The 267,885-nt window shown below is 41.9% G+C and overlaps 2 protein-coding genes across 2 annotated transcripts; one reads left to right on the forward strand and one right to left on the reverse strand.

Moving 5' to 3' along the window:
• The first annotated feature begins 6,791 nt into the window (after positions 1-6,791).
• Positions 6,792-43,767, forward strand: LOC106635766 (uncharacterized). Its single transcript, XM_089592519.1, has 13 exons — positions 6,792-6,891; positions 35,425-35,685; positions 37,140-37,325; positions 37,920-37,964; positions 38,919-39,110; positions 39,210-39,304; positions 39,907-40,173; positions 40,382-40,806; positions 41,080-41,598; positions 42,106-42,293; positions 42,552-42,686; positions 42,799-42,993; positions 43,070-43,767. The coding sequence occupies exons 1-13, from the start codon at positions 6,792-6,794 to the stop codon at positions 43,765-43,767; spliced, it is 3,306 nt and encodes a 1,101-aa protein (XP_089448645.1).
• A 6,126-nt stretch (positions 43,768-49,893) lies between these two features.
• Positions 49,894-151,799, reverse strand: rho-6 (serine protease rhomboid 6). The gene is made up of 6 exons (XM_014347988.2): positions 151,504-151,799; positions 97,436-97,499; positions 59,035-59,300; positions 52,370-52,540; positions 51,101-51,256; positions 49,894-50,560 (listed from the first exon to the last, which is right to left on the reverse strand). Exons 3-6 carry the CDS (start codon positions 59,293-59,295, stop codon positions 50,240-50,242), a joined length of 909 nt encoding a protein of 302 aa, XP_014203474.1. The 5' UTR covers positions 59,296-59,300; positions 97,436-97,499; positions 151,504-151,799; the 3' UTR covers positions 49,894-50,239.
• Positions 151,800-267,885: the final 116,086 nt, after the last annotated feature.

Raw genomic sequence — 267,885 nt, forward strand, 5'->3', positions numbered from 1 at the left:
AACGAATCAGAGGTTTGTTCTTTTTTTGTTTGCAGTAAAGATAATATTGACGAAATCGATGAATTTTTTCATGATTCGGTACAAGAGAGTAAACGTGTCCAGAGTAAAAAGTCCCTCGGATGATGAAATGTCACCCGCTCATATAGTGCCAGAGCATTATATTTCAACCAAGATTGATGTGGTATACCCAAATCATCCGAACTCCAGCATCGAAACACGGAGATAAGTAAAATCGAAGAAGTAAGTAAGCAAGTACACGTACAGCACGGACATGTAGGCGGTATGCATATCCACATAGGTATACACACCAATAGCTGTGGGTAAAAGCTTGAGCGTAAAGTTACGCGCAACCACAGCGTACAGCGAGATAAGGGAGAGGAGACGACGACGACGACGACGGGCCGTTGTTACGTCGGATATTGAAAAAGTTGTAGCGTCGCGCGCTGATGGCAAAAGGAGATGCCCCTGTCACGGGCGCGCCCAGCGAAACCAGTGGGCGATCGATGATAATGCGCTCCTCTGCCCCGCTCGCGCGAAAACCATAAAGCCCCGCTGAAAGTTTTTTAAAGGTTCAGCCGCTTCAGCGGGAAGAGAGAGAGAGGTGACGCTGACTTGGATCTTGTACACTTGCATATGTATATACCAGGACTTTTTCGGGCAAGAACCTCTGTGATTTCTCACATGTGCTTTTTCACCACGCAATGCTCCTCGAGGAGGGTTTAGGCGACCTCCTCGCAGCAAAAATTGCCTAATTTCCCCCTACCCCCCTCCCATCCCTCTTCCCTTCCTTCTCCCAAGTGCTAAGTGCCCATAGTAGTGCCCTTATTAAAGGAGCCGGACGTAGAGCACTATCACATAAAAAAAAAAAAATATGTATATACCCTTCGTGTCTCTTCATCTCTCATCAGCGAGCATGCGGCTATTGCTTCATTTGTGTACACCTAAGTACACGTTTGTTTATCGTTGGGCTATACTGGCTTTGTTGCATAATTGTTTGCTAATGTCACATTTGGAGGCAAAGTTTGAATAGTACATGGGTGACAATTGTCTGGATAGTCTACGATAGCAATAACTTTTTCATCAAGATGTAAAATAGTCTACCTACCTATTGGAGTATGAAATATTTGTGAACACAAAATAACTAGCCATAAGTGGTGTATCACTAAATAATGTTGTACAATTGACGTTCGACTGAGTTTTAATAATGTATAGGTATAGCTTTTTCAATACTATAATTCTATAGTTAACGTTTGGAACTGTTTTACTTGTCCGAGGGATGAAATTTTCAAATCCCTTCGCCATTGAACTATACAACTAAAATAATGAATTTTGTTATATTCCTAATGTTTGACGCAAGTTATTAAAAGTTTCAGATCATCTCATTAATATATAATTTTCTTGTCGTTTGACACTTTTCCTTAAGAAGTTAAGTAAATGACAGCAGATAGTAAAAAGATTAATTTCTTATAACAAGTAGTGTACAATTTTCAATGGTGCAATTTTTTTGTGGAATTTCTCGTGTCTATAAAAAACTTGCATCGTTACTCGGCGATAAAGTTTCGTCTCGGGATTATTTACATTTGATCCCCTGTTACCGTTGCCGCACGCATTTGTGCAACAAAACTTCCCCCTCCCCCCAATATTAATATGCTAACTGGCAACGGGGCGCGTTCAATCAACTGCGCACAATTGGCGAATAGTAGTCGGCTTGTTAGCGAAAGCAAATATAACCACGGGGGGGGGAAAAAAAAATTCAGCACTACATAGCATGCACGTGCGAATCCGGAACTGTTTTAACAACTGCAACTTGTTTCCCCGGCCAATAAAAACAAAACGGACCGAGCAAAGAGAAAAAAAAGCGAAACGGGAAAAAGAAAAAGAAGCCAGAGCATGAATTTTCATGGTTCTGCGATACCAGGTATATGTATAAGGTAACTATGTACTTTGCGCGCTCGCTACGTCTTTGTCCGTGGGGCAAAGAAATTTTTTTTTTTTTTTTCCTTCTCTATCCTCCTGTGCCTCTTTTTCTTCGTTTTCGGCTCCTCTTTTTCTCACTCGCTCGCTCGCTCTCTGTGTGTGCCGTACAATTTTCTTTCGATAAATCGAGTCTCTTCTCAATCTACTGTGGCTCCCCTTACTTTTTGCGGGATATTTGTTCGTCGGGAGGTAAAGGGGGCACGGCCTCTCGAGCCGAAAATTGATCCGCTTAACCAAACAAAACTGGCACATCAAAGAGCAAAAGCTCTGCAACCTCGCCTTCTCCCGATGCCCAGGAAACCGAAAAATACTTGGCAAATATGCTCGTATACCTACACCCACCTGCATATCAATACCCATGGTAATTACGCATACAGGGTGCTTTTGCTTCTTTGATGTTTTATTTTTAACCTAAAATGTGCGCGCTAGTAGAAAAATACATAGTTATTATTATTATTATTATTATTATTATTATTATTATTTGACAGCATAAGCACGTGGTGCGGGTTATAACGAACATAGCGTACACGTAAATAGGTATCCATTATTGCACACCGTCTCTAACCACCCACCATCCGATGAGCCACAATATTACCTCGACAGCGACGTCATAATAACGTAGCGTGTGCATGGGCTACACGCACCAGCTGAACATTATAGGATATGCCAGTAATGTAAGTTTATACACCGGCGTGTACATCTACACCGCGTGCGCGCCTAATGAAGCAAAGAGATCGGTTAAATCGCGAAGTTGGTACATAGCTGAGATAAGCGCTTCGCATGTCGTACATAAAGAAACGTGCTTTGCACTGTGAGTAGTATCCCTTACCACATTTACGGACGCGCGCGCGTGTGTGTGTGTGTGTGTGTGAATAAACATCCTTTTTACTCTTGCGCTTGTTCCGCTTCACTGCATCATCGTCGATCGGTGTTTTTTCTATGGACCGGCAGCAGGTCTAATTTCAACCGCAAATACTCGTTTCGCTGCTCAATCGACCGATCGATCGATTTAGCGATTTCGTTTCGCGTACTTATGTGTATGCTCTATCTGTATCTAGAGATGTTGGCGCAAAAAAATGCCCATCGGAGCCCGATTAAAAATGCCAAGTTCTTCTTCGAACAATGTGAAAAAGACTTCCTGATCTGCTTATAGTTGGCGCGAAACTTCGTTGCTTCGTGGACATGTATCCATGTGACCGTGTGCACGCGTTATTCACGCGAAGTTGAAAAAGCAAGAGACGAGAAAGAGAAAAAAAAAGCGTAATTAGACAGCTCGGCGCTAGGTACCTAGAATTACATATTATACTCTTTCTATCTAGTTTCCCCTTGCCCTTTCTTTCCTTTTTTTTTTTTTTTTTTTTTTTTTTTTTTTTTTTTTTTTACAGAGTTATAATACACACACGAGCTGGATAACGTGTTTGCACGCGCGAGCGAGAGAGATTTTCTCGGATCATGTGTGCGGCAGCGACGACGGCGATTAGACGAGTTTGAGCTTTACTCTGTCGATCCTTTTTATTTTTTTTTTTAAGTGCACCGGTCCCGCGTATACGCGTATAGCCATTATACGTTCGCGTCGCGCTTGAGTAAGTCATTCTTGTTAGGGGATATACCTCCAACAGACTGTGAGTACAGTTCTCGCATACTACGACGTTTTGACGCGTGTGCAGTTGACTCTCTGCAAATGTGTGCGAATACGACACGTTAAATGTCTCTCGTGTTTGATCGTTTGCGCGGTTTAAGGCGAGTCAACGCAAAATTTTTTCAATTCTACCTCGAAATTACGTAGAAATACAATGTTTATCGAGTGTACTTTACATCGATAACCATTCGATCCACCCGATTATCTAATCAATCGAAAACTAAAATCAAAACTCATTTCTCCATTGTTGACGAATCGGAGAGTGCCGATTTTCTGCAAAGTTGACGTTGATCTGAAAACTTTGTTTCGTTAAATTGATAAAAAATTGAAAATCTTCGTTCTTTCTTTTCTTCACATGCCAAAATCATGTGTAGGACTTTTTGCGAGAATCGTCACGAGAACCATCAGAAAAAAAATTATCGATTTTCGATTACTCAAGGGTACCTTACAGCTTCATAACTTACGATGCCTAAAGTTTATACGTTCACATTATCTGACGAATTTCTCCATATAACTGTAATATAATGTACAATTCCCAGCAAGAGGTATAACATAAGTATCAGCCATCGGGTGATTATTTGATTGTTTAAATGCAGTAAAAATACCCACTCGTTCTTGATGGCAACAGCGCAACTTCACGAGCCTGTAATTGTTCACCCTTATTTTCTTAATGGAAGCAGCCGTCTCGGGAAGCAAAATCGTCAGTCCGGGACAACGAGGTGAGGGGCTGGTGTATTAGTCATGGCATCGTGGACCATCCCCTGTTGCCATAGAGCAGCGGCAGAAGTAGTAGGTATAGTTAAGTGCAGGGATAAGGAGAGTAGGTGTAGAAAAAAACAATCGTACTTCCCGAGATTTGTCATCCGGTGAGAGACAGATACAGACTTCCTCGTTGCACGCGCTTTTACCACCTGGTGTATACCGTAGATATACATTATCGCAAGTGAGCGAGCTGGGACGCTACAAAGCGGTTAATGTCCCTTGAGAGAACTCTTCTGGTTGTCCTTTCTTTTTTTTTCTTCTTCTTCCGCACTCTGTCTCTCTCTGTATTTCTCTTGTGATCGATGAGAGTAAAGGACCTTGAAACGTTTCGTCGAGAAAGGTGACGTTTTCACCACTCGAAGTGATAACGGCAATAGCGATTTCACGCTTCGTTCGTTGGATTTTTCTTTCTCTCGCGCGCCACGGAGCGCTTGCGCTTTATTAAATTGATATTGGTGGCGGTGGATGATGGTGTGTAGGTGTATATCAACCGAAGAAGGAGCAAATACATGTACATTAGGTGGTACACCTCGATGAATTGTAAATATAGGTGCCCAAACAATGCACGTACTCCTTCGCTCCGAGCTATTGTACGCCTGCTCGTTTGTAAGAAATTGCTGTACAATTTATTCGACAAAACTTGTATGTACGTGTTGCAGGCGGGGTTGCCTTCGTTTATGATGTTCCGCGCAAAAAACGGGGGGGGGGGGGGGGGTGGATGCGTTTGCACAAGTGCCGATTTTCAAAGTACAACGTGGTGATTGAAGACGGGATGTGGATGGAAATGGGATTATATGGACATTTTGGGAGAACGTTTATTAAGAAACGTTTTATTGAAAAGAACAATTTTTAAGTGCGTGTATGGATAAGAAGGCGTGGTGCGATATGTTCGAAAAAATAAATAAATTAATCGAATTCAAAGTTAGTAGGTGTGATGAATGTTTATACAACATTGGTTATTTATTTGCCAATGAAAATTATACATCAAAAATGGAATTACAGTCAATTTGGTAACTTCCGAGCAACGAAGTAACACAAAATTGTCGACTGCCAGATTAACCGAAATAATTTGTTTAAATGAAATCGGAGTAATGTAAAAACCCGATGAAAAGTTAAAATGCATTAAAAGAAACAAAAAAAGATCCACGTAACAGCTCAATTTCGATGTAATATTGTTCAAACAAAATTATTTAATTTTATAACCAGGCATTATACATTTTTCGATAGAATCGTTGCCGTTTCTTTTACCAATTAAGCTGTTGCATATTTAAAATCTTCTGATTGAACTGTTACCTTTCGAATTTACGGTATATATTGTTATATAGATTTCAGCATGACTACACGTTTTTTTTTTTCAAAAAATGTTTAGTGACCGAGACACAGAGATTGAAAGGCAGACATGCATGCTACGAAGCGAAGATGGACACGACCACCTCTTGGTACTTGACCCGGTGGAAGAAACAAACAAAGAAACAAAATTAAAAGTGTTCCGATGGTAAATGAAACACTTGGCTCCTCGAACAGTGTTATTTTAATAGATACTTGATGTAAAAATAGAAAATGCAGTAACGTGAGCACACAGAAGGTCCTGTATGCGATGAAAAAAAAAAAAAAAAAAAAAAAATGGACATATGCAACGACGGCAAATAATAATGGGGCTCGCATCTGTACGCCGAGAAAGACACAGCGGCAGTGGTAGTAAAAGGCCCCCGACGACGCCGTCACCACAGATAGATATACAACATATAAAATGGAAGGAAGGAGGAAGGCGACCAGTCGGCTGGTCAGATGGTGGCAGACAGATAGGCAGCAAAAGCATCAGGCCGGCTGGAGGATGCGGGAGTAGGGAAGTGATCGTTTGGGCCCCGCATGTGTACCTGAACATTACATATATACACAGCAGCGCTCGCATGCCCATTCACGCGAGTATACCCTATACCTACCCATACAATATAATATACACAAGGCAGATTTTCCGCCTCCCACTCCCTCCTTCCCCCCACACAACCCCCTTGACCACTCGTGTATCTCCTTTTCTCTTTATCCGCTCTTCCTTCCTCGTTGTGTCACCTGTGCGCGTACAGCTTGTATAGGGCCCCTTGTTTCTCTATTTGCGGCACATACAGTCAGTCAGGTGAGTCTCTCTCTCTCTCTTTCCCTTGGTTTCTTCGCTAACGGATGTGGCCGTTAAGCGCACGCGTGCGTCCAACCGAGCGCACTCGCGATTTTTCGCTCCAAGCGCAGGGGCCCTCCTGCTGCGCTCTGTGCTTTGGTTACTCGTATGTAAGTGCAATTCGTACCAAGTGCGGGTGCAGTTTATCGGTTTTTCCACCTCACGGTTTATGGTTGATAATCATCGGAGGGAAAAAAGAATAAGCGGCAAAAGAGAGGGTTGGGCCCGGGGTGGGTGACGATGATACTGCCACCGGGAGTTGGCGCCAAGTTACAACTGCTGGTGCTGCTGCTGTTCGTATCCTCGAGCGTCCGGGGGAAACCTCAACAGACCAAGCCAGGCAAGTGTCTTTTTCATTTTGTGAAAAATTCGTATCCTTTTTTGGGTGAATTTTTTCATTTACGTGATACCGATCGCGGGGATGAAAACCGCGATCGGTACGAAAACAACAGAACGGATGCACAATCGTGATTAGTTTTATTGCATGACAAATTTATCTAATGAAGTGAAGATTGTAATAGGATGCCGTAAGTATTTTTCAATACGTGTTTTCATCATCACGTGCGATAAAATGGTCATTTACTTTTCACACGGCAACCGCTTGATTAATGTCGATAACATCAATGAATTTTGATAATCTGCTTGCTTTTATTACATGGAATATATTCCAAATAAAAGGAAATTTATACTGTTGTATACGCGATTTATTTAGTTCTTTAACCTCCTATATGGACTTGTGGCCCAAGCATTTTTAGCTGTTACCCTGCTGGCTCAGTTTCTCGATATCAGAGCCAAAATTTCATTGCTCGTAGTAAAATTAAAATAAGCGAAAAAGAAAATTATCACGGTTATATGAAAATTTAACATTTTTAGCTTACTAGTGTTTAAAATTTTTTTTTCACTCAGAGTCTTGGTTAAATCCCCAATATGAGAACCCAAATGTAGTAATGAATTTTAAGGCAAGGCTGATGGTGTCTCATTAAGCATTCAACCGCGTATTTACTCGTACATTTTGGAAATCACTAGAAATACTGTCAAGTGCTGGGATGCAAGGTTTTGTTGGTAAAAATGTGTAAAAGAAACAAATTTTCATAAAATGATTTTGTTATAAACCTAAAAGTTAACCAATTAATAAACAAAAGACTGTAGTCCAGTCGTAGCTAATTACTCTTCCTTTCGGATTCAGTATACGAATATGTTCAGATTACGAAACAAAAAATCTCACAAACTTGATGGACGCAAAGGTCAAGCGAAATTGGTGAAAACGTTAATCGTGCGAGTCAATTGAAAGTAAAACCAAAGGGGGGAACGAAAAAAAAAAAAAAAAAAAAAAAAACCAACTTAATTGACACGTATACGCGGACGAGCGCCCGGTAGCGCTTAATTGCGTGCGAAGCAAGTGGCTGCAGTATACGTATACATACATGTATAGGAGCGATTCTCCGCACGGACGGGAGAAAATTGGCAGCCTACTGTATACTTATACTAAACGCGCGCACATTACCGCAGTCATTAAGGCTGCACGCATTGATACACGTATTTATTGTAAATGTATCAAAAATCGGTTGCGGCTGTGTATCGGTCGATCGAAGGCCGCGTCGCGGCAAAATAACCTGGCCAGAGAAGGTATACACACCACAAGGGCTACCTCGCTATACGAGTATGTAGTATTGTACGTAAACATGTACGCCAGCAGCTTGTCAATTATACGGCAAGACAATCCACTTGACGTCGACCGCGATCCATCAGTGTAGCCCTGCATGCTATTACACTCGATACAAACGTATGCTTGCCATTGTCGCTGATGTATATCCTCACCTTTGCTCGCTCGCAGACTATTATTTTTCCTCGCAGACTATTATTTTCGTAAACTTGTCTTACTGTTACCTGTTGTCGCTTTTCTACAAATGTACAAATACCATAATAAAACAAATTAAGGAGGCTCGATCGGTTACGGAAAATCCATCGATGGGCCTTGAACAAATTCAAGGAGATTCCTTAAATTATGATCAGCATCTTGTGTATTCAACAGAATTGAGGCCACCAGGCTCATTGTCGAGAAACTAATTATCTTCGAAAATTGCGCTGTGAGGAAAAAATAAACTCTTCATTTTTCAAAATCCATTGACGGAGGTTAAAAAAAGGGCAATCACACGTACAATTTTACGAGGATTCTTTTGTGATTATAAAAATATGGAGTAACTCAAATTTAATCAAGATTTCCCCGAAAAATCTACAATTGGTGTGGGGTCCTTCATTATGTAAGCCCTTGGACTGAAATTGCCGTCAGTCGAATTCCCGATCCAACCAAATATTTCAAGAAACAATGGTAGGTAATATCAAAGGAGAGAAAAAAGAGAGACGTAGGGGATACAAGTTGTGGAAAAGTCACCAATAGCACATACCTAGCGGTCAAAATAAATTTTTCCCAATCAAATTCCTCGCAGCGGGGGGAGGGGGGGCATCCGCGACGACCCGTACGTAATGTATATTACTCGTCTCTCTCTCTTTCCATTATATACCATACTGCACGCATGCATGCATATACTTCTCCGCAGCAACGACCGCATACTCTCCCGCAGCACCTTTATTTCCCGCATTTCACCTTCCCGCGCCATAATACGCGCGTCGCGTGAGAGATAAAGAAATGCGCCGATGGAATATTTCGACGAGAGCCAGGCATATCATATACACGGACAGCAGCTGCAGCGTATACGCGATACGAGCACGCGAGCAAAAGAGAGCTCGGAAAAGTAAGGAAGCCCGTAAAACGTGCTTATACATATATAATATGCGCTCAGGGAAAAATCTTACCTCTCCCACCCCCCCCAACGTTTCCTTGCTGCTAATATATATATATATATATGCTATAACGTAATGAAAAAAAGTGTCCATGCACGTACACGCGAGTAGGTATGAGGGGGCAAAACTCGCGTCCTCTAGTGCTTTTAGTGGAGATTGATGACGATGTACACCCCCTTCCTTTTCAATTTCGACCTCACCTCACGAATACATTATACATTCGTTTGTCCAGCTAGCCCGTCGATGCGAAATAAGTATATAAGAATATCCTACGGTGCGCTACTCGCTTCATTTCCGACAAAAGCGAGTCTTTCCCTCCTCCTCTCGCTTTCAGATGCATATACATATACATCTCCCCCCCGCCCTCCTTATTTCGCGTTCTGTCTCTCGTGAGCGTCACGTGATTTACGACACAGCGCCAAAGTCTCTCTCTCTTTCCTCGCGAGTATATATACATATATGTAAGGCTATATGCACATCCACACATTATATACATGTACACAGGCAGCGCGCGGCGGGTTGTCGCAAAGGAAAACTGGAATTTCTGATATGCTGTTTGAACTGTTTTTTGTATATAGGTTTGCTTTTATCAAGGTAAACTAGATGTGCTTCCACCCCACTCCAACTCCGATACTCCGATCGACTCCTTTTGTGTCGCGCAGCAGTGCATTGTTTTTTGCGCTCTTTGAACCCGAAGGAAAAAAAAGCTCGATTAAGCCTTCGATCTCCCTTAGACGGAGTCGTCCATCTTTTGTGTGTTTTCCCAGCCTATGATTTATTTTGAATAACGGGACAAAACAGGTATTTGATTGTCAATTGACAAGCGGGGGGCGTGTAAAAATGACACGCCTAGATCGAGCCGTCCAACTTTCAACGGTTTAAATGTTTGTCAGAGATGTATTATTGCCCCCTATACACTCGATTTCGACTGCACGTTTGATATCCACAGCGCGATTGGTTATAGATCGGTAAAAAATATTTCACCCGACCCGTCATCATCGGGCATACTTTATCAAATAATATCGGACGAGTGCTTAATCTTTGTTCAACAATATAAATATAGAGCAAGTTAGAGTGCAGGAGTGTCCCGCCATTGAACTCTAACTAATGAAAAATGAATCAACGTATGTATTAATTCGGATGGGAACTCGTAGGTACAGTCAGATACACCGTATCGTTGTGAATATGGTTATGCAGGAGTGGACTCTTCCACCCCTGTCTGTCTGTGTACGTCTAACGAAAAAAAGCGTAATACGTGTGTTTGGAAGTTTGAAGAAAATATACGAGCGAGAAGAAAGTTTTTTTTTCGGACGAAAACTGCAAGGATGATCTTATTATGTAGAGAGGGGGGTGGGGGCGATGGGCGCAGGGGGTAGTTTCGACGTTAATTAACGCTCGGAATGAGCCCCCGTTAACGCTGCGTTGTACCGCGAGCTGCTGATGGCGGCTGAGTCCAAAGGGAATTTCCGCCCACCTGCGGCGTTTATACGAGCCTGCGAAGCCTTTTACGACCCGGGCGGGGAGTCTCCGAGCGGGGGCCGCCCCGACGAGATTCGTGGCTCACTTTTCGCTCGTGATGAGCGGCATTAGCTTGATTTTAATTATGCGAGCGCGGCTGCAGTGTTGTTGTTCGGCTGGGATCGTTTTGGGTGTTTTTACGATCGGCGCGTGTATCATTCGTATAGACGCGGAGATTTTAGTTTCAAAAACCTTGTCTGTCCGGGGAATATGAGAATTTGGTTGTGGTCAGAGCTTGGGTTTTTAGATTTTATCGGCTAAGGATGTATATCGGTATCATAACTTGAGATGGGAGTGTCCGATCCTTAAAATGCCTCATTTGATATGATTTAAAACGATTTCTAGAATAATATGTCTCCCAGTGAAAGTTCAGGGTCTGTCGTAGTCTCCTCGATTTACTCACTTGAGTAAAAAAATACAGACGCTTAGGAGCACACATCACGAAAATACGAGTACTTATTCTGTGAGAGACAAGCCCATCAGGGACCTGATTCTCTAAGCTTATCGTTAAAGGCTGAGTTAGCGTCGACGTAGAACTGACGGGGCCTTCTGGTTGGTTGAAAAGGTTCTGTGTTTGCTATATCACAGGTTAATGAAACGTCTCGAGTGATTCAATCCTACGTGAACAACTAGACCAATTCAGTGATTTATCTATGAAGAAACACTATACATGCACGTAGATATAAGAGACAAAAAAACGACGTTTAAAAATAAAAATACAGAGTCAGAAAAATAACGACACAGAAGCGTAGATCGCAATTGACTTTGAAAATATATGCTTTACAATACTTCAAATAGAGATCCAGAAAATGTATGTATAAAGAAATTAAAAAAAAAAACTACACGTTTTTGTTGCAGAGACACTCGTAGATTTCGAAAAAATAGGATCAGGTGTATAAAGAGAAACCAAGACAGAAACGCAAAATAAAATATCTAGAAAAAGAAATGCATGCACAAAATCACAAAGACTTAAATACAAAGACGTACAGGTAGAAGACAGGCAGACAAGTCAAACTAATGTAGTCATTGAGTTCGAGAGACTAAAATTCAGAGACACATCAGAAGCTTGGAAACGGAGACAAATGACAGCTAAGGTTTATTGAAATTCCGTAAAACGAATTACTTACATCCAGTTGAGCTGCTTCTACAGTCATAGATCCACAATTGTTTTTGACAATTTAATAGTGCAGAAAACAAACGAAATTTCAATAATCGTTCGACGAAGACGTAAATTCTGTTAAGTAAATGACAAGTATTCACACATATAAATATGTCAAAAAGGGAATGTAGAAAGATAACAAGGTGTAATCGAGTAATTCATTCTTTGGTAAGAATATGTTGTATAAACTATTACCTTGTCATGGAAGGTTCGGTGCGTGTAGCGCGTAATGGCCTATTACTGCGTGTACATTTTTCCACAAGCAATTGCACCCATTTCATGAATGGATGATTAAATAAAAAGAAAATGATCTCAAAGTTATAATTTTTTACTTCGTAATACTGCACACCATCGACGCCGCACTTCAAATTTCCGATAACCCTTTCCATTGCTATCTTTCTCTACCTCATGTATCCTTCCACCCCTTCTCCGCCAGCCAACCCGTTTCTCGAATGTAAGTACTTACTTTTTTTTACACACCGGCGAATTTTCCACGTCGTCTACCGAAACGATGTTGGCACTGCACGCGATACGTGCACGTGGCGCGCGAAAAAATTCGTCAAAGTATGTTTATACTTTTTTGCGAAAGCTGGTAGGTACGTAAATCCGAACGTGCATATATTATATGCATACCTGTATACACCAGTACTGCCAATTGCACTCTATCATCGTGGATTTTTTGCGCAAAAACATCGTCACGCGAGTACTTAACAGCAAATAATTATTCGTTTGTTGTCGAGGTAAACGATTAACGGACGTTTCTGTGGGCTAACGGCAGGAAAAACAAATTTTTGCTGTACAAAAAATACCGAGCCATTCCACAGGTTATTGGCAAAAATCTCGTTTGCGAGTTCGAAAGATACATTAAAAGGTGGCACGTGAAGAAAATTTCGAAGCAAGATTTTTGAAGTTTAGAGTATCCCAAGCTCCATGCATTGTAAAATCCAAGCGTTTTTATAAAATGCCTTATAGTAATCTTGACAAACATTTGAAGAACAACCAAATTGGTGCTTCGTAAACTATTTCACCTATTCCATTAAACTAAACTATTTTTTTTTTTTTTTCATCAACGATTGATTTAAGAAGGTTGTAGAGAGTGAAACATTTCTGTCATAGATTTTATACACTTTTATACATGTTAAAAGTGTAAAATTTAGTGAACCACTATTGGTGCACTACAGCTTTGGTTGTCCTTAAAATTATCATACACGTCACCACGATGTGCTTTTATATAAAACAAAAATGTCAACTACCCACTTTAAACGTGTACTTAAACACGGATGGGTTTACCGTGTACGTATCCCATAAGTTATAACGCGTACTTCTTGATTGTTGTTGCAATCACGCGTACATCCATTAGTGAAAGTTACATTTTCCAGCCCTGCAAAGACAGAGAGATGGAGGGAAACGAAGGAAAAGAAGGGGAGCTGAGCAGTGGGGTTTAAGAACGAGGCACCGGTACAAATTATCCACGATTAAATCGTCAGCCTCTATCTCGTACTCTCCCTTCCGAGATGAGTTTCTTGCGACCTTCTCCCGGTGGCACTGCGTACAAGTAACTCGAATGACGCGCGACCGCAACGAGACTAATGCCGGCGTTTTTCTCCACTCGGCGCGCGCGAGCTCGCCGCGGTAGGTCCGTTTTCTCTCTCGATTCCTCCGCGTTTTACACTCGATCCCTCGGCTTTTTGTCCGCTTTGAGCATCCGAGCCTCCCTTTCGCGTACACCTGGTGCAAGAAACCCGGAAAACCATAATTGCCCCAATGAGAAACCGCAACAATGGGCTCTGGGACCATTTTTTAGATTAATTGCCCTGACAATGAAACAGTTGCCTCCTTCGTTCGATACGTTAAATCGACCAAACCATGCCAGCTCGTAAAAAATACATACATCTCGAAGGAGTGAAATTTTCAAAAATGAAGCAAAGTACCAAGTGTACAACGCGATATAATATACGGACATGTCCCGGGGTGTGCATACAAATGACGGCGGTGGCATTGAACGATCACCCTACTCCTATACCGATGCCACACACCTAATCCAATCAAGCCATCTGCGACTCGCTTCTCGCCTCGATGGTCATACGTCTTGTCTCCCCCCCCCCTTTGCGCGTACGTCGCGCCGCGACAACTTTTCCATCCAATCGGCCCCCCGGAATTTCCCGTAATTGCAATCATTAGCCACAGCCGCGGCAACGTCTCAATTCGCCGATCTCTGCCGCGCGGGGCCATCCATCCGCGTCGATGGACTCGCGCATCCGCGTCCTTTCGCGCATACCCGACAAACCAGAGGAAAACAAGTATAGGTGTACGAGCAAGGCCACGCGCTAAAGCAACCATGTACACTTATGCATCACGGGGGAGGGGGGCCCAAACCAGTTGTTGGCGCTTCGTGTATACCTATCCTCCGGCTGGTCTCTCATTAGTAGGCAGCTGGCATATTAGCGCGTCGCTTGGCTTTTTTTTTTCACGACACATCCCTCGTGTGTAATTACATACATGTAAACGACCTCGTATACGTACAGTCGACGACGTGTAGTCCAAGGGGGAAGGATTTTTTATGAGTTTTTTTACGTAGTATGTATACACCCGCGTGGGCGGAAATGGGACTTTTCTTTTTTACTCCGATGATCGAAGCCTCGGTGTATTTTTCCATGTTTTTGGCTTTGATTTGTTGCATTATTTGCCACGCAGAGTCTTACAATTTTTCTTTTTATCGACTCATCATTTTGGTATTAACATTGAGTGATGTCGTCACAATAACACATTTACTTTATAATTTTAATAAATGTTACGTTAGAAACTTTAATTGCTGTAATTTCGTCTCCAACTTTCAAACTCAAAATTAACATCAGTCTCGCTCAAATTGCGTTATATATAATGTGCTTGCACGCCACTGAATTCTAATTTGACGTAACTATTTAATTCTCAGACTAGAAAACAAAATTATATGGAAATATCGGGAGATCAAAATATTTATTACCATGTCCTAGGAAAAAAAAAAGAGTTTTCTATTCGAAAATATCAAAGTTACGCTGCTTTTTTATCATTAGTTCTTTTTTTTCATGCTAGGCATAATTTAGCTAGAAAAAAAACTTCGAAGTAAATAACGTATGAATTTCAAGAATAACCATAATTATGGAATATAATCGTCACAGTATACGCGGATCTATAGTATAGGTAATCCTTGCTCTTGTCAGGTGTTGGGTTATTTTTGTCGCATACTCACCTCTTGGATGGCAGTACAAGTATCATAGTGGAGTTACGTGCCAACGACTGATGTGCCACAACCTCGAGGGACAAAAATGTAAATTTTTGGAGGAAGCCGCAATACAGCAGTGAGTTATGAATATTGTCCCCTTGCACCATAACAGACTTCCTCTCTCTTTCTCCCTCATTTTGTTACCTCCTCTTCTCTTGTTTATGGTATATAGGTACACGTCGTAATGTATACGCGTGAAGACGTGTTTCGTATTATTTTGGAATATAGAACGGTGTGCAGCAGCTCTTTTAATTAAAAAAAAAAAGGCTTCAACAACCTATTTTCACGAACGTTATTTGCAATTTACGGATAATGTGAAATTAGATTTTTTTTTTTTTTTTTTTTTTTTTTTCTTAGCAAAATTAACGAGAGTCGATTTTATTTCGTGCAGCTGAGCCAAAAAAAAAAAGAAAAAGAAAAATTTCATCTCAGCGCAATTTTTCAGCACTCGTATTAACATTTCACTTCCGTTCATTCACTTCAGTAGCTATACATTGAAACCTTATAAAAAAAGGTACGCCAAAAACCGAAGAACTCATCCGCCTACTTATATTATACCCTTGGATTACAACCATAGCAAATGCGACCGTCAGCCGACTCGCGTACGCGCAAGCACAAACAAAGACAACGCGCGACGGCTGCGCGCTCGGATGCATATGTACAAGCGAAGGTAACGTCGCCGAGAGAAGATAGCTGAGTACATTCGGTATTCACTGTACGTCTTGCTGAATGTGTATATATACACACACGAGACAGAGAGACGCGCAAACGAGCTACACATACGTCTCGGTGAATCACTCCTCGGTCAATATTACTACTTCAACCCCTGCTCCGTCTCTTCCTTCCTTCCTCCCTTTGACATTGTGCTCTCACATGATGCGCCACCCGAAGAATTTTTTCTTTTTTTTTTTTCCTCAAGATGGAGCTTTTTTTTTAAGCGCAAGCTCGCAACGTCGATGCCGGAGACCGAAAGCGAGCAGTAAGCCGTGCGCCGTGCGGTTGCATTTTCCCGGGAACTCGTTTTACACGACACAATTCGTTTGTTTGCAGAGAGAAAGGAGCCTCGCGATGCCACGTCTTTTGAAAATCGCGCGAGAAATTATACTTATTTCCATCAACTTTTCAAAAAAGCTCCCACCGTTGCTATACATAATATAACGAAAGCTCGCGAATTGCAGCTTTTTCCGAGTGGCTCGCGTTTCGTTGTACCAGAGCATTAATTTTAGAAGATGCTCTAATTCCTCGCGCTCTCCACGGAAAACTCGTCGGGTATTAAATATTTCTCGGCAACGTGGTGTGTATATATATATATATATATATTTATATATAAGATGGGGGATGAAAAGTTGAAGGTGTACACCAGCCCCTGCAGCGCGCGGTATACGCGTTTGGGAAATTCGAGTTCTCGTTATCAGGAGCTTTTCGCGAGAGTCTCCGGGAAAAGCTGGGGCTCGGGGCGGTTGTAACGCGAAAGGTTCTTTGAAAAAAAAGCTACGCAACGATATATATAATTAACTTCGCACAATGAGGTAACATCTCTCGGAAGAAGCCACCCCACGAGTACACTCACGCGAACGCGTATGAACATATAGAGCACAAGCTTCCCGCGTAACTTTAGTCGGTATACGTGTATATGTATAAGAGCACACTCGGGGGCGTCGAAAGTGAAGAGAGAAGCTAGTGCATCATTAACAAAGTTGAATGCCAAATTAATCCCTGAAATTAGTAGGATAGCAAGAGAGACGCGCCGCCCCGCGATAAAGACTTTGCCCACCGGAACTTGGCTCGCTGCACTGCCGAATCCATGGCGTATATACTATGCGCCGTCCCCCGAAACAAACTCTGCAACGACCAGGTAGGTAGGTAGGGGTAGCTTTGCGCGTAACTTCGCCAGTGCCGTCGACCACAAATTATGCTCGCCGATCCGCTGATTCCGCGACACCGGCTATACATTATATACCTGTATGGCTCGGGAAGTTGTTCAAGGGGCTGCTCTTGTTTCTCTCTTTTCGAGGGAATCGCGTTACTTGCCGCGGCTGCGGGGCTAATGACGCGTGTACACTGGTTTTTCTCCCCCCCCCCTCCCACTGCAGCGCAATTGGACTTTGGTGTACGTGTAGGAAGGAATATGAGTTGACAAAAATGAAACGCAGCAACAGTGCAAACAATGGGACTTTAATGAAGGCCGTTTGTACGTGGACCGCGCGCGAGTGTGTTGGGGTTGAGGGGGGATTTTAGCGATCGCCCGTTGACCCGAAACAATCGTCAATCATTTCGCGTTGTATAACAAGCAGCGCCCGGGCTCGCTACGTCCGTTTGGATATTTAGCTCACGCAAAATGTACCCGACTAGCCCGAGTTATATGGTCATGGGTTGTTATTGTTTTTTTTTTCTATTTTTTCGCCCCGACTGCCAGGAGATATTCAAATTGGGGGGATGAAGCGTGCACGCTTTGGGTTTTGATTTCGGCTCACGGGTCGCGTTTCATCGTACTGTATATATATTTCCTTGTCATGCTTATTATAATGTTGCATTCCCTGTTTACATATTCCGTCCCGGGGAGTGATTGCCGGTGCTTTTGTTCGATTTAATATTTTCCGGTGAATTTCATCCCCTCCGGGCGAACGCTGTAGCGCGTAATTATGTCGTTTTGTGCGAAATAAGGGAGAACGAATGGAGCTCTGAACGCTGGGTTTAAAATGGCATTCATCTCTCAATTGCTGTTCAATTTTTTTTTTCCCTTCCCCGACGAAAAGATCTTGTTCAATGAAACAATTTTATCTCTCGTTTTTCTTCAATTTTTAGTTTTTGTGCTCGCCGGGTGAAAAGCGAAACTGGAGCGAGCGCGCAATCTTTCGAAAATTCGTTTTAAAAAGATGAATCGAAAAAAAAAAAAAAAAAAAAGAATTAGAAGGTAACAGAGATTAAAAAAGTAATTTTCCCAAACAGTTAATTTATCCTTTAAAACGCCGTCTTATTAATATCCCCTGAAATATCCAAATTACTATAGTTTCAATAAAAATTTTAGTCCGTCTCGAGTTCGCCTAATGGAAAAATAATTTTAAAAAATTACTATTCACCAATACAAACAGTGGACAACAACGTTCACTTTATCTTATTATCGTTTGCACACGGTAATAAGACTCTGTGCAACCCTGAGAAGTTGAACTTTGTACTGTAAAAAAATTGTTCTTCTTTTTATTTTATTTGTAAAACGTCAAGTACTTTTTCGCGTGACCCTTGGGGAAAGTAAATATTGCGAACACTATAAATATATAGAGCACAAAGTGACCATACTTCGCACACACGCAATGTACAGGTAACTAGAAGTTGAACTTCATAAACGAAGGGGAAAAAAAATGTTTTTACAACCGTGTTCTCGTTAGTCAAGCTTGAGCCAGACTTTAGCCATCAGCTGAAGCGTGCCCAGTTAAATTTCCCGTTCAGCAAGACACAGCGCATAAATAATGCCATCCCCCATTTCCAACCTAATACACGGCCAAAGTGAGTGTGCATAATAAATGAGCACACACCCACACGCGTATATGTATACACGTATAGGGATACAGTCGCGCATTAAAAACTTCGCACTCTGGCTACGGGGTGGGGGGTAAGAAAGCACCGGGCTTTCTCAGCCAGCCGTCCTCCTCGTCGCCGTTTGATTAATTATTTATCGAACTCTTGCCTCATTAACTCGAGAGCGGACAATCCGAGCGGAAGGAATAAAACGACGGAGATGCACGGCGCACGTATATATACATACACGGTACACACTGCACCGGGGGCGTTCTTCTCCAGCATTTGCCGGCCCATTAAAAAGGTGCGCTACGTAAATTAACACTCGAGCGACTAACTGCTTCCTCACTCCTCTCTATCCACCCAGTAGGCATATACACGTCTGTTTCCCAATTCACCCGAGTGGGTGTTTTTTTTGTTTGGCCCTGCCTCGGCTGCTTCCTTAATTTTTGTACCCCCCCCCCCAATGTACGCAGTGCTGCCGATGCTCTTACAATTTTCCTCCGTTTGGCAATTTCCACGCCCCTTCTCCAACGAGACTCGCGCGAAAGTGCTTTCCCCCCTCCCCCACCTCTTCCTCTACACATAATCACACCCCCTCCGACCGAGCAGCTAACCACGATTGCGTTTTTCGCTGTCGTATCTTTCTTTCCTCTTACCTCCTCGGCCGCTCTTTTCGTCCTATTGTTGCGTGCTCCCGATTAATTCGCCCGCGGGCCCGTGAGCGGATTATTTTTAATAAACACTCCTTGGCGTCCTTCTCGGGGAATTTTCGAGCGGATGCTGAACAATAACAACTTGCCGCCCCGTCCCTCCCCCTCCACGGTATAGCAGTGCCACAAGGAAGATTAAAAAATTCCGTGGTCCGAGAATTCACTCCGAGCTAAGGGAGCTTGGGAGGAAAATTTAATTAACTCTCTGCCGACGTGTTGCACACTCGGGCCGGTAATGTGTACACGTTTTGGGGGGAAAAAAAAAAAACGAGAGAAACATACCCCCTTCCATGTACTTACGTGACGTTTCTTTCTTTGTTATATAAGGTGAAACCAGAAATAGTTGACCTCGGTGTTCACGAGATGTGCGTACTTTTTTTTTCTCTTCCAATCGCGCGTTTCTAATCCACAGTTATACCCACGAAATTTCGAATATCGTGTCAGTAGAGTCGCTTCGATCCCACGAAACCGATACATCCCATCTCTCGAAATATTTGAAATAGTGAAAATGAGGGTTGTTTTTATCTCTTAATATTGATCAGTAATCCAATAAACTATCTTGATCCAAGATTATTGTACAACTCGTACTCCATTTGGTACTCCCTAAATTTCAAAATTAGAGAGTACGATTTCGCACCGGTGGCCATTATTCGCTCGTATATATAGGTACACGTGTACGCATCAAGAAAGAGAAAACTCAGCATAAGGAACGGGCGATTCATCGGCCCTCGGCGTTGATCAACTTCCCGAACTCTGCCTTTTCACTTTTGCGCTCGGGTAACCCATACGTATATATATATACACCCACCCTGGGCCATCCATCCTCCGGGTGTCTTTTCACGATCATAAAACGTCTAATTCGACACCATGAATAATTCAGAGGCGGTGCCGGTGTCGGCGGTCGCTGTAGGGGAAATGAGGGGGAGGGGGGAGGTCCTCGCTCTCGAAGGTCGCAGGATTTTGTAGGTGGAGTGCAGGGGAAGCGCGGGAAGGGGCTCGAAAGTCTCTCCTCGCCGACGTCTTGAAAATTCATGATCAGCGATAACGCGAATCGACGTGTCGCTATTAAGCGCTGGCCGCCCGGCGATCCGTTGCGGGAGTTTCCTTCGCCGCTTCCCGGGCTCGGCTAGACCTCCTTCGTTTCGGAAGTTTGCTCGGGTAGGGAGGGAGGAAGCGGCGCGCGCGACTTGCATATTATACACGAGGACCCCTGGTATACCCACGCAAGAGCAAATCCACGAAAAATAGTCCCTCGTTTTTTGTAATAATGGTATAGTTTTCTTCACAAAAGTACTATCGTCTCCGGGGATATTTTTTGCGACCATAACGTAGCCCCGCATGGATGGCACTACCTTGAACGTTTTTGGGGGTCAGGTAGGAAAAGATTTTTTTTTTTTTTTTTTTTTTGGAGGTACACCCTCGAGATTGGGCTCATTTTGCACGCAATGTCATGTACTACGAGGGAAATATCATTAACACGAGTTTCAGTGGAGCTGACACACCGTTTTTCTATAATTTGTATGCATTAAATTCGTTGCATTGAAAGTCGAAAAAAAGGTGTCACGTCTTTTTCCCTCACAGTACACGACATTGCATGACATTAAAAGAAATTGATTTTTTTTTTTTTTTTTTTCAATGGGGGCCAAACCTGGAATGTTATTTGTGGATTTTCTCATGTATAATTTACGTGTCAATCTGGTTTCCCGTGTGTTGCCCGGGGATCGATTTAAGTGTATAATGTTACTGCTGGTATACTTGGCCGAGTCTTTCAGTGAGTTTTTCGGGAAGAAAACAAAGTTTTTCTGGATTTAGAAAACCTTGTTTTTTTTACATACAACTTCGATGGGGTGTTGTTTGGACTCTTGTCAAATTTTGCATCCAGTGCGTACCAACCTCAGGAGTGTTTGAGGTGCTAAATTCCTTCATCGCGCGGTAACCACCACACTCGTATCAAAACCACCTGCTTTGCTATTATTTTCACCAGTACGAAACTCTCTCATCTACACTTTGCCAACCAACTCATCGGAAGTAAAAAAAAAAAAAAAAAAGTGCTCAACTGTACAGTGAGTACACCGAGGAAGGAATGCCTCTTAACGACGTCCACGCACGCGATAATCGTCCATCTCTCGACCGCCACTTATTACTATTAATTACATCCACTGGCAACGATCTACGGCCCTGCGCATTAAAGCCGATCGATCAATCGTCGCTGATTAGTTGCAAGCGTATATCTCATCTCAACTGTGTATACATGTTGTACGTACACTGGGCACTGATCAGTACACTCCGAGAGAAGCTTATGATGGATTTTCAAGATCGCAGAGTCAGCAAAGGCACTTTACGGTGGAGAGGAGCAACTTTGAAAATCGAGAGCTAAAAAATCAGCAAAGAGAGGAAAAAAAAACAAAAAAAAACACTGGCTCTTGAGATTCACGAAAAGAAACGACAGTGGAATCTCCAGTACGATAGACACTTCCCACACCCATACCTTCGGTATAACGCAGTTTCGACGAACTTTTCTTCATTAACAAAAGCTATCCCCCTCCCTGGGGGGAGGTCGGCCCAATTCTCGCCAACGGCACAAACAATAATCCCCCGCTGTTGTTTCTTTTCCTCTCTCTCCCTCTTCCGGTATAGATATACATACATGGGTATACAGGCAACGAGAGAGAGAGAGAGAGAAAAAAAAAAGACTCCAACTATCGATTGCCTCAACTCTCGTCGGCGATGCGAAATCCTTTTAAGTTTTCGCGACTCGGCGACGCCAATCACTTCTCTCTCTGATGCTTTATTCAACGAGAGAGTGTTCTCGAGAGCAAACGCCGCTGTTGCGCGGAAGGGAGAGGAGAGGCATCGCGGAGTACAGGCAAGGGAGGACGAGCGAAAGAGGAAAGAAAATACTCGGGGAGAAAGTCAAAGTGCCGCGGAAGTTGTTGTTCGGTCCGCGGAAAGCTGCACCGATGAATAAAAGGTTCTAGTCGCGATACACGTGCGTGTACACATACATGCCCCTCTCCTCCTCTACCGTGTCTACGTTCGGAAGGGAACAGCATTTTCTTCCGCCGATCCTTTTTTTCTATGTACGCAAAGTTACGCGGAAGGATGGACATGTACACGCAATCGTCGTCGGCAGAGTCAAGTGTTCCCTGCGGGTGATGCGTCGCGGTTCGGTTGGGCATTACTGTATGCGTTGTCCAATGGAATTGCGTTTTTGTGGTGGGAAAGTCCATTAGTCGGCTTTGGTGTTCCGCCTATCTGCTGCTTTTTCTTCCGTGTCATTCGTGATATTGGCATGCGGCAGAAGAGGTGAGGAGTAAATACAGCTGTAGAGCGAGGAGCTGTGAAATAGGGGGTTGGGGGGTTGTGCAGTGGGCCGGGGCTGATGGAGGGTAATGGAGGAAATAGGGACTCGGGGGGTGGATAATTTATTATTATTTCTCGGCTCTCCGGGTAAAAGTGTTCGTAAGGGGCACACCTCGCCCGGGAATTGAATTTAGTAAGATTTGAGGGGTAATGGGGGGGGGGATCGTGTAGCGGGAGGATGGGATTCTGGGGGATTTTTTTTTTTTTTTTTTCGTTTCACCTCGCCTACGAGATTGTTAATGATCGTGTTCTGATGCGTTAATTAATGAACTTCGGGGTCTTAAATGGATGTTACAGAATGAGACAAATGAAACATCGAAATCAGCTAGAAGTGTGGTGTAAAAAATTACCATTCCGGGAACAATGTGATGTAAGATATGTCGTCCAGGGGGAGTTGTCGGTGATTCTTACCGTCCGTGACAATGAAAGAAAATGTATACTAAAATTTGTACTTATAGTCAACGGAATAACAACAAGAGATGCAGATATTGACTATTAATTTGCCATACTACACGATGATTTAATATTTTAATTTCTAGTTATCACAAAAACAAAAATGAGTCTTAAAACCGTTCTTAGCTGTAAACATTTCGTCGACAATGTCATATGTTCAGTTTATCATGCAGAACGGTAATTTTTATGAAGAGCTTTGATGAATTCTCGTTTATTGTCTCAAAAAAAAAAAAAAAAAAAAAAAACTGCTGTTTATTTTAATGATAATTCGTGGATATTTCATACGGTGATATCTGAATTACCAGGGGATAGTTAATACTTGGCCACTACAGTAGAACCCATGATAGAGAGTAATGCTTGGGACCATTGATGAGCGTTTAATTATCTCCAAACACCCACACTTAAAAAGGGCGATGCACTCACTAGGAAGGATATGACTATGGAGGCTTTTTCACACAAAACTTGCATTACACGTAAGGAAGGAGAGCAAAAATGGAAATTGGCTTGATGCACACAGGATTAACATACCTACTCCTGCACGAAGCCGAACTGTGGAAATCTTAACTTGATATGTAATCCCAAACCTCCCCTTATGGCCTACATTTCCCTCAAAATACACGATCACAGAAATAATTGATGGTTTCCAGCTGATAGATAAACAAAAAGACGTTTCAACGTTTTCCACGCGTACGGTAAAGTGCAAACGAAGAAACTGAAAGAGATAACAAAAATAAAGTGACGCGTAAAGCATGTAAGGCAAAACAATAACAAAACTAAAGGGGGGGGGGAGGGGGGAGAGAAAAACAATCACGCGATGGGAAGAGACCCTATACAGTTGCGTACATCAATTAGTCGCCCATTGTGATTTTTACCATCTCACAGACGCACGAATATATTTATACCGATTTTAAATACAATTAACGAGTTTGAAGATTTTCAAAGTGCGCGAGATTGCTTTGGCTGATTTTTTAATCATATCAATGCACTTTTTTAGATCGAACATATACGTCTAGGTGATTCTGGAAATGTTCACGAGTGTCGCAGCGCTAACAAAAAAAGTTTAGGGCTTACGTTACGTGATGTGTATAGTCCCACACTATTGCAATACACGTGCCAGTCTATACACTCCCGGTTAAAGTGAAATCCATCCCCGAAGTAATTATACCTATTGTCGCTCTTCGGAACAGGCTCAGTTCGTTTTTCACGGCGGAGGTGATTTCTCACAATCAAACGGCAATCAAGCCGATTCTCCCTCCCTCTTTTTTTTGTGTCCCGATCCCTCTCTCTTTTTTTTCTCACTCTCCCCCAAAGGAGCTTGATGTACATTGATAATCCGACAAACGAAGATTTTTCCCTTGGACGCTAACTCGAGATGATAATGGATATCGGACGCTATCGCGTATCAAAGTGATTGCACCGCTGGGTATGCATGTACAGTGCTACGCGCGGTATTCCAATATCCTGCGTGTAATCAACATCGGGGGAGGGGGAGGGAGTATATATACACACACCATCCCTTTGGGCGCATAAAGAACGGAATCCAGTAGCGGCCGAAAACAATATCAGCTACCAAACTCTGGAATTATCGGGTTGCGAAAAGTATCGATCTACGTATACATACCCAAGGGGGGTCACCGACAAAGGGGGGGGGGAGATAATCAAACAATAATCTCTTTGGTTTGGTTCGCTTAAGCTGCCGGGGATTATCTGGACGAGCCATCATCGTTCCGTTAGTTGGTGCCAACAAGCAACGTATATAGGGCTGGTGCTGTTGTAAGGTTTATCCGGGGACCATGTATATATGAGATCGGGGGGAAGAGCCGATGCCTCGTAATTCGCGGAATTTGGTATTAATATAACAATGAACGAGCACTAGGATTCTTTCGACTGAAATTTCCTTTTTCTTTTGATCGCCATGTATATATGGTGATTTCGATGGTGTAGGTTTTTCTTTTTTTCATCATCTTCCTCATCATCATGATTCACCGAATAAAACCGTTGCAGTGAAAAAGTATAATATACACGCCGGTTCGTGGTAGGAAGAAGCGTAATATACACGGAGGAGAAAAAAAAGGCGGTGGTAATCGACTATCATCCTCTCAGTAGATTAACGGAGAAAATAAAATTCTTCTCGTACCTCGTTTTTTTTTCCCCCCTTTTTTAGCTACACCGCCGGTTCTTAACGTTTCCTCGGAACTAATGGGCAGAAAACCAAAGACAGAGATTGATCCTTATTACCCTCACGCCGTAATCTCTCGGGCGAAAACACACTTTTTTGCCCCTTGGTGACAAAAAATGTATTGATTAATCTCTCATGCGTATCAATTACCCGTACGAACTTGGTTGGCTTGAAAGAAAAGTGGAAAAAACACTTGTACCCCCCAAAATAATCAACGACCACAATGTGTGTGTCATCTGCAAAACAATCGGCCCATTGTGCAGTTGCAGCCTTCACCCCAAGCTCGTCCGTACAGAGACGGATTAATGGACCAACGAAGCGAGCAACACCACGTGCCCGACGCGTCTCCCCAAAGTTCCAACGCAAGCACAGGTCACTCGAATCGTCGAGCAAGCGAGCGAGGCGCAGGTGTCCGCTCGTACCGGGACTTAATGGGGGGTTTACCGGCTACGAGATCTCTGCCGCTCGGAGCTCCTCCTCGTGTAACCCCGTAGCTCTCTCCATTGCAGTGTACAGCTTCTGCTGCGTCCAACGTACGGTCCGTTGCACCGGCTGCTACTGTGCCGCGTGAGACTCAATTTCGAGGTCTTCCCGTATCGCACAACCCTTATATTCGTCCTCCCCCGAGGTGTTTGCTCGTGGGCTGGACACTCATTGCGCCTCGTTATGTCACTGCCAAGGCATATACAAACGTACCATCCCCCATCGAGTCTGTCGATTAAAGGTGTCGCGCTGTCCACCAGCGAAACGCTTGTTATTTATCCTCGTGTTGGTTGGTTAACTGGGTCATTTCCCTTTATACATCGCCACGCATGTTAATTCCGTAGAAATTTTGATTCCTCTCAAGGTATGGCTTCTTCTTGCGGTTAAACATGTCGTGAAAAACAATTCACCTTGCCGCAATCGACAGGTGTGGCTCAAAGAGAAGTACGGAAAAAAACCACCACCCCCCCCACACAGATACCCGAAAAAAAGTGTGGACGATGTTGAAAGCTTTCATCTCATTTTTTGTTTATCCATCAACCGAGCATTTGCTGTACTGTCCAATGTGTAATTGTATGAAAATATGCACATAATCCATCCCGAAGAAATAAAAATAGAGTCGTCGCCTCGCAACTCGTTTTTATTTATCCGTGTCTCTCTTTGAAGGAAGGGAGGGGGGGGGGCAAAGGTTTAAGTTTAGCATCGGGTAAGGTGTGCCGCAAAAAAGGATGCGCCGACGGATGCTTGCACGCCGTGGAGTCATGCACGTCCGAGCTCGGGCTATCGAGTTTCACGCTTGCCTTTCTGCCCTCGGGGCTCGAGCACACGACACACACGTGTGCATCGCTTCAGTTCACCAGCTTCCCTTTCTATATATATATATATATGTATATACATGGTATGTCATACACATAGACTCGGGAGGTTTTTCTCGGGGTGGTATAAGAGGGCACATGTGTCACGCGGGTTTTTGCGACGAAGGGGAGGAGCTTTAGCAAAGTCGTCGGCTGCAAGCATATGAGATTTCACGTGTTGCGTCGTTAAGTCATGAGCTTTTATTGCTTTTCGTTTATCGTTTCCCTGTTTTGCAAACACATCGTACACGGACAATTGCATCCAATATTGCAAAATGGCTAACCAAGCTCGTTGATAAATGAAAAAAAAAAAAAAAAAAAAAAGGATTAGATTCACCATAAAAATCTACGAGCTTTCATATATACACGTGGGTATACAAACAAGAGCGTCGTAATAAAGACAAGCAAGAGACAAACAAAATCCCTTTAGACGTAATTGCTTTTAAGCCGAGGGTCGTATATTCATCGGGCCAAATTTAATAAAAGCCACTTGTACGCTTGATGCCACTTGCGCACATATCATGTGTCTATATGACGTACAAACTCGCATCTCGCCGACGACTCGGGCAAAAGTTTGCACGGGTCGGTGTACGGTATGTATATGTATACGAGTCCCGAAAATTTCCTCAAAATCTTTCCTCTCTTTTTTCCCCCGACTCCCCGCGGGGAATCATTTTCGGTGTACACACAAAGGGAGCGAGCGATCCGCGACGCGAAAGACAAAGAGGAGGGGCCTCTCTGCCGCAAAAGTACACAGTGCATATTTTATCGGAGGCCAGCCGCGAGCGTTGCCGCGCACATCAATCCGCAGGGAGCTTTGGGGCAAACACCACTCGCTCCTCCACTCGCCTTTCCGATACCCCCCCCCCCCTATCTCCCTTTCAACTCTTCCGCGCATATTACACGTATATCCGTTATAAACCCACTCGGCTGTTGCACCCACGTAGATGGACATACGTTTTAGTGCGCGATCGGTCCGCAACGCGCACACGATTACGCTCGTGTTTCTCCTCGCAACGGCCGTACACAGGTAAAGGGTACTCGTATACCTTGTGTGCGTGTCTTTCCCGAGGCAAAGAGGATTATTATATGCGCAAGGGAAACTGCATATACTTAACTGCGTGTGTACAGCGGCTATAGCGGATCTGTGACCGGCCTTTGAGGAATCAGATACCTTTGAGAGCTGCAGCGTGTGTAGCTGATGTACGTGCACCGACGCGAGTGCGCGTAGAATTGAGGCTCCTTATACGCAAAGGAATTCTGGGACTGTATAGTCACTCTTGTACTAAGTCGATGGACTTGTGTATTTGTTTTCCAAAAAAAAAATTATGCAAAAAGCTTGTCCCAGTTATTAAAATCGTGGAGGAAAAACAAGACAAGGCAACAAATTAACATTTAATCTTTGACGCGCTTCGAGCGCTTGGGTACAACATTAGTGCCGCAACAATGGTCCCTCGGGCGGCTTATCCGAGGATTTCATAATTCCTTGCAGTACTTCAGATTAGCCGCTCGAGCTGTACTGTATACCGAATAAAAAAAAAAAAAGAAAAAAAAAAATAGCCGCGCTGGTTTAATATACATTTTCTTCCGTCTCGTCGTACCGTGTAACAAGGAGGATAAGAAAGATACGGATAGCTAAAGGGAGCAAAAGCACACGTACACACCAAAAAGAGAAAAAAAAAAAAAAAATGAACGAGTTGGCTGTGGAGAAAAAAAAAAAAAAATTGCGAGCAAGAGCGCAAGAGTGTATATTTATATGGGTGCAAGGGAGAAAGGACGAAAAGATAGCGCGGGAAGCCAAGCAAGTTGCCGCCACCGAGCGACGAGTCTGGCGACACGAGCGCAGCTAGTCTCAGGACTTTTATCCCTCCCCCCCCCCTCGGCTGCGTATGTGCACGTATACACCTATACTCCTTAAACTCGCGTCGAAACACATAGTCCAGCTAGATATGTACATACATACACGCGCAAGGGCGCAAAAGAAGAGAAGGTACAACTTTACGATCGACCCACACATAGACATCACAGCTACGCGTTTTCTGTTTTCCTCTCCCGGTCTCTCATAGTTTTCGCGGCAGCGACTCACTCGCTAGTATAGTTTTTTCGGTATAATTTACGAGGCGGTGCCTCGACTCTCACCAAAAATATGCATCCCTCATTAAAATTTAAAATTGAGTTTCGGGAGTACTTCTTCGCCCCCCACGCCCCTCCATCCTTCTTGTCCGGGCAACCGAGACGTCGCAATTAATGCTCTTTTTTTCTTCTTCGACTGGTCGCGACTCCCACGCTATTATTTCATCTTGATGGACGACGGGGCGCTTTGTCACATTTATACCGTGGGCTATTCGCTAACTTTTCGGACCTTTTCTCATTATCATTGGGGGCGATTAGGCAGTAGCCAGGAATTATCGCGCAATCGTGACCTTAATTCGTTTTGGGGGCGAATATGCACGTTTGACGACTACGAGAAATCTCGGCCAAGATGAGATTATTGCCGAAGGAGGAAGTGGGTAAGTTTTTCTTATTACGCGAGATTTTTCGTTAGTCATTTATATTAGGATTTTCGTAAGTTTCGTCTTTCCCTCGTTCTTTCCCCGGCTATGAATTTTTAATGAGAATCCGTGAATTTTTTATTGCATATTTCGAAAAGTTTGTAATTGAGTTTTATCAAAGTTGGACGATAGAGGGGGGCGGGCGAGGAGTTAGAAAGACTAACCGCGAACACGTGCAAGTTTTCTCCTATTCCTTCCTACTCTTTCGTCCGACCTTCCGGACTTTTTGATTCTTAACTCTCAAGTTACATAAAATTTTCCCTAGGAATTGTACGGCTCGATAAAAATGAGACAAATTTCGTCCAACTGGTGCATATTGGACCCTCGTCTAATTCAACGATGAATTTTCTTCGCTAAATTGCATAATTGCGCGTTTAACGACAGAAACGACAATAACTCAAAACGAAATTTCACACTTGCTTGAAAGAATTGCCAATTTCCATCGCCAGTTTAATTGCCATCAGGTTTTGCTTCGACATTTGTACAATGAATATATCCTTGTAAATATATTCGGTGCGTAGCAAACGAAAAATCCCCGTCGAGTCTAAAAAAACTTGAGATTAATATTGATCAAGAAATGGCCCCTACATTACATCCAGAACAATAGTGCCAAGGCAGCGATTACCGGTCACATCCGATCCCTTTACCAGTACAGCGCATTCAGCTTCGTTAACCCGTCCTCTTCTTCTCTTCCTCGTTTCTTTTCATCCAACGCGTCCACACCCTCGCAATCCTCCATCCCTTCATCCTCAAAATCAATCCTCCGCTGCTCAGACCTTCCCTCTGTATGCTATAGCTTCGCCACTCCCTGATTATCGATAGCCGATTCGTTGATTACAGGCGCGAACACACACATGCCCTATTATTTGCTGCGTGCAGGCTGGTGGACGCTTTTTCTGCGAGCCGGCGTATCCGATTGCCAGCGAGCAAAAGTCGACCACCCTCGTGTTATCGTACACGTATACTCTTCACTTTCTGCGTCACCCTAAAAAAAAAAAAAAAAAAAAAATAAAGGGTAAAGAAGAACAGAGAGGAGCGAATTTTCTCTGGGATGGAGTTTCTCCTTACGGAAAGTCACGTCGTTACGCAAGGCGAGGGGGGTGGGGGGTTGGTAGCTCCTCTTTGTAGCGAAGCTGGAAAATTACGGTCGTCGGGGTTGGATGTTGCTCGGAGGTCAGCTACACTCGGAGCTTTTGCGAAAAAGGAGCCCCCGTGTCGCACGCCTGTTACCTACCACTGCCCCCCGAGATTTTCTTCCCCGTCCTTGCTCGGACCCTCCTTTATCTCTAATTATCAAAAGAGCGCCCGGGCTTTCTTCAACAAACCTTCGTCACGGTTCCCGCAGCCATACCAGCGACTATACATACATATATACGTACAATTTCGTTTGAAAAAGTTTTCCTCCTCCCTCCCTCGCAGCGTATCACGCTGGCTCTTGATTTGTAATTTTACATCCAAGATTAACACGCCACCGCTCCGGTATATATTACGCACATTACGCACGAATAATACACACCCTGGTCTCACTGGCCGCGATGCGGGTTGCAAAAATCAATAGGAATTTTCATGGGCCTCCCTCGCGATGAGCTCACTGTGTGCGCGCATATGGGTTTGAAATAGGAGAGATAGCGAGGCCGAGATTACGCGGGTGCCGGAGAGGAGACGTCAAACACCCCGAGGTTGTACACAGCCCCATACCTGCGTATACCCACTCGCTCAGCTGATGCTTGTTATAATTAAAACGCGGCACAGCTCGTCTGTGGGATGTGTATCATGTATATATATATAATATATACACCCACACACGTGATGTACATTCAGTAGAATGGAAGACGCGCGAGGAGTAGGTAAAGGTGGAGATGAAAGAGACACACGGCCGAGAGGGGGGTTGAGTCAACTGTATAATATACCGCGCGGGTGGATTTACCGATCTCCTTTCTCGCTCTACGTATACACACACGTTTATCAAGCCACGAGAGAGTGCACATGCATGGGAAAGCTGGCGCGCGGAGAGGGAGAGTGATATAGGCTGTCGGGGTTGTTTCGTTCCCTTTTAAATGTTCTCTGTATCACATCACACGTACATATGTACATTGTCCAGGTAATGTTTACGATTCGATGTTCATCTTTGGCCACTCGCAAATCGACATTATTCCGCGAATTGTTTACTTTTCAAATCGCTCAACTGTATTTAGTTTGCAAGAATCCTCCGATCAACGCTCAATTGAAAAAGCCAATGAAACGAAGAAAAACCATGGAAAACCCACGCAGACGCAAGAGAATAACTTTTTCCATATACGCGCACTTTGCTGAGAGAGAGCACATACTAAATAAATATAATGTGCACGTACGATATGTGCGTACACACATTAGGTTCGTGAGGTATATTAGTTGTAAACTCACCCACGCTCGCGTGCTAGGTTACTTATTGCGATGCGCGGTCTCTCACGCGGGATTACATTACGGCCCGTGGTAATCTTACGCGTTATACCGGGATATACTTGTTTGTACGAACGTGAAAAAAAAAAAAAAAAAAAAAAAAAAAAATAGAGAGGACCATTACAGGGCCTCGAGGTTGACGGCAAATAGGGGGGTAAAAGGGGCCCGCTCGTACATACATAACACCGGATAAACCGCGTCTCAATCCAATGGTAAATAAACGTCCGAGTTGAAATAACGATGGGATTTAAAAACCATCTTTATTACCACGGGAGTGGTTTCTCATTAAGTTATCAATCATCCCCCTCCCCCACTGGTTGCAGCTATACATACCTATAGTGTTAGCAATGTTTTGCGTAATAACTGCAATGGTACAATGGAAGATCGTTGACGTCGTTAACGCTCGGAGGAAAAGAAAATTTGCTTGCGCGAATCGTTCACTCGACCCCCATATCTCCATGTAACCAAGTGCCTAACATTACGGACCGGAGTATATTATAATCTCGAACCTTTTGGGAGAGCACGGAGCGCAGTCGTATACTGCCTTCCATCATAATGTATATACATGTACCCGTATAGGTTTTACGGTATAAGCGTTATCTCGCATGTATATATATATATCATATGCGCGTCGGTATAACGGGGACGATCCATGCGACAAGCGCGTGTAGGTCTTTTATCGGGTCGTACGAATATTTGCAAACTTACGGTACGGTGATGCTCGCTCGGGGGACACAATGTAAGTATATATATACGTAAGACGAGTTATACAACCGTTAGAGAAGCATACGTGCAGAGACGTAACGTTGGGGGAGACAAAAAAACATATCGGCATCTCGATAATGGCACAAAGTTTTTTCCGATCTCGAGTCTTTGAGCGCTATATTTTTAATTCCTTGCTGAAAACGAAAAAATGCCACACGTGCAGCCGTACTTATAAAGAGTACATGATCCCTAAACACAAAAGAATCGTAAAACCATTTGGAAACGCGTAATATCCGAGCGCACCGGTGGGCCGCCCGATTCAATAACGTCCGGCCGATTCTTTGGATCTCAAAACCCGTGGAAAAATCGCTGCCGGCAAAGCTCGGAATCCCAAAGAATCACGTACAGGTGGTAAGTATAGAAGTAAAGCAGATCGAAGGCTCCGATCTCCATACGCGTATGTAATATCGGGAATTCCCGGGCTCATCGTGGGCCGCGTTTAATTCAATTACGCCTCGGTACGGCCTGTGCTATCCTTTGAAAAAGGGGCGCGTTGGGAAACAAGCGCACCGGCAGTTTATGCGCTTTACGCAGCCGGCATGTGCACGCTTTCATCGGCTCCCTTCTGTTACCCGAGGCGTTTTCAGCGTATACGTGACTGTAGGTACCCACGTGTATGTATTATATCTTTGCACGATTTGTACCTATATACGTGCAAAAGGAGAAAAGGCGGCGAGGGAGAAACCAGTTGTGGAGAAAGAGCATTTGTTGAGATGATGCGCGTGCATGTATATATACGTGGACCGATCGAATGCGTTGGCTCTCGGGAGGAGGGAAGGTCAGGAGAGCACGCGAGGCCTTACTTCGTTCCATTCATGTCTGGCCGACACAAGTATAGGTACATTAGGTACGTGTAAGTACACAAGCATGACCTGCAGGGTACGGTCACACACGATGCAAAAATGACATTGCGATGTACTTTGGTTACACGATGCTTGCTGTTGCGTGGATATGCCTGAACTCGAGGGTAGTATTGGTTATATACCTTTGCTGAAAATGTATCGGCAGAGAAGCTCTGCACTCATTTTTTGTGGTATAATAAAGTTTTATTTCGTCATACAAGGTTTTTACGTCATAGTTTCAAACTGACCAATAAACAATGTTGAACAGTTATTCATCGTATTGACAAATGCACGTAAAGTGAAGACTTGTAATTTTGAAGCTTCACTTTTGTTACATTTATGGAAAATGTTAAATTTTTCGTCAAAAGAATGATCTAACTTCCACGTACACGCAGGTGTAAAATGTCCCTTTTAAAAATGCCCCTTTTTTTCACTAAAAACTCGACTCTTCTGCTCTATATACCCCGGGACGAACTTCATTTCAACAGCTACCATATGAATTTACGAATTACACCAACATCAGCTCAGCAATATGAAAATTGTTTTGAAAATTAATCTTCATGCCCCAGCAGTGACACTTAATAACTAGCGCTCCTCTCAAAGCTCGAACTCGCAATTTCGTCGTCATCAGCCTCGCATTACTTGTCCGGGGACTTTATGACCTACACTGTCGTCAATTGATAACTCGCTCAACTTCTAAATGCCAGTGGCATCGTGACTCAAAGACACGCGACTGGTTATGTGTATATATATACATATATATATGTAATAAATTCACATAGGGCACCACGCGGTAACTTTGACAGTTTGAGTATACATTTCATTAACTAACAGTCATGCAAGTTCGATAGGACCAATGTAAATATATTTGCCTGTCGAGGTGTCCACGTATACAATACGAGATTACGTTGCACCTATATGCAAGTCAAACTCATTGTTGTAGTGGACAATAAGAGCCAGCTCAAAACTTCCCTGCTGCACAATGGTACTTACAGATAGGGGCGATCGGCTGAGAGGAAGATGCGGTGCATACAATGTACTTTTGAATATATGGAATCTATTGTGATACAACAAGCTGCTTTTCATTATTCGAAAATTTGCCTGCTACGCGGATGAAAGCTCGTATGCGCTTCGTTAACGCTTTTGACTCTCTATATTTATATCAATGGTAAATTTACCGCTATTTACGAGTATATCGCCTAAGGAAAGCAAACTCATTTGCTCAATTCTTTCATGCAGGGGTGTAGTTTTTCCGTGGCGATGAATATTTAAGCGTTATAAAAAAAAAAGTGCGCCAGTTTCGCGGGATTTAATATTTACACTTTGAAGGATACATTAGCCGAACGAGGTGCAGCTCGTTTATTTTTTTATGCATTGAGTGTATTAAAAAAAAAAAAAAAAAAAGTTATTGCTGGTCTAATCATAAATTTACGAAAAGTGAATGCAGTTGGGGAGCGAATATTAAAACGTCTACCAGAGTACTATAATTAGTAGATGTACTATAATTAAAAATGCAAAAACATAAATGTAGGCTAGTGCTTAAAAATCAAAATGTTTTTTTTTTTGTAAATCAAGAGGGAAGAGGAAAGTTTATTTTTAGTATGACTTTTTTTCTCCCCGTACAGTTTTTTTTTACTTTAGTTACTGTTTTTACTCGTTGGTAATAAATAATTGATTGAGTATTATTTTACTTCACTTTAATACATATTTTACATTAAATAACGTTAAAACCGAAATCCATGATCCACGTATAATCCATAAACATGACTTAAATTTTCCGTCAAGTATAAAAAAACCTTACCTACATTGTTTTTTTTTTTACATTAAAGTGAACTGGCCTCAGAGAGACATGCTCACTATTCTTACCTACATATATTGTAATGACATTTTAATTTTTTACTTCTTATTTATTTATTTAAAAAATGTAAAAGATGTTGAATTTTGTACAAAGAACAACTATAATGAAATTCCAGGGTGCCGGTACGAGGGCAAGCGCTACCAGGAGGGCGACCCAGTGAGCACCGCGGAGCCGTGCCTGCAGTGCCGCTGCCTCGAGGGTTCGCTGCGCTGTCGATTGCGAGTCTGTCCGCGACTGCCGCAGCCCGAGCCCGTGGGCTGCCGGCTCAGGCCGCCCAGTGACAACGCCTGCTGTCCCGAGCTCATCTGCGGCCCCGAGGAGGGTGAGTACCGACCGCGGGCGCCCGATGGAGGGACAAATCGATACGGGCCAACCGGTAACTTTGCCCGCAACTCTTTGCAAATCGATCACGCCGATTACCCATTTCAACTGACAAACGCACCCTTGGCCATCCCCCTCGGTTTTATTGGAGTGCGGTGCAGCCCACCCCGTCCGACGGCAGATGAGGCTGACGCGCCTCAATTGGCGGAAAATCCATTTTTCACACTTATTCGCTTCGAAGTGAAGTTTTCTCTCTTGTCCACCTTTGGGTTAAAGTTAATTGAATTAAAGATAATTAATCCTCACGACGCGTACATGAGGACACGGTCTTGCAGCGCGTGGGGTATGACAGTTTTGAATGAGCGTGAGCCGAGCGCAAGCCAGCGTTTGCGAGTCATCGGGGCGAAAAAACGATAAGGGCACGGCAAAACATTCAAAGGATCCGCAGAAAATTAAAACGGAGTTGGAGGAGAGAGAGAGAGAGAGAGAGAGAGAGAGAGGGAAGGAGGGTAAAATTTTAATTAAAAGAAAAACGCGCGCTCCGCGTGATGATATCCCGTTTCACAAAGCGCCACTCTTACGTTTGTTTTTCCCCGTCCAGCCTCTCTCTCTACTCCCGATTCCGCAGTGGCAGTGCTCGTTTACTCCACCCCTACTACGGATCCACTCTTTGGCTTTGACATCGTCGCAGCGCACTTTTCTTTAATTATTTGTGCCCTTGGGTACACGGCGAACGGTGGAAATTCATTATCGGGGATCTCATTGAGCTACCCCCGCGTAAAACAACAATAAGGGGCAACAGTCGCAATGACAGGCAAAATACAATAATTTACAAACGATTGCGAATTGACTGCTAAATTTATGCCCCCCCCCCCCGCCGGGGAGGATACGCGTGGATAAGAGAGAATTTTAATCGGATGGTAATTGCTTTTTCGTGCCCAGCTTTCGTTGTTCGATCCACGATCGCTAACACGAATTGGTTCAGGCATTGATATGCCGCGTTGCTCTGGTTTTCCATAAACTGACTTTATTTCGTACAAATGTATATGGATTTTACAAGTAAAAAATTCATACGATTTTTTATTTTCATGTAAAATCGTCAAATGGGTGTAGAAGTGAACGAGAACATCCTTCATCGATCGAAGACGGCCCTGGTTCAGCACCGCAAGACGGAAGAAGGTAATTTTCATTCGATACGATTTTTACAGCGATTTACGGTGAAAAAGCCCACAAGCCCGTAAATACCGCAAAATGAAAAATTGCATCTTCCAGCCGTAAAAATAATCCCCCCCCCTAACGATCTACCTGGTCATTCATTTTATTACCACAAAAACTCCCCGTAAAAGAAAGGGCCATCAAAGGGCCATGCTCCCTCGCGATATAGTCCTCTTTGCACTCGCGTGCCTATACGCGCACACGGATGTAAAACACGAGCCATTAACATTGGCGCGGGTCAACTTGTCTCGTTAATGCACTTGTGTCGTTGCTGCCGATGTCGGGTGGACACAGGATGCCTGCACGAGGGCGTCCGGTACGGGCCGGGCTCGGCCATGATGGGCTCGCAGCGCTGCGAGTACTGCTACTGCATTTCCGGCGCCCGAAGATGCATCCGGCCCAAGTGCCTCCTCCCCCTGCCCGGATGCGCCCCCCTGTACGCGCCCCACTCCTGCTGTCCCGTGGCTTACAACTGCACTCGTGAGTATACACCCCCATGCATATACATATATATATACACGTGTGTGTTGCTATTGTGTGTACTAGATGGTTGCTCCGTTGCTCGTACATTAAAATGATTTTTTTGTGCCATATTGTGTCTTTGTTGAAAAAACGTACATGTGCGAGTGAGTCCGCGTGAAGCACTCACTTTCCGAGTATATCATAGAATAGATGTTGGCTGGCTCTATCGGGTTTAAAGAAGAAACAACAAAAGTTGACGCAAGAAATGTTTGAAAATATTTCGCGTTTCCGAATGATCCTCGTGATGAATTTGGTTTTAACGACTTGCAATTTATAAAAGCCGTAACTCAAGAGGATAACTGATGTTTGCCTTAATCTCGACGGCAAAATCCTCCCTCGTCCAAACACAGATCCACACGCAAATATATACACAGCGGGTGGTAAGGAGGGGGTGGAAGAGAGCGAGCCAACCAAACGCGGCGAGAGACGAGGGATGATTAATTATGCAACGTTATATTGTAGCGATAAATATTTACATTAACATTCACTGCATTATGATTGTTTGTCACTCGGTGCGCCGGGGACTGGTCTTCCTATCTGTTGTTTCGCCAGGCCAGGTCGACTTCTCGACTACCCTGGCGGCCATCTCGGGAAACGGTAAGTGCTGCTACGTTCTTTCCATACCTTTACGTATAGTATGTGCACGCGCGTCCCTCTTGACAGCCAAGTGGGAAAACCTCGCCCGCGTGTCTGTCTGTCTTTACTCTTCGGCTTAAAGGGGCTCCCTGCACTCGATGCTATACCCCTTCTTAGAGAATCGCATCGCGTTGACCTCACGAGACGTTTGCACTCGCTACTTTTTCATTGGATGATTTTTTAATCCTCACACGTGGTAGTGATTGACAATATAATGTACCTATGATTTAATACTCGTTTCACCATGAAATTACAATTATTTTTATTCTTACTCGAATATACATTTTTTTTTGTTTCCCCGCTCTGAACGAACCAACCCGCGAATCTTGAATAAACGGATTTTATCGCGTGAGTCATGCATCTTTTGAGGTGGGGAAACGTCACCCGAATTATTCGACGAGACGTAAATATAAAAATCCCATAGATTTAGCACCTAATTTGGTTTTGATAAATACTTCAGTAGTGGCCTTAAAAATGTATTGGTCTTTTTCAAGTTGCCGTTAATGTATGAATTTGTGGGATGGCAGACATAGTGCCATTTTTATTACGTTTTGCATAGAGTGGAATTGAATAACAGTAATGTGATTGAAAAGGAGCAAAATGAATTCCTGTTCAAATGATCGATTGATCAAAATACCTTTGTTTCCAAATCCTTATTCAAATTTCATACTCTACATTAACCGTTGATCTTTCCGTTGATTACGAGACAACATCAAACAAAACAATTTTACGGTAACAACTTCAAACAAATAACAATTAACAAAGAACGAATGTTGTCGCACAATCAGCCCCCCCCCCCCCCCGAGTAAAGCCAGACAGACACACGTGTACTATTTTATAACTTACAACATGATGTGCACCAAACACACAAATGTATAACTGTAAATTGTCGGGCTTGACTTACACCGACAACAGGCTGCCGTACGAGTCATCGGACTTACCAGGAGGGCGAGATGGTGCGCGACATAGCGCGAAAGGCCACCTGTGACAATTGTTTCTGTGCCATGGGGGCCATACGCTGCGTACCACTGTCGTGCGCTCCACCCCTGCAGGGATGCAAGCCGATCGTGCGAGAAAGCCAGTGCTGCCCGTCCACCTACAACTGCAGTGAGAGTCACGTGTTGCTATATACTTTGATCAACGTATTGATTTTCCTTTGTTTTTTTCAACTACCCTCGTTTTACCTTGAAACGTATTTATTTTTAGGTGGCACCATTGAAGTGAAGGCGACGCAGAATTACGCCTCGTACGCGTTCATAAGCAAGGATTACGCCAAGTTTCGCAAGGAAACGAAATTTTACGTAAGCCCCGGCCTTTGTTTCAATTAAAAATTTTTAAATTGATTATTCGTTCAATTAAAAAAAGTTCGTTCAAAAAAAAGAAATACCTCAAAAGCAGGCCCAATCTCCGCAGTAAATTTTTAGTTTCTTTCTTCACATTCGCGTTCTCGCGATTTCTCGTATACATTTTATATCATTGCCATTTGGCCCCGTCACACTTTGCTCGTGCTCTCTCGCACAAATTACACACAATCAACCATCGAACGAAACTCCAACTGTATATATTAGCCATTGAAAAATCCATCCAAGTGGCACCTTCAATTGGCTCATTATTTTAAATGATAAACCTTTGAGCCTCCGCCCGGATGCTGGAGCGCCTTTGTAATTAAGACACGCCCGAGCAAGCACCAAGTATCTCCCAACGGAATAAATTGTACGCACTCTTAAGAAAAAAACTAGCTAAAATCACGGTGGAGCGAAATAACCGTATACACTTACACAAGAGAGCAGAGAAAAAGTAAAAAAAATGTAGGGGCATAAAAGAAGAGAGGAAGAGGGGGCGAAAATAGTTGGAGCTCGTTATCCCAAACAACTTAGCAAATGCTGTATATGTATATGTATAGCCTGCGATTCACGACTCGGCGCTACTCGTGCAGACGAGCGTCGAGGGCCGGGGTCACCGGGTCGTAAACGAGGTCCTCGAGTCCAGTGGAGTCACGGCGCCGGAAACCATCACGGACAACCTCGCCGTGGCAACCAAATCGACGCAACCGGTAGCTTCGCCAACTCCGGGACAGCTCGCGGAAACGGAAACTATGGACAACGAAATACCCACCGAAACCGCCGCTCCCGATTACCCAGCCAGGCAGCCCACTGCCGTCACCTCCGAGGTACGTACATTTAATATACTCTAGCCCGCCTACCCTTTTTTCCCTTCCACCGTCCATTTACCAGTATTGTATACGTCCGAAAGTTTGACGCAATTGGCCGTTAATAAATCGGTTGGCTCATGAATATACCGTGGCGTGTACCCCCAACGCCTAGACAGTGTCTATCCGTGAAATAGAAAAGCTTCGCTCAATTAAGACTGATCCGTAGTACTCGACGATGGCAGCGGACACGCCGAGCTACGATCAATCAGCGGTAACGACGCGCGACCCGATAGCCGCAACCAACCAAGCCGGTGACGAGGAAGATGATAACGGTGGGGCGTCGACTACGTACTCGGATGTCGAGGATATTTGGCCGACGAGCACTGCGTCGGAGTGGACGACCACGACGACGATAAGCGAGGCTCCTGCCACCAGCGCCGCTGATGAGACGTCATCGGTGACGGTGGATGAAGGCGCGACCGCAACCACTACTGGAAGCCTCCTCGTCGTCAGCGGCAGCGCCCCGATAACGGAAGTGCCGCCCTCCGACTCTACCCCCGTTATCGCTGAATCGAGCGATGACACCGTTGATACCAATACTACTACTACTACTACTACTACTACTACTACTACCACTGTTACTAGTCACAAGTAAGTGCCATCGTCTCTACTTGTAATTTTACAAAGTGTATTAAGGTACGAGTTTTTATTTTTTTATTTTTTTTTTTTTTTTTAAATTGCAATTTGAGCTCTTCACCAGGGCTCGAGTGACTCCTTGGATTTTTAACGAGCGATCGGGCACAATTTTCGCGATTACCTTGCATATATATACTCGCGATATTGAATTTCCACGCTGTAATTTGATAAAAGGAAAATGAGAAGAATTTGGTGTGATGGGCCTTTGATCGACAAATTGACTTTCAGCGACAGAGTTCGTCTCGAGAGCCCGATAAAGTCAACGACTATCACGGATCTCGAGGCAAGAACGACGACAACGACGAGGAGCACTAGCTCGTCATCACCCACATCATCATCGAAGTCGAGTGCATCAAGCAAGCCGGCGTTGATGACAAACACTCCCCCGACGACGACGGCCTCCACAGGCGTAACCCCAACAGCAACGAGCGGACAAGCAGGAAAAGAAGTAGAAGAACCCGCGAGGAATCAGACGGGAGGTAGCGCCGACTCGTCGCCCGGGAAGGAAAAAGGGGAGACGGGTCCGTCGACCTCGGTGCTCGTGCCCAACGACATGCTCGTGATGAACGTCACCGTCAGGACTAACGTGGCCGTGGGACACCTGCACGGCGTCGACATCCATCCCATGGGCAAGCCCGTCGCCCCCGACATCGCTGCCATACTCAACATCACGAACCGGGCCAAGGGCGAGGACTACGACTACGACTACGGCAGTCCCACGCTGCCGCCCTCTTTGCCCAACGTCAGGTGAGTACTTTTTTTTTCTTCTTCTATTGTTTGTCGATTATTTCATCCAATTGGTCTAACGAGCCAACTTGTATTTACTTCTTAAAATTACTTATTTTCCATCATCGAAATTGTTCTAACCATACGATGAACAGACTCTTTTGATGATTATCTGTGTGGTGTGCCGTTGTCTGTTTTATTCGTCCGTAAGACCTGGGATGCGAGAAAAAGCCCAGATTAATGTTGGAGAGTAACAAATAGCCGGCACATTATAATCTCACTTGGAGGGGTGGGCGCGCGTAAAAACAACCGTCCGAGAATATTCATGCAACGTAATAAAAAGCAAACGGAGGCAAATCTCGTTTGCATCAGTAAAAAGGTTTAAGGAGCCGCGCACTTTCGAGATAATGTCAATAATTAGCTGCTGATAAATGGCAGGGATGGGGTGGACAAGTTAAGAAAAAAAAAAAAAAAAAAAAAAAACGCAAGTCATTTACCAAGGGCTTTCGCGCGCGTTTCGTTCCGCAGGATAATCCCTTTCGTAGCCGCGGATGCCCTGGTTAAGGACAAGAGCGACGACGAGGTACCAGCTGCCGTGACCGGGTATCCGGCGAGCGCGGCTGCGGTCCCACCACCGGACTTGGGCCCAAAGGACGCGAATTTTTACGACATTGTCACCCAAGAGAACCGATTCAGCCCGCCCGAGAAAACGGAAGGTTGGTGCTTTTACAACGTTATTCAATTACTGCGTGTTTCAAAAATTAATGTCTTTAATCACAAATTTCACCCTTGACCGATCTCATGCGGTGATACTTTCTTTCTTATTGTTCAGTTAGAGTTTCCTTCTAACCTTGACAGAGTACATTTTTACAAAGTATCATGATTCCTCAGTTTGGAAGCATTAATCTCGAGAAGCAAAATATCTCAAGTGAAATAAGTGATCAAGATACGTTGTTCCACGTCTGCCCCAACAGGTGGTTTCGTGCCCCGGGAGCCACCGTACTTTGACCCACTTTTCCACGCTTCGAGTCTAAATTTGGAGATCGGCACCGGCGTCACCGTCGCCCCGGAAACCCACGCGGCTCCAAACTCGCACAGGAAAAATGACGGTAAATCCTCGTTCATCGATAACCAATGATTGTGCTCGATAGTTCGTATCGTTAATTTGTCCTCTGTCGTTTGTAAAAACAAAAAAAAAAAAAAAAAAAAAAAAACCACCAGTCGTGCCCAGCCACTGTCTTTACGAAGAGCACGAGTACGGCCACGGCCAAATCCTGCCGAGCAGAGCCGTTTGCGCGACCTGCATCTGCTACTACGGGGAAATCGTGTGCTCGAACCAAAAGTGCCCCCAATTGAAGATCGGCTGTCGGCTGGTCAACAACCCGAACGACGACTGTTGCAGCAAAATCATCTGTGGTAAGGCTTATCGTTATCTCCCTTCAATTTCCTCACCATATATCATCCCCCTTGTTTTTGTTTGTTTCCTCTTTAGCCGACGACGACGTGGAGTCGCCCACAGTCGTGCTGGACCGCGTGGACGCGACGGCCGCGCACAGGCACGAGCCGACCGTCTCGGCTGACCCCTTCCGGGACGTGATAAAGACGGAGCCGGCGCCCGACCTGCCCTCCCTCATCGGCGACATGATGATGCCCTACCTCGCGGACCACACCAGCCCGACCAGCTACGCCGTAGCTCCCCCATCGGTCGGCGACAACGACACTCCCGCCATCATCACGGCAACTTCCGCAGCTGATCGGAACCTCATCAGCCCGTACGAGCAGCCCAGCGGGGGTGAAAGTACGGGTGGATGGGGGGAGAAGGTCGGTGAAAGCGACTCGTCGTTGTTCTCGCTGGACGGCGTCTTGGATCTGTTTTTCGGCGAGCCGGTAATCAACGAGACGACTACGAAAAGTTCGACGACTGCAAAGACGAGGACGAGGAGCACGGCGCCGAAAACGACGATTGTACCCTCGTCGTCCTTCGCAACGGCGCTCGAACCGACCACGACGACGGAGGCGAGGGTCGAGGACGACAGAGACCCCGGAGGGGGTTTGCTGAAAGTGTCGGGCTGCAACATATACGGGCGTATGTACGGCCTCGGGCAGGTCATCACGGAACTGTCGGCTCCGTGCCTCGAGTGCAGATGCACCGACCTCGGGGTGCAGTGCAAAAGCCCGACCGACTGCTGAGCTCGTGTGCACCTTTTGCATGGATGTACAGAGTCTCCCCCCCCCTTTACCGAGGTGTCGTCGCCTTCACACAAGTTTACGGGTGTGCTCTCTCTTATTTTTCTCTTTTGGCCCGCGTGTACGTACGTGAGCTGGCGGATTGATTTGCGGGAGGGAAGCTCCGAGGTCGAGATTTTTCGCTGGGTGTTTTTACGGGGGGAAAAAAAAAAATAGAGATAGTCGACTCGATTGAACGCTCGAATTTCGATTTGGTGGAGGGACAGCCGTAGAATCGATGTAATAATTTATCCGAGTTGACACGGGGTAATTTGATTTTGAATGCCGTATAGGTGCACTTGGGTCAATCGGGGGGTGCTTTCTTTCTCTCCGATTCGAGGCGTTAAACGGGAACGTCGAGGTAAAACGAAAGAGCGGGCGGAAAATTTGCTAAGTCGATAAGCAGGACAAAATTAATTAGTGCCGGGCTGCGAGTGACAACGCGCCGTTTTCCCCAAAGAGCCCGTGTTTGGGGATGACGTTAACAAGCCTTTCGGTAGTTCGAGTCGGCGAACGATCGGGCGACAAGTGGGGGGGGGGTGTAGGGGGGACAGGAGAAAAAGAGAGAGGGCGGGACGGAGGCGGATCAACGCGGAACTTTGGAAACATGACAATGGGGGACGTGCCTTATTAAGAGGGATTTATACTCGTTTTGAGACTGATGAACTTCTGGCTGATGCGATTCTCGAGGAATTTCCTTGAGCGCTTAATTCTCTCCGGTGGAGCGAGGGAGGGAAGAAATCGAGTTTCGCCGCTCGACGATGTTGCGCGCAAACTCGTTGATTGTTGCGAAAATTCTTTCGGGCCGGTACGCAACTGTACACGCACGTGTCGCTTTTTCACTCGAATTCATACACGTATATATGTATATGTAGTTTCAAATCGGCTCTTTTGCTATGTCGATTTAACTTGTAACGTGCGAATTTGTTGCTGGATTCCTGTTTCTCGTTTAATTTTTAAGCATAGTTGGACAAGTTATATAATATATATTTCTTGCAATCTCAGACGTCAGCGTAGATAATAAGTGTGTAGGAAGAATACGTGTAATCGAAAATCGAAGAGACGATCTCAACATTATACTTGTGTATCAGAGTATATAGTAAATTGATGCATTCAGAGTACATGTCACAAAAGAGTCAAGTTCCATTGAAACAGAATCAGCTGGCAGATCTTCACGAGTGACAATCATATGTAAAATGTATGAATGGTAATATCATATTAATATCATAGTTTTTTTTTTACGGCAGGCAATTACTCGAATGAATTAAATTACGGAAGTTAATACCACCGTCAAATAAAACAATGAACAAAACGTACTGTCACATTAAAAATAATTTGTGTGGTAAATGTATATTAACTTTCATCCTTATAGTTGTTTATGATTCATCGTCTGTCGAAATTGTCACGATTAAACTGAAAGTCGTAGCTGAGAATGTCACTTGAATGAAAAATGTATTTATTAAACTTTTATCGTTAACCATTTAAACTAGATTAAAAAAGTATAAAGTATTCGATCAACGAGGGGCTGTGCACTCTCGAAGTCATTAAAAAAGACTTGAAAAATCTCAAAAAGACTCCAGAGTGCCCCTCGTCGATCAATCAAAGAAAAAAAAGAAAAAATCACAATGTTTGCAATGAGAAAATAAAATGTGTATCCCATGATGTTTCCCCACTTGACGCATAAGCTGCAATTGTGAAATACAAAACTTACTGCATTAAAAATAAATCGTACCCTCATTCGAAACATCAAAACTGTATACAGCATATCCTTTCCGCCAAAAGTCTCGTGACGGGGTGCCAAAGATAATCATTTGAGCTGCGAATAAAGACACTGGATTCATCCCAAGACTCGTTTACGTACACCCATAAACAGCGAGGCTGGTAAAGGCTTGTGTACAATTCCCTACCAACCAACATGGCACGTTTAATAAAGGCCCTCGATGTTTCCTTCTCCCGGTGGAGGCACGAAAGCAACTCCAGCCGCCGTAGGTACGGTACTCGTGTGGGTATATACGTGCACTGTATACACCCACACCTTCTCTTCCTGCTCTTGAGCGCTGCTCGGCTACCGCCTTGTACTCTATCTCCGCTTTCCTGCAACAGACGTATACACAGGACACAAAAGCCCGTGGACAGGAAGAAGGAAGTCACTATATGGTCCGGAGGAGAAACACTGGGTGTACATATAGTAAACATAGGTGCAGAGAAGCAGCGGCCAAGGAGGAGGGAAGGAGGCGAGGAAAAGACCCTTTTGTCGGCTGGTGCTTCTGCTGTACTGCTCCTTTTGTCCCTCGTTATCGGCGACGGCCGCGCGGCCGAGGCTCTCCTGTCTTCCCCTGCTGCGTCTGTCGCCGCTGCCTTCTGTCCTTTATCTTTCGTTAATTCATTATTCCCAGGGACAATGGACAGCTGGAAACATGGGCCCTGTGGAAGCCGCGGAAACTCTTGCTGTGGGATTAGCGATTAACCCACGTGGCACGTTATGGACTCGCGACCGAATCCCACCCCCTCCCTCTTTTCTTCTCCTACGAGAAGGTGTCAGGTATGTGTGTCTCCGCAGGGAGGCTCCGGCCTTCTAACGATAATATATCTCTAATTGTTTTTAACTTTTTATTTCTTTTTTTTTTTTTTTAATTTTGCATAACGAAGAGTCTATTCTTTATACATTATTTCATACATGGTTCTTACTTCAAGCTTTCTTGAGGTTTTTGCGTTGTGTCTTTGCTTTCGAATTTCTTCTCAAATATCTGTCACATCGTATACTTATACTTGTTACATGTGATTATCTCTTTTATCCAATTCTCCGCAACCAAACAAGTATTGTCTTTGAGGGTTAATATTTTGTCTCATCTACATGTCTATATTTCAGTTTTCTACCCATTTCACATCTGTCTCTGAGTGTCTCTGTGTATTGTACATACAACTTTCATTACATATATGTATTTCCGAGTCTTTAAAAAGTATACATAAGCCTATTGAAACCAAGCAAAACTAAAAATAGTGGTGAACAAATCTATTTGCTGTCTAAATTGTATTATTTGTGTCTCTTGTCTTTGTAACATTCTAAAAGTCTTTTTTTTTTTTTTCCCATTTGTATCCATGGCAAAGAATCAAGGTGATTGTATGTCAATAATCTGTGTATTCCAGTGTATACCTAGCAAAGTCCTCTTTCTATTACTACGAAACCTTGTTTTGTGCCATGGTTCTTTCATTTTGGAAATAATGTCGTGCATAAGCAAAACCATACGGTTTAAAATTAAACAATATTCCGAGAAATTGGTGTGTTTGATTACAATGGAATCTGCGTTCCATTCGGGCGCACATTCCGGAGTTAACGAGGCTTCTACTGTTGCAACGCGATGACCACGCAGCCACGGAACTGTACACGTGTACGGACAGCGAAATTTATAATTGAGAGGGACCCCGTCGCAAAGGCTCTTTCTCTCTTTGCTACCTGCACGCAGTGAGTTTCTCTAACTTTGTTTCAACCCCACGCTCGTTGAGCTAAAGCTAAGGGGGGGAAAAAGGGTTTTTCGTCTAACGAGATTGCTTGTGGCTTATGGAACTTGAATGGATTTCATTTTATTAGGAAATTCTCGCTTTGACAATGTGTGGCTACGTTATTAGTTCAAAATTCTTGACTTTGACGGCTATGATGGTGGCGGTAATGACAACGAAACGAGCAGAGTTTAATTATAGCTGCTTCAGCGCTATTGCTTTCTCAAAAATGTCATCTCTGAAGATTGTACATCGACTGAAGAAATTGTGTAATATGTATTTTTTTTTTTTTTTTTTAATTGTCAAGGAAACTAATTTGTTGCATATCCACCACCTAAAATCGTTGTGTCAATTATTTAGATTTATAAATAAACAGTTTAATCCCTACGAAGGTAAAATAAATGTTGAAGTAAACGCATTATAGTGTAAGCGTATTATGCAACCTCGATAAATCCTACCGTAATTAGGCGAGCTAAACTTAAAATTTTCCACTTATCACGCGCTTCCATTTGGCTATAAACCATCGCTTAGCCCTTAATCTTCGTATTACGAGTCTCAGCATTTGCGTTTATTGGCCCACGGGTTTATGCCTGCATCTATGTATATGTATGTATATATATGTACACCATTGTCGGTAAATTCGCTTTGTAATCCCACGTTCGGTCCTTTATTATCGAGGGAAGAGGGAGGAGAATTGGTTTTGTGTGCGTTGAATGTATAATGGATTCATGATGACCCACGGAAAAGGTACTTTAATGGACATTGTGTTACGAAATTTGTTTATTCGTTTATAAATGTACTATAGAAATTCAATTTATATGTTTTTCGATGTCCTTACCTTTCATTGATGCTGAATAAAACATGAGCTTCTTTTTGGTTTTTGGAATTCATGAGTTTTCGATCTAACAAAATAGAAAAACAAAACAAAATTTAATGTTTATTTGTAACTATCGATCGGAATGAGTTCAAAGAAAAAGATGAACGATGATTGGAGGTCATAAATAAATTTCAATTTTGTTATTCGTAAAAAACTTTTTCGTGAAAACATTTATTTTATACTCGAACACAAATAAAAAATATCAGTAGGTATTGTTCAAATGAATCGTACGTAAGAGTAAATTGTTTTACAACAACATTGTTTTTTTCATTTTCAGACTCACGTGTACGCATGCATTCGTTAAGTGCTTTTTTCACTTTTTTGGCAGTACAGTATTATACGACGAAGGGCACGAAAAGTTTATTTTTATTATACACATTTTTTTCAATACCTCACAACTGTGTTTGAAAAGAGCTTGATTTTTGTTTTCCCTAAAAAAGTGTTCACGTGAAATAAATTTTTCCTCGTGCGAGAAAAAATATTTCCATCCGTTGCATATACATCTATCCCTAAAAAGGTACTTATCGTAATACATTAAAGGATTTTTGTTTAAACATTTTTTTTATTCGTCTTTAACGATATCGTAATTAATTTTTTTTTTCACATCTTGTACATCGCGAAACACTTGCATTTTCATATGTCAATATATTTATAATTTCTAAAAATTTTCTTACAAATGACTGCATCGTAACTTGAAATATAAAATTTTTTAACCCATCAATTTTGGTATACAAAGATTTCGCATGTTTTATTTTTTGTTCACTCTCACCGGCACTTCGCACATCGATCGGTATACATTTTTCAGCGCACACACGTATAGCTTCGTTACGACGTTAAAATCGATAATTTTTACAACTAACGCAAAAAGCTTCATCCCCCGGTAACTTTTTACAAATAATGTTAGCACTAATCTGTTTATTCTTTTCTATATTACACTATAATAAATGACTTTGGTTTGTTCGTACGATCAATTTTTATATATTGTTTCCAGCGCGAATAACGTTTCTTTTCCCCGGAAAAAAACCTCAAACGTGCGGTCTTTCCAATACTAACTATACATATTTAATGAACGAGAAACATTTTCTTTATTACACATTCTTAAACACCCTCTAAACTAATGAGTATGTACGTATGCGTGTGTGTGTGTGTGTGTGTGTTTTCTACATATTGTTTTTTTGTATATTAGTTTATCTGCTTTTCAACTCAACGTGACATTACATAAGAGTTCAGTGTACCTATTTCCAAAATCTTCGTAAAAATAATTTATTGTTAAGTCGACCGACGAAATTTCACCCGAGCTTACTTCTCACCGTTTTATTAAAGACGTCAAAAGTCTGCCGCAGCTTAAGCAGATATCCAAGCACGTTTGCGTCCACGTATCTAATTATACAGTATCAGCTTTGTTAAAAATCACGCGGGGTAGACGAACGCAGATTACCCTCTTAATTGCAGCTCAATTTAATGAAAAATCCTAAGATTGTAAATGGTTATCGTCAAGTATTGAGTTGTTAATTTTTATTTTTGTTTTTTCTAATAATTCGAGACAAATCGCATTAACAATGAGTCACACGAGTCTTATCTTACATCCTTCCCGTTCAATATTACAGATCGAGTAATCGTCGTATTTTTATCATACATATAATATTTGTGTATATATATATATATATATATTTTTTTTTTTTTTTTCAAAATGCATCAATCCATTGCTGTGCCATTATTCGTCATTATTTACATACAGAGCTCTCACCTACTCTTCACCATGCGCCTTTCCATCCAAGGAAGGGAGGGGGTTTACAACAAATTCAACGGACCTTCTTCAGCCGGACCGGTCGTAAAAATATCAAGTTACGTCACTTGTCCATTGAACGAGACGGCAAACGCACACCTCACGCGCTTCCCGGCCAACAACAACCACAACAACAACAACAACAACAACAACCACATCGACCAACAAGGGAACTCCAATGTTACGGCTCACTCGAAGACAGCGTCCACGGCCTCGCGTATCTTGACGATGAGGAAGGACCGCTTGCAGAACTGGACGAAGATCTCGATCCTTTGTCAGGAGGGCCTGCTCATCTGGGGGAGGGCGATGAGGTAGACGTTGCCCAGAATGGCCCCCACGACGAGTAGGAGCAGACTCACGGCCGAGACGAGCCTGACGAAGCGGACGAAGCTGCGGCCGCGAGCGTCCTTTTTGCTGTGCCGGGGAAACACGGCGAGGCCCAGGAGGGGCCCGGCTAGGGCCCCGGCGCCGTGCGCTGCCCAGCCCACGAGCCCGTAGCCCAGAAGCGCCGGCACCGGCATCGACGCCACGTCCGCCCCGGCCAACAGGAGCACCGCCACCAGCCGCCAGCCCGCGTAGCGCAGCTCACCGTGGCACTGCAATGCAACCCTTTTGCGTGAGTATTTACGCGCCACGACTTGGAAATCAACACGTGTGTGTACAACGAAATACACTGCACTCGAGTGGGCCGAGTTATCGCGTGCTCTACGGAGCGCTATTAGGGTTGACGATAAATTATAGAATCAAGAAAACGAAATGGGGGAATATGAAAAAAAAAAAAAAAGAAAAAAAAAAGGCTTTAAACGAGCTCTGATGCTGTGACTCTTTGGGCACATTACTTTTGATATCTCTCTCTCTCTCTCTTTGGTAGAGTTAGGATGGGTAAAATGGAAAAACGGAGCGAGGCAGGGAGCTTGAGCAGCCCCAAGGGAGTGAAGCTGTCTAGGGGTCGTTGAATAAAATTTAACGAGAGAACGAGCGAAATAAAAAAAAAAAAAAAAAAAAAAAAAAAATCAACCGTGCACGCTGCCATGAACAGATAGGGAGAGAGAGTGAGAGCTTCGTAGGCGAATGTAAAATATAACGGTGCAGAGATACGAGGGGGGGAAAAAAAAGAGCAAGCAGGTTGGACTTACCAGATAGAGATGAGCGAGGTGGCTGGTGAGCAGAGCGTACACCCCGGCGGAAGCGCCGACGAGATAGCGGTTCGGCTGTAGTAGGGAGGCACCAAGGGCACCACAGACACCGCCACCGAGGTAAATCGTGCCGACCGCGAGCCGGCCCTGCTCCACCTGTGAATTTGCGTCAAATGTGTCTCTGTGTATGTCTGTGTGTGTATGTGTACGGTATGCCAGGGGGTGAGTTTGCGTGCTCTATTGAAATGCGCGCCGTCCGAGCGACCCTCTCCTTCGCTATATGGGTACGGGGCTAATGGCGCGCTTTTCCGTAGCTCGCGCTCTAGACCGCGAATGTCATTATCAAGGCCCCCTTAACGAGCTATGCGCATTCATCGAATTACTCAAAGACGGTGACGGTACTTTTTTTCTTCCCCCTCCCACCTTTTTTTTTTTTTTTTTTTTTTCGTTTCACCAACCGGGTCTTGTGTTTGGTTTTTTCTCAAGTGATACATTTGCATATACTTACGACTGGTATAGTGTTGCTACTTTGCTATAATGCAAATGTAAATTTTTTCTTTAACTTGCACCCTATTGTCAAACGATTTCAGAATGTATGGGAATATATTACAGTGTTTGCAATCTTTTTTTCTTTTTTACACCTCTAGAGTATCTATTATTGAATATTGAATATATGTGAATATTGAAAAACAAAACACGTAAACCAATACTCGTACGAAAAAAAAAAGGAATTACACGTTGAAACTTTATGTATGTTCACTCGAGAAAAGTTTCAAAGCCGATAATATAATTTAAATGAGCCGCTCCCACGTGTACGTAAAAGATTACCGCACGAGAATGGAAAACAAAAAAATGTCCACTTTAATTAGTCGGATTACGTAATTACGGTGCGCTCAAATATAGGGCAAAACAACAGAGCCGTACGTACAGCGGTGAAACTTGGTTAGCAAGGTTATTTTTTTTTTTCATCCGATCACCTACACGTGACTTTTCCCACACGCACACACACTCAGCTATGGAATTTTCTTAGCCTTGCCGCGCGCACTTTGCGATCCCTTTCGTTGTTTTCTTTTCCCTTGACTTTCAACCTATGGCCCTCGAAACAGTAGGTGCGAAGGAGTAAGAGGGAAAAGAGAAACGGCCCGAAGGGGGGACACAAAGGATCCGAGTGGAAAAGTGCAGCCGGAGAACAGAGCAAAGACCGCATTGTCGGCCTTATTGAATTGGCCTAATTGGAGGGGGTGGTGGTGGTGGATGAGGCCGGCTTACCTCAAGTGGAGTGGCCAGTAGTAGCTGAATGAGCACGTTCGTCGCGAGGTGAAGGGCGTTTGAGTGCAAAAGCATGTAGGAAATAAACCTCCAGCCCTGGATACGCTGCTGGGTGTCGTAGATCAGCCAGTCGCGTAGCGTCGCGTCGTCGCCCAGGAAGTGAACTGTTATCTGAAAGCACGACAGAGAGTATATATATATATGTACGCTCGTTCTTTTCCCCCCGTTTTTTTTTTTTTTTTTTTTTTTACTCCATCTCCATCATTTGTTTTTTTTTCTTCTTCTCCTTTTCCCCCCTTTCCTTTTTTGGTAGCTCTACTTTCGCGGCCCTGCCGGTGCTTCTTGACTGTGGTTTTTACTCATAGGCTACGTACAAAAGGACTGCTGCCCTGTATACTGTACCACTCCGTTAGGAGTGACCAACTTTTACTACTACCTTTTTCTTAAAGCTGAAGCTTAACTTTGGACACGCACTCAAGCTTAAAGAGAAGTTGAATCGGAGCAGCGTAACATTGCACAGGTTATTGTTTTTATATTAGTAAAGGTCGCGTGATCATTTGGTTTAAAAAAAATCTTTTCATAAAAAAACAATTTCATTAAAGACACATTTATGGCCCATTTGATAACATCCGTATTTTATTTAACTTGCAGTCGGATGAAATGGAAAAAAAAACAGACCAACGAGCTTAATCAAATAAATGAACAACTCTTATTAATTAAACCTTTTTTTCAATCGGTAAATCGTATGCAATTTAATTTACAAGTCAACCGAAGTTGGCGAATGAAGCAAAATAGTAGTTTTCCAACGAGTTTGAAAAATTTCTGTTTGCGAACCGAGCCGAAGGCGAGGGACGTAACGAGGTTCGTAAAGGAGACTTTTCGAACGAGTTCCGGAAAACTGCTTTTTCGCGCGAGGAAGTACCAGCCTCCCAAAACCACCCGAGGGCGGAAAAGCTCTTTTTCGATTTTCGAATCAAATTGAACCCAACTCATAAGCTGCTTTTTTTTCGACATTTTTGAATAAAATTCATCCACGCGAGCTCTTTTTGAACTTGTGAATAAACAAAAATTGAATTCGTCAACCCTCAAAGAGCTTCAAATAAATGCATGAAACAAATCCAAAAAGGAGTCCGTCAACTCGATTTCATTTGGTTCAAAAGTCTGGGCAAACCTTCCGACTTGGGGGGGGCTTTTTAATCCTGAAATTTTTAATCCCACTTTCGACGGACGGAAAAAATGCAGCAACATTCCCTTTGGGAAAAAAAGCACACAAAAATTGTTGAAACCCGAGTCCGACGTGCAAGCACATATAAGAGCGTAACAAAGGGGAGACGCTCAATCATGTCGAAAGAATCCGCGCAGCGAGTGACTAAACTCATCTCGCGAGACCGAAAGCTCGGGCGGTATAATTCCGGCCACCCCCTGGTTTTCAGCGAGCGCCTGCTCCCTTTGTCCCATACAACATGCACGCCAGGCTAAATTGCACTTTGTATCTCATTCACCTGTCGGGGAAAGCTCGCCTCCCTGATTACAACAAATTTCGACATTACACATCCAACCGAAGTAGCACCAACAACACCCAGCAGCTCCCTCGCATTAAATATACGCGTACAATTGCACACTCGCACGTGCATTAGAGCTTTCTCCTCGGCAACAATGCCAATTTGTGGGGCCAGCTCTAATTTGTCGAGTGTGATAACGCGAGGACACGCAGTCGGGCGGAAGCACGATCCTTCAAGGACCGCATAACAGCGCGCGACGCAGTGGACGTGGCAGTCCCCGGCTTTCACGGTTCAAACTTGGGATAGTGGGCGTACGCGCTGCTGCGGTTTTAAAAACTTTGTCGTTATTGCGACAATTTTGAACTCGTTATATATTGACGTTTCAGCGCGCAGATGTGCTCATTCGCGTGTTTTGCGATATTAATTTTTTTTTTTCATCCTTCCCCCCACCAAAAGCTTTATATCATCGGAACACGAGAGCATTGTTATCCACATTTTTGTATCGTGTATAAGTAATGAGTCGCAAAGGGTGTCAGTATATTGTCACCGCAGCACTTTTGTTTCAAGCAGGAATTTAAAAAAAAAAAAGAAAAAAAAATTATCGATCAACCATATACTGTGGAGACAAAAACAATCGAGTACGTATTTACGGAGAACAAACTGTTTCCTCTCTCTTTTTCATTATGATTCGACCACAATCAGTCCAAGCCTATCTCACACAGCATCCCCAAAATACATCAGCTCCGTGGGACAAAATATAGGCACTTGGGAGAAAAAGAAAAGCCACACAATGCATCCTGCGGTGCGTTATTGGATGACACCTGCTCGCAGGGTCTGTATATTCTGTCCAACCGGACCGGCGTGGATATTCGTCAAAGCGGAGCTTGCAAAGCCGACACCCTGGACGCGCGCACGTACACGCTCGCATATACCCGCCGCGTGTTACCTCTCTGCTTTAATGAAGATTGAAGAGTGCAGGCGAGAGAGGGAGAGAACAACGGCTGTAAATAATTATTACGCTGTGAGAATATGAGCTGGCGCTTGCCGTGCACCTGTCGTCTATACCGTGCGCGCGCTATATTTTCCGCTCTCACTGCCGGGGTATTAATTTATTAACGCCTTCGTCACTCGCGGGCCTCGATATTTCATTTTCCCAGCCATGGTATATACACACGCAGTGCGCGCGTATGTATATATATATAATGCGTTTACGCGCGTCAACGAGGCGAAGGATCGATGCGCGATGAATTTTATTTTCCTCCTCGCTATGCGGCCCGGCTACCATACCATGAGTGTACCTGCCCCCACGCGAGTGCAGCTGTCCTTTTTAATTTTACCGGAAAAGTCTAATGCGTACACACGCGGGTTCATCTTTAATGCGAAAGAATGGCTCTCTGCAGCGGCAAAAGTATACGAGCTTTTTCGTGATTCCGGACACGCGACCTGCGTAGACCTGGTGGCATGGGACATGATTCGTTTTCTTTTTTCCTGCTTGATTATTTACCCAGGTGTGGAGACAAAACGAAAAAAAATCTTAATTTTAAAAATAATTGATGCCAAGCTTTTCGGCTTACAAAATATCAGCATGACTAAAGTAACCTTCGTATTTACAGATTTTGGAACCCTCTGAGTCAGATTTGAGTCAATTCTCGACAAACTCGTGAATAATGAATTATTTTCAGTTCGCTAATTAAACGACTGGGTAGCAATACGTTGCTATAATACCGTACTTTAAACGTAAGAAATTCAATTACACTCGTCTATTTTATTCCTTAACAAACAGCTCTCGAAAGCGACGTAGAATAGCTTCGAGCCGAAAATCAGCTTTGCTAATTATGCCCTGGAGTACAGGCAAGAATCAAAACGAAAAAAGAAAATCTTCAAATAAGAAAGACCCTCTCCCGTTTCTCTCGTTTTACCACGAAAATCTGCCTATTCTTCCTCCCGTTTAGCAGAGTAACGACTGCATAAATGGCCCTCTAAAACATAAAAACGAAAAAAAAGGAAAGCGAAGCTGAAGAGAGAGGGGGCGGGGGGTAATATAACACAAGAGGGCACTCACGAGGTCGCCGCTTTGGCAGTATGCGGCGCTTATTACGTTACGAGCCCAAACCTTTTCTCCCGTGGCATACATAACATTTACTTCCGGTACTCGGAAGAGGAGGGAAGAAAAGGTTGGGGCAGCGTTTTACCCCTTGATGCACCTGCACCATTCGAGCCTTTGAGTCTCGCGAGGAGCATCTTTTCTTTTATCCCCGAGCGCTCCCTTACGCGCTCATTAAACGCTAAATTCCTTGCACTCGGCTCTTTTACCCAATCTTTTTTTCACCGCCCACGCGACTTTTTTTTCTCGTTTTGGTATAAATCCTTGATTATCATCCTTCGTCTTTCGGCTTAAAAGCTTCGAGCGAATTCGAGAGGAATGAAGAATTCGATTTCAAGTCAGTGTTTTGATTAAGCGTCCTCGAATTGCCGGACCGATGGAACAAAAACATTTCATCGCGTTAGAGAATTTTGAGTCGTTTTCAAGGAAATAAAATATTTACGAGCCTCCGAGAATTTGATCCAAGGGGAAGAAGGAGGCCGCCTTGTCTTGAAACATGATGTGTCGTTATTGTTATTAATAACGAGTTACTCTCAATTATTTTTTTAACTTTAGTCACAGCCTGACAGCAAAAAAACCCTTACAGCTCATCGTTGATGGTATATTCTATTGCATTATCGATGACTTTTCATTTTTAGCAACCTCAGAAATAGACATGGACAAATAGGTAATTATCAAAACATCGGCAATTTAAAACAATGATTTTGTTAACTACTCGGCAGGTTGGAAGAATATTTGAAACAAAAGTCCTAATTGACACTTGGCGTGTTCAAGAAATAAAAAACAATTTATCGATGTGCGATATGGTTGGCAGGGGAAGAAGCTATAGAGATCGAGAAATTTGATCTGGAAAAATAATAGAGGCTCACTTTTTATTGTATCTACCATATAAAAACAAAATCAAATTATATTTGCTGTAGTAGATATGATTAAAAAGTATTTCAACAAATTGTCCTCCGTAAGCAAGGGATAAGTGACAACCCATCGATATGCACGAACGCCCTTCTTCATTTCCATTTTTAATGAGTATTTTTCCTGTTGATTGATCGGCGCGTTCTTTCATTTTCTAAAATACAGAGGTAGTTTTTCATGTAAACTGTAATTAAACCGCAATTACATCCAATTATTACTTGTTGACTTTGAAGTAGATCGCGAGACTGTAATGTTCATTCAAACAACAACTTTCGGTTGAGATGGACGTGCTACTGAATTTTTCTGTCTTACGTCTTTGTGGTCTCTGGTATGAGGAAAACAAAAAGTTTGGATTCTGTAGAAAAGTGTACCGGTTCTTTGTGGTAGCGATTATTTTTTACTTTACGCTTATACTAGATGTTAATCTTATTATAAATAACTACTTCATTGAAGATCTAAACGAGTCTCTGTTTTTGGCTTTGGCATTCTTGAACAACTACGTGAAGATCATTCATATCGTACGTCGTCAAAACATCGTGATAGAAATAGTGCAAGATTTAAAAAGTAATATGAGTTATCATTTTCAGCAAATTAGAGGGTAGCAAGGTTCATTATTGATTTTGCTTGGACTGTATCTTTGGTACGGTAACCATTTATAAAGCATAATCAATATGCTGCACTCTAGTTTGTATAAAATTATAGTATTAGCTTATGTGTGTTTTATTAACCTTCTAATTATTCATAAATTTACTTTACAGATGATAAAAATGTCGTATTCTGTAGTGAATTTATTACGACAAGTTCATTCAAGAGCTTAAACCATGTAATACATTTCAACTAAGTTCCAAAAGCTTCTGGCTAATAACAATATAGTTGTTTCAGAGTGAAAATATTATACTTTGTAGTTCAGTAAATAAAAGTATGTTTTAAAAAGATTTTTTCAAGTCTGGATGATGTGTCACAAAAAAATCCTTTTGTAGTAACCAATAAAATATTTCTAAATAAATCGCTCCTAAAATGAAAGTGTTGACAAAAATCTCTTGCAGTGCAATTTAAATGAAAATACAGTTTGAGAACTTTTCATGAAAATTAACCAACGATCAGCTCGTCTTTACTATATTTTTCAACATTGTACTCAACAGCAGAGCACACACTAATATTTAATGTCATTGTAAGTAGAACAAATCGAGTTTGGTCAGACATACGAAAAGGCGCTGTCAAAGGTGTGTTGGAAAAAAATTCTCTCCAGCTCATCCTGTTCACCGCAATTAAATATTAAATGGTAAACACGAGTGAGAAGAAGGTACAGAAGAGAACAGGTGAAAGCCATTATAGATCCGCGCGTCCGATTTTCCGCGCCAATCGGTTTCTCGTTTCCCGGGGGCGCGTACATCGGTGGATCCCAAATCCATCCCCGAGCACTGCAGCTTCGGCAAAACTCCCTCGTTCCGCCCGCACGTGTTGCCTCGTACGAAAATTTCACAGGCGCGTAGCTCTCTTTCACGCTCCATCTAGCGCGACACGCCAGCTGGCTTCCTCCCTTGCCCCGCCACACCCCGGGATTTCGACAGAGCTGCGGTTCGGTTCGCTCAAGTTTATGCATTTTAGCGCGCAAATTTGCACCCTGGCCGCATCCATGTTGTGAGCTATGTCGCAGAGTTTGTCGCGCGGAAGGAAATCTAGCGTGCGCGCTTACGAGGGGGGGGGGAGGGCTCCGACGAAATTATTATATCCAGGGGAGAGTAATGCGGCGTAGGGCAACTCGCTGATACTCCGGGCTTCTTGTTTGCCAAGCGTACCGGTGTGACTCTGTTCGTGTACGTTACATAGTTTTCCTCTCAATTTGCCCCGAGGGAAGTTTTCAGTTAAGGACATTGGGACAGGATACTGATACTGATACGTGGTTCATTGCATGTTTCATCAGTTTTTCTTTCATTCCTCATGCAGTTGTTCACCCTCCACTGTATGTCAGCCATCGCAGTTGTTATTTTAATGTCATTATTGTTAAAATACGCTAACAAGTATTCATTCTTAAGTGGATAGTATGAGGAATAAAAAAAAAAAATTTTTTGAACCACAGAGACATTGCTAGGAAGGAAAAAAGACTCTACCAAATAACTTAAACAGCAAGAAAAAAGAAAACCAACCTCGATCAAGCTGATGCATATCATGAGGTAGGGCGGCCTTATCCGGAATTTGGGCTTCCTACTGGGACGCCGGCCATGCACGATCTTGGTCGTGAGTTCCTCCTCGTCCTCGTCCAGCTGCACTTTGTTGGCGAACAGCGGAGTGTTCATCATCGGCGAGTCCGGCGACGGACTGTCCACGTACGTCTGGTCCGTGTAGTCCGAGGATATCGTCGACATTGTCGGGGAGCCCTCCAGCAGGGCCGCCTCCACGTCGATCATCTCACCTGCGCAAACAAAATGCCGATTTGGCTCCGGTTAATTAAAATAACCCGTGTTTCCCCTTTCCAATAAAATGCAACTTATGATACGTTTCAAATTATAAATCAATGGTCATTATCCAACGGTATGTAAATCTGCAGGTACAACATAAAAATTAGCATTTGGAAAATCGAGTAGAACCGTGATTTCGGATGAACAAAGAGAAAGAGGAGGCGGAGGAGGTGGGAAAACTAATTTACAGTTGGAGATGCGGGAGATGGAAGCCCATCAGCGAGCTAACAGGGAAAGGGTGGGAAGGGAGTCTGATTAGCCCGAGCAAACGCTCCGAGGAGCCGTGGTGCAGGTCGCTATGAGAACAAACGAGCTGCAACGGAGAACAGCTGGAAAGGAAGCCACTTTTCCTCGTGGTCTTTTTACGGGCACGCGCGTAGCGGGTAGTGTTTATGGTATTTCGCTCGCCTGAATTACTGTTCGCGAGCGAGCGATGGAGCGTCTCGACGAGAGTAGAATCGACGTCGTTTGTCTTCCCGGTAGCAACTCGTTCGCTTGCATAATTGAGGCACATCCGCCTTAGCTACTACTACTACTACTACTACTACTACTACTACTACTACTACTACTACTACTACTACTACTACTACCACTGCTGCAGCTATACGACTGGGACGAAAACAAATTCCACCCAGTTTCCCAGCAGCCCTTTGACCCCGTTAAGCACCGGCCTTACCCGCTAGACCCAAGTTCCAACGAATCGTTAAGAGGGACACCGATTTAGCACCACCTTACCATCAGCCCCGTGTGTAATTCGGAGACCCTAGAGCCGCACACGCGCAAACACGTGCTGGCTGGCGATTCCGGGCTTTGAGAAGGGGGTGGCTCCGGCGTTTACTTTAATCGGGTTAAAAGCCCCGAGGAATCTTCCACGGGTCACATAACTTTCGATCCCCACCCGAGATCTTAATGAAGCGCTAGCGCGATGATGGTTTAATCTTGCGAGTACACAAGATTTGGACCAACTATTTCCATTGAATCATTTTTGGCATTAAATGCGTTGCATAAGGGAGGGGTGGACTGTCTATGGACGAGCCGATTTATTTCACTTCATTCCGTTTACGTTTCTGTCTCGCGTGTTTCTTAAATAGGGGGCAAACGGCCCTACATTCAAGCAAGTCATAAAGGCAGAAAAAACTACGTCACACGCACGAATGATTTTTTTTTTTTCCTGTAAGTTTATTTAACAGTATACTTGGCAAAATTTTAAATGTTCAGTTAGTGCTTACTCTAATATATTAAAGCCATAGCAATCTGGAGAGGTTGATATTATGGTATGGGGTGTTATGGGCACTGATAGTAAAGCTGAAAAATATCATCAAGTCGATAAGAAATTTTGATAACTGATTCATTAATGAAGAACAATTCATAAGTAAATGGAGTGTTATTTGAATGACAGATATTTATTTAAATTGGGACAAAGTAATGTTACATTTTTTTATGGCGAAAGAAATATTAAAGGACAAAGATGGAACTTGCAACGATGTGATACTTGTGACTGGGATGTTTTCATATGGAAATTTACTGCCGTGAAATTTAATTAAAAGCGATGGTAATTGAAATCAATACCCATTATATTTTCACATGTGGATATTTGATATCCTTGGAACCATCAAATTGCAGAGAACTTCGTGATTTATTTAACATTAAACGCATTTATCTTTATTTATTGAAATTTACTAAATATACACGAAATTAAATCATTCTAATGAAAACATCACAAGGTGAGTTTCGAGTTTCGAATTTCAATTGTTCACCATAAGCTTTTTCACAGTGTTGAATTTTCAATAAAACGTGAGATTAATTATCGCCAGTCATACTCTTTTCATAAAACACGTCGTATATTGATTTAACAATCAAGACACCGATCACTGAGGACCAGCAATATACCCTTCTGACCTAAATGTTCGAATAACCGCGACAGCCATGGATCTCCTATCACTAAAGTAATCACATCGAAGCTTCAAAATTTCAAATCACCCGCAGCACCACAATCGAAGCAATGACGCCTACCTTGCTCCACGACACGCAGTGCGCGTTGAGTATAACCTGTGCAAAATCGGCGGCACCCATCAGGAAAGCTGGGCGCGCCGCTGCTCGTCCTCGTGTATACCTTCCTTGCCTAATGAAGCATTGACGTCCACGTCGTCCGAGCCCCCGACTCTTCCTACTTCTTCCTTCTCTCTCTCTCTCTCTGTGCTATTATGCCATTATATGCTCTCTTACTCGTTTTCCGTCGCGTTTCCACGCCCGAGAGCACCCACCGGTAATCAGTATAATAAGCCTCGCCCGTGCACATACATAGCGCTCGGCTCGCTCGTTAGGAGGCCATTAGAAAATGTCCGGCCGTGCAAGCGGTGGATAAGCACCCGAGAAATGATAGCCCGTTCCTGTTGCTACTGCGTTATCTCGCTGAGGCTTGAAATTTTCGAGCTCCATACAACTCGAGCGGTATATATATGTATAGCCGTAAGTATGCAAATGGGCGAGTATAGGTGCTCGACTTGATAGCGGGGGTTTGTGTTTGAAGGATCTCTCGCGTGGATGATGATGGAGTCGTACCGCGAGATGGAGAATCATTTCGACGAGTGTACTTGCACTTGCAGTTCCAACATTTTTTTTTTTTTTTTTTTTTTTTTTTTTTTTTTTATGCACAAATTACTGTGTGCTTCTCTTCGATGCGATGCAAGGTGTTTGCGTGAATCAGTGTCTCGTGGCGATTACGTAATCTTTTCCTACGTTTGGGTACCTTGTCTTTCTTTTTTTGTAAAATAATCACAAGCTGTGATTGATTATCCATCGAAACCTTTGCCTACATTTATTTGAGAAAAGGATCACTTGAGGAGAGCCTAGCATCTCGGATCGCGGAAGAGTTTTGTGGTTTTGATTAATCATTAAAATATATTACAGTATTAATTTTCAGTATAGAAACAATTTGGTACCAAGTATACGCAGTTGTGGTCTATAATCAATAGATTCGCAAAGTAATACCTTTCCACGTAAATCAAAGCTCGATCGTCTTGGGAAGAAAACAACAACTCGCGCATCTTTGATCGACTTACGAATGCTCCTTGGAATATTTCCATAGCCAAGATACGCACGGCAACAATAAAGTACAATACAAACAAGTACACCAAACTAATGGCAACAGCACTTGAGGGACTCACTCGCGGTGCGCTTTGATCCGAGATAAAGAGAACAAAAAAAAAAGACAATAACGAGGACAGTGAGGATCCCTCCTTTGTGCGCACAGAGCTACGAAATATAAACGCGTACAAGTGCTGAAATAACTTACGTAGTACCTGTATACATGCACGGGAGCTTTTTCCAATAGACTCTTGCGCAATCGCGAACTACGACATCGCGAGCTCAAAGAGCTGCGGAATCACCCCGCGTTTTATTCGACGAAGTGGACGCGACTCGTTCGCAAAGTTCCAGTTCTCTTTGAGCCCACTTTTTTTTGCTCTCCAACAAACGTCAGACATAAAACAACGACCCCGGGGATCGGGGAGTCGATGACACTCTGGTATAGTCGCAAAGCAAGCATTGATTGCGATTCAGAAAATAAAGGAGCAACGAGACAGGGGACGCCGAATGAAAAAAGTATATGACTACTGGCAATCGAGAGATCGTTGCCGGCGTTGTTTGCGCCACAGCTGTTTATATTTCTACTTTTTTCTTTCTCCCCTTTGTCAACTAATTCAGACAGCATCGTGTTTCGCTACGAGTGGGAAAAAGAGTATACACGAGTTGCATCGTTCGGACGGGCGTTTCGCGGGTCCAAGTCGGCGTCTGAAGAATGAGAGGAATTATGGAAAAGACGAGATCCGGTCGACTCGGGAAAGAAAACCAATAAAAGATATCGTAATTGCAAGGCGTTGCTACGCGAAAGTAGAAAAATAACATCACGTGAGATCAGGTGGTATGGATTTATCTTTTGTTAAATAACTTTATGCTGTATATGACATAATACAGTAATTCATCTTGTTTGGTCATCATTGGATCAAAAGTTAGCCTTTGATCGTGTTATTAGATAGTCACTTGTAACATAGAAACGAAGACCTATTACAGAGTGATTTTACCTTGGTATTGGAAAATGGGTGCATGTAATAACTGTACAAGCCCGATGGTTTTTTTTTGTTTCTCTATTAATCATAAAACCTACTCAAAGTGAAATACGTGGATGATATTTTGACGAAAAACGATGATGCGTGAAAATTCACATTATTCTTTTCAAGGTTTATGAATAACGAGTATATTTTTGTGGGTCAACTCAAGGTGAAACGGTACAAAACTGTGATTATCAAAGTTTGATTCGAGAAAGAAGCTTGTGCAAAAATGCAATTGTATATCAATGCACGAAAGGGCAGTAATGCTCGTAGTAAACACTCAAAGTAATTAAAACAGCACATATACTACGCAAGTGAGCTCTTTTAATATAAAAAGTGAGTGCAATTACAAGCCATAGAAACAATTCTCTGTGTAATGATGGGGCAAAAGAGCCTCGTTATGAGTTAATTAATCAAAACTAGATGAAAGCCAATGGGTATGAAAAATTTTCCAATATGTCGACCGTCATCATCAAAGGGAAATTTGTTGAGCTTCGAGCTTACATCCACTGCGTCATGAGGTATTAGTCATATATTTCATCTTTATTGACATCATTAATCAGCCATTGATTAATTTTCACGAAACGATAATATATTACCACCGTAGTCGTTAAAGCGAATTTTGTTCAAACGTCGCTCAAACGAAGCGTACGAGTGCACACTACAAAGACTGTCACGGCTCTTGTTCGACCGTCAAAATATACATCGCCAATATCAATGTAACTACGTTCATGCGACGAAATTTTATGATGCTGTGTGGGATGTTTAATCATGGCTTGGGCAACATAAACGAGCATGGAAATTAATTAGCGTACCAAAAGTACATTAAAAGTTGATCTTCGCAATACTCATATGTGTAAGTGACAAAAATTTTCGACCCATCGATCATTAAGTACCCGCGCGTAATTCGTTCCATCGGCAAGGAGTGTCATCCTCCCGATAAATCACTCGGTGAAACTCGAGGAGCCCCATTTTATTTTCCAGCCATCTGCAAGAGGTCAAATACCAATCATAGCTCCCGGAGCGTGGAGGACACCTCGAAAAAAAAAAAAAAAAAAACCTCCCCCCACGAGGTGAGTCCGGAATACATACGCCTCCCCTCATCTTCGCATCGCGGCACGCCCGAGCTCCTCCACTGACCCGTAAATCCTTGAAAAGCTGCGCGAAGGCGTGATTTATCGGTCAGCGCCGATTGCGCGCCAACGATAAATTCACCTTAATGACGATAAATCATGGGCCCGGTGTCGGAGAGTCGAGAAAAAATAAAAAAGAAGGCACAGTAGCGAGGAGAAAAGAGACAGACGGCCGTAATTAATATGCGCCCTTGGTGTCCAATCGTCGACGAAAAGGACGCTACTGCGCTCGTCACTGTGAGAACGTCGTTGGGGATTCGGGCCGCGCGTGCGACGACTCTTTGACTTATTGTCTCTCTCCCCCCCCTTTCCCTCCCGTGACTCTTATTTTCCAGGGGGTGAGACCTGAGGCTGCACGGGATGATGTCGTGGCTCCCGTTGCGTGTACCCTCCCATTGGTATGCGACGAAAGGAACAGCGATAACTTTACTTTTTGTTCTCGTGTAATTGAATTTTTTTCCCCCCCTTTTTTTTCTCCCCCTACGCTCGCAATGGAAAAAGTTTGCTCGTGGAAAGCGAAATGAATTATTTTTCCGTACGCTCTAGCACCTTGTTTATTTTTTTGGGAAAGTATCGTGAACATTTTGCGAAAATGACGTTTGGGGATGACTGAAAAAAACAAGGAAGAAAAATCCAAGTCTTAATCACGAGTTTTTGTGCAAAAAAAAAAAAAAAAAAAAAAAACTCCGGAGAAAGTTTACCTTTGGCCAAAGAGCTGCAGCCCTACTTACCCCACATACGATGTACCGTGTAGTCGTGTCACCCGACACCGCCCCGAAGTCGGGCTGAAACGTAAATAATGCAGAGGTAAGACAAGAGAGCCTCACTATGTATACGCGCGGGCGCGGAGCGACGAGAAGCTCGCAGCTTTCGCGAAAACTTTGACTGCGTCTTCCCCCACGTATAAAGTGGGCGAAGGTGCATTACACACACACGTACATATGTATCCAGCAATAACCGACTCGTTACCCCCTAATGCATATTAATTAATAGAGCTAGCAAACTATCTACCCCCTACCTTTAAGCCTCGAGGTGCGTTTGAATCGTTTGTTCTTGAAAGCTTCTCTCATCCCCCACGAAAACGCGGCTCTCAAGGAATACGTATAATATTGCCTACAGAGCCACTATTCACACTGCTACAAAGCCATTATTATTATTGCTGTGGGAGTTGTTCGGTGGATGGTGCGTGAGAAAATTCGAAATAAACGTGTCAAATCAATCACTCGATCCCAATGACCACCGATCGATTGTGAGTTCATTAATTTCGTACACCTGTATATTATGTTATGAACTGCAATGGTTATACACGCTTAATTTAGTCCGTAATGATACGTACCCATCAGAAATACATCACCGTTAGTCCTGGAGACTGAAACTGTGACTTTTTCATACTGACTTCCAATAAAATTTCATTTCAAGCTTTCGAATAAACGTATTGATCTCGAAAGTGCACCTCGAAAGTTTTACAATTCGTCGATAGAGTTACGTGAAAACGAAAAAAAAACAAAAAAAAAAAAAAACAGCTTTTGGTTGAAAGTCCCAAAAATTATGTATAAGGAGTGTCCAAAGGTGGCGCACCTGTCAAATCTGTGTCCAGCAGTGATCAATATCGCAGTCGCCGTCGAAACTCGGCCAAACAGGAAATTTCGCTCGCTCAGCGTTAAAAGTCCGAAACTTTCCGACCGGCTTCATTAATATATGACAAGGCGTTGCTGTCAGGTCGGACGGTGCGGCCGTTGTGTCCCTGATGTCGTTAATTGACTGCGTGATTATTCGAGCAGAGCCTCGATTTGCTGGGCTTGATTTTCGCTCGTACACGGGATATTATGTTACGCGAATGGGAGCTACGAGTTTTGGTGATGCAGCCGAGATACCATCCGGGAACAACTGTAATATTTCGTTGGCATCGTGTCTTGGCACCTTTTCAAGGAAAACCATAGCACTTTTATACACGTATTTTCTTTTTTTTTTTTCCCCTTTTCAATACACAGTTTAGTGCATCAATTCCGAGTTTGTTCTAGTACCTCAGCGATCCTGCCAGCTGCATCAATTTTCTCAGTTACATCGACCGTTCATCCATCGGCAAACATTGAATTGATTGCAAGCACATGTATTACACGCCTGTTCCATATATTGATGTAACGATTGGGGGATTTGATTTCACTCTGTACAGGCGCTATATTTGGATTTATTTGTTGCAAATTGGAATTCATGGCCCGTGATAGTACTGTACGCAGATAAATAAAAATGTAAAAAAAAAAAAATATGAACTGATCGCAATGTATATACTCTTACCCTCTGATGCATGGATCGTAATGTTTGGTACACTCGCTAATTACGTACGAAAATTTGATACTGGTGCGTTTCAAGAACCACAAAGTAACCAAAAGAGACAGAGAGAGGAAGACGTATCGAAACCTCCGAAAATCGTCAAGTGCGAGCTCGCCTCAAAAGTCTAAGAGGAAATAAAAAAAAAAAAAAGGGAAGATCCAATATATCTCCATCAGAGCGATAAAGTCCTCGGAAAGGTTTTCCACCTCCTTCTCTTCTCCCCGTAGCGCAGCAGCAACCAGTGTGTCCGTCTGGCAAAGCTCTTTTCTCTCTCTCTCCACCCCGGCAGTGCAAAGCCAATAGATAAATCCTTCTTCGCCTTTGGCACTCCAGCAGTTGCCAGTATGGACGCTAAAGGCTTGCCCTTTGAGGGAGAAACCTCATGTGCACTCGGAGGAAAACCACACGTGCAAAAGGAACGGATAGAATAAAAAAAATGGACGAAGGGGAATTGGAAATTTTTTTTCAGCTATTTAGTTGTCGGGAAAAGAAGGGGAAAAAAATCATTCGTCGCATATATTTTCGGAGCTCATCTACACCGAGTTTTTTTTTTTCTTTTGCTCCGTCTCGCCTTTGGGGAGCCCGCACAAGCTGTCTGTCGCGTTCGAGTGCCCTTCAGGCTTTTATAAAAACAGCGTCTCTGTATAAAGTGCGCGAAAATATTACAGCTCGAAAGTTGAAGATGCTGCAAGTGTTTTTTTTTTCTCCCCCCGTTGGGTGCGACGGGTTTCAAGTTTCTAAGTATATTTTTATGTGTCACGGCAACAGCAGCTGCATCGCAGCAGGCAGTTCTCAAAGTTTCAGCGGCGGAATTTATTTTGATACTTTTTTACATGTCCTTGCTGGAGTACAGTGGGTATATACGTGGCGCGCTCTAAACATGTAAAGTCAAAGTAGCGCGCGAAGAAGCAAAAAGGCAGATAAATCCCGGGGAATTTATTTTTCAATTTTACGGAAGCAGACGTGGATGTCTCGTCCTACGTGACATGTCAATTCTGCACCGTCGACTCGTCGCCTCTTTGAAGTGCTTTGCCCGAGCGAACGTGAAAAAACGCGTTAAATACGTACCTACAGCTAATACATTTCAAGGTCCATGGAGAGGTAAAGAGCTTTCGGCACACGTATAAAAATCCCCCTGCATCAAGCCATTCCATCTGGTGCCGAAAAAGCTTTGGAAGCGCGTCGGGATTCCAAAAGCAGGAATCCAAAGTATCTCTCGCGAGGGGAGTGGAATTTCAAATTTTTGCCATCGCGTCAAATAACCCGGGCCTCACGAGCACGGTGCCCACCCTCCCGTGACCTCTCGCCCTGCATAATTAACATACGGTATGCGCGTGCATACCGAACACTTTGCATACAGCTTTCCCTAGCATCCGTCGCTTCCCCCGTTCGATCGGCTCGTTTCTCCGTGGAGAGGGTGATTGCACCTCCACCCGACCTCCCCTACTCACCCTCCCCCCTCTTTCCATCAGCTTAATGAAACGCTTTTCCAGAATTTTACCATAACCGTAGCTTTTCGTTCGTCAAAAGATTGCTTTCCAACCGATGGGACATTTTAATAAGGATACGCGTGCTACACGGGAGCGTTTGTTCATTCATTATTCAAACGAATTCCGAATTTTTTTGCGTCTTGTTTTGTCAGGAAAAATAGGTACCTAGAAAACTCCAGACTTTGAGGTTGTTATTTTTTTTGTCGTATATTTCCACGATTTTTTGGAAAAGTTTTTTTTAAATATTCCTCTGATGAAACCATAAGAGATGCATATACCAGGAAAAACGAGTTTCCTGCAGTCAATGAAAAATTGAGCAAGTTAAAAGGGTATTTAAAGAAAAAAAAAAGGTAAAAGAAAATCAAGTCACGTGAGGGTTGCAGTAGAGAAACTAAAGAAAAGCCAAGAGGGAAACAAAATTTTAATCTGTGGAAAAATAAAAATGACATGAATTATTTTTTAATCGAAACTTCACTCTACAGGGAAATGATGTAGCGAAGAAACGATAAAAATTAAGAAAAAGTCAAGAACAATTAATTTTAAGTAAAGTATGAGTACAACGAAATTTAACTCGTAACAAAATAAGACAAAAAAAAAAACATTCAAAAACTAACCGAGTAAATGGGTTCCAGGTAGCACACAGTAATCAGAGCAGCAAAAGAATTTTCAGGGAATTTCCAAGCATTCCAGCGATTTCATTAGCGTGTAAGTCACACAGAATCGCAACATAGAAGTGGTTTCTCCGACCATGTAATTAAACAACGCGCATTCGGATCCTACCACACCACGATCAAATTAACCAACTGCAGTAGAAAACAAGAAAAACCAACGGAAAAAAAAAAATATGTATAAAGAGGTGAAAGATTTGTTTGAAACAAAGTTATAAACAAATTCCCTCGACTCGGACAAACGAATGCTATTTTCATAGCTCAACCATCGAATCGAATTTCACCCCAAACGAGAGCAAACGTCCCTTCACCTGCTGCTATCACAACACGAGCCGAATTTGTGAATATCTTCCTCGGTCCCCTTCCCAAGTACCCCACACCACTCCGGTCTTTAGAGGCAGGCGAGCCAGCAAGCATAAGCAGACAAGAGAAAACCAAACGCTCGGGCCAAAGTAAACGTAGGTTCGGCCGCGCTTCTCCACCAGCGTATTTTTTTTCCCCCCCACAGCTCCCTCGCAGGCTCATTTGCAGACCCCTCGATTCCTCGACCACTCGCAAGCTCCCGCGCGATGACGATGCAAATTCTCACCGCCACCCACCGTCAACCTTTTACGTACACCGCGCTTGCTTTCGGGAAGATAAGGGTGCACGGGTGGGGGGGGGGGTTATGAGAGGAGCAAAGAGGGAAGGAGGACGGCACCTGCGGCTTCACGGGGTTTTCCCAGAGAAGCTCGGGGGGGCAAACACGAGAGCGAGCCGGGTGGGTATCTGTGTGCTCGTGCTTATGCACGGCTTGGAAAGTGTAAGCCACCAGGCTCTTGGTAAAACAAGGCGTCGGAGCCGGCCACGGGAACGAGCCGCAAACTACCACCAGTAGGGGGGGGGGGGGGAGAAGAGGCAAGAACAAGAAGAAGAAGAAGCCAGCAAACCGATCCGTCCCTCCTTGAAGCTTCTTGAGACGTCAGCCTGCCTCCCTCCCTCCCTCCCGTTTATTTATACTGCAGGTACGCATCTTTCTGCAAAGTCTCCCGTTGGGCTGTTTATTCGGCCCGTCTTGCGTTTCTTTCCCTCTGCTTTTGCTTTCCAATTCTCCTTGCTTTTAGCTCGCTTCGTTTTCGTTGCACGAAATGGGTATTGGCTCCTTCGTTGTTTATTGTTACAACTGTAATCAGTTAGCCTTCGACGTGACGAGCGCTCCAGGATGATTTTGAAACAACGAATGTAATATTCGTCTGAAGTTTGGTAACGGAGATGTCATTAGCGCGGATCTTCAGTCGCGCCCTCGCAATCGCGCTGTATAGCCAACCACTCGAGCTTTTTCTCTTTGTCCGCGTTTACCCGTGGGAATTCCCAAACGACAATTTCCGCCCCTTCGCTGCGATTCTCGAGTAGTTCCTGCAGTAAAAGCCACCAAGAGGTGCTGGTGGTATATATGGTTGGGGGATGGGGGTATATTTTTCCCTCGCGTGTGTATACCTACGCGAGAATGGCCGGATTGATGTCCTGCGGCCGGGACTCGGCTGTTAATCTCAATTGTCAAGTTGACTCCTTCCGTTTGCTCGGAATTTTCTTCATTGACCTCGATCACGCGACATTTGGGGGTAAAGAAACTTTTTTTCTTCCACCAAGATCCCAGTGTGGGAAAAAGGAACAACAACAACTACCTAACGGTTTTTGCCCACACACCCACTAGGATATAAAGGAAACAATAACACCCGGTAAAACCGAGAATCTAATCACTGAAGCTCTTGGTACTTTACCCATCTACCTCTATGTTTTGGAACTATGCAAACTTCAACCAAGGGGGCAAAACTTCCGGCCAACGCGCGAGAACGAAAAAAAAAAAAATAAATAAAAAAAAAATAAATAAATAACGAGTTCTACCTCAAATACGCGTATACAACGCGGAAACATCGATTTCCTCTCTTCTTCGAGTGCACTGATGTTATCTCTAGAAGCTCGGCTACTGCATCGTTTGCGCGTGCAGTGCGTACATATACACATATACACATACGCAGGCGCTCTCACAAACGAATGGACAGGGAGTTGGGTAGGCGAAATTCGGATTAAACGATTCCAGCCCCGAGTTTCCTTAAATTTCTTAAGAACTTCCATTCAACGGCGAAGCAGCTTTGTATCTTCGAGAGGGGATGGGGAGCTAAAGCTCGCTCGTTGGCTGGGCTGACTTGTCGATACGATTCGACCCAATTAAAGCCGGCGAACGATCTCCACCCCCTCCCCGGCCCCTTCAACTCCTTCGGAAACTTTTGCTCTGCCGGCCTGTTTTACTTTTTGCTCGTTTCGTTCCGCGCTCTAATTTTTCATGTTGCTCCGCTGATTTTTTTTTTTTCCTTCCTTCTTTTTCGTATGCTAGTTCTTTCGCAGAGTCCTACGCTTTTCACCCTGTTTCTCCCCCATTCCCACTGGCGTACCTATTACCGTAGGCGCGCGTACGTGTACGTGTCTCTCATTTTCTGCCGGTGCTTTTTTCAGCCTCAGCTGCACAGCGGAAAAAGGGCTCCGTCGTGCCTTGAGTGCACGCGTGCATACATAACCGTGTGCTAAAGTTAAAAGTTGAGCCATTCGGATTCGAGAGTTGAGCAACAAAAACCGTCGAGGAGGCAAACGGGTAGGCTCTTGCGTCCTTTGATATTGATTTTTTCTCGTTGAGGCATGAAAGAAAAATGTTTGTTTTTACGCTTCCGTAAGATCCGTGACTTTTCTCTTGACCTTTGATGAAATGGTATTTGGATAATTGTTGAGCTTGCACCAACGATCAGCCATTTTCGTCAGGGATAATACGTATTAAAAAGTTTCAAGTGGCTTTTTCAACCCAAAGAGTAGGTAGTTTGGTTTCACGTTCACGAAGCTCCTGTAAATTCTTTTCCGCCGTAATTTACGCCTACGGGTAAAAAAAGGGGCGGCTTGTTTCGCCGTCGATATGCTAAACTCGCGAATATTTTCCCCAAATTAAAATTCCCGGAGTACGAGGGAAGGACGATCGGGTATTCGCGGCACAGTCCACCCGCACCAGATGCTCCGGCAGAGTAGGCATGCGTTCCGTCCTTTTCGCCGTGGGGGCACACGCAGCCGTTTGCTGTGGGAAAAGAAAAGCAGAGGGCGGGAATCTCGTTTAGAGCCGAAGATTCGCCCTGTGCATACGTAAGGGCTCGGAGGGAGTAAATTTAGTCCAGGCCACTCGGAGGAGAGGGTTTAGATATACGTAAGATGCAGAAATTAAAGATAGGATGGGGGGGTTGGTTGTACTGCACGTGCAGCCCAGAACCACCGCGAAAGGGGAGGTACGCGGCTTCGGGAAAGCAAACCTGCGTGAATGTTTGGGGGGAGGTTGCACGTGAATTAGCTGCCTCCTTCGCGTGCGAGCCCACCTTGAGATTAAGAAGCTCTCCCTCCCTCCCTCGGGTGCGTCTGAATTTCAACGGAGCTCCCGCTGTTGCCTTGAATATTCATGAGGCACGTGCTTCTCTCTCACCGGCTTTTTTTTTTCATTTGTGCTTCTTGCGGAAAATATTTAGCGCTTGGTGTGTATACGGTTGGGATAAATTGAGCGGTCGTTGCGCTTTTGAATTTCCTGTGCCTTGGAGGGATGCACGAGGTCTTTTTCAGGTCGTTGTTGTTGTTATTTTGTGGGAGGATAATTTGCGTGAAGCTATGTGTTTGCTTTGGGCGCTGGCTTGAGATTTTAGCAGAAAACCTAAATATACGATGTTTTAAAGCCTTTTTATATCCTTAATGTGGCATTTCAACAGTTTTATCCATGTCAGTTGAGAAAACGTTGATGAACGTAAAATCTATATGTATACGAAGATACTAAGCAAGTATTTTAATGACCATTCAAAAAGCAATTCTCTAATGTTGTGTAACTAAAGACTAAAAAAAACCTTTTTCACCCCATTATTCGCAAAATATTCCGTTTTCAGCTTCCACCCCTGAAATTGCTGATCGATTGATGATCGACGTACATTGACATACTCAAAAAGCACGTGTATAAATCATGGGCACATTGTTGCAATATTAATACACGGAACAGCCTCATTGGTGGATGTAAATCGGAATTTCATGACTATATGTTTCGACAAAAGAGGGAGTGCGCTTTTACTCCGGGATTAAGTGAAACAAAATAACGCTAGCCAAAGTGTATATGTACGTGTACGCATAAATATGCGGGTGTTCGCAAAACGCATCGAAAATGAATGCTCGCGGGTGAGGGAGAAAACCAAAATTCAGCGAAATACTCGGCCAGGCCGAAACGAGCGAGAGATTCGGCTGAATCGAATATCGACGAGACCTCGAGAAAGGAGGGAGGGAGGGAGGGAGGGTCATCGACAGTTTGCATAGAATTGAATACATCCGGCATCAGTGAATTTCACCCCCCTAAGTTATGTGCATATACCTTTTTGAAAAAACTCTCCAATATGCGAGCCAGGCGCTGTAAGGTATTCTTTACACGCGTGTGCAAGTAAGTGCACACACACACATTCACTGCACGTGCACATTCAGGGGGAAAAGGGACCGAGTGGCTCGAGAGTTCTCGGCGAGGGTCTGATTTATTCGCGAATTTGAATAACGCGGGGGCCATGTTTTTAAGATAATGGCCCGGGATATTGTATCGGCAGGGGTCAGGGAGTTGTCTGTCTCTCTGGTACAATGGACAGGCATATATTATATAGCCGCTAGAGCAGCAGGACTCGTGAAACGTGCAAAGGTCGGGTCTTGGTTTTTAGTTTTTGTTCTCTTCATCCCTCTCGTGTATCTCTCGAGGAAAATATGAGCGCGCCTTTCCCGTGGGGTTGGAAAAAAATGGAAGTAAAAGAGCGAGACCGGGTGGTACTCCCAGGCGAGTAATAAGTATGTCCTTTTTCTTGCGGGCCATTTTACGCGGGACCATATCATGAGATGCGAAGGCGATGGCGTGAGTATACATACGGTGCGAATTTTTCAACGCGAGTAATGGTACTTTTCAAGACGTGGTGTGAGGATTACGGTCATAAATCACAGTGGGCCAAGCTGGACTATTTTGCATTCTCCGTAATTAGTTGACTCTACGTGTGTCGTTTGTTTCCCCTTTCTGAAACATTATATATATATATATATATACAGGCTACGAAAATAATCCTTTAATGGTCATTTTAATAGGGGATGCCTTTTTTTGCGGTATATATATTTTGGATGAGCGCAATATTGCACCGAGCGGGGATCCTTTTTTTTGTCCAGAGTATCATCCTTACAGCCGGAGTTTTTAATAAATTCGGTAAACAAGCTCAAAGTGCCTTGCCGAGGAAAATCCTACTGTGTATATATATGTACATAAGCCGCAGGGCAAAGAAAATCATGGCAATTATTTTTGATAAGCTGCGCGCTCTCGAAAGCCCCGATTAGCGTATGGTGAGGCAAACCCAGGATTTTCAAAATATATCGAGAGGGATATTAAAAAAAGCTTGAGTCTGAAATTTCGCTCGGCTGTAAAATTGTCCAAATCGAAATCCAGCGCATCACCTGTCCGTGACACGAACGCGGGTCCTGCAAAATGCACATGTACCCAAACGAGAAAAGGGCAACCAACGCGGCCTGGGGGGAGACACACCGCAGGATTTCACGAGACTTTGTGGTTGCCGAACGTCAGCTGCACGCGGCTCCATTACGCGTCATTGTCAAGCCGGGCTGGCTCCCCCCGTATCGTGCAATCGATCGCTCCGAGCTCACGTCGCACGGGATGTCTGGATTATCGCTCATAATTTCGCGTCCACGGAGGCTCTGTTCGACTCGATTGGTTCGCCACGCGGAGAAAGAGAGAGAGAGAGAGTGGGGCACGAGTGAATAATAGACACGCAATCAGCCTCGATACATTTTGTCGCTCTCGTGCGTAGCAGTGCAAATCGAGTCCGTCTATCCGTGGTTGCGTCGATACTTGACTAGTACGCGCCAATGGGAGTTGACTCTGTGCTCGCGTCCATAATCTATATGCCTCTTGATTTTTACATTTTTTCAATTTGTTGTCGGAAAAACAATTATCACTGATGCAAACGACATTTACTCGAGGTAATGTCGGTTCGTTGGACTAATGCGCGAGAAACCTCCTTGGAATTTAAAAGCAAACCGAGCTATATATACATGGGATTCCCCTGTAATCTACGTGCTCCTTTCAACTTTGGCGCAATTAAAACGAAGTTATTACACTTAGTTGTACTAGCTATCGACGCAAATAATTATCTTTGGGTTGATTTTTAATTCCAAGCAGAGGAGGAACTTGAAGAGGGGGAGGGTTTTAACTAGTTACGAACAATATTTAAGTGTCAGCGCTCTCAAATACTTCCAAACTCTTGCCTCTGTACGACACCCCTCCCCCTTCCCCCCGACCTCTTCATTGCCGAAACTACCGATGTAGTAAGTTTACTTTAGTCTTCATCCGTGGCAAGAGATGAGAGAAGATGCCCCGCGTAAGTTTGGTTAATGCGGCGGTACGCAGCACACACGCATACTTAAACTTGGTTGAGGATTTTTGTTTCGTGCTATTTGGACAATTTTGAAAATCCATCGTATATTTTAGGTATAGGGGGATACAGTAGTATTACCACGAATTGATGGGAATAGAGAAATCAAGTCCAGTATACAAGATTATCTATGGTAGTTTCAGTCTAAGAGACTATACGTAAAAAAAAGAAAAAGGAAACAAACTCTAATCACATCCATTGCGTCTTTTTTGGAAAAACAAAAAAAAAAAAAAATGGTAAAAGAAAGGCACCATCTTCCAGCATTAGGATCATTAAATCTTGGAAAGCCAATCCCATAATCCCGTGCTATTTCACCGGCTCGGCGAACGAGACTCCAATCCGGAGGCGCATACATAAGTGGTCTATTACGAGCTTATCCAACTCGAGAATTTCCCTGGGAACAGAGCACATACACGCGCGTCACGCGCAAAGGGGAAAAGCTCTTCGCTCATTCGTTCGCACATCTGAGGCTCTCGCGACGAAGGGGTAAAAAAAAGAAGAAAAAAAAAAACACCACAAGGCAGTAAAAGACTCCTCCCCGAGGGTCGTGTGCATATAACACGGTTCCACCTCCCGCGCTATCCGTTTGTCGTTACGATGGCGTCGTCTACCGGAAGATTTCATGGTTGAACATCAAAATTACGAGGAAAGACATTAAGGGCCCGACGGAATTGGCGTTTACGACACTGGCCTGGACGCACTTTTATGAAAGCTCGTATAGTAGAGAGCCCCTCTTCTTCGACATCCCCATCTCTCGGGACGAAGTTTCTCGGGCATTTCTACGGCGGACGAGCAGGGCACGCGTGAAGAAGGCTCTATAAATTTTTTATGAAGATGAAAAAAAAAAAAAAACAAACAAAAAAAAAACACGTCAGTAGATGGTCTTTTGACCGGTGGACGCACCAGTTTCACGCGGATGGAATCAATCAAGCGTCGAGTGTTTGCGCTCGACTGAGCTTCGGCGAATACCTACACCTATAGCGGCCGACATAACTTCACGTTAAAGCACCGCGAAAGTTTCATCCAGCAATTAAAATCACCGCGGGCACTCGTATTTTCGAGGTAATTGGAGGTCCACAATGGACGCAGGGGATTTTTAAACGTTCCACCGCTGGTAAAGATGATGCTTTTGATTCGAAAGTGTTTCACTATGAACATTTTTTTTTTCTTTTTTCCCCGTTTTGGAATTTCAATACCCATTGAGAGCTGGCGCGAATAAAAAAAAACATTTCAATCAAACTTTGTCGATGGAGTGTCGAAAAACAGGAGAATCCGAGCAGTGCGCACTCGATCGTATAAGATAGTTTTCCATTTTATTGCTCTCGACATGGGGGGAAAAAAAAAGAAAAAAGTTTTTTTAACAAGCCAACTTCGATGGAGCTCTTTTGTAAAAAATGTAACCGAGTAAAGTACAAAAAGGGTCTACGAGGGCACATATTTTCCGGCTTTGTGCAAAATCATGGTGGGTGTTCAGAGGACAGACAACTTATTACCTGAACGCGCGTAAGCTCTAGCAATACTTACGTACCTATACGAGAAAAGAAATTTCAATCGACGGAGGAAAAAGTAAGGGCCTCATTACGCTTTGAACGTTTCAGAGTAAATGCGAAAAAAGAAAATGAACGTAACGAGCAAACTTTGGTGAACGCCTTTTTTCAGTTGCTATGTACTTATGTAACTAAAAAAAACCTTGTCGCGCTTGATCGCTGGTATAGATTGCGGGTTATACGCGAGTTTTTCGTGCCATTTCACTTACTGGATTGTATAAATCATCAAGTATCATCACATGCAAAAAAACAAATAAAAATTAAGATCGTAATTGGCACCAATTTATTCATCACCTTTTCTGATTTGATTACTGTTAGACGCACCTCAAATTGTACATTACAGTTCTCTGCACTGTTGGCTCAAAAATAAAAACCACCAACAGAAAAAAAAAAAATGGCAAAATTCAGACAAGCCTCGAGGGGACAGAGAGCGGGTTAAACGTTTCACTGGCGAATGGAGCGATGCGAAAAAAAAGCAAAAAAAAATTCGTAACGAGGCAACTCTGATAGGACAGAGCCGCACCGGTGGTGAGTAACAATGAAATAAAAAGCGAAAAAAAAAGGGAGGAAGGGAGCGCACTCACCGGCACAAAGCCAAATACACCTGTACGCCGGGAGCGGCAATGATAATTCCGGCTCCGCCGCTGCCACACGGAAGAGAGAATAGACAAAGCACGGATAGAACGACGGCGGATAAAAGCGCGCGTTTTAATCGCGTGCGCGGCTGCTCGTGCATGCGCCGAACAATTACTCGCTGGGTGCCGTATAGTCGCGCACTTTTCCACCTCCTCGTCGCTGCTCCCACAAAGTCCCCGCGTTATGGCACACGCGCACATCCCGCTTTCACGAACACTCGGATGGAGAGGAGCTACTGTGCTTTCTCTTGTGCTCGCCGATGATAAACAAAAAAAAAAAAAAACCATGCTCGGGTCCCACTGAAAGCGAGCGAAAAAAAAGCACAGATACGAAACGAGGGATAGTATCGGTGTGCGCGCATCTGCCGGGGTAGTACGAGAATAGAGAGCCATTGAATGACAGAAGCGTGGATAATGAAAAGCAGCATCAGCCAAGAGGGTTGCGGGTGGGAGAGGGGGGATATCGGAGACACCAGTTGTGCGTGTATACATGCGAAACAAAGGAGATGGTGGCCAATGGCCCGGAAAGAGGTCTCTGTTGGGGAGAAAAAGCAAGCTCGTCCCACCTAAACTGCTCATCTCCGTCCCTTCTTTAATACCGCGGCGTAATAGTAACACGAACTGAATCGGAACGCGATGACCATCATGTTTCGAAGAAGCGCTGTAATGAGGGAGGACCCTCGTGTTATGTGGGTCAGAGGGAGCGTGAATAACCGAGGAAAATTCACGTGTGGGGAGCCAAAGAAAAAAGCCCTCTACTCTCGGCAGTGGAGCGTAAAAAGCTTCATGTAGACAGGGACGAGCCCTTACCCCGGGGATAGTGGTCGAGTCAAGGGTCTCGGCTCACCCCGACCCATCGCGTTGGCTATACAATTTTCTGTTTCCAACGAGGGACTCTGGGGGTGGCCAAGTGGTAGAAAAGTAAGATTGGAGCGCGTAATACCGAGAGAGTATAGGGGCGACGCAAAGACACGCGTATATTTATGGCAAAGATTTTCTGCGGCCGGCCGATCGAGGGGAGAGCGGGATCTCGATTCATCAGGCAAATGGTGAATACAAAAAGTCGTTTACATGGCCAAGGGTGTTTTTTTTTCTTTTTTTTTTTCGTCTCCTCTCGCTCGGGAGACTCTGCCAATCGGGCAAAAAGCTCGATCCGTTACTCGCAAAGTGGTACAGAGTAAAAAATTGTAAAATATGACGCGATATCCCGAGCTCGCGCTGCAGTATAATACATATACATCCCTAGTGGCGTCAGGCAAAATTCTCCCAGCAAATGGATTAGTGTTAAAAATAGATACAAACGACGTACAAACGACTCTCGCGAGGGGCCAAAAAGATTCCCCCCCCCTGATAAATGTATCAGCGGTGCATCTCCCGAAATCGCGATAAGTGCTCATCCATCCCCGTCGAAAAGCCTCCACGCGTGAGATATCTTTGCCATTCGTTAGAGACCGCGTGAGCTGTCGCGTGTACTTTATCTGCGCATCTCGGCCTCACCCGTCAAGCCAAAGTTGGAATACAAAAGGGCGGCTTTCTAGCCGCGAGGCCTTCAGATATTTCGCTGAGACAGGAATATATACGTATGCACCCTCGCGAAATCCCCTTACGGATGAGGCGGATGACGTAGGTTCGGCGGGAGGCTCCTTCTCTCTCCAAGTTTTCTTCATGCCCAGGGCAAATCCGACCGCGTAGGAGTTGAGGATATTTCCTCTTCTTCTTTTCCATTCGATATCGATCGGCAGTCGAGAGATTGATTCAAGGGTGTATATGATCGAGGCATGTGCGGGCTTACTTTTTTTCGTGGTGGGAGTCGAAGGTATGACCAGACACTCTGGTACAGGTATATAAAATGGACCGTCGCAGGTCAAGGATCTTTCCTTCATAAGTGCAGGTACTCGAGCTCTTTGATTTCCTTTTGCCCGTCTTTTTTTTTCTTTTTTTTCTTTTGTCTTATTACCGAAGAAAGTGTCTAATAAAAGTGGCCAAAAGTAGCAGTCTCACTTCTTAGACCGATTTTGTCTTAGAAAATGGATAGCATCACAAAAATGTGTTGAACAAATCAGACAAACAAAATTTGAGTTGCCAACACACACACACACACACAAACACTTACCACTAAGCTATACGCAACAAACAGTTCGACTTCTTACACCACGCCCGCACGTGTACAGTCTTGCGGACACACAACGGCAGAGTAGCACAAACGCACACTCCCAGAGCCGCCTCTATCGCACGGACGAGTATATATGCACAAGCACCAGCAGCGATGACAAGAGGCCGGGAGGCTCGGCGCAGCGCTAATTATCGCGTGCATGCGCTCGCAGAGACCTGCCACGTGTGGCTCGACAATGTGAAAATCAGCGATGCGCGAGAGACAGTGTGTACGCACACAGGGACAACGATGACGACCACCACCAGTACTATTACGGTGACGGTGTTTACGCGGCCGCATTTGAGTCTGCAGGTATACAGAGACGGGGTATAATGGTCACGCACCACTGCTGCGGCGGCTGGCGTATGGGTGCGGCTCTCTCGACACTTTAATGGCCAATGAGCGCGCAATCTGCCGTGGCATTCGCAGCCCGTTCCGTTCGACCGAGTCGAGATACATCTCTCTCGTCGGAGGTGTACGTGGGATGCCGACGAGCATCGGTGCCTTGATGAAAGCAGGAAGTGGGAAAGTGAGAGAGAGAGAGAGAGAGAGAGGAGCGAGTTGTTGCCGTAGCACCGGATTATTAAAAGCAAACAAGTAACGCCGCGTCCGAGAGACTTGTTCTGTTGATATGGGAAGTTTGGAGAGTGTTATTTTGTATCGGGATGCAGTGGCTCGGCGTGCCCCTCTTGCTGTCTGTGGGATTTAAAATTTGCTCGTCAAAGTGAAAGTTTACACGCGTGAGCTTTATGATATTATATTCCGAAAACTTTTCGAGCTGGTACGTCCTAACGTGGTATGAGCGCGGCACACGGGAGAGTCGAGCGTTTTCTCCGTCCATCAAATAAAGTGGAGTGATATTGAAGATGTGCGCTACTCCATTTCCCGAGCAATCGCGAAGAAAGAGCGAGTTTTTATTCCCCGCGCTAAAAATATACTCGAGGAAGATCACATACGATCAAAAACTGCAAACTTTCGAGCGGAGACAGTTCAAACATAATTTGCCTGATGCGCACCGAGAGTGCGCGTGGGCTTTCTCCTCTGTGCTCCCTCCCCGTACCTGACGTTAAGCCAACTTTTAAATCTCGTGACCCTCTCAACTTTTTCCCGAGACTGCGCGTCGCCACGAGGAGCAAATGCACTCTCTTTGCTTTTCCGAGGCTTCGCGCGCTCGCCGCGTCGAGAAAAAAAAAAAAAAAAAAAAAAAAAAAAAACTTCAAAGGAAAGTTTCCACACACGCGTTGGGAGCGGAATCACTGAACGGTAGGGTGTGAGACGCGCGTGTGTCACCAAAGGCTTCGTCGTCAAAAGTTTACGTCGATTATCACGGATCGGAGGAACGCATTTTATCCCGTGAAAGCTGAAACTCCAGGAAAGAGGAAGCTCGCCGTTTGATGCGTGCGTAAAAGGAAAGGGGTGATAGGCGTACGTGTGGACTGTGCGAAAGCCGAGGGCTTTTTTACGACTCGATGAGAATTTATGACTGTTTTAGCGTCCATCGGTGCGATTGCTTTTGCAAACGCACATACACGCACGGAAAAGAGAGAGAGGGATGCTCTTTAATTACGCGATACCTGACACAGTTGGAGTTCTCTTACGTATACATGCAGACTCGGCTTTTAATCGCTCTTTGCATGAAGTGAATGCCTTTACGCGTTAGCTCGTCGTTAATGGAAAACATTAACAAGATCCGAGTAGAGAGGCACCGTGTAAGTTAAAGAGATTTAGAGTTGTACGTTACCAGTGTATAAAAAGCGAAAATGTGGGAAAGACTTACGGAATAATAACCATAAAGTCATAAAGTAGACGAATAAAAAAAAATTCAGTGGAAAAGCATAAGTTTGGTCAGAAACGGTCAAAACGATACTTTTTATTTGTTTCACTAAGTTGAGCTTCGTTTTAATCAGACACTATACTTTCGACAAGCCACTATTTACATTTGAATACATGGTTCTGACCCGACGTTATTTTTTATATATCCAACTTAACTTAGTTTCAGTAGTAAAAGCTAGTTTTGGTCAGACTTCATCTGAAATATAATTGTTTGAGGTTAGTAGTACAGTCTAGTTTTGATTAGCATTTCACAATACTTAACCGATTTGATGGATAATATTTTTGAATTCAGTAGGTACACTTGAGACTGATTAATCCTTGATTGGTCAGGCATCATCAACGCTACAAACTATAATTTTCCTCAATTTTAGTGCTGACGGTTATTTCAATCAGGAATTGCCAATTCAACGAAAAAAATTTTTCAAAACCGATTTTTTTTTCAATTTTTTAGCCATAACTATAATTTTATTTATTTCAGTAGTAGAGATTGGTTTTAGTCAGACACTTGAAATGTAATGGAATTTTTAATGTTCTTTAGTGCGCTATGGTTCTAATTTCATTTTCTCGATTAAATAATGTAAACGTTACTTAATTCCGTTAAAAGAGTCTGTTTCAAATCAAATATAATGTATGTAATGAAATGGTTTTTTCTAATTTCAGTAAGTTTAATGAGATATAAAAGTTTTTGTAATTCAGCAGAAAAATTTCAGTCCATCCAGGCATTATAAATTCTACGAGATAAACACTTAGTTATAAAATATTTTTTGGTAGTAGAAAAAGTGTTTCCATACTTCCAGAATCCGTTTTTTTTTGTCAGAAGTAAAAAGAATAAGAGTTTCGTTTAATTTCAGTAGAATATCCTGATTTTGGTCAGGCAACTACTTATGTGATGGGATTTTTCATATTTAGTAGTACAACAGTTCTAATTCCATATTTGGAGCAGTGAGAATACACCTTACTTGGTTTAAGTAGTAAATCTCGTTTTGGTCAGACATCACCTATGCTATGGAATACAGTTTTTTTTTTTTTTTTTTTTTTATGTCAGTGACACGCGAGGTGGCACGAATAATGTAATGAACAAATTTTTTTCTTATGTAACTAGATAAGCTTAATTTAGTCCACCTAGGAATTACCAATACTACGAAATATACTTTTTCTTAAGTTTAATGGAAATATTTTGAATTAATAATAAATTACTAATACGATGAAAAAAAATTATTGATTTGGTTTTTAAACTTTTCTATGGCTAAGACTTACATTTTTCTTCATATAAGTGATAGACTTGGCTTTGGTCAGACGCTATTAATGTACAGACATATTATATTGAATTGAATTCAGTACACTGAAGTCTGGCGATAGACCGATGTACAATTTTAGTAGTAAAGTCTAGTTTTCGTCAGACATAGCCAATTGAATGAAATAAATTATAACTCGATTCAAGTAGGAAAGTTTCATTCTGGCAAGTCACATAGTTATCTCTACACTTCAGTAGTGAAGTCCAACGATGGTCAGCCATATTTTCAAAGTTGTAATAGTTACTAACGCAACAAGTGCTTGATGACACGAGTGTTAAAATCATTCAACACGATTTGCGCACAAGATGTTTTATAATAGTGTGTGGGAAATGTAAATTTCTTGCACTGTGTTTAGAGCATCAAATAAACTTTTGAAAAAAGTTTTGTAGTTCGGTTTATTATGTTCATACATTATCAACGATGCATAATACTTTTTTTTTGTTTCAATAGTAAAGCGTTATTTTTGTCAGTCATTATTTAAACATTAATATTAATTTACTATAAATTTTTTGTTACCGGAAAACTTTTTTATACATTACACGAACGACTGTGTTACATCGATTCAAGTGAAATATAATGTGTTTCAAAACAGCTGTATTTAAAAAATGACAATAAGCAAGAGGAGAACAACCCTTTGCTAGCTCTCATTGCTCCTCTTGCACAGCGACATTTCTAATATGGCGCAAATAAAAAGCCAACTGTTACATAATACAAAAAATTGCAGTGAAAAAGTTTTTTCATTTTCTTGGAATTGCCAAGTCGACTTGCCATTCTGAAGATGCATAGTCAAGAAGGTAAAAAACGTAAAAGAAAAGGTGGTGTACAGAAAAATAAAAACTAGCGAGAGAGGTGTTGTTAGGTAAGGGGCGATGAAAGAATAAACAGAGAGAGAGAGAGAGAGAGAGAGAGAGAGAGTAAAATGAAATTGTAGAAGCCAAAGTAAGATCCAATTTAAAAAAAGAACACGAACTTCTTTATCACGTCGTACCAGCTAACTAAATATAATTTGAAATACGTAAGCATGGAGCAATGAAAATTAATTAATTTTAGACAGAAATGTAGGAAATTACGGTAAAATTAAAAATTGTTTCAGTTCAAACGAACGTGGCGTTTAATTAAGCAAAAAATCTTCAACAGCAGGGAAAAAAAATGTAGAAATTTGATGCAAAATAAATAAACTTGGCTCCCTACGGAGTGAAAACAAATTCTCGCTCCGTTACGGATAAAGAGCACGCTCGTAGCTTTTTATTAATGTAAAATCGAAAAAAAAAAGAACGGCATGCTCGGCACGGCGTAAACTGAAACTACAACGTGAAAAAAGAGAGTAGGAAAAAAAGCACGTAATAAAGTTTAAAAAAAAAAAAAAAAAAAAAAAAAAAAACAATAACAAAAAAAAGGGAGAGCTAGAAAGAAAGGAGTTCCCGAGCAAGAAATAAAGCGGAAGCGCGGGGATAAAGCTACAAGGCCTGCAGTAACACAGCAGCAAAGTTTAGCAGTATAGCACGCGCGGAAGTGAGAATAAGTGAGCGTGAGAGAGGGAAGGGGTGGCAAAAGCAGACCTTATCGCTCTTTCACCGGCGGTCTCGAGGCATTACCACCACCACCAGCAGCGCCTCGTGCCGAGTCTGTGCTTTACGACGCTCATATCTCGCGGCCCGCGCGCCGCGGCTCACCAGCTAAGCTGTGCCCGGCCCACCTCCTCATACCAGAAAACTAATCGAGCCGAAGAATCTTCGCGTGAGTCCGGGATGTATATTTCATCGGCCGGGTAATGACAAGCCGCATTTTCGGACCTGTCCTAGCTTCTGGCCGGAAGATGCTGACGCTCGTGCATCAAGCCAAACATTTTGCGGACATTTTCAATCGACCGAAGTTTCTGGTAACTTTCCCACATTTACTTCATAAATCATGACTAGAGGGAAAAGTTTCAGGGATGAAATACGTCTTCGTAATTTATTTGCGGGAATATTAATTTTATTGAATCGTTGGGAAACACCTTTTTGTACCAATATTATTCCTACTTTTTTATTTTTTCTTTCTTCAATACTCAAATATTACAATATGTTACTTTTAACGTTGAAACGGTAATGTTCACGACCTGTAGAAATAAACAAATTATCTACAAACACGTTAGCAAACACGTGCGAGTGAAACATATCGGTGTTTGGTCAGACAGTACAGTTTGCATACGTTGTGTTGACTGAAATAAATTGATTCATGAGTCGTAAATAAATCAGACATGCTTATTTGATCAGAGAGCGCAAATTAGTGGATTTTTAATTTTCAACTCAGCGCTTTATTGCGAAGAAAAGGGACGAGAACAAAGCGCCACGAAATATCGTCCCTACCGCTTTAGAATATACGCACATGGAAAAAAAGAGAGAGCAGGTGCGAAAGAATCAAGCACCGAGTAGTGCTTTTCGTCGAACGAACGAGCAAAAAAAAAAAAAAAAAAAAAAAAAAAAAGAGGGAAAAACGAAGAAGCCCAGCGCACAAAAGAGCGAACCCCGAGTTCCGCACATTGTGTCGACCCGTAGCTATACAGTAGCGCGCCACATGCTCGCGGTCACGCCGCGATGACCCAGAGAGATATAATTGCATTGGCCCTCCCCCCCTCGTTCCCGGCTCCGCGCGCTCGAGGTCTCCCAGCCCGATATTGGAAACTACGATTTTCACCGTCCGTTGAATCCACGCCGGCGACGGCTCGCTTCGATTATCCATTGTCTGGTCTCCTTGCGTGAGACCCTCTATGTATCCACGTACATTACCCGTACACGCAAGGAAGGATCGAATCGTCGTCGTAGCGTGCGTGGAGATAAAAATATCGCGCCGATGTTTCCAAGCCGCTGGTCTATGCAATACACACACACCCCCCCACGAGTTTTGGCTTCTCACTGCTCTAAATTACTCCCTCGGCAGCTCCATCCCGCGGAGCAATTTAGATAAACGATCTGGCCCGTCGCTGCTGTAACGTCACGGCCGAGAGTGACTGCAGTTGTGGCTGGCTATGGTTAACCGACTAGTTCGCTCGCTTGGGTATCGCTTGATCGCTCCTACTTTCGGGTTACTTTGGGTTACTTTGGGCCCCGCTGCAATCTTGGAACTCGTTACTTTTCTTCCGTTCACGATTTACGCGAATTTCCTTTGTTTTTTCTTTTCACCGCAATAATCGCGAGATGATAAGAAAGAACTTTTTGCAAAGATAAGAACACCAAGTTGGGGCGTGAGACAACAAAACATCGCCGTAAAAAGGAAAAAAAAAAAAAAAAATCGTCCTGGCGTCTAATTATGCCGGCACTTGGAGTCGATAACGCGTGGATCGCTTGAAAGTGCCAATAACAAACAAGCGGGAATTACCCCAAAGTCCTGTATGGAGCAGAGCGCGCGCGTGCGAGTACATATTTATCCACTTCCGCGCTACTCGACGATAAATCCCAATTATCAGCAAACAGGGAGCAATTATCGTGCCCTGGCATGTATAATTGCCATCCGCAGCAGCAGGCGCTAGCTAGCATCGACCGAATTTTGCGAGAGGAAGAGCTTCTTGCGCAACGCGAGAGACGTGCTGTGCTCTGGAAACACAAAGTACGAACGGCGCAAGTGGGTAGATGGATGTGGGGTATCACGCGACGAGTGGGCTTGATAAACACTGATTACCACAACCATACCGCGCAACATGGGATCGGGGCTGTACGGATAAGCTGCAAACACCCTCCCTCGATTTTCTCTTTATCGGCTCGGAATTGCTCTCGTTACCCAGAAAGCGGGGTATGGGGGGAGGGTGTCGGCTTAGGAGAAGAAGAATTTCGCGTCGAAGCGCGAAAAGCGCCCGAGGATACCCGATAATGGTGGAAAGAATGAAACGAATGGCCGGTCGAGAAGAATGGCGACCCCGTGAATTTAGAGGGTAATTTGTTGGATTTTCCGTTTTCGAGGTCCAATTGTTTATGTAAAAGTTACTCGGCGCTTTCACGTTGGACGAGACGCAAAAGGACATCGTCGATTCGAACGAAATGACCGATCGGTACAGAAGACGAATTTGCATTTGGCCCCAGTGGTATGGGTCAGCGGTAGCGTCAGGCCAGCCATTACCTCGAGAACGGCGTTCGCGGGCGGGAGACGGACGCGCGAGAAAATTGACGAGCCGGCTTTTCACTTTTAATTCAAAAACGTGCTGAATTTCAATTCTGGCGAGCGAGCACGTACGGCGAACCAACCCCATTCCCCGATATATTCGCTCGTTCAATTTCCCTGCTGAGAATTCATTATTGCCGCCGCGACGAGCTCGCCCGGCTCCCTTTCCGTTTATTAGGATTTCTTTTCACTCTGCGTCTGAAACTCGATGCCAAGAGAAAATACGAGCTGCGACGAAGCGATAACTTTGCCTGGGATGGTTTTTTTCCCCCTCGCATTTACGGAAGTAAAACGGAAGGCTACAAATTTACAGACGAAACGGAGTATCGCTCTGTTGGTCTTTGCGGATAAAACGATGATTGAGTAACGGAGGAGCTCGTTTTTCGAGGGACAATAATATTTATTAGAATTTTCCGGTCCGAGGAACGAACATCGGTTTCCATTTGACTGTGTAGCGCAACAACGAAGATGGAAATGGTTCGTTTGTTTCGGCTCCGATCAAATATGCTAATTGGACTGTACAAGTCCCTGTGCAAGTCCCATTAAACGCTAATGACGCGTTAAATCTTGTTACATGTATGTACATACGCGGCAAGTGCAAGAAGACCATGCAATAACCACCTCTGCGTTTACACTGCCGCGGTCCTAAACCCATCAGCTTTGAAGTAGGATTTTCCCGAGCTGCTAAATATTAAGAGCTTTTCGTTGCGCGAACTTAATCGCCGGAGCTTTTAATTAAGAGAAAATCCGATCCCATCTGTTATCCGACATAGTTTAATTAAACTACAACTAATACTCGCGCGCTTTACTCTACGAGCAATGCCTTTGAGGGAGTATTAAAATCTCGTTACTTTCTTATCACCGCGCATTAGAGGAATTAAATTCGCATCTGGATTTTGGAGCTGTCTTGGATTTTGGCTCGATGTTGCTCTCAAATTAAACTTATTGTCAGTCGACGTACTTTACTTGTATCGTTTAAAATACCAATGCCGAAAATTGTGGCTCGAAATGATGAGGGTGCAATCAAAGAAAAAAAAAATTCACTATTATTCCTCGCCAGGATCTTTGTAAAAGTGGGAGGAGCAAATAAGAGAACCAGGCCGCAATTTCGACAGTGCAATTACTCATCTGCAAATGAAAGAGGCGTCGACGGATTATGCGGAATGGAGCATTGGAGTGTTGGTGTCGTCGCTGCAACTGATGGTGGAGAACAATGGGAGCTGTAATAAAGCCGCGCGGCAAGTCGTGGGACTGAGAATGAAAAGTATTGTCATGGCGCGCGTGACTCTGCGAAGGGTCTTGTTCTCGTTCTTCGAGGATTTTTTTTTTTTGTCCATTGATTGGCAATTTTTCTTTTCGAGGCCAGTTGTGGTGGTTCAAATGATTTATTGACGTTTAGTTTTTTTACCAACCGGCAATTAAAACAAAAAGAAAAAAAGACAAGTCAAAGCAAACATGTTTTGCGAAATACATACACGATCCCTCATATGACTCCCAATTCCATTCACCCCCTCATGTTATGAGTTTTCCATTTACGCGCTATTTTTTACATCACATGCCTACGTTCTTACCAGTGCACTCAGCGTTATAACTCTCCCGTTTCTCTCCTTCCTCCAGAGGGAGAGGCACTCCCGACGGCCTTTTCCTCGCCCGGAGCGAACAAGGGGCAGGACGGAAATAAGGAAATGGGTTGGGTTTTAATTAAATAACATCAGCGCTGTACATCCGTACGCGGGTAGCGACGCAGAGGTAGGAAAAGCTCAGAATTAAATGACTCGCGCAGCTAATCTCCAGGGCCCCGGTTGCAGCTGCGCATACGCGTAACCTCGTTCGCACGTACCCGGCACGTACGAGCGCCGGAGAGGAAATCCGCGCTCGGCAGATTCCGTGCAGTCGTATACCTGAGCCGCTCATTGCGCCTTACTCGGCGAACACACGCGTGTGGATGTCGGAAAATGTTCCCTGTGGCTTTTCCTATTAGCCGCGGGAACGACAATTGCCTCCTTGTTCCGACTCCTACGTGTGCTGCGAGTGCCGTTTATTTGAGCCTCTAATACTTTCTTCCGTTTCCCCCCTTTGCGACGTTTTTTCTGTCGTTTGTCCCAAAGTTTCTCGGGCGGGAAAAGTTTGGCGATATGATCGAGAAAATAAACCGAGGGCACTTGCTTTTCGCAAGTTTTTATTGGCTACGGAGACCTCGTTGTTGGGGCCGGAACAAAAAAAAAATCCGACTCTGGTCTTGATCGTCGTCGGATATGAAAGATACTCTTGAGGAAAATCATAAAACGATGTTTCATAAAGTACCAATTGCGAAAACACAGAGTTCATTTTGACCTAACGATTTGTTGTTTTTTGCTTGCACGAAAGACTTGGTTTAAAAAGAAAAAGAAAAAAACTTGTTTCAAGGAATCATCGACGTTTGTCTTTCTGTTTGTGAATGTATGTGATTAAGCCACGCTTGGTTTTCTTGGCCTCGAGTTTTCAAATAATGTACTCTTATACCTCTGAAGTAAGGAAAATTCAATGTAAAATTTCAAGACTGAAATACCTGACTCTCCCTGTATCCGCAAACCCTTTGAGAAAACAATATTCCAGCAGAGCGATAAGCAGCAAGATTTTTTTCTCAAGCCACCAACTTAAACTCCCTCTCCCTCCTTGCAATTTATCCGAGAAAATTTTCCTTTTCCGTAGCCGCATGATAAATCGTTCAAATAATTACCCGTTTTCCGTCCAAAGCGGCGCCATCCAATTTATTTTTAGTATCATACAGCTGCGCGACGCGGACCAGCCGGGAGTCTCAATTGCATCGACGGCAACAAAAACCCTCCGAGAATAGGAAAAAAAGAAGAAACGACCTACTCCCGCGCTTTAGACTGCAAACTCTCGCGCTCGAATCGAAAGCATCTTCTCGAAGCGTCGTAAAGTCCTTTATACGTGTGTATATATATATTATAGATACGCTTTTCCGGGAGAAAAATAGAAAGGAAGCGAGGAATATACGCAGTCGTGAAAGCACTCTATAAACGAGTATATCAAGTACCTCCAGAAGTGAGAGAGCGAGTGCCTGCACTGTAATAGATAAAACGTGGGAGACCTTGCGTCAGAGATAGGGCATGCAGTCACTGGTGCGTGTGACACTTTCTACAAAGGTATACCCAAGTGTGTGTATATAGAAGAATTCTGCTGTAACTAAACGTGAGCGAGCACACACACACACACATGGGGTTCAATAAAAGAGGGACCAGAGTTGGTTGGCTAGCGAGCAGCTGGAATTGGCTGGGGCACAGATGCTCTATATACGCATACATACGCGTATAAGCTTGTAGATTGAATCCATTCTATATTCGTTTGTGCACGTACGGAAAAAAAGGAAAAGAGAGAGAGACAAATATTTCTGGATTGGACTATGAGAGAGAGAGAGAGAGAGAGGGATAGTTTTTATTGAAAAAAAAAAGGCTATCGAAAACTGGTTAGTTACCGAGAGGGAGAGATGAATGGGGTCAGGGGAAAAATCGAGCAGCGTTGAGAGAGACTTTTGTGAATGTGCCGCGAAACGTGGCAGTATTGCTGAAAACGAAAATATCGGAGGCCGGAATGCGTGTGTTTGCCTCGAAAAACGGAGATGAAAAGACAATAACGAGAATCGACTGGAGGAAAGATGAGGAGTGATCGTGATGTGCTTGCATTTCGGAATAGAAACGAAGGATCGGTATGTACAGTTTGAGCATGAGATATTGAGTATCAGGATTTTTTTTTTTTTAATTACGAGGAAGGTATTTGCGATTTCGGTTAATGAGGATGGCTAGTAAATTTATGTTTCTGTGTAATAGTTTTAATTCCAATAATAAGTAGTTGATTATCGCATGTATAGTTTATCTTTCAACATTCAAATTATTTACTTGTTTTCGCGGAAGAAATTTGTTTCGATTACTACAGTATACAATAAGACGCCAAAACCTTTACCGAACAAAATTAACCCAGCTGCATTAGAAAAATTGTACATGCAGTCTGATCCGGAAATATAGATTGTATAGGGATTAAATTAACATGAAAAATTTAACTTATTGGGATATATGTCAAAAGTATGTTGGAAACAGAAAAATATCACTCCGAAAGCACACAGACGTGAAATTTAATCTGTTAATTACTCCCAATAATCCTGTGACAAAATCGAAATAAAAAAAAAATAAAAAAAAATGTCGTTAGAGCTGTAGACGAGTAACGGGAGAAAAGAAAATTTGAGATGAACAGGAAGAACTAGTGCAAGTGAGTAAAGTTTTTAAAAAAAGGTGGGGGGAGGAAGTACGTAGTTGAGAAATGAAGAAATCGTGAGGGAAGCAGAGGCGAGAAAACATTGCAAGTTTGGTCGTTGCAGGGGTACATAAAAGAATACAGTTATCGCTCCAACGGAACGCGTGAGGTCATTCCCGAGCGTGACGGAGCAATTTCGCTTTATCGCCATTAAAACTAACAACAATTATATCTTTTAGCAACTTGGGTCCTTTTTTTCGCTCGAACGAGACATCCAATGCTTCATCGCGATTCTTTTCCAAAATCAAGTTTACTTCTACTCCAATACTTCGTTTTGGACGTTAAAAACAATTTTTAACCATCTTGTTTTTTGATAAAAAATTAATGTCCCCACCCAGTACGTGCTATGAAACGATTTTCTTTGTCCGTGCAGTAAAGCTCATGACTAGCAGTGCATGAATAGGGCAATGCCGAAATTATTACCCTGCTAAATTTTACGGTCGCACTGCCACGCGGTATTAAACACGTGTAGTGCTGCTACTAAATTTTCGATCGATAAACAATATTGCGAACCATGAATGGTTTTTTTTAATAATAAAATTTGATGCCCTATACAATCGCTTTTTATCACTGATGGAGCAACTTTGACAAAAAAAATTATCCCCACGGGGTGCGCGCTGAGTTATCGGACAACGCTTTTAAATTGCAGCACGAGGCACCAGGAGCGATCAAATGCGAATTTCGAGCGGTCGACCATCGGTTAATGCCCAGTTGAGCGACCAAAAAATCGTCAATCGCGATTTTCGCGCAGCCCATCGATATTTGGCCCTCATTTCTTAGTGCAGCTTTGAAACTTGACGGTGTAGGTACATATTTGAATGAAAACTAAAAAAAGCTCGTTTCACCCTCAAATACTTTGGCATACCCCATGATCTCGGTAGGAAGGTAAAGAGCACCAAAGAGATCCTATCTCTATATATTTGCATGGGCAGTCGAATAAAAAGTTTTAATTTTTTTTCTTTTCCCCCACCAACGCGAGATAGTTGGTGCACGGCTTATTTACTACTCCCTCCCCCCCTTTCGCTTCTCGTGTTTGCCAAACGGACGCTGGAAGCCTCGGGGCTATTGCGCGCACGAGAAAGCGAAGTTTATTCCCCACCGAGCCGCGAACTCTTTGAAGCACTCTCCCACGGCTCTTTTGTATGCCGCTGCAGTTTCCATCCGCGCACGTGTGTTTGTACCGAGGCGCCCTACCGCCTAATTACATTTTTCCAGACCATCGGAGGTCGAAGTCCCGTTTCTCCATCCCCCTCTCAGGTCGGCCTTTGCCTTCGTTCGCGGACTCGCAGATCAAGCGTGATTTCGAATTTAACGCCCGGCTTGGCCTCCCCGCCGTGAATCAACGACTCGCGCCCTCCCTTACTTTTACTTTTTCTCTATCCTGTGATGTTTCTTCCCTTGGGGCTTCCTCTTTTTATCTCACCTTGAGAATCGTTTTTTTTTCTTGTCCTCCTACGGAAATATTGTGTCAGAGGGTCTAAACAGGCAACACTTTTACTCCAAGCAACTCTGGTCGTTGGGACGATCGCATTGTAATAGCTCTCTTATGTGAGGCTTTGGGAGTTTATCGTGGAATATCCAAGATATCCCGGGATAAACAAGTTTTTCTTCCCGCTGATCGCTAATGAGTTTCGGGCCAACGACACCCGGAAAAACCCATTGGCTGGGTCGCGTGTAAACGCAGCTCCTAAAAAGTAACTGCAGTTGGAGGAGAGTTGGGCGTTGAAGGGCACTGATCGGGCGATGTTCAGGAAAAAATCTCCTATGTACGTACTTGGATGTGTAGTACGGAGTCGATGCGCACTCGAGGAGAGAACGAGCGATTGAACTCTGCGTCGCTTTCGCGTGCAAGTGCGGATACGCGGAAAATGTAGCGAACTGGGGGGGGGGGGGGCGGCTTCATCCTTTGGCTGCTTGGGCACTTTGCGAGGGAGGTGCGTTAAAGTGCGCGTGTGTATTGTTGCAGGGGGAAAACTTTGTAATATGAAAACAACTTTGGGCGAAACAGCTGGGCTCACGAGTGCGGAGCTTCGAAATCCTCCTCGGCGCGAGGGAAACTTTTTAGCCTCTGACCTGGAAACGTATTTTTCGCGCTCTGTCCCTTGTATACGGAGTGTGTTAAAAAGTGCCCCCTCCCCCTCTCTCTCGAGTGAGTTTTGAGTGGCAAAGTGAATCGGACTCGCTATAATTTTTCGAGTAAGCAGGTGAAAGGTTATAGAGCATCCGATTTGTTTCGATGTTTGTACCAAAGGAAATGAAGAGTTTCAATCGACGTGATAATTTTTGATGAAAAACCAAACGTCATACACGCCAAGTGTGGTAAAATAATGCGCCATGCTGTTCGTCAATTGTACCTGGTATTGCATTATTAAAATTATAATTTTCCTAATGGCCAACCATCCACCTCTGATGTAAATTAGTTTAATTTATCATAATAATTACGACCGAGCATCGTACCGACATCTGAATTTAATGCACAAAGGACGAACGTTAATTAATCATAATTACATGGCTCGTTACATGTTATTAAAAATGTTTTCACTACTGCTTATTAAGAGTTATCATGGACAATTCAGTGTAAATTATATTTCATAAAACTCATTGTTGTGACTCTAGCCCGTTTATTCGTTGTAGCATCATGATTTTTCAAGTTATTGACTACACATTTATTGGAGCGTTTGCTAATAACAAAAGAACTGTAAACAATATGTATATATAGTTTTTCGTTTTGGTAGTGTAATATGATTACACCACCAACAATGAACACAATGAATACCTTGGGATGCACACAAAAGTGCAGTAACGTGCTTTTCATCGTTTTGAATAAATTTAATTTCAGACAAAGTTCACCGGTTACCGGAAAATCAATCAATCAACCAACACCGTCCCTTTCCCCGTATACCCCCAGAGAGTCGCACTAATACAAAAGCACGTACAAATACATCCCTTGATGCGATTGATTGAAATTTTCCCGTGTACTCGAGCGCGAAAAATAAAGACCGTCGAGCGCGAACTATATACATGGGCGACCTAAGGAATCACACGGCTGACGAGACATTGGAGTACACACACCGTGCGCCCAGACAGGAGGAGGAGAGAGCGATAAAAAATTTCAATCGTCGAAATCCATCTCTCTCTCCCCCCGCCCGATTAATCGCCTTATAGCTGCGCGACGCGCCATCCATAAAACACAAGCCTGCACATCAATCCGCATCAGCTTTCATTTTTTCGCTCCACCCCCCACCCCCCTTGCCTGGCAGAACGGTACACGGGATATGGGTAGAGTACGGAGCACGTTGGAAAAACCTCGAGCGAGGAGATGAAAAGGGACGCCTACGGTGTTATACGAATCCCTCCTCCTCCTCTGTCCATCTTTGGTAATTCCCGGGAACACCCACGCGATCCAAAGGGCACATGCATACCGCGCGCATTTTAATCACGTCCCAAAGAGCGGATGAAAAACGTCGCTCGTAATAATCGAGTGATTATACGCCCCCCCCCACCCGAGCTCCCGTTTCTTTTATCCTTTCTCTCCCTGTAGTGCGCGCGTGAAAAAAGCGTGAAAATAAGAAGGAAGGCGGGGGGGGGGGTCCGTTTGATGGAAATGATAAAAAGAGGGGAAAAAGAAGAGGGTGGGAGCTGTGACAGCGCGAGCAACGTAACGAGGTGCCGTGACCGAAGCGCCCCGGCCAGTAGGAAACGATTGGGGGGTGTGGGCAGGAAAAAGGGAAGACAATGAGGGTGCGAAAAAGAGAGAAGATTTAAACGTTTCCGGCTCCGCGGACGGAAAAGGGGGAGGGGGGTCTGGTTTTGGCTGCGAGTAAAAAGGCACACTAGCCGAGGCGAGAAAATCACGAGGATGGATGGGTGGAAAAAAATGTATCCACGGGGTGCGTTGCAGCTCGAGAAATGGGGTTGTTCGCAGGTGCGCCACGCGGATAGGTCACGTAGATGAAATCGCTCGTGACGGCTTCGGGGAACGAGCTCGTACACGCGTGGGACTGATCTGGAGGTGGTGCCATGTATAGAGAGAGATGAGGAGCTTGAAGGACGACTCCAGCAGACATACCCGAGAACGAGACGGGCATTTGGACGGGAAAGCTTAGAGGAAACGAAAGTTGCTAACAATCTGGTGCATTTGTCGCGGAGCGAGGATTGCCGGTTGCGGAGAGATATGGAGTGGAATTGCAGCGAGTCTGCTTAGTTGCTGGGAATGTTTTTATATTATTATATGGATATTGAATGATCGGCAGTAGTGTGCATCTTTACATATAGCTATATACGTTGCATCAGTTGGCTGGACCGATGATTTCGAGAATTGTGTGTGTTTTTGCCGTTGCTTGCACGAGGAAAAGAGAAATATACACCAACGGGTATAACGATTCGAGCATAGTTGAATTTTCATGCTTTTTCAAGTGAAAAACTCATTCGTGGGATATTACGTGTTTGAACAACCGAGTTCGAGTTTGAATAAGCGGTTTTATTGAACTTTTGGAGCTGAAATATTGAAAAATTCTAGTATCTTTCGTACGCGGGCCAAAAAAATTGGTTTTTCAATAAAATGGCTATCGAAACCGTAAAACGGATAAATAGTAGCTAAAAAAAAAAATCTTAAAATTGCAGAGAGTGCCGTGTGTTCTACACCGTTTTGTTTAAAAAATAACGTGTAAATATTCATCCACTCTTTCATTCGACAAAAAAAGAGATTTCACTGGACGGGTGATGAAAAAAGGCAAAAACCAAATTCCACTCATTCGGAAAATTCCTCGGATTTTTCCCAAGCGTCCAGTGTTACATTCGTAGAATTTCATAAGCTGTGGTTGCGTACCAAACTCTGCACTCCCATAAAACGACTGTGCACAGCACAGAGCAGGCCCGAGTGTTCCATCGTTAGACGAAGACGGGAAAAAAGGCTCCCTTGAGAGTTGAGTGGCACTTTTTCACGGTCGACATTTTTTCATTTGCAATGCTACAAACGCAGATCTTGAATACTTGATTGTATTTATCTGTAACGTTGATAATGAGTTTCAATTAAACTCGCTCGCTTCTTTGAAACTTTGTTCTTACTTTTCTAGCAATTAAAGATAATGACCAAAAGTTTTCTTTTCCAACTACGGCTTTTCCTTATCCCGACTCGTCCCGTGGCTTTCCTCTATTATACACTTTCAGTGTTCTTTTAATTTACCTTTGAAAAAAAAAAAAAAAAAAAGAAAAGAAAAAGAAATACGAATATATAAATAAAAATAAACACATAAATCTCGTGTCCCAATTGAGTTACAAGCAAAAGTTATTTTTTTAAACACAAAAATCACTCCCATACCCCCTTCGGCTGCCAGACGCGTCAACTTTTTAATAAAACGCATCAATCCGACCCCGAGAGCACGTATACGCGAATACACACCCCCGCGAGCTCTCGGAAACTTGGAGAGCGAGCAGGCAACGCGGGAATTGATGAATTTATTTGCCGCGCGACGGGAACAGGCGCGTCGATGTGAGATATTTTTTCCATTCATCGGCACCTCGTCATGCACTACAGACGTGTGTCCTGGGAATGAGATCGCGGAGCTCTATTTTTAATTAAAAAGACCTCGCGATCGAACGATGCTCGTGTTCTTTTAAAAGGAAGGGAAGAGAGAGAGAGAGAGTGGCAACACTCTGGGTCAAAGTGTGATTATGCCGCACTTTTGGATGGAATTGCGTGGCGAGGCGAATTGCAACGTGAAACGAAAGTTGATGGGACGGGGTGAAGTAATTTTATGGCACCGCGTGAAGCTGATGGCTGATGAGCCGTACACAGGCGTGACTCGATTATGTGCCGTCGGGCTTGCGATGGCGTGGTGTCTATTACTTTGGAAACTTAAATCCATCAGAAGCGCAACTCGAAACTTTTGAGTTGTTGCACGTGTGCGATAAAAAATTTTACATGATTTTAGAGGTACCTTTTTGACGTACTCCCAGCACAGGTGATTATATTTTGTTCTCCCGCAGCATCTTCAAAGTCATCTGAAACAAAAAATGTAATACTCGATTTTAATGGCCTATTCGTTGAAATTTAACACAATTTTACAGTACTTTTGCATTGTGGGAATCTCGCTCGTACATTAAATTCAAACTCATTTAAAAAAAAGTCCATTCGAAAATGACAAAAAAATTCTCATGGAATATAATACATCGGTGCATTACTGCGAGTGGCAAGTGCTTTCAATGTTCAATGAATATTAACGCGTTCTCTTTTCGTTGGCGCTACAACTCCATTCACCGATAAATACGAGTTATTGGAGGGAAAAGAGAAGGGAGGAAAAAAAGTAACTCGTGACGCGCAAAAAAGCAGCATTCAGTTGTCCATTAGAGCCCCACCTTGAGAGCTTTTCTCGTCACCAGAGTGCCACTTTTGTAGCGATTCAAAAGCGCGAATAAAACGCAGAAGCGAGAGGAATGTTTAAACACGCTGATATAATCGTCCCTCAACGGCTATCAGCGCTACGGACGTGCAGACTAGTCTTCCCCGTCAAAGTGTCTCCACTGCTACGGATGATCCGAGGCTGCCACACGCAAGTTGTGAAACCCCAATCCGATCACTCGAAAGCTCCGTACCCTCGTGTCTTTCCTATAACTAGGTGAATGTATTTTTGCTTCTGACATCATCAAAAATTGATCATTTTTTTTCCACTCACTGCTAGAGTTACCTCCCGGTGTGCGCCCGTCGAGTCACTCATTCTCCGCGCTTGGCTTTTCCACTCCTATCCAGCCCGGTTCCGTACAACTGCACGCCACTGCCTGTCGATAATTCCACGGAAACTCTTGACAGTTCGCGCGCTCCCTTTTTCTGGAAGCCGTAGGCGTACTCATTCGTTTTTTTTTTTTTTTTTTTTTTTTTTTTTTTTTTTTTTTTTTTTTTTTTTTTTTTACCTCTCCGGTGGCCAAATGAAAATACAGGAGTTGGTCGTTGAAGCCCCTGATGATTCCCGGCCAACTTATGCGTCAGAGTTCAGTGGAGCTCGGTGATCTTTGTGGAGACGAGATCGTATTTTATGAAATTCCCAGCCTTTTCATCCAAAATTCTCTAGTCTCTCGCACGAAACAGATTTAAAAGGTATAAAACATTGGCCCGTTTTTTCCATACGTGTTTTAACACGTGGAACAGATATTGAAGGTAAATTTTTAAGTTTCAACTTGGGTCAATATACGTGAACCATCGCTTCCCCAATATCTGCTTTGCCGAGTGATCTATTTGAGTTTCGTAAACAATTATCAATATTTATTCACTGTAAACAAAGATAAAGAAAAAAAAAAAGGAAAACTAACGGTAGCCATGAAAAAACACGCTCGTGCTTTCAAATTTCTTTGGGGCAAAAACAGTGAATATTCAACCATGGAGGTCCAATATAACTTTATGGGACTAACAAAATCAGCAACGCCAGCTAGAGTGGCAACATCAACAATAACAGCCATACTTGCAAATCAAACAGATGAGGGTCAGCAGTAATTTAACTCGTTGGCGCGGCCGCGGCCAACATTTAGTCCGCAAGAGTTGCCTGCATTGTGGCGTACTTTACAGCCTGTACCCTTGTATATGTTGGTGTATACATGGTATTGTATATGGTACAGGTATATACATTAACTTCACGCATCTGACAGAGATGGAGCGATCGCATGCAAGCTCGCGCTTACGTATTACTTTGGTCAAAAGTGGCATCGATTTATGCGTTGTTTAATGCTAGTGCTCGTAAAGCACGAAGGAAAAATAAGGGCAGACGAGAGTTATTTTTGCAAAGAGAAATCGCCGCAGCGGCGTGACGGACACATCGATTTGAAGTAACATTCTTTTTCCATCTTCCCCTCTGATTTTTGACGAGACTGCCTTACATTCCTCAAAACAAGTAGTCCTTCATAAAATGACTTTAACAGTTTTTTGGGCTTGGATAAAAACAACCTAGCACAAGAAAATTGTCCTCAAATCACAATAAAACCGTTATCAGATGTTTATAATAATAAATGCTGTAATATGCTGCAAGTCATAGCCTTGAGAGTGATAATTATTGCAAGCTCGAATTCACCCCCGCCCTTCAAAAATCCATCACTTTTCAGGGACAAAGCAATTAAAATGGCAAACAACTCTGGTGAAAAAAAAAAAAAAAAAAAAAAAAAACAATCCACCAATCACCAAGATGATTACAAGTTTTGCGCCCGAACGCGAGGAAAATGTTTATCGTAACTTTGCGGACACTCGACAAGAACGATCGTTCCTTCGAGAAAAGAGCGCTGCTCCGGTAAGTGCTCCAAGTTCGACGGAACATACATTGCCCGAGTCGAGCTGTAAATTTTTGAAAATTTTACTCCAGACCACGCTTCCTCTTTTCTCTATTTACCACCCCTCCCCACCCAACATCGAACTTTGGCACACCAGCCGAGATCGTCTCCTTCAGTTTTAGCAATGGCAAACTCGCGAAGCTCTCCTCGCACCTACGTTCGTATTCGCTGTTTCCTCGGTTGTTCTTTTTTCCTTTCCTCGAAGAAGACGACTTTGGGCGCAGATATATGAGACCTTTCGCTGAAAATAGTACACAGTTCTCGCGACTGCGACGAGAAACTTTGGGTGCGTGCGGGTCTCTTCACGACACACCTGGAACGAAACAAGTTTTGCGTAGCCACCCGAGAGCTCCGGCTTTTCTTTTCCCCGAGATTTCCCTCTCTTCCTCCCACCAGGCCCTTCTTCCGCGCACCTACGTTTTTACAGCCCCGTATAGGATGGAAGCCTAACCGAGCGAGCGATAAAGCGAGATGCTATTGGATTTCGCGGGAACCTTCAACGCTTTGTGTTTTTAGGATCTTCGAATGTCCTTCCATCTCGCGAAATCTATTAAAAAAAAAGAACCAGAGAAATCGTAAAACTCTTCGTCTCGATGCATGCACGGTTATTTCGCCAGAGGCAAATGGAAAAGAGAGAGAGCTGTAAAAAACCCCAAGTTTCGTTGCCGAGTCGAAATCCAAAATCCCTGTGGTCCCAGCCCACACTTCCGCGTGGCATCGGGAAATAAGCTGTCGATCCGACGAATGAAGGCGATAGGTTCGTAGCCTCCGACTTTTGGCGAAAATAAAGGCGTCAAGGACCACGCGTGCCTTTAAACTTGCGGATGAGCCTGCACGGAGATGGAATTTCGTCGGCCTGTGTGTACGTGTACGAAAATGGATTTGTCGAAGCCTCGAGTAGGGTGCAATTTAAAAAAATATATTCCTTCGCTTCGCTTCGTCGTCTCATCCCCTTGGGACGGGCCTCGACTGTATTCCGGGCCGACCGAGGCAGAAAATTCGCGTTTAAAGTTACATTTTTCTTCTCCCTCCCTACCTCTTTATCACCTGTTTATTCATCACTCAACGTTTTTTTCCAGCGTACGATATTCAAAGCTATACTTGCCTAGCGTACGTTCTTCACATAAACAGTGTTAAAAAGTTTCGTTCGTAAACTCGCGTTTTTACCTTCAATTGGCCAATTTTCCAGTCTGTGGAGCGACAAAAATCAAAGCTACCGCCGCGTTCTCGTGCCAAAGGTCCACTCCCGGATATTGGATAGAATTTCATAAAATAAATACCAGATCCTTTTGTGTCGCGTCGGGCTCCGTATCCCAAGGCCGGAAAAAAAAGAGGAGCAAAGCGAGTCCCCTTTCACCTCTTTGCAGCGGTGGGTTGTACGGCACACACACAAGCGCAAGATTCGCGTTTGAAAACCCATCAGAGCTCAAAAGCCCGTATAAGTGAGCGACGAAACAAACAAACAAAAGCTCTCCAGCTGCACGGACCGAGCAAACAACGCGTGGAGCCAACCACCCCCTCCCCTTCTCCTACCTATGTACGTACACCAGACAGGGTGTACACTCAAAGAGCGTGTCTGACAACCGGTGTTTATTTTTTCTCTTTCCGGGGAATAAGTCGGCGATGCAGTAGTTCCTCACTCGCTCGAGTATCAATTTAGCTAAAGGTACGAGTGTGCGTGTACGTGTTTGTGGTAGGTGCGCCAGCGGGACGGGCCGATCGGCCTTCTCACTTTCGTTCGGGCGTGATATACTTTTGTCCGGCATCGGCGGTAGTGTGTTTTTTATTTCTAACGGAAAGATGAGAGCTTTGGTACGCGTGTCGGAGATGGGCAGAAATGCTCAACTACTTGACATTTGTTGGCAAATGTTTACACTATGCACTTTTTACCCCATACGAAACTAACCAAGTGCTGATGGACATGTTGGGATGATGTGGGAATCAACTGAGAAGTAAGCAAAGGTTGGAGTGTCCCAATGTTTCATCAACAGAGGCAGGGCTCGTGAAAAATTCTTTTCCAGCTTAACTAGATTCGTATTTTTCAACGTCGGGGCGGCCCTCGAAAATTTTTCCAAAAATACAATCCCCAGAGCCGAGATGAATTTTCTCGCTCCCACCCCCCTATAAATCATATTAGAGAGGGATGAGAAAGAAAAGTAAGGTCCATTGTACTTTAGTTACGTCAAATGCGATAAAAAATAGCCAGGCCGCTCTCCCGTTGGAAACCTCTTTTTTTCCTCCACTGTGAAAATACAAGCGGGGGAAAAAAGAGAGAGAGAGGGAAAAATAAAAATTCAAAAGAGCGTCCTCGCACGCATATATCTGTCATATGGTGAGAAAGGGGGGGGGGGGGTGGGGAGAGAGAAAAACAAGCAGGGCTCGAGAAAGGGAGATATAAAGGAGGTCATCCTGAAGAGAGCACTGGGAATTCATTGCCCTCTTCCGCGGTTACGTCCGCGACAGTAAGATGTACGCGTATACGGTACACGGAGCTGAGAAAGACACGTAGAGTGGAGAAGGAGGGCGCCAAGGGACAGCCATCCCTTGCACTTTTCTCTCGGTACGTGCGTGTACGTTCGTGCGGGGAGGGTGACTTAGAAGCGCTTGATACGACGTCACGTGTCCGTAGGTCGACGAACCATACGTGAAGTCGAGGGACACTCTTGCTTACCTCTACTATGACACGCTGGGGACGCCTGTTGGGATGTAGCAGAAAAAACGCAATCCAGCTAGATAGAACTGCATCGTACACTCCACTGTAGCGTCCAAAGTTTGGCTTCGAAGGAGAAGTAATGCGCGGTCGGACCTTTCGTGGAAATTTCAATTTTTTTCTCGGAGAGTAGACACGTGTGAGCTTTCATTGGTAATTTTACGCGCGTACGTACGTCTTTTTTTTTTTACTTTGTCAGATTCCTTTTACAAGTATTGATCGTAAAAAAAAAACAATGTAATTAACACACTTGCCATGTATACTGTATCCTCAATACACAATGAAAATAACGTAGGTTAAGCTGATTAACGTTTCAAAACTGCCATGGCTTATGTCTTTTTGAAGCGTTATTCAAGCAGACCCAATGTCGCTATAATCAAGATTTTTGTTAAAAAGCACGTACACCTTTGGTTAACGAAGTGATGCACCACACGTCAAACGACTCATCGTATCAGCCACACGTATGCGAGTACCATTCCCACCCAGCCAACGAATTTACACATGCTTAATCCAGCTATAAATACACGCGACGACGCCCGACGTAGCAGCAGCGAGACGTCGGCGGTAATATGCATACACGTGCTCTCGTAGGCCGCTATGCCACCGCACGTACGGCAGTATAGAGCACGGAACTGCAGGGGGGAGACTAGGAGGGGGGTATAGTCGCGTACGCGTGACACGTAAGGTCGATCCCCAGGCTGGCGACATCGCCTCTTGCCTATTAAGCGCGCCTGAGTAGACGCAAAGCCGCCGGGGAGTAGCTATGGTTGGGGATGCAGAGCACTGGCCCCATTGGTAAGGCCCTGAAATCCCCAAGCCAAAAATTTCGCGAGAACTCGATCCTCTCTGACCTCTTATCGGGTCCACAATACCATTGATTAGGACGCGGACAGGTTTTAAAAAAGTTTTTTTTTTCCTCCCTCCCTTGACTTGTATACCACTGCTACTTTCGGCGAGTTGGCTTATGGCAAGTTTCGTGCTAAGTTGTCCAATGCGAGGACGTCCCTGGTGGCAGGTTCCTTTTTCTCCTATAGTAGGGAGAGACGCGTCGATGAGAAATTTCTCGGGGCAAAAAATTCCGCCCTGTCACGCGTCACAGCGTTTACATGAGGGACCCCCCTCTCCCTCTCTCTAGACTCGGGAGCCGATCGAGCGTAAAAAGTTTTATTTGGCTTCTTTTCGGGGGACATGCTTTTTCAGCCGAGAAAGTGCCAATAACTCGAGTTGTACGGAAGATGTATACATGTATATACCTGTGTTCGTCATTGCGAATGAAATACCCATGTTGATAAAGTTCGGAAGAGCTGAATATTAATCTATGAATTTTTTTTAGTCTTCTCATCGAGCACAGTATGGGGTCCATAATATTTTTACGTTTACCGAATGTTGATTGACGACAGATGACAGTTGGTATGTTGTTATAATATTTAATTTAATAAATCTTTTTTTCAAAGCGAATATTGTACCAAAAAAAAGCCAATCAAAGGGCTTAAAGGTATTGTTATTGAAGGCTGGATTATCAAGGATACATTGCACGAGAAACGGATTGTCAGTTTAAAAAATTTTTTTTAGTTTTATTATCATTGCACGAGAATTTGCGTTCCATACTAGGACTTGTCGTTGCTCGAACCAAACTGGGAGTTGGATTCAGAGATCATCCTGAGCGTGTGCTACTAGAGTTTTTAATTTAATTTTTTTAATATTGCATGGGTCGAGAGTACTGGATGAAAATTGCATGTGTCGCAAAGCTTGAATGATTGAAGATTTTCTTTTTACGTTAATAACCGTAATAATTAGTGACAGATTTTACTTATATTGAACTGCATAAATTCACAAAAAATAGAGACTCAAATACGTTTCGGTAATTTCAGTAGTAGAGCCTGGGTTTGGTCAGACGCACTGATGTAGAGGATTTTATGTGTAGTTGTGTATTACGATTGTGGTTCTCTAATCATTATCAAGCCGATAAAATAGTTTTCTTAGACTTAGTAGTAAAGCTTAGTTTTGGTCAGACATCATTTTTGTAGGCACGAAAAATATGATAGATAACATTTTTTTAAATTTTATTTTGAGCGCGCGGTGGCTCGGTCGGCTAGGTCGTGAATTGGCACGCGGGAGACCGTGGTTTGATTCCCGGCCAGTGCAACTCTTCGGGCAAGTATCTCTGTGATTTTTCACATGTGCTTTTTCACCACGCAATGCTTTTCGAGGAGGGTCTAGGCAACCTTCTCGCAGCAAAAATTGCCTAATTTCCCCCTACCCCCCTCCCAGTAATGGGAGGCCTCCCATCCCTTTCCTTGTCCCTTTCCCAAGTGCTAAGTGCCCATAGTAGTGCCCTTATTAAAGGAGCCGGACATAGAGCACTATAATATAGGTACATAAAAAAAAAAATTTTATTTGGCAAACTTTGGTCTAGCCAGACGTTGTCAGTGACCCTAATTATTGTTTTTCTAATTTTTAGTTTATCAGTAAGATTTAGAATCCTGGTTGTTTAGTAAAACTCCAGAAGAACTCTATTTTTACTTTGTTTCAGTAGTATGACCTGATTTTGGTCAGACGTTATTAATATGATGACATGAATGTCATCTTAGGTTTGATACAACAATTTATTTCAGTTATTATATTGTCCAAACAATCAAAGTTAGCTATGCTTGGTTTCAGTAGTAAAACCTTGTTTTAATCAGACATAACTTATGCGATGAAATGCAGTTTTTCTGAAATGAAGTACATGCGAACAACACGATGGATGAATTTTTTTTAATTCAGTAGACAAACTATAGTCTGGCCAATCACAATCCATGCTATATAATGTATTTTTCCTTATTTTTAGTGGTAAGATTAAGTTATGCTTTTTCTTTATTTCAGTAGTATAGCCTGGTTTTGAACAGCCGCTACGAATGTAACGGCATGACATTGTTTTACATTCAATATCACGCTTAGTTCTAATCCAGCATTGTCGATACTATAATCCAACTTTAACTTTGTTTCAGTAGTACAATCATGTTTTAGTCAGCCATCATCTAAGTAATACAACAAATTTTTTATGAATTAAGTATATACGTAACCAATACGATGATTTTATTTCAATGTAGAAGGAAAAGCTTAATTTGTAAAGGTGTAAGCATTCCTTCCGTTTGATATATGCTTAGATTTTTATGTACGTTGAGGAGCTCCTCTCGAAACGATTCACACTGTCACATAACGAATATGAAATATTTTTACAAATACCTTACCAAATTTACATGTACATAGTTCCCTTGTTCTTTATAATCTCAATAGCCGTTTCATCGACATTCACCTACACCCCGAGAGCGCGATATCTCCCGCCAGTTTTCACAAGGTTCACGAATGACTGTAACGGCCCTCGTAAAACAACCGAACGTTACGAGCGAAGGAGATAAACAGATCAGCGCCACGAAGCGCGGTACTTTACAGCGCGTTAAATATTTCGGTGTCTGCCGATATCGACTTTTCTCCAACGCACGCTGTTCTCTCAAGACGAGACGAGGGTATACGAGCACACATCTTTCCCGTAACGCTCGTGTCACTCCTCAGTAGTCAGATGGCTCGAGCTCATGATCCATTCAATGGATTCGTTCCTTCGCCCTTGGAGCTGTTCAAGTATTAACGCCGCTTCGGGAAAATTTACATTCCTCCAAGTAAAATCCATCATTCGCCTGCACACATCCAGCGCGATCTCACTAATTCAGGAAGTACACACGCGCTCGGTAGCGACGGCAAACAACGCGCGCTAATACACGCACCAGGTTGTGTGCTCGATGTCTCGTTTAAACCTCGCGATCCACCTATCGGATATCCCAAAATCTAAGCCCCCAATCTCCCTTCTCTTTCTCCAGCCGCTTTGTAGGCACGCTTGAGGGCGCGAGGTTAACGAGCGTCGTACGGGCTTTACGGAGACTCGTCTCTGCGTGGATGGTGTAAGCTCGGGTGCTGGTCGGGGGTACAAGCCGGCTGGCTGTAGATAGACCAGCAATCGCGCTACACTCGCGGATGTTAGTGAAAGGGGCCAAATAGGCTTAAGCTATTACATCGGTTGGGCAGGGATGGCTAACGCGTACGTTAATTTGCCTGTACCTATATCTGGCAATATGATATCCCACGGGGGTTGCTACGTAGCGCGCAGATGTAGCGATGTACTTACAGAGCATCAGTCCCTTTTGATGAGCTTGCAAGCTTTCGCGTGGATTAGAGCGGGGGTCGGGTGCGGAGGTGATACTGGCGAGTAATGGATTTTGAAAACGGGCTAAGTTGGGCTATTGGATTGGAAAATAGCTGGAAACACGCTTGAGATCTGATCCCTCCGTGGTTTGTAAGTTTGGGGATTTTATTGACTGGAAAGAAGAGTTGTACTTGGTATTTTCATTAAAATTACGGTTGAATATAATATACGTAAGAAATACAGGAATCAAACAAAAGTGGGATCTCTTACCATAATGGGGAAAGAGAAGGGAAAGTATTTACGTACAGGAGAAAGAGCAGGAAGTATGATGATGAAGAGAGGTTGGTTGACGAAAATTGCGAGGGCGGAGCATCTCTCTGCGAAATCACGGAGAAGGAGATGCCAAGAGGGCGAAGAAAGTGGTAAAAAGAGTTAAAGTTCAAAAAGACCGAGCGGTGCGCCTCGCTGGCCTTTGAAGTGGAGGAGGGTGCCAAAGCGGAGCGTGAGTGTGATTTAGTAGTCGAAAGGGGGATTTATGGAGTGTTTTCGGGAAGAGGAAATTCTACGCTTACGAGATCGAACGCGCATTTTTTTCCAGGAAGGAGATTCTATAGAGGCACTCCCAGTAAGTACGGCGCGATAAAGGGGCGCTAGAAACAAAACGCAGCGCTCGGTTGACCAAAGCAACGGAATAACTACTTTGTCCTTGCTTTCCTTTGACACGGTATTTTCTTTATTATTTATTTTCGTTCCACTCGTGTGCAAACATGTGCGCGGACGTGCATTGTTGTGTGTTATTCTGCGATATATTGTTTTTATGTAAATTTTTTGCGGTGCACGCCAAAGGAACGGGAAAATAGTGTTGTTTTACAAAGGTCTCGCTTGACTACTGTGTGGCCGTCAACAAAGGCACTCGTGTGGAATATTTTTGTCACTGGAATTTTTCAAATCACGAATGCGCGACGGTACGTGAAAAAGTTATGTTACGTGGTTGAAGTGATTTAATAATTTTACGAATCCTCTTGCCGGGAACAAATCCTTTTATTCTCTTGCTGGAAAATGTTTTGAAGTTGAAATCAAATGTCGAACTTTGAGCTTTTGTTTCATTAAGTTCTATTCGCTGTGACGTAACAAAGTTATCTCGTGATTAAGATGTATACTTCACAAATGTAGAAACATGCATTATTAATTGGTGCAACAAAAAGTTGACAAACAAAAATCTTATGACAATCATGCTCATATACGCAAAGCTCTGAAACATAAATACGTAAATATAGTTTCCATTTTCCAAATAGAAGAAAGATTGTTTCCTGTCTCTAACCTACTTGTAGCGTACGGTCATTGTATTTCAATTTAAGCTTTTTGGCTGTTAGCTACAGTTCCATATCGTATCAGCAGGGGTTCCTCACTTACAGCACAGGAAGACCTTACGAATATCTTTAAGCTCCGAAATAACTATGCGATTTTTCGAAGCCAAGGGACAACGCGTCATGCCTTTGTGGTCTAACTGTGAGTTATTTGGAATCCGTGTAATATTAGCAAGGATCCAGCCATCGATTTACAGGAAAAGTTGTTTTTAGTGGCGTGAAAAATTCTCATGACTGAACTGAATTACTTCAGATCAAGGAGAAATGAGTCCGTCTCGAAAGGGAACAATTGCGAAAAAGGAGGCCAAGCGAGGGGCTCCGAGTACAGCACAGCGGAGAAAGAATATAACCCAGGGATTCTATACGCTGATGTTGGAGTCGGAGAAGGAGAGCCGGACGAACATGGTAGCCGAGGAGGCGGGTAATCCTGGCATTTGAATAACACTCTCGCTCGGCCAGCCGGCAACGATACAGACGCGCAGACGTAAGGCGCGCTACGTGCGGTGTACTCGTAATCCCAGGATTTTCAATAACTGCGAGTCAAACGCGTATGTGTGTTTACGTGTGAGGGTGAGGGATAAGCTTACTATGGAATTCGAACGAGCGATGGAGATCAGGAGAGACTGGGAGTAAAGAAGATACCGACGGGTGGCGAGTAATCCTGGCATCAAAGTGGATAAATGATAATTATTGTTTAGGAGGTAGTCGCGTTATCTCACTCTGAGCCCCTTCTTTCCTCTGCTTGTTTTCTTGGATGCTTGGGTTGAACTGCGATCCGATTTTTTTTATCGATTGGCGCGTAACTCCTGGTTGGAATGGATAGTCTAACTTTTTTCATGTTTCTCAAATTTTTGTGATCAAGTGCAGGAAACAATTGGTTTATCGTGGTATTGTTAATTGATAAATTTTGAATTGTTACGATAAACGCGCTTGTGAACGAGTACAGAAAATAAGAGGGTGCAAAAAGCGAACAGAGAAATTGGTTGAACAAAACGAGTCTCAAACAATGTTACTTTTCCACGTGGCTTGCGCGCGTTGATGTGCGCGGGTGAGTGAGACTAGAGCACTTCAAGCATGAAAATTACATTTCACGAGCTTTTTGTCAGCGAATCGTATAATATGCCGCGTACATAAAATAGATGGAAGAAACAATTTCCAAGTCTGCTAGGATGGAGAAAAAAAAATGCACCCCATCTCTCGAGGCCCTTTTGTCTACCCAAGAAAAAAGGACTCGAAAAGGTGGCGAAGGAAAAAAGATGCGAGCGAGAAGAGAAAAGAAAAGAGAGATTGGAATAATAAGCTCCCCCCTTGGTGCTGCTGCGGCTACTCCCTCCTCCCCCCGTACTGCGATTCGAACATCTTCTTGCCGAGAGGATGAGGCAAGAATTCTCCAGCCAAACTAGCGACTAGCGAGTTTTTTCTGATTGGATTATTTGCCTCTATAGGTTGCCTGTGGCTACCCACCCTCTCTTCGACCCTCTGGTGTGTGATAACTATGAGTACATTTGAGAGAGAAAGAGAGAGAGAGAGAGAGAGAGAGAGCAAGGGGCCCGGAATATCGTTTTTCCAGTGGCAAAAATTTTCACGATAATGGTCTCTCCCCTGTTGTATACATGTACGTCCTCTCATATATAACCGCGAACGATACATTATGTACACGACGCTAGGACCACAAGCTTTATCGGATTATTAGAGTGTGTAATGTGTATTTTATTTTCTTTACTCTAACGGGGAAACGAGCCTCCACCCCTTTTTCGACAAGAATATCATTGGCGTCAAAGAAAACTTCTCCTCTTCCAAGTAGCTGAAAATATGTGAATATTGCTTCATACTTTACACGACTAGTAAAAAATTAGTTTATATTACATTTATTTTACTAACGAAAGCAAAGTTATATTTAATTATTAAATTTTACATCTCCTACACCAAATTTTACATTTTCAACTTTGCTAAAGCTTATACGATAAGACTAACATATTTTTTATTGTATGAAATGGACTAAAAAACAACTGTACTCAAATCTTCATATATAAGGTCAGCATCCTTATACAGACCTTAGAACATTGGTAAACAGCTCTATAAAGAGCTCTTAGTTTTTGTGAGTGAGCATGCACAGTTTTGGAATCAGAAACAATCAATTAATTTTTTTTTTAAGCCGCATGTCTGACCGAACAAGGTTTATACTACTGAATATGAGAATAAATTCACATTAAACAAGTGTCTTACTACAGAGCCAAGAGACAGTGATGTCCCTCGAATGTAATAAATAGTTTGTAATATTACTAGAAAATAATATTATTTTTCAGAGTTGTAAAATATACAAAATAAATGTTTCTCAAAGTTTTGTGTCTGACCAAATACGGTTTATACTACTGAAAATTTTGAAAATTTATCTTTTAATAAATGGCTAATCACAGAGTGAAAAACATTTGATAAATTCTGAACATGTATAACTATTTTTCAGTATTTTGAAATTAAAAAAATCATTCTTTTGTTACCCAAGAGACTGAATTCTCCACAAATATTTGATTATGTTGTATGTCTAGTCAAATAAATTTTGTATTGAAGTTGATTAAAATTTTTTGAAAGGCAAAATCTCTTCTTGTCTGTATTCAAACGTGTAAATCAAAGTATTAATTTAAAGAGTTGCGCGTGAAAAACTAAAACATTTTCTTTGAATGCTGCAGTATGTACATGAGAAATTTTTCCTTTAATTATTATTTCATTATTAGTAAAGCTTCAAATTCAAATACGAAAAATGCTATCTACTAAATTAGAGCTTACTGGGTTGTAAACTCTTTCAAAGTTTTAATTTGGATACCCTATTTCACAGTCAAAATAAATGTGAGTGGTATGACGCACGGAGGTATCTGTACGGAAGTATATAGGTGGGGCTCTAGGCTCCCTACCCTTGCGTCTCGTAACAAGGGGTCTTAGGTCCAGGATTACACTTTTTTTGCAATTAAAATATGAGTTATTTTTTTGGGTTGGGTTGTATCCATCGCAATAGTTTATCGACCGAATAAATCAAGCGTTGAAAAATCAATTCTCATTATCAACACATCAAATAACTTTCCAATCAATAACGAGGGCGCCATAAAAAAACCCAATACATTCCCACCGGTAAATTTTTCACCCAAAGTCCGGAGCAAGCTTTCAAACAAAAAAAGCCCTAGCATCATCGGCGTCGATACAAGCGAGCTAATTTAAATTTCAAATAAACATTGATTTTCATTTATTCGACCAGCGGGACCCCCCATAAACGTAAATTACCACGCGACTACTTTCTCTTCAAAAAATTTTTCAAACGCCGGTAAGCCGCGCACTGGGAGTTGACGCTGTACATATATACACGCGCCTCTGCGGTATCACGCTCGGCCAAAATAATTTATCGGCGACCGAGATTTACACGCGTCGTTATTTTTCTTATTACAGAGAGAGAGAGAGAGAGAGTCCCAGCACAGTGCCCGGCTATAAAACGCTGGCCAATAAAACGAGAACGAAGAAGGCGGGTGAGGCTCCGTGGCAGTAGCGAGATGTAAGATGTAGAGGGCCAGCGAGACATTCTCACTGTCGTTAAATAGCCCGGCTCTTCGGAAAGAGCATCGTAGCCCATCCCCGGCGAACGATATACCCATACTTCACTCGGTTTCGCGTCTTTGCGCGTAATTGGACATCATAATCTCATTAATCACCGGAGGCGGACAATGCCGCGTTGGGGTAACTTTTATCAAAAAGACATTAAGCGGGTTATTCTTCGGCGGGGCTCTTCGAATTACCGCCCGGAGAAATGAGTACCACCGACCTTCTTCTCCTTCCATCCGTAATTGCTGGCAGATAATTGCCATACAGATATTTATTATAAATTGTTTATTTTCCAAAATGGATGACACATCACATCGTTCGACTGATCAACGAGGACACTATACTCTGAGAACGTAGATATATGATTTTTGATTTTTTTTTTTTTTTTGATGCATTACATGTAAATATTTAAAGTATGCGTGAAATGTATCGGTGCACCGAGGCTTCGTTGACTCGCAAAATATGTGGGAAATATTTTTCAACGCCAAAAGCTATTGACTTTTCATGCTTGATATCGCCAGGAAGTTATTTTCATTATTTATTTTCCATCCAACGAGAGATAAAAATATACGAGAGTGGAATTTTCCAAGAATATTCCAACAATTCGTTCGATTATTTCTGCTTAATCCTCACGGAATTATCAGCGTGCATCATTTGAATCCGATTTTTAATAATAACAAGTATTTATTACTTGATGAAAAAAAAGGGACACGCATTGTCATATGCAGGAATCTCGTTAAACCATTCCGATGATTTTATTTTCGCGAGAATCGTGTAGTACAATGAATATTTTAATAACTTTTGGGTGAAGTTTAAAACTGCCATTAAAAAAAAAATTGTAGTCGAGAACAATTCTCAACCGCTACATCGTCATTAAACAACTTAGCCCCACGAGAACAATCATCATAAAAACAAACGAGTTGGCCCAAATCGACTCTTCGTATCGCTCAACCCGATATAAAAAATTCACGCAGATTACGTCCTCCCAGTGCACATAAATAATTGCATCCCCTCCCTCGATTAAAAATAGAATCCAACAACCGCGTACTCAAGGGAGAATATCGCTAAAAAACACACGTATCCACACAGAAAAAAAAAAAAAAAAAAAAAAAAAAAAAAAAAAAAAAAAAAAAAAAAAAAAAAAAAAAAAAAAAAAAAAAACATGTAGGGAACGGCATTAGAGCCGATAGCCAAAGGGTCGGCAAAACGAAAAACGTCCAGTTAACGAAAGTATGGCGATACCGTCGAAACGGAAAATTGAGCTCCCACGTGTATACATACGTCGCCGTTAGCCGAACCGTACGCGAAATAACGGCAGACGGACCCATTGCCCATTCATCCGTGCATGCATCGCACTGTTGAACCATATCCATACACAGTGAGAGAGAGAAAAGGGGGAGAGATAAAGCGATCGCGTGTACGTGGTGTTGGTCTTTACCCACCCGGAGGGTGGGAGGGAGAGATAGCGTCAGTTCTCCCGCGAGGCGCGGTGTATACACGCGGGACGAGCCGAGCGTTATTGACGTTTAAGCGCGCATAAAGTAAAATGGCCCCCCTGCCTGCGCGCCTAGCCCCAAGCCTAATCTCCGTGGCGCGCCGAATGTACGGGTGGTTCCGTCATAACGTTTCCTCGATAAAAGTGTGTCCTCTTCGTTCTCCTCCTCTTTTTTTTCGTCCCTTTTACCGCGGTCCTCCCTCCCACCCTTCTTTGTTTTGTAGACTTTTTTCCCTTCACTTTCCGGCTCTTCTCCCCCTATGTGCACACTTTTACATCGTTTCGAGCTGTACAACACTCGCTTCCTCTTCCTCTCGTGTTTTCGGCGCATTATCTCCGTTACGAGCGTCGGGGTGCTTTTTTTTATTCTCCATCCCCCTGTTTTGCCAAGAATTAACCCATTTTGCGTTCCACGAGCGCACTGTTTTTATTCCCAAGCGTACGTGGCAGAATCCACTTTTGATACCAGATTAACACCATGGACAACAGTACGTGCGTGTACTCTCACTGTTCTACTTTCCTATGTATGTAGTAAAATATCTTCTCATTGATCACGACCGCCCGAGCCTCGCACTAATTTGCGTCAGCGCCAAACAGGGCTATTCTCGAATCTCTACCTTCAACCACGACTCTTCGCAGTCCGATACATCCGCTTCTTTGACTTCCTTCTCTTTAGGAGTGCGTAACTCCATTCGGCTGGTCCTCCACGTGGTGATAGGTTTTAGCCAGTTGGAATCTAGCACTACCTTTCTATCAGGAAAGTGCCTACAGAAGCTTTCCTACACCACGTAAAAAAAAAAAAAATAATTGATCACAATGCTCAAAAACCTTGACTCTAAATGCAAATACTGCTAAGTAGGCAATGGTACAGAGAGGAGTTTATCTCTGGAGTATTTCCTCGATAGTACCACAAGTAATAAAGGCTGTGTCGTCAGGATATGTAAGTTAGCAAACGCTGGGTTTCAGCTGAGCATCGTTCCATTCCAAAACCAGAATTATCCCCACAGCCCGTAACCACGTCTACTTTATCCAACGACCAGCAAGCCAGCGAAGCTCTTGCACAAACTCGCTCGCTTTGCCCTTTTTTTTTCTCACCAAAAGCAGTAGGTACTGTGTGTTATTCTTCTCGCGAGCAAAATAGTGTCTCGTTTTCCCCGTTCCCCCTCCTATTAATGTTTCCTCCAACTCTCTGCAGCTCGACATCTCGGGAGAAACGATACCTACTCTCCCTCTCCCTTGATACCATTGTCTCGTTCTTTGTGCTTGCCGCCGGCGTCGCCACTGCCGTGTATCTCCGGCTCTGCATTTCCGGGGCCTCTTTTTCTCTCCCCGTGGATAAGGCAAGCTCGGCGTCTAAACGGCCGTTTGTTACGTGATATAAATTCTGCGGAGTCTTCCTCGTACTTTCGTTTCACCTGCTCTAATGGAACTGCTCTGCTAGTCCTCTCTCTCTCTCTCGTGTTGAGAGAAAGAAGTTTAAAGGAATGGGGAAATGCCGTTTTGGTGGCGTTAGTGTGGTGGCGAGGGCATCAGCAGCCATCCCGCGAATTACGTCTTTGCTGGGAAAGAGAGAGAAGGAGGGAGAAGGAAGTCAAGCTCTGGTAATTTTGTTGCTTGTGACCAAGGGTGGCTATAAATTTACATATTATCCCTGAAAAAGCTCGAGCTGGCTCTCCTAAAGCGAACCATTCGAGTTTTTTTCTTGGGTATCCTTTTCTGTCCCTTTGCACTTCTTATTTTTTATCGTTTCATGTTCGTGGATTCTCACGAATTCATACTGAGTGCCATTTCGGGTTATTTGCTCGGTCCGCGGTACTTACGGTCTTTTTACTCTTTTGCATCTTGTGGTGTAAGTGCTCGAGGAGTCTCAAGCACCCGAAACAGGGGATATCTCGAATCTTCTTGTTCCCCTTTTTCTTGCAATGAATTTTATCAAGAGACACCTAGATTACGAAGTTTTCATATTTTTCACGTTTCATCCTGTCTAATTTCAAGAGGGAACTTAAAAATGGTCAGAATTTATCTTATTTAAAATTAAAAAGTAAACAGAATTATTCTTTATCACAAGTCAATAATACTTGGGCTGAATGGAATTCCAGAAACATTAATTGCTCCCAAGGTTCTATGTGAATCTACCGAGCAGCAATTTCAATGTATCAAGGAATTGCCTGCACTTGTCTGCTTCTCTATTTTTTTCCTTCGTTTTGTTGCTTTTTCCTATTTCTATATGTATAGTAGTTCATGTTCACTGTAGTCATCCGATCTTTTTGTTTGCTAGAAATTATTTTTAAACACAAGAAATAGAAAATGAAAATGTGACGACAAACAGGGGAGTAAGGACAGCGAAATAATAAGACTAGTAGACTGCTAATGCCGGCAAACAAGAGTGCGATGTAAAATTAAAGTTCGCACCAAGTATGAACAAGGGAGGAAAGAAAAGAGAGGGAGAGAGAAGGACGAGGAAGGTTGTGCTAGGTGCAAGGCAAAGTTTTCCGCCTGTCCAGGTTGAGTTTGTCATCCCACTCCTTCTTTCTCAGCTTCGGCTAGCAGGTTCGAGATTCCCTCGAAGAAAACACTCCTCATTTTCTCTTCCTCGCCCTCAAGTCCCCATGCTAATGCATTGTAAATGTGTAATCTACTGTAATCACGTCTTTTGACTTCCAACAAATTCCCTCCGCGAAAAGGCTCCCTCCTCTACTTCGACTTTCACGTAAAAACTTGTTCAGCAAAGATTGACGAGACAGCTACAAAACTAGATTAACTTTTCAAATTTCCGGAGAAAATAATTATTAGCTTCATGACTGACGAACAAAAAAATCAAAAAACTTACAGCGGCAGGTATACATAGATTACAGTCCTGTAGGACTCGATCCACCACCCAGTAGGCGATGTACATGATATCAAGTGAGCGGTGGATAAGACACAGGCCATACGACACAAAAGTAAAGAATAGTTAGAATTGCTTTAAAAAACGTTATCCAACGATATTGAACGCGTCGCCTTTAGTAATTAGAAACAAGAAAAGAGGGGGCGTCGTAGATAGAAATTAAAGATCCTTAAACGCCCATAGTATCTGGTACCAAAATTCATTTATTATGAATTAATTATGCACAATTCCCACAAAAACGCGTGCAAAATACCATAGCTAATCCCTTTGTTAACAAATAAAACAATTTTTACACAGCTAATATACGAGGTTAGGGAAAAAATAAAACCAACCCATTTGACTATACGTAAACACGTTCAATTAATATGAAACAAATGCGAATTTCTAACTTTTAATGAATATTCGCAGTAGCGTAGGAGTATAAACAAACGCTGGCTGTACGAAAACCAATAAATTTGAAGACAAACAATGCAATTACGCGCAAGAGCGCCACGACCGGAGCAGCAGCAGCAGCAGAGAACAACAACGAAATAAAAAAAAAAAAAAAAAAAGTAGGAATAAGGAGCAAGTTGCTCGGGAGGTGTAAAAGCGAAGCAAAGTCGGGAAAAAGAGGGCGCCGGAGGGGATAAAAAACGCACGTCTACAAACGATTCATTGTGAGGGAAAATTAACGCCTTGTCGACAGCATGTAAAACACGAGAAAGCCTCGCAAGTGCGCGAGAGGTGCGATGAAAAAGTAAGAGAAAAAAGAGGGAGGGGAAGGGAAAGGAAACGAGGTACCGGTGGGGAGGGAGAACCAGATGGAAATGACGGAGCTCGAGGTGTATAAAAGACAGTTAAAAAAAAAAAAAAAAAAAAAAGAAAAAAACGAGGAGTCAAGACTCGAGAGCGTGAAAAGAAAGCGGCATCAGGAAGAGAGTCGAGAGGGAGGTGGAAGAAGCCGCTTTGCTTGAAATTTCGTCGCCGAGCTTAAAAAGTACAAGATCGACGAAGTCACTTTATAGCTCGAAGATGGAAAGAAGAGGAGGAGGAGGTAGCCGGGGAGATCGGGCACCGAGAAAACAAGGGACTTCCGCTCTTTCTCCCTCCTTTCCTGCCGTATACATCTACATATATTCACACACCCACCTACACTTACTCGAGACCACGAGGACGACGACGTCTAGAAAACTACGAAAGTTTTTCGATTCTTATGATGGCGTAAAACGCGGAGTGCGTCGTGTGCCAACATTTTTTTTTATCAACCCTCCCTCTATTCACCCGACAATTTTCCTCGTACAGCGAACGTTTAAGCAAACTTTTACTAAAAATAAAAAAAAAAGGCTCGTGCTATACGTATATTCACACACAATTATATCTTTCACGCGAATTTGGGGCTCGATAGATAAAGATAAACAAGTAAGATGGGGTGGAAACGGTCTTGTCGAGAAAACTTGAGGGCCAAGGGGAGGGAGTTAGTCGCGGAGAAAAAAAGGGAGGGAAGATTAAGGTGCCCTCGGCAAACTCAAGAGTTCGTTACGTCCTCGCGGACACGGTATCATTACAACTTGGCTTCTTCCATCTCTTTAGCCGTGGTATGTATATCCTTGGAAGGTTTTATGTATTTTCAGCCCCAGCAGATCTCAGCCCATAAATTCCCCGTTGCTGTTCTCTCCTGGCTATCTTTCTCCGCCTCCAGTGAGATATTCCTCAGTCAAACTGGTTTTTTTCCCTCTTCTTTTCATCGCGTTTCACAAGGTACAAGTGCAAGGCGTAATGCTGTAATTCCACAATTCAATTGGGAGCTCGGAAACGAGTTGGCTGGAATTTTGGATTGCACCCGTGTTCATGAGGAGCAGAACACATCAAGCAGTCTTCCTATTTTTCTGAAACTACATCCTCCACCTACGCTTCCTTTGGCTCGATTTATTGCCGTAAGCAGCCCCCGATGCATAAAATTTGGAATAATTCCACGATGTTCCATTACATACGACGAAAAGCTTTTACCGCCCCCTGAAAACCCATAAAACTTACCTAACGCAGTAACACCCGAGCGAAACATCATCATAGCGCAACGATTTCGTCGACGCACGCAGTCAGGCCAAAAGCACCTCTTATATCCCGCGTATACCAAAAGCTAAAAGTGCAACCACACCGAGCCCAAAACGAAATAAAACTATTCTCTCTCCTAGCTCGAGTCCTCCCTCGCGCTCTACCTTTCCCCCCCCTCTCGTAATAGCTCGAATCCCACTAAAAGCACCCGGAAAATCCAATTCCGGTAGTAGGTGCCGCCGAGGGTGGAGCGCATCCCCGCCCGGCTCCGAGCTGTCAAATAACATTCTCAATATTTCAACAGCAGGAGCAGTGGCGGCGGCGCGTAAGCGAATTTCGATCGGAAGAGACTACCTCCGCCGCGACCCCCTAAACCCACCGAGGGGTGGGCTAAGCGACTACTCTCGCAAACCCTCTTATACCTTGTGCGCAGTGTATACATTGTGCATAGTGCTTGTGCAGCAGAACCAGGTACCTCTCCGCCACGCCGGGGAATCTCGGCTATTCCGAGAAAATAATTATTTCGAATTAATTAGCGGTGACGCCACAACGGGCTCCTCCCTAACGTGCGCGAATGTTGCGGTGCATACGGTGCACCAGTGGCAGGATTGAAAAGCTCAGGGATAATATCGATGCAGAAGAGAGAGAGAGAGAGAGAGAGAGAGAGAGAGAGAGTTAGAGGGAGCAGGGGGTGGGTGGATGTGAATTGCTCGGGAAATTGGTATGTATCTCTGGTTACTCGGTGGAAACGAGGCTAGAGATACAGGTTTGAGGGGTGTGGGGGTGGGGGGGAAAGGGATATGTATGAATGGAAAAGAGCCGAGAGCGACTGGCTGGTGAATTGTGATGAGAGGGAAAAAAAATTGCGCCAATTCTCATTACGGCGTGATTCGCAGTGGCTCGAGTGGCTCGCCGATGCTCTCTCTCTCTCTTTCTCTCTCGGGATCTCGTTTATTCTTTTATTAGTCTCCCATCTTTGTATTATCTCATTATTATTTTTCTCCCCTTTCCAGCCCCCATCTGCTCCCTGTGCCTCATTTGCATGCTATAATTGCATCAGCTATGCTGTTGTTTGCTTTCGATCTACTTCAGCCTTTTTCTCTGTTCGATGCCAAGCGGAAAAATAATGTTAAAGGTACCTCCCAAACTTAAAATTTGTTTATTTATACCGTCTAAAAAAATTAACGGATGAATGAATAGTAACCCTCTAAAAATTGTACAGCAGCCAAAGTATAAATCAGTGTTATTTCACAGTGTCGTTGTTACGGTTCAACAAAGAGAGACACACCACCCCGGGAGAGCGAGAAAAACATTCGTACGCAAAAAATACGGGTCACCGTGTAATCAGCAGCGCCGAAAAATAAAAACCAACAGCTGCTTCTCTCAAAATCCAGGAGGTAAAAAATAAAAAATAAAAAAATACCAAAAAGCAAACAAACTATTATACAAATAGAGCCTCTCCCGCGAGCACGTACTTTCATCCCTGTCGATATTTGTTTCTCATTTCAGCCCAGCACTCGTACCCTGGTTATACACATACCCGTACGTGCTGCGAGCCACCAAAATCCCACGATATCCAATCGCCCGGTGGAACCCCCGCGTCTCGTATTTTTCCACCAGAGACACACACTCGCCCGCACAGCTTTTCATCATTTCAGGGCAACGTTGTGTGTGCACGTGTTTGCCGCACAACGGCAACGGTAGAGAGAAAAAAAAGCGCCAGCGAGATTATCGGCAAACAGCACCACCGATCCACCACCAACGCCACAGCGCATAGAGAAAATGAGGGAAGGAAGGGGCGAGAGCGCGAGGGCGGAGCGAAAACAGGCAAAAGCTCTCGAGGTGGAAAACAGCTCGAAAAACAAACGCTAGCACAGGGAGTTCCTCGTGGAAACCGGGAATTATAAATCGCGCCGAGGAGCAAGTTTGAATTTGCCAGAGCTGCCGAGGGGAGCCTATACACTGTACAGGCTATTCTTTCCCCTGGTTCTATTCTCCTGTATATATACAGGTTCATTGTGTCGCCTCTCACTTTGCCGTGCGTGTGTACATGCGCATCGGAAATTCGCTCGGCTATATGGATGCACAAACGCCCCGGCGTTAGCGGCAAAGTTGGGAAAACTGGTTAGCGATATGGGGAAGCGATGACTGACGTGGAAAGATATTGCGATTGGTCGAGTGAGTTTGAGAGTGGGGGTGTAGCGATAGGTTTCTCCCTTTCTTTTTTCGTTCAGCACCCTCATCGGGGGTCGCTTTGTTCGCGTCGACGCGCTGCCAAAGATGAATTGGCTGTATGGAAATCGAGAGCTTGATTGTAGCTCTACGGGAAGTATGATTTTTCTTCACGTGCGTGTCAACGCGTCTTCGAAAATATAATTAACAATGAGCGTTGGTAATAAATGGGTTATTGTTGCGAAATTTTTTTCTCGTACCATCATTGTACATTTTTATTGAATTTTATAAATTTCAAAGCCTATGTGTTACGTTTAAACAAAAAAAGAGAGATAGCGATAGAAGTGGTAATTTTGTAAATTAAACCCCACAGACCTGAACACCGAGCGAAGCTCAACACTAAATTTGTTAATGCTACTTAGGTATAGGCAAAATACTGAATATTGACAATTTATCTGGGCTGTAATACGCTACCTAAAAAAAAACTTTGATTACACACACATCATCCCCATGAACATATTAGCGCCGATCCCCGTAATAAGCAGATTAATTAATCGCGAGTAATACCGCCTATTCAGTGCCCTCGACATCGTTAAATAATGGAAATTTACATTTTAATCGCTGAAGGGAGCCGGGGAAATATATATAGTTGGCCCCTTTCAAAGGATTCACGCGTCGATAATGATATCCCTCGTCGTTACGCACGAAACATCGCAATCTCTGTAAACGAGACTAATCCCGTTCACCCACTATTACTACTATACTATTATTATTATTATTATTATTATTATTATTATTATTATCATTATCATCACACTGCGTTTAATATGCAGCTACGGTTATACTATATGTGTACGAGGAAAAACCCGAGGCATAGGGGTGGAGGGTGTCTTTGTCATGGAGAAGGAGGCGAAGAGCCGGAATTTCACGTGCGATGGAGCGTTTGTGCATATGCGAAGGCTGTGTGTAGTTGCGGTAAACAGATTCGAGACGTTCAAAGGCAGGCGCACAACGGGTGCAGTGCCCACGGTATACCCCGTACACCAGGGTGTACAGACGAGCAGACAGCTCTGCGCATAATGTGGATACAAGCGTGGAGAATTGGGATACAGTGAGGTGCAGGAGCGGTATTTGCGCTCGGCTGGCTGGTGCATGTATATGTACATATATGTATAGGGTAACGTTTCTATGGGCGCAGGGGTTGTTTGGGTGGGAATATATACGGATGGATTCGACCGGTGGATAAAGATTAAGGTGGTCAGCTGCCATTGGGCGAGTTTACACGCTTTGAACGATTAGGTACTAACGAGCGCTTTCATGCGTGACTACCTACTTGAAGCACACCGCAAAATTTATGGGTATTAAATATGATAATAAGTACGTTACATGTAAATAAATATTTTATACAAATTTTTTTATTATCACAATCAGTTTTAAGTACAGTTGATGTACTGTAATTCACAGTTTTGTACTTACGAAAAGATGAAAACTGCAGCTGAACTCACCTGCAAAGGAAAAGAGAAGCATGAGTTAGATTGTACTAATTTTAATACAGTAGACAGACATATAAACATGTAACGTGTCGTTATTTTAAGTATAATATTTGAATGAACATTATGCATCACTAAAATACAAGTTCTATGAAAGATGAGTTGACTTTGTACAATGAAATACACCAAGCAGTTGGACCTTTTAAAAACCCAGAGCAGCCATTAGCAAGATCATTAAAAAAAGTTACGCGACCCGTCCACTTGAGCAGACATCTCTCCCCCTAATCACTCGTGTCGAGTAATATTTCGCTTCATGCAGGGTATATATACCTCGTTTCTTTTGTGCGGGCAACAAAAAAACTGGGTCACTTGAAACCGGACGAGTTAAGTGTCTGCCTCATAAGCTCCGGTGGGTATATATAGCACGGCCACTGCGCTTTTGAGGAGGTGCACGAAGATCCAAGAGACGCGGGAGGAAAAAGAAAAAGGGACTGGCCAACTGACTCTTGGTATATAGACCAAGTTAATAATGCAGAGCGGCTCAACGAAACTTTCGACTGTTTCATCGCGCCCGTCGCTCTTTTCTACTTCTGGCGACGCGCAAAAAGTCCCAGACGCCGGACAAAGGGAGGCCGAACGCAAGCTTTTCCTATACATTTTTTTTCCCTCGCTGTTACTTATCGCGAAGTAAGCTCTGCCAAGTGTATTATAAGCGATTCTTTCCCCTTTCCCCAGACGTCGGATTTGCGCGACGAAAGTCTTTAAAATCCTTTTCGTTCTTGCGCCAAGTGTATGCACGCGTCTGCTCGCGTCCTTTCTGCTTTTTTCCCTTGTAGCGTCAGTGCGGGTAATAAAAAGCAACGCGTCCCTATAGTCCTACTCTTTCGAGAATCTCGTTTTTTTCTCTCAAACAAACAAAAAAAAAAAGAAAAAAAGAATCGGTGTAAAAAATTATAAAAAGTTTGCTCAACTTTGTCGACCTAACTTTGCTGCGAGCTCTTTTTCTCTGCGTTTATTTCCTACTTCTTCCTCCCTAGTTTTATCAAGGGAGTTCATAGATTCTTGCAATTTAAAATTTTTAACCAAAGATTCCGGACAAACGAAAAATCATGTAATTAAAAAAAAAAAAATAAAAATGTTGAACGAGAAATCTCAATTAAAACAAGTGCAGAGCGCAAGAGGAGAGACACTCCAAAAACCAATAATTTACAGAGACAACCAAATTTTTGTTCGTACATTCTCGTACACTAGTAACTCGCATCCAGCAATCGTAGCTACCAACCTCAATGCATTTATTTAATGAATTAAACCACGCGTTTTCTATCTCCCCTGGATTTTATTTGTAGTACATCCATACTAAGGCCGATATACGTACCATAAGCTAAAATATCGGCGCTTCGAATTTCGTGCAAAATAAATAACGCAAGCGTCGATGGGAGGACAATACGTAGTTTTGCCGTCGACCAACCAGACAGTCAAGTTCTCTGATGCTGGCCAGCCACTATTTTGCACAAAGTGCACCGGTCACTTTAGTATCTATTACGTGGGTACGAATATTCCTCGAGTTGACACCTTTTCCTGAAAATTTAATTTACCGAGCACTTTGCCGGACTTGCGCGCGTGGCTCCATGTATACGGGGCTCCACATTGCGCAAAGCTCTTACTGGTGAATTGAAAAAAAAAAAAAAAAAAAAAAAAAATGCTTACGATCGCTTAGGATTTGGGTAAACTTGGTGGTTCGTTTTGATAACGAATTTAATCAGCATAGTTTCAAGTAGGTCAATTTAACTGAAAAAAACTTATTTCAAGATAGTTCCAAGCTCGAGTATTGGTCCCCCATATCCAGTTAAAACTTCGAGAGATCTAAAAATATTGGCAACAATTTTGATGTACATCATTTAAGTGCCCTACAAAAAATATATACCCCATTGAGTCTGACTACTCGTTGGTTTTTATTATGATCTGAAAAATAATTATCACCAAACCTGAATGACTACTTAGACATTTAAGTGGTTTGCCAGTTTCTACAACTAAATCCGCAGTATCTAGGTCAAGTCCTGATTTTTAAGGAGATTTAACTTGACTCTTCTTCTAAGCCTAAAACATTTAGATCCTAAATCTGTTTGGATTTAGGATGAGATCATTTTTCGAGAGAATTGCTCCATTTTTCAGTAGTATTAGTCAATGTAATGTCAGACCAATTGAAATCCCCTATGAATTTGATGATTTTCCTATTCTGGGTAAGTCTCTTACCCTTGACATTTACTATTGGACGTTATGTGTTCTTCCTCTCTCTCTCTCAGCAGTCTCCTCACTTCACCTGTGGTTAATGCCGAAGTTTTTAGCTTCTTGAACAAGGGCTGTCTCTCAGCATGTGCTAGTCCAATATATCAGTTTATGTGTACTGGCAACTGGAAAAATCAGAAGGAAAAACGTCGGAATGAGTTTCCTTTTGACTATAAACAGGTACAGGTGTATAGGATTTGTGTGCGTGTGTTCTCCATACCTCTCTTCGTCTTTTGCTCAACTCACACGTCGGGCGATCCGCCAGGCTGTCTATGACCACGAATTTCCGGCTCTCAACGCGCGTAAAGCCCTTAAATCGTTTTCTGCGCAAGCCAGAAGAGAGAGAGAGAGGAGGGGGGGCAGAGAGGTTGGATGGAGCAAAGCGCGAAAGTGACGAAAAAATCGGAACCTGGCGATCCTCCAGGCTCCCTCACCTTATCGCCCGGGGCCCACCCGTTACCACCTCTCTCTCTCTGCGTCCTACGGTAACTGACTCTGCTTGTGGTCGCCGGATCCGTTTTGCAATTACGAAAACGGAACGGCGCCTTCGAGAGCGAGACGGAGGAAAGAGAGCCAGTCGTCGTCAATGCCGTTAAATAGAAGAGGAGGTCAGGATGCTTTGCCAGCTCGCAATGACGCTTGGGTGTCGAAGGAAAAGAGCCGTGCGCTTTTGGATGATGCTCGTGTCGTGGCCAAATCGAGGTGTCTGAAACGTGACGTGGAAATCAAGGTGGAGGTTTTCCGCTGATTTTTGATTCAAATACGAAAGTCACAAGTATCTCGCTTACAAGAATATCGAAAAAAGCATGAGTATCGGGGCGGGTATACGTGGGCTCTTTCAAACCGAGTAGGGAGGCGGAAATAATTCCGAGGACCAATAGCCAGTTGGGTTGTAGCCAGTGAACCAGATTTCCAGGTGAATACACTCGGCCGGTCGTACGCGAGTATTTTTCTTTTTAAGAATTTCCTTTTGCTCGAAACGACACTGAAGGATCTCCTCGGGCTCAAAAGAAAATCTGATTTTCCATTTACCTTCCGCGTGTGCTCCTCCGACGGCCAATGGTCGCCGCGTCCCTCCCCACAAGAGGGTCTCTAGGTATACGAGCCAAAGGCTGGCTCCGAAGGAGAAACCCGAGATGTGCGACGCGAAGACATCGCGGACAAATGGAATGAGAATCCCCGTCTGCCTCGCTGGAACTTCCAAATTCGATCTCCCGTCTTGCGCACACCGAGGAAAGAAAACTTGAAAAATTACCTGTGAAAGATTAGTTTTCCTCCTCATGAGTTTCGCGGAATCTCTGTTGTGCACAATGCTGCAAGAAACTTGGACCTCGATTCGTCCAGCTAACACAACTATTTGCCAACAGCCCAATTTATAAGCTCTGCGATACAGGTATAAAACCACGCACTAGTGTATAGGCGACTCAAAATTATGGGAGAGCAACAAAAGCCAGAAGCACTTATAAACCCGTAAATACTAGGAGTTATTATCGAAGGGAAAATTAATTCGGAAAATCGAGGTGGTGTCGGTGGTCTTGGAGTAAAAAGAAAGGACTAAACAACAACGGAGCGAGCGCAAGAGAAACACAGACGAGAGAACGAGACATAAATCTGTGTACAACAGCGTCGGAGTGGAAGCCAGGAGGGAAGGAAAAAAAAAATTTAGGTGGCAGTGATACAGTTCCGGGGATCATAGCGGAACGTGACAAAGCTCCGAACGCGCCGGTGAAAGACGTCGTGGCGCCCGGCACGTCGAAAACGAACATCAACGATCCTTTGTCCCCCCTCTTCCATCCACCAAACATTGATGCCACTACAGCGTATTTTGTACAGCCTAGCTCGCGGCTGAAAAATTATTCTTCCACGCGCGGTATAGTCACTCTACCAACTCATTTGTTCTCCTTCATCTCTACGCTTGCATAGGCCTTACACTACTTTGAGTGATGGCGAATCGATTTGAGCTCATATAATTGTTTGCGCTCCATGAAACCCGTCCGAGCACTCGAGCTGACTGTATCTTTTGTGTGATTAAAAGATAACACGCTTCGTTTGATTTCAAAACGAGGATTCTGATCTTTTGATGTTGACACATGGATAAACGAGGGCTTTTTCAACGAGTAAAAGGCTCTTTTGGTAGCTGTTTCCCTGTAATATGCCAAGTTTATCAAATTTAAATCAACAGAACGGTTACGAGTGCAAGGAAAACATACCCAACTGCGAACGCGCCACTTGGAACGAAGATTTTTCATTTTTTTGTCAACAATTCCGTTTACGAAATATTTTAGCCGCAGAAACATCGGGAGGACCCGAGAGCAGTTATCCAAAGCTAGTCGTCCTTTACCAGGGCCCTCCTCCGGACGAGAAAGATCAGGACTCGCGATACACACACACACACACGTGCAGTGTGCGTCTACCGTGAAGAATCGCTGAAGAGCCCTCGTCTCTTCCCCGTAATCTCTGTCGCTCACTCGCTTTCCCATCTCCGTCTCGCATTTTTTTTCCTTCCCCTTTATCTCCCTCGTTTCACTCGCGTATTTCGTCCTTGCAAGGATAACCGTTTATTCGATATATTTGGACTGTGCCCCTCCTTCCTAACTCTCTATTTTTCCCTCTTTTTTTTTTATTTCTCAACATACCTGCACGACGTCCCGAAGCAAAGAGAGATCTGCAAGGTATTTACTTTTTAAGGACTCCTCTTGTCGGAGTTATGACCTGTTTTTCTGTGCCTCGTCTCATCTTCCCCGTACCTTTTTTATCATTTCATGCTATGCACCTCCTTCGATGATGTTGCAACTAAGGAGCCAATTGAATAATTCAAATTCACCGATAGCACTTGTTTCCTTGTCTACAAAAAATTGCACAATTTCCATCAAAACTCTCTAGATAAACTCCTGGTCTTTCAAAAATATACAACCCCGGTACGATTGGTCAATCATCACATGTTCCATCAAATCAACTCGCCAGACCTGTTTACCGACAGCGTGCAATTTCAATGACACGTGCCTGCTTAAAGAGACGATAAAAAATTTTATTACTTAAACGCCAGCTGCGAGCGAGAATAAAGACCGGCCAAAGCTGTACAGTACGGTCTCGTGTCATTGTCCGCAAGAGTCGCATCGATTAATCAGAATACATGCACGTACACGTATGGTCCGTACCGAGTTCTGCTTTTAGCCCATCACACAATATAATCCCTCGTCCGTTCCTTCTCTCGTCATCTCTATCGGTTCGGTCAATTAATTATCCAAAATCATAGCTCATCTCGAGTCAGCGCATATATATGTATCCTCTCCGTCGTCGTCTGCTCGTATTGAACCGAGAAAAAAGACAGTCGAACCCATACAGCGACGAGAGTATAGAGGGGGCGATGGGGGATAAGAGCGAACGGTGGGGAGGCTCTCTTCAGGAGGCAGCGTTCAATTAAGATAATGAAATGAAATTTCGAGCCCGATTTAATTAATCTAGATCCGAGGCATCGTCCGGGGTGGGTGGCCGATATCGTTTCGCCGATTCCATTTCTCGCTGGTTTCCGGGATATCGAAACTAATTTCTTCGGCCGGAGCGAAAGACGAGTCTGGCGTGTACGTGTGTATGGGAGCCCCGAGCTCTTTCTCCCTTGCGCTTCATCCATACGTGTATATATATACACCCCAGCTCTTGCAGCAGCTATTCGATTCCCATCATCGACGCATACACGCCCGGCCCGACCGGCTCCGCTAAAATGGATTTCGACTACGTGCTCATTAGAGATGTACTGCTAATTGACCTGTAAATTTCGCGCGATCGAATCTAGGGATCGTTCTTTGATTTCCCTTTCTCGACTGCACCCGTTTCTGAGGAAATTCCACCGAGTGAATACAGGAATTCTCTCATTTCCCGGCATATATCGGGGGTATGCATGGCAGTACATTAAGAGAACGTTCATATATTTTTTTCGCATTGCGTGTCGGTCCTGTGTAGCAAATGATATATCAATACGAACTTGTTGTCGTTTGATTATATATTGGTTTAAGTTTTAACTGTGTCTCATCGTACATTTCAATCTCGTTAATAATAATAAAATGGTATGTTGGTCAATTTAATCAAAAAATATGGAAATAGTAACACGTTGGATGATACTTGGTACAATGAGTAACGCACACTCAATCTTTGAGTACAAAACTATTAATTAGTAATGCATTTATGTGGATCCGACGTATTATGCTACTTTTATCCAAAGTTCACCAAGTATGATTCAAGTATAGTTATTCTGTCTTGCTTAACAAACCGATGACTCGGTTGAAGTTGGTCTTACCATAGTGAAGTGAATTTTCGTAGGACACTGAAAGACGTAACCTGAGACTTCTCGACGTAACGTACTTAATCTTGTAATTCTTCATCTAATTTCGCTTTTAATTGTTCAGCGAGCACAGTCTCACTATTTGGCTTGACACTGAGAACTTAGCTAGCAGTATCTAGAATAAAGATTCAAAAGTGGATAGGCGAGACGGTGTTGTAATGTAGTAGTTCTGGTTTTAATTTTGACGTCTACTTTCTGTAAGAAGATGAATGTATCAGCGAAAACTATACAAAACCTCCTCTTGTCAACTCATGTTATCAAAGATCTGTCATTTTCAACATCACCGTCAATCAATGAAATGTCAAAACAACCAATTCGCTCGTCAGCTTCATGAATGAATTGTTGTACATATGCCATGGGGTGATTCTGTAGTGTCCTCTCTCTACCTCTTCCTACGAGACTATACTCGTAAGTCAGTAATTCTCCGACCTAATCGAGCTTAATTGTGAATGAGTTGATCAAGTTTACCTATACTTCCATCATCATATGTCATCCGTATGTATGTACATACATTAGAAGGGGACTTTATCTTTATCTTTATGACTCTGTATTCGCATTGGTATCTTAGCCTCTGCCCTCGTAACTAAATCCATTCATTTGCTTTTGTCCTCGTATCCATACCTGTTTTATTTTTATCTCCATGTACTTTATTCTTCATACCGTCTCTAGATCACAGTTTTGTCTCGACTGAACTTGTTAGTACTTTGTGTTTATCTACGTACATTGGTAATTTATGAGTATTCGTATCTCTATGGTACTCACATTCATTCTTTTTTTCTTCAAATATTTTTTTTAACATTATACAATCTTCCCCCAATATTTACGTTCCTTACCTACTTATTTTTTCAGTTTAAAGTTTTATTTATACTTTTACATATAATTCTTCAATATTTTTGTTACCTGGTACATCTTAACCCGAGTCCTGATGCCTATGCTTCTACATAATAGTTATTCGTTGTTTAAGTTTCACGAGATCCATTCATAAAATACTTGAATACAATTCTTGTCTTATCCAAGATTTTTTATGACGTACAACTCTGAATAACCTATTTAATTCAAAATTTCTTACAACTCAATTAAAAAAAAAAAAAATGGTTGTCATGACCCGAGAGGAAAGTATGACCCATTGTCCCCACTGTTTTGTGGCACCTACAAAGTGTACTTGTACTTATTACGAACATGATTTTTTTTCTGCCTCAATTGAAAATACAAGATTTTTTTACGACTTTAGAATTGGAAATGCAACATAACCTCTAAAATGGAGGTTCCGAAACATTCGTCGTTGGAGGCCGTAATTCAATGTTACGTTTTTTTTTGTTTTTCACTTTGAGCCTCTCTGTCTTGATCTGACGTCTCTCCTCCAGTTTTTGTACACGCGGAGATGTGCGAGTGTATGTAGATCTCAACTTTGTGTGTACGTACACTTGTAGGAAGAAAAACTTAAGTGGGTTACAGAAGTTTCCTGCTGCTGTTGTTCCCTAACTGCGCTGTTGAGTTTCGCGAGGGTGGGAGACGGGAAAAGAGTTTAATCAATCTTCCTTACCCGTTTTTACGACAGGAAAAGAAAATTTTTTTAATTTATCCCCCTTTATTCTTGCTGCTAATGTACTTATAAACTGATTTGTCGTTAGTTACAGATTACACGAAGTGGCTCGTGGAACTTTGTTATTAGAGCTCGTGCTCGGAATTTAATTACTTTGGGAACGATTCATTTTTTATTCAACTTTTTTACTCTTACCATGCACAGTTAAGCATATCCACAACATTATTGTAAAAATCCAAATGGCACTTTGACGGATTCAAGCTCCCCATTCGATAAAGCTCGATTACCCGATGAAAAAAGCCAATAAAAAACGTAGTTAATTGTTGTTTCCAGGCCATTGATTCAATTAGTGCAGCGTCAACAGCCCATTTAGTTCAAGGGGCATCAATCAATCGATCGCAATCAAATGTCCCGGCACAACATTCATTAACCCCACGCGGCCTCCTCCTGTACATTATGTATGCATTTGCATGTCCCTCCCTTTAGTGGGACAAACTCGGGAGTATTGCGAGGAACTTGAAATTTTCCGTATGAAATTGCCCTGCCTCTGTCCCCTTGTTTCGCGAATCTGGAACGATCGAAACTTATGCGGCTATGCGACCACTCTCGAGCGCGCCACGTGTGTGAATATATGAATGGGTGGCAGGGGGTGGTCCAAGTTTGGGCGCATTTTAGATCAGCTATTCTCTGACCACTGCACAACCGATATGAAACTATGCGCGTAAATTTCCACCCCTGTGCTATTGCTGCCTCTGCAGCTGCGGCTCCGATTTCACCTTCGAACTGCCAAGCTTTCTGCTCTGCCGGGCTTTGTTTCGCGGATTTGCTTACCCTTATTTGCTCACTATTGTTGCTTACTCGTTGCATACAGAGAAGTTTTGTTTAATTTGTTTGGAAAAAAAAAAAGTTAACACATTGCAAGCATCGAAACATGTTGTTTGAGGAAGAATCCATCGGTATTTAACGTGTAAATAAGTAAGTAAGTGGTATACGAGATGAGTGGAAACGCGAGTCGAGTTGCCTTGATAAAAAATGACGGAACCGTCGACGAGTTGAACGTGATCTCGTTTCATCAACACCGAAACGCACGCAGGAAAACATAAGCAGCGGAGGCCGTGGTACATATACCTTGGAACAATCAAAACACAGCTATCAAGCCAAGCTGCTAAGACACCCGTAAATAGTTTACGTGGAGGACCGATAAGGAGGGAGGGATAAAAACCCGCGCGTCAAACAGCGTCGATGGCGTTGGTAAGTATACGTTCGCTTGCACGGAGGTGGAATTACACGGCGGGGGACGCTTAATCATGCCGTCAGAAGCGCGTCACGGGAAGGGCAAAAGCCAGGGGCTCCCCTAAGCGCGGCGAAAGTTCAAAGGGACCGCCCCATCGGAATGCGCGGTCTCGGGGCTCAAAGGAAGGGAGGAACAAAAGCCTCGACGGATGCTGCTGATAATTAACGAACCAAGGCAATCAAGCTCGCCGGGACGGGCCAAACGACTGATACACCGGTGCGGCGTGTACACCAGGGAAGGGGGGGAGCTTTCGAGCAGAAGCAGTCCGACGCTAAGCCCTCCAAGATCAATCTGTCGGATTTAATTTCTCGGGCGCGCGCGTCCTTTCACCGTGTCCTTCCTACTCCTCGTTGCGACGAGCCGGCCCGAAATGGCTTTTCGAGAACCACACTTGGACCGAACGAAGCAGTGTATGGAAGAAGGAGATGACGAAGAAGATGAAGAAAGTCTCTCGGCGGTAAATAGCGGCGGATGTGCTCGCCATTCAGTCGCAGACCTCGGCGCCATAATTAAAAGATAGACGCGAGGGAAGAAAAGAACCGGGGATGAGACGACGGGAGTGGGGCGCATTCGCCGTGAGCTCGTCGAGTTAAGCCACGCGAGCGAATTACACTGACTTCTTGAATCTTGCCGCTGACAGGGGGGGGGGGTGGGGCTTGCTCGCGACGACTACGACAGTACGACAAAGACACGGGGCGAGGAGAGAGTGTCTTCTTCCTCGATCTCTCTGTCTTGTTTATTTCCACCACAGCAGTATTAAGCTCTTCGGTCTTTCTCTCGCGGATAGCTCCGGGAGTTTAAGTTCCTCGCGCTCGTGCGCGTCTAATTGACGCTACTGCCCTTCTTCTCTTGAACCACCCCCCCTTTCCCCTCCCCTTTGTTTTCCTTCCGCGTAATCTACCGCGCTGGCTGACGAAGGGAGGCTTATTTATTCTCACCCGGCTCTTTATTTTCCACCCTCTGGCGGACCGGCTCCTTCTTTCATCCGCTTTATTTCCGCCGTTTCTTATCTCTTCTGTAGCTCCACTCTGAAACTCTCTATATATCTGCCGGCTCTTCTGGCGAGAAGATTTTCCCACTTTCCCTTCTATTACGCCGAGGTCGCTGTACTCTCGCCGAGCTCGTCCATGTGTGCGCATATGTATATACATATGGAACCCCACGTCCAGAGCACGGGGTATAATAAACCCCACATTCGCATACTTTCTCCGCCCAGGCAGCCCTGTGTGCGCCGCTCTTTCTCGAGCGCCCCTTCCTTGCCTCCCTCTAAACGTTGGATGACACGCTGAGATGTTACCAACTTCCGAGCCTCCCCCCCTCAGCTCTCTTTTCGGGCTATCTCTCTCGCCCGCGGATCCCCGACGTAAGTAACCGCAATCTCCGGCTCGAGACTCGCCTCCTCCTCCCACCCACTAGACTTGCTTTCCTCGGTCGCGCGCTTCTGGAGCGACGAGAGACGACGTATAAGTCACCGGGGGAAGGCGGCACCAACTACGGAAAGTAGGAGCCCGTAGTGCTGGGAATGAACTGCTCCACAGGGACGATGAAAGGGTGGAATGTTAGAGCAGCCAACCAGCCCTGCTGCGAGATGAATTGATTGCCGGGTGGGTAATCGAGATCTTCTTGAATGTGTACTCCAAACGGTAAGGGGGTGTTGTCAGACGATGGTTGGCAGTGGTGAGATTGCCATGATGTGTGTAGATTGTTCATTTCGACTTGATCAAATTCCCAGCTGGAGTGTCCCTGCGTACAAAACTGGATAAACGTTAGGACACGTTCACAAGCCATCTCGCTGATCGAAATCAAATTCAATCCAAGTTTTTCCGAGATTCCTTCGAACCATACCTCAGTCGTAAGTTTGATTCCTCGTTCGGTTTCCAAACAAAACTCGTGCTTCGAGCCTCCCCCCCAACACCAACAAGGCTCCACAGTTCGCTTGATGAGCGAGAAAAAAAAAGAAAAAAAGAGGTCTTCAGAGAGGGAGGAGGTATCTCCTGTCAGAGGAGGAGGTGGGGACCAAGGGAAACTTTGGCCTCGCGGAGCTCGTGCTTTCATAACAGCGGAGTCTCCTCCGCAGATCCAATAAGCCATTTCTTTCCACGCATCAGCGCCTGGCCCTGTGTATTAGCTATAGCTTCTCGTGGTAGCAGCAGCCGATACACATCGGGCGATATATTCCATCAGCGTCGGCGCGCTTTCGTATCAACAGCCCTTCCGTCCCACCCTCCCGGGGATGTACAGGTACATGTATAAGCAGGGTGAAAGGCACCGAGCGAGAACCTATAGCCTACTTGCAGGGGGTATATTTTAGCGCCCCGTTCGGTGTATACATGAGCGTTATACGCATATATATATATATATATATATATGTGTGTACATCTCCACCTCCCCGCATCTGTACTTGCCCGCGTGTGCGCGCAGGCCACGTAAATAACGTCGTTGTTCTCGCGTGTAAAGTTCCTTCGACCTCCATCCCGTGTGCTTTTTTTCCCCCTCAACTCTTTACCCTGCTCCTTCGGAGGGGCGATAAACCACTCTTTCTTTCGAGGGAACGAGGATTAGGAGGGTGGTGAAAAAAACGTCGATGCTGTTTTCCACTTTTCGGCGCGTCGACGCGACGACGGCTTTTCTATCTGTCTGTCTTTTGGCTGCCCCGCGTGTACACCGTGTGCGCGTAGCACGGACTTACGGTTGGATTAGGATTTCTCTTGGAAATTCAGCCACGGGGAATATACATATATGGTATATACATGTGGAGCTAAAATAGCGCTCGATGCCTGCGAATATATATACATGTATTGGGGTTAAAGAGGATCTGTCTGTTTCTCTCCGAGTGTGCGGGTTTGTTTTGGCTGCTGTGTGTACATTGTTTTGGGTTTGACAAGAATTTTCACTGCTTTCGATTGCCGAATGGGTATGTGCTTTACGTAAGAGATTATTCGAGCTTGAATTCGATTGCAAGTGCTCGATTTGCAAGGAAAGTATTCGTGTTCCGTCTAAAGCAGTGTAGATCCCTTTTGCGAAGCAATTTCGAAGTGTAGAGACAAGAAGAACCGAGTGGCGGATGAAATTTATGTTTACTCGAGCTCATACGTGCGGAGGTAGAGAGAAAGAGAGAGAGAGTGTACGGCACGTGATGTAATTCAAATTTGAATTTCCATCGAGGTGTTTTTGAAATTATGCTGTACACTACGAGGATAGTCGTTTTGACGTGATTTTAATGAGATTTACTTGCAAAGTGTTACAAAAAAAAAAAAAAAATTAACGACATCCTTGCTACAATGCACCTCTTTGCCACTCGTTTTGCCTCTCTATTCAATAAATTTGATTCGATTTAAGTGAAAATTAATCGAAATCATTACATCTACGAAGTCTATTTTAAAATGTGTTTCTGGTCATTTGATGATTTTACTGTTTCCGAAGGAGCATCAGAGTTTTTCATAATGCAGAAAATAAATTGTAAAACTGTAAGTAATGTGTACGGTAAGTGGCTTAATACAAAGCTCTGATCAATAATCTTTTGTGAGCTTAGAATCTGCACGGTTTCGGGTGTGTACAGATTGAAAAAAAAAAAAAAAATCTTGGATACACTAGCAACGTATTAGTTTGGGAGTTATTTACTTGTTAAAGTAAAGATATGTAACAATTTTTCATATGTTGTGTAATAAAGTAATTCGTTGTTTTATGCTCATAATGCAAAGTTACATGATAAGGTACTTTTAAAGCACAATAATTTCTTCTTATAGTACTGGTCTTTGGTGTGCAATGAGTGGTTCAGTTGGAAACTGAAATATTTATTGCTAATCCCTGCAAATCACAATGTCTTCCTAAATATACAGTACTAACAATAAATTGGGTGACATAATCTAACATCATCCCGAAGTATTGACCCATGTCATCAAATTTTTTTATCACAGGGTTTATGGAAAAAAAAAGGATAATAGTTGATTGGCGAAGTTTAAAGGGGTATTATTAATTTATCATGAAAAAACGCACGCACATCAGACAATAAAAATAATAACGTGCCTAAAATTTTTCGGAGCGGCATATACATCCCTTTAAAACCACGCATATAGCTACGGTAAACCCAAACCCTTCTGTCTCCAACAGCGTGACGTGGAAATATTGGATTTTCATTAAAAAAAGAGGGGCACAAGGTATAGACCGGGAAAAGGTCGAAAAACAAAAATACAACGCCGGCGCACGCGGGCAGAAAGAAGGGGTTGAATTCCGGCAGTCGACGCTCGGATGGAAGCTACTCCGAAGAGAGGGAGGGAAGAAATCCGCCGGCTGGCATCGGAGCTCCAGTTTCTTGATTTCTTTCATACTCGAGAAAATTCTTAGCCCGGGCGCGCTGGATAGCTCGAATTTCCGGCCAAAGCAGTTCTTGCGCTTTCCTGCCTGTCCCGGCTGTGTGTCTGTGCGTGTACCGTAAAGAGCGCGAGGAAAGACTATGCGAGCCGGAAGCTGTGTCTATACGTGGATGGGGCGGAAACGCGCCCCGAGACGTATATCTCTCGCTTGGCAAATGTCGCAGCTTCGACCCCGAAAGCGAAACTCTGCGAGCAGCACCAGCCTAGTCTGGCTCCAAGAGAAATGGAAGAAATTACCGGCTATGATTTACGAGGCTAAGAAAACGGGAATCGCGAGAATCTGAAAGTTTCAGAGGTATACAGGAGGAGGGAGAGGACAGTTGCGACGCCGTCGCGCAGCGATAAGGCGTCCAAGAGGGTGGGGGGGGGGGGGTTGGGGTACATTTCTCCCTTGTTCGGCCGGATGTTATTTGCCGCGGGCGAAATTATGTTTCATACATGTATACATGTATGTGTTGGCGTACCCACGTAGATACGAAATTTTTGCGGCAGAGCCGAGGAGAAAGCTCGTGCGCGCATTGTGGCTCCGAAATTGAGAATTTCATATTTTATTGCGTTTTTCCGTCGTACAAGTGTATCGTCTGAGCGCACCTACTTCTACGCCGTCGCGTCTTATCGGGCCGAGGGAACATGTATTAACGTCTCGAGAGGAGCGAGTGCACTTTTCGTGGATCTACTTAAGAAATGATACGAGCTGCCAGCTGCCTTTGGAGATTCAAGTGTTACCCGTGAGAGAGTTTGGATCGGTGTGCGAAATTGCACCGCGAAATGTACTTTTGGAGGGTAACCATATTTTTGCGTAATTGTGTGGGAATTCGCACCAAAAAAGCTTTTAGGTGCATGTCGAGTTTGAAAAAGGTAAAGTCAAGATTTGGAGCTAAAAAAACAATTTGCAATTTGCTTTTATTCTACTAAAAAAAAGGTCTCCGAATCAGCTGCTTTTTCAACCAAATCCCAAATCACTTGTTATATGTTTACCTGTACCTGGTTGGGACGACAATCAGCCAATCAAAAGTCAAGGCCGGCATTAGAAAAAGCGACTCGTTAACGTCCCCTCACTCCTCGTTATCCATGTTTTTGCCCAAAGTTTGAGCGCGAATTTATGCCCCAATCTCTCAAAGTTCAGCAGTTTTCGCCTCGTTGTATTCCACCCTCGTTTCACTGCACAAATTTCGCGCCAGTTCGCAAGAACCGGAAACGAAAAGCTCAGGGGAGACCCCGGCGGCCGGCAATTAATTAATTGCACAAACTTTTAACTCAATCGCTTCCACCGAGCCCCGGCAGCCCTTGGGTTCTTATCTTCATTGCGGGTTCGCTTTCTTTCTACCACCACTGCCGTTTCCCCCACTGAGGTAATCACCTACGCCGCTCCTCCACCCATACCAATTGTACGTCTGTATATACACGCATGCCCTTGGATACCCCATTCATCAGCACTTTCCGGAAAATATTTTTGTTCCTCTTTTGTTCCCTTTTGAGTTTCCCTTCCAACTATCTTTTCTGAAAGAATAGTCAGGAATTTCATAGTTTCGTAATGAAATCAAAGGGTTACTCCAGCTCCACTTACTTTTTTCCAATCGTATCGTATCCAAATACCCATCAACCAAAAGGAAGCTTGCGAAAAAAGCCTCGGCACGAGTTACGTGTCTTACAAATAAAACGCACATGCGGCTGGTTACAATTCCGTGACACACGGGGGGCGAAAAACGCAAACAAGCCCTCGGAAAATAAACTGCGAGCCTCAGTCCTTCCACATGGTGCTCCGTCCGTATATACCCCTGTTGTTCCGCATCGCTTATAAACAAGCTCAGCTCAGAGGGCCAACGGAGGGAAAATCTTTTCCCCCACCCCCGCCCCTTTGGCACATGGGACTATCGAACGTTTATTTGTCCTTTCCTCTCGCTTATTTGTTGTTCTCGAGCTCTTGTTAACGCAAAAGAGTTTGGAAAAAAAAACGATATCCCATAACAAGCTACGTGCAGGGCTGCTGGAATATACGAGTAGCAGCAGAGAGCAACACGAGTGTAGAGAGAACGAGGTACGGTGGGGGAAGAGTACAGAGCTGGGGGGGGAGGGGGCGCGGAGAATAAGGGATGATAACGAGGAAAAAGGAAAAGGGCCAGAGGAAGAGAGAAAGAAAGCCGCGATATCCGAGGACGAGAGCGTCGATTCGCTCGTATACATAAAGTCTCGCATTACGACTACCTGCGCTCCCCTGCTCGAGCGACCGACTATACATCAGATGTACAGGGAGAGTGGGAGCACGACGACGACGACGTCTGTGTAGAGCAGCGGTGCCGCCGGCATTAATGGCGTCGAGCCATCGGAAATAATTCATTTTCAATGACCTTTCCTCGTTAACGCGCACCACCATCGGCCTGTCCCCCCCCCTCGTTAATTCAACCCCCTTCTCTCCGTTGCCTATCTGTCTCCCTTTTTCCCATTTATTTTTAACCACCCTCACTGCTTTACCACCACCGCGTCTCCTCCCTTTCACTTTTCTCTTTTTCTTTTTGCAGCGCGCGAATGCGCGTATACGCAGGGGATACGATGGGTTTCTGAATAATTGCAGTTGTTGGGCGCTTGCCGTTGTCGAATAACCACGTGTAGGGTGGAAAAGTGGATTTTTCACCTTTTCACGAGGTTCGCTGTATCTTTCTCTCTCTCTCTCTCTCTCTTTTTTTTTTTTTTTTAACACTCTGTAATTTTTTTAGAAAGAGCGAACAAGTGCGAGGTGAAATTATCATTTCGTTCGGCAAGCGATAATGAGACTCTGTTTTTGCTTTGTTTTTAAAGGGAGCTTCGTATCGATCAAACAGTTTACTCAAAAACATGATTGGGATTTTTTTTATAGCGTTGGCTATTACAATACGTGGTTTTTTCTTTACGATTTTCATGGTAAAAAATAATTATTTGTTCTTGGTTTTTCATTTAAAATTATTCCGTTCAATCGTGTCGTCTTTTTTGTATTGAATATGCGCGTATATATTTAATAAAATTTTCACCAGATAATTTAAATATCCCGTTACAGGAACACGTGTCTTGTATAGATGGGTCGTGTATATTATCGATTATTGACAGAGTTACTGAATTAACTACAAAGTTACATGTATCGCGTGATCCATTAAAACGGACCTTCGATGGATATAACTTGAAAAAGCCAGTAAAACTCGTTAACCGCGTTAACGATGTGAATGTCGAAGCTCAAATAATTTTATTGAAAATTATATTTGTGCAACATTATTAAAATCGATGTTCCCGAAGTGGATTTTTTTTTTTTAAATCAACTGAGAAAACACATCGATCCAGTGACCAAGTCAAAAAAAAAAAAACAAAAAATTTGTTTAATACTCAATTTACACTACTACGAAAGATTGATGATGACAACAGTCCTATGCGTAACCCAGTCGTGAATCCTCCTGATGAGCACTCGAGACACACACACACACACACACACTGGCTCAACGATTGATGATCTCAAACAATATTCCGCCTCAGCAAAGCATCCCGCGCTAAAAATACGCCCGCACATTGATCTCGTTGAGCAGAACCGCGCGGGCACATTCGCCTCTCCCTCCGAGTAGATGATATGCAAACACGCACAAGAGAGGCAGCCCTAGACAGTATCAATTTTCCCCTAATGGCAAACCCAAGAGGATAACGAGGTCGGAGTGGGCCGAAGGAGGAGCGTCTTGCCCTCTCGCCCCTGTCGTGCACCCCTGTACAATACAATACACCCACGCGGCGTGTATACGTACAACGGGAGAAAGATGGATAAATAGATTGTAACGCAGACCGAAGGCTGTAGTATAGCAGCACCACCCAGCCAAGCGTAATGAACTTATGACATTGTACGTCAGCCGGAGCTTAATAAACGGTAAGGGGAGAATCAACTCGGATGCGCGAGCTTAAACCTTATCCTCCTCTTCCCTGCTACACTTGCTGTTTGCACATATATTGTTTTTGATGTAGGTATCTACACTTTGCCACGAGGCGCACATCTCGCGTAGATCGAGGAGGGAGGGTGTCGACTCGTGGTATACTCGAGAGTTATTCGTTTTATACAACGAGATGCAGATAGACTCGTAACCTTGAATACTTTTTGATTCATCCACGACGAGCGTATAGAGAGTAATCACAATAGACCGTACAGTGCAGTCACTGCTGAACGTCGCTTCTGTAGCGAGCAAAATGTCGGGCTCGCGAGGGCGAACAATGACGCGCATCAACCCCCCGGGGGCGCGTCCATCGATCGCGCGAAACGAAATTAATTTCAGCCGCGCGTCCACCGGTATTTTTCCGATTCCTTTCATTACATCCCCCCACATCGTTTATTTTCATATCAGAGAGCCAACCCCCCCCACCCCACACTTTTTTGCATTCACAAACGCGAAAGTGTTTTTTGCCCCCAGGAAAATTTAGCTTTGATGGACGAGCATCGATTAATCTTGATCCGCGATGCAAATTGCCTTCGCCGTGGATTAAAATATCATCCTTGGGCTCGCACGCAATTACGGGAAGCGAGGGGGCAAAAAGCTCCCGGAACGACGGAGTCGTCTTTATACGCTCGGGGTGGCGGGGAGATGAGGGTCGAAAGTTAAGGAGCAGCTAACGGGACGCATACACGTATTATATATATGTACAGGGTAAACGCATAACCATTCGAGTTCCTCGCCTCCTAATCTCATTTCCTCGGCAAACAGCCTTGGCCCTCCGGACTCTAAAGTCCAGACCGCAAAAGGTAAGAGGAGCGAGACGGCGCGGGAGGAGAAGTGGTATGCATAGCCACTGACGCCGTCTGCGGATTCCTGTCTGTCCTGCACTCTCCGGGCCATTATTTACGCCGGAGAGCTCCTCGAGGGGGATGCATCTCGGATTCTCCTCGTGTTGTTGCATCTTGAGCACCCCCCCCCCCCCCACCAACTCTCTCTCTCTCTCTCTCTCTATTGCCAGGAAAGCTGATGCTGGAATGCCGGTTGAGTGAGATTTTTGAGGCTTTTCAACGAGAGAGCAGCTGTGTACCAAGACGGTCGAAAGGGCCGAGGCGCAGCTTTCAAGGATTGATCCCATGGATAAGGCTCCACGCTCCGTTTCTCTCCTACTCCTTTTCAATTGATTTTTCTCGCGCACTGTGTATCCTCTCGCCATTATATCCCCTGGTTCACAAAACTGGCCGTACAGTCATCTCACCGAACCCATTTACCGCAGCTTTGAAGGTAAATGCCCCAACTGCCTTCCCTACCCAGTGATTTATTTTTCAATCGATAGCCCGTTGGGTCTTTCATTGCGGGGATACCGTGGCCATGGATTCCTCCTGTTCATCCGACGTTATGGACTACACCCCCGCTCTTTTTTCTCCTCTCCAATACTTCCATCAGCCCTGCCTTTGTCTCTCGCCACGCAACAGCATTCTTCCGATTTCCTCATCTACTCGAGCCTTCCTCCCTTTCATTTCCTTTGCTCTCATTGTCTTGCACGCGCTCCGTCGATCTTCTCCGACAATTTTTTTTTTTTTCACCGTTCTCGGTGCTCTTCCTCCAGCCAAACTCTATGAGCTTCTTTCTTTCAACCCTCTTGTACCTCCAGACGCGCGTATCTTTTTATGTTACGTTGAACGACACGAGTGGTAGCCGTATCCTCCCCCCAGTGCTGCAGCTGTAAGCTTCGCATTCTTCGCATCCACCCCCGACCCTCCTTTTGCGCGAGCTTTCGTTTCTACCTCTCGTGGCAGTCTGGTTTTTCTACATCACCCCCCTTCCCGTTTCTCGTCTTCGATCCTCTTCTCCACTCATTTTAGGATTTTTTGGACAATGTGTTTGCCGTGGAACCGTTGATGCACTCCCACAGCCGTTACGTTGGTAGAATCAAACGCATACTGATACTTACGTGTATATATGTGTAGAACAAACGCATCGGTAGCAGCCAGAACGACTTGGGCGATGACAAGTACCTCCCGAAGCCGTGGGAAGTTTTGAGTTTGTGCTTTTGTGTGCGCCACGAGCTTTAATTATCCGATCCCCATTGTTCTATCCGATGACAGCCGGAACAACTGGCGTGAAATGTTGTGGCTGGAGGTGTCTCGGGAATTTCAATTTTCACTTAAAAATTTTCGGAACTTTAATTACTTCCTTCGATTACACATTGAGAAGAGACCGACCGCCGCCCTCTCCGAGCAAACCAACTCGCTCGCCCCCGAGTCACGAGCAACTTCTTCATCAAGACTTAGTGTTCGGCAGAATGCGAAAGTAGAGGGCTTCGCCGAAATGACTTTGACCCTTCCGATGAATCGGGGAAACTTCGATCTATCTTCTCTCCCTTCGGAGGAGGAGAAGTACTAAATTAGTGGCTGTGTAAGGATATGAGAAGGAAGCGTGCGTTTGCATGTGTGTGTCTTTGGATAGTACTTGATTCTTTTTATGTATGACAAAACTTTCTATTGTTTCAGCTTTTTCTTGGAATACGTTCGATTTCTCGTTAAATTACGCTTGAAATTGAAAGTATCATTGGCTGTAATGAAATTAAGAGACGATATGGATAGGGAAACATAAGAAACCAAGAACCGTCAAGTTTTATTTACTTGGTGAAGCTTTAAACCGCTCATCAAGGGATGAACGGTTTTCGACTTTTTGATGAAAAATATAGCAGAAACTTTGCAAATTTTGGTCTACATTGTGGAGAAATTGTAAAGCTGTGATGTATAACTGGGCACCTTCTCGATCAAGAACCAGAAACTTTTCGAATAGTGCTTTCCAGCCCGCCACTCGAGAGCTTCTACATTTGACAAAATCTGGTGTTTCCCACTTTGCTTTTTCGGTTTTATCACAAGCCTTCCAATGATCGTAAAGGTTACTGCGTCCGCATTTCCACACCTTTTTTAACCTTGATTTGTATCTCCATAAATGGGTCTTCATATCATTCAACTCTTTCCCTATATGTTCAATAACTTATACTTGTTGCATTTTTAGGAAAAAATGGGTGGTACGTGAAAGTACTGCAAATACTTTTAAAATTTCTGATTGAAGATTTAAATGTACGTAATCTAAGATTAAAGCGTACGTTCTTGGTGGAGTTAAAGCCATAGTTTCATTGGTATTTAGACGTTTGTAAAAATGTATATTCGTAGAAAATTACAACCTACGATGTACAAGATAATACCAAAGTTGTAGAGGTTGAAAAAAGAAAAAGTTTCAACTCATGTAAGGCATTATGAGCACTCAACGCCCTGAGAAGCAAAATCAAGGCAATCTCGAAAAATTGAGAACACTTAGCATCAAGATTGCGTCGACTCGAAACTTCCCGAAGAACTGGAAAATGATGAACTTGAAAAAGCAAGAGTTTTTACAGTTTTTCCTGGTGCCCCTCTTTCCCAGGGCCACGGAAATTATTTCAAGGAAAGAGAAAGGGAGGGGACGAAAAAGAAAAAAAAAAGAAAAAAAAAAAAAAAAAAAACAATGGTTGCGCAAAGTACCAAGTACATATCCGTAAAAGCGGTGCCGCGAGAGGCAACTGCAGACAGGCAAGACATCCGCGACAAATGCACGCCGCCAAGAAGAACAACGACTCTACTGCAGCCACCACCACTGGGACGACGACAGCGAGCGACGACGAGGAGGAGGAGAAGAAGGAGGAAACTTTGCATAAAAGCTCCTGCGTGCGCTCTCTCTGGAGTACCTCTTTTGCCGCTCACCACCGCAAAAAAAAAAAGAAAAAAAGAAAAAAAGAAAAAAAAAAAAAAAGAAAAAGAAAGAGACCCAAAGGAAGAAAGACAGACACAGAGAGAGAGAGAGAGAGAGAGAGAGAGAGAGAGAGAGTGCCTTGCGTGCACCGGAGAGGACTCTCATGGCGTTGGTAAATCTTTCAGCGAATAAGTAATGTGTACATCGAGCGGCTGCGGCGGGAAAGGAGAGAAAGCCAAAAAAGAGGCGTGTGTGTTTTTGCGCCGCGTGGAGGGAGCACAGGGACAAGGCAAGGCGCGGAAAAATAGCAATCTTATTTAGGACACGCGCGCAAAAGTGACAAGAAAATGAGGGCGCGCGGCGAAAAAAAAAAAAGCTCCCACTTCGTGAAATTACGTTTTCCGGGTGGAATGGCGCTGGCTGGCTGGCTGACTGGTTGGATGTATGGTCTCGTCCGGAAATGAAAGGTCGCGAGTTATTTTACACGTACACGCGTGCCCGAGCCTGGGCATGGGTATATATTTGTGCGTGTGTGTGGAAGGTATTACATTTGCGGGGAGACCTGTCTTCCACTTGAAAAAGCACACGCAAAACGGAAGTTAAACGGAAAGAGAAAAAGCCAAAGGGCGCAGTAAGTATACGCGCGTGAGAGGGATATGGGTGTGAGCACAGAAGGCTGGGTTTGTTTTCTTATTTCCCGTACAGTGGCGGACGATTCGACGATTTGCACGCGATAGCTACCCTAGCCGCTGCTGTAGCTTTTTTGCTGGTGAAATTTGTGGAACGTAAGGGAATAGTCTGCCACGTGTGCGCGCACAAGCTCACTTGAGCTTTTTTTTTTCTTTTTCTTTTTTTTTTTTTTCCTTTCACTTCTGGAAAAGAATAGGAGAGGTAACAATGCTGACAGCCACAAGATAGAAACATTGCTTCACAAAGAGCTACAGGGTGAGCATCTGGGGGCCGGGAATTTATTTCGGGGCTGGAAAAAATATGCCAGGTATGACGGAGATTCTTCCAACCGAAGGGAATTTTATTTTCAAATTTCGTCTCGTTTTTCCAGCAGACACGGAAACAACAGTTGATCCAACTGTGTTTTTATACACAAAAGAAATTAAAATTTTTTAGGACGAAAGCGATATCTCCATTGCTTTTGTTGGGGAAAAACTGAAGAAATTCTTCGAGAACGAAATGAAGGATTTATAATTTTTTTGGTACCAATAAGCTTTCAGCAATAATTGTTTTTTCAAATTTGTCTCAAACGGAAACAAAGTAACGCTACGAAGTTGAAGGGAAAAGACATTTACGAGGTACGCTAGTGAAAAATTTTATTTACAAAATTATACGTAAAAGGAGTGCTTTGATATCCGTTCTTTTTCCAGCTCGACAGTTTTTGCATCCAGTGAAAATAAAACTTTCACAGAGAACCGAATAATCCAACACATGTACCGAACGTACATGATGCCGCACAGCCCGAGCAGAGCCACGTTCGGAATTTCCAAAAGAAAAGAGCCTCGGTCGAGAAGAAAAATAAGGGGAAGGCCGCGTCATCCGCAGAGTGCAAAACGCTAGAACAAATCACAAAGCAAAGGCAGCAGACGAGTGTAAGCCGGACGAGGTGAACGCTCTCGTCCCCTCCCTTTTTTTCGCAAGTGCAACTAGTAGTAACCGTCGTGCACACATTCACGGCACACACGTGCGAGAGCTTAGAGCACGTCATCTCTTGCTTTGACGCCAAACGAAAGAGGATGCAAAGCTGCCATGTTAAGACAGACGTCGCGTGTACCCACACACGGAGAAAGATGTGGAGGGACGGGCCAGTGCGCTCGGCCGACCGGAAGGAGGGACGCCGGGAGCATTGAAACCAGAAGCATGTATACAGCTGCGAGTGTGTTGGTTCGAGTGCACCGCTCGATGCGAGACCGAGATCCGACCACTGCGTTTATTTCGGATTGATATGGCAGCTCAAGCCCCAGCGAGGGGGGAGATACAGCTTTCCTTAGGAAAATCCCTGTTTCTCCGAGGGGGGTCTTATTACTCGCCGTCGTCTCTGCTATCTTTGCCCTCCGCGTTTGCAATAGGAGAGACGTTTATTTTAGGGCTCTCGTAAAGTATACGTGGATGGCCCCGGTTTATCGGGGAAAAAAGGCCACGGAGTTGCCGGGATCACCGGGTCAGCGGAGGAAAATTGAGCTTTCGCGTGCTTCTCGAACAGAGTGTGTCCCCCATGTTCTGTAGCCCCTTTTGATTAACTCGATCGAGAGCGTACTCGTCAATGGCCAAACACAACTTTCGGTGGATTGTAAATGATACCGGATGCCCCCAATTGGCACTCCAAACGTCCATTGTTTCGCGTCACGTCGATCATAGAGACACCCCCTGCCCTTCTTCGTTTCCTCATATACCTCGTGGACATGGACAAAAGCTGACAATCACCTCACACTGACGTGTATGGAAAAATTCCCTAATGGAGAAAAATGCAAACAGCTCCCACCAACCCTTACGCGTATGCGTATGAGTTACTGTTAATTGTCAGCGATTCATATAGACCACGGTGTATTTATTCCATGAGCGACGCATCGCATCCGTATCGAATTTATGTCCTTAAATCTGAATAATTGCCAAAAAGCAAAACAAATCGTTTTCCTGGACAAACAAAAAGCTTCGCCTCTATTCGAACGCCATCAATCAATCCACACTACCCTCCAATGAGATTTAATTATTCCGTGCTAAAACAACAACGGATGAAAAAAAAAAAAAAAAATGCAAATAAGCGCCAAATAAACAAAAAAAGGAAAAATGTTGCACGACCGGGTGCACCTGGAGTCATTTGTCAGCGGGGCGTAAGCGCAATGAAGTGCCGCTGGAATAAATCCATCGCCAGGGCGCGAGGAATTCACCATTTCGCGGCATACCGGCGGCAGCGATGCGACTAATTCTCGCGAATCCTCCTCCCCCTATGCCGGAACAAACGGATAAATTGCACGCGCTACTCGTGTATATCCGTCGACGCTGAGAGAAATACATACACATACATAATTTGGACAAAAAGAGTAAATCGGGCATGACCCAAGTTGGAAATCACGAGCGAGTTCTCGTGAACCACGAAAGAGAAGAAGATTGCCGTGGGCTCTTGGAGATGTAGGGTAGCGACGCCACGCTTATCGAGAATTTCCATCGGGTCGGCCCACCGGGACGCGGGCTGGTTGCGCGTGAGCGCGCAATTACAGATATTGAAATCGCAACCCCAGAATTTTCCGAGGGCGCGGCTGTAGGGTGTAGGTGACGTCCCGGGGGAAATGCCTGGGAAATACACCCAATCGTTATTTGGATGATCGAGAATTTGAGATGCATCGCTAAAAAAGTGGAGGGATATAGAGCGGGGAATCCCCGTGTGGGGGTTGCGTTTCAATGCAGGTCGAAATTGACGCAGGGCGCGGTCAATTACGGATTAGAGGAAACGAGAGACCACATCGGATAAAACATTCGAGCGACGGGAATTATCGGACTTTGGATTGCAATTCGAGATGTACAAATAACGTTGGGCAGAGATTTACTAAAAAATCCAATGGTACTCAAAATTGATCGGCTTTTCATTTTTAAACTCGATCTTCAAACAAATCGCCGTGTGGAGCATGAATTATTTTTTACTCGCACTTGAACAATAAACGTTTGAGACTCAACTGAACACAAAAACACGGGTGATGGCTCGACTGAACGAATTTTCACCTCTTGGTCCAACAACGCATTCCGATCCATGGACATATCCTACCTAATTGCCCGGAATCTATGCACGATAATCTTCCTCCTCTCCATGTAAACGATGGATGTTTTTCTGGAGCATTGTTTTACGCGTAGAGTAGTAGGTATAGCAATAACAGCCTGCCGATCACTGTATCCGAAGCACTGCCAAGGTGTACCATTCCAATAGAGCAGGAGTAAGTAGGGGAAGGAGGGGGATACCCACAAAGGAATTCCCGTGGTTCGTAGCTGGAGGATGGCGTTATCAGCCAGAAAAGGCCGGCTCTCGGGAAAATAGCCCTCTTCCTATGGTACAACGTTATATATTTAACAAGCACTGCTGTACAGCTCGTGCGTTTCCACAATAGTCACATTTTTACACTGCGTATAGTCCAGAACCATCACCCTGGAAAATAGCTGGATGAGCGTTGCAAAAAAAAGGGGGGAATTCGCATACTGTTACAGATGAAACGAGCTATTTTCCAATAAATTTTAAATTTTAATATTAATTTCCTTCGACCAGCGTTTCACCGCAATCGATTGAATAGTTGTCAGTTGCGTGAGTCGTGTCACGATGATGATAAAGAGTCATCGAGGGCATATTTTTCTCTGACTGTCCAGGAATGTAGAGTGAGAGAGCGCTCTGTGTTTATACAGGGACTTCCACAGATGGTGGCTTTGAAGCGCTTGTCGAATTTACTAGTCCGAATTCCTGTTACTTTCAGTCGTTATGGTGACACGTTTTGTTTCAACGACAAGCTTGTTTTAGCTTGCTCAGATGTTGTGAAACCGCAAATGCAAACAGTAAAAATTCTGTAAAAAGCTCTTGCAAGCTCCCTCGTTCAAATTAGTATATGATTCAGCAATTTTTACATTCATGCTAATAAATGATAACGAAATCATAAAATTAAGTGCTGTGTGGGTATTTTGTGCAAAAACACATAAATTGCATAAAGATTCGCCCCTAAATAGTTGCAATATTTTTTTCTGCATTACCCAGAGTGTGTTTAAGGTAGCTCCTTTGCGAAAACCTACGGAATGAAATATGTTTGATTTAATAGATTTTGATCCACTGAATCCAACGGTGTTCTTGTTTATACCCCAAGTGGAGCAAAATCTCGAGATATTTCAGCTCAAAGTTGAACTGTTTAACAGGAGCTCAAATGGCAGAGCATCAAAATATCAACTTTGCTGGCATTTCCCAACTCACAACAAAAAACCTGAGCAGACAAATGATGATGTACTTGTAGAAAAATCTCTATTCTTCTCAATCCTGTCATGTAAAATGCTGGTAATGGGGCATTTTCCAAAGATATTTGCCAAGAAAGACGTGAAAATCAGCTTCATGTACGTAGACAAGTGAAACTCTCCTACTTGACTAGAGCAGTAGCCAAGGGAGCTATCTTAATCGTATTAGGATAGGTACAGTACAACGATGGTTGCCTAATGGATCATGTGTACGGTACTTCCAAAAACGAATGGAGAGAAGATCACTTGAGTTTCGGGGAAAGGAATATTACCAACCGACTAATCGCTTGGGTAAACCAAGTTAGATCTCTTGGAAGGAGACTTTTGATCAGCTCTACTGCCACGCAAAATATTACTTTGGCATGTTGTCATCAGAGTACCGATTTGATTTGGAGTTTTTTGTACAATGGAAATCAAAACGAGAGAGCCGAGTATTCGAAAAACGCGAAAAAACAGGTCTAGTCGAGTGGTAATAAAAAGACAGTTGCGCAGCCGGCAGTAGACCCGCCATCTTATAACTTTTAAGTACTCTCGAAACGGCAGGGTAAGATCAACAAATTTACCCTTCGGAGCCAGGGAGAGGCAGTATCCCCTTTCTCCGTCCGAGCTTCGTGGAATTAGTCGCCCAGGGATACAGCAAGGTATATATAAGCTGCAAGCTTTAATCACCGTGGCGTGTTATATTACGCGCGTTTGTCTTGGCGCCGTAAAAGAGACCTAAGGCACCTAAAGCGAGCGTGCGCGCCATGTGTCTTACTCTGCAACGGAGCTGCGATACTCGCCGTGGTCACGAGCTTTTTTGACGACCGGCCGAAACGAGCTTAACTCTTTGTGGGCGTTGCAGTAATGGCACGTGGTGTGGGTACCTGCTTTCATTTCGGGACAAAGTTTTATGGATGTGCGCCGCAGGAAACAGGCTATAGCGGAGCTTTTGTTTTCTGCTTTCGGACTGCGATCTCCACACTACGCGACACGTGCTTTTGTACTATACCAATGACGGGGCTTGGTTAGTGCTTGCAGCAGGGGGGGGTGCATTATTTACAGGGAAATGGACGCTGGATATGGCTCCACGGAGTCGGAAACTAAAATAAATTTTGAGGAAATATCGTAATGACCGAGTAAAAGAATACGCGTAGTCCGATATCCCCTCGAGCTAGACGAATAAAGTATCTTTATCGTTGCGAACGCTACTAATGATCAATGACGTATATTTTACACGTAGGCAAGTGGGCTTTTGGTTTTATAAATATTGATGGAAATTTAAATGAGCACTTAACATTGTTTTGTGTACCCGAATCGCTGAAACAGAGGAATTCAAATTGAATCCTTTTAGGGAGTGAGGAGTACCAGTTCAAAGTATACAAGTATATATATTATATATACCCGCTGCTGTAGTATTCCCCATTTGAAATTACTCGAGAACTCCTCCGAGTTTAATTTATTCGGGGCCCCTTTAAATGAATTTCAAAGTTGTAAGTCGATCGTTTTCTTTGCAGTTTCCGAAAACACTCGCAATAAAAGATGGTCCAGTTTACACGGAAACTCGAATAAACTTTTTTACTCAACGTCATTGTGTCGAATACTTTTGTAAAATTATTTCGTGATGAGTCGAAAAAGGTACAGCTAAAATTTAGCCTTCCTCTACTATCATGTAATATTCAATTTAACAATCAAAATGTATGTATTACTGCAAATCTTGTCCTAATAAAAGTCAATGGATTTCGACGCTTATCATAGAAACGTCTGTATTGATTGATTGGATGATTATAGGAATGTCGAGGACAGTGTAATTGAAAAAATTCTTAATGATTAAAGTCGTTGTACGACTCGATATTTCCTGCAAGTTAATTAGAATTTATTAACGAGCTTGATAAATAATTTCGTGATAATATTTGTATTCAAATTTTCCAATCTAATACACATCAAATCAAATCTAATTGCATATGCTGATTAATCACAATTCGTGGGGCACGCAAGTATACCGGACTCGCTAACGCGAACAAATCAATTAATATTTCAAAAGAGTTATTGATTATTCCACGTCATCACTATGCAGCAAACAGCACGCGATTTGGATATAGCCACGTGAGCTTGCAGCCGTACGAGTGTTAATATATTCCGCTATTTTGAATTCGAAAGTGAATAGCCAAGTTTTAACAGAATGGAATAAACCAAGTGGCTTAACTGCATTTTTGCATTGGTATTACGACTAGTGTCGAATTTTTAAATTTTCAAACTCAATAAAATTTTTATTTCACCTGTGTTTATCTGCTAGTAGTCAAGCCCTATACGCGTCAGACGCCAAGTGTTGGAGCCATGTTTCGTAATTTGTTACCTTTCCTCAAATGCTTTAGAAAATTGTCTCTCCATCATTTTAGTTCTACCAGAAGCTTCTACAGCACTTCGGTTAAGAGTAACAGATCTTAGCCAAACTTTTGTCATACATTTTCTTAGTTGGGAACATGATTTCAGTTGAATGTATTTTGAACTTGTAAGCCTTCCTTTGGGATACATTAGTGGAAGTATTATTGTTCTTGGAAAAGTTAAGTCTTCTATACTATTTTGGTCACTAATAAAGCTATATGGACTCGATGGAAGCCGAGTGAAATATCCTCAAAGGACTCTACAGTCAATGGTTTGTTTCATTGATAGTAAGAAAGTTTATGTATTATCAAACAACAGCTTTAAACCTTTTTTACCTTTTTAAGTCGATCCTATGGTTAGTGACGTTACTGTATTTAGATCCAAATTAACCATGAAAAGAACAAAGGTTTCAATTTTCGTAGATCAATGGTTTGGCTTACATTTCAGGGATATGAAATGACGATTGTTGGGTATCCACAACCTCTTTTGTTGTCGAAAGAAACATCCCAAAGCTTGAAACCAGTACTCTTCCAGGTAGATTTTTTTTAGAAAGAGACGAATAGTAGGTGTAAAAAAACTAAGTTCAATATTACCACTTTGTTTGAGCTTTCAACTGATATCACAAATTTCCCGGAATCACTAACACAGTATTGAATACAGGGGGAGAAGAAAAATAATAAAAACTACTGTGCAGGAATGGTAACCTATTGTTATTCCGCTGTATGGAGACTTTTTACTTTTGGCACCTCAATTTTTACCATTCCGGACAGTAATTTCTATTGCACAAACTCTCTAGACGTCAGCCCCATTCCAGCATAGTGCATTTCATTATAACTTTTTTTTTCTCTTAGTGTAGGGTAATTCATCATTGAGAACATACCTTCTACGGTCCGATCCTCGGTAAAGAGCAAATATATACTTGTAGAGGGTCAGCGAACGAGTTGTATAGCACCGTAAACGGCAAGCAGCTGATTCTTTGAGCTCCTCCTACTTCGGGCCCTCAGAAAGCCACTAAAGAAAATAAGCCTGCTAGCTGTACGAGTTGGCAAAATCAAAGTCACTCCGCAAAAGTGTGTATACGGGCTCGAGCGCGCGCTCGGGACTAATAACTCGAGCGGGTGATATCCCCCAGGGATAATGACAGTGCGGGTGAAACGAGAAAAGAGGGTCGAAGACGAAAGAATGGACACTGACGTGCGAGTGATACGATATGCGCTCGGTCAGCAGTCCACGCGTGCACTGGCGCGGTCGTCGCTCTTTTGGCCGCTTTGACGCTGTGCCGGTGATTCCGTGCGGACGGGTTGCGAGTCTGCGCAAGCCGACCGCGACTACGTTGCTATGGAGACGCTTCTCGGCGGCGATCGCACGCGGGAAACGCACCCGAGAGGTGTAATATTGGCTGGTGGTTGGTTGCTGCTTGTTGTCACTGAGGGCAGTTTTTTTTTTATGGATCCTTTGGTTTTTCTTTTTCCCCATTTTTTTCACTTGTGGCAAAAAAAGTTCATCTTCAGTACTTGCTGATTATTTTTATCTTGTTTCTTGTCAACTGTCGGGCTTGTTCGAAGGGTTTTATTTTTTATAAATACATGTGTTGTTTTCAAATGCAAAAGTACTTTTATTAGGTACACCCGTACATAATTAAAAGCATTAATTAATAAGCAACTTACGTAACTCGAAGGGATTTACTTTAGACAACAACGTAATTGCTACTATGCTGCGTGATGCCTTAAAATGGACCGTTTTTATTTTTATACGACGTGGCGAACGCAGCTTTGTCGAGAAAACGAGTTTTATCTTTTTTTTCAGAGTCGTATTATTATGCCACGAGTTGTAAAAAAACTAGTTGATTGCTTATGAGGTATGGAAAAAATTAAAAATAGAAAAGTAGTGAGGCCTCGCCGAGTCCCGAGTCATTTGGCTTGCGTAACGTGTTATTCCAGCGTTTTCACGAGAATTGATAAGTAACGCTGACTTGCACAAAATAATCAAACAGATGTTTTAATAGTGAACATGTTTTTGTAATTTCCAATACTGGTTTGATTTTAAAATGAACCATCTTACAATCACGGATCGAATTTTCGAACGAAACGTAATGAAATATACTTAAAAATGAAAAGGATCCATTAGTTAATCTTCATTGGAAATCACGATAATTCAATGGTTCTTCCTCCAAGCCGATAAACCAATTTCCTCCGGCACCCTATAACATTCTCAAAGTAATCGTACGCTTGAATTGCGTTACGCGTAATACCAGCGCATGAAAATCTCGAATTTCCCGTAATGGAGTTTCCTGAAAATTACCCATCAACCTCCAGGCTCTCGCGACTCTTGATCAAAAAATAAAAACTCAGACGCGTACACGAAGCGTTGGCGGGAAAAGTTGTAATGTTTCCCACCATCCCCCGTTTCTCAACGGATGATCCGTCTCTGCTCTTGGCGCGAACTTCTTTCGTGCGCATGATAATGACATTAGTGCCTCGGAAAAAGCGATCGCGAGGAATATTGTCTAGTCTGCCGAGGCCCACGGGCTCTGTTTTCAAGTGTGCTCGAGCGAGTAACGTCTTTGTTCCTCTCACTCTCTTGTCTCCATTGATCAGACTCGAGCTTTTGACCTTGTTAACATCGATCTACTAGTCAACAAGCTCAAGTGTTACGGTTTCTCAGACCCTGCCACGCAATGAATCGAATCTTACCTATCAAATCGCACACAGAATGTTCGATCACCAGATGGTGAACTCTCTCAGACTCTGTTTCGCAGCCTCGGCGTGCCGCAGGGGAGCTTACTTGGAGCCCTCCTGTTTTCAATTTACATTAACGATCTTCTTGCTGTCTGTCAGGATTGTGGCTACCACATTTATGCTGATGACTTCTGTTTTTATTTCCATGGCCATGTCAAAGAAGCCGAGCGTCTTATCGAACAAGTTAACTCAGTATTATCGCGAATTTCTATCTAGGCCGAACAGAACGGCCTAATAGTAAATGCACTGAAGACTGTTGCTGCTATGCAGCTCTAATGTATCAATCTCATTGTCTGATATGTACTAACCTTGTCAAGGCTATTCTGGAACTATGGCCCTTAGCCTAATAAATCTAAATCTAAATCTAAATCTAAATCTTTTGTATACAAGAGAGAACCGTAGCGGATAAATGAAGCGAGACAAGAGAAAGTCGGACAAAGCTGCGGAGTGTGCGACTATCAAGTGTCGGCGAGATTACCCGGGCATCTGGAAAATTAACGTTCCTGTCGTGCTCGCGGAATCGTCCGGACGTATTACGCGCATGCATTATACATACTTTTATATTTTATGCAGGTAGGTATACTCACTTTGCAAAAAAGAAAAAAAATCTCTTTATTTCCGGGCTCGCGAGTCACTGTAAAATTACTTTTTTAATTGCACGTACACCCTTCTCTCACTCGTACAACCTCGAATTGGTTGAACTAGCGCTTTAACAGTACCCGCGAGTTTAACCCTTTTGGATACCAAGACGTATGTCTTCTGGTATGCCCAGAACAGGTAGAGTAAAATTATCATCAAAGAGTCAACGACAAATACATGCCCAAAAATGATATTTTTAATAATCAACAAGGACATTGATACTTTTAATCAACAAACATCAGCAGAATAACTCCAAGGTACCTAAAAAGACCCATCTTCTCTCGTCTACGGCTCACTTTCCTGTACACAGGTAAGTATACACCCACAAATATACACACACACCCCTTGCCCCGTACCTCGAGGAGAAGATAACTTCCCAGCGTCGCGGCTTTCATTACATTTTCGCATTCCCCTAATTGTTTAATCTCGAAATTGCCTTCTGCACCAACGACGTCGTCGCTAAAAGTGATCGCGAGCTCCCCGTCGCCCCCCGGCGCGCTGACAAGGAGCTCGAGCCACGGAAGAAGAAGCCAGCCCTCTCTCTTGAGAACCGTATCAGAATTAAGTCAATCAGATGCTCGCCCGGCTGCTCCCTCGTGCACTTTTGAAAGCACCGAGCGGCTGCAGGGAAAATTAAAGCTCGGGAGCAATGAAAAAATCGAAATCGCACGCACCCGCGTGTGCCCCACATTTATTCGCGAGCCCACACGCACCAAGCTCCGTTTTCGCGCTATTTTCCCTCCTGGTTTTTTTTCTTTCGCATCGTTCTCTTCGGAGACTGGGGGCCAATTTAGCATCGACGGAAAGGAAACTGGGGCCGAGGGAATATAACTACGGCGTTGCGGACACGTAAGGGCATCATCCGAATATGCATGGCTGCTCAAGCGCGAGGAAACTGCTCCCCCTGTACGTATAGTTTCTCTCTTCGCTTGCTAATTCGCGCGCGAGAGATCGGTAGTTTTTGCCAGGGGGAGGGAGGAGAGGACTCGGTACTTTTTCTTCCCTTTTTTCCTCCGACCACTTGATTTCTTTCTCTCTTTTGGATTTTTTTTTCTTTCGCCCCTTCGAGCCTCGTTACGAACGAGATATCATACCGTGGAAGGGGTGCTCTCGAATTTCGAGGGTGCTGGATTTTCTCGACGAGTTTAATTGACGCACGGGGTTGCCCTAACTTCTTCTTTTGTTCTCACTTTTTTTTCTTTTTTTTTTTTTTAATTTCCACAAACGGAGCGGATGGATGAGAAAAATGAGGCACTGATGAAGAGCGATTGTCCGGCCGGGAAAGAGCGATTTTTGTATTTTGTTTCGAGTAATGAAAAAATTGATCCACACGAGCGAGAGTTTTGATGATTCCGAAATTACTATTCATCTAGAAAAACCATGGACAAACGGACTCGTACGAATAAATTCACAATTTTTTATCGAAAAATCTCGTGAAACGAGTAGGTACCTATTTTTTGGGGGAGAAAAAAAAAGTAAAAGCCTTTCACCCGTTCCTCGTCTATTCATCATCATTATGCTCTCCAGGCACTTGACTACTGATATGATTTTCCTATCAAGCCACGAAACATCGATCCATACATCTCTCCCATTCGCCGGACGCTCTCTCATCATCAGCAGCTCGAAATATCAATCCAGAGCGCGCTGGACGGGGGCAAAAAAAAAGCTGGGGCATGAATGGCGCGAGCGACGTAATAAACTTCTTGCCCCGATGTATCGAGGGTTGGGGGAAGGGGGGGCATCTGATATGCGTCAAGATCTCGGGCAATCACTTACGCTCCGACGGTGTCCACGCTCCCTCGCAGATGGAGACACGGAGGGGAAAAAAAGCGCGCGCACTCGAGACGGCTTCTCGCGAGGCGTGTACCGGTCGGTGCTTTTTTTGCCCTCCAGAGCCCCTCTCTTCCGCGTCTCCATTGAGAATCTCTTGCAAGAGGCAGAAGAGACGGATAAGACGACGAGATTGGCAAACATGGTTGCCTCGGCAACGCGTCCCAAAGAACCGAGAGGGGGGAGGGGGGCGGCTGTGCAGTACGGCTTGGTGGGCAAAAAACACACGCGGCCACATGGGAGCCTCGCTCGCCTTCCCAAGCAATCTGCATCATGAAAATTAATAACTCGGGACCGCCTTTCAGTCCCGTCCCACTTCCCCTCGGCTTTTTTCCAGGAAAGTGTACGTATAATATACGTTTCCTTCGTCCCTCTTATACTCTATACTCGTACTCGCTTTGCCAAAATGATCGTTTACACACGAGCGCTCTGTATCGGTAATAAAATTAATTTCGAGAGTCGATGGTACGTGTTTGGTGAAGAGGGAAGGGATTCGAGTGATCCGTGTAGCTATGGAGGTAAGGTTGAGTATATTGTTTGTACCGATCGTTAATGTTGCTCCTGTGGCTTTTGTTGCTTCCGGCAAAATCGCTGTTCACGCGGGAGTGAATGAGATATCTTTCAATCTTGATACGAGTATTTGATCATCTCGTTACTAGAGTCATTAATATAACCGAATTGTCCAGCTATCATGTGGGAGAAAATCTCATTATGCTGCATGCTGGTGCCTTCTTGATTTTACGGACCCCGTAGTTTTTCCACAAACACGTCGTACACATTTTCATAGCTAAACTCATTGTATCTTTTGTAAGCACACACTCAAAGTCTCGAGTATATTTGTAAGTTAGTGGAATAACGTCCAGGTAGTGATGGTATTTACTTTTCATGTTGAAAATCCTCCATGGTACACTTGGCAACGAGGGGTGAGTATCTCCATTCTTACATCTTAAATGAATCCTGAAAAATCCCTGACAAAGAATTTGTGATGGGAATAAAGCGCAGTTCAGCGATTCGCGTGATCAAAGCGCGCATCATCAGCTCCAGACAATCGACACCAGATCTCATGGAAAGGAGGAAGCTACCAATCGAACCGAGACCCAGAGAGCTTGAAATTTGGCCACGAGGTGGAAGAAAAAGAAAAAAATGCTGATTCCCAGAGAAAAAAAATTAAAAATTGAGAGGGAGAGGGTACAAAGCTGCTACCGAGAAGAGCAGATGAAAAGTAGGTGAAGCGTGGGGGGAGGGTGGAAAGCTCGAATATAGAGAGAAGGCAAACAGAAAGAAAAAAAAAAAAAAGAAGCAGGAGTCAAGAATACGAGGGAGGGAGAAGGGGGGGGGAGGTTGCCGGGTGCATACTGAAAAGAAACGGGGTGAATGGCAGATAAGAAAGAAAAAACCGGAGGGAGGGGGTCCATAAGGTAAAAGAAGGGGGTCACGGAGCGGCTGAGGGAAGATACCTTCCTTTTTTTTGTTCTTTTTAATTTCACGCGGTAAACGAGCATTTTACGGTACAAAGCTCGCTGGCTCGGGTTACTCAGCGTTTGCAAAAATAAAACCAAAACCCAGCCAACCGAAGCTTATTGAGAGCGAGAAGCAACGTACACGCGCGCGTGAAAACGAAATTCCCTCGCGCCACGTGCCATCGGGTGGAATGAAATTCCCCGGCATTAGAGTCGAGCTAAATGCAAATTTCCAGACTCAGCTCGGACGACTATTTCGTTAAATTAATCTCAAGCCACCCACTGCTCCCACGAGAGCTCGACCCGCTATTGCGAAGCGTCGCGCATCAAAATTGGCCCTTACGACTGTCACCTTCTATCCTTCCCCCCCCCTCGAGTGTCTCGCTTGTGCACTTACTCAAACCCACCTTTGAGCTTAGCGTGCAGTGACTGTGTATATACCTAAGCTCTCACACACGTGTTTGGATGTTGTGGAGAGCACCTCGTACGCGATCAGGAGACCATTACGCAAGATTAGTCCCGTCTCCGGAATTAATATCCGTGGTATGAGAAAGACAGAGAGGATAGTGTGCCACCCCTATAGCAGTACGTATAATGCTAACTGATACGTCTATATCTCTTGCAAACAGCGAGCACCTCCCGTGTATATATGTGCACGTAACGCGAGAACCGTGTACACGCGTGTGGGGTCGCGTAGGGTCTATGGGGGATAGGCGTAGGTATGTGCCAGCATAGCAGTGGTAACCCGAAACCGAGATAGAGATGATTAATCGATGAATTAAGTATGTTTTAATTAGAGTGATTCATGGGTTTTCGACGAGCAGTGGCGAGGATAGGAGGGGGGAGGTCATAACGAGGAAGGGCGGTTGTTGTTGCTCTGTATAGAACGCGTGGATCAGAGAAGGCCAAGTGGAAGCTCATAATAAAGCTGTGTGGATTAGATAATTGAGAATGAAACTGGGATATGTGATGTATTGAGGGGTGAATCGAGGAATCGTTTTCGATGATTACATTGGGGGGTTGATACGGGAGATGTGGGGCAGGACCGATCATGTAAAACGTGGGCTTTGCTTACTGGATATAAGTGAAAGTAAGATAATTTTAAGAGGCTCAGAAAGATATTGTTGATCGAATTTTAAATAAAGCCTTCTTTTTTTCATGATGAAAAGATACAATGGAACAAAATATATTCCAACTTTTCCACGTTTCTTGAGAAACTTTGAGTGGTCATCCCCTTTTTTTCATGACTGTGACAACAAATGTAAGCTACGGAACAAAGCCAAAGAGTTAGATATCACAAAGACATTCATGTAAAGAAAAAGAAACGAGGAAAGAAATACAGAGGCAAATTTAAAAACGGGGAAAAAAAAAGAAAATTGTATGAAAAAAGATGGAGATACGGGAAAAAGGTTGAGACGTAAAGAGTTGAAGAAACAAAATTCAAATAGAATAGAAATTCACTAAATAGTTGAAATACATAAAGGATGGAGACATAAATATTTACTTTAATTGAAAATAAAAAAAAATCGAAGTATTAAGATTTACTTTGAAACAGATATAAAGATATGAGATGAGATATGAAAATCAAGAATAAATAAGCATTCAAAACCAACATTATCAAAAGCAAACCGTTGAAAAGCTCAATTTCCAATTTCATCGGAGCTAACAGGGACCGAAAGACTGCATTATGAAATCCTACAAGTATAGCGCTAAACGACGACAATTGCCGGACAGAGGAGCGTGAGATTCCACTTCGAAGCTGATTGCAGTTGGAGCGCACAGTCGTGCCGTTTCCGCGCGTAACGAGGCCTGGCTGCATGGGTATACGCGAACAAGTCACCGAATCACGCGTACCATACAAATGCGGGCGCAACATCACGCCCATTTGGACCTACGAGAGATGACCGCATCGAAAACACAACATAGAGCCGGCACCAGAAAGAGGAGAGACAGCGAGAGGGGCGCAAGAAGCGAACTATCGGCGCTGCACATATTGGCGCGCACATACCTAGCTTGCTGGGGAGCAGTTGGGAAGTAAAATCGCCGAGCGTAGAATTAGTGCCGCTCTTGCTGGTTGAGAGCTCGGGGAATAGTATTATTCTCTGTCAGTGCGCGATTATTGAGGAAGAGCCCTCTCGGCCGAGGGAACGAGAGAGCGAGCGGGCAGTTATGTGTTTACGAGCCGGAATCGAGGAGGGCATCAGGATTATCGTTGGTAGTGCTAGGGAAGGGGGGTGGGGGCTGACGCTAATGTTCCTCGAGTGTCGATTGTTGGCCTCGCTTCTGTGGTAGCTGTTTTAGATTGCTGGGATTAAGGGAGGGGCTCCGAGTATAAATGTCCATGGGGCTGCTTCAAAGTAGCGTTTACCCGTGTAGATGTCCATCGTGATTGCTGATGGGGCTTTGGCCGAGTATACTTGCGATTTAATCGACATGTATCCCGTCGAGCAATTAAAATTATGTAATACGCCGATCTCTCGATCGAAGCGAAGGAAAGCATGTAAAGTCAATGTAAACGCTGGGATGAACATTTATGGATTTCCCAAGGGGAGGCCTTCGGGTTGTAAAAAATCGGTAGATCGGAAAGGTTGACATTTCTACGGTGTCAAGACACTGAGAAAACTCAAGGGGAGGATGTACCCTTCGGATCTTTTTATTACTTTTAAAAAAGTCATTTCCTGTATTGGCATACTGGAAAATAGGTCACAGTGTAAATCATGCAGATAATATCCTAGATCGTCAGTATCGTGAAAAACTGTCTTTTCTGTGGTTTTGAAATGAATTGTTGATTTTTTTAACGCTTGTTTGACTGGTCTTGAATTTGATCGTAAAATTATGGGTTAAATGAGAAAAACGTTAAGTGGCCATTGTAAAAACCAATTCTTTCTGAAAATCCTGGAAAAAAGATGTTTGGCGAAGCACGTGAGAAGAGCTTTTAAACTGAAATCGGTTTAGTCAGCATAAATTTACTCTACTTCTAGAATTATGTTTTTATACACTTTTGAATAACAAGTTGCATTAAATCGAACTATGTCATTTTTTTTCTACGTTTGAATGTGACACTTTTTTACATATACAATATTGAAACCTGGATTTGCTTTATGCCTACAGTTAACACTTTTTTTTTGTCCAACATGAGCTATGATTCATTAAATAAAAACTTATGATACATAGATGAGATATTCATTCATATAAATAATCATTTTCCCACCTGCAGAAAAAAGAGAAAGTCATTGGAAAGATAAGTGTCAAGTTATAAAGAAAAAATTTCACGTCAAATAAGCCCACTCGTATTTGTTCTTTGTAATCCGTCGTTAAAGTTTCATTAAATGGAACGGTCGTCGATCGTATTTCCGGTAGTCACGAGAGCTTTGAAATAAAAAAAAACAAAACTACAAATATCGAGACTCTTTGCCAGCATTCGTGTTCTATTTATTTAACGGAGAATTACTCGATTAACAGTCCACGTCAAAGTACGAATTGAAATGCTGCAAGTGGCAGAGGAAATGTTTTGTTCGAAAAAGGGGTAAAAATACGAGCACCAATTTATCGAGTAGCAGCTAGTACTACACATAAGTACACATTAACGAGAGGAAGAGAGAGAGAGTGGATGTAGGAGAGAAGTGGCACTCTTTATAGTGTATAAATTCACGTACTGCTCAAGTGCGGCACGAGCATTGACTTACCCCTTCAAAGTTCCGAACCTCGTGATTTTAGGTGTAAGCGTTAATTACAATAAAATTACGTTAAATCAAACACAGAATTACAATTTTTACTAACGTGACAAATGATTTGCATTGCTTTATTTCCTTATCCTATTTATAATTGTACCAACGAGAAAAAAAAATTTTTTTATTGACAATTAGAAAATTATTTAACATCCTGCTCGTGAAACTTTTTATTAACTATTTATATTTCCATGTACTCAGATTAAAACTAGCTCTCCGTACATACGCAACAAATCCAAAACATTGGACTATTTAACTTTTATGTGATGGATTTGTGAAAATTGATTTATCGATGATTTCACTCTTCCTCTTTCTTTGCAACATTTTTGGGTTACCAACAATAATTTTATCACTTAAAACTATCAGATTGTTTAACAGCGTGAAAACAGACGTATTAAAAAAAAGTTCTCTTTGCTGAAATCCTAAAAAATTTTTCCAGCACCATTCGCTGCCTTCAAAGTCGTCCATTCCCGTCGTTCCTCCTTGACCAGCAGCCCCGTCTCGTTGCCGTTCGTTCCCAGCCCCAGTACAGCGAGTAAAAACTCCACGTTACAGTTTCACCCTGCACGCAAGCGCGTACCCTCATGTCCAGCTCGTTCTCTCGCTCGCGGGCGAAATTAACGCGAAAGCCTCTTCCTCCAGCACTATTCCCGTCTGTCTAGCTGGCGCTTTCCCCCCTTTTTTTGCTACTGAAACCCACCCCCCGCCACCCCGGACCCCGTTAAGCCCGGCTTTGTTCCTGCTCACGTACCCTCATTACTACCGCTTCTTCTGCCGATTGGCATTCATGCACGTATTTGTAGGTTGCATTTGCTACCGAGCTTTTTCCCCTGTCTCTACTCCTCTGCCACCCCTACTCGCTCGTTCATTCGCTTCTTTCTCCCCGACTGTCGTTACCGGCCCTGCTTTTTGTGCCTTTGAATGCCCTCCCCCCTTTTTTTTTTTTCATTTTGCAAACGCGTAATAACAAGTGCAAATTACCCTTCGAGCGCGCGTCCCTCCTTTGTACGGAGACGATTCACCGTTTTTAAAACAAACCTACGAAAACGTTAATTGCCTTTGGAAAATATAATGAAACGTCGCACTTACGCGCTCCTTGAACCTTCCAACGGGTAGTCGGAAGTTGGAAAATCGTATTTCAAGTGGCCTGCATGCATGGCTGAATAATTTTTTTACCTTTGATGGCTTTTTAGAGTTGGACCCTTTTCCAGGGGGGTTGAAGCAATTATCCCGAAAAATAAGTTTCAAAAGTTAGTCGCTATATATCTCTATTTGCCCTTTTCGAGTCTGCAAAGCTGAAAAACGGGCAAGGATAGAAAAACCTGCAGGTTTCCATTAAACGCGGGCTCGGTACGGAGGCAAATAGGTGTATGTTTGTCAGCACGACTCGCCACACGTACACGTCCATGAAAGCTTTCGCGAGAAGCCCAGCTTTCTCTCTCTCTCTCTCGTGTATATGCACGTGTGGGCCTCGAAACGAACTTATCGAGTTGAAAGTGGCGGCGAGCGCGTAGGTGGACCCCCGCGCGGGCAAAAGCAATTATAACCCCCGAATTGGCCCGGCGATGAACTTTTCAATCGTCCCTCCGCGGCCGATTTTCGGCTCTACAGTTCGGCGATCCCCGATGACGCAGAAATTGCCCGGCGTCGACGCTGAGCTTAATCCACTTCCCATCCCCTCCCAAATCGTGCTTCCGTTTCGTGTGCACGCCGCTCTAGCCTCTCGTTCGCAATTGAGGGTCAAGTGATTCAGGAAAAAAAGGGGGCCCTGCGTCGCAGAGACCATTTTTCTTGTTTCCTCCTGCCGGATGATCTTACCCCGTTTGGAGCTTGCACGGGTACTCTAATTGTATTTTTTTTTTCACACGTATTTATTTCAACTGATAAAAATAACAATAGGCCAATTGTTCGCTCCTGCCGAAGTCGTAAAATTTCAGCTTGACGGTTTGGAAAAATTCCAGCGGCGCTCAAAGAATCAACATGGTACTCTCTCGCTAATGAAGAGAACCAAAGGGGCATCGGTGGCCGTTCCAATTTTGCGCCTTTCAATTTAACGTGTAACAATCACGCGGAATGCCGTAATCGCGTTGTCGAGAGGGGGCCCGGACTCGAGTCAAAGGGAAAAAGGATGTGAGTAGGGATTGGAATATCGACGCGTGTGGAGTAAATGCAGTTATCGTTCGGTCAATGGCAATACTGCGTTTACGAAAAGAGCTTTCGGTTTTAGTTTCATGACGGATGATTGTGTTATTCTCCTCCGATGTAGCTCGATTTTTATTCCGTTGTCATCGCGGTCTTGGGAGAAAAAAAAGAAATGGAACTAGAAGAAAAACGAAGAAGTTAAGAACTGCAGGGAGCATTGGCGGGAGACCGAAAACATTGAGTAATAACTGAATTTTGGCGTGCGGGGGTACGAGGGAGAGGGGAAAAAGACGAACAAGAGGTACACCCGAGGGCCAATAATTTTTGTCTTTGAGATTCCAGCTGCGTTGAGAACTTTGGAATTATATCGACGATTTTCTCAAAACAAATTCATAATCGAGCCCAGACGCGGGACAAAGTTTCGCTCCTCGGCTTCCTGCTGCACCACCCATAAGTTCTCAAGTTTTTAACTCAGCGACTTTTGGCTCCTGGCACTCCCTCCTCCTCCTCCCATTTCTTTTTTCTTGCTGTTTTTACTTACTCTTTTCCTTTCTGTGACTTTTTTTTTTTTCGTCTTGTGCAGCGCAGCAGTAACATTGTTTTTCCCTTTAGCGAGTTTTTAAAGAGAACAAAGTGCCGGACTCAAGGCTGCCCGCTGGCCGGCAAAAGTTGAAAAAAAAATTTCATTCGAGAACTACGGTGGCATTGGTGTCGCAGCGTTGCGTTAAATTTGTAAATACTTTTTCCAAGTTTTTCAAGAGCGCCACAAGCAAAGTTTTGCCACTCATCAAACGACACGAACCTGGATAATGAAATTGAGATTGCGTTTGATGATGCCAGCATGAAGGAAATGCACTCGCTGCTGGTATTAACTTAATCACTTCAATAATTTCAAGAATATATTGCGTTTCAACATGTGATGTTAATGTAATTAAATGTACTTTTAGTTGTCAAATTACGCCGTTGGGATGATGTTCAAACAAGCCAAGATACAATTACATGACATTAGTATTATTAGACTCATCATACTGTGGTAACATTTGTGCAATCGCTCGCTATAATTATTCCAACCAATATCGTAAATACTACGTTATGACAGAGAACGTTACTTTCATCAGCACACAAATGCGTTAATTAGCATTTTTTAGGTTGTATTTGGAGACACAGCATTAGATGATTCTTCTGATCTTGTGTTACTTGCACTCTGCATAAAATTAATCAAAGGCCGCAAAGAAAGAAAGTCCATCGTCCTCTTCAATCACACTCCACTGCTTTGAACACATTTTGCAGTATCAGTTTTTCTCTTACCCATTAAAATTGAAATAATACACCGATGCCTAAAGGATATGTGGTCTCTTTTTGCACGATTTCGCCTCCAGGAACTTTTGCAAAAACAGACAGGCGCAGGGAGAAGTACAGTGGCAGCAGCCACAGTGGATTTAAGACTCGGGAGTCCGCAGCTTATACCAGCAGGTAAAACGAGAAAGTAGAACAAGCCATACGACTCGTTCGTCCGACCGCTCCGCATGAGATCATATACCATACAGAGGCTCTCCCGATTGCAAAGGCTCGTGGAAAATTCAAAAGGAGGGAAGCTGCTTTGGCCAAGGAGGATATGCCGGGAGGCTGATTGCCATCTTAAGAATATATTGGCCTACGTAGAGGGACGATTCTGCTACTATCTCGTGTTGTCAAAGAGAGAAACTTTTTAAAAGATTCTTCGTATACTTTGGCAAAAGGTGCGCTTGAATTGTCAGTGAGAAAATCCAGTAGTCTAGTTTAAAGTTTGTTGGGAAGAACGATGCATTCGGGGGTGAGAAAAGTTATGGTTGAGATTTTTTTTAAAGAGATTTTGTTATTATTGTTGGAAAAGTAAATGAGCACTCGTGAGGTGGTAGATACCGATAATTTCCTTCCTATCTGTAATTTATTTCAGAGCATTTGACTATTTGTCCTTGTCCCTACAAATGGTGGGTGCCTTTATTTCAGAGCATATACCATTTGTCTTAGTGTTTCATCATATTAAAAACTTTTTCACTTTGTATCAGTAACTTATTTTCTATCGCTACTGTATTTCTCTATTTTTTCCAAGATTTTATCAGAGTTTTTTTTTTCTTATCTATGTCTTTATCTCTATATAATGCATACGAATCTCGGTTACATCTCATCAAAATTTTACTAACTGTATATCTTTTTCACGTGACTCCATCTCTTTAATGTGGAAAAAAAATTTACAGCCGCAGTATCCATGTGTAAACTCATTTATACACGTATTTTGCTAGAATCGAGCATTTCACGCACAAGACTTGTGTAGACATAGGAAATTAAACTTCGTACACTAAGTGTCTACGATATACTGTCTGTCTCTGAGCTTTTAGTTTCTACGATTTTATTATAGGGTTTTTAATATTATTATTTTTTTTTTTTCAACTTTACCCTTAACTTTTTCTTTTACTGCTAAGTAGCTGGGCATCTCAAAAAATCCACCAGCTCAATTTCTCCATTCACTGACAACTCACCAGTAAACCATATTACTAGTGCTATTATATGACTTACTAAAACTTATCGTCAAAATGTATTACCATTAACCACAAACATCTTCAATTTCACATCATGAACACAGCAGTGTATCTCTCGCACAAAACTATTGTATTCCCAGGTGCTATCTTCATCGAGAACTGCACAGAGACAGCAGAGGAAGAGCGACTCCTCGCCAAGACCACCGAAGTAGGCAAAAAGAATAGTCAGCGGCAGTCGCAGGGAGAAAAAGCACTGGCAGAAAAGGGTATACCGAAGAGGCAGCAGACGGAGCAGAGACGTAAATGGATACGAATCCACAGGATGCACTACAGCTCCTGAGACGGCACAAGATTAATGATAGACTACAACCATCCAAAATGTAAGTGAAAGAGTGACATGGAAGCATCAACCTTTTTCTCTGTCTGCAGCTGTTATTAAAAATAGAGATGATAAGAGAGACATCATACGAGAAGGATCTTACAAAAACAGATTGCTTGATGGAATTTACTCAAAAAATTCCAAAGTGCACTGAATTTGGATCCCAATATTCCTCGCTTTCTCTTCCTTTTTCATAGCATGACGAGGAAAAACATTAGGATTCTAGTCTACATGGCACCAAGCCGAAAGTGCTATCTAGTTTTCTTTGTTACGAGATCAACTGACTTTGTAAGATTACAACTTCAACTCTGAAAAACGGACAAATAAAATCTTAATGCCGTTAACATTAAGTGCCAAAAATTCAGTCATTGCTATAAAACAAAATAAAAATAAATATAAGTCAAGAATGACGCCAAACGATCCGATGAGCCCTCCACTTAATCACACTGTCATTAGACACTTGATACGTAACGCAGACCTTTGAAGCGCAAGAAAAGTAATTAAAGAACCATTAGCCGGGATGAAAATAAGTCAGCTCGACAATAGAGAAAAGAAAAAGCTCGCTCATCGCCATGGTTACACACTGCTGTAAAAAGTGTGGGTGCGAAAATAAAAACACAAAGAAAGAGAGAGAAAGAAAGAACATATAATATAAACCTATATCAGCGCCAACGCAAAGTCGTAAAAAGATAGTGCTGTGTCAATTGAGAGCAGACTACTTCTCGGAGTGTGCCGTTCTTTACTAGATTTGGTAGCCATTTTATAATTGGTAATAACACATTATCGTAGCTCCCAGTAAAATTAGTTAAATAATGGTCTCGTGTAGCTGAGCCAAGTTTAATTTGAAACGCGAGCTATTCCAGCAGCAAATGTGTTAGGAAGACCGGGTATGCCCCTTAAAACCATTAAAACATTAAACAGAATAAAAAAAATCCTTCAACTTTGTGTCCGTCTAAGAGTACACCCTGTTCTTTTTACACCCTGCATATGTCTCGATTGACTTACTATAATTTATAATCCCCATATTTTCTCGTACAACCTTGCATTATTCCTTATGTTGTTTAAAAACCATGTAAATTGAGTTTTCATTTGTTTGGCACAAGTTTACTATTGGACCACAAACTGTCACTATAAATGTATAACGTAACTACATATCAAACTCGGCTGTAAGTACGAGTATTATACTTCAGAATTTATCATGAGTATTGTATTGTATTGTATTGACAATCCTCGGACCAGCAGCGAAGTCAAACTCATCGTGATACTCCTAAGGTCTGCGCCATGTGCCGTTCAAACGGCACAGAGAACCACACGGGCTGTAGTCCGTGATTTCTCGGTCCTTCCGCAGTTACGTAGCACCACACAGAGGGAACAAAGAACAAGAGGGGGAGTCGCCAAGGGCCGAAGGCTGCGATTGTTTTTCTTCGCGGTTCTACTTTCTTTTGTGCGAATGTTGTTTTCGCGCGACAAAGCAGGACGACTGCTGCCCACTTCTTTTCGACCGTGTACCCACAACAGCTGTAATCCGTTTAAATGCCCCATTTGCGACGGAGCGAGGCTACGAGTCCTGGAAATTGTTTGCGCTCCGAGGGCCGCTTGAAAAATCTCTCTTTTGGCCCACGGGGCTTTTGAGCTCTTGATCATTGTTGTTATAAAATACCTGGAGTAACAATAGGATCATCGAGGATGTATCCCGGGGTGCACTTCTGTTAATTAAATTTTTGTCATTCATGGAAATTCCCGGTACTTCAAAGCTATGCGCCAGAGGGTAACGAGTGTAGCATGTACGAGTGAGCTGCAAAAACGAAGTTTCTTACGAATCACCTGGTTCAGCCGTAAAATTGGGATTCGCTAAGCACCAGCTACCTATTGTTTCTATTCCATTTTCCCCATTAGCATATAACAACGCACTTATATTTGCTTTTAACTCCAACGCAAAGTGAAAACGCGCGGATGCCACATTTGTTGATACATATAATTCAACGCACAAACGTATGCTCTCGCGAATTTCAATAACTTTTCACTTGTAAGGAACCTCGTGGTCATTAAAAACAGGGAAAACGAAAAGTTATGTAGGTCTTTAGCCATGAAAAGCTGCACCTCGCTCCCTCTTGCAGTTTTTTTTTTTTGGGGGGGGGGGCATTCAATGCCCAGCCCGGCTCTCCTTTGATTCGTCGAAGAAAAGAGAATGCTTTGAAAATTAAAAGTAAAACGGCGAATAAAAAAGAGCTTCAGCGAGGACGCAGAATTGAAATGGAAAAGCCGTGGGTCGGAAAAGCTCGGTGGCGCAGGAGACCAGCCGCACGGGGTGTATGATTTCCGGTTGACCCTTCAAAATGAGATCCGTTCGCATGCACGCACAAACACGCACGTACCGCTGTGGCTCACGCACACCTACCTCTTTACTTACACAGCCCACGCAGTTTAAATGACGGTAATTTTGTGCCCGAGAAATCCTCGCGATGATATCTGTCTCTTTTTCGCCTGTGGTTACATCCGCCCGCACCTCGAGATGAAATAGACAAAGAGAGAATTTCGCGCTGGCACCGCGTGTGTCTCCACCGTGAGGTACAAGTATTAAAATAATTTTCACGCTGTGAGTTATAATAACTATTATTAAATGCCATTCTCTTCCACAGACTCCTTTGCTGGATATTTATAAAATTCGGTGCAACAGGACGCTATTCTCTAAATGAATTACCAGAATACTGAAGGGAAAAAAATGTATGGATCGGCGTCATGTCATCATACAGGACAAATAACAAAAGAGAGCATCGGTTGCTCGATGAATCCCCGTTGTAAAGCGTAAGTCTTCGGAGGACAAATTTAATCCAACCTACTCCCGTTTTTTTTCCCCGCCTACACCGTTGTCTCTCTCTCGGTGAATTTGTGGCTTGGAATAACGCGCATCGGTACAGCCCCTCGAACTCCTGCAAACTCCCCAGCACTCGAAACGTGGCCGACATTTGTTTCCGCTCCCTCACCCCTTCTCCTCTTCAGATCCAGCGTTTTTATTTTTTCCCGACCGTTTTAACTTAATCGAGCCATCCCTGTTTTTTTTTCACCCCCTCCGAGTTTGGCACTTATTCTACCCACCCTCCCGACTTCGTTTGCTGCTGCCTCTCTTTTTCTCGACCGCGCGACGCCAAGAGAGAAATCACAACTGTCCCGCTACCACCACATCGAGCCGAGGCGACATGTACAAGGTACCAGTGATACACTCGTGGGTTGTATACGGGCCGGATTAAAAGGGCGAGATCGATCGGGCCGAGAGCTACGAGCGATTTGTCTTCGTTCGACCTAACATTCCCGATAAATCCTCGCAGAAAGTGTGGATCTCTGTCGCGCAGTCGGGCACCCGCTCACGTGAACTGATGTCCAGCCCATGTATTTTTTTTTTATTCATGTATCATTTTTTGCCGGTAGTAGTAAGGGAGACGTGTGGAGTTGGTCGAACGAGCAGCTAGTTCCAATTGTCGTCAGATTCACCAGTTTGTCAAAAGGAAATATAGTGTCTGTCGGCGGTGACCGAGCTTGCTTTGGAGAGAGATGAGAGAGTGGTGGCAAAGTCTTGTTGTGTTGTCGCGTAATTCGCTTTTTGTTCGCGCAAGCACGAGCTGAGTTGATTCTCGTCTTTTCTTCGCGAGAGCCAAGAACAGCGAAGTTAATGTCAAAGTTTTTGTCCGTTTTGTAGTAAGATTAGAAAGTCATTTCACGGCTACTTGAATATTTAATCGTGAAAGTTGGGGCGTTAAATTTAATTATTGTTAAGACAATCAATTAGCTAAGCTGGTTATCGAAACGTTTGGTAGTTAAGTTGATGAATAAGGTATTTTTTAGTATAATTTGGAAAACCTAATATTTACTGAAATAAAAATATCGTAGCATTGTAAAAATCTTGGTCAAGAGTCGTGCTGTTAGATGAATAAATAGTTTGTGAGCCTCTACGATATTATTATTATAAATAAAAGTGTGACGAGTGGTATTTAATAAACGGGACGTTTGTTGAATAATTTATTCCATGGACATAAAAAGTTTTTGCTCATTTTGCACCCGTGTTTCCATCTAAATTCTTGTCACCTCTGTCCGATTCTTGTTTTTTTTTCTCATGCAATAGTTGAAAACCAGAGGCAAAGATGTCGATAAAAGTTTTAAGAGGCAGACGCGGAACTCTCCGAGTTTTATGTGCTAGGCAACATTCTCCGCTGAAATTGGTCGTTAGTCAAGAAAACAAGAAAAAGAAGACAACAACGGGAAGCGAACGGAGGACGAGAAGCCTCTCGAGCCCAATTTCCGTGAAAATCCCGCCAAGTATCGACATTTTTCTTTTTCTTTTGTCTGTCTGTCACTTTTTCCCGGACTTACTTGTTCGGAGTTTTACATCTTTTTTTTTATCTTCTTTGCTTCAGAGAGGGTACAATGGTTTTCATACTAGGGGAATGCTAATGCTCGGATACTGGTGTTACATTGTGTATCATAATCAAAACAAGTCAATGCTAACGATATTCCTTCCTCATTCGAAGAAAAGTCTGTTAATAATTTGCTTTCATTGAAATATTTATGCATTTTTTACTCGCAACTACCTAGGAAGACTGTCTGGTTTTTATACCAGAGGAAAAAGGTTGAGTTGTACAAAATAACCACTGAAATCGTATAGAATACTTGAGAAAATGTGGCAGCTGTTGTACTCGTGTTTCATTTGTAAAAATTAAGTCATTTGCACAGCCATTTTTTTCAAAACTAATACAATACTAATTGGTTAAACAATCACTGTAATTATTAAGAGAATTCAGCAGTTCTTCAAAAATCTCAGTGAAAAAAACACTGACTCAATGTCAAGTAGTATAGGTCCAGTTTGGTCAGACATTTGATTGCGCGTTACATGTCAAGTAAATCCTGAACGTAAAATCAATAAATAATGAAAATACGTTCAAAATGGAACTGAAGCTCACCTCAAAGCCCGAATTCACTTGGAAATCGCAGGAAATTGAAAAAACGGAAGAAAATCAAGCACCTTATCGCAAGCCAAGCAAAAACTCGCGATCCGCGATCAGACAAAAAAAAAGAAATAATCTCCCTCTCGGATTGAGACGCCAGTTAAATTGCCTACGAAGAGCCCATCGCGGCTCTAAACGGATTTCGCGATCGTCTTCGTCGACGCCCGGCTTTCCAAACGGGAATACGAATCCAGCCATTACTCTTTCGCTGCTGGCAATCGATCCATCCTTCCCCTATAGCTCTCCCTCCCATACGAAGTGATACTTGTTATTTACACGCGGTTTTAACTTTGCCTCACCCGCACCTACTATACGAATTTTCTTAACGCCGTTCCACTATGCTTTCTCCCACCTATTCTCGCCAGGGAAACCGTAAATCAAACTATCTCGCGCGTAAAGCCAGAGGGACGAATGCGAACTCCGCTCGACGTGTCCCGAGGAGATGACTCCCTAGCTGGCCTCCATTTCACGAGACCAGATGAGAATTCAGAGGAAACGCTGATTGGCCGTTTCATGCTGTGATCAAACCGAGAGTGGCATTTTTAATCCAACGACGGATTAAGCTAGACCTATGTTTCCAAATAACTCTCCAGCCGCCCGGAACAGAGCTGATAATGGCACAACTCTCTCGGGGGAGGAAACGAGGGAGAGGCCGGCGCTGAATATAAGAATTTTACGGGGACGACTGGCAATTACCGTGAAAAACGAGGCCATTTTCGAACTGTCGAGGAGGCGGGGGAGGATGGGAGGGCGAAGCCACGTGCAAATATGCCCCATTAACTTAAATAATAGAAGAATGCGGGAGTTTTCTCTCGTGCATGGCACGGCATCTGGCATCGCGTGCATGGAGAACTCGACTCCAGCTCACCTCTCTATCTCTCTCCCTTTAAATTGCCTAATGCACCAGGCAGTACTCCCTTTGGCCCTCCGTCACTCGACCTACTTTTTTTCTTTCTTTTCGTGTTTTTCGTTGCCTCGCCACTGCTGTATAGCGAGCTTGCGTGTGCCGAGCCTACTCACCTGTCACGCCCGTGTGTATTAAAATTGCACGCACAGGCAGCAAACAGTGGTAGCACAAAGAATACGAGAAACGGAGAGCTATCACTGTTTGTGTGTGTGCGTGTATGCGTGTGTGTGTGTGTGTGCTCGGGGTACAGAGAAGAGCGTCAGTAGCGAGGGACCAAAAACAAAGACCGAAATGAGAGATTCATTATTGCCTGTCCTACATACTGCAATGGAGGTGGGTAGATACGGGTTGAGCGCAAAAACCCCTTTGGCCATACAACATGTACATTTACACAAAAACTCACCCAAGCTAAGTACGCACATTGTTATTTGTCGTGAAAAGCACGTGTATGTTGCGGTTTTAACCTACTTTTTTAACCTTTTTTTTTTTTTTTTTTTTTTTTTAGGTTTCGAAAACATGAAACAACTGATTGTTTCGGGTCATAGGCCATTGTTCGTATTTTTTCTTTTTACACAAACAAATGATTGACATAATGTAGAGAGGAAAGCGAGGCCCCTATAACGCTGCAATTGCAGTTACAAGAAACGTGTCAGGAGCAAGATAGAAAACACATGATAGATCAGTTGCTGGTTATGAGTTTTGAGTGGCGTAACGTGTTTATTGGCAAGGATAAGCATACGTTATGTTGTATCTCCAACACAACCAACTAGCAACTAGTAGGCTAACGTGTTAAACTCATCGTCTTGAAGCTTTTATTAATGGTCAATATTTTACACTCATAGGAATAGTTAAGATTGCAGTTTGAAAGTAATAATGTTTTAAAATAGAGGTATTTCGATGCCAAAACAAAAAGAAGTTGCCCGAGTGTTTGAAACGAATTTTAACCTTTTCTACCGCCACATTGACTACAGTCGCGCAAGAGACAAAATTAAAAACTCTAGTGCTCGAAATTCTTCAACCTACTCTACTCATCTCTCCAGTCACTATTTCACACCTCCAACAACTGTCCTCCCCTAATTTTATAGCCAGCGACCCGGCGTAACTCCTCTTCAAGCTCATTTTTCACCATTTCACTCTTCACACGGCTTTCATGTACTCCATCGTGCATACACGCACTTCAAAAAGTGAAACAGTAGCAAGACATGTCCACGCAGTCTGCAACCACATGCTCTCTCTCTCCTCGCCACTCTCGAGCTGACAGTATGGGGCGTGCGTGCTCTCGAGCGCGTGCAGCTGGTCATGAATTCATGCGCGCGTCCCGCGTTAATTTTATACTTCAATTTATCTTCGCCAGACTCTCGGCCCTTTCTTTCTCAGCTTCCCCTTTTCTCTCCTCTTCCATTACGCTTTTTTGTGCACGCGAAACGCCAGCGAAAAGCAGCTTTTCAGCGACAGCAGTGGCAGCGGTTGCGCACATTCTTGTTTTTTTTTTTTCTTGTTTTTTTCTTTTTTTTTTTTTTGTTTCACGGCACGGAGGTATGGAAATAAAGTAATTACGGCGCCAGCGAGAGTAGCGCACATGTGCACACGCGCTCGCCAAGGCCTCCATCTGGCTGGCGCGCTATTAATTTCGGCTTAATTCCGTCTCCTCTGATCCAGCCTTTGTTGGAAGATGAGCGAGGAGACTGTCACTTTTATTGCGAGCGCAGTCGTCCCTTCCTTCGCGAGAGCACGTCGGAATGCCGATTCACGCTTCGTTTCGAAAACAGAAGAAGCGCATGATGGAACTTCTTTTGCTCAAAAGATCAGACGGGGCTGGCGTAAATATTACGTATGTATATGGCTTATGGACGACGCGACTGAGCTGTTGCTCTCCACGCGAGGGAAATTAAGGTATGATGAATTTTGAAAAATTTACGGATGTATCCTTCGGAGGAGCATATACTACGAAAAAGTGATGCTGACTGGGGAGAGATTTAATCTGAAAACCTTTTTTAAAAAGTAATTAAGAGTGAGTAAATGTTATGGTAAATACATGCATAAATATATATATACATATACATCCATATATATATAAATGTACATACTACAGCGCACTGGGTAAATGGGGAGTTTCGTTTAAAACCGTAAAAAGAATGGAGGCTATTATGAAAACGTAATGGAAAAATTTTTCATTCTCCGCTTACGTGCATCCGTTGCTTCGGTTGGGAATTCATTCGACAGCACATGAAATTCAAAACGTAAAATATGTATGAAAATTCAAACACCAAAAACAACAACAATAACAACACAGGGCCATCAGAGAAGAGTTATTAAACTGCCGTTTCTACGCGACTAGGTAAATTCCATTCATCTCACCCTCTCCGACTGCCAAGTGTAGGGTCGGCATGTGGGGCGACTCATGCTTTATTCATATTTCGCCTCTGCGGCTCTCATGCGTATTTAAACGACAAACAATTATTTGCCGCACGCAAACGAAGGCTCTGCACACACCCACGAAATCGGTCCACATCGCCCATAGCGCTACTCCCGATAAAGATAAATACGTTCTCTTTCACGCTCTTCTATAGCTCCCGTACAAAATCATACGATTCACCGGCTGCTAATCACATTAATAGCGACTCATTGCGCGCATAACAGCCGATCGAGCATGTACTTAGATTAAGTTCCCTCTGCCATAAGCCACGCGCATGAGCCACCTCCGGCATTTGTCTTTTTATTTCAATAGAACAACACTGCTTTGGGCTCTTCCATGAACGCGAATACTTGTCCAGATGTCACGTGCGCGAGTATAGCTTCGGCAATAAAACGAGGATTGCCGCGGGAAATGGGGCCCCCGGACAAAGCGTTGTTAAAGTACAGAGGATCAAAGGTGCTGCTGCCCTGAGTACGTGTGGTAGTCGAGGATCAAACAAAAGCGCATTCGAGCCCACGCCCGCCCGACAACTAACACAGAAATTGACACGTTTGGTATACGTAGGTACGTGCGCGTGCATACATTATGTAGAGAGAGGCCAAGCTGGAAAATCGATACGGGGATTTCGTTTACTGAAAAAGTAGATTAATTAATAATGCGCCTGGCAGAACACTGATGAGAGGAGTTGTAAGGGCGTACGAAAGAGCATCCGTGGTGGCAGCCGTGCCGCGCAAAAACGTCATTGATTAACAATACAGCGCGTCAGCCATTGTGTATTATGCTCGCTGAGAGAGCCCGTGAAGTGCATAGTAATGGGAGTGACAGTTCTGGGTTAATGTGGTGCGCAGTGATGGGGAGTAGGGAGGGTTGCTTTCATTTTGCGTGTCGGCAGCTGCTCGACGCGATGGCCGTCCTCCCTTTCACGGTGACGCTAGTGCAGTGTTACTGCTGGTTTTAATACTGAATTTTGAATTTAATAGAGAAATATATTGATTCCTTGCAGTTTTTTCATCCAGTCGAGCCAAGCACGTTCGATGGGTATATTCAATGATGCTGAGTTTCGATCTGCCAAGACAAATTTATAGTAGGCACGTACGGCTGACTGTTGGCTGATTTCTACTACTGATACTTACTTTATCATTAATTTTTCTCTCTACTCTGCATTTGACGAAATATTCCGAAGGAGTGTTATAATCAAAATCGTTAAGCAGTCATTAAATCGTATTACTCATTGTTCTAATATTTCTGCTTGTTGTTGTTAATTTAATTAGACGAGTGTTTTTTTTTAAACAATATCACATTGAAAATGCCTGATTAGTTGTTGACTCGTACTACTCATTCTATCCAAATTACTGCTCATAATTATTAGTTTGGCAAAGGATTTTTTTTTTTTTTTTTTTGTAAAAACATAGCAACGTATACGTCTGACTGATGGTTGACTCGTACTACTTATCCTATCCATGTCTTTCCTTGCAATTGTTTACAATTATTTACTGGGTGGGCAGATTTATTCAGAACAATGTGATCAAAAAGGTCAATCGATGGTTGTGCTATAGAATCTACGGATGTACATGTTTACGATCGTAATTCATATAGCAAAAGATATTTTTAACATACACTGTAACTAAAATTTGTATCTTATTTACTTTTACCACTGATTTCTCTGCTAATAATCTTTTAGTGGATGGAAATTTCGTTTGAGAATATTGTGATCGAAACTTTTGACCAGTAGTTGACTTTAACTACTGGTTCTACTGATATCTTTATCCATGATAATTCGATAGAAACATTTTCTTAAGAACATGGGAATTTCCATGACTGACTGTTTATTGACTCGCACTACTGATTTCACAGATGTCGTATAATTTGTTTTTTGAACGAGAGTTTGTTAAAATACATGGTGATGATCGAAATGTTTGACCAATGGTTGACTTTTACCACTTATGACATGTGTCCAATCGTTTGACTAGGTAGAAAACATAATTAATAGCACGATAGTAAAATTATGCTGTTACCAACACACACAGAATATACAACGAAATTTCGCGTCATTAAGTATCAAGACAAGCTTGTGACTCATGTTAATAAATTAATTTTTTTTAATTATTAGGCCATCATCGACAAATACTTCATAAAGCAACCACTCTATCCTGCTCCCACCAGTTTCGGACCACAGCTCAATCAACCGAATTCCCCAGTATGAGCAGAAATCGCACGCCCCCGCAAACGCAATCAAACATTCAGCACAGAGACGACACGCACGCAGCCCGATTCCCTGAGCGAAGCTTCTCCGTCGCATCATTTCGCCATCCATTCATCTAACGCGATGACGAGGTGGCACCCAATAGCATGAGACCTCCGGTTCTTAGCGCACGCTCGTCCCAAACTTAGCCTTCCAGATCACGAAGCGGAGTCCTCACGAGCCGAGCGACGAGAAAACATGCCTCCATGCGCTGCCATAGAGAAGTCGAGGAGAGCGATGTGGAAGGAAGAGCTACAGAAGGGAGGATATAGGAAGGTATAGATAGCGTCTCTTTCCTCGCGCTCGAATGACAGGAAGTGGAAGGATATTAGCTAGGATGTCACTCGGCGTAATGGTGAAAGGGACGATGGGGAGGGGGGGGGGAGAGGACGCACCAGGAATGACGGCAGATACGCGCCGGCCTTTTTCCTCTTCTGTCTGCTCCTCTCTTTCGCTTTCCTCCACCCTCCCTTTTCTTTCTATCTTCTTTTTTTGGACTGTCTCTTCCTCTTCTTGCGCGAGTGCTATCCTGGAGTATGAATTGGCACTTGGTCTATTTCGCTCTGAAAGGTAGGAGAACGAGAGTTTTGGCTACGTAGCCAGCTGGTATTTTTCGAGTGCCGACTGCCCGTCTGTGATACGCTGTTTTAATTTTCAAATGTGTACCTTCATTACAGGCTGAATGTTTTGACTCACTGGAATATTAAATTGCCGATGCGGGAATTACGTCATATTCGTTGAATAATTTGTTTCGAGGATTAAATACACGTTTCAACATAGAAGGTAATATAATTTTCCATCGACACATCTGCAGTTCCACAGGAATTTCATAATCGACAGTCCATAGAATACAAATACTCCTCATCCTCAATAATCACCCAACAGAGAGAGAGAGAGAGAGAGAGAGAGAGAGTTAGAGTTTATTGACGACTAAGGATCCAGAAGTCATGAACTAAAGTTCCTGTCTAGCCGTAGCTTAGGACAAAATATTACACAAGATAATACGTGAGTAATGTAGTATTTACAGCAGTAGCAGCGCAGGTACAAAGTAAGTAATACAAAAAATAAGAGTAAGTGATAGAATAAAATAAAATAAAGTAAGGTTAAATAAAATAAAATAAAATAAAATAAAACAGAACAAGTCTTTGGTACCACAATTTTACGCTTAAATCTGTTAAACAAGTGTAAGTACAAGTGTTTTTTGATACAAGGCCTGTTGTACAATAGAGAGAGAGAGTTGGGGAACGGCATACAACTAGAAGATAGAGCGAGGGAAATTACTCGGACCGCAGTTATGTACATCCAGCAGCAGGCGATGCTCCGGCAATCTCGTACACGCCGGCTGATTGAGGCTGACCGCATTGATAATCCCTGCCAATGTATATACATGCGCCGAGCAGCTTCGTCATAGGATAATCCCCTTCCAACCGCGTTGCCATGCTTCTTGGACTTGGGAATGCGCGCACGACCGCACCGCCGAGATTGATGAACCTGAGCCGAGTATGGCCTTGTAACTCTCTCTCCCTCTCTCTTTCGCTTCCATCCGCATGATACTGTTGCACGAGCTTGGGATCATTAGACCTGCATGTTAATGAACTACTCGTACACAGCGATGTGTTTTTGGACTCCTGGCTCGTTCAAACTTCTCAAGGGGTGTGCTGCCGTTGGATCTTGGGCCGTGGCACCTCTTGACAACTTATTTTGTTTAGATTGGGTGTGGATACTTTCATTCAACTACGGCTCTAAAGTGATGAGTCATTTTCAAGGTGCAATAGTCATGATTTACATATCACAAATGTTCTCTTACTATATACATACGTAGGCTTTATAACTTTAAGGAAAACTACATAATGTAACAAATATTAGTGAAATCGCAAATTAAAATCAAGCCAGAAGTATCCTATCAGTCAACAATTCTCACAGCGAAAGCATCGTAATTCGGTCTTTCAATTATATCGAGCAAATAAAAAAAAACTTCTTTAATTTTATAAAAAGCTCTCCACAAAATTAAGCGAATTCTCCTCTACAAAGTTACTCGAATACAGTGAGATGCCAAACTTCAAACGTATGGGATGATCAGAAAAGAGCTCCGATCGTCCCTGGTACCGAGAAAAATCAGGTCTAGTCCTTCACTGTGGATCGTGAAAAAAATGTACTCCCATTGACCGTGCAGTCTCTAAGAAACGATAAGAGCTCACTAACGTTGTACCGTAAGAGAATTACCACCACGAGCCGACGATTCGTCAACATTACAATCTCGTTAGTGACCCAAATGGAATGGGTCGTAGAAGGTGGAAATGGGCGAAACATCAACAACTCCAACAACCTACTACGTGAGTGTGCGCATCGACTTTGAAATTAGAGGGTAGCAACTTTGTTTTGCGCATACGGCGATTAGAAAGTTCGGGGCTCATAGCTTTCACGTCTTGTACCCTCCCCTCGAAAGGCAGAGCCGATTGTCTGGGCTACGTCGGATAATTACAGCGCAGACACAACGCAGCCCACCCTAATCTCCTTACCCCCATGTTTATTGCCACAAACTCAGCGCTGCTGATGCTTTTTTAACTGAATATCTTTTTTCCTATTTCGATTCGCAGATAAGCAAGCAAACCAGCAGCAGCAGCAGTTCGCAAGAGTGTCCGACAAACTTTCGAAACATTAACTTTTAATGGGCTTTTTCGACGCCGCGCTTGCACTGCAGAGCCGAGGAAGAAGAGGTGGAGGGCGAGCAAGAGCTTGTATAACGACACGTGCACGCGTTAGTAGACCCGAATACCCATTCTGCCGCCGCGCAGGAAAAAGGGTGTACAGCAAAAGGGCGTTCACGTATGGGAAGCATAGGAGGGGGAGAAGCGCGATTTGGCTCCATACGAGTGGAAATCGCTCGGAAACGCTGTTTACCGAGCTCCGGCTGTAAAAGTTATTCGGCTGCTGTCGCCGGTGTGTGCCGTACGTGTGCATGCGTACGTTATTTGCCCTTCTTTTTCCGGCAAACTCGCCCTCTGTAGCGACTGAAATGCATTTCGGTTCGACGGGAGCAACAAGTTTCGTTGGGCGACGGGAAAAACAAAATGAGCCTTTGGTATTGAAATGGGAGTGGACGGCAAAGTGAACACGTGGATGGGATTTATCGTCGATTTTATGACTTTAGGACGGATGAGTTTTACAAATTTTTGTTCACATTAAAAGAGATAGATGTTCATTTTTTCGATACCATGGTTTAATGGTCCTGATACGAATAGTCTTATGTGTTTTTATTCCTCAAATGTCTCGTTACACTAAGTATAGTTCATTTAATTTATAATCACTATAAGTGATTTAACTCGTTGACAATGCCAATCATCTTATTTTGATGTTTACATGTGAGATTGATAACAAAATTAATAAGCAACCCGTGCGCAGATAGTTGTTTTTAAATTTACATTAAAAATAGGTATTATTTTTTTCCTCGAATCATCCATAGGATTGTCAGAAAATCAGATAAAGGCTGAAATTGTCATCTCTGAGAAACTAAACTGATCTTTCATGTACATGTGCACATCAGTGCTTCATTAGGTCTCTCGATAAGAGACAACATAAGAGCAACGACAATCTCGAGTCACCAAGCAACTAGAAACAATCACGCATTTGGGACTCTATCTCACAGGATCGAAAATAATTATGAGCAGTGATATGGATAAAACAAGTAGTACGAGTCAACCATTAGTCAGGCGTTTCCTCTATAGTGTTAAAAAAAAAAAATAAATAAATAAAATAAACAAAAGTTAGGAATTTCAGGATGAAGGAGAAACTCATCAGCAAATCTAACTTTCACATGGATTTCCGGACCCCTGTGTTCTTGCGCTGCACGGCACCCCTCTTTGATGCTATCACCGTCACCACCACCATCGAAGCAGCAACACCAACAACCAAACAAAAACACAACAACAGGCCGAGTATCTTACGCGTGTACTTTCCCAACTTCCCCGACATCTCAATAAGGTTCACCACACGTACTTCAAAGCGCCAAGTAAAAGGAGAAAGAGCTCGCGTTTACTTAGGCTGCGGAGCCCGAGCGCATCAAAGGCAACGTTGTGTGTGCAGGTCTCCTAAGGGAAAAGGATTGGGGCCGAGAGGAAGGAGAAGTGCAGGGCCCAGGTAAAAATGCAAAGAGGACGAAGAGAGGAAACAAAGCTTGGGCTGCTTTTTTTTGATGTTGCTTATTTTTTACATCTTCGCGGCACACAGTGGAGGGACGTGACTCGGTGGAATTTTCCGCTCGTCACTGTACCTCACCCTCCTTCTTACAGCTGCCATCTTTGCCTTTGCAATGAAATAAATTTAAAAACAAAGGACGCACACAGTACATCGAATGTTGCGATGGGATTGACGTCTATCGGTGAATCTGGAATCTGTGTATTTATAGGAGACCGAGGAAGGACGAGAGAGAGAGAGAGATGGTGGGTACGGAATTTCCGATCTTATTAAGGTTGCTCGGCCGCAGTTGGCGGCGACGCCGGAATATGCAGTGGGATGGGACGGAATTTGAAATGTGTTGGCACTGACGATGGGAAAAAGTGTACGGAATATTGAATCCTCCGTGGGATGAAATCAAATTAACGTGACTATCGAATATTAAACAGAAACGCGGGATGGCGCTGTTTGGATATTGTTTCGTTGTGATTGAAGTGCAGCTTGAACAAAATATATGTATAATGTAGATTATCAATACCATTAGAGCCGGTTAATGAACAATAAAGTGTAGTTATTTGCACCATTGAAATTTTTTGAGTGATTAAGCTTCTGTATTTATTCTTTGACATTGTATATAATTCGACAGCAAATTCATTCGATCAATATTTCAGTAATATTGGTGACTTCAATTTTATCATCAATAGAGATATCAACACCATGTAACAAAAAAGAAAAAAAAATTAAGAAATCGAAAGTAATTATCACGATTAAAATCATCCATTGCAATCCTACATCAGTTTTATAGGCAAACGTCATATTTTACATTTTTAATGGCACTAATATTGATTTACGATACCGAATACAGTTCAGAGATACGTGTTCAGTACAAGCATGAAAAAAACAAAAAAAAAAATTATTTGTTGGTATAAATCACGTGAAACGAGAATTATTATCGCTACGAATGTACACAGTGGAATTTTATGAGCTGCCACTGGCATGGAAATATCGTTTACATTATTACTGGCCGATAACGCGAGGGGATTCCACGGGCAACAGGGATTTCAGTTGGCCCATTATTTTAGTGCTTTTTCACGGGCTCTATGCGCAAAAAAGCACGATTCTCAATAAAATCCCGTATGAAAAACGGCATTTTAAAATTGACGCGGAGCGCGTGTTCACGCGGTGCCTCGGGATATTACGTACGCTTTGCTCATTCTTCTCGATCCTGTGTACGTGTATTTGTACTTTATGATGTTCATGATTTTCATTTCAAAGCATACAGCTGATGTATTCGTGTAAAACATGACTCGATAACATCAATTTATTTCTGACAAAATATATCGGAGCATATAAAACTTATTCACTTCGACGTAACACTTTTTGCAAATCAGCTGAGTAAAGTATGCCGTAAAATCGCTGCTGGATTTGGCCCTGATTGAGCTAAAAGTATAAATTTTCAGCTAAAACAACGTTAATAGCCAGTGGAAAAATACCCGCGATTATTTTCTTTTTTTTCCACCCGAGAGATTCCAATACACGATTGAAATTGCCAAATGCCGATGTTGCAGCTGTATTTTGCATTTTACACGCTCAGGGCGAATTCAACCAGACGAGCAGGGCCGTAGGGTTGCGCAAGCACCTCGGGGCGACGATAAATTTTCTGGATCTCGCCGGGGGAGTTATTGCTGCCTCCCGCGCGCAAACTCGATCGCGTAACGAGCTGGGAAATCTTTCGTTCCCTGTACCTCCGATTGGGAGCCCATCTCTCGCGTGCACGAGCTCGGACGCAAATTAGTCGGAAAAAAGCCGACATTTACCCCTCTGTTTTTGCCTAATGCTTTCAATTCGTGGAATCTCACATGGATTCGCAAAGTTCTGCACCAGAGAAAGTAAACGCTCGCAGTTTTTGTTGTTGCCTTTGATGGATCGCTACCTTTGTGGCATCTACCAAACATGGGTTGGACGCCTGTCTCGTCACAGCGTCCAAACGAACTACTTGGCTCATCACTAACTTTGACTTCAGTACAAGACGTGTTGGTGAGATTTTTCTTGAATTCACCATAAAAACAATTTTTTTCAAAACTTCGTTTTGTCAATCGATACGTCTTTGCGGTCTAGTGGTGTTGTCGGGCTAGATGAGTTTCGTGAGGGATGTGTCACTCATCAACCCTACAAGATGTGTGAGAAAGACACGCAGTCCATTTTGAAGTTGGATGGGATTGAAACTTATAGTACCTTACAATTTTGTCATCGATGTACAGCAAAAGATCAAACAATAACAACAACAACAACAACACTCTGGAAAGACCCAACAGTGCTCCTTAAGCAATTTAATGCAGCGATAATGGAAAAGACGAGTGATTAAATGAAAATTTAATCAAAACTATCATCCATCTTGGCGTTTGCTTTCGCAAAGATTTCCAAGGTATCCGTGGCGCGCGCGGCATTCGAGGTGCTGGAGTAACTCAAGAAGTCAAAGAACAAACATTCAACAGAACAGCGCGGCCGGGGTTGGGGTGGAGGCACGGAGAGAAAGGCAGCCTCGATTACAACTTCGCTGATTACAGTTTTACTGTATGGAGATGGAGGGGCTGGAAAGGAGTCGCGAGAAACAAGCCTCAAAACAAACGAGCAGTGAAATATAAAGAGCAGTATCACAGACGTAGTCTGTGTATGTAGTATGGCTCCCTTTGACAATAGCAATAACCTCCACAACCCGTCATCGCAGTAGTGAAGTATGAATTATGTGGAGCACTTGTAATGTATATTCATGCGTAGGTGGGGGTGGCATTTTTATCGTCACGGGGGCAATGGACGTACGAATGCACTGAGAAATAATATAGTTTCTCGATTATCATTCGATCGTCTTAGACGATTGGCGAAACGCCGCAAAACTTTCCACAAGTGCATAGCGTACCACAGAGAGCCACCACAGCTTTGATACTTCCATTCGTGTATACGTATACATAGTAAATACATGTGTAAACAGTGGAAGGGCGACATGGGCAAGGACAATCGATCGACTCAGCAGACTGAGTAATCACGTAAACACGAGTGCCCATTGAAACCTACCCCAATACCTGCCGCACTGTACAGCAACAGTCTTCCTCCCTCCCACCCTCTCGTGCTTCCAGTTCTAAGGATCCCCGCGAATAGAGGCAGAGCAAAGCAAGCCCGCTCACGGAGCTCCGCCATCTCCGAACCCCTTGAGATCAAACTCCGGCTCTTGCTCTCCCTACTTGGATCACATCCCCTGTCCCTCACTTAACCGGGGCTTACACGCGTCGCGACCGCAAACTCAAGGAGTCGAGAAGTGCCGTACATACACACATATGTATATAGCTCATGGCTCGGAAAACAGAGGCCGATTTTCTATATACAATACCACCGGCATTCGGTTGAACTGTCCATGGACGAGCCCTCCAACCCATCCATCCATCGATTCATTTTATCATACATTACATTGTACTCTCTCGGTTTCATTCACTTGGCCCAACTGCTCTTAGTATACTTACGAGGAGAGTTGTTCGAGTGACCATCGAAGTGCTTTGTCAAGACCCATCGGAAATCCGCTTAACCATTTCCCTACTCTCTCTCCTTCCGTGTTGGCAAAATTTCCTGTACTGCTCTCCCCGAGGGCGCATCGCAATCTCGAGGGAGGCTACCTACTGCGGGAACAGGCTTCGCTGCTTGCCCTGTGCTGCCGACTCTGGTCCGTCGCCTTATTTGCATCGCTACTGGAGTTACATGATCGTTCCTCGTTTTCATTTTTTTTGGCGATTTATTCAAACTGTCCCTTTGTCCATAGTCCCATTGGGTGAGTTTTTCATCTATGAGTTAACATTATCGAATCGAAGGGATCACTCGGTGTACAGATTAATAAGTTAGATGCAGTAAATCTTGAAATGGTATAATTCTCAGATCTCAAGTATTTTGACTCTTGAGCCGTTTGGCCACATTCATTCAAGTAAAATCAGTATTACACGCTCATTTTCTCACTTCTGCCATCAAGATTCCGTTCCCAACAAGACACAAGTGACACTGTGGGACCATGTGTGTGATCTCGTGTTGCTTCATCCATGCAGTCATCGTACGTAAAAATACTAGCTTTGTGGCACTGTTGCAGAGATTTAATATTTGTGAAAACAGCATGCTTCGGTGTACACAAACCCACCACAAGCGCAGATACTAGTAGGTACCAGAAGTGTCGGGGCGTACAGCTCATGCTGGATATCACTCGTAAAGCGCCGAGAAGCTCTACTCGGCTGTAGCCCTCGACTTGTAAAAACACAATGAATTTCAGACTCGTTTAAATCCGACTTAAATTCACAGATGCGAGGAATCTCCATCGTTGATGTGCCGAAACTATACGCGGGTGTGACGAGAAGGGAGAAAAAGTATCAGGACCATAGGCTTCTTGCTGGAACTTTTTGAAAATTCCAAATCGATGCACTTGATTTTTATCTGTAAGAGTATACATACACATAGTATGGCAGAGACGTGAAAGAGGATTTGAGCGGATGAGTTTGACTCGGCGTGGCCATTGTGCGCGACAATCGATCGTTTAGCGCGAGCTTTCGCGAAAAAGCTTTACGAGAAATTCCGTTTTCGCGAACTCCGCATCTGTACGGGATTTTTAAAATGTAAAAAGCTCCTCTACTATTCGAAAAATTCACGATTCATGCCCTTCGTGTGATATAAAAAATAAATATCTCGAGGGATAAAAAATATCCACCGTACAAAAGTAGTGCAACGAGTAGGTGAAAATGATCCTTTACCGAAACGGCAATTTAACAGAAAAAAAGCCGAAAAAAGCAACAAACACGTCACACTCGAAACCTAAATTGAACACTATTTTAAGCAAGTAATCCGCTCAATTGGGTACGCGCAATTTGAAAGCAACCTGATAAATGGAAAAAAAACATGTGACTACCACCTGGAGAGTTAATCAACGGACACGTGTTCGCGTAAGCTCGTCCGACACAATTACCGGAAAATCGAGTTATTTTTTTTCCTACCAAGCTCTAAAAACTCCTCTCCTGCTACGGCAACATTAACACCGAGCAACAACTGTAAATTAACGCTCGTTCGAAAAGGGATAAACCCGCACCGGAGGTAAGCGCTCAAACGAGTTGGTGGACCGTATATTTATATACCCGTTCTTACCGCGATGATCAGCATTCAATACAGCCGGTCATATCGATTGGCAGCAGAACCTGAATCCAAAACCCAATAAGCCCCTGGCACGAAGTGCATTAGCGCTGCGTGTATACACTCCTCGCTTTGGATAGTAAATAACTAATCGCATGTAATTAGCGCCGATGAGGTACAATATCTCGCTTCCTCTCTTCCGTGAAAGCTCAGAGTAGTGCTGGCTTACACTTTTTCGGATCACCCGTTGCATTGCTGCTTCTATTGAAAGTGTACGGGTATGTACACATTTAGAATTGATGCTATCGTATTCGTGCACGTGTTTGTTAGTTTTTTTTTTGCGCGTCGATTTCGATACTTTATTTTCAACGCGTGTGCTATTGCACATAAAATTTCTTCTATTTTTTTTTTTTTGGAATCTCGATCTTGCGTGCACACAGGTAAAAATGAATCTGGGGCATCACAGTGCGTTCAACTCCGTTTTTTGGCGAGCCCTTTGTGCCACGTCCTCCTGCAGAACTACAGTTCGTATATTAGTCATTGACCTGGTTTTCGCTCGAGCAGACATTATGCAGTTCGGCCGTTCTTTCGCAAAAGGACCCTTTGTGTTTTGAGCGCGAGTCTTTTAGCATTTCGCTGCCGATTGTTTACTAGGGTTTTGTTTGTTTATCGATTGTCGACGACTTTTCAAAGGGGCCATTCTAGTCGCAAGGCTAATGGTGTGCATGAATTAGCTCGAATATTCAGGAATAAACTAAAAATCTTGTTTGTCAACTATGTTGATGGAGATCGATAGAACCATAATGGGTGGAACACTAGAAGTGGGACACTTGATTGGTCATGATAATTTAGCGCTCATCACAGTTCGCTACTTTTCATCGTTATTTTATATCATCTCATTACAAGGTTAACAATAAGTGGTTATTTAATTAAATATTAAATAATTCATGGCAAATGTTTAATAATTCAGTGGTGGAAATTGTTTTACTGTTTGAACGGTGTTGTTTTTTTGTCAATCGATTGGGTACTTGGTGTCTCAGCTTTTTCAACAACTAATGAAATACTGTAACTGTTAGCTCTAATAACGTAGAATCAGAATTCAAGGGAGAATCACTGATTGCAAAAGTGTAAAAATCATACAAATAAAATTTCTCACTCCAGGGTTCCATAAATGTTTCCCTTCACTCGAAATGTAAAAGAAACTGAAGAATAGAATGCAGCTGGCTTTAACCTTTTTCTTGCCTTTGTGCTAAAATTTTACAACTACTTTTGACTTATGCAATCTACAAACGCACTCCATGACTTTTTACTTGATGTTCTTACAATTTATTTATTTACTTCATCTGAATATTTTAAAGACTAATATAGTTACGGAGTTGTGCATACATTTTCTTAAAAAACGATCCAATCTCTATTAAACAATCTTTTTTTAAACCCACTTGAAAAAGATCATTAGCGCAAAACGACCTATTTCAACCCCACCATCGCCCTTACAAGTAATGTTTTATCATGCATCTGAACAGCACCCATTCACATCAATTCTATAAAAAAAAAAAAAAAAAAAAAATATGTGTACATCCATTAAACGTTACATTTAATCACTTAATGCCGTTTTCAATTCAACGTCATTCAAATAAATCTCTCTACAAACTGGATCCTATTGAAACAAATATGAACCTGTGCCTCCGAATGAAATGAATCACGCCTCACTGCGCGATGAAAAAAGCCATCTTGCCTTGAAAAATATTTAATTTAAAAGCACCCGAGTGCGAACTCTAGCCCAACGGAGGGCTCGATCCACACGCGTCAGCTTACAACTCCCCCCCCCCCGGGTTCATACACGATACCTCCATTTATGTAAAATTTTCGCGCAGCAGCATAGATACGCGAACCGTGGCCATTTCTCAGTACGATAGAGCAGCCGTACACACGTGCGGTATAATAGTTGCTCGAGAAAACCAGAGTCGGGAGGTCGGATCGATGCGTTTTCTACATGCAAATTTCGCAAGGAGAGCTCTGAAACGTTTGTAACGACAGCCTAGATAAGGCAGGCTCGAGAAACGATGTGCCCCCATTTGCTGCCGAGTTTTTTCGGGAACGGAAGTTGCTAGGGGTGTTTCTCGTTATACGGTGCTACACTAGTCGAGGAAAAGTTTTTTTTTTTTTTTTTCGTAGCTCCGTTTTTTTTTGGGATGCAGTTTTGAGAATCGATAGTTGACGCTGGAAAATGAGACGCGAGAAGCGCCAGCGGTAATATTTTGACAAACCCGGCTCAGATCTCTTTTTTGCATCCCCGAAACTGCCGATGACGGTTACATCGGCTTTCGCATCGTCACGAGAAATAATTTCAATTTCTGTATCTTTTACCGCTTTTAAGGACGTTTCCTAAGCTTCCTTTTGGTACAAAGGGGGGGGGGGCAAAGGCTATTCCCACGGCAATCGAGACAATAGCCTCCTGGATAATCGCCGCGTACGCCTCGGTGACTCTTCCCGTTCATTCGAGTCACGCTCCTGCAATTACACTCGTCAATCTCGAGGTCCAATCACAAGCGGGTTAAACTCAATTATCAGCAAAGTCTTTCCCCACGGCACATCGTAGCAATCGCACCCAGTTGCCCGAGAGGCGAATTGTAGAAGGACCACTCGCCGGGTGTAATTTTTCCGGAGGATGAACTTCACTTGTCCCGCACTTCCGGCTAGCTCGGAGTTTCAAAAGGGTACGTCCACCCCGTACGCTAATTCGTTCCCTTGACGCGAGTTAACGCGTTCGTGGCCATGCATGAGTGCGCCGGTACGTGAGTTCGCACTTCACGACGAGGGAGGTACGTTTCGCTGAAATGTGTCGCCAGACTACAGCTACGGGGTTATTCGGCCGTTCGTGCGTGCTTGAGAGATGGTGATAAGCCCTTGCAGCTTTGCCACGTGGATAAGCCCTTTGTGAGGGGATACGGGCCCCTATTGTGTAAGAATTTTAAGGTGCCACTGAACGTATGAGTATGTTTCACTGCTTTTTTTTTTTTTTTAATTTGTTTATTTTCAACGGGGATACTTTTAAACTGAGAAATATCACTACGAATGAACAAAGATGAAATATTTATAAAGAGAAACCGTTGGTTCTCAAGTCAGGTATCACCTATTTTGTATTTTATTAATTTCACACGGTCTCTCAAGAAGATTTGCATTTTCGCTCTTGTTTTCTTTAAGCTTATATTTTTGAAATTAAAAAAATAAGTCATGCTAATAAGTTTAGTAAAACATAGGGAATGCCTTAAAAGTATTTACTTACCTCAACAATATACAATCGTACGTATGGATCCATCCTAAATAGAGTCATATAGATGTAGATGTGTATGTATATATTGAATACGTGTAAAACAATGTTATCTTTTTTCGTTTAATCTGATACGGGAAAAACGAAAATTCTACTTCAGCACACACCTTCTTTCGGGTAGGTAACTCACAAACATTAATTTTGCGCTTAAATTAAAAGAAACTGTGGTGTCGTATCTGTATTACACAAAACATATACTACTAGGCCTTGACTTTTCTGGATTCATATACTTTTTAGTAATAGCAAAACCAGCGATTATTTATAAAAAAGTGCTAAAATTTTCATACCGATTTTTCAAAGTAATATGAATTTATAGTCATTTCAGTACACTATACTTTTCCCACGTACACGTTTCCCCGTATACTTGGTAATCCAATGAAAAATGGATTCATTAATAATAACAGGGCCAACGGGGGATCATTAGACCGAGCTCGCGCTTAAGCTCGCGCGTCGCGCAAAAAAGCCGTCCCCCGAAAGGGAATTACAATGGATAATCTTTTTAAAAGAAAAACACGCTGAGAAGGAAAATTCAAGCTTCACGCAGAACCAACTGCTCGGGCGAACAATCGCAAATGCACGCGTGTGCCAAGACGAGAGAACCAACTCGTTAAGCACTGAAATATAATCCCAGTGAGTTTTTCCATTGTGAGCGGAGAAGTTCGTTTTTGCCTCGGCAAGGACAAATTTAATGTTAAAATATATATAATATACGTGTGTATGTATACATGGGCGTTGGCACGTATTTTCTAACGATAGGGGCAAAACTCACGAAAATCTCCCACAAAGGGCTTCTGCGCGCACAGATCATTTGCATATAACGTAAAAGGAACAAAGTGCGCAAGCCGGGGCTTTGTTTCGGCCGAAAGGAGCGAAAATACCGCGGGAGGGAGAGACGCCGCGCGCATTAAGATGAACTGCAGCGAAAGTGGCTTTGCGTATAATAAATCGCGTTAGCCGGTGCACGGGGAAGGGAAGTTTATTTGCATTTTCGCGGCAGGGACAAGAGTTTCGAACGCAACGCCCATGGCCGGATTCTGTGGTATATAAATCCGCGGAATTCCAGATTCACCAAAGTTTCGGCCGCAAGCACGCGTGTGTACGAGGAAAAACAGCATATTATCAAACAAAGGGGTTGAATCTCTCCCTCTCACACTTTTGGATCTCGCTTGGAATCATGTTGCGTTTATTTTTCATGCAAATTTACAACTTTGATCTTCCTTTGTTTTTACTATTGCTTCAATTGGCTTAAAATCTAGTGCTTAAAAATTAATAGTGCTGCCATTTTAACTCCTACTGAAAAAAAAATCAAAATAGCATTAGTAGCCATGGTCATAATAACCTTGCCCCCTTTTCCCGGTACATCGGACTCTTACTAACTTTAGTGGAACGTCAGAGAGCAAGAGAGGAAGGGGGGGGGCGTGATGACCATTAAACTCAAAAGTACCAGATAATTAATATGCAGCAAGAGGACGGCAGTCGAGCGCTTTGCCGCGGTTTCGCCACCACTCCCTTCCCCGGCTCCTTTCCCACTTCTATCGCGCTCCTTCTCGTCTGCGAAACTAAGTAAATACATAACGCAATTACCAGACAAGTGGATGGGAACTGCGTGCTGCTTCTCTAGTGCAGTAGCCAGCACCACCGGCTCTCGTCCTTCTCTATGTACGCACCCACGCAACTACCGTCGTGAGGATGACATTAGGGACGTCAGGGAGAGGTGGTTGTCTCGCTTGCTTCACTGGAAAGGCCGGAGGATCTCCTTGTTCACTTTGTTTGCGATGCGCACATATTTGCGGCTGTGCCGTGCAATGATGCTGCTCTGAGGTACACGTGTCCGAATACTTGTGCTTAATTGGTCAGTATCTTCGAAGAGGGAGCAAGGGAGGCTATCTCTCCTATGATGTACAGCACCGAAACTTAAGTTCAAGAAATTTCGAGGGCTTTAATTGCGGTCGTATCTGGGACTTTGTGTGTATTTAACTACGAGTGACACGACGTTTCTACTCAAGTTGAAGTGTTACTGGTGAAGAGTGTTTGTCGCTGCAATGAGTGAGGTCTATATTCGATCTAGTTTGTACACGCTTTACATCATAGTACAGTTTTTAAAGTTCATTTTGATCCAGAGATCTCCCAAGCAGAGTATTCGCATGATTTATTTTCTTAGAGTACGAGTTTATGTGGCTCTCTAATTACTTGAGTATTTTAGAATTGAAAAATTTTCTCGCATATTTATGTATTCCGGGAACATCGTCATTCTGGGAATCTTCTCTTGTGTATTTTTTTCTGAACCATCCATATATCCACTAAGCAATTCCAATTCGATAGGAGGCTTACTTTATCAACATATTCACTCGAAAGTTCCTGGATACATTAATACAAGGCTGCAACGAAAATATTATAAATATGGCTAAAGTCAACCGAGTCATATTTTTTTTGAATTCAAAAAAGAATCCTTAGTACTCTATGTTCTATGATCCAGGCTGTACTCAAAAAACAAGCCATTGGACCGTACTAACCACTAATGGAAAGCCATCAGACAGAATCTGCATTGTGAATTAATCTTCTACTTTTGTTACTTTACGTAACGTTTTCGCGTAAAGTACCTCAAGTGTTTTAATAGAGTACGAATCAGTAAGCTGGAAACTTCCTTACTACCTTCTTCTTCTGGACGTGTAAATAAAGTAAATGATATATAAATGTGGTAACACTGCACCTGAAAATTCACATTGTAAAAATAAAATACCAATCAAAACGTAGTGTCTGATCAAATCCGTACCGTACTACTGAATAATTTGTTCTTCATTTTGACACAGTTTAACGAACTCGATTATTCTTTAAGGTAAATTACCACTTATGTAACAGTATTATCAAATAAAGTAAATGATTTTAAATGTGGTAACAATGCACCTGAAAATTCATTGTAAAAATAAAATACCAATCAAAACGTCATGTCTGACCAAATCCGTATCGTACTACTGAATAATTTGTTCTACTTCATTTTGACACAGTTTAACGAACTCGATTATTCTTTAAGGTAAATTACCACTTATGTAACAGTATTATCAAATAAAGTAAATGATTTTAAATGTGGTAACAATGCACCTGAAAATTCATTGTAAAAATAAAATACCAATCAAAACGTAGTGTCTGACCAAATCCGTATCGTATTACTGAATAATTTGTTCTACTTCATTTTGACACAGTTTAACGAACTCGATTATTCTTTAAGGTAAATTACCACTTATGTAACAGTATTATCAAATAAAGTGAACGATTTTAAATGTGGTAACAATGCACCTGAAAATTCATTGTAAAAATAAAATACCAATCAAAACGTAGTGTCTGATCAAATCCGTACCGTACTACTGAATAATTTGTTCTACTTCATTTTGACACAGTTTAACGAACTCGATTATTCTTTAAGGTAAATTACCACTTATGTAACATTACTATCAAATAAAGTGAACGATTTTAAATGTGGTAACAATTCACCTGAAAATTCATTGTAAAAATAAAATACCAATCAAATCGTAATGTCTGACCAAATCCGTACCGTACTACTGAATAATTTGTTCTACTTCATTTTGACACAGTTTAACTAACTCGATTGCCCTTTGGGTGAATTAGCAAGAAAAATCAGCCTCTCTACCACACATCGTTACGGCATACTACTTTCGGTAAATTTAAACACATCGGATGGCCTATCAGTACAACAAGTGAAACTCAATTTCGATAATGCATCGAAGCCTGAAGTTTCTCAATACCGAAGCTGCGCCGCACTATTCCATATACGTCCGCAGCCATGCGACCACAAATACGAGCATTATATAACTTTCCATTCACACATTGACTCACATCAATTTTCGAAAATATGCATTGTACATGGCTAAGGGGGCCTCCAAAGTGCCACTAGTCCTATCAACATAATCTAAAAACACTGTTCTAACAAACAGTGGCTATCAATGGACCCCGACAGCCACCGGCAAGGGTATTGCGTGCTTGTACATCACTTGTTCGAGTGACAGGTAGGCACCCGAGCGCTCTGTTGTGGTTGTTATGCAAGGCACGTCTCGCCCAGCGACGAACTTCGGGCTGGACGTGCTGCGCAGTCCCCGCGACTTTCCAGGCTCGGTAGCGACGAAAGGTCGAACGTCACGTCGTCAGCAGTGTCGGGATCCATACATATATAGAGAAAGGGAGAACACCACCGTGTATACGCGCTTGGGATTTCCCAAAGGACCTGCGTAAATGGCCGGTAGTGGCTTGTGTGTTGGTGTATGTATAAGCGTGTCGGGTTGTTAGATAACTTTGGCATTCTACACGAGGAGCCTCGTCATGGGTCTCGATCGCGGGAAAATTGAGGGCCGCTTCGACGTTTGTGCCATCAAACTTGCGAACGCGAGCTTGCAGTGGACAGATAGAGAGCCACATCGGGATCGATAAAGATGTGCTTTTATTCGACCAAGTTTTGGATGTTTGCATGCTTCAAACTAACTTCCCTAGCTACTCGAAATGGGCTAAGGATTGTGATTCAATATGCTGGGGTTAGCCCTGGCCGATAATTTGATTTGTCGATGGTGTACACTCGATGGTTGGATCTACGTGAGATAGCTTTGCATTCAAAGATGATCAAAGTGTAAATATTACGGGGTCTGCGAAGTGCTATTCGATGAGCTTGAATCACGGCAGCTATGCACCCCCACCCCGTACTCTCTCTCTCTCTCTTTGTCTTTCAATATGCAGTAGCAACATTGGTTGGTGACAACGACTCGAATAACTGTTGAGAAACTCAATTGCATTAATAGTATTTGGATAGTTATTCAAAGTCATGTAAATTCAAACGAAGTTGAGCTGCCACGTTTCATTTCCGTTGAGGAACAGGTAGCGAGAGCTCACTGCATAAGTAATCCCTTGCAGAGAGAGAGAGAGAGAGAGAGAGAGAGTCCAACAGTAATACGTTTAAAATATTGAGGATGATGCAGAAGCGGTTGTGGCTCGGTTAGCCAAGGAATATACATTTTAATCGGTTTGTGGCACTGAAGTACGAGTCCCGGGACGGAGAAAGTCACAAGTTTTTATCGGGTTGGAATGGGTTGAAAGGAAGATTTATTAAAAAAGAATAATAATAATCATCGCATTTTTTGTATGGCAAGTGTCAAAGTGCAGATTTTGTTGTTTCACACATAAAAATTGTTCATTCCATAAATTAAATTACGAAGAATCATATTCTTCCAATTATTAAGTGGTCTGAGCAATAAACATCATCGATTTAACAATCCGTACAGTTAAATGAAAGTACACTTGTAACTAGTTTCAAGAAAGAAAGAAGCCTTTATTTTCCCCTGAAAAAATAATCGTATCAAAGACTTCTTACAGCAAAATAATAGCTATATACCTAAATATTTTATTTCCTTTTCAGTATAATAGCACCACGGACGTTACGCACCTTCTTGCCCAGCGACCAAACCGGAGCGTTATTCAACAAAAATCTAAACTGACATCCACCTAACAGTCATTTGCTACCGCTCGCGATGGCTAACACAAACCTCTAACCTCTCCAACTGCCCGTCGACCATCCATCGCTAAGTCACGTTCGACAAGCCGCGCAATGGCAGCCTGTATGGCGAGATATCCGCCGAGGGTGGGCGGACAGCGTGTCGCGAGCATTATCACCGAGCTCCAGCTCTCTGCCAAGCACATGGACAGACCGTTCCTCTGTCCCTGCATGCATGCGTGTGGCAAACATGACTACGCAGATGAAAGAGAGCTGGAGATGTCCACTGGAACCAAATCTTTTTTTTTTTTTTTTTTTTAATTTCTTCACTTTTCATGTCCTGTTGTGCCAATGACGCGAGCGAGCACCGATGACTCGAGTTCATATAAGCTTGGTGCCCGAGATCCAAGGAGGCTATATGTATAGAAGATAAATCGGCATTGATTGCTGGAAAGCAACTCCCCCCGGCTCGTTGAATATACTGCATCGGACGCACTGAGCAATCGGTGGGCTTACTTTGTACTATGGGTACCTTGATGTCGATCACTGGTCGTGTGATATTTCTGAAACTTGTCTTTAGTTTGCTCCTTTTATATTGACTAAGGGCCATGTAGGTTATGTACAAGTTTTACTTTCAAGAATTAAAAAAGTCCACCCAGGGATAAGCCATATTTTTTCCATCACCCATTGGACGAAACTTTGGAATACACAAGCCGACCCAACTTCCAACCAAACTGTAAAGTCACACGTAGAGGTATGGATTTTCAAAAAAGAAACTTAACGGACGCATTGACCATTTGAATGAATAAAAATAATGATAAATCTTACTGCGAACTCAATGGTCTACTTCAGCCGATTTGAATCGAGATATTTTGGTACAGCACTTTTCAAAGTAAAACGCAAGAGCGTAAACACGGTAAACACATAAAAAGGGGAGTTAAAGGGAAATGTGGAGTGCCATTTGATCGACCGCACTATCGGCGAGTGTTACGATCGTGAAGAGTCCATAATGGTTCCGCCATCAGCCGAACAAAACAGCACTTGGCCATTGTATGGTGTACGTACAGAGAGCGTAGGATCGTCGTTGTGTTTACCACCAGTCGTTCAATTTGCCCCTCCTCCAACACAGCCACATCACTTGGAGTGTTCGAGTCTACGAGCTTGAGTCTCGTCTATGGCCTGTCATTCCTAACCGGGTGAAATTAATTGTGTTTGTTTGGCGGCGAGCGAGCTCGTTTTATAGCTCTGCTTATTTGTTTGCTCCTATGCGAGTTGGAACCTATATCCATCAATGAACCCAAGACTACAGGATGGTGTGTCTATTGTTGAAATATGGAGGGTCTTGAGGTCAAAGAACATTTGGACGATCCTTTCGAATAAATAGTTATAATTGAATAATGAAACGTCAATGGTCATACACGTTTAAAAAGGCTCTTCTCATATTACATTTTCATGCACACATTTTATGCAGTTTATTAAAGTGATTGAGGTGATTATCTTGTAACTGAATTATTCTGACTGTTTTAATTAAACGTTATGATTAAATTTTTTTGTAAATTTTATTATCGATCGATTATTCACGATTCAAACAGTTATACAACGCTTCTCAAAGGTCTTCAAGGTCAGGAGACCATCAATGTCTGCAAGTTCTGTACGATATATGCCCAATAGTCTAACACTTGAGAATAGATTTACAGAACTTACGAGAAGCTAAAAGGGAGCCCCGTAATTGTTAGAATTGAAAATTGACGGGGATTTATTTTCAAGATTACATTGTCCCCGACGCTTTTTCATGTTGGCATTAGTAAGTATGGCAAATCACCTTTGATACGAACACGAACAAATGAAAGAAAAAAAAGGCCCTGAACGAGGTATTCTGGTGTTATTACTCTGCTCTTCGAGAAAGAGAGGCCGAGAGGATTAACTTTAAGGGTAAAATTTCAACCACACAAGGGTTTCGTTCAGAATTGAAAACTTAAAAGTTTAGCGTTCTGCTACAAAAAGCCGAAAGCTGCATGTAAGTATGACGAAAATATCAAAAAATCTAACGCGAGTATGGGAAAAAACAGGCACTAGCTACCCCGCCCAAAAAAGAAGAAAAAAAAGGAGCGACGATTCCTCATCAGGTTTCGAGCATTCATCTCGCCCGACAAACGAAATTACTCCCCGGGTCACAACCGGATCGCTCGTAAAATCCAAAGGCGCATGAATCAACTTTATAGACGAGCCCGAGCTAACTACTCCGGGCAGAAGGGAAAAAATTACGCTCGCACTGGGCAGAAAAAGGGCGCATAATTCACGTCTTGGTTGTGTAAGGCAACCTTGTACGTACACGTAGGTGTGTGTGTGTGTGCTTGCGAAATCGATCGCTCCGAAGCTACAGCAGGAAAATCCGAGTCCCAGCATCGGAGACGGTCTATGCCGCGATGGACCAAAAAAAGAAAAAAGAGAGATGAAGACACGGTTAATTTAGGGAGGTGGGTATCTCCTCGGGGTACATTGAAATTGGACGCAGTCGGGCGAATTATTATAACACCCGGCGTGTGTACAAAAGACCGTGCGATGTATGCGCATACATTACTATGTACGACTGCTGCAGCGATTCGTTTTCTATCTAGGTGGAGCGCAGCGCATGAGAGATGGGCTCGAGCTTTGCCTTTGCGCTTTCGCTTTTGCTATCTTTTGCTGTGTTGTCACTGTACACTGCATTCGCTTTGAGGGTGTCTACGTACATACACGCACACGTGACGTGTGTCAGCGTGATATAATGCATGCGCAAGCTAAAGTGCATTTGGCCTTTTTTTCCACACTTACGAGGCTCCGTTGCGTGTGGAGGGGTTGCAGGGATTTGATACTTTTGCTCGTCAAAAAGTCGTAGCTTATATAGGTGCACGTGAATGTATCTTTTATGCACTTCTGCGGATTTTATTTCGACCTTTTACGTATCTCAACGCAAATCCTATATGAATGTTCACACACGTACTTGTGCAGGCCTGCACACATGCTTGGACATTTTTTCTAAACGTCCTATTTTGATCTCTTACGGCATGAAACGCATTTCTCATACGGCTTTTTGGGAATAATGTGGTAGGGTATATGACCCAGTGATCGAATTATGTCTCTAAAATTTCTCGAGGGCCAGAGTGATAATCATATATAAATGGCTTTAGTATAACTAGTTAAGCATATCTTTAAAAATAAATGGAGTCATCGAGTACTTAAACTAGTAAAACAACCTAAGTGTGCTTATAATCACACTTTCTATTAATTACGGAATAATAACTGTAATCCTCGATAATTGAGCCATCTACCCCTTATTAAACAGTTCAAGGTTTTTTTCCAATGAGAAGTCAAAAAAATCTGTTTCACTTTCATCTGATTATTTTGCATTCTTCAAGCTCCAAAAAACATAAGGGTGAAAATTACCTGCAGTATGGCTAGTAAAAAACTAAAAAAAGAAACAAAAGTGGTTCCCTTTGAGAGCGAGTTTTCGATCGAACAGGTGTGAATGCCGAGAACAAACACCGACAGTCCGTCCACATGCGGGTCCACGTAGCAATATCAGCCTTTGCTCCTCCGCACACGGTACGTACATGTATGCATGTCTGCGGGTATACGTGTAAATATGCAAAGGTGAAACCCGGCAGTCGCCAGAATCAAATACCCGCTTCTATGTATATTGTGCAGGAAAAGACGATGATTGAACGAGGGCGCGTCGCAGTTATTTTCTTTTTTTCCCCCTCGTACCCTCATTTTCCCATTCGCGCGCGCCGAGGATTAAAAGAGAAAGCGAGATCCAGTTCAACGGTGGCACACGTGATTGCCTGGATATTGGAAAAAGCAAGCACTGGAATATATGCGATTCCTTATTTGTCGACTCTGCGGGGTAGCTCTTGATTCGCCCGGATTTCAGCTTTGGAAACTTTTCCAATATCTACACGGTATCCACTGCATCACAAGTAACGAGACGCAACTTGATTAACCTTTTTTTTGAAATTAGAAAATTACGTTAATGTGTAATGAATAAATCAAGGAGGAGCTTACACTTAACACGTAGCACGTGACAACAACACGTTTTACACGAAATGTCCTCTGATCGACTAAGTCTATTTGGCGATGATTGCAATAATAGCAAGAAAAACAGTAGATTAATCAACGATTGACGATACGCAGGTGTGTCACACGCATTTTGTATTCAAAAAACCAATCTCGAAGCTAATGAAAAATTTTGCCATTACGTCTATACACCGCTATCTGCAGCAAAAAAAAAAAAGTGCAGAGCAACGAGGTCCGTATATCCACGTCTCGAGTATCTGCAGTAGAGTCGCCAAAGTACGGCATGGGTATAAATATACGGTATAGACAAAGAGAGGAGTCATCGCTGTTACAGTGTAGTGGCGATATAGTAGTAATAATAGTGCGCAGCGCGGGCAAAGAGATGTATGTACGAGAGGGGGCAAAAGCGAGTGGGAGGAGTAGTCCAAAAAGCGAAGAAAATTGTTATTTCCTGGCACAGGCACGCGGCCAGGAATCGCGACTCCCGCTCTCGCGCTACTAAATATACACTTGCCAAATCCAAGAGTCAGCGCAGGGGGTGAGTAGAGAAGGGGTACTTTGCCGTAATTTCCGGGGAAATCGATGCGTCCGGGGGCACCCCTCCCGTGCTCTGTCCTCGAGAGCCATGATTGCGCTTGGCAACGACAACCTGTGCAGCGGCACTCTCGATTAACAAATTTTCGGCCGAGCGGAGGAGCCCGGGCTCCCCGAAACTTTAATTAAAACCGAATGCACGTACAGATCGGCCAGTTTCCGGACGCATAAGTTAATTTGAAATTCGTCAACGTACGAGCCACACCACTCTCGCTTGTACGTGCATGTGTGGAACCGTGTGATAGTCCTTCCCCGAACAGATGGCCATTGGGTGGCATTTAAGCCCCAACTCGATTGTTGTTGTTTCGCAGTGACTGCAGTCTACCCAACGCCTGCTGACACGCTGCTCCCGCTGGTGTTGAAAATCGATGCTGACAGCGATTGAGGCATCATGTGGTTTTTTTTTTTTTTTTCTTCAACTGAGTCATCCAATGCTGTCTATATATCTCTATTTCATATTTTTTGCCATCAATTGTACTTAAACGTTTGTGCAACCCCATACGACAGAATCTAGCGTTTTCAGGATTGTGAAATTATACTCAACGTACTATGCATTTGTTCTGATACGTACACGGTTGAGTACCTGTGGTTACTTTTCGAGTCAGAAGGGCAAGGAAAGACAGAGCAACGCCCATAGTTTTACCCTTCACGGTGGGCCCGGAAAAATAGAAAAAGGACACGTTATAGGTAGGTACGTAGACATAGAGGACAGAGCGAACGTATACATGTTCACCCTAGCAACGAAGAAGGAGAACCGAGAGAGAGAGAAACACGTATACACCGGCCGACGCGGAGCTATAAATTCCGCTCACGTATCCTGTATATTGCAACAGCGAGTCCAGGGGCCGGCTCTTGCTCTGTATCATTCCTTTCAAATTATTAGAATCTCCCAAAGACCGTCCTTCCTTCTCCTCTTCCTCCGGCGGAAAAGAGCGACGCTGGCAGCTTGGCCCCCGTCCCCATGTATCTGTACCATGCACACGTATATTATATCCTGGTTTTTACCGCCAGCCCACGCGAACAATACACTTTACGTGGGCTTTTCTTTTGCGCCCCCCTCTTCTCCCACCGCCAATTTTCTCAACACTCCATCTCGCCGTTCTTTGCCGGCTGCTCTTCGTTTTTTTTCATCCCTTTCTTTCGCCCAAACGTTAGTTTCGGTCTTGGTATTAGGGGTGGTTGTTTTTCTATATGGATGGCCAACAACTGTACCAGAACTCTTAATTTTTCAGCAATCATTGTCAATCATTTAATCGATCAACTTGACAAATACAGTACATCATACACCAGGTGCTGTTATGCAAATAAAATTCTTATGAATCAGGTATCGATTAAATGTTTTACTGGACAAAAAAGCCACGCAAGTGAGCACGAATAGATCTGACGCAAGGGCATATCACAAAGAGAGATTCGATGAACCGAGGCTCTGCTCCTCCTCCTTTGGGACGTTCTGAATATCCCGCTCGTAATAATTGATATCTCAGTTTCCGGAGACAAGTGCAATGAAAATCCAATATCAATTATTCATTCGACGCCCCGATAAATCCCAACCAATAAATTTCCCGGCGCGTCGACTGTACGTATCCAACAATAGAAGCAGCGACGCTAAGGATCAATTCTAAATTCTCCTCGCACGCCAATCCCCGAGCTGCAATCAATATCCTCGCCAGTCGTCGTCGCCGTTCCGAGTCTTGATTGACGCTAACGTATACTCTCTCTCCCTCTATGCTTCACACCTGCACGTCTTTCGCTTTCGTCCCTTCGTATGTATCCACATAAACGTACGTATACACACGCTCAACACCGTATCCCGTGTCTCGGTGGCGCGGCGTCCTTTTGTCCCGCGTTCGCGAAAATTTACGACACGACGCGCTAGGCATTCATATTTCCACGCTCGTGTGCCCCCCCCCCTGGCGCGTGTATAAATCGCCGCGCTCGCAGCACCTAAGTGGCTCTGCCACTTTTCTGTGTTCATAGATTCCGCGCCAGACCGCAGCAAATTTATACACGCCGCTGAAATGCATGTGCATCCGCATGTACACCCACTCTATTCGTACGCAAATATGAGCGCAAGACTTCCCCCCCCCCTCATGATTCACGCAAAGGACAGATGTGAGAAGTAATATACAGATTGATGAGTAGCAAAAAGCCGCTCGAGGAAGCTCGTTGCTTTTGTAGAATATTAGGAGTCGCAATTTTCAAAGATCACAACCAAGGTATCCTTGTTTTGGAATTAGTGTGCTCCGTAGAGTTCTTAATTTCCACTTGGAGTCGGAGTATTTCAAACTTAATTCCTAACTGCGTTTCGAAGCAGGGAGTGCTCAGAGCTCAATTATCAATTACGCTCTAGAGTACTGAGCACTCCAAGCTTAAGTCCCCAATTCCATATTAGGGTGCGGAGTGTTCCATTGCCTGATTTCTAATTTCAACTTTACTACAAAGCATTTAAAGCTTGAACTGAACTTCGGAGTACATAGTGTGGACCACTGCAATTTCAATTTTGAATACCGATTCAGAGTACGGAGCACTCCAAGTTTGATTACGAAATTCACTCTGTTGCAAGGAATGATTTTTGACTGAATTTCTAACAGGAATGGATTCCAACATGTACTGCGAAATCAAGTCCTACTCAAAATTAGCTACATAATGTTTTTCAGATTTCATTTGGAATTCTTTAATCGAGGATGAGATTTTCTCAGTTTAATTTTAATTGTCACTCTAGAGTATACGGACTGCAGAGTAATGTAACTTAAATTCGGAGTACAGTGAACAAGTTTTATTCCAAAATCCACCCAGAAGAACAAATGTATGAATTAAAGTTTGAAAAGAAATTAATCCTGGGTTGCCCTCGCAAAAGCTTGCAAATTGCATTTCAACCGATGTAAGCTTTTCTAAGCCAAATGTTACGACTGATGCATTATCATACTTACACTTTCATGTATGCATTTTGGATATTGGATGTAATTATAAAGACAATAGAGTGATAAGAGACATTATTTGAATAGCTATTAAGTAGTAGTTTTGTCTATTGTCTATGAGAATGTAACTGTTTTTATCAGTGCTTAAGAATGTAACTACTCTAACGAATAATTATCAAAAATGTTATGAAAAATAAACTCACGTTTAATTACATATAATTTTCAAAGGACGAAACCATAGGTTTTATGATACCAGACTTTTAGAAATTATTTTGGCTCGTTAACTACGTAAGCAACGCAAAAGAGCCTACGAGTACCTTGTTTATAAGTAAAGTATGAGAAAATTGGGAAATGTTGACTGTATCTATCCACACTTTTGATGTACCAATTAAATTCTGTCATTTCAATGTTGTAATACTCAACAACCATAAAAAGTACGGCATTGTTAGTAAAAGCTATATAGCAGCTATACCACCAAAGCCCCCCATTAAAAACTTTACTTTATTACCCTCAGAACTTGCTCGTGGACAATTTTTATATGCTTCCCTTCTCTAGAGTATTTAAGCTGTTTGCGTTACGCTGTACCCGTAACTGTAAGAGAAAAAAAAAGAGACTAAAAGAATCGCTTGTTGGTACAATTAAGACAGCTGGACGACAAACATTGGTCTTTATATAAAAAGAGAGTACCACCTTTTAAAAACTTTTAAAGGTAAAACAAAAAAATAGGCAAACTAAAGAAAGTTTAAGAAGAAGAAGGAAGATTACAAAGCGGAAATAGTAAAAAGGACAAACTGTGAAGTAGTGTGGAGACACGCTGAATCATGAAACATCGCTTTCTGCAAATACATATACATGAGTAGGTACATTATTTTAAATGCCACTAAATGCGCTTTTTTATCTGACAAAAGTAATTAAAGCTTTTGTTTCTATAAAAAGTGACCATACCGTGAGAAGCTATACGCGAGTGAACCAGCTGTGAGGAAGGGAGATTCCAAATTTCCCTTGTATCTACTGATGGTAAGGCAGAAATGTAAATGTGGTCCATTAGGAAGTTGATGGTATATGAGGATTCTAAACCTCTGCTAAGTAACATAAAAATCAGAGAGATGCCCCTCAATGTACTCCATGGTGATCAAAGAATATTTTTTTAATTAAAGCTAGTAAAACAGACATCTGAGTTTTATATATCAAATAAAAGAAAAAATTTTTTATTAAAAATTGTGCTCGTTTGTTGTGTACCTATACCTGACGAATATTAATTTTGTAATCATATATTTATCGTGATTAATAGCTATAAATTGACGTAATTATTCGACAAAAATTTGATAAAAATAATTTTTTTCAACGTAACCTCTACTCTATATTCTAGGGAAAAAATTAAATAGTAGGTTAAAATGATGTATAGTTAATATTTTATTATCTCTCAGAAGCAGCTCAAGTCTGGAATAGATTTTAATTGAACCGTAGAGAAAACCTCTTTGTTTCAAAGACAAGTAATTGTTCCTGGTTAAAAAAAATCGAGAAAAAAAATTAATGGACAGAGTCAAAAAAGTAATATTCCTTGTCTGATGACGATAAATTAATTTTTTCCATTCATTCTTTCTGCTTACAAGCATGAACGCGCACACACGCAAAAATATTTACATTACCGTGGGTTTGGACGTGATTAATATAACGACGTGTCATACGGTGTGTAAACAGTGGTACGGTGGGTTGGGCACTCACGCTTGTAAAACAAGGGTTGCAGAGTGTCACACGGTAATTTAAAAAAAAAAGACTTGTCTACTTGACGTTGCGCTTGTATTTATTTTTACATGTGGCTGTAATTGTATACTCTTGTGTCAGATACACAGCCCATGCAAGCACATAAGAGTAGCATACGTGTACTTGTATGTGCCCTCCTCGTGTAGCGTGCATGATATTATAATAACTAGAGAAAGATACGTCGATTGCTGCTGCAACTTCTACTGCTGCTGCTAATGTTGCCTGTCAAGGTACGAATGCCGTCCTGGACATTTGAAATTCAGATGAGTTTGTTTAAGTACTTTGACGACTTAATTATATACTGACGTCGATGCGGTCAATTAATCCCCATGCATGTTCCTGTAGATGCATAGCTTTTGGCATTCATTGGAAATTTTTTTATTTCTATCTTTTCTTGTGAAATATTTATTTCAGTTGGTCTACTTATCAGATTTAAAGTGTTCATCGTAGTATTCATACATAAATGTGGATGCAGTATCAATTTCATTAGAAAGTATGAATAAATTTATAAAAAAAGCAGATGTACACTACTTTTGAAACTCAACATTTGTCTCACATACTGAAAGTTAAATCTTCTATTTAAGAGAATAAACAATCTACTATTAATAACATCAGTTACGACAATAAAATAACCAAGAGACCAATACTGATACCAGCTGGTACTTTTACCCCATATCATGACTAATGGTAGTTTGTGAGCTACACCTGAAACCCAGGTGTCAATGGCAAGAGAAGAAAGACTGACTCAAAATAATCAGAAAATTGCTTTGTTACCAGCTTCAAAGGCTTGATCGAAATGCAAGAGATTTTCAGAGTTGTATGTAAAGAAGGTATGGAGCTATCTAATGTAGAGCCTCACTAATGCACTACACTAAGGGGCCACCGCGTCTGCATTTCCTCGATGACTAGGCGCAATTCATCGAGAGACTCCTGAACTTACATACCATAAACTAACTCAACTGAAAGTAATGGCATCTACGAAAGCCAATACAGAGCTTTTACCAAAAGTGTGACGGACGGGACATATAATTGACATGAAGAGGGAGCAAGGGAAGCAGGTAGATTTTTAAGCAGCCTTTGAAAGAAAAAATCAAAGTTATACTTTAAGTTTCGGAAAGAAAGACAACATCCTCCCGTATTGATGCTGGCATCGATCTTCCTCCGTTGTGATTCTTTTGTGGTAACGCCAATTTTCGTTTTTTTTTTTTTTTTTTTTCAACTTGACAACCCGTTAACATGTGGCGACAAAGTGGTGAGACGTAACAGCTTTCGTTCTCGTGATAAAACCTCGAACCCATCCACTGTAAGTTCACGACAATTCTTTGTCCTCAACCGAAGAGTCAAAGATATAAACGCATGTACGACTTCAAAATGTCACCCACGCACGCACGAGCGATGTTTGCCAAAAGCAACATTGATTAAACCGCTTAATTGGATTGCGGTTCACGTTGGAAAAAAAAAAAAAATCACGCACGAAAGATAAACAACATTCAAAGCATTTGTTCTTTGTTCGCACTGAGCCACAGAACATGCGTGGCAATTAATTACCTAGTGTTTACTCTCCAGTACTTATTTTTGTCAAGCAACCCCTCAATTTCGCTACTCCACCGTCTCGGAATCAATATAACGTTGCCATGTTTGCCTGCACCTGAGTGTCCTGTACAATGGCATCGGTGCGAATCGTACCCATATGATTATTAAACAAATCGACTGGCACGTATCACTAAGGCGATCGTAAGTTTTCTGGGTTGGGAAGTCCCTGAGGTTATTAAGCTGTAAGAAACGTAAGCTGCTTGCATGTAGACATATACGTGGAGGCGTGTAATCTATTCTCGCACACAACAAGTATATGTATACGAACTCATTGGCTGATTCACATTGTCAGCAGAGTAAACTATGGAAGAAGAGAACTATGTGGTGGATCCGATGTCCGCTTGTTTGAAATTTTTTTTTTTTTTTTCGCTACGCGTTCCGATAGTCGCGCGTGTGTTTGTTCACGTGTTTTTTGTTTGCTCTTAGGCCTTCGCAACGATTGATTCGAGGACGCGAGCGTGCATTTAATGAAAGCGTACGGTTGTAATTGTAAACCGTTACCGTTAAACGCGTACCTAAGCGGGGACGATGGTCCGAGAAATTACCAGGAATCCAACGATGTACTTTGGCCATGATGTGACTTTTTTTTTTACGGTTCATTCATAAATATTTATATAAATACTTCACAAGCGAGCAATCGAGGCATTTATCCCGAGGTGGGTGACATTTACAAGTCCACGTATTCGGGAATGTCTATTCTTATCGCTGAAAAATTTTAAAAAATAAAACACCCAATTAATCTTCAGGATTAAGAATAGTTTCGTATCGTCACTGTATTGATCGAAATTTGGCAAACATTCAAGTATCCGTGTTTTCTGTACGTGTGTTTTTTTTCTCTGATTAAAAATACGCGAGCTCAACCATCGGAAAAACTATTATTATTCTCCAAGAATTCCAAATAAGATACCCGATGATTTTTTATAGCATACTTTGCACATTACGCCATAAATTTACATTAATCGACATTTACTTTTAAACAGTGATAGTGAGGCGTTAAATTTATGCACGTATAAAAATTTAATTCCAACACGTACTGTGATTCAGTGATTTCTCACCTTTGAGTGCACAACTGGCTTCTTCAAGCAAAAGTACATGAAGAAAAAGCAAGTGCGAATCTGAGCTATTAATTATGGATAACTCCATGATTGCACGAGTCATATTCTCACGAATAAAAAGCTTTGACGATGATAATCCTGATTTGAAAATATTTACAAACCGGTGTCACTTACGCAATTGTGCCTTACGACAACTTCTCCGACAACTTCTCCATTACAAAGTTATTGCTTGTTACGTAATCTAGTATCATTAGACAGTTATTTATACGTTAAATTTATTTTTTATTAATTCAGTGATTCATTCATTTAAATTAATAAGTCCTTATTTTTTTCATTTAGGTTCGTTTTTAAATAAATAAATAAAAACAATTAACCATATAAAACAAAACAAGCGTACATAACAAGAACCATCCGGATACGTGTTGTGAATTAAGCAGTGCAGCAATGAGCTACCGTATCAAATTACACGGAGGAAGCAAACCACAGAAATTATTTTTAGATCGACTACTCATCTCTACACAGGTATCGTTCGAATTGTCGCACTCGAAACTTCCTTCCCGCTAATCGTCCTCTACGCGAGCAATGAAGCAGTACTTGTATCAGGTTTAATTGACAAACAGCATTTTTTGTTAATTATGTACGTATTATCCGATTGAAATGAAGAAATTTATCACCTCTAGATCAACGGATCAATTCAAATCAATAACCAGCAAAGCCACACTGCCCCAACGCACGTAAATCTCAAGCAGGTTATATCCTGCCATTCAGGCCATTAATTTTCTTTTTGGTTGCCACAGTAATTGTAGAAAGAAAGGGATTCGCAATTATGGGAAAATTTATTATATTTCATGCAGGAGTTTCTGAAGAAGGAGACCCGGTGTAATTAACTTTGAGTTTCACTCTGGGAGCTACTCAAGTTTTCCCATTGAAAGACCAGAGTTTTGGGAGGGAAGTTTTCCTTGATGCAACGTTTGATTATGGAAATACCTTCGAACGCAAGAGAGTACAAATTGAGCGAGGACTCTTGATGAGGTTTTATCAAGACGAGGTGGGAGGAAGGGTATGCAGACTCTTTGAATTTTACATTTGAATTTTCGGGTGTGAAGGAAATTGCTCAATCTTGAAATACGTTTTTACGCACAGATTAATTAAATTCTTCTATATTTTTTTTAAGATAACATTTCCTCAGAAAATCTTTAACTGACAATCGTAGAGTACCACACGTCTTTCTCGCACTTTCTTTCAGGGGTAATGCATCTCGCCTCGTCCGATAACTATGATTTCGTCCATACACTGTATTATTCAAACGTATACCAATCAATAGAGCAGAGTTGCACTAAGAAGAATCCATTATTTCATAACATTAGTTACGTTGTTCGAGTTACTATGTCATCATGTTTGAAGCTAATTTATAAAAAATTTTACAAAAATATCTTATATCAATCTGTCATAAAAAAGATAGTTCTTTTTAGTAAACAAATAAATGAATTATTACAAAAATAGCTCAAACTATGCGTTAAATTGGGATTTCATGATAAGACGGACATGTAACCTAAATTTGGTGGGTGCTACAAGGAAAATCTATCAAAAGCAAGTTTCTTCAAGTGTAGAGGTGGCTTATGTCATGCTTTTTAAAGTTCTTTAGTGTTAACTAACGATGGATTTTAATAGAAAACATGAATTAGATGTTCTTGATTTTTACCAAGTAGTTTTCATGAAACGAGGATCTGAAACTTTGAAAGCTCGAGATACATTGGAAGGAATTAGAATACCTTGAAAGCTCTCTTGAAGTAAGCCCCAAACATCTCGAAACTCTCCTCGAGGACCTCTTCCCAGCTACTCCCCTTCGAGAAGTAAAAATCAGAGCATCGATGGTGCTTGTCCGTACATCTAAACTCCAGGGGAGAAAGCTGTCTCGCAGTGCACATGGTTGATTAGTCAGGAGAGGAAGGGAAACAACGCACAGATCTTTTTGCCTTTTAAATAGCCCTTGCATAAAGCAGGACTACTGGGAAGAAACTTGGTAGATTGAGTTAGGAAAGTCTTCTCCTCGATCCAATGCTTTTCTACGGAAGTGTAGCAGCAGTAGTCAACGTAACCAAATCAGCCCTTTGGAAACAGGTGTATGTGTGTACATTATATATTTGGAATGCCTATAACAGGAGGACTGGCGTTGTTGAGGTCTTAAAAGTAGCATGGCACGTTGGGGTTGTTATTGCTATCATTGTCAATAGCAAAACGGTGTCAGCTATACTTGCTCATTCAGCGAATGTGCTAAACATTCAACTACAGAAATAAAGTTGACAGCCACTTTTTTATAGCATCAAGTATGAGTTTATTATTTTATCTTTCTTTATAAATTATTCAGTGCTTATTTTGCCTTTCAAACATAAAATATTCAGAGGTATGGGTGAATAACTATCACGTACATGAGATATTGTCAGATTTGATATTTACTAATTACGGTGTACAGCCTCAAGCATGTCTACTTTGGCAAAGTAGGTAGAGTTTTGATGAATAGGGTCTAAAATTGCATTAATCAATGTTTATTTAGGACTGGTATAAAATCTCCTTTGAATATTTATTGCTAATATTAATAGCATTGACTCGTTTATTTTTTGTCAAAAACTTCACAACAGAAACATAAAAAAAAAAATCTGAGACCTACTGTTGCGAGGTACCGCTTTCCACTTAAATCAAGCCAACGGAACCTTGGGGCGTTGAATAAACGTTGTCGATGAAGAAAACCCGCTCCTAGGAATTATTTTCTCAAAACAGAAGAAACCCAGTGGACGATCTTTTCCCCCAAAGATCTCGCGAATATCGCCAGCTCTCACCAACACAATAGTTTGGAGAGATGAATGAAAAAAAGCCTGGAGCCATCACCTCTTCAGAGCACACGTATATAGCGTGCGCGTGCACATCGTCTTTTCTCATTCTTCTTCTTCTTCTCAATAGAATCCGTATCAGCAGTATAAGTCGGGTTTCCGGGGCTTAAAGAGGCAAGAGGATAGCTGCGACGCTGACAATCGACATCCGTTTCACGACTACTTCTGTTTACGGAAATCGAGAGGGCACTCCCTGCCGGCGTCAGTAACCGGCCAGGAATCTTTGCGAGCTACCACATTCTGTGCCCATATATATACCATATACATCATCCTTACCGGTTTGTCCCGCTACTGGTGCTGCTACCGCTCGAAATCTTTTCTTCGCTTTACTCCACTTCGCTGCGGCATTAAAAGTTCTAGTTCCACGATAAGTGCGTTTATTTTGCGGGTGCAAGGTGAGAGGCGACACGTACATGCATCGAGCGGGAGGCAAATATTTCGTGCTAAAGGCGCAAGTACGGCGTTTCAATTAAGTGAGAAAATAGCCAGCGCAGACGTAACGATGTTCGGTGTAGGGCGTTAAAGAAAGGAAAGCAGTACGAACGATTCAAAAACTTCAGATTAATTTTAATCATTACAAATATATTGCACAAAAAGCATCTGCGTACAAAAATGGTAATGTGTTCCTGTCACGCGCACGTGAGCGTATGTTGAAAAAGCTACATCTGAAACCCATAATCACCACCTACAATCGTTATTTTCATTTTCATCCTCATAATCAATAAAATATCGTAAAAAGTCTTCAAGAGCAGAGTCACAATGTCAAATTCATAGTTAAAATAACACATGCACCTTTGAGTGAGTCGTCTTGACTGTCAAGGGTAAAATTTCGAAGTATACAAACGCTCACAGAAAACGCAAAGAGGACGCCAAGTACACTTCTGCAGAGTCTTGGATAATATGTATAAAATAGCGAAAGCTGAGAGTGCTATGCATAGGCAGAGATCTGTTTGCGTTCATTTTCACAAATTGCTTGCAAGTGCGCTTCGAGCTTAGATAGGAGTGACGAGGCTGGGGATAGAGAAGGCAGCTTGTATAGCTTTGCATGAAATCTGATTTAATAGGTTTAGGAGGTAAAGAGAAAGCGAGGCTCGATGACAACGTTGATGCCTACACGTGTAATTAATTAATACCTACGGTGGAGCGAACGAGCGATGCACGCGCGAAAGGGCAAATACGAAGGAAGTTAAAACGGAAGATTCCCGAGTCGCTCTTGAGTACGTTACACGGTATATTCGAGTGCAGCAGTTCCTATTGAGAGTTAGGAATTTCAAGATGTTTAGTTGATGTGCTTATGTACAATACAGAGAACAACACTATGTGCAATCTGTGAAACTTGAAAGGTTCAGAGTAAAGTACATGTTACCTATATATGTATGACTCTATCAAAATATCAGGCGTAACTTTGAATTCTAATATTGTATTTGGACATAACATGACTTACCTTGTTAACAGATGTTTCGGAAAACTAGCTCGCTTATAAAAAATTTTAGTTAAATGTTGCAAGAAGGTGTGGAGCAACAAAATATCTTGATTGTATCTTAATCTACCGAAAAAATGTTCTAGACAAAAGTTTTATTACCTCATAAGTACAACTATTTTGGAACCTTAGGTGTAACTTTAATCTTTTTCTATAAACGCCAATATAGGAGTGAAAAATTTTATAACCAGAAGTTCACTTTTGAACACTTCAAGTTAAGTTAAATTCCTTTGCTGGAATCAAACATACATATACTTATTAAAAACAATCAGTTACTTTTTAAATATTGTTCATGATTAAACTCAGGGTCATACTCAAAGTCATTAATTGATGGTCTCATATACCTTTTGTCAATTTTTTTTTTCGTCATCTGGTGTTCGTGAAGTCTCAAAATAAATTTTTTTTCCATACCCATCCTTTCATTCCTGTACTTCACGGTCAAACAGAGCAACAAAACTATAATCTAGAGGAATAGGCATTTTATACTACAATACGTTGGAAAAAAAGACATGCAGCCAGGCTGCAAGAGAATCTCGCCAAATTTCGCTACAATGGGTTTCGGGTACGATTCGTTCGTCGAAACTTTACGAGCGAGCGACTCTTCACTGCTATCTATTCTGCTGCTGCACACACTCCTCGTGAATTCTCATTTTACTGTTCCATGCGTCTCTATATATTGTTATACGAGCACTCGTTGCTGCATCTTATGGACGAATTCAGACTCTTCTATTTTTTACACGTACCTTTTACGAGCGAAGTATTTTGCGCTGATACTGCAGTTTATTTTTTTTATACTGCGCCCCGTAAAGCTAACAAATAAAAGCGCATAAACTAAAGAGAAGTTGGTTATTTTAAGGTCAACTTAAACATTTTTTTTTTTTTTTTTTTTTATCATGAATATGCAATTTTTCTTCAATCTTTTAATATTTTACATATGCTTATCGATGTTTTACGTTTTTTGGGCCATTTAATTGTCAAAAGTATGGTATACATGTTTCATTAAAAAATGTAAATACAAAAAGTGTCTGCCACAAAAACTCGTTACAACAGGTAGCGAATACGGTATAGATTACCACTCGAAGGTACGCTTGGCCATTAACTTATGCGATCTAATTGCACATGCAAGTGCCATTGCTGTATTGTACTCAATTATTTTTGTAGATATCTGCATGAATGTGTGATGGTGTTCATTTGGCTTAGCAACAGTTTTAATAATTAATCGAGTAGCCTGTGTTTAAAATTGAAATATAGTTGGGTTTGCCATGGTTGAGAGGTGACGGGTAAAAAACGTTCATGCAAACAACGCACAAAACCTGACACACAAACAAGAGATGGAGTCCAGCTTTCAAGAATATTTTGGAAAAAAAAAAAAAAAAGTATGTAGGGAAAATATAGGATCTTTGTGAGCCAATAATAACGATATAGATAAGCTTGGATGTTAAATATATCTATATTAATTTTCTGCGACGTTTCGTTCGGATTTCCCGAACATCATCAGGCAGACTAAAATACACAAATAAACAACAAACAACACTTGTAACGAAATAATGAAGTAATATAAGATGGTATGTCAGATATAGACGCAAACAAGTTATTACCTTACGGCAAAAAACTTAAAAACTAATATAGACGATGGGAGAAAGTACAGTTCGCATCGTCAGTCGAAACCCTACTAAACATTATACATACGATGGCAAGAGTAAACAGTAAATAGAGGAATAATAACACTGTTATGTATGTGTGTATATATAAATACACACATATTAAAATTAAAAGTAAGAAATTTCAGTAGCGACAACAAAAGGTTCTCAAAATTACACATACATACTGTTTGCAAACTAATCATTAAATGAAAGAAAAAGTTGCAATATATTATTTGAATTTTGAAATAACAAGATTATATACTTTGCTGAGATATTGAATGTCCTCCTTTTTATTGATACAATTCTCAGTCATATTAATATGTAGCATTTCAGAATAAATACGTTTTTTCCATACCATTTCTCTATCCAATATTTTTACATTCTTCCAATCAAACAGGTGGTTATTTTCAACCATGTATTTGGTAACAACAGACTCAAGATTTTTATTTCGACGATGTTCATCAATTCTATTCTGAAATTGTCTTTTTGTTTCACCAACATATTTAGTTGGGCAGTTCGCGCATGACAATTCATAGACAGCTCCTGTGCTTTCAAGAGGCAAAGAAGAATCCTTACCCAACTTAATAATGTTACTGAGGCTTTTTTCTATTGTAAAATAGAAACAGTTTGTTTTAATTTAAAAAACGTACTTTCCAAGAAAGATTAAAAAAAAAAAAAAAAAAAAAAATTTAATAACACATTTACATACGTTCTTGGCACTCGTTCTACAATATAATTTAGCCCAAATTCAACTTGTACAAGGCAAAGCTTTGAAAAACCTGCATGCATGCTAGCATGAGAGGATACTAAGTAGGCGGTAAAGTTTTGTATTAATTTGCACTAAACCATAACGTGATAAATTATTTTCCGACTATCGTTGAGTGCTCTCAAAAGTTCCAAAAAAAAAATTGAATTCGGTCACTCTGTGATCACACATGGCTATCCCTAGGCAATATCTTTGGCGGATCTCTCGCGCATAAACAGGAACTGGAGCAGTGTAACGAAGCGGTACCTCTAATCCAGCTTCCAGTGCTTTCAGCAGCAGCCAAATCGCGAGCTAAGCCGCTTCAATAACAAACTGGCTAATAGGCCGATAATCGTAGGTAAACAGAGAGCGAGAGAGAGACATATAGATGAAAGCCAGCAATGTAATATGGCAGAAGCCCGCGGTCGTTGCACGGTCAATTGGTTTATCCGTACGGAATCCTCTCTCTCCACAACCTTCTGCTCTACGCCAACGCTGGCAACGTACTTGCAATTAACTCGCTCGACTTCCTGCCGGAGCCACACCGACGAGCACTCCTAATCTTCCTCGAATTATAATTCGGCTCGCGCACCCGTATCCTCCCTGCACTTATCACTCTGTGTCTGCTCTCTAAATACGAAAGCTCTCGTGTTCGGTGCGAGCCAGACCCCCTCGGTCCCGATCTCTTGTGCCGTACAACGAATCGCGAGCCTCGCTTCTTCCTCCAGACGATAAGAGCTGAATTTATTAACACTATTTTGGTTTAAATTTGACTTCAAAGGAGACACCACACTCGCGCAGAGCTCTTTCGCCTCGAGTTTGTTTTTTTACGCGTATTGGATGCTCCCTCAATCCTTCAGGATTTCCCAGAGGTACACATTGATTTCGAAGTATGGACGTACGTGAATACGCCTCCGATTTGTTTATTTTGGTCAGCGAGCTGCCGATTGAGACTTCGAGCGATCACTTTACGTGTCGAACCTTTGAACAAATCAGTGGTGTACGCTCATTGTGAAGAAAGGAGGGAAGGAAGTAATAACTATTTGATGCACGGGAAAGAAAGCATTTGTTCGAGGAAGAGGTGCTCTCGAGTTCTATTTCTACACACTCCCCAAACTTATCGCATGTGCAATGCCAATTGATCATTTCATACGACGTCATGTATACACATTTTCGATCATACGTGAATTCCTATGCCTTGGTATTTCTTGGGTAGAGTAAAATTCAAATATACAAAGTTTTTTCTCTGACACAGAGTCGTGTGGAATTTCAATTACATGGGTACTATTGAATTTTTTGGATCAAAAAAGTGTTTGTGGTTTAAAATTTTTTTTGTTTTTTTTTTTTTTTGTTTTTGTTAAAAAATAATGCTAATAATTCTAAATTTCGTCCAAAAAAATTTAATAATCAATCGAGTCCATCGTATACTATAAACATAGAACACTTTATTAATTACTGCTGCAAGGAGAGAGTATTATGCTTTATGAAAACACAAAGAACAATTGTACGTCGGAGATGTATAATTTTACCAAAAAGCCAATGTAAACTGCTTGCGTTTGACTAATTTATTTGGTCGAATGGAAATCGGGATATTTGCTTATTAAGAAGATGGAGGGCCAGGGTACTACAATTTTAAATGTTCATCATTCTGGAACTGCAAACTAATTTTTAGATATTTAAATGAATTTTAGATACCCAAAGGATTCAAGTACGGCAATGGCACTTGTCAATCAAGCCTCTCCAAAAAAATGTTTACCATAATGTAACTTTATTCATGCATCAGTTCGTTTATACTCGCAAAAACCTCTCGTTCACGTAATACTAATCAGTACATGTACGCGCATGTAAGATAGGCATAAGTAATCCTAAACCAGTAATGTGTGCTGGCAAGAGCAAAGAGAGCACATACAAACAAGGTGTGACCCATTTATGGTGTTCCATAACGCGGTCCTCGTACCATCACTACTGTTACACGGCACGTGACCAGGCTCACCGCGACTTACTTACGGTCTCCCGTCGAAACGGCATAATCCCCGAAACTCGTTTCCACAACGACTTGTAACTTTCACGATCGCTCGGGTCTCCCCATTCGAGAGCGTTTTCGCTTTTCAATTGCGAGAGCAAAAGAAAGGGCTGGAGTTATAAAGAAGCTGACTCTGCTCTTGCTTTCGGGCCTGCTTTTACGGTAGGGAAGGGGACTACTCTTATTCTTTCGGCATTTGGTCCCCAGTTTTGTTCGGCTTTTTAGGTCTTTGTACGAAAGGAGGGGGCGGAAACGACGAGGAGAGAGGTACCTTCGTTTTTTGGCATGTATAATGGACACCGCACGTGTGATTTGATTGTGCCGTGAGCATGAAAGTCGAGCGAGGATTACGGACGGATTAAGTATTTGGCTCTGATTCAGATTATTATGGATGGGCTTCAAAAGGGGTGTTCCTACGATGATGGAACAACAACATATGTATATCATGCACAGTGAGTATGGGTAGTAGAAGTTGGCAAGTGGCATTCAGGGTGTATTCCGCCAACACGCAGCCTAAATGTATCATTCAGAGTTTTACATTGCAATATGACCTTAACTAACTCAACTGACGGAGTCGTTTTTGAATACAGCTTTTACGGGTGTTTTTTTAGTCTGACGTCTGAGTATGTTTCGTAAAATTGGGTGCCAAAGATGAGCCTCTGATAATATTGTTAAGAAGTAAAAAATTGACGCCATCGTTATAGGGGTACTTGTCCATCAGCTACATACAACACTGACCAACTCCAACTATATGGACTATAATAAATTTCCAGTAATCGGCCTAAAAATCTATTTGTAAGTAAAGTAATGATTCTTTTTTTTTTTTTTTTTTTGTTATTTCATAACTGTGTATATCCGCATCGTACGGCTGTGATACTAGAAGTTTATAAAAATGATTAATAATGGAGAGAAAATAAGTTTAATCTCCTCGTAATCGTTGACAAAATCAAAAGCTTGTAACTCGAAGTAAAAGAACTCGATTTAACACCTGTCTTTACATCTGAATACAACATCATAAAAGAGCTCGTTGGAAGAATTATAAATTTTGACTCGACGAGTATACATCTTGAGTAAAAGTTAAAATACTGTTGGGAGGTAAGGGAAAGCCAATGGTCCAGCCCAACATCTTGGGGAAAACTTTTTCATCCCACCAATTTGCAAATTTCACCTTCACTTTTCTTCTTTTCCCCTCGGTGCTTCTCTCCAGACTCGAAGACCAGACTCAAAGAATAGCTGAAAGTTTTGCATTTTTAATTGACCGACCAGTCAACCCCAACCAGCCCTTAAGTTCTTTAAACATCGAGAAATCGTTGAGAGGCTGATAAAAATGTACAGAAACTACAGATTTTGTTTCCACTGTGACTGTATTTTCAGAAACAGACAAATCATTTATACACTTATGTTTGACGAAAACAAAATAATTTTAATGTAACGATTTCACTTAACTTTCATCCCCTAATGAAAGAATCCCACAGTTAAAAGCTGAATTACAAAAATAATCATGGTTGTGCAGCAACGAGCATAATTTTAAAGTATAGGTACACATATCTGCCACTATCCTGTTTAAGTTCGCTGAGGGAGAAAGCAGTAACGGTAACCCAGATCACCTTAGAGAATTTGTAGTACAGTGGTAGTATCACAGAAGGAGTCGCATAATCGCTTTGTGGAAGAGCTTAGTCGAGTCGAATGGTAGGAGCAGTTTTCCACAGCCTTACTGACATCACTCCTGCTATGCTACAGCTGTAGGACATCTATATTTTCCAGGGCTTCGGCAAGTTGCCAACAATGGCTGTTTTGCCGGTACTAAATGTTGTATATTTCACTACTACTATTCCCACCACAGCAACCCTTAACAAACATAAGTGAATTATGTTCTATGCCGGCGCACCCAACGTTCGATGCTCTAATGCGAGCTTTCACTCTTCAATCCTCGTATTGTATGCAAATCCATAACTGCCCTCTCTTCCTCTTTCTGTTCTTTTCGTCCGTGGTGTGATCACTTTTGTATATTTTTTTATTTTAGATCAACGATTTAATTATTCCTTAAGAAAATCAATAAAACAAATTTTTTCTATCAGTTAGAGAAAGGAAGTTTTTAAACATCAATTATGATGATAAAATTGGCGACAGACGACGTCTGAAAATTTAACTCTCGTGATTTTCGACGTCCTTAGTATACAGGTGTATGAAGAGAAAGTAAATCAAGAAAGATCAGGTCCGAATAATCTTGAGTGCTTTATTCGCTCGATTTGATAATTTCTCGTCCTCCCGTTTTACTTGACTTGATCCCAATTATCATTATGTCAACACTGAATGTGTGTATATCTGCTGCCTTTCGTATACCTACATCCTAAAGGGAGAAATTCAACAGTAAATTCAGATAGAGAGAGCACAAGATTTTACATAAAAATTAAATCAATGGCGATAATTGCATTACATTGTCTTGCAAAATAATTCGATAGATCGTTCCACTCGTTTATCAGGCCTCTCTTATCCCTTGTCGACAACCCCAGTCTCCCCGTTTCTGCGTGTGTAGCTCTGCAATGTATATATATTTATGCGCGTTTACGCGAGAGCAAGCCAAACGAGGGAAGTGGTACACACCCAAAAGCCAACGACGGCGGGGAGTCGTAATCCAGAATTAATTGCCGCAGTCTCCGCTTTTTTTCTCATTTTCCGCCCCATTTGCTCGTCTCCGTCAAACTCGAAGGATGAAACGTCTAGCTGTTGAAACAGCGCGCATCCATTGCCGTCATCATCTATGTTTAACCGACAAGTGCAATACTCGAGTGTTCCTGTGCTCGCAACAATACATCATTCCTTAAAAGGTATAGATACTGTACTGCAGGTTCGTAGATCTTATGTGGACTGCGAATGTACTTGCGTAAGGGATGGAGAGATATCATTGGAACGCTCATCACGTGTACAGTATGGTTCTAGTAGCAACAACACATATCGGTCAGACAGACGTGTCACGACCCCTAAACTCCTCAAACAGGTCGACATGTGTCCGGACACTATAGAATATTGTATAGGACCGATGTATATGTCCTCAAATCTATAGGGGTAAGCCCTTTTGTATGTTAGGCCTACCTTTTGGTATTACTTATTGCTGTCAATATGTTGTTTTTTGGCTCATCATGGAGCTATTTGTCGTGCTGATAACTTGTACTGCGAGGAGAGTTTGTAACTTGGCTGTTGCTTTGATGCGATTGCTATAGGTATGACACTATAATGCTGACTACAGCGAGTTTGTGCAATATTAAGTGAGTGGTTACAGCGTTTATATCGCGGCTCAAGCTACGAGAGAATCAGCTCTGCTGAACTCTAATTGCAGTATCAAACTATTCACGGGACACCAACGATCCTGCACTGAGGGGTGTTAATATTGACTATAGGTTCGTTTGAGCACGCGTGTGTGGGTGAGAAGAAAGGGATGGACGCACGGAGTCTAGTAGTAAATAGAGTGTAAGAGGTAGCAGCAGTCTGGCGCCCGGTTTATCTTCCCACTCCATTTACTCTCCCTCTCTCTCTTTGGAGCCACTTTTTAGTATAGGTATACACAGCGTGTAGAAAAAGTATCGAGAGCCTCGGGTGTTTTGGCCAAGTTTGCGTGTTTGCGTTCGTGTGATTTCACGAGCAAGCCTCTTCCATACACTTTTTCGTTTCTTTCGCTCGATTCTTCTTTTTTTTTCTCACTCCAGACTACATTTTCTCTCTTTCGGGCTCTTTTAATTGTGTTTTTGGTTTTTGCGTTTATTTACGCACTTCTTCCTCCCAGACGCTCCAACCTTTGTTCCGAGTCTATCTGTGCAATTTCGAGCACTCATAAATATACATCAAGGGCTTTTCGTCTTCGTTGGACTGTAAAGGTTTATTTTTTCACCCCTGGAGCTGCCTCCTATTTCAATAGATGTACAGGTACTCTATTGTCTTTCGTTTATTTTTATGGGAATTTTTCACCCCCCCGGCCTAACTCTTTTTTTGGACTTAATTTTTTTTTCTGCCCTGCTGGTATACGTCTTGAGCTTTTCCTTTTTTTTTGCTCAATTTTTTCCGATCATGATTTTAATCACCCATGAATCAATCCTTGTTTGCTATTCGTCTGTTTTTAGTTTTTTTTTTATGTGCCATGACACTGAACATAGCCAAGATTTTTATTCGTAAGCTAACATCATTTTACACAATGTTCAAACATTCTCAAAATCTATTACCCCGTTTTGATTTATCTTTGTTTTGTGGATCATCTTTTGGCGTAACTTTTGAATTTATATAAAAGTAGCATTACTTATTTTACAGCGTCTAAAGGTCATTATTTTTATGAGAGGTGAAAAAAGGAGTACGGCAGAATCCGGTGGGTTGAAGCTGTTCTAGCGCTTTTTGTCGATGGTTTAAGTACGCACTTAGCTTTTATCGAAATATGAGCTAAAGCGCCGCTTTGGCGTCGAAAGAGCTTTCTTCCCTTGTTCAAAAGTAATTTATTGACGTGTCAATGCAAGTGCTCTTGCATTTTTATAATGACATCGAAAATAATAATGCGAAAGCATTTTAATTCATTCTAGTTCGTTTGATAAATATAATAATTTTTTTTTATTATTATGATACTAAGTATAAAAATTCCGTGACTTGCTTGTTTAGCTGAATTTAATTGTGAGTTCCAAAAACGTGATATTTTCAAGGAAAATACATTTTTTAGCAATAAGATTGATTCCACGTATAAGAATCTAGTAGGTATAAATAAATATGAAATATCAGTGCACATGATAATATTTATAAAGCTCTACCATAAGCAGATCCGTCTCAAAAAGCGTCACACAAAAGGAGAAAGTCACAATTAAAGAATACCCTTGGAAAGAAAAAAAAAGGTGGGGGATCCCTTTAAGATACAAAAAAGCCAAGCGTTTTGCGAGAGAGTCTCTTATTCTCATTCCCCCGCATTAATTTGTTCGCTTTGGCACGATGGCAAAATCATGGTATATATTCTCAATGCAAACTGTGCCCACAATCCACCCTCTTCTCCTTTTCTTCTCTTACTCGCGCAAAAATACACATAGCAGTCTCTCCGCCACAGCGTACGTATATCATACATCTCTTTTTTACTTCCCCTTGCGACTCCACGCAGATTGATTTTATTTTCCCCTTCAATGGAGGAAAAAAAGCCCACACTACCTTCTTTATCTTTGCTTCTTCTTCTTCTACCCGTGGGGTGCCATTATCCTGATTTACCACATTGCCGACGACCATGACGACTATGGCACGAAGATACATACTGCGACGTACTGGGTTCTGTTCCGGGGAAAAGAGATACGAGAAAAGAGCATAAGGGGAAGAGGGATGATTTCAAAGCGTAAGAGCATCGGGTGACGAAGAGATTTGCTGCAGCGACAGTACGCTAAGTGGGTGAAAAAAAATTGGCGAAGCCAAGTATGCGTTCGCTTATAATTTTTTTATCTTTGATGACAAAGACGATAAGGCACTTGCGAGGGTTTTTTTCACTTTGTACAATAATTAAAACATGCCCATGACGTTTTCCCAGAGCTCAAAACGATTTACTTTAACTCGGAAATAGATTCATGCTTGCGTATTATTTCTCTTACTTCCGCTCTCTTTTTCTTTTTTTTTCCTCAGCAGCTGTGCACAGAGAAACAACAAAAGAACATTTCAGCTAGAAAAGTCAGTTAACAAGTGCCAGGAATAACTGAGAAGCTTTTTGTTGTATGGGAATAATACAATATAGAAATTGACAAAATAGTAATAGATGCAATCTTGAAAAATTATTACTTTTAAATAATAAAAATGGAATACAAGTTGCAGTCTGAAAATTGTAAACGTCACCCACCCAATTATACAAATACCAAATTCAAATCATATGGATGGAATAGCTTTCATTCTTTACCCAGTTCTTTTATCTCAGTCAGTATTACTGTTATAATAATTGTCCCACAACAAAATCAGCATCAAATAGAAAAGATGGTCACTTAGTATCATGATGGCTATAATAAGAAGAAGCAGCGGTTAGTGACAAGGCAGGTAAATAAATTGGAAAAAGCTTTTGTGGGAGCTACGGCAGTAATTTCAAATGTTTTAAGTCTAGCATTCAAGATGATTTAACAATTACGTTAATAATAGAATAATTTAAATTGTGTAGAATTGAAAAAAAAGCTTTATGGTTTCGAGAAAAGGCACTGATACCATAGTAAAATAGCAAAACAATCATTAGATTTATTTATTGTAGTAATTGGTATCGAAACAGACACTTTTCCAAAAGTTCACTTTTATTCCTTTTTTCGACATAATACTACTGTTAAAAGAGCCATATTAAGAGTTGTGTCAAAAAAATAGGTTTATTATCTAAAATTTTTAGTATCTATAACTGTTAGACGATTCTTAACACGAGCTTTTTCTTAATTTATCCTTTTTTTTTTTTCTTAAAAATTAGATTTTTTGTTGGTAACGAGAACCAGCGAAGCAGAGTACATTGTCTCTTGTGACCAACGACGGAAAAGCTACCAAGACACAGCTCTAAGAGGAAAAGTGTGTACGAGACTTGGATATCAAGAAGCCGGAGGTTACTAACAAAGGGACAACACCATTACTATCGTCCTCATACTTACCAAGAAAAACAAATAGGGTGGGAGGGATGGAGTGCAACGAAGAACGCCTGCCCATTGAAGCCTCCCTTCACCCTCTTTCTCTTCATCTTCAGCGCCGTCGCTAAATTTTCTCGTGACAAACTCCCTTGAGTGAGCATACTACTGCTGCCGTAAGTTGAGACAATCGCTACCAGGATTTCTAGGCTTCTTCAGGGGATGTCGATCTCCTGTTTCCTCTCCTCCACGCACTCCTTGGCACTGTTTGCCCATTTATCTCCATGTATACAACGACAGAGCAGTAAACCGATTACTCGTGGCTCTTTATTCTCAACTGATTGCTGGGGCTGCTAACTCTCTAGGGAACAGAGTACTTGATGATAATGGTCCATTTGGTTTCTCATAAACAATAAACTGACTGAAACCAATTACCTCCTTCTACAAAAAATGAGATTTTACCTTTCAAGATCAATAAACTCTCAATCGAAGTAATCAACAATATTTAAAAAAACAACGGAAAAATAGGACTGATGACTGTAACTCTAAGGCTTTGATTGAAAAACGATGTTAATCACACAATATGATGCAATTCATTTTCAAACGCATATTTTCTAAGATATTGTCATTAAGAAACCAATGGAGCAAAACAAAAAATTTACATAAAAGAATTCGACGCCAAGTATAAAAGTACGATAATGGTGATGACGGTAATATTTATTTTACAGCCTCCAGTGTGCATTTGGGCTCAGCCACTTATCGGTGCGAGCATTTAGGTAGAGTACAGTTGAGACACTAGCGTCAATGTTTTTACTGAAATCGAGACGGTAACTGTAGCTTGATAAGCTTCTGAGTTTGACTTCACTCTGCCAAAGTGCAGCGTTATTTCTTGGTACGCCAACATTGACATACTCAACTGGTACTCTTTAATATTGATATGTGAAAAATATGACCAGTACTGTTGTTCCAAGTCCATAGTACAAACAACATTACGGATTCCATTCAGAAACAATATATTTTTTGTCGTCATATTCATCTAAAGGTATATGTTTTATATAGGAACATTGTATTCGACATTCAAAGAATCGATATCGTACACCTTTTCACCAGCTGATGATGTAACCCTATAAAAAATAAACCAACAAAAAGTCATTGTCCAGCAAATGAGATAATGCTTTGCAACATGAGTGGCGAAATTTAGCTCGTGTGATAATGTAAAAACAAAGGTGGAATGAAAGAGGGGAGATGAAAAAAAAGCGACTCCGAAGAAATAAAGACATGCAATCTCATACGCGCTTCTTTGAGACTCTTGAAACCGGAGCTCCAGATCGAAATCGCGATTCTCTCCACCACCCCCGTCTACCATTTTCATACCCCCGTCAGCACTTTCTCTTCTCGTCCCATCGTTCTCTTTCTTTGATGGACCGTCTTTTGGTACCAGAATGTATAAATTGTTCCGAGAGCATTCTGAAAGTGGCTGAAAACCAATCGTCTGCAGCCGATCTAATATAATTACCTTTATCTGTAAATGCTTAACTTTGTTTATTTATTGTATTTTAAAATTTATTTTTCTCTTTACCTTTCATTGCCATTATCTACTTTTTTAGGTATTTAATTTTTCTAAATTATTCAGTAATTGTTGTAACTACTCCATTCCAATTGCTGACATGTTGTACGTTGTGTATTGCAAACCGATATTGTAACGGCTATCTTGGGCTCTAATTCCTTAGCCATCAAATACATAATCTAAATCTGAATCTCTCTTTTTCCAGCATTCGGTCAGCAAAAGAAAATTCCACAAGCGAGAGTATAAAGACAAAAACGAAAGATTGCAAGAAATAAAGAGGTATCTGCTAGCTGGTACAAATGGAGCGAGTCAACGTTGGATCACGTGCTGTGAATAACTCGAGATCACAAAACTCACGATTTTACGGTTCGTTAGATTGGTTTCAAAAAATACGTGCAGCACATTCGTTTACACAAGTTCGTACTCAGCTCCCTACATCAATAACGTAATTTTTCCATTAGAGAAAGAAAGTAAGAGATAATTGTACTTGGAAAATGCTCTCTTTACTTCACAAGGTGTAAGAGCAAAAGAAATTCAGCCATAGGAAGATGAGGAGGAAAAGAGATTGCAAGCTTTTGATGCACGCTACGGAGGCTGCGGTTGTGGCTGAGTGCGCTTTTAACTTCCCATGTTTTGATTAACAGGTTACCGCTCTCTGAGGCAGGCTAGTGGTGGCAAGAGGGTATTATATAAAAAGTGCTTCGCGTGAAAAGCACTTTCCCTTCAATTACGTATCCCATTATTTAACGTTAGTTTTCATAAGAGTGATAAGTTCTTAGGAATTACATTATATAATAAAGGACAAACAGTTAACAAACTTGCATTCAATCGACTCATTGTATCCTGATCGTTCCTAAATATACAGTATCGATTGACTCCAATACTCGACTGTGCTCTAAAGATTTCTAGGGATAAGCGAATTAGGGGCAGGCAATAATAGCATATTTCCGAGCTGCAGCTATTGCTTTTTACATGATATCGGAGATCAAAGGGCAAGTGGTTGAAAGCAAAAAGTGTACCGTCCACTTCCTACTTTCCAACATTTTTTCTTTATGAAACACGCGTGTGTAGTGCAGCAGACTGATTGTCCCGCCCTTCTTCGTTTTGGCATCCTCGGGAAAACAGGAGGACAAATATGGAATACAATATATGCACAACTTGATCGAGCGAAGTGGAACGAAAGGAGGTGGCATATGCCCGCAATATTATGCTAGAGACAAAAAAATACAGCTTCAGGAGAATCCGTAAACTACGTGGCATATAGAATTACAACTCAAACAAGACCTCAGTCTTTACACGCGGGCACCTGTGCTAAATTTCCGATTGCATGCACTTCTCTTCTTTTCGGCAGTAAATACGACTTTCGGAAACGCATTCCTTCTCCATGCACTAATTCCCCTCGAGAGGCTGTAACACAACGTAGGAAGAACAGATGCACGGAACAACGGCTTCCGTCTTCTGCACCTCAACATCGTAAACAGTCACTCTAAAGGGAAAGGCACGAAGCGTGAGTGATGGCATTATATCCATGCTGCGAATGTATTTTCCGGCCAAGGAATCCTAGCTCTGGATAGCGAGTTGGTTAAGGAAGGTAGAATTTACGAGCGCACTATAGATCCAAAAGCTTTATGCACGAAACGAGTGATGACTTCTGCCAAGGGCATTGACAGAGGGGTCAAGTCGATGTTTTACGAGCTATCAAGCGCTCCGCTAGAAAGCTCGAAGAGCCTAGCGCAAGAACTATATTTGAGCTGTAGGGAGTGCATGGATATAGAAAAGGGCGAGCATGGAGCTTGCAGGAATGCAGCTGAGACAAGTGCTAGTTTATAAATTTTTTACGGCTATATTTTCTATTTGATTTGGGTAAGGAAGAAGAGACGATGTTTAATGACTGGCATATGATTACACTATGGTTAGCTAGCCAGTACTATATTTTTTTCTTACAAAGTTCATATGAAAAGTTTCGTCAACTTTCTATTTGGCACATATTCATTTTTCACTTTTTTCTTGTCTTTAGGTATCGTAGTTGAACTATTACAAAATGCAAACTCCTTTACAAGTTTGGAATCTAGTCTTTCATACAAAGTAAACTGATTTTTGTTGCTTCGTTTGATTTAAATTAAGCATCGATATATTTTTTCTCAGATTTACAACAGTTTTAATCAAACTTTACGTTCTAACTTATTGTTTTTACGGAAAAATACCATCAATAATAGAATAAAATGAGAACCTTGTAGTTTTTATGATAAAGCAAGAAACCATCGTACTTATAGATATGTACAAAGATTTTCCACAGTATGACGTGAGATGGGAAAAAAAACTCCTTCCATTTTACACGTAATACATCGTAATGCAACATTAAAAGATATCATATATATTTTAGAGATTTTTGGTCTGAGTCAAAATTTGAATATTTGGTTGGATCGATAATGTTGGCAAGCTGCAAAAGTCTTACTTTCTACAGCGTTCCTTCTCGTATAGTTGTAGAAGCAGATAACCACGAGTCTCTCCGTAGTCACTAATCTGCCGTGTTAAAACGGCCTCCATCACCATTGCAAACCATACCTAATAAGAACTATTTACCGTCGATTATGCCATCTTCTCGGCTTTTGCTTTAACACGGAGGCAGAATTACTGTTCACTCCATTTACTTGTGAGCTGACTCGAGAAGATGTCAAAGCCACGAGCGGTCGTGCCTCTCCTATAGATATGTCCTTGATCGCATCCTTGCTCTTGAATTTTCGGCTCCACATAATGACAAGAGTCTTGAGCATAAAAGGCAAAAATATGAGGGAACTGCTACCACCAGAAGGCGACTCCATTTGGAGTCAGATTAATGACAGATGTGAAAATCGTGAGAGAAAAATATAAGGATTTAAGGAAGAAAGGAACGAGAAGATTATATTGTAACAAAAACTGTTGTGACTAAAAAATTGTTAAAGTTGATAGACACACATATACATTACAAGTAGAATCATTAGGAAAATTGAGATTTGAAGGGGTTGGATAGCATAATAGCATAGTTAGTAAAATGAATTCTTAAAATGGGGTGTGTCTCTGTCAAGTGTCGGTCTTGTGCTAATCAGAGCACATATAATTAGCTGCCCCATGCATGGGTGTTTGGATTGAAAAGAGAATAAAAAAGAAGATAGAAACCAAAAATAGAGGAAAAAGCAAGTAAAATATAAGTACATTCTAGTGAAAGCAACGTAAGCCCCAAATTTAATGAAAAAAATATACATGTCCTGATAATAAGATAGGGGACTGGACATGAAAATAAAAAAATAAAAAGTTGACAAACTTTGTCGAGGTGTAGCCCCAATCCACATAAGCCGAGAAGAAAAAACGCTGCGTTTGGTAGTCAGCGAATTTTTCTCTCAGGTGAAATTAGGCAAAAAGCCTTCGAAGAGGATCGGTGGCTTGTGATTGTAGTGGATAATTCAAGCTGCTGGAGAAAATCTTTAATCCAGGCTTACGCTATTCAAAGGATCTCTTCATTTTCGACTTTAGCCATAGAACATTTTGGGAATCAGAAATTGATATTTGATGACTTGTAAGAGAAGAAAGGCCTCCAAGGAAGACTTCCTTTCAAGACTTTCAGAGTGCACGGTTTGCCATAGCAGAAAAAATGTGAAGAAAAGAAATACGTAAGGATATATATACACTTCAGGAAGCCAGGGTACAGCGTATCAATAAGGATATCGGGGGGATGGTGCCCAACGCAGTGGCTCCAATGGCATACAGTCATCCCTTTTTGTATGCGTATAATTAGATCCCCGGATAAATCGAGAATATCCTTTTGCCTTTGATCAGCTTTTAGCTCCACACAATGGCCTTCTATAAAGAGTATTGGAAAGGGACATGGTGTAAGTACGTAAAATAGCAAAGGGCTGAAGCTCAAAAGAGCTTCATTTTATTTCTGCACACGGAGATAGAGCATATTGTCGAAAGTTTTAAGACAGACTATATTAAGAAGAGAAAAATTTAAATTTTGTCGTGTTAAAAAGGGCTACTTTTTTGAGGCTTATTAAATTTTGTTGCATTATCATGCAAAGTTTAAATTTCAAAAAAATTGATTCAAAAATGAAGTAATTATTGTATAATGTGCTAGGTGGAGGGAGAAGAGTGATTACTTTTGTAGTGGAATAAAATAAAAATACTCCATCCTTCCATTTATTCCATGTTAATATCCTTAAACGCTACCATTTAATCAGTTGTAACTTCTTTTACTACAATGTAGATTTATGTAAGAATAGTATGATTTCTCAAACTTCAATATAATTTTTTGCGCTTAACTTTTTGATACTTTTAGATTATTTAAGCGCCATGTGATTGCGCAATCATGCATACTGTGGATAACTAAACAGCGTAATTACTCTTTGCTCTCATTACCCCTTTGACATGCATCTTCTTTGCAATACCGGGCACCCCTTGGTATGGTTACACATCGATCTATCGAACATCCAGTATCCATGCTCCTGCTATGACATGATTCTGAAAGAAATTAGATGTGAGAGATGAACAAAGGTAGGGAGGAAACAGGAATAGGGACTAGAACTTGTAGGGTCCAAGTTTTAATTAATGCTACGAGCAAGCACGTAGAAGTTAGCCTCTGGTCGTACAGCTTCCGAACATATTCAAATCGGGAGGATCTAAAATCTTCCATCTTCATGTAGATCTTCCACTTCTTGCTACGCCCTCTACAGTACATTGCTGCTACTGCTGCTAGTGACGCCAGATGGTCAAACTTGGACACATTGAGAGGAGGGATAGATAGTCGAAATAGTAAGAATTCAAGCTATGTGTCTGTCTTGCTTTCTGATGCCAGTTCAGTATTGAGCCAACGTAACGAGAGCTCCTGGTCCTGAGTTATCCTTATTCATACTGATATATGCTCCTTAAAGCTTTCATCAACTTTTATAATTAAATTTGCACTGTAGCAGAAAAAATAAAGCGTTATTCTATTTGCAACAACGCTACATTGATTTTTTTTAATTTTTATCAGACATAGAAGCTGTTGAAGCTTTTTTGCCATGGATTTCGATCCTCTTTCTCACAAACATGTTACTGATTTATGCAGTGGTGTGGAGAATTATGGTTACAAAAATTTTTTACGGTAATATTTTATGGTGATTTTTTAACTGCAATTGGATGATACATGTTTTTTTACTACAGTTCAAACTGCAGTAATAATTTATAAGAATGTTATGCACATATATTTTGTAAACGACCTTAACACTGGAAATAAAAATGTATTGAAATATCCTCCTGAAAAAAATTCTGAGCGCAAAAAGCCCATGGCTTCCAAGAAAAAATGTATTGTCTTTTATTTCTGAACCACACACTATTTCCTTACACGTATTTTTGCCTTTTTTTTTTTTGTACAGTCGTAACTCATGCAGATAATACAAAAATAGACTATTACGCCATTTGTTACTCATGTAGAGCAGCACAAAAGTTAGGCTTCCTTCGAGAGGGCGGCGTTCAACCGGTTCGTAATTGCAATATCGAGTGAGAGAAGTGGGGCGGGGTAAAGTTCTCACGAAGAAATGAAAAACAAAAAAAAAACAGGAACCAAAATAAAAGGATGGAGCAGACTAACCTGAAGGGCCACCAGATGTTAAAGCACATTGTGTTGAGCCAAAAGAACGATGCCAGGAAGAAAAACTGCGTTATGATCGCTGCAACAGAAACATAATATCTGGACGTTAATCGATGCTTTATTTATACAAAAGTAGTTTTCTGTTTAATGTCATGTAATTATTTATTATGCTTAGTAAGTTAATCGTACTATATCTAATGATCAAATATACAATATTATACTGTAAAATGTTACGTAACAGTAGATTATACATTTTATGGTAAAGTTGATAATAGTTTTTTCATAGGAAAATATGTGTAAAATAAAGATAGCAAACCTACAGGTAGCAGCATCTCGAGTAGCGAAAAATTCGAGTGAATAACCTCAGGTCAGTCGTGGTTGTTTTGTAAGCAAATAAATACACCTGTTTCTGGTATATACAGATTCACGATAGCTCCCTAATTCAAAATTAATTTATTATTGAAAGTGATTGGTTGTTAGGCACGTATATCCCTTTTATGTATAAGTGAAAGTGATGGTATTTTTTATGTACGTAATTATAGCATTATGGCATTTGAAAGCTTGATATAAAAAATCAATACAAAGTATGATGAAACCATGTTTTTGTACAAATTAAAGAAAATTTATACAATATTTATGTCAGTGATAATCTCACCCCAATTTTTTTTTTTTTTAATCAGATGATCCCACTCATTAATTATACTGCCAAGATAAACGAAATTTTTTTTCTAATCACAGGAAACTTTCAGTACAAAAAAAATGATGAAAATGTTCATCAATCAATTGAACTTTGAAAAAGTCCACCACATAATAAATAGACTTACGTTGAGGACGCAAAAAAACAAATAAAAATAACAAAAGTGAGAGTAAAAACGAGAAGAAAAAAAATAGAAGAAAGCAGAAACCTGAATAAAATGATGAAATCTACGGGACGAAGGAGATATTGTGGATAAGTACACATATAGAGGAGTGAAAGGAATGGCTGCAGGTTGGGTTAAAATTTTTTAAGGGACCAGTAAACTGTTCGTCTTTAGAAATTTCGGGAAGACATTGTACTGCAAGTCACAGTGTGTATGTATACCGTACAGCCCAGGAGAAACATATTAATTTCTAAGAATGCAATTTGCCAGCAGCTACAGCTTCTCTCTATTCTTGGATGTTGTACTTCTTTTCTGTTTTTATTATATCCTTATACTTATCTTCTCTTTTCTTTCGTCGAGAAAAATTTTTTGAAAGCATATACGCACATACGATAAATAAAAGACGCAGAGTTTGTAAAGCAGTTGAACATGCAATCCCTCGGTTGAGGAGTAAAAGAACTTTTCTATACGAAAAAATTCTTATATGAGTAGGCACTTTATTGATTAAAATTTAACGACAAAGACTACTGCTGCTTTTACGTTAACATCAATAAAAATATTAAAACAATGGAGTATAATTGTCGTAATGTCAATTAAGTTGCAAATTTAATGTAAATAAGAGTTTTTGTTATCAAAGATTATGAAGAGGACGAAGGTTTGACTATATGAATTCTTTAGTTTAGGGGTAGGTGAGCTTATTAATTAATTAGATACAAATCGTATTATGAATATTAAAAATTAGATTATTAAATGTTAGACTTGCAAAAATATGACATAAACACGAATATATCAACCAGTGAATTTTTCAACGAATTATACTGCCTAATTAACCTTAAACTGTCTTAAATAGTATATTATGTACATTGAAAATAAATTTTTACGGAGAACAAACTTTTTGTCAAAATTAATAATTATGCTATTTTCTTGCTGCTTCGCAATTTTTTTCGTTGTCGCAGTAAAGGAAATTTTAGACGTCTCTTCAAAATCCGTCCTTAGCGTATCATCGACAATATTTATCAAAAAACAGTATCTATAGGATGCTTATAATTGATATACATGCAGATAAATCTGCGGCGCGTGCAATCTATCTGCCATTCGTTCCTTCCTTGTCGTCACTGAGAATCGAGCGCTCGCATCGAGAATGAGAGTCGCTCGATTGCTTACTACTGCACGTACACGTAAGCATACCCATACATAATATACAACCACACCAGTACCACCACGTCAGCCTCGATTCTATTTAGACTTATGTTTCACTCGCATGACGACGAGTGATCTCCGGGCCAGGAGTATTACTTATTCGTTCCAAAACTCTAAAATAACATCTCGGTCAGTGTTCACGAGGCGCTTGCTCCCTATCCGAGTGGGAGGCTACTGCACAATGGTAGCAGCAGCAAGCTTTTGCACTGTTACGGCAAAAATACAGTTTATGCAGATATAGTATACCTTTGACCGAGGAGCTGCGCACTATTGAAGTCATTAAAGACGAATGCAAAAGTCATTCAAAGTCTTTCAAAGACTGCAAAAGTCTCGAAAAAACTTCGTTCTTTTTATCGAAACTTCAGTAGTGCGCAGTCCCTCGCCGTCGACTTATTGATGATACAGAGTAAAGCGGAACATCTGCGATTTTCTGCGTCCATCATTCACTCGAAAGTCAATATAAGTTTTGAGTTTCAGATAAAGTATAACGTATTCCAGACATATACAAATTTATAAAGGTTAGAAGTCCTTTAACATGATAAATGTGGTATGATAAAAATGATGTAGGACTTAATCTTATGAAGAACAAAAATCATTTAAAACGTATTTGGAAGACGTCCAGCCGTTCGTTCCAACTAATAATGTCAACTAATGTCAACAATCGTCAACTATCAACTATCAACTATTAAATCACCTATCTGTAACGCAAATTCCAGTACCTATTAACGTTTCGAACGGAAGTAAACATCGGGTCATTAACCTGCTAGTCTAAAGACACGAGTAAACAATTTGCCTACATATTTCTAACGTCCAGGACGCAATTCCACTATACCCCATCAGGATGCAATACTACCATAGTTTCCTCATGACCGAGACGCAATTCTGAAATGGTGGCCACCATTTTTGGGACTACGGATAAAATTTGGGACATAACTCCACCATGACCGTTTTAAAACTTTTAACGCACCAAGAGCGTTTGTACTAGTTGAAGCTCATCCATCGGGTGACTTTGTCACGTACATATAGTAATATTGATCAAGTGGGTAAATGTCATGATTAAACCGTACTTGCACAACAACCTACACCTTCAAAATTTACGTACTACAATCAGCTCTAAGACAAACAATTCACAAAATATATTATGTATCAGTACATATATATACAGAGAGAAGGATTTACGAGCTAAATACACAAACGTCGCGTTCCCGCATTCTAAACACCCTCACTGCCATTATCTACGCATTTATAATGTGTACTACACCACCATCTTTCAAGCATCAGACGTTCGTCGAAAACCGCGACACAAGCAAAATTAAAAGAGCAAGTACCTATACACACGTAGCATCGGAGGTACTGTCGTGGAGATAAAATTGTCCTAGAATGACGTTCGCGTTTCTGGAGTAGCCCGCATAGTTGCACAGATGATCACACACATTTTATGGATAATGGATTGATTCTTCGCACTTCACAACAGTGACGACTCTCTGCCCGCACCTCATGAGTAATCACATTGGGTATGGAATTCGAGGCTTTTGTAGTAGGAAAAGAGCATTGAAGGGAAGTACAAGAGATATAAAAAAGGAGATTTATCCATTTAACAAGTGGGTGAGAAGAGCTCAGGGATACATGTGCGTGGGTGTATCAATAGATAATAGCGCAAGAATTGAATTAAATTGAAATAAATAAGACGATTATCTAAAGCGTCATCATATTATTATACTTCAGAAGTAATTTCTTAAGCAGCTTTTTAAGAAACTGCCACGTTGCCCGCTTACGAAATAAGGTAATGTAAATCATACAATGGGACGTGTCATATCAAATTAAAAATCAACAATTGGACAGCAAAATCAATAGCTGAAAGAATTTGAAATGAAAGTCACAATAATTACTTAGGACTCAAAAACATCCAAGGATAAAGGAAACAAAATATATTACAAATAAGAATAGAATACAAAAAATACTGGAGAAAGAAGTAGTAAAATGAGATGACATGCATTTTTCATTATTATACTTTTATTTTTTTAACAATATCTGTCAAGGTGCACCTCTAGTTTTTAATATCAAATTTGGCATGGTTATAAGAATGTGTTATACATAAATATCTTCAAAGATAAATAAATTTATAATGATTTCTTCATTCAGTATGATCTCACACTCTGTACGTTCTAGTCTACTATCACCGAATCGTAACCCTACTGAATTCCCACGCTTCTAAAAAAAAGTTGCGAAAGAATTCATGACAGTTTTCTGAGAGATTTGTGACCAGTAGAGGACATAGAGGTCCAGGGGTGAGCAAATACATACACATACTAGTGCCACTCACCTGCTCGGTGGTGGAGTAGATATATGTATGCTGTGCTGTCGTCTAACGCACGCATGTACCCACACGGAACATGAGCTAATTCACTAATCGGAATTATCGATGGGTATAATGCATATACTGCGCACTTATCGACTACCTAACTATCGCTTAGGTTGTGACTTAGTTGCGATTCATCATTTTATTTTGTATGCTTATAATTTATTTTTGTTTCCTCTTTACTAAGTTACTTGTATTTTAAACTTATTTTTTAGCACAGATGACCGATTTTTACAGATTTTTTAAGAAAAATCAAACAACGTTAGTACGTAATTTGGTTAAGTTTAAAATGGCACTGTTGGATTTAGTGGCTAACTTTCATCCATCCTTAATGTGTGAACCCCAAAGAAAAATCCTATTGTACCGTAATAAAAGAGCTCATAACAATAAAATTGTGTAGTTAGAAAAAGCCTGAAAAGTTATTTGTAGGATTTAAAGAGCCCAGAGGGAAAACCCTGAGGCTTTTGAGATTGAAAAGCTTACTCGTTTGCCAAGTTGTTTCTCCATTCTTTAACGCTTCAATCCAACATAGCAGTTCTACTTCTGACTTCACTCTTACTTTTTCACAAACATTATTCAATATTACTCATCCTTTGTTTATTCACAGCGTAGGGGACACTATGGGGATAGAGATTTAAATTTAACTGATATCTCTGGATTCAAGAATGTCTGTTTATCATATTCCAGCTGTACGGATGGACACACATTTTCGTTAAATATCAATGATAATGATCAAATACAAAGTGATATGATACATGACAATATAATATGATCCACGGGAAAAAATTGAGACTCAAATCGAGTCAGCTTTCGTTTTCTCATTAATTTTCTCATCAAGAGCTAAAGAACGGAGGTGGTGGCAGAATTGACGGTCAACGTGGTCGTGATTTAATTCGTACAAAATCACGGCATGAATGCCCCTATCCATGGGTAAAAGTAACAACCAACACCAGCAGCCTGATAAGCCGAACACGCCAATCAATCACTTTTCCCACAGTGGCAGCAACTCCCCAAGCACCCAATAGCCTTGTGGGGGTATTGGCAAGCGCACAGCCAAATTACGGCCTTGCGTGGGTGTCTGTGCACCCTCTCCTTACTCCCTCTCGTACTCGATGCACCGCCATGTAAATATATTCCACGGAATAGCAACCACCACACGAACCAACGGCAGGATAGATAATGACTGCAGAGGGTTAAGGGATGTTTACCAGTTACTGGCAGGCGAGCAGACGAGGGTCGGCCCAAAAAGAAAATCTAGTTCTTTTCTCTTTCTCTTCTCTCTTTTTTTCCACTCATTAACTGTGGAGCAATCTGTGAAGCACATCGTCGGTGCACCACAGAAATCGCGTTCTCACACAATCACTTACAGCTTAATTTTGAAAGAGGAGAGGAGAGAGACGAAGAAGGATAAGGAAAGTCGTGGATTATATATTTGATTGAAACTAATCAGTTTCCTAGACTACTAATCAAGAGCAAGAGGGAGAGGACATCTTTATTTGTGGCTTCAATCTAAGTTTTGTTGCTCCCTTTTTTATGGATTTACAATACATGACTGTAGCTTACTGGAGGAGTTCCTGCTTGTATAGCCTTACCTATTTTCTAATTAATGAATGTTCGACGAGTTAACTAGGAGAGTGCGTTACTCTGATGAGATACATACAAACAATAACTCTGTTGATAAAATATTCATCAATATGTAACTCTATATTTTGCTTATTCCTCTCTTTTTCTTTGTCAAGTAATTTACATTTCGATCAACTTATGCGAAGAATAACAAAGATATTTCTCAATTTTTTTTTGCTTTGTCAACAGATTTTTGAAATTCAAGCCACTCCACAAGTCAATTTTATTTTTTCATGAATTTGTAACGTCATCGTTATTGTTGTAATCGAAAGATAGAACAGTGTATTTTTTTTTTTTTTTTTTGCAGAAATCAATACGACTATGAAAAACAATCCATTTTTGTTCACAAATAAGTTACAAAACATTTATTTTAATTGACTACTAAAGTGCTTACCCATACAGTCATCTCGAGCTTACTAGAGAGCAATGGGCACACCACAACATTCGTTTCCATTAATCAATTCATAAGTACCTGAATGTCCGTGGCACGTACAGCAGTTGTTCGTATCCTATAAACTCGTATAAAAGCTCGTGAGCGTTTCCATACAGATATGTCCACATGCACTGAACACTAGTATCACTGAAAGCAATAAAACGGTATCAAAATTGTTTGTTCATTTCATCCACTGCGCTTGAACTTGCACGAGCGTCTACAGCGATTTGTTTGCGCTTTTTTTCCACACGAACTTGTAAAAACAATTCAACTGTCAACTCGACAAGCTACAAACGTGGTGATAAATGAAAATACGCAAACAAACGGGGAAAAAGTGGACGGTCTTGCGTGCACACGTAGACATATGGTAAGTATGCCCAATTTGTTTTTCTGAAACTTTCTGGTACGGCAATCGTTCCTGGAACTTATGGCCTCAACTATGCTTTAGATGTTAAGCAGTTGCAGCTGCAATGGGGTTGTATTGTCATTTCAATATTTTTTACGGGGTGGAAAAGATAACGTATTTGTAGGACGATTCATTGATTTTATTCTTTGCTATCAAAAAATATTAGACTACATTTTTTTTTTTTTTTTTTCATGAATTTAATAAATGCATAGCTTCAGCATGTCACAGTAAACCAGCTGTGCTATTTTACCCTCATCAAGTAAAAAATGCGCTTATATTATAGCTTTACAAGGTCATATCAAGACAATACGTGATTTTTATTGATATTGTATTGTTATTCAAAAATATATAAATACTCTCTTGGTTTTGTCTTCTTATCGTCTTGAATTTATTGACAGTAACTTAAAATAAAAAGTTCAACTGTTATAATAAATATAACAGTTCAGCATTGGCTTTAATTAATAGACATTGTGCTAGACATTTACGTAAACCTACTACTACTGCATCTATTTTATAAGTAGGTAACCGCATTACGTGCATATGTGCAGTACAGAGAAGTATCTGTATACTGCAAATCAATAAAATGTCGTATACTTATTAAAATAAGTAAACGACTTTTCACTTATGATTAGTCAATATTGACTAACTCGACTGATCTAATTTTAGAGGGTATGGTATCCATACCAACTGCGACGAGACAGAGGAATTTACATGAATACGAACCGAGTGCCAGTAAAAAGTGGAATCAGGCGTTCTTTTGTAAGCCCCATGTTTACTTTTTCTCCCTCTTTTTTTTCCCTAAAATAGCGGATATCTAAGTGGCTGTTTGCAAAGTTTTTTGGTTCAAGGAATGGTTCTCGAAAAAGAGGGCCAACTGCGGCTCTTCTACTTTGTTCAGTGCAGGATTTGTCCACCTTTATCTCTTCGTCTTATTAAAAGACAATGCCGCTTCCAACTTGCTCCCGACGCTGTTGATGTTCTTTCACTTATCGATTACACTGGTGGAACAGCTATTTCTGAAAAATCAATAGATCACGTGAAAGTTTCTTCCATACTGTAACTCTATTTCCATAAAATCCATTCCAGTGGAGGTTTAAAATTTATTTGACTCCGGCAACACGAGACTGAAGTTTTAAGCTTCGCCAAGTCAGGTATCAAGCGAGGTGTTTTTATTGCTGATCGATACACAGTCAGGCTTCACCAATGAAAATCAAATGTATTCCACAGCCTGCATTCCAAGCGATCTTTTTGTTAACTAGGCCTGCAAAAAGGCTTTCTTAAGACGGGGTATAAAATTAAGTTCAGAGAAGTGCGTGCGCATGTGTATAGGTACGACAGTAAAATACCAAAAGCGTAAAGTGGGACGAGAAGGAAAGGATCAATAAGAAGTTGGAGAAAAATACAGAGCGAGAAATAAAACGAGAGCGAATATTGCGCATAGTAAAAGGTACAAAACGATTAAAAGTAAATGTGTGACCTACTAAGTACAGAGGATTACGGCGTCAAGATGAAATGAAAAAGTCTTTCTTTGACTCAAACGAATGAGTCAAGAAAAAAAGGCAGAGGAGGAAGGAAAAGTGATTCTCGGTCAATGCACTTTGGGTTTCGCTGCAAAAATCAAGCTGTTGGGTCTTTTTACGAGTTTCTGGAAAGGAAAAATTACGAATTTATAAATTTTCAAGTTATCTTTTCGACAAAAATTTTCTAGGTTTTACTAAACAACTGAAAATAATTAAAATAAATGAAATTAATGAGTGTGATCGTGTTTGATACTAACAATTTGTCTTGAGACTCTCAATAAGGCCTTACTAAAACTAATTAAACGTAGCTTATGTAAGAGTTGAATGAGGTGTTTGATAACAGCTAGTTCAACGATTTATTATCGGTATTAAAACAGCAGGGGGCGTGAAAGATTAAAGAAAAAGTATCGATTTATCACGCCAAAGTATAAGATACAATTCAGTAATTTAGAGGCTTGTTGAGAGTAAGATTATAGATTTCGTATTTTCATCTTACTTTTAATGAGACAGTCCGTATTGTGTGCGAGTTGGATGATACATTTTGGATGATATATTTTTGTCCTCATGTAACTGGCCATGCATTTATATCTTTAATCTATGCGTCTTCGCAGTATCTGATTTGATAATTGTATCTTTATCTAAGTATTTCTTTTTAAAATATTCTAATATGTGTACATGTTTATTTACATCAAATTAGTTTAATAACCTGTGTTTTCATTTCTTTATCTCTGTGTTTTTATTTCTTATCGTCGTTGCTTTATCTCTTTATTAATGAGTTCTATAATTATATATACGTTATCTTTGTTTCGTTATGAAATTATTTGTGTATTACTTTGTGTCAGAATACATGTTTCTATGTTGGCTCATTAGACTAGATTAGTGTATTACCTAATTCTTGTTTGTTTTTTAAAAATTCGTGGTATTGTTTTTTATTTCTGTATCCATATCTCTATTATTGAACCATTTACTGTTTGTCTTAAAATTTTTTTTCTATTTTAAATTTAGGTCTACTTTCTTATGTTCTTGTCATGAAGCTGACTGTATATTTTCATACGAGTAAGAATTTGGCTGTAATAATTTTATGACAACATTTTTTCTCAGACCCTTTTAATATAATGTCTGTCTTTTCTTTGTGCGGTGAGTTAGAAAGACCAAGATAGAAAAAAGGAAGAATGAAAAGCTCAGGAAAGCGAAATCACTTTTAACTCCTGGGAAGGAAAAAAAACCAGAAGAAGGTAAGGTGAGCGCATAGCCAAGTTTGGCGCGTACAAAATCAGACTTCTCTCTTTGTAGTCGTCGGTGGCCGCGGCATCGTTGGGTGGCCGATCTCTCTAGCGCTAGCTGCACGTGGTAACTCACTTATGCTTCACGCTCTACTTATCGGAAAACCAAGCGGCATTTTTACCTCTCTCCCTTTCTCTCTGCTCTCTGCCTCCCCTTTGCCCGGTATATATAGGTGTAACTCGAGTACCCACTCTATAGCCAGCTCTTTAGTATAATGTCGTACTCTGGAGGTTCATGCAGCCAGTTCTCGTGAATGTAAAATAGAGACTGGCTGCGTAGCAGTGTCGGCTTTATTAAAGGGGTGAATACTCTTGTTGTTGCACGTCCTTTCGATTAAGTATTCTGTATTATGTGCTTTTTATTGGTCAGCAGATTATTTTTCGGTCGATTATTTGAACCATAAGCAATCAGCTGTGATGATTGTTGATTTTGTAATTGTTCCAATGAGACTGTGGTAGTCAAATTTGGAAAGAATCATATTTCAAAACATTTCCTGGTTGTCCTTATTTTTCTGGGTGTATCTATTTTACGTCGATGAAAACAAGATTTGTATGGGCATATCTACTCTGACAATCTTATTCAATTAAAAATTATTTTGTTACTTAACATCATACAACCTATTTGAATTACTTTCTGTAATATTTTATAGGTACGCTGAGTTTACACAGTAAGTTCCTACATCTTACATAATGGAACAGTAGATACATAAGTATAAAATAAAACAATGTACGTATTAGTGGGGGATACACTACTGGCTTATATAAAAAGACGAGTGCCATTATTTAATTATATAACAAGCGACGATTCAGATCTTGCGGCTCTTGGGTCTGCAGCATGTTTCAACAGCCAAATTTTGCACTAAAATTTTTTTGGGTAACTTAATAATATGCCTCGCAAGGTTCATCCGATACTTTAGCTTGGTAACCTGATACGTTACAGACCAAAGTCTCCTCTTTCGGGAACAGCTGCAAATTAAATTCCATTACACACATAGTTCAGCGTAAGTGTAGCATTATTCAATGATCCAAATGTTTGTTGGACCATACTGTCAACATTACGGATACCTACGACAAGATAAGAAATATTTTCTGTCTGTGATTAGCAGTATATGTGTGTTACCTCGGCTATTCTAAATATATCGCTACGTATATTTGTATTTATATCAACGGACGAACTAAAGCCTACATGTGCTGATGGACGGTGAAAAATTAAGGTATACGAGACGTACCTCGAGGGTACAGAATAGGGGAAAAGAGAATCGAGCACAGAAACGAATGTACATCCGATCTCCCTCATGGTAATCGCCTCGAATTTCATTTGAAGGAAGTGCGTTCCCAGTAGCGGGAGAGCTAAGGTGTACACATACCTACACCTATACTTTTCGGTTGAGCGCATGGAATATACACATACTCGCAAGGACATAACATAAAGAGGCGTGCGCCAGGGTGATCGTTATGTGCAAATCGGATTGTACCTACACCCGTGGTGGGTGCATTTTGTTTATTGGTATTGAAATTAATGGACACACAATTCGTGTTTACCGATTTCTCAGAGTTAGACGCGTCTCGTACCAGAGTCTGGTGTTATTGCGAAGATTTATATCGATTGCAGTATTGTATACGCTCAGATGGTTTTAGTGCGTGTGTATTTATGCTCGAAAAGAGCATACGAACTCCGCATGTAAGAAGCTGAGCTAAGTAAAAAAAAAAAAGCTTTAAACAACGTGCAACGAGGGCTTAGGTTGCAGATTTATCGTGAGAAACTTTAAAGCTCCAACATTACGCTAGATTCTCGTGTAGATGCATCGATTGCCGTACACAAACGTAGTGGGTATATATACACTTGTACAAAAGCGCGAAAAGTGCTGATAATGCTTTTTTGATGCAGGCAATTGCAATGCAAATGGTGTTCAACGTAATGTTTCTATTTCAGGTCCATGTGAAAAATTTTACACAAGATGCCATTCAAATTCTTCAAAAAACCATTAAATAAAACAATACATATTTTGACGTTTGTTTGGCCCGAAAAGGTTGAATTATTTCTTATTTTGTTGATTGTTCTTCTTTCTTACTATCTCACTATCTCTCACTGCTCGATTCCATCACTACATTAAAAACAAGTTTACTTTGTTCTTCCTTCTTCTACATAAATTATTCAGTATTCATTTTAAATCTTATTGTGCTTCTACTTTATCTAAATTTTCATTAACTACTCTCTTTTTCCTTACTTTGGTTATTTATTTAATTGGCACTATCCATCTATAGATCTTACAAACTAACGAGCCTTCGCTACTACTCCAACAGCATTACTTGGATTTAAGTCAAATTCGATAGTGGATATCCCTAAATTACTGATAACAAATAATCTTAATTAATACGTTTCTCGTGTTTTAAGGGAAAAAGTTGTCAAATTAGCGACAGATTCACTGGAACGTGTGTGAGAAAAAAATCGAGAGAAGTGTATATTGCAGAGTACAAGCGTGTATAGTTACGATCTTGCGTATAGGTACACTTTTGCAGAGTCATGAGCAAGGAATAAACACGTGAGAAGACCGGAAGAGAGGCCAGATGGCCGGTTGAGCTCGCAATATTTTCCCTTTTCACACATACGAATGGAACATGGACATTCGCATTGAGGACTCCAAAGCAGAATAAGGACCTGGATCCATTATTGCGGGGAGCGCTCTCCGAGCGCATTATCGAGCGTAGCACGCGACCATAAACGAGGACAGAAACACCGGGGATCTCTTTCTCTTTCACTTTTCACGGTACACTAGACGATACGCGCGCATTATGCATACACCTATTACAGATACGTACGGAAAGAGCAGGGGCTATAACTGCTACTGTTGCCACAGTTAACACTAATGGTATTTTCCAGCCATCGGCATTATAATGATCCCTCGTGAGCGCGCGCGTGTGTGTACCCTTAAGTGAATACGAATTACAGTATGATAAAGCTTTGTAAATCACACGCATTGAAATGCTATTAGTGCCATTATGGGCCTCTATTCCTGGGTCCTCGTTTGCCTCTGGCGAGTCTTTGTGCATGCCAGGATTCCTGACAGACCCCAAGGCCCTGTCTACTATTCCTTTTTGCATGTATCTCGTATTCTTTTTTTCCCAATTAATGTAATGCGTGACCCCTACACATTTATTTCTATGATCCATAAGTACCATATTTATGGATGCTTTAACGAATAATACTCAAAGCTCAAATTGATGTAATTGTATGGTAATTTTACTTTTATCTGCTACGTACAACATGCAAAATTGTTTATTAATGTATAAATAGATAGTTTTTCAGAAAAAATCTAAAATAAATACTCAAATTGTTTTGTGTTAACTGTGATATGAATGTGACATAATTTTCAAAGTCAAGTACATCATTGTTTTTATTAAGCCCATTTCACTCTTCCTGCCTCTTTTTTTTTACTCTTTGCAAGCTCGCCATAAATTCTGCTTTACTTAACTTATTATATTCTTCCACTATCATTTAACAAAAGTGTCTCTTAACAGTACGATAATGATGAAAAGTTGTTGCTGGCAAAGAAAGTTTCGTCAAGCCAAAAGTTTTTTTTTCCTGGAAAAACTTGCTACGAGGGGGTGAGACAGTCATAATCAGAGACACCAGCCTCGATGTACAACGTAATCTTGAGCACGATTATATTTGTATGTCGTGAACTTATGGTACTGCAAAGAAGTAGAATAATAGAAGAAGCTTTTGGAAACTGTCGGCCAGTCTCTTCCTGTTTCATTTGCTGTGTCTAACGCGACTAAAACCTTTTTGTAAGGAAGGTTCCCTCCACAACATTTTTTTGGACTTTCTTTATTTCTGTTGAGCAACACTTCTTGCGTACTTACTCGATACAAGTTTTACTACATTTGTGAAACAGACAAATGATGTACAATTGGGTGTACAATACACAGAGTATGATCGGCTCTCGAGACTCGGAACTTTTTCCTTCTCGTGGGTTAAGTACTTTTCGCTCGTCAGAAATGTGAAGGAAAGGGATAAAAACAACGGAGGAGTTTTATATTTATCTGAGAAACACCAAAAAAACTTGATGATCATTTTAATTATTTCTAATTAGACATTCAGTACGAAGAAAAAAGAGTTACATCTTTAATTGTTTAGCTATTGATGATGAAAAACTATTAAACTTTACAAATAAGCAATTACTAAACTAATGTTACTTGATCTTGAACAGCTGACTGATAAAAGATCAAAAAGTGGAAATGGAAAAAGAAACCACTAGAGTAAAGTAAAATAAAAAAAAAGGTATACATGTGCCAATAAAAAAGCGAAAGAGAAGAAAGGGGAGCAGGTTGGCGGTGTGAACTGACACTCGACAATACAAGAGGGCAAATTTCATGAAATTCAATTTTAATCCATTCGCTTGACGACTCTCTCTCTCTCATCTCCAGGTCTTTTTCTCTTTTTCCCATCCCCTTTTTTTTTCTTTTTTTCACACGAGTTTTGCATTTTCTCGCATTTCGTGCGTTCTCCGTGGTAAAGAAATTTCATTTCATCCATACGCAAGCAAAAAAAAGGTATTTGTATGTACATCCGTGCAAAATAGCAGCATGTGTAGGAACTCAAGGAAAAAAATTTCATCTCCTTGCATGTGGAAGATGCTCTTTTTTGAACTCAAGCACACAAAGACAGTACCAAGCATGGATTATTGCCCCTTTACGCGTTTCTTTCGCCCAGAAAAATGACGCTGCTGGTATTGATAACATGATACGAATTTTAGCAATACTTACATGCAACAAGTGTGTAAGTATGACCTTATTTGAATCTTAAACTAGAGAGAAATAAAGAGATTTGTGATACCAATAACAGTGAAAAGTATTACCGATATTAATTTGAATAAAAAATATTTGGTGATGAAAAATGCGAGTCTCCAAGATGAATTTTTCAGTGAAATCGAATAAAAAGAGGCCCCTAGGAGACAGCACAGCGATCGCTGTAGTATGACGATTGATGAGTCTTCGTAGTAGCAGCCCCATCAGTTACATACCGTTTTCTTGGAAAATTTGCGTTGGCATATATGTAAGTATGTCAGTGGATGGGGGGGGGGGTAGTGGATCACATGCGCAAATTGCCAAGTGTAAGTAGATGAGTGTAAGTAGATGATTTATCGAGGCCCCCTGATCAGAAGTGAAGATCAAAATGCGGTAACTTTCACTATTGAGCCATGATCTCAAAGAATCCTCGATTCCGCTGGAAGGGGCAAGTAAGGCGCTTCCTACAAAAGATCGAAGAAGGGTAACTTTCCGTACGCATGTATATTTGCTTTGATCTCATGATCCACGAAATCTGTCTCGTCCGCCTCTGGAATTAGGCTCTGAATTTATGTGGATCAAACGGATTTTATTATATCATCCTTTGTACGTTGAGAGAAACTTACGACGGGCCTCCCTTTTTTTTCCATGCGAGGAATTTGTTACAAAAAAATTAGCACATGAATAATGACTCGTCAAATAAAATGCTGGAACTCATGTGGTGCCACACTTTTCTTACTCATACATTTTTTCTTTTCCTTTTTTTTTCTTTTCTTATTTTATGTCATGTATTTTAACTTTGTAAGGCTGGTACTCCATTTGTATTTTGCTTTGGTATTTTTAAATTTTCAAATCCATTGTCAAGAATAAAACTCAACTCAACTCAACTCTCTTTCAACTGTTCTGGTGCATCACCAGTTTATACTCGCATATGGTTATTCCCTGCAGGGGAGACAAACGCTTTCACTACATACAGAAGTTAGAAGGGGAGCTTGGCTGGTCGAGATATAGCATCTCACGATTACAACGACGAGACGTAGATAGATTGCGCGAGAGAAAATTATATGTCTCATATGATGAGGGGAAAAGCCAGCCAAGATTCCGACGTTAAATCTTTTTTACGCATTATAGGGCTGCAAAAAATAACCATCTGTGAACATATAAAAAAAACGCATTGCTTTTCGTGTAATGCACAGGTATGGGTTACGACCTCTACTACTATTATACTATAAACTGGAGTTTTTAAAGTAGGGGGACATATGATCTTTTAAGCTGATATTTGCTTGTGGTGGAAGAGACGCGTCTCACTTAAGCTGCAATGGTTTTTCTTTGTCTCCAGAATCAATGACAATGAGGGATATGACACTGCAAATGAGGATATATCGTCAGCTAGTTATATCTATAAGAGCCAACTTGAAGTGCAACTGACACAAAACTGCTCTATTACAATAGGATTTTAAGATAATTTAAGCCGTAAAGTACGAAAAGACCTATTTTTGACATTTTTAGCGTCGTAGATCTCTTCAATGATAAGAATATGTCCCAGTAACCAAGAAGCAACTGATGCTTTCGGCTTGTCAGCATACTAATAGCAAACTTTCAGTAATAGCAAAAACGGATTCAGATTTGCAGCTAGTTGCTTTAAATCTGAGTCCATTTTTGCTGCTTGTTATTGGGGAGGCTATAAAATTGGAAAAATCCAAAATATCTGCATCAACCATGGTGCCAACTAAACACCCATTTTCTCTCTTTCACAATACAACCAAGCACCCAGAAGGGAAAAAATCCAAAACGACCATAAATGAACGCAACCAGGCGCCAGCTGGTAACGTTTTTAGTGTGACAGTTGTCATAAATAAAGGATACACTCTGCACTGACGAGCTGAGCGAGTGCTGGCACCATAAAAAAAAAAAAAAGGTTCTCCGGCCTTCTGTCACCTGGTGTTGCCTCTAGTATTACTTTTTCCTCCTTTGGGACTCTTCTTTGCCATATATTTCATATTTCTCCAGCTTCCAATACTTTAATCTTCTTTTTCTTCCGCTCGTTGCCTTGGTTCTATCGTTTTTTCTTTGTCCTTTGTTTACTATTGTTGGGCGCTTATTATTTGGTCGTTGGCTTTTTACTGCTGCTCATTATTTTCCAATCTACTGTTGCTATAGTTGACGAATAGGTACTGTCCTACCCCTTTGACTTTAGTGTCAGTTTGGCGTTTAGCTTTTGTGCTACTACAGACGTGCGTATTTTTAATTTGTCGGGAGAGACGACGACAGGAATAATTGAAAATTGTGTGATTGTTTGCCAGCTGCAAAGATTTCTCTTGTACTTTTGAGATTATCGCTCCCTTTATTTTAAGCTCTGTTATGAAAAATATTTAATACTTGTTAAAAGGCTGCAGAAGGAATATACGGTTTCTAAATTTTAAGAATAGTAAACCATACTACAACCTAGTTTTTAGGCTTCACTAACATACTTGGCAAACAAAAGTTTGTATACAAGTCTAAAAGTATATAAAATATTTGTGCAAAGTTTGAAGACCTCGAGGGCCCTATGAACTAAGAAATTAATGAAACAGATTTTGTCAAATTTGCACTAAACTGTTACTTCAACTTGATAATTTTAATAGAATTAAAAGTCTGATTTTGACAAAATTACAGTCAACAGTGAACTATAACATGCTTATTATGTATGAGAAACATTTAAACCGATTGAGTTTATGTGAGACAAGTTATTAACGAATGTCTTCAAGGATCATGTAAGGGGCATGAGTGCACAATTCTCAGCCTAAAAAGGGCAAAAATACGGACCCCTTTCTCTTGCACCTCCTACTGAAGGTACACAATCTTCTTAATGCTTATTGAACACATTTACTTGGTAAAAATAAAAAAAAACATACTCAACGTTATCACAGAGAGTAAGGTTGGAAGAGCCATGCTATGAGATGTGATCTATTATCAAATTCTAAGGGAGCCATTCTCATGGTATCCCATTTTGTGAATACTCTTGTTATGTGGCGTATTATTCCGTTTCCTGTCTGCACAGTTTTTTTCCAATTTCGTTTCTCAACTTTTTTCCTCCATACCCACGTATAAGGCAGCTATACCCTTGTTTTCTTTCCGCTGTACGTACTATAGTATTCATGTACGTTTTAACTTGTCTACATCAGTAGTGAAAACACGAGGTCACGCCTTGACATCCCATATGATACGATGGCGGTGGCAGCAAAAAAAACTTGCAAAACAGAAAAATCCGCCGACGTCTGTATATAGCAAAAGTTCTCCAAAGAAATTTCACTAGAGAGCTACTGCCAGCCATCTCCTCTTGGGAAGACGCGGATGTGTGTGGTTAGCTTCGTGGTAGATCATATGCTCCGTCGATTTCGCGCGAGCGCACCCCATGTTTTTGATGATGAAGGTACCGCTGCCACCACGTTATTACAGCGAAAGCGTGTGTATCGAGCAAAAGAGGTGAAATTGGAAAAGAAGCCGAGAGAAGAGGAGGGACGTGGCGCCGGGCTTTGCCAAATGGAAGTGAGGTGCTTTTTGACACCTTTTTTTGCTATTTTCTATTTTACCTAGCATCGTAATGACAGTAATGTACGTGCATGCTCTGCTTTTCTGAGATTAAAAATTTCTAATCCGTATAAGAATGGTAAAGCCGATGAGAAACAAGAGAATGACAATATTAGATTGCACATAACAAGTATAATAAAGTTGTGAAGACTTCTTACTAAGTAATAATACACGTGGTGGTATTTTTGAAAGGGCTAGATTTTTTTGAAACTCTCGTAGAGCAGCAAAAAATTTCTGACCATCGGAACCATTGAAGAGAGAGATTATAGTTTCGAAGCACCGAGAGAAAAAGTTGAAAGTTCGGTTTGTTCATGAACATCTATAGCTGTATGAATAGCAGCAATCATATATAAAGATAAATGCGACGCAACGGTTGTCTAGGCGTCGTCTGGTGCTGATGGCATCGTTTTCGAAAAGCTCCCTCCTTTCGTATGTTTTGCCGGTGAATCCCCCAAGTTTCTGCTCCACGTCTTCCTCCTTGTTTTTTTAGGATGAAAAGGGTAGAGAAAACTTGGACGGATTCCAAAAGCGAGTGAGTAATCGTTTATCGCACATATATTCTGGCTTTATAAATCCAGGCTAGGATATGGCAAATTCAACTAATGGTGTGTTATGTAGCGAGTGTCGAGAGGAGCAGCAGCCATGGCAATGGCAATTTCTGATGCTCATTTCAAATCACTGGCCAAATCTGCTGAAGGTTTGTTTAAACAAGTGCTATATCATTCCTCGTTTGGTAGCCTTCTTCGTTAGTTTGTTCGAGTATGCGGTTGCACCTTATATCCATACATACAACTTTTTACTTTTTTATCGTCTATGCTAATATGATGACACTTTACGGTATGAAATGCTGATAAAAAGCATAATTTTATTTTTCCAATAAGTAAACTAGTTATCAACGCCACGTGATCAAATAATTTTAAAGGTTATAAAATCAGCAGCGTGAGAGAGACATTAAGTACGAATAAACTCATCTTTCTCTGCTCGAATACAGCGATAAGAGCGTGGTCTTAACACAACGGAAGACGCGAGGGTAACTGCACACAAAAAAAGAAAGAAAAGAGGGTTGGGAAAAGGATGAGCGCGTCACAATAAATTTCGACTTAGAGAGCATAGATAAGATGTTCGCCACGTGAAACGTTTCCCTCCGTCATACAGCTTTAATGCACCTCCTGCGGCGTAGATCGGCGGGAGTACACCGTAGTGTATGGTACACAGGGTTAAGGCCGTTACCTGCACATGTAGGGACATAGAGAGAGGAGAGATCGTAACCATCTCCCGCGACTATTACGTCCTCCTCCCTCTTACCTGTGCGCAGCCGCTTGCAAGGGACGCGTACATGTACACGACATGGGCAAGCAGTGATTGTACCGGGGGATGGAGGATATGATAGCAGTGCAGAGATGAGGCTTATACCCTCGTACGTGAAATTAACTTTCTCTTCATCTATTTTGTCTTGGAATATTTTGTCTTTCGAGTGTCGATCAAGAGATATACGTTTGACGCCCAATTACACACAACCTGCGTTGGCCAGATCCTCAAAATCTATATTCACAAGCAGTAAAACAAAAGCCATTCTGTCATCAGTGCCATAATAATAGACGATTCGATGGTAAGTCCCTTCTGCAAGAAATTATGGTAGTTCAATAAGTGCAAGGTCAAAGTGCAGGAAATTTACCTGAGATCTTAGAGTAACTAGAGCCTCTTAATCGTTAACCCATTATGAGAATAGCTATGAAGATCACACTCCGATATCTGTATCCCGAGCCTGCAACCAGAAACGAACAATACTTAGCTAAAGTTACTTCACTGTCAATTGTTAGATCGAACATGAAGTCACTCTCTTGAGTAAGCTTTAGCAAAGTCAGATACCGAGGTATATTTTCGTTTTTCGAGCACAACACTACTGTAAAGTCCTTGTAATGTTCGTCAGGAATTGAGTCATTCAAGTTCTCCTCAGCCATGCAAAGCGGATCAAGGTTGAACAGCTTGCTTTCTTCAGCGTTCGTGTTATAAGTCTCCCTTATTTGTTTCTTAAAAGTACTCGACACAAGTCAGATTTGTTTTTAATTCAACTCTTGAAACTTTGAATGCTTCGTTTGTTTGTTACATCTAAATTTGTATTACACTCCTGATATTAGAATAAATACACTACTGCACGATGATGAGATGTATCCTTTTTTCTCATCAACTTGTCACTGAAAAGAATATAACGTCCAGTTACCTTTACCTTATGTATAAAATCCGTATCATTCTCACTGGATGAAAAATTCGTGTTTAAGACTAGGAGGTCGTGTAACAGAACAGCTGACAATTTTCTGGGTAACTGCCGATGAAACAAATAATTAAAACATGCACAATCAGTGTTCTAAAGGAATACATTTTCAAAATGCCCCACTTTCCTAGAAACCACATATTTCTCTATGAAAAACTCTCTTTAAATAATCGATAACAATATAATGGTTTGCTTTGTTCTTCAGCAGTAAAAATATGAAAAATCTACGTCAACTCTCATCACCTGTCTGGCGAACTCCCATTTTCCATCCCACTCTTTAATTTTGCTTTCGAGTCTGCAGGACAGCGGGGGGTGGATGCGGTGACTCTGCTCCTTACAAACCCGAGATTTATCGTACCAGTTCACGTGTGCGGCGCGACGGAGAAGAGATGAGTGCATTGTAATTGAGTTTTAATCTCACAGTCGGTCGTCCAAGTAATAGCACCACTGGCGGCAGTCGCTTGGCAATTTTATGATGGAGCATCCAGCTGCGCACGAGTGGGTTTAGGGCTTGATTGAATCAATTACTCTTCAACAGTACACATGCATGGGATTATGCAATGGCGGGAACCAATAAATCGTTTATTTTATAATAGAACCATCACGAATTTTCACGTGATGAATCCTAAAAAAAAATAAGTATTTGTAATTAGCTACGTTCGATTAAGATCAAAATCGAAGGGTAATGAAAATACACCTCTGTGCGATCCATCGAATCAGTGTCAAATACTACTTAGATCATGCAACAACAGTAGCAAAAAAAAGCCTCTAACCCCTGTTTTGAAAAAAATCTAGGTTTTCCCGTTACTGCAACCACTTTTTGTATAGAGAAAAAAAGGCCAGCACAACACGTTAAAGCTAATCTCGCTTGCGCCCATTTTTGCATGAAATCTCTTTTATGCGCGGCACAGCAAAGCCCCAGCATTTAGCATTGGCTCCCGTTAAAAGCAACAGAGCGATGCCGCTCTTGAGTGATGACGAGAATGCACATACGCTACCACTGCAAACGTACTGATCGCAAATGAAGGTGTATATCATTCGATATAAACAAGCGTATGATCCCTTGTGATGGCCTCTTCACTTTTCGACTCGAGCAGAGCGAGTCGGTGATGCTCCTGCAATTCTACCCTCTCGAGTGCTGCTGGCCACCACGTGAACTTTTATATTCACGATTATATAATATATACTTGCAAAATTTCCTCAAGAAGAAAGTTCTAGCAGCTGTACTTACGTGTCTCCAACTGACAGATTCATACAAGTGTGCATAAACTTATGGAACCACAGTGCCTAGTGATAAAGAGGGTGCGCACCTATGCATGCAAGTTCACTTTTTTTCGTTTCTCTCTTACATTTTACATTCTGAATAATTTGAAATTAAATGGGAAAGTAAAAAGAGAATAGGCAGCTCATTATTTGTCTTGGACGTAAAAGAACAATTAAACACCGTTCTACCGTTATGATTAATGTTTAGTTTCTCATTATAGAGCTCGTTCTATCGATCCCTATTTCATAGGGTAATGATTTCACCAGGCATCGTTTTCCCAGTTCACCACCCGAGAAAATGCCGCTCTATGCCCAGGTCATTCACTCTCTACAAACATAAATTATCGAAATAATAAAATGACAAATTCGTAAAAACCAGAAACGAAACCAGCAGGTCTAAGAGAAGGGCATTCGTTTCATCCAAAACCTTTATCTCTACCTATTTATACTCCTATAATTTTGTTGGTCATTATTCAAGTAAATATACGTTGAATTACATATGTCTGTACGGAACGTCATTTCTTTAGGATCAGTATCTTTCTGCAAATTAATTTTAGTTAGTATCGGTAATTTGAATGAGTTACATCTGTCTTCTGATCCAACAATTGATTTACACCTGCTTTTGGAGGGTTGGCGCGTGAAGAGCGAAGCCTCACTAGTTTACATGTGCCTCTCTTATTTTTGACCAGCCCTATAATCTAATGATGTGTAGCCTATAACCTGATGATGCATGCAGTGTTTGCTTCATTCAATGAAAAAATTTTTGTACGCCTAGATATGTGTATATATTTATGTAATCTCTACTTTCTTCCCTACAGGGTAATGCAAACACGTGTATTGCAAAGAAGACTTTTATACCAAAACATCGCGTATCCCACACGCTATTGAAGGTAGTCGTAACAGAGATGTAGCTTTTGAAAACACATTTAAAAAGTATGATCTACAAATAAACTTTAAACTTTCTCATAAGTAGCATGGATCTTGCCCCTCAGCCCATGTGCAATAGTCTACACCTCCTCGCATGAGAGGAGTCAGTTGAGGAAGTAGTGGAGGAAGGCTTCAATTCATGGAGGAGGAGGAGATTGTTGGTAGGGGAATAAATCAGATTTACAGTGCATGTGCCTCGGTATAATCAGCCCCTACAGATGTAGATAGTTTGCCAGACTTGATGAGGCGAAAGGGAGAGAGGGAGTGGATTGACCGAACAAGAAGCCGCGCTTGCGTGTGTACAAGTACATATGTAGGCACGTGAGCGAGTGAGCATACATTACATGCGCCTTTTGCACTCTCGTGATGCTTACAGCTGCTTGATGGCATGTAAGGGAGTTCTCTCCGTAAATGTTAGTCTTGATTTTGTTTTTGACCCTATGGGGAATTCAATTGGCACTTTTAATGGAGCATAGTGGGGGATGAAGATTTCTTACAAATTTGGTATACGTATATCTTTAATACGAAAAATAAAAAAGTGAGCTCTTATTGCTCTTTAGTAGTCTGAAAAACTATTCCTTTTCATGTGAGCCCTTTAACATGATAACAGAAGAAATAAGAGAATCTTGACAGCTATTAGATTTTTGAGAATAAATTGAAAAATACTAAGAATAAAAGATGTTAAAAAATAATCATTTGAGTTATTGTTTGATTAAATTATGAATCATGATATTTTTATCAACTAGAGATTATTTCATTAAACTTTGTTACTCCTGTATCCATTTAAATAACAACAAAGTGAGTAAAGATATGATGTTTGCAGTAACCACAATATGCCCCGTAAAAAAATTAAAAGAATACAAGAGAACCTACACTTTTCTTTGAGTAAAATAGGCGAAGTAATAAATGACGAAAAAAATCTTGGGTCACTAAACGTATTCGTGTACTTGCAAAAGAAAAAGTAGAGAAGCCGTACAAACATGTTTCTCACAAATTCTTATCTTTACTGTTCTTGTCTTTCTTCTTCATGCGAATACAAAAGCTTTTTACGCTTTGATAGTAAGGGTATGTTTATGTGCAGGCGCTCAGCAGTAAGTTGCAAGCGTGGCTGTGGTTTTTCTCTTCCTCCACTTCGAGACACGTTCCAAGTCACGTAACATTGAATTGATCATTTTTCTTTCTACTGCGTCGACCCCTCGCACACCACAGCCCACAGCAGCAGACATAAAGTAGAAAGAGTCCAGTGCACGTAGGGTCTTCGTCTCCAAGCCTTTTTCTCCGTAAGTCTTGGTTTTGTCTGTATACGGAGATCTGCACACATACACTTACATTTCGCGTGCCAGGTAGGCCTGTTCCAGCACCTGCTGCTGCGCTCCTTTCTCTCCTTCGGATTTTTCTTCCTCTTCCTGCTTTTGTTTAGTTATCCTCTGTTCTCCATATGCGTGTTCCTTCTTCAGCTCTCGAGGTCTTCTTATCTTTATATCTCTTATAACTATGAGTAGAAATAACCATGATTTGATATTTCATTAACTAAGATTTACTACATAAAAAACTCCTTTTATTATCATTTGCTGGACTCCTACTTGTAGAACAAAATCTTTCAAACGCTAAACTAGTAAAACAAAGTACCATGTATCCTTAGCTCTCGAGTAAATGTGTATAATAATCGCAAAATAAATGTGCCTGTGCACAACCTTTAAACATTTAACATACAATTCTATGAAGCTTATTCACAAGATTATTATTATTATTATTATTGCTATTGTTGTCATTGTTGTCACTATATACTTACCCCAGTTCATACCTAAACTAACACAAATGTTAGATTTTGAAGAGGTAAAAATGAATTGATTTTGCTTTGTTAAGCATCGATTTACCAACAACTTTAGAGCAGTTTGGGTTCAATAAAGCTATAAAGAGCTGTTAAACTGCTTTATTAATTTTTTTCAGAACCTCAACCAATCAAGTCACGAAAAAAATATTCGATGATGCTTTTTGACGACATCAGGTAACAAACAAATGAAAGACACAAATCAACCTAAGGCTTGTTATTTTCAAATGGCCGAATTACGAACATGGCACTGCATCATCCATAAAATTTTCATTTCCGACCTTGCGAGAAATAAATATTCTCAATCCCCATTCGCACATTGTCTGCCACGTTATATAGTTTAGACATCTGCCTGTACTCGAAAAAAATATATAGCAATGGCAGTTCCACTATGATTGCCACGAAGGAAAAAAAAATTCCAGGTTACGCACCGATAAAACGTAATAACAGATTCTCTCTTTCTTCCTTCCTTCCTTCTTACAAGTACGGTCACTGACCTATAAATATGCATCGGAATCCACTGCTCCAAGAAGACACTTGCTGATCCGTACAGAGTAGCAGTAGTAGTAGTAGTAGTAGTAGTAGTAGTAGTGGTGGTGGTGGTAGAGGTAGTGTATATACGCAACGCGCATTCGACAAGGTCGGAAGCAGTGGATAAGAAGAGAAAAAGCGAAAGGGAGTGTAAGGGTAAGGAGAAGTTGCAGCTGAGCTGATACGGTAGGGGAGAATTCTCGGCCAAGTCCTGAAGCAAACATATAAATCGAGCGTGTGTGCTGGGTTCTCTGCTGTTTCTCTTCTCACCGGTGTTCCCGCTGATCTAGTGTCCCCTCCTGCCGCGATGAAAGTTAGACGGCGAGAAATCGCCCTCAACGTCTCTTTGAAGGACCGTATTTATGGTACAGTTTGACTCACCGAACCGCGAAGATCTCACGAGGGAGAAAAGTCGATTTGCACTTACATCACCCAGTACGACATTATGGGATGACTTTTTACTTCTTCTTCTTCTCCCCCTTCGATCCTTGTGAGGGCATCGTCACTTTATGCACGTCTGTTATTGTTATTTTTGGTTTTCTACGCATCGTACAATTTCAAAAACATTCGTGAAAGAATAGGTTGAAATCCATACATCAACGTGTATACTTTAAGTTTGATTTTAAATTGTAGCTATGTGATGTGAAAATGTAATCTAGAGTGACATTATTTGATTGAATTATCTTCTTAAAAAGGAATGATCGAACAAAAACCTTACATAACCAAAGTTAATGTGAAATTAGCAATTCCCATAGAGATCTTCCACTTTTCCTCCAATGCATAAAATACGGCTCTTAGCAACACCATGCCAATAATAGGTACGTGTGTTTTTTGATTATATACTTGTGTAAACAAGAAATTTAAAAAAAATGCCTTTATTCACGGCACTTAGACCCATCAGAAGAACTTTGTCAACATTTGCTTTAACGATATTTATGTACAATGCTTATTACATGACATCGTGTAAGATTCACCATTTAAGTTTCGTGCATCTGTTACAATGATGATAAGTAAATGAGAAAAAACTACCATTTTGTTAATAGAAAAAAAAAAAAAAAAAAAAAAACAGCACTCAGAGCTTAAGCATGGCACGGTAAAGCCTAACGAGTTGCAAAAAACAATGATTAACGACCTCGCCGCTACAGCCACTATGATATAAGTAATAGGTCCTACAGAATCATCCATCAATAGGTAGTTCCTTTTGACGTTTACACCTCGGCGCTTAGTTAGAAAGCGCAAGATTTTATCCACCATATATTATACACTTGCTGCATCGAAGTAACGTAACTTTCGCATAACTTTGCTGTTTGCTTCGCTCCCACAGCCTCCCTTTCATGCACACCTGTATCCTCGAACGACGAACGGCGTAGGCATCATAAATCTTAAATTTCGCATCGATAAGCGATTATTGCCACGAACTAAAGAGAGACAGCTAATTGCAAGTGTCGAGAGTGAGCTTTGGCCTTATATCCCTCCCACTAATTTTAATAAAGAAAAGCTCGCCTGAGGAGCAAAGGAGCCAGCCAAGCCAAAGAAGAAACAATCTTAGGAGATTTATAAGGTCTCTTGAAGCTCCCTGCCTCCCTCTTTCTCTTTGCCGAGAGTCGAAAGGCGCTCTCTGGGTTCATTACTTTGGTGTGGCGTCTCCACCGCTTCGCAATCGGCTGATTTATTGCCTTCGTATTTTGTTATGGATTCGTGACTCTCTGGTCCTCTCTCCCTCTCTGCAGTAGTTTTCTTCTTATCTTCCTTTTTTGCCATCTGTAATATATGTATAGGCTTACTCTTTCAATCTCGCTTTCAATTGTTCTTCTCCTTCCTCCGTCGTTCTTATCGTGCATACTTGCACCCTCGACCCTATTCTTTTAGTTTTTTTTTCTCAACTATCAATGGACATTTCCTCTCAGTTGCTCACCTACTTGTCTTTTTTCGCTGATTTCATTCATCCTTATCAATCATTTTCTTGGCTCTTTTGATTATTGATTATACAAGATTTTCATCCATTTCTCTTTTTAATATTTGAATACTTACATGTCTTGACGACGTTGTCTCAAAAATTAATAGATTTTATTCTTGGAAGTACTTCCGTTTTTCTTTCCGTTCAATACTTTTAATGATTGCTTAGAGATTTTGAAAGATACGTTTTTGTAGGGGGATGTACATTCTGTGTGCACATCGGTACGATTGTTTAAAAAAGTCTGTTGAATCAATCGAATTTTCTTATTTCTAACAAAATATTATCAATACTTTATTATTATTCATTATAAAATTTACTCTACCAAAGACAACTGGTAATTTAGATAATATCATCTTTTTGACTCCCAAATTCATCCCCTCTGAAAACAATTTGCAGTATTTTTATTACTGTACGTCTGTACTAAGATTAAAGCTCTCACCAAGTAAACAAAAGCTTACATTTCGGAAAAACTACTAAAATTTACAATAATAAAAGTATCGATGTTTTAAGCTAGCAAAGCAATTAGAGAAATGGGTATAAGGCCAAAAAATAACATAGTCAGAATATTCATGGACACGGGAAACAGCTTGCTGTTCCTGTTACTCATGGATATAATCATGGCTAATGTTAATTACTTTTCCCATTTTAATTCCCCAAACCACTGTGCACGCCTCTTAGATTTAAGATTTTTTTTGTACTGTAACACAGTATGCACACTCCCAGCGACTCACAGTAGCAAATCTGCAGTCGTCAGTCAATTGCTGCAATTTCGCTGCTACTGCAGGCACAATAAAGCCGTCCGATAATTTCGCAGCCAGCGGAGAGATCGACGCTGCCGATATTTCGTGCACTAAAAAATGGAGGAGAAAAGAAAAGAAGGAACGAAAGGAGAGAAGAAAAAAAGGAACGTAGCTCTCATATAGCCGTCTATTCTGAACAAGTGGGTCAACTTGCGTTATAGGCACACAGCGTACCTGTATTTCTGTAGTATTTTTTTTTTCCTTTTTTTTTTTTATCGAAATTGGTTCGATAATATTTTTTACTCGTGTTGGATTCCACCTAATCGGCTTTTCATTTGTATTGAAAATTGGTCATGGCTTACTTATTCACTATGAGCTGCACTATGAAAAATCTCATAAGAGGATGAAAAAGGGAAGACATACAAAAATATATGAGACTAACTATCTAAATTTTTTTTAATTTTATCGACTGTTTGTGAGAATCGTATTAGTAAGGCTTGAGTGGTAGAAGCGTACTTTTTTACAACTATTTTTCAATGAGTTTAACTCACTTGGAAAGTCTATGATTTTTGAATGTACGACAAGTTGACGGTTTTACGTGTCAGTGAATTCTAAGGGGAGAAAATAACGCTCATCAGATGCTACGTGAAATGAATGATCCTTAGAATTTCTTTAATTTTTCGAGATTCGTTTGAGTTTGAGATATTTCAAAGATCTTTGGGAGATTAATCTTCAAGATCTTTGGAAAGTAACAATTTTCTCTGCTGCCAACTTTACTTGGAAAATTATCATCTCACGGAGATTGGTAAACATACTTTAATCAAATTAGTTAACTGTACGAGATTTAATATTTTTTAAAAATAAACCATAAATAGATTTCTATATTTTCGACAATGCATTTCATCTAAGGAACTAAAAATCCTTGTACAAAAGATGTGTATGGTAAAGCAAATATTAAATAGGTAAAGTAATACAAAATTAACACTGAAGAAGAGCATAAGTAAGAAATTAGAAATAAATGTTGGTCCTTACGTGATACATGTGCGTACACCAACATTGTCTTAACGCTGTGATCAACGCAAATGCGATTGTCGAGGAAAATCGTCGCCAACAATCACCATGTCCTCCGATACAAAGTGCTGTATGGATCGAACAATCGTTGCCCGCAATCATCATTAAGCGTCTAGTCGGACGCGCGCGCACCAAGGACAGCCCAGTTGCCAACGACAGCGGGGGCGACTCCTTCGAAATCACTTCTACCGCAATATTCTTTTCATTTCTTCGTTTTACTGTGACCACAGCAAAGTAAAGCTCTCTCGGAGCGAACAGAGGTGGAGAAAAATGGGAAAGGAATCAAGTGGTGGGTGCGTCAACCCTCTCTCCTCCATCTTAGTTGATAAAGAGAGTTGATGACCAGAGAAAAACTTTAATTTCTAGAAATCTCCCAAGAGCTTCTACACCAATTTTTTATCCCCATGCTTCGTTGCTGTTATACCTATACCACTCTCATACTCATACCATAACCGATACCGTCTCGATAAAGCTCCTCAACCCTCCACTGAATTTACTCTCTCTCACTTACACACTTTTTCAATCCCTGCCAGAAATAGAAAAGCTTTGATTGATCGATGGATCTCTTGCCGCTCATGCCTGGCTTGAAATTGCTGGATTAGAGCTCTGCCGTGTACTACAGTACCGATTTCTCACCCCAGTAGGGTGGCTGCCCGTTTCGCGATCAAGCGTCAAACGGCATAGTTGACTGCGTTGCGTCCGTCGCTTGAAAAAATGTTCGGTAAAATAAAGCAGCCGACAGAAATCTCATGACAAAGGAAAAAAGATGAGAATCGAGAGATCCCCACAAATATCTCAAGTGCCGTAAAAAATGGAATAAGTTCACTGGCAAGAGAGAAAAAAAAACAGTCAGAATGGGATTGTATTTAATATAAATTTGTCCGAGCATTACGAGCGATTTTGTTTATCCTTTTATGGCTTCGGCTGTACCAGCAGTAAGTCAAATTTATGATCCGAGTAACGATTTTTTGTCAACAATACAGTTCCTGACTTACGGTTATTGACCAGTGCCTTGTAAATATCTGTACCTCTGTCTAGAGCAAAAAAATTATTGTCTGAAAATTAAATTCTCTCTTTTTCAGAACTTCTGATTACTGTAGAGTTTGGGGTGCTTTATTTTGCATAAATAAACTCAACATTGACTAAATATTAATGATAGTTCTTTCATCCATAATTACAATCTTATTTTTTAGTATTATTTAATGTACTTTAAAATATTATCTTATTCCAGTATGGTTAACAGACATAATTTTGTCATAGTGATTAAATCACGGTGCTCGGTATGCCCTTCCCTTAACTTTTCATATTTAAATATAAACACCTAAATATTTTCAAAACAAATTAACATTTATTGCATTAATCGTCGCAATACATGGCCATTATCGCACATCTTCAGCTGAAATTACAGTATCTCCACAGCATCGATTATCTTCTCATGTAGATTACTCAGATTAATACAACAATCAAATTTTCTAGCCTCTACTACTACATCACCTTTTTTACATGATAATCATTGTGTAAATATTTATCAATGAATTCTGCTGCTATGAGAGAACTCTTATTGTCAATACGTAAGGAAGAGAAATTATCAATCGCTGACCAGACAGCCCATCATCTACCACCATTACAAGTACACGTGAGAGAACAAAAAAGGCATAGAAGAAAAGGTAGTTGAGTACACACACGAGGGTGCCAAGCTGTTTAATTATTTTTATGTTAATTTCTGGCAGCCATAGTAATCTGCGCCCCGTACCGACGTAGATTAATATCAAGGGGATCGAGGGATGAGCGATGACGTCAAAGGTCGACACCAGGCTCTCTTTTTTTGCTCCACATTTACTTTCTTTGTTCATCGCTTGTACTGTAGTGTATGGTAGGATGAATGCGTGTACATAGAAGAGGGGAAAAGTATAAGAAGGGAGGAATGCTACGTGCACGATGGAAGTCGTTATTGAGGGTGCACGTAAAGAAGAAGCAGAAGGGAAAATTAAGAGCCTGAGACACGCAGACAGACAACAGAGGGCTAGTGAAATAATCGTGTAACTCTTGTACTTGTCCAAAGGTTCTTTATCATCTCTTTTGGAAGTAAAGTAAGTTTTCTTACAGAAAGTTTGTTTGTTTGCTTTTCACGTGAAATAAGAAGAAGAAGAAGAGGAAGTTGATGGACTTAATCACGACTATTTTCCTGTTTTGGGATATTCCTGTCGATTAATCAAGTACTTGACTTTCCAAATTTATTTCTGTAATTTAATTTGAGACATCATAGAATATCACCTTTGTATCACAAAGATTAATTTTGATGAAAATTGAGAATAATCATCCTGGCTGACTTTCCAACTTAGTAATGCAGAAAAGTTTCTGATATCTAGTACAACAAAAATTTTGAATGTACACACCAAATCTAGACCAACAAGTACGAATCGGTGGGCAAACATCGAAATGGAAGCACATCGCCGTACAGATGAAAGGAGCATAGGGGGTAGGGGGATGTACGCGTACGGGAAAGCTTTGCAGGGGAAAAGGAGCAGATGAACATCCAGCCTGAAAGAGACGGAAAAACACAGAGTTTGAGCCAGAATAATCGGGGGGTGGGGGTGCGCTTAGTGTACAACTGTCGGTGGACCCCTTCTGATTGTCAGAAATCGCTCTTTGATACGTACGTATGTATGCACTTGTATAAACTGTGGCGACAAAGCAGGAGGGAAATGCGCGTTGATTTTCTGCCACTTCATTGAGGAAGAGAGAGAGAGAGAGAGAGAATGAGATAGTTAAGGTGCTGGAAAGATAACAGATAAGATAATGAATTTTCAAAGTGGTAGAGATATTCCTACGACTGCTCCAAAGAGATAATTTCTAAACCTTACAATAATTTTCTTAAAATATAATTTACGTAAAATAATACTATGTCATAATTTACTGGCTCAAAGTAATGTGTTTTCAAGAGCATGTTATCTATGTGGATGCAAAAATTGTCAGCACAAATTTAATGTCAACAGTAAAAGGTTTCTGACAAGTGTTATTAAAAAAAAAAAAAAAGAAAATTCTAGGGGTTTCAAAATACTGCCTTGAAGAACTATATTTGCTGTGGTAAAAAGGTTTGATGCAAACTCATCAAACTGCATACTGATACAGATAAAACAGGACTTCATGGCATGCATTCAGTCAAAGTGAGCTATGTCACACTATGTATTGATAACTTATTACAACTTCAGTAAACTCTTTCATTAAACAAACACTCGTGTTCGTCACGAAGATCTTGTTTTCGCATCGCAAACGAGCATAAAAAACATAAGAACAAGCACGTAACGAAAAAATTCCAAACGTGCATACATCAGATCCACCGCATTGTTTTCTGCTCCCATCGTTTACCGCTGACTTTATGAATCAGTCAAGCGACTCGTAAACACGTTGTGTGGACAAGAATAGTCGTAACAGCTCAGGGACTGAGTATCGATTGTGCGGAACCTGATAACATTTTCCGCATCTTAGTAATCTCAAGAACTTATCTAGCAAGAAAATCTACGATCTCTTTCGTAATACAAGCAAACCAATAGATTTCATAAGAATTTACAGTTGTGCGTTCAACATGAGGAAGAATTAAAAATGCAGTGGTGTGGTTTCAAGTAGATTTAGAAAAAAATTTCCGTACGTCGAAATACATAGTTACTAGAAGAAAAATCTTAACGTCATGTAATTTGATGAGGATCGTAAGATTTATCTTTTTAAAAGAGGAAAGAGAACCAGATGATAATCAGCAAATCAAGTTTCATGATTATTCGGGGCTTACGACGTCATGAGGAAGCAAGATTTTTGTGTCCCTTCAACTTTTTATCTCCACTCCTAAATTATAATGTATTACTTGTATGAAAAAACAGTAGATAAATTTAAAAAAAGGGAGATTCAAGAACTATATTTTCATTCTAACCATATAAACAAGATTTCCATTTATCTTATTGTTGTATTACACTTAATGCAAAAAACTTATAGTTAGATTAATATTATTGAGCTGTAAAATATAACGATTTCCATACAATTGGAAGGTAAAGAAATATGTATACATATGTAATAACACCAGTGCATTGACATAATATCATTTTCGAGTTTTTTGGTCTTTTAAAAAAATTAAATGAATTTTACAGTATCATGTACACGTGACAGGATCAGAGAGCGAAGAAGGTTTCAGGACTAGCGAGAAATTCGCGCGTCGATTCGCAAACGAGGAAGCAGGCACGCGCGAATATCAGTTTACGTATGGCTCGAACGTCGTGGCCAGCTGCTGCTCGATTCGTTGGGGGTTTTTTTTCTTACGCTACCATAGATGCAGCACTTCACATGCACATGCCAGGTGACAAGTAGCGTCAAGTATCACATGTAGGAAAGGTATGAATATTGGATGATTTTCACAAAATTCGTTTACATGTTCAGTGTTGTTTCAGCATCAATAGCGGAAAGAAAATATAAGGTCACAATAACAATTGTAGAAACAATCATAGAAAGTGCTAATTACAAGTGAATGGAGAGTAAAAACAAAGTTTCATCAACATAATAGAATCATTATATTTCAAGTACGACTTCTGACGAATGAACAACTTACTACTTACAACTCCAAAAATGTAAAGATGGATATTAGATTAGACATGTCTCTACACAAATCGAAATTTTAACCTTTCGTAACCCAGTCATTTACCACAAATAATCCAACCTTGAACGCACGTATCGTTAAAAATTCAAAAAGCTGCAATATTTTCAAGATAAATAAAAGACATTTAATGGAATGTATCCCCACCCGGGTTCAACAATTCTTTTTCCCTCTTCCCACAAGTGATATCAAACTTCAGAAATTCTATTATGGGAACAGTCATAATAATAGCTCTACCACTTTGGAAATTCATTATCTTATCTGTTATCTTTCCAGCACCTTAACTATCTCATTCTCTCTCTCTCTCTCTCTCTCTTCCTCAATGAAGTGGCAGAAAACCAACGCGCATTTCCCTCCTGCTTTGTCGCCACAGTTTATACAAGTGCATACATACGTACGTATCAAAGAGCGATTTCTGACAATCAGAAGGGGTCCACCGACAGTTGTACACTAAGCGCACCCCCACCCCCCGATTATTCTGGCTCAAACTCTGTGTTTTTCCGTCTCTTTCAGGCTGGATGTTCATCTGCTCCTTTTCCCCTGCAAAGCTTTCCCGTACGCGTACATCCCCCTACCCCCTATGCTCCTTTCATCTGTACGGCGATGTGCTTCCATTTCGATGTTTGCCCACCGATTCGTACTTTCTGGTCTAGCTTTGGTGTGTACATTCAAAATTTTTGTTGTACTAGATATCAGAAACTTTTCTGCATTACTAAGTTGGAAAATCAGCCAGGATGATTATTCTCAATTTTCATCAAAATTAATCTTTGTGATACAAAGGTGATATTCTATGATGTCTCAAATTAAATTACAGAAATAAATTTGGAAAGTCAAGTACTTGATTAATCGACAGGAATATCCCAAAAAAGGAAAATAGTCTAGATTAAGTCCATCAACTTCAATAACCCTGAATTTTCAACCCCCACACACGCACAAACATGAATTTCTTGATACACATCACACCCTACCTCTCTTATATTTTTTGCCCTATCCACATGTATGTAATCGTCTCACGAGGGTGTATGAAGCTCCCCTTAATGACTTTCATGTTTGATATACAGTATACGAACAAGAGAAGAATGCAGAGAGAGGGAGCAAAACTCACGCGTAGGTAGTATACGAACAGTATGAGGAATTGTACAAGGACGATGGAGCGAGTCGACTGTAGTCATAATAATTGCTCATCGTGCAGTTCTTCTGGTATAGTCATACGCTATGGTACGGGATACAGGATAACATGGCCGGCAGGAATTAACATAAAAATAATTAAAGAACCAGACACTCTCATGTGTACTTTTACACCCTCTACTTTTTTTTATCATTTTTTGTTAACTGGCATGACTACACCCGCACAAGATGAATTACGAAAGTGAAAAATTTAATTTCTAATTAGCAGCTGAATATTTCTCTGTTCATCTCATTTATTGGTTCATAAATCGGAAATGTACAGTAGTGGGGCCATTAGTAAGAAGAAGCGCGTATTAACGATGATATTTTCTTAGTAGCAAAAGCATTAGATGATGTAGTATCAATTTAATAATAGTGATGTGCAAGGAGATGGCAAAACAATGAAGGTTTACTTTGACGTTGTTGTTGAGTAGTCTATAAAAGAAGATGATTAATGCCAGGGGCACGCTCTGATTTGAGCTGAGAATGATTCATGATGATGGTGACGATGTTTTTTCATTCACCACTATGATCGAAACAATAACGGTTTTGATAACTCTTTTAATTATAATATTATATTCTAACAATAAACAACAAACTACATCAAACGTTTAATTTTCTGTAAGAAACGTTCAGCAACGCAAGATGAAGATCCAACACACCGTTTTGTGTAGGTATACAGCCAAATGGACAAGGGATTGGAGGAAGAAGCAGACTTCACACCGAGGGTCGCTTCCGATGCGTGAAAGCATCGATCATGATGCTCTATATGTAGGTATACTTGCTTCTGCTGTGGCAGAGCTTCGTGTATTACATGCACCGCTGCTGCAGCAGGGTGTCCAACTGCACAGTGTAGCTGCTCATGCTGGTAGGTCATGTTCGACAGCAGCTGCTGATACGGTGTGTGGGACGAGCCATATCGAAGCTCACGCAGAACTACTACACCAGAGGGAAAGCTTTTGCATCCATTTTCTCATGTAAGGTCTATAACATCAATATAATGCAGGATTTTACCATGATCATGGTTCTTTTATTCTTTGGAAAGGAGGGTTCGTAGGACTTTAGTAGCGGTCCTATTTGACATCGGAAAATACGTAACATGTGCTGCTAATGTGGTCTCGTATACCGTGTACATGCCGTATAAATTGACGTACGCAAATGTATGAGAGAGATACAAAATTTTAGGAAAGAACTTTGTACGTGAGGTGGTATACAAAAACAATAACCATCACTTAGCAACTACATTGCGCATATGAAATCGAGACTTGGATCATAAAGACAACTTATTATAAACATTGAAAACGTTGTAGAGTAGCTTGAACAAACTTTTATCAAAAATAAATTTGTTTCTCATATTTTGATTTCTGAGCCAACTTATTGAATTTTCAAAGTTCTCCTCTTACTCTTAGCATTTTTTCCTTCATTATGTAGCTTCTATCAACTGCAATGGCATACGTGACGCATAAGAAAACCATAAGTAAGCAACAATTTTTTTCTAACTTGAAGGAATCTCACCCCCTTTTAAAAGCTAATTTATAAATGATGGTTTTTGATCACGAAACAGGCAGGGACCCAACTGGGATGAGAGATGAGTGGTATAGTACATAGCTGTCCTTATCAAATAATTTAGAGCAAAATATGTGTCAGAGGCACCTATCGATCAATCAAATATTTACCATCTCCGTCATAAGCACAAAAAAGAGAAAGAGAAAGAGAGTACAAGTAGAGTAAGTTGGGGGGTGAGAGTCAGGATGGTACCAATTGTGGGAATAAAGAGAGGAAAGTACTACCAGCGAGAGAGGTAGAGCATTGGTACAGCATCGAAGAGACAAAGCTCCTGGGAGATGTCTGGAAATTAAAGTTTTTTTTCTTTTTTTCGACCAACTCTCTTCAGGGGTGAAGCAGAGACAGGACTTAACTATCACTTGATGCCTTTCCTATTTCTCTCCGCCTCCGTCAACTCTTCAAGAGCTTTGCTTTGCAATGTTTTCCTCTTCTGTGGTACAGAGGAGCAAGGAAATAAATGGGAGTTTACGGAAGAAGTGATTTTGAAGGAGCTGCTTCCACTTGCATTGACTTTTTCTTGGCGCTTCGACACTTAATGATGATTGTGGGCAACGGTTGTTTCAATCCCTTCGATCTTTGGTATTAGAAGATGCTGTGATTGCTGCAAACGATTTTTCTTATTGTTTGTCTCTAAATTAATCGTTTCATTATGACAGTACTCACGTGTGTGTATATAGAAATGTTAATGTCTAGTTAAGATTTCTCACTCCTCCTTCAAAATTTATTTAGCAACCTCAGGGTGAAAAGCTTTTCAACATCGTTCAGCCTTGAAAACTAATAAAAAAACTATTGATTCAGCATGATAAGATAAAATATCCCCTGTCAAGGTTATCTACAAAGACAACTATAATCTTCTTCACTGCCTAAAACATAACTAACAGATTAAATCTGAACAATCATTTAGTATATTGCAGCATCTGAATGACAGCTTCTTCCTCAAGCAGTTTGAGATTTCACAGGCACATCGAAATAATAACTAGTTTTACGTACACACGAGTGTACCGCAAAGCAATAGCAAAGTACATACTTGCACATCATACTCAGTTCACTTTGATACGTTTGTACGCGAAAGGTATCTATGGACAAACCAGAATGCAACTTTTCTACAAATTATATTTTAGAGTTTACGTATTATTACAATTCTTTTGAGTTCTTTTATCTTTCTTTGAGCTTTTTTTATCTTTCCTTACAAAGAAAATGGATAACTATACATAAAGATTCATCGATTTGCAGCTACGCATTAAATGTGTGAGAAAAAGGTGCGTGAGAATTTTTCTGGGCAAAGTTTTGCTAACGATTGGATAAAAGATGTTCATCACAGAGATGCTGTCAAGTGACAGTATCTTTTGAGAAGTTAACACAAATATTCATATGTACCAGTGGTTGAAGTTTTTGCAAATAGTGATGGATAACAATATCATGAGTCAAGGGTGTTATTGTCAGTTTGTTTACTACTATGTAGATTTTTAGGGTTAAAATTTGTTAACTGCTATTATTCTATGGTAAAAAAATGTGAGGTTCAGAAAATACTTTATTCTGTAACTTTTACATGCATTCCGGTCAGTATCACTTTTATTTTATTTTTTCATTTTCTAGTCGTAGCTTCTATTTGGTGTATAAAATTCATATAAATGTACGAGCAACGCAGCTATGCAAAAGGTGAGAAAATGTAATTAATCATCGCACAGCACCAGCAGCATTACAAAGAAAGGGTGCAACCGTATATACATAGGTAGATGGATACACTACAAAATAGGGAAAAGCTCCAGCACTGTGTACCTATGGGGTCTAACGGACAAGCGTAGCTGTGTACACACGCGTAGAGCGTCGAGGCATCAATCTTCCTCAGTCGTTGAGCAGCGGCTTCGCATTATTTACTCCCCATCGATATCGAAAGCCAGACGCGGGAGCAAAACGATTGCCAGCAACACTGCCATCATACCCGGTACGATTTGCTGCTGCAGAGCACGACAGAGCGTTCAATGGTGGGAAATGTCGGGGGTTATACTGTGGGGATGGGAGTTTGAAGGGGAGAGAACTTCTTCTTATCGGCAGGAGGCGAATTGCATTTGAGCTAGGCGTGTACGAAATTGCTCTTTCAGACCGACTATGTACACGGTAGAGAGGAAGGATAACTATTATACGCGTTTTAGGCTGACGGCGTTGGCCTGCGTAATTGCGTTTAGGTGCTTCTTCACACTTAGAAATTTTTTTTTTTCTAAGTAAAATTTTTCTTACTTTTTTTATAAGAGTATTGGGGTTAATGTTGGCAGCCTGTTGTTTCATATTGAAACTAATGCTCGGCTCATCATAAATCTTTGCTGTATGAAGAGCTTGGAGCTTAACAAGAAAGCCTTTTTGAAATTTCTGAGGCTCATTCAGAAATAATTTTTACCTTCTTGATTTTGTAAACGACCAGTAAGTATTAAATCTAATGAATAAAAAGCACTGTCTTGATAATTCAAATCGTTTTGTTTATCAGTGCAGTGACATACACAAGTGTTACATTGCTGTATTAATTATTGAAAGAAAATATAAAGATAGGACAGCTGAGGAAGAAAAAATGTTTAACAAAAAAAAGACCAAAATTAAAAGAGAAAAAATAAGATAAAAAAAAAAAAGGAATGAAGAGAAAGA

Source organism: Copidosoma floridanum, unplaced genomic scaffold, assembly GCF_036245765.1.
Source record: "Copidosoma floridanum isolate Cflo_tuat_1 unplaced genomic scaffold, Cflo_Japanese_pri ptg000019l, whole genome shotgun sequence".
In the NCBI taxonomy this organism is placed as follows: Eukaryota; Metazoa; Arthropoda; class Insecta; order Hymenoptera; family Encyrtidae; genus Copidosoma; species Copidosoma floridanum.

What these genes read in the sequence shown, in the direction of transcription:
- LOC106635766 (XM_089592519.1), top strand. Translation starts at nt 6,792, where the DNA reads ATGATACTGCCACCGGGAGTTGGCGCCAAGTTACAACTGCTGGTGCTG. An exon ending in GGCGGCCATCTCGGGAAACG is followed by an intron (nt 37,965 to 38,918) that starts GTAAGTGCTGCT and finishes CACCGACAACAG; the next exon opens with GCTGCCGTACGAGTCATCGG. An exon ending in ACCACTGTTACTAGTCACAA is followed by an intron (nt 40,807 to 41,079) that starts GTAAGTGCCATC and finishes ATTGACTTTCAG; the next exon opens with CGACAGAGTTCGTCTCGAGA.
- rho-6 (XM_014347988.2), bottom strand. Translation starts at nt 59,295, where the DNA reads ATGATCGACGTGGAGGCGGCCCTGCTGGAGGGCTCCCCGACAATGTCG. An exon ending in TACTGGCCACTCCACTTGAG is followed by an intron (nt 51,257 to 52,369) that starts GTAAGCCGGCCT and finishes GCAAATTCACAG; the next exon opens with GTGGAGCAGGGCCGGCTCGC. An exon ending in ACCTCGCTCATCTCTATCTG is followed by an intron (nt 50,561 to 51,100) that starts GTAAGTCCAACC and finishes GTTGCATTGCAG; the next exon opens with TGCCACGGTGAGCTGCGCTA.